General features: G+C 41.6%; 9 protein-coding genes, 1 long non-coding RNA gene and 1 other non-coding gene across 21 annotated transcripts; 6 read left to right on the top strand and 5 right to left on the bottom strand.

The window, feature by feature from the left end:
* The first annotated feature begins 17402 nt into the window (after nt 1-17402).
* On the top strand, nt 17403-32420 carry EIF4G2 (eukaryotic translation initiation factor 4 gamma 2). The gene is made up of 23 exons (XM_053367648.1): nt 17403-17439; nt 18059-18237; nt 19788-19852; nt 20360-20425; nt 20851-20976; nt 22831-22933; nt 24027-24158; nt 24249-24315; nt 24406-24557; nt 24734-24844; nt 25225-25308; nt 25397-25495; nt 25909-26050; nt 26150-26310; nt 26854-26967; nt 27411-27536; nt 28538-28642; nt 28839-29054; nt 29974-30232; nt 30426-30630; nt 30817-31028; nt 31197-31318; nt 31606-32420. The coding sequence occupies exons 1-23, from the start codon at nt 17403-17405 to the stop codon at nt 31669-31671; spliced, it is 2949 nt and encodes a 982-aa protein (XP_053223623.1). The 3' UTR covers nt 31672-32420.
* Nucleotides 27007-27191, top strand: LOC128403099 (small nucleolar RNA SNORD97). The gene has a single exon (XR_008327866.1). It is a non-coding gene; the product is annotated as a small nucleolar RNA SNORD97 (small nucleolar RNA).
* Nucleotides 32421-38589: 6169 nt separating the features above from the next.
* On the bottom strand, nt 38590-52845 carry LOC128415247 (golgin subfamily A member 6-like protein 6). Its single transcript, XM_053391233.1, has 7 exons — nt 52583-52845; nt 49788-49988; nt 49132-49319; nt 47870-48083; nt 46835-46933; nt 43307-43374; nt 38590-39112 (listed from the first exon to the last, which is right to left on the bottom strand). Exons 1-7 carry the CDS (start codon nt 52757-52759, stop codon nt 38956-38958), a joined length of 1104 nt encoding a protein of 367 aa, XP_053247208.1. The 5' UTR covers nt 52760-52845; the 3' UTR covers nt 38590-38955.
* Nucleotides 52846-59844: 6999 nt separating this feature from the next.
* CTR9 (CTR9 homolog, Paf1/RNA polymerase II complex component) lies at nt 59845-84996 on the bottom strand. The gene is made up of 25 exons (XM_053391228.1): nt 84756-84996; nt 83595-83693; nt 81552-81791; nt 79951-80068; nt 78775-78864; nt 76811-76959; nt 76250-76357; nt 75549-75656; nt 75213-75449; nt 73994-74083; nt 73767-73895; nt 73430-73613; nt 72583-72671; nt 71985-72170; nt 71515-71602; nt 71261-71409; nt 67618-67734; nt 67347-67492; nt 65968-66039; nt 65175-65310; nt 64071-64214; nt 63144-63298; nt 62641-62737; nt 61908-62020; nt 59845-61065 (listed from the first exon to the last, which is right to left on the bottom strand). Exons 1-25 carry the CDS (start codon nt 84798-84800, stop codon nt 60609-60611), a joined length of 3546 nt encoding a protein of 1181 aa, XP_053247203.1. The 5' UTR covers nt 84801-84996; the 3' UTR covers nt 59845-60608.
* A 745-nt stretch (nt 84997-85741) lies between these two features.
* IRAG1 (inositol 1,4,5-triphosphate receptor associated 1) lies at nt 85742-169532 on the top strand. Of its 5 annotated transcripts, none has more exons than XM_053391176.1 (36): nt 85742-86060; nt 86518-86629; nt 88749-88865; nt 89050-89230; nt 90785-90846; nt 91721-91799; nt 93575-93730; nt 94681-94798; nt 95858-95905; nt 96745-96885; nt 97833-97978; nt 99831-100494; nt 101652-101793; nt 102871-102932; nt 126824-126941; nt 130509-130662; nt 132945-133038; nt 139116-139307; nt 141802-141902; nt 143988-144058; nt 144920-145093; nt 145931-146008; nt 146953-146999; nt 147599-148201; nt 150993-151071; nt 151887-152025; nt 153095-153125; nt 154533-154673; nt 158522-158653; nt 159273-159414; nt 159873-159922; nt 161556-161651; nt 162171-162235; nt 164373-164495; nt 166831-166959; nt 169066-169532. In XM_053391176.1, the coding sequence occupies exons 2-36, from the start codon at nt 86584-86586 to the stop codon at nt 169313-169315; spliced, it is 4971 nt and encodes a 1656-aa protein (XP_053247151.1). In that variant the 5' UTR covers nt 85742-86060; nt 86518-86583; the 3' UTR covers nt 169316-169532. The 5 variants fall into 5 exon arrangements, with proteins under 5 accessions (XP_053247151.1, XP_053247161.1, XP_053247171.1 ...); XM_053391186.1 differs by having other exon boundaries at nt 164376-164495; XM_053391196.1 differs by having other exon boundaries at nt 159876-159922.
* A 5276-nt stretch (nt 169533-174808) lies between these two features.
* On the top strand, nt 174809-187031 carry LYVE1 (lymphatic vessel endothelial hyaluronan receptor 1). Its single transcript, XM_053391338.1, has 6 exons — nt 174809-175178; nt 177997-178168; nt 179940-180079; nt 181963-182235; nt 185262-185340; nt 186146-187031. The coding sequence occupies exons 1-6, from the start codon at nt 175094-175096 to the stop codon at nt 186330-186332; spliced, it is 936 nt and encodes a 311-aa protein (XP_053247313.1). The 5' UTR covers nt 174809-175093; the 3' UTR covers nt 186333-187031.
* A 260-nt stretch (nt 187032-187291) lies between these two features.
* LOC128403055 (translation initiation factor IF-2-like) lies at nt 187292-191192 on the bottom strand. The gene is made up of 3 exons (XM_053367662.1): nt 191146-191192; nt 189207-189935; nt 187292-187801 (listed from the first exon to the last, which is right to left on the bottom strand). The coding sequence occupies exons 1-3, from the start codon at nt 191190-191192 to the stop codon at nt 187717-187719; spliced, it is 861 nt and encodes a 286-aa protein (XP_053223637.1). The 3' UTR covers nt 187292-187716.
* On the top strand, nt 189407-204538 carry RNF141 (ring finger protein 141). Of its 3 annotated transcripts, none has more exons than XM_053391350.1 (6): nt 189407-189489; nt 191303-191505; nt 192477-192585; nt 194731-194912; nt 198990-199097; nt 201027-204538. In XM_053391350.1, exons 2-6 carry the CDS (start codon nt 191363-191365, stop codon nt 201175-201177), a joined length of 693 nt encoding a protein of 230 aa, XP_053247325.1. In that variant the 5' UTR covers nt 189407-189489; nt 191303-191362; the 3' UTR covers nt 201178-204538. The 3 variants fall into 3 exon arrangements, with proteins under 3 accessions (XP_053247325.1, XP_053247335.1, XP_053247345.1); XM_053391360.1 differs by lacking the exon at nt 189407-189489 and adding an exon at nt 189643-189738; XM_053391370.1 differs by lacking the exon at nt 189407-189489 and adding an exon at nt 190420-190443.
* Nucleotides 204539-204805: 267 nt separating this feature from the next.
* On the bottom strand, nt 204806-238357 carry AMPD3 (adenosine monophosphate deaminase 3). 5 transcript variants are annotated; one of them, XM_053391279.1, is made up of 15 exons: nt 237968-238357; nt 231391-231616; nt 231041-231236; nt 228760-228925; nt 227350-227569; nt 226548-226677; nt 219013-219207; nt 218609-218740; nt 217825-217988; nt 215139-215265; nt 212184-212347; nt 209486-209606; nt 208255-208428; nt 207294-207404; nt 204806-206574 (listed from the first exon to the last, which is right to left on the bottom strand). In XM_053391279.1, the coding sequence occupies exons 1-15, from the start codon at nt 238038-238040 to the stop codon at nt 206398-206400; spliced, it is 2376 nt and encodes a 791-aa protein (XP_053247254.1). In that variant the 5' UTR covers nt 238041-238357; the 3' UTR covers nt 204806-206397. The 5 variants fall into 5 exon arrangements, with proteins under 5 accessions (XP_053247254.1, XP_053247263.1, XP_053247281.1 ...); XM_053391288.1 differs by having other exon boundaries at nt 237896-238356; XM_053391306.1 differs by lacking the exon at nt 237968-238357 and adding an exon at nt 237777-237889.
* Nucleotides 238358-273833: 35476 nt separating this feature from the next.
* Nucleotides 273834-277114, bottom strand: ADM (adrenomedullin). The gene is made up of 4 exons (XM_053391382.1): nt 276949-277114; nt 276211-276309; nt 275757-275942; nt 273834-275223 (listed from the first exon to the last, which is right to left on the bottom strand). Exons 2-4 carry the CDS (start codon nt 276306-276308, stop codon nt 274914-274916), a joined length of 594 nt encoding a protein of 197 aa, XP_053247357.1. The 5' UTR covers nt 276309; nt 276949-277114; the 3' UTR covers nt 273834-274913.
* Nucleotides 276168-279158, top strand: LOC128415330 (uncharacterized). The gene is made up of 3 exons (XR_008330915.1): nt 276168-276278; nt 276924-277008; nt 278714-279158. It is a non-coding gene; the product is annotated as an uncharacterized LOC128415330 (long non-coding RNA).
* Nucleotides 279159-288358: the final 9200 nt, after the last annotated feature.

Here is a 288358-nt window from a genome sequence, read left to right on the forward strand (position 1 = left end):
GCTAGATAACTTGGATGGCTAAGGGAAGTTCACAAGCAGGATCTGAGCACAACAGTTTTCTTCTCACTTGATTGCCAGCAACTGGTACACAAATACATTGGTACCTCAGGTTACATACTCTTCTGGTTACATACGCTTCAGGCTACAGACTCCGCCAAACCAGAAATAGTGCTTCAGGTTAAGAACTTTGCTTCAGGATGAGAACAGAAATCGGGCTCCGGTGGCACAGCGGCAGCAGGAGGCCCCATTAGCTAAAGTGGTGCTTCAGGTTAAGAACAGTTTCAGGTTAAGAACAGACCTCCGGAACGAATTAAGTACTTAACCTGAGGTACCACTGTACATGCTTTTGAGACAACCACTGCACATATACAGATGACAGCTTAATGGATAGGAGTTCTAGGGGCACTGCAGGGACAAGGAAACCCGAAAATATAATACACATTAGGTGTAGACATTCCCGCCCCCAACTCTTGTGTGAACAACACTGTTCAAATGTGGCTTCAGATGCAACAAAGAGGGAACAACTTCACTGGGTTTTAAGCCACTAATGTGAACATACAAGAGCCTGCAAGTCTTCCTTTTTCTCTCTGCATCTCTTATCTTATTCTACAACTTCTGTAGAGCATTCAGCAACTCCACCTCTGCCTCTCCCCACAACAACTCATCTTAAAATACTCTTCACACCATTTTTGAATATGTATAGAGCAGAAAGTAGGATCTCTATTACTAGCGCCCTCTGGCTCCACACACACAGAGCACGTGCTTGGAAAAGAGCCTACATAGGGCGTGTGTGACCTAGAAGCCTGCCTGTTCAAGGGTCCCTGGATCTCTACACATGCACTTTGTACATGTACATTTTCCCAGGTTAAGCTGACTGCACGTTTGATGGATTTACATGACCCAGAAGCTGTACACCAGCTCCCTCAGCCAGTAAAGCGAGATGAGCGCCACAACCCCAGAGTCGGCCACGACTGGACCTAATGGTCAGGGGTCCCTTTACCTTTACCTTACTATATTTGGGGAGCTGGAAGTTGGTGGTTTATTTACATTATTTTATTTTTGTTGTGTTATATGATTCTAAACTTCTGCAAGAGCTTCATCTCATTCAGACTCAACAATCCACACGCAGTTCACATTACTTCCATTTGAAAGAGACCTTTCTGTCACATTGCAGAGGCTAATGAAAAGAAGAAGACAAACTAGAGTTTTTAATGAAAACTGTGCTACAGTTTGTCCTGCTTGCATCTGTCTGAACAATTAAAAAATTCTTAAGTCATAATTATATCACTATCTTAATTAATCAGATCCTCCTGTTTTGGATCAGGGTATTATCTGCCCTTGATGTTGCCTATATACATCATGCATTGCAGCCTCTGTCTGCTCTAAGTTTTGATTGAAAATGTTTATTGAAGTTAGTTCTGCCGTTCCAGCACAGAGAACATTTCCTTTGATGTTTAGGAGAGACTGTATGGCTGTAACCTCTGCACAAGTGACATTACTATCCCCCATCCTGCAATTATATGCACAGACAGTGGCCTAGGCAGAAAATAGACACCCCTTATTTTGCAGCAGCATCTACAACTTAAACTCCTTAATAGGTATAATGCACATAACTTGCCATTTTGAGTTAATGCCGAATTTTCACTCTGCAGAAAACAGCTGGAGGTTTTTTGCCAATTCCTTCAGATTGGATCAGTGATGCAAAAAACCTCAGCACAATGTAAACTGAAAAGAGAGGTTTAAGAGTGCAGCTACTGTACGCATTAACAGCACAGCATGCCTAAAATAATCCCACAGACCAAAACACACTGCCAACAATGTTTTCATTACTGCTTGGTCTACCCCAACACCTTTGAAACAGATGTGAGAGCAGCCGAGCATCAGGGATTGATTTGTTTTGTCTAAGCTGAACTTGAACACTAGGGGGCAAAGCTGAATTCTACATAATATGTCTGCATGGGGGCATTTTCAGGGGATCTGAGGCACTCATTCAGTTCACCCAGACACTAATTGTCCCATGCACCTTGAGCTCAGCTGCTATTTACTATTCAGCGCTGGCAAGAACAGCACTATCTATGTCATCCAAACAATGGTGTTTAGGCACAGTGTGGTGCAATGCCCTAGAATCCCTTTCCCCCTCCTGGAGGAATACTGCTGTGTTTCTGATTTGGAGCTAAAGCATTCTACAGGTGGTGAGGAGCGTTCCTGCACAGCTGTGTGCTATTATTTCTTGTTAGTCAAAGGCAAGATACAGGATCAGCATGCATCTCCTGCAGCTAAACTGTACTATTCAGAAGACTGAAACTGATCACATGTTTGAATGCTTCCTCATGTAGTAACAATAATAATGAAATAATGTGCTTAAGAAAGTAGGTCATCATGGAGGCTAGATGTTTCACTAGATTTGTATTTACAGGAGGGGTGGGTGGGTGTTGGACTACAACTCCCATCATCCCTGATTGTTGGCGATGCTGGGTTGGACTGATAGGGAAGTCCAACAACACCTGAGATATATGAACATTCCTAGTTACAGTCTGAATTGTTACACTTCCGGAACAGATATTTATCAGGTGCTTTGTTTCCTGGTGTTTCCCTATGTAAGTTTAAACTGGCTTTCTGTTAATCGGTTTCCAACATGAATGTAAGACCTATATAATAGTCATATTTGTGGAGTTCACATTAAATTTCTGTTGTGAATTCTGTCCATATTCAGACTGGCAGGAAACATGTCTGTACTACTCTAAGCAAAGTACAGGCTTGCATCTTTGCTCAGTCAGTAGAGCACGAGACCCTTAAGCTCAGGGTCGTTCAAGCCCCACAGTGGGCAAAAGATTTCTGCATTGCAGGCAGTTGGACTAGATGACCCTTGTGTTCCATTCCAATTCTACAATTCTATGATCTGTTGTAATTTCTTCATTTTGTCCTAACACTTTACATTATTGAATCAAAGTTATCCAAGGTTTCAACTAGCATTTTTGTGCCCAATATATATCCAGCACACAAAGTGATATGTGCATCCCTATTCTGAATTCTTTTAGTTCCAGATTTTATTTCTTTTACTATAAACGTTCTACAACATGGTGTACTCCCATCAAAATAACATTGTGACAATGGATAGATCTCATTGTAGCAGGCCAGCCCAATCTCCAAACGGTGTGAGATTCCAGGGGTTTCAGGCACTTACCCAGGGTTTCGTGTTTCCTTTTGGAAATGAGGCGCAGAAGAAACCGTGGTGTCTTTATGATATATGGTTTATATAAACATACAAACAACCTGAGCCTATGATGGAGGGGCTCACAGCATTAACATCCAAAGAGGGTGGGCATTGCTTTCCCCATAGCCACAGCCTTGGATACTAATAGAAATCAAACATCCCTCAGGCTTTCTCTGGCTTCCCAGTCTGCAGCTTTTTCTTCTAGCTTCTAGCTCACATCACTGAACTCTCAGCTATCGCCTTTGTCATTTTAACTACCAGCCAGTTGAGGGAGGGGACCGCATCCATTTGTCATCTAGCCCAGAGCCACTTCCTTTGTTCCCCTTAATGGCCCATTACCTATGCTGTTACCTCACCAGGAAGCTAGCTTGGCTATTCCAGGAATTACAAGGAGACCCAAACATTACAAGGGTCTTGGCATACAGCCCACCCCACTCCCCCACAAACTCATAACATTATATTTAGTCCCTCTTTTACAGCCATCCAAGTTGGTGGATATCACTATAGCTGTCAACATTTCCCATTTTTTAAGGGAAATTCCCTTATTCCGAATAGGATTCCTCTCAAGAAAAGGGAAAAGTTGACAGCTATGGATATCACTGCATCCAGTGAGAGTGTGTTTCATAGTTTAAATATGTGTTGTGTGACATATATGTATATACAGTCGTACCTCAGCTCCCGAATGATTGAAAACCGGAAATGAGTGTTCAGGTTTGCGAACTATTTTTGGAAGTCGAATATCTGACAGGGCTTCTGTGGCTTCTGATTGGACCTGCACGTTGGTTTCCAAACGTTTTGGAAGTCGAATGGACTTCTGGAACAACTTCTGAGGTACGACTGTATTGTTTTTCAACCCAGGAGATCAAGGCTGTGGACATTTTTCTCTCCTCTCCCTTTTTATATTTGCAACAGCCCTGCGAGGTAGGCCAGGATAAGTTACTACATGCACATAAGCACCAGTTATTGTCAACAGATGGGGGCTGGATGAGGATGCAGGGGGCTCAATCCACACTCAGTGTACCGGCCCTTGGAATCCTGTTGGCTTCCCTGCCGCCTTGTCCTTTATACAACAGCAAGATCACAACAACCATTTGAAGAAGCCCTTCCTGACTGCCTCAAAGTTCTCTCATATTCATTTCGTTTCCACAGGAACTAAGCCTGCTAAGATAGAGGTACAGTGGTACCTCGGGTTACAAATACTTTGGGTTACAGACTCTGCTAATCGGGAAGTAGTACCTCGGGTTAAGAACTTTACCTCAGAATGAGAACAGAAATCGCGCAGCGGCAGCAGGAGGCCCCATTAGCTAAAGTGGTACCTCAGGTTAAGAGCGGTTTCAGGTTAAGAATGGACCTCCGGTAATCTGGAACACTGCTCCTGTTGAAAGCAGACAGGCAGCTACAATTCTGACATTTTATTGCTTGCCGAGAACAATTTTGCTTTATCAAGCATTTTTAGAAAATGAATTTGATTTGTTGGTCATTTGTTATGTTGCTGTTTTTACCTTACAGTTTTATGATGATTGAATTATTTTACTGTACACCACCATTACTTTTCTTAAGGAGTTGGTGGTTTATAAATATTCTTACAAATAAGTAAAGAATAATAAACAGCAGCAGCCACCCCCAATACAGGACCTACGAAAAGCAGTATGGAGGACAATATTCCTAAACAATTGAGACCTAGTACATTACACACATAGCAGTTCAGAACCCAGAAAGACAATTAAAAACAGTAACCAGCTGCAATGATCTATAAATGGGGAGTCCATCATATCCTTTATTATTCTAACAACATATCTGAGTGTCCTTTTGAATTGAGGAACTGGAACACATTGACAAAGAACTCCTTTAGCATATAAAGTAAAATCTAACTGCCAAATAAAATCTAATTGCATTAGTTCTTCTTTCCTTCTTTCAGGGGCAATTGTCCCCTTCCTGTTGTGTAGCTGCCAAAGGATCTAGCCTAGTAAGATGTTTGCTACTTTGGTATTTGGCCTGCAGGAAAACAGCACCTATAAAGTTTACTAATCTTGCCATTAGCTGGCAGCTTGGGTTTTTTTCTTCCATATCTCTCTGTCTCTCTCCAATAATCAAGCTGGGTCACTGTTTTATGACAGCACTTAGCTTAATTTCTCCCCTTTTTATTATTGTTACGTATTCTGTTTCAGGGGGAATCTATCAAATCAGATTACGTGCTTGCTTAAATGTTTAAAGAACGGAAACACATTATGTATCTAGGTAACCAATTCCAAGACAGAACGGAAAAGCACAGTGCTAACAAATATAGTATGGCATGATTGCGAAGCTCCTTAAATAGGAAGCAAAGGAAGCCAAATGTATTTTGTAAAACAAGCATTTAAAAGGCAGAAGCAGGCATTATGAGAGATGCAGAGCTGCTGCCACTTTGTCTCCTTTCCTCCTCTTCTTCATACTGACTAATTTCAAGGCAACATATGACATGGCATCATCACACAGCACATTGCTCCTCCCCACCTTACATCCTTGGCTGAAGGCAGCAGGGGTGAAATGATTGTCAGTGGGTTTATTGTGACAGTACTCACTGGCATGGAGTGCTGTCACCTCTTCTTCTTATGCTACCCTAGCATTTTTATCAAAATATGAATATTGAAAGGTCATTTTTTAAAAAAACCAAAATACACCTCTGACTATCACAATGCAAGTCCATCCCATGATGTTCTGTGCTGAGCTACATGTTACAAGAGCCCTCTTCAGACGTTACAAAGTTCTGATGATCAAGCACATAGGAGGCATCTTGCCCACAAACACCTAATGACCACTCCCAGCAGCTTCATATAGATATTAAATAGAATTGGGAATAAAATTGGTTGTTGGCCTATTGCAAAAACGTCCATTTGGGATTAAAATTGCAAAGGTGGGGAGGCTTACATTTTCACAATGACAATGTTGTGTGGACAGTGCAAAACATTTAGGTTCTTGAGGAACACCAATCCCACAATCAACACCCATCTAGAAGCAATCTTAGTTTTAACTAATCAGGTCCACAGAATTTCTGTGCATTTGTTGTTGGAGACATGCTGTATTTGATTACTTTAATGAAATCAATCAGCAAGTCAGACTAATTCAATAAATGTTATAAGCAAAGCCCCAAAGGAAGAGAGTGTTCTCTGTTTAGATCTGTTTATTATACACGGGACTATTTATATCAGGGAATAGATTAGATCCTCATGTGAGCTCTCAGCCAAGAGATTTTAGGTTTGAGTGTTTCCAGGAGTGGATGACTTAGCAGTACTAACCATTGCTTTTCTGCTTTAAGCTGGAAGAGAAGTAACAACTCTGCTTCCAGACTGCTCAGTAGCCAACTGAGTACCGGTAGTTCCACTTTCTTTAGCCCCAGTGGTTGGAGGGGGGACAATTTTCATTGGGACAATGGTGTGAGAGAAAATTGTTAAATATTCCTTCCCTATTCACTACACCCCAAATCAGGATTGCCCTCTGCTGCAATTTAGGGGTAAAAATGTTGGGGGAGATATAAGTAAAATGCTTTATTGGGGGTAGGGGTGGAAGTTGAATATTGAAAACATTACAGTGTGTGAGAGAGAGATTATTTATTTATTCAAAAGTTTCTAAACCACTTAAAATATTTTTTTAATCCCTAAGCAATTTACAAAAATGACATAAAAAACAAAGAAGCACTATAATAAAAACAGTAAAACTGCATTATGAAAACAGAGGGTGGAATTCAGCTAATATGGTCGTTCTGTCAGAGCAAGGATTTCTGTTTGCCAGATGAAACAATCTTCCCTCTCCTCCCACTGTGTGCTGTTCTAGGGGTTCTCCCAACCCCAACCCCCACAGTGGATTTGGAGGCAGGAGGGGGGGGGGAGCTCCATTGTGCTAGCAGGAGTCCTTGCACTGGCTTTTGTTCGCGCTCTGGGTTAGCTGAATCCAGCCCAGTAGAAGGTTAAAACAGGAATTCAGTAATAACTGGGTCCAATCTTATGAGTCAGGGAAAGCTTGCACAAAGAAAACATGTCTTCACAAGACGTCTGAAGCAACTAGTATACGATGTCTTGAGTATGACAAAGGGAAGGGCACTCCACAGGGCCAATGGCAGAAAATAATAGAATCATAGACTTGTAGCGTTGGAATGGACCCTGAGGATCATTTAGTCCAACCCCCTGCAAATGCAGGAATATGCAACTGCCCCATAAGGGGATCCAATCTGCAACCGTGGCGTTATCAGCACCACTCTCTAACCAACTGTTTGTTCTCAGGTAACCACCCTGTAATCCTGTAGGGTGTGGTGCTACAAGTAAAATTTCCCCAGGTGATCTTGTTGATCTTACATGTCTTCTGCTCTAACGATTCCCCAAGTCATGATTGGTAGCCTGCTAGTCCAACTCCAGAGAATGTTCTCTGGGCCCAAACAGACAACCAAGCCACTCTGGGGTGAGTTCTTTCACCCTGTCATAGCTTTATCAACTGAATCATCCTGCAAAGTGGTTGGGAGCAGAGGTGTGCAGTAACATTGCCATCTGTAACAACATTTTGTGACAGGTTCTGAAATGTACCAGAGCCATCAGAAACTATAAGCATTAGAGCTCCTCTTCACCAGTTGCTTGGGAACTGCTGCAGTACACCTGCGCTCCACTCCACTTGGGTAACATCAGAAGCCTTACAGCATCCAACTCTACAATTCCATGATTCTGTATCAGAGGACACGTTATCCCTTCAGAAATGGATTGGCTGCAACAGATTCCCTATCACCTACGTAATGCAAGGAGAAGGACTCTGTTCACTATCTCCTTGGGCCAGGGTTTCCCAAACTTGGGTTTCCCACTCCAGCTGTTTTTGGACTACAAGTCCCGTCATCCCTAACTAGCAGGACCAGTGGTCAGGTGTGATGGGAATTGTAATCCAAAAACAGCTGGAGACCCAAGTTTGGGACACCCTGCCTTGGGCACCTTCCTTTGTCCCCAAAATACATAAATGCTTTTGAAATTATTGCTCCAAAAGGGGGAACATGTGGTCAACCAGATACTTTTGTGGACAATGTAGGATCACTGCACAAACTAGTCCTTTCGAAGTGCTTAGATCCGATTTATTAGCCAACCTCACAAGCGTCCATTTAGAAACCATTTATACTAATTGACCAGACCTTATTGATTTCACAGAGAGTCAGTGCTTAACATCTACAGCGGCACCTCGCAAGACGAAATTAATTCGTTCCGCGAGTTTTTTCTTCTTGCGAGTTTTTTGTCTTGCGAAGCACGGTTTCCCATAGGAATGCATTGAAAATCAATTAATGCGTTCCTATGGAAACCGCTTGCCGGGCTGACGGTGCGGAGAAGGGCTTTTCTCCCCACCGCAAGCCTTCAGAACAGGTCCGGGAACAGAGGAGAAGGCGCGCAGCGCTTCTCCTCTGTTCCCGGGGCTTGCGGTGGGAGGAGGGTTTTCCTCCCCACCGCCAACATTCAGAACAGCATTCTGAATGTTGGCAGTGGGGAGGAATGTTGGCAGTGAGGAGTGGGTCCACCGCCAGCCTTCAGAACAGGCTTCCGAAGGCTGGGGCAGGGAGGAGGTCTCTCCACCCCACCGCCAGCCTTCAGAACAGCCTTCCGAAGGCTGGCGGGGGGAGGAGGTCTCTCCGCCCCACCGCCAGCCTTCAGAACAGCCTTCGGAGGAGCCTTCCGAAGGCTGGCGGGGGGAGGAGGTCTCTCCGCCCCACCGCCAGCCTTCGGAAGAGGTCCGGGGACAGTGGGGAAGACGCACTGCGCTTCCCCGCTGTCCCCGGAGATTTCCCTATGGGCTTTCATCTTGCGAAGCAAGCCCATAGGGAAATTCGTCTGGCGAAGCACCTCGAAAAACGGAAAACTCTTTCTTCTTGCAAGTTTTCCGTCTTGCAAGGCATTCGTCTTGCGAGGTACCACTGTAAATGAAAAGTTGCCAGGGCTTGAAGTCTGCTTGCAAGTCAGGCTGTCTTGCCTGAAAGACCATACTTATACAGTGGTACTTCGGGTTAAGAACTTAATTCGTTCTGGAGGTCCGTTCTTAACCTGAAACTGTTCTTAACCTGAGGTACCACTTTAGCTAATGGGGCCTCCCGCTGCTGCCGCGCTGCTGCTGCACGATTTCTGTTCTCATCCTGAAGCAAAGTTCTTAACCCGAGGTACTATTTCTGGGTTAGCGGAGTTTGTAACCTGAAGCGTCTGTAACCCAATGTACAACTGTGCTCCCAGTTATGTGGCAGATGACTGAGTCAGTGGCAAAGAAATCGCACTCTGAACATGTTTGAAGGATTTTTATACAGTGGTACCTCAGGTTAAGTACTTAATTCGTTCCGGAGGTCCGTACTTAACCTGAAACTGTTCTTAACCTGAAGCACCACTTTAGCTAATGGGGCCTCCTGCTGCCGCTGCACGATTTCTGTTCTCATCCTGAAGCAAAGTTCTTAACCTGAAGCACTATTTCTGGGTTAGCGGAGTCTGTAACCTGAAGCATGTGTAACCTGAAGCGTATGTAACCTGAGGTACCACTGTAATTACTTCACAGGCTCCGGAAATCAGCCTCACTAAAAGATACCAAGAGAGCCCTGTTGAATATCCACTTAAACATAAACTCTCCTGAGACAACGTATTTTAATGTCAATAACAGTACTGATTGTTAGGATGCAAATAAGCAATCAACATTTCAGACTGCCAATTATTTTTCTTTGGCCTTGCTTTTGCATGCACACCATACATTTAAAACATGTGTACAGTATGCCTTTCATGGTTTCCCCCGAAAAATCCTGGCAACTGTAGTTTGCCCCTCATAGAGCTATAATTCCCAACACCCTTAACAAACTATATTGAACAGGAAGAAATCAGCAGGAGAAACTTTTCCCAGCATACCAACTCATTGTTAATTAAAATTTCACCTAGTGGATTTCTGCCTGGTGGACCATTGTTAAAAGCACCAAAGCAAAGCCAGAAAAAAAGTTGTCAGTCCTACTGTAGCTGCCTGTGAATACAGTAGTTGCATGTGGGGCTCTGGGTCATGGTAAACAAGGAGTTAATGCTAGCTTAGCTGTCCTATTTTTTATAGGTGTCGGGAGGGGTACAGCAGGTGACAGAAAGTTAGTAGAAACATTGAGAACTTTGGATTTCAAAAGGAAATATTTGCTCGTTTAGTCTTTAAAAGTAATGATAAACATTATGGAAGGTGGGGGAAATCTTGATGGTTTAAAATATCCTGCTGAGTCATTCAGGCAGCTTCTCACTGTGCAAGTACTTGGGAATGTTAAGTAACTGGCTTGCTTGATTATATGCATAAATAATCTGCTATGTTTTGCATCTTGCAGATAGGTGACTAGTAGGTTGCTGCAGTCATTTCTGCTCGCTATGCATTTATTTAGGAGTAAGTGTCACTAGGAGGATTAGGTTTGTGGGGAGATTGTACTTCCCAAGCCGACAAACACATTGGATGCTATTTTTATTGTCACTATATTGCCTAAAAACTAAAGTCTGCTGTAGTAGAGAGAAAGACCAGAACCCACATCCCACTAAATGTCAGCCCGGTAAAAGCATTCTTAATGCCCTGTGTCTAGGAGACTCTGACCCGCCCCCTTTTCCTGCTCTATCCTCCCCACACACACACACACTTTTGTTTTGTCTTGTGGGATATTTTGTGGAATTCCTCAGCTTCATCAGTTTCTATAGAAACCTTTATGTCTCTGATCAGCAACTAGATCTTTTGATACACTCCTTTGAAGGAAGGGGCAGGGCAAAAACCCTTGCCTTTTGAGAGCACACTGCTATCCGCCCCACATTGTTCTTCTTCATATTTTATGTAGGAAAACATTACCCTGGTCTTCACATAAAATAACGTGATCAAGAAAGCTTACAATCAATTAATCAATGACACAAATTCTATAAATAAACTACGTAAGAATAACAGCCAAAAATCAATGTTGTTGCATTCTCCACACATCTGCGCAGTGAGACATTTCAGAGGTGCAATGCTTACCCGGGTTCAGCTTCCACTGGAAGGAGGTTGCGGAAGGTTTCTGGCATTTTGTAGTGTTTGACTTTCTTTACAAACAGGCAGCTAGAGCAGGGGTGGAGGTACAGCTTAACCAAATCAACTGCACCACCACCTCAGTTTCTTGGAAAGAGGCAGCTCCCCAAAAGCTTGCCTCTTTCTCCAAACTCAAGCTGTAGTTTCAATTATTTCTCTTCACTCACAGGCCTAGGCTGCATCTTCCGTAGAGGGCGAAGATATGCCCCCTACCACCTTGTCTGATTAAGTTTTGTTCCTAGTTTGAACAATCCAGAGTGGTCCTGTATATAAAAAATGAATGAAGAAATGGCACCCATTGTGTAACAACTGGCTCCAGTGGAGACACATCTGTCAAATATCCTAGGCTATTAATACTCCTCAGGCAATTCCAATATTTTGGCAAGGTATTGTGAGTCCTATTCACAGAAATCTGATACAGTGGTACCTCAGGTTAAGTACTTAATTCGTTCCGGAGGTCCGTACTTAACCTGAAGCACCACTTTAGCTAATGGGGCCTCCTGCTGCTGCCGCGCCACCGGAGCACAATTTGTGTTCTCATCCTGAAGCAAAGTACTTAACCCGAGGTAATATTTTTGGGTTAGCGGAGTCTGTAACCTGAAGCGTATGTAACCTGAAGCGTATGTAACCTGAGGTACCACTGTAGTAATACCCAGGACAATATAATTTGTCTGCCACACTATACCCCCCATTCCTGTTATCATTCATGCAAGTTTATTTTCCTTCACATTTATAGTATGAGGGGATGTACTCTGTACAGTACTAGCAATTTGTGGGACAGGAGTTCAGATTTGATCCATAGAGTTGTCTGTACTTGCTGCACGTCATTCAACATTGTCATTATATTCATAACTATTGTTAATGACTTTTTTTGTCTTTTTGTCTTATTGACTTATCTCCAGCTGTTTAGCATGCTCAAGCCACATCTGTCTGTTGGTGGTATACCACATATGTCGGCCAAAAAAAATCAGGAAACAAGTACAGTAACTCAAATGAACAAAACATAAAAGAGATCAGGTTCTGGTGCTCACTGATGCAATACTCTTTATAGTAGTTTAGTTTGTTTTGGAATAAAACACTTCTTGGTCCATCCCCCCCTTTCTCTCCACATCTGTGTTGAATTGTTCAAGAAGTGTTTTATAGATGTGGAGAGAATTTTTATTATTATTAAATTGCTCTATTTCTTCAAGCTAGTTCTTGACTTCCTTAAAATCTAATCAACTCACAAGGTTTTCAAGCTCCTAGTAAGAGTGTTTTGCTCCAAAGTAGGTTCGGTGTGAGATGGCAAATGGGTGCAGGCCCCTCCCTCAACAGATAAAGCTCAAGTAGAGAGGCCAGGAAAAGCATTATGAGTTAGAAGTTGGGTGCAGAAAGACACCACCATCTCCACTGTTCCTCATTCCCAAAAGGAAACATAAACTCTCAATAAGCGCCTGGAACCCTTGGAATTTCACACCACTTGGGAGACTGAGGTGGCATGCAACAATATTGAGCTACAATACAGAGTGTTTCATTGTGAGCACTGGGGCCTTTTCTTTTTAGTTTTATTCCACACAGGTACCCTTTCCCATGTGCTCCATCAGAGATGAGGAACTTGTGGTCCTCCAGATGTTATTGAACTACAAATCCCTGACTACCGGCTATGCTGTGGCTGACAGGGGTTAGAGTAACCAACATCCGAATATTTACAGGTTCAACATGCCTAATAAAACTTAAAACTTTTCTGAAATCTTTACTAAGGCCTACATAGCTCTTCCCTTAGCGTCCTACTCTTGCGTCAGTGAAGGACCACATTGATGGGATGTCTGCTTTCATGGTGCACATTGGTGGTGCAGACTTTAATAATCAAGTTCACCTGAATCCTGCCAACTCTTCCATATACAGTTTCTCATGCATACTGTATAGGATTTCTATGATATTGCTAAGGTTTTATGGTTTTGCCAGAGTCCTATTTTCCATTCTTCAGCAGTGTGTCATGTATTTGGAATTAGATGCTGGCTTTTAGAAAGTAATTCACTTTGACTTTAAGGGGTGGGTGGGATCCAGTCTGTCACGTCAGCCACATTTTAGGAACTATGATAGAAACGGAAGATCTCCTGGCATACAGCATCGTGTTTTTTCCAGCCATAGATGGCATGAGTCAGTCTTTAGAATATTATGTGATCTGCTGTGCAAGCCTAAGCTTGTTAATAGTGTCAAGTCTCATTGTGCTCAGGTTTACTTCCTAGTAAATGTGTTTAGTATTAGAGCCTTCATTGTAATATGTGGACGATCTTGCTCTTGGTCTGGTTATTGTACTAAGGGTGTTTCCACACTAGCTCTTTTCTCCAATATGGGTACTACTTACCTATTCTTACTGCATTTCTATTTCCCCTCTGCCCAGGTGCTTACTATTCTGAGTGCTTGCTTGTAGCAATACAGTGGTACCTCAGGTTACATACACTTCAGGTTACATACGCTTCAGGTTACAAACTCCGCTAACCCAGAAATAGTACCTCGGGTTAAGAACTTTGCTCCAGGATGAGAACAGAAATCGTGCTCTGGTGGCGCGGCAGCAGCAGGAGGCCCCATTAGTTAAAGTGGTGCTTCAGTTTAAGAACAGTTTCAGGTTAAGAACGGACCTCCAGAACGAATTAAGTACTTAACCCGAGGTACCTCTGTAGTTGAACTTTTGTCACAGCTGTAGTGTGATTGCCCTACCTTCCCCAACCCAAATCTAAGATGCTAGGAACAGTATTACTATTTCACCTGTTCTGGGACTTAAGAATGTTTGGTTATATAGTATGTAACCCCACACATTTCCATTACCTGGACAGCTCTCAACCATTGCAGTTCTAGAACGTAGCCCCATGGATATGCTGCAGTGAGTCCTGCTATAGCAGGCATCCCCAAACTCAGCCCTCCAGATGTTTTGGGACTACAATTCCCATCATGCCTGACCACTGGTCCTGTTAGCTACGGATGATGGGAGTTGTAGTCCCAAAACATCTGGAGGGCCGAGTTTGGGGGTGCCTGTGCTATAGCTTCAAGGCAAAATTTCCTTGAAGGCCTACACTGCAGCAATGAAGGTGAAGAAAAATGTCAGTTTGCTTTAAAATATATGTCTCAAGCTGAGCAGATAACATCACTTTGGGGGCAGGGTGAAGCACGGCTTGCCACTCTGCCTTTACAAGGAGGCGTCTTCCATGTAAAGGCAAAGCGAAATTGGCAAACTGATTGCCAGTTTCAGAGTTTTCAACCCTCTCTGTGTCAGCAGAGAAGTAGTAGGGCACAGGACAGGCAGATGAAGTTCCTCCCCAAAGAATCAACTGACAGGGGCACTTAAATTGGGAGGATAGTGACTTCCCTCCCTGGATCAGTAGTTGAAGCAATGCTGGCTATAGCAGGAACTATACTAGGAGGTGCCTTATTTTATGTTTATGTAGCGGAACTTTTCTCTTTGGGAGAAGCTGATCCATCACATGGAAATATTTATTGCACAATTTAACAGGGCATCAATGCCGTGAGGCCCTTCTTTGTATGCCTCCTCCACGAGAGGTCTGGAGGGTGGCAACACAAGAACAGGCCTTTTCTGTAGTGGCTCCCCGTTTGTGGAATGCTTTCCCTAGGGAGGCTCGCCTGGCGCCTTCATTACATGTCTTTAGGCACCAGGTGAAAACATTTCTTTATAACCAAGCCTTTGGCTGATTAACTTTCTATGGCCTTTTAAATGTGTTAGGGCAGGGGGGGATTATTGGTTTGTTTTTGTTTCGTTATGTATGTTGTGTGCTCCTTTTGTATTTTTCTGTTGTGAACCACTCTGTGATCTTCAGATGAAGGGTGGCATTCAAGTTAAACACACACACACACATCAGTGCTTATATAGCTTTAGGCCAACAATATCATCTGAAAACTATCTTAAAGTCTGTTCCAGCCATTAAAATTTTGAAAATCTCATAGACTCATAGAATTGTAGAGTTGGAAGGTACCCCAAGGGTTATCTAGTCCAACTCCTTGAAATGCAGGAATCTCAACTAGATAATACATGACAGATGGCCATCCAGCCTCTGTTTAAAATCCTTCGAGAAAGGGGAGGCCACCACCTCTCACTGGTGTCTATTCCACTGTCAAACAGCTCTTACTCTCATAAAGTTCTTCCTGATGTTTAGTTGGAATCTCCTTTCTTGTAACTTGAATCCATTGGTACCAGCCTCTGGAGCAGGAGAAACAAGCTTGCTCCATCTTCCCTGTGACAGCTCTTTAGTTTTTCAAGGTGGCTATCATATCTCCTCTCAACCTCCTCTTTACCTTATATTTCTGTATCTAGGCTACTTCTGGACTGTTTAAAGCAGAGTGTGTAAAGTAGGTAAAAGTAGGTAAGGGAAGCATATCAAATGGAGGTTGTATAGAGATTTTGATGGTGTAGGTGTTCACCCACCATTGCTGAGTCATATGAAAAGTGCTTTATTTCTACTTATCCAGGAGCTAATAGAATGATATCTAAACATATGCAGCAAACCATATTCCAAGGAGCAAGGGGCAAGTAATGTACCCTTCATGTTGCTTGATAGTGTGCTCGTGACATTTACATGAATCCTGTGGGAGTACATTACCTCTTTCCCCTAAAGGAGTAAAGAAGAAAGAGGTGGCAAGGCAAGTGAACAACAAATATTTTGTATAGTATACCACACTACTCCAAATGGTGGTAAATTTTGAGAGAGAACTTCTTAAAAGATACTTTTCTTGTGACGGGAAGAGTCCTGACTTATGATGTTTACAAACAGAACATAGGAGAACACATAGTCCATCAGACAACCAATGCTAACATTTAAAGCAAAATCCCCAGAAGCAAACAGGGTGCCCTCAGCTTCTTGCTGGCCAACTGCAAAATATCATATTTCTATTTCTTTGATGACTACATTTCTCTCTAGTTAACATAAAAGCATAATAGAAGCCCTTCTAGATCAGGCCAAAAGACCCATCTACTCCAACAATGCAGTGACCAACCAGATGCTTATGGGAAGCTGGCAAGCGGGACCATACCAGCAAGTAGGGTGCAAGCAATAGCTAGGAGCCACCAGCCATCCTAGACCATCAATGCTCCCTTAAACGAACAGCTTTTGAGATATCATAGACGTATCTTTAGCTACTGAGTTATACAAAACCCTAGAGGAATATCTTATTTCTACTCTTTGCATGGACATTCTAGTGTATTTAACATCCTTACACTCTAGAACCTGAACAAGTTTTCTACAAGACACTCTGCACTGTGTTACAAAATGGAAATCTGTTTCGCAACTGCAATTTACCGGTATGTGTTAGACATTTAGATTCATGTCTTCTTGAGTCACATGAGCAGTGAATTCATCTAATATTGCACAAGTTTTGGATCATTGTGTAACTATGGTTAGGAGAACGTCACCAATAATTTTAATCTATACTGAATATGTATTGTCACTTTATAAAGGATAAGATATTGCAATTTTCTGTCAGGAATACAGTAGTACCTCGGGTTAAGTACTTAATTCGTTCCAGAGGTCTGCTCTTAACCTGAAACTGTTCTTAACCTGAAGCACCACTTTAGCTAATGGGGCCTCCCACTGCCGCAGCCGCCGCAGCCCGACTTCTGTTCCTATCCTGAAGCAAAGTTCTTAACCTGAAGCACTATTTCTGGGTTAGCGGAGTCTGTAACCTGAAGCGCATGTAACCCAAGGTACCACTGTACCTATGTTCATATAGTACAATTCAACATTTATTTATTTTTAAAAATCAAAATGTTGCCTTTAAAACATAGCATACGAAGTTGGGATTTATTCTTTTTTTCCCTTTCAAAATGCTTCCATTTTGTGGGAGATGAGATAGGTAGCAGGCAGTACTACACCCTGTGGCATTTTCAACACCTTGATAGTGAGCCCAATATAGATGCACAGCCTTGCTGAAATTAAATTTTTTTTCTAAGTTCATACATTATTAAGTGCACTTGCAGTAAGAGCCAAAAGCTGGAGCCTTGAGCACTTTTTCTAGAATGCTGTTCATCAGCTCAACCCTATGAAATAAGTTTCGATGACTACAGATACTGGGCACAGAAGGATGTACTAAACAGAGCAAGGATAGCTTTCAGATCTTCAACGCTGGTACACTCACATTGTTCTGAAAATGCCCCCACACCATGTTCACCTATCCTTGTGAATTAGCATCGGACCACGGTAATTTTCAGACACGGGTCATGCACATGACCAATCACTGCTACTTCCTAATGTAGTGCCTTAATCATGCAGTTCTTAGGCATCAGAACAAAGCCATGGGGCGGTTTTGCCAGAAAACCACATCCAGGGAAATCTCCGTAGCACTGGACGCAGGATACAGGCGGGGAGGCTGGGTGGGATACAATGAGAAAACAGCCGGGCTGCTTGCCAGAAACGGGCATAACTGCCTCTCCCTCCCAGTTTCTGTTACTGGAGGAAACGCGGTGATGGGGAAGGGGAAGAAAGGCATCCAGGCTGCCCCAATTGACCCGGTGCGCCATTTGCGCAACCTGCCACCCGAGGTTGTTTTCTACGCTAACTCGAGACTGTGCCCGTCTTTGTGAATGTGGTGCTGCACTGCGGCGCTGCTTCGCGTCAACCAACCGTACCTCGTCCGCCTCCTCAGCTCTGTGCCCGCCCCTTTCTCTCCTTCTGATTGGCCGCCTTAGCAGAGTCTCCCTCGGCGATTGGTAGCCGGCATGCTAAGGAGGGTTTGGCTGCGCGCTGTGTAATAAAGTTAGTGGGGCTGTCTCAGTACGCGCTAGAAGCGGTGGTGAGTTGGTCCGATCTCTATGGAGGTGACGGAGGGAAGCGCTCGGTGGCTGCTGTGGTGACTCGGAGGCCCGTCCTGCCATTTACGCTCTCCCCCCCTCCCTACCCCAGCCCCGATCCCCGGCTCCCTCTCCCCCTCCCTTCTCTCGCCTCTCCCCAGCCCTCGCCGCCGCCGGTCCTGGGGACGCTGACGAGACTCTAGGGAAGGTGAGGGGATCTCTGTTGTCGGTTAAGGTGATGGGTTGCGGGCGGGCGGCGGCGGAGCCCTCTCTGCTGGTACCTAGGAGCGCTCCGGCGCCGGTATTGCGGGTGGGGAAACGAGGAACGCTGCCGGGACCAGGCTGCCGACACGCAAAATGGCCGCTGCCTAAAACGGCCGCCATCTTGTCCTCGCTGCTGCACGTTCGCTCTGAGGCGCAAAATGGCGGCCGCCGCCGGGATCCCGGTCCCCTCAGCCGGCGTCTGGGAAGGCCTTGCCTTTGTCTGAGAGCAGCCGGCGTCGCGCGATGAAGGTGCGACGCCGATGTGCTGCGGTGTCTCTTCCTAACCTATTCATGCGATGCAGAAGGGCAAGAGGGAGAGTAGTACCTCTGGTGGTTCATTTTCGGAGGACACCCCCCCCCCCGTTCTGTGGGACTGGGAGAAACGCCGCCGCCAGCCCCACCCGGCGGCCCCCTTATCTTAATACGTGTCTCCATCTCCTGCTGCCCGGGAAAAGTCCCGTCCCCCGCCCTTTGGGCTCAGTCAGCGCGGCGGCTGGCCGCCGGTCGGGTTATGTCTGGCCGCCGAGAACAAAGAGCGGGCCTAGTCTCCGGATGGGCGCCGAGCCTGCAAACGGGCGGTGCCCTGCGGCCCGCGGGGAGGGAAGGGCCGGGGGTGGGTTGGGGAGGACGGGGGTTGGGGCGGGCTCGTGCCTGTTGGGGGATCGGGTGGGTGGGCCGCTTCCGCAGCCTTTTGTTTGGCAGTAGCCATGCCGTCTGGTCTCGCCTCCCTCGCACGCGGTTTTAAGGCTAGGCCGCCGCCTTGGGAGGACGGGAGACACGTGTGGCGCTGATGTGGCGCTACATGAATGAAGGCTCCGATCTCGGCTTTACTCGGGAGTAAGCCTCCTGGAAGCCAGATGGGGCTATGCAGGGCGGAGAGCCTGATGCTAGGTGTCGTAGCAAAGGAGCTCCGTTTGAGAGTGTCTACAATGGTTTCCATTCTCTGTGGGGGGGGGAGGTTTTATGACCTGTTGTCTCTTAGTTTCTCCTCTCTTAAGTTTAAACCGTTCATATTAAACATATCCTCTGTAGACAGACTTGATGCTTGGTTCTCATAAGGCTACAGTACAGGGTATTAAAAATTAAAATACAATATGTAGTTTTTCTTGTGTGTCACTTATCGAGATTCCTGGATTTTGAAGAGATTTATAATGCAGACTTTGTTTTGAATTAATGTTGTGCGCAAAATATAGGTGGGCAGGCAGTAACATTCTAGGAAATTAATCAGAGTAGATGAGAGATCTAAGTTATTGACAATACAGTATATTGGTTTATACTGCAGTCTTAGACATGTCTGTTCAGAAGTAAGCCCTGTTGAATTCAATGTGACTTACTCCCAGGTAAGTGGAGTTAGGATTGCAGCTTTGGGCTTTAACTCTTAATCGTTTTTGTTTTGCTAGTGAGACTTTGGTAATCAGAAACTTACAATGTAAACTTTGATTGTCTCCTAGGTTTTGTTTTTCCCTATCCTGTCAATTTATTATTCTTTTGAAGATTCTTCATTGTCAAGCCGCCAAAGTGGAGAGTGCGATTGCAGAAGGGGGTGCTTCTCGTTTCAGGTATGTAAAACTAGATTTTATGGTGAAGTAGATGGAAAAGCAAAGCAGCTTAATTGTTAATGCCTTCTGTTATTTAACAACCTTGATCTGCAGTTGGAAGCAAACAGTGCAGTCAAATGTACATGGCAAGTAGTGGTATTACACTAGTTCAACTGAACCGTTCAGGGTCTTATACAAGGGAGTCTGTAGGGCATGGGGAATAGCAGCCAGCTTGTTTGTCAACAGGGTTACTCGTTTCCTCCCCTGTTAATAGTGTAATCAAGATAGGCAAGACCTGTAGCCCACAACTCACATGGATATAACTGTCAGAAAACCATACAAAGGGGCACAAGAAAATAGTACTGTGCCCAAGCCACTGAGCAAGATGTTTCTTCCCCTACACTAGTTCCACTGCTGGAAAACTCCTTGGGTTGGTTGGATTCTGAAATACTAATCTAATACAAGTTGCTTTTGTTGCAAAACAACACATAACTAACTGTCAAACGTTGGGGACTTTGTTTCTAATAGTGCTTCTTCGGGCGGAGGAGGAGGTAGGGGTGCACCTCAGCACTATCCCAAGACTGCCGGCAACAGGTATGTCAGCTTACTATTTTGAATACTACCTTCGCTGTGGCTTCATGAAATGAATGAGAAACTACATTTGGGGATATTGAAGAAAAGTTGAAACATAAGGTTTAGTTTGCAAAGCTGTTAATTTCTCAGTCTGGTTGAGTGGTAAATTGGAAAGAAAACTAATCAGTGTAGCAATCACCAGAAAAACTTAAACCAGGAATTCTTCAAATGATATTTCCGTTCCACATCTGTTGATATGTTACTTGTGAGATCCATGCTGCTGAAGAATGTGGAGTTAAAAAAAAGGAAAAGGGAGTGGTAGAAATGTCATCCAGTCTTGAAAGCTGGTCTTGGTGGATTGTAGTTTTAAGTTGAACTTAAGTGTCCTGAATTAACACGGGAACATATGAGTTCTAACCTTTGATTCTTTTGTTTACAAAATAAAGCGAGTTCCTGGGGAAAACCCCAGGGCAAAACGCTCAGAAATGGATTCCTTCACGAAGCACTAGACGAGATGACGACTCCGCAAATGACAAAGAAAGACACGATGCAATCTTCAGGAAAGTAAGAGGGTAAGTTCTGAGAAAAAGGAACTGTGAGTAGAAGCCTATGGCCAAGAATCGGCTGATAGCTACAAATCAATATGTGAAATGCACTTCCCGATGTGCTGCTTTTTTTTGGCTGTTTGTTTTAAACCATATTTGGTTAGATCACAAGCCTGCAGCAATTACTGGCAGTATTCCCTGTTGGACACTTGGATCAGGCATGCCCAAGTTATGACCCACCAAGGTGAATGCAGCCGATCTTGAGTGACCTCCTAGGATGCTTGATAATAATCTTGACACTCAGTTTCAGGCAGAAAGCAACACCAGAAAGCTTTTACTGAGCTGCTGCTGGTTTAGGGTCAGGTTGGTGGGTAAGGCCCTAGATCTAAAATTGTTGTGCCTTCAGGCATCCTAGCCCACAGTTTTGAAAGCTGCACACTTTGAGGTTGCCCATACTGTGCCAGACTTAATCTTCCAGTTTTGCCCCAGTCCCACATTCTCCTTGGCACTTGCATTTAGTAGTTTCATGTCTCTGCAACCCATGGTTTATTTAGATTATTGCTTCTTCTGCATGACATTTGTGCAGTCATATTACATGGATTCTGTACCTGCGCCGAGACCCATCTAAAAAACTTAAAGCTAGCCTAGAGTTTTGACAGGTACCCCACCTGTCAGACACACAAAGCAAGGGATGTGCCTCCTATCTTAGGCTTTTTTGACTGCTGCAATAGTAGGACCATTCAGAGAACTGCCATCACCTACTTCTGACTACCCATGGTGGGATTCACCTAACCAGGCCCGTCAGTGAAGGCCTTTTGCAAATACTTGTGCTTTTGCAATGGGCTTTTCTCATTTGTCTGCATGCCCCCTGGGCTCCGAAAATTGAGACATGGGTTGGAACAAACTCTAGAACAGTGCACAGGAGGGAGAGGGGGATTGTGAGCGTGTGGCATTGAATTCCAGCCCCTATCTTTTGATCTAATTCTTTTCCTCCTGCCCTTAGCATATTTCCTGGCTTTAAATGTTGTGAAGGTTTGCCCAAGTCGTCACTTGCTTGTTTCAAGCTATATTCATCTGTCCTTACTATAGTTTTGGTTTTGTTATCTGCTATACTCCCTTGCTTCAGTATCTTTGTAACTTCGTTTTCTTATATCCTTCGCTGTCCTCAGCCTGTCCTACCGTGGGGTATTAAACCAGCAATACTCATGTTCCTTCACAGAAGTTGAACTGTAATCTACTTAGTTTTTGAGTAGCTCTATATTTGGTGCCACCACACCGCCTCAGCGAGTTGATGATGGAAGCTTTATTTATGCGAGCTCAGTACAAAATAGATAGAATACACAATATGTTTGCAACTTTTCCTGCAAAAATTGCATTGGAGCACAAACTGTTAGGAAAAGCTAGTACTGGCTATGGATTCCTAAACATTTTTTAAAGCCACCTATAATAGACAGAAGGGACGCGGGTGGCGCCGTGGGTTAAACCACAGAGCCTAGGACTTGCCGATCAAAAGGTCGGTGGTTCAAATCCCCGCGACAGGGTGAGCTCCCGTTGTTCGGTCCCAGCTCCTGCCAACCTAGCAGTTTGAAAGCATGTCAAAGTGCAAGTAGATAAATAGGTACCGCTTCAGCGGGAAGGTAAACGCCGTTTCCGTGCGCTGCTCTGGTTCGCCAAAAACGGCTTAGTCATGCTGGCCACATGACCCGGAAGCTGTACGCCGGCTCCCTTGGCCAATAAAGCGAGATGAGCGCTGCAACCCCAGAGTCGGTCACGACTGGACCTAATGGTCAGGGGTCCCTTTACCTTTATAATAGACAAAGCTATAAAAAAAGGGATTCTGCAGAGATGCTTATACAGTTTCCTTGTTTTGTTTCCTTTCAGCATATTAAATAAGCTTACTCCTGAAAAGTTTGACAAGCTATGCCTTGAGCTCCTCAATGTGGGTGTAGAGTCTAAGCTCATCCTAAAGGGGATCATACTGCTGGTAAGTGAATATACACTTATTAGAAAAGTTATGATTAAAAAAAGTAATTGTTCTACTGTATAATGCAGGTGTAACGTGGGGGGAAACAAGCTTGAAAGTTACACATCTGGAACAGCTTTAGCACTGTTCCTCGCTTGATCCAGATTGGATAGAGTCCCTTATCTAATGTCCATTAAAGGGGATAGCAGGAGGACTCAAAACATCACAGTCCTTTTCATCCAATCCAATTATGCTTCTGTTGTGAAATAAAGTTGTTCTAAAGAGGAACTACACCCCAAATTAAATTTCTACAAACAGCAACTTTGGATCTGGTCAGTGGTTGTCTGAGCAACCACTGTGTTTATCTGTGCTTGCAACCTTTCTTCACTTAGCAAGTAGTGTTGCATTTTCATGAGCTGATACAATGATCCTTGTGAACACTCATAGAAGAGACTTAAGTAAACCAGATTAGTTTGTAATTTGACTTGCATAAACAGAAAATGGTTATAACCCTTTTATAACTATTTGAGATGAAATACTATTGTAAACAATTTTAGTTCTTGGGAACAAAAATTTTCAGGTTTTTATCATTGCATTATCTTACATCTTGAGGAACAATTCTTGCACTGTATTGGAGCAATGAGTGTAGCTCCACAGCAATATCCCAACCTCTGCATCCAGTTCTATGACAACATTGGATGGAGGGGGAGGCAAGAGTATGGTTATCTGGTATCCCACAACTGTCCTCGCCAGTTGAGAAACAACAAAATAATTTGCCTAGTATGGGGCACTGCTAAGGCAGTCTGGCAACCAGTCAAATAAAAGCCAGCTCTTTGCTTCTCTTACTCATTGTGGGATCCCAGAGTTAGGGTGTCTATGTGTGTGTGCTACAGTTACATCAAAGTAAGCCTTGTGTCTCGGAATTTAGTGAATAGCCAATATGCTTGCATTGCACTGATTGCTAACATTGGAAGGGGGTAGGGAAAGGGTGGTGTTGAACCTGCAGCTGTGCACTTGGCATATCATGCACAAATGAAGCAACATAGGATCTGCTGCTGAAGAGTTATTTATACTCTGGTTCTTCCAAATAATTCGGGAAAGCCTTTTTCTCTAGATCGTAGACAAAGCCCTTGAAGAGCCAAAATATAGCTCGCTATATGCTCAACTATGTCTGCGACTGGCAGAAGATGCACCCAACTTTGATGGCCCATCAGCAGAGTGTCATCCAGGACAGAAGCAAAGCACAGTGAGTACAAACGTCTGTCAGACTAATGCCAATGTGAGAATTAGTTTTGTATAACTACAAGGTGTTAAATTATTGCCTTTTTATTTCTAGACATTCAGACGCCTCTTAATTTCTAAACTTCAGGATGAATTTGAAAACCGCACCAGAAATGTTGATAGTAAGACTTCAAAATAATTTTAATGTAATTCCTGTTTTGCTTTATATGTTATACAAACAGAACAACATCTCTTATCTCTCTTTTTTAAAGTCTATGATAAGCATGATGCCCCCCTCCTCCCCGAGGAGGAGGAACAGAGAGCCATTGCTAAGATCAAGATGCTGGGAAACATCAAATTCATTGGAGAACTTGGCAAGCTTGATCTTATTCATGAATCTATCCTTCATAAGTGCATCAAAACAGTAAGTGGTGCTTTTTCTTCATTTGGGCAGAAAATTATAATTATATGTGGAAGAATAACTGGCAGCGTATTACATTGATATTTAGTTTAGTGAGATTTTATGTGAACTGTACTGAAATGGTAACAAAAAACGAGTTAGTAGGTCCAATTTTATTTTTTTTGCTTTAAAAAATTCAGCTTTTGGAAAAGAAGAAGAGAGTCCAACTCAAGGATATGGGAGAGGATTTGGAGTGCCTCTGTCAGATAATGAGGACAGTAGGACCTAGACTAGACCATGCAAAAGCCAAGGTAAGCATTGCCTAAATTGCATAGGTTTGTTGCTGTCTTGTAGTTTTTATGTTTTTGCTCTTAGGAAACAGTATAATGGTTTTGTGTGCTGTATTTACGGCAGCTTACTATTTTATACAGAAGTATTTCTATGTCAGTCTGGAGTAGACATTGATGAACTTGCACTGTAAAACGTTCAGTAGTAAATAACTGCTTTACAGCAGGACTGTTAACTAGGAAAAATTGAAGGCCAGAACCAAGACATTTCCTCTGGTCTTATTTAGACTTGTACGTAGAAAGTTCTGGTTCTAATCTCTGTATCAATTTTAAAGAGGCTTGCTTCTGATGATGTGTGTTGTAAGCCCTTCACTTGAATGCACATTGCAAATTTCTCTCAACAGTCCTTAATGGATCAGTACTTTGCCCGTATGCGCTCCTTGATGATGAGTAAGGAATTGCCGGCAAGGATTCGTTTCCTGCTGCAGGTAAGAGCATAAAATTGTTTATTTTGGCAGGTTATGTATTTTTGGCATATGTCCTTGAACTTAATATTCTGTTTCTTTATTATTTAAGGATACTGTGGAGTTGAGAGAACACCGTTGGGTTCCTCGCAAAGCTTTTCTTGACAATGGACCAAAGACTATCAATCAAATCCGTCAAGATGCAGTGAAAGTACGTATTTATCTAGGCAAGTGCTGTACTTAGGTATGTGGCTCAACAGACATGCTGCTGTCTGGTTGAGGAACCCTGCTGAATAGGATGAGCTGTGGTATTGGGAACGGGACGGTGGGGGGTGTTACCTGAAAATCAGATGAAAACTGATTCCATGGGCAGAGCTCACGGTCTAGTTGTCCCCACTCAGCTGCTAGGAATCAGCTGTGCAGTGTCACCCCATTCAGCTGGGGTTATTTGACCTTTGGGGCGGTGGGTTACCGGCCGCAGTGAGGAGAGGCAGGGAAGTTTGCTTCGATGAGCCTTTATTACATGTGCTTGTATCTGGATCTATCCCAGTGGGTATCTACTTATCATAGACTTGGGATCTCCTGTTTTAACTTAATTACATAATTTAACATTTTGTTTTTAAGGATCTGGGAGTTTTTATTCCTCCTCCTATGTCTCAAGGGATGAGAAGTGACTTCTTTCTGGAGGGACCGTTCATGCCACCCAGGATGAAACTTGACAGGGATCCACTTGGAGGGCTTGCTGATATGTTTGGACAAATGCCTGGTAATTCCTTCAACTTTAGGAAGTAATAATATCTTTTCAATGCACTTTATGTAGCTATGTTAAGATACTGTAGTCTGATTGTTTGTTTTTATTAAACAGGTAGCGGAATTGGTACTGGTCCAGGAGTTATTCAAGATAGATTTTCACCCACCATGGGGCGACATCGGTCAAATCAACTTTTCAATGGCCATGGGGGACACCTCATGGCCCCTGCTCAATCCCAGTTTGGAGAACTAGGCAAATCCTTTTTGAAAAATCCAGTAAGTGATGTTAGTGAAAGCAATACTACGCATCTGATTCTTGCAAATTCCTATAAGAAGGATAAATAATTTAATACGTTGCTTAATGTTAAATAAGCTTCACAGAAGGCTCTTAACAATTAATTCTTTCCTACTCAAGTAGTAGGTTCCAAGGCTTTCTGTTCCACAATTGATAAAACTAAAATTCTGCCGTCATTTGTCTGAAGTAACTATTGTATCTTATGAATGAGCATTAGTGGTTGTAAAGATTGAGCTGTGAACCAAAAAGTTTCCAGGTCGTGTTTCACCTCTGCCATGCTTGAACAAGCCATTGCATCACACATACTCACTCTATCAAAATGATCTCCAAAGTAGCTTAACATACATTACTTCCTTGCTTTGAAATGAATTGTTATTATCTCTTGATAGCGAAGATAATACTGACCTTAACAGTATTGTTGTAAAGAATGCACGTGAAGTACTTTAGACACTTAACACTATATAATAAGAGCAAGTACTGGGATGTGGTGGTCTTCATCTCCCTTTCACTCTCCTTGAAAACAGGGGCAAAGCCAACTATACCATAATCAGAATCAGGGACTTCTATCCCAACAACAAGGGTCGTCCAAGGATATGCCGCCACGGTTTTCTAAGAAAGGACAGCTTAATGCAGATGAGGTATACACTTAAGTCTGAACAGACTTGGTCCTAAATGAAATGCCCGATGATTATAAAAAGACGCGTTATTATGAGGACCAATGCTGGAACTCCCTCCCTACCTTCTGCCTCTTAACTTTTTTCTCTTTTCTCTCTTTCCGCCTGCCCCTTTTCCTCTTCTTCCTTCTCCCCTCCCCCGGGAGTCTCCAGTGTCCTATGAACAAGATTATGAGATATGAGGGCAATATGTTCATAAAGAAAGAGCAGTTGAAGTACACTGAAAGTTTCAGATAATGGTTGGGGGGATTAAGGGCCATGGTAAAATGGCATCTCCCTCAAAACTAGTTCCCTACTTAGTCATGCTGTTGCTGAGGCTTATTAAATGCTTGTGGATAATGTGCAACTCTCGCTACACTAGTAGAACTCTTGGTACAGAATTCTTAACCTCTTCTCTCTCTCCACAGATTAGCCTGAGGCCTGCTCAATCTTTCCTAATAAACAAAAACCAAGTGCCAAAGCTTCAGCCCCAGATAACTATGATTCCTCCCAGTGCACAGCCACCACGTACTCAGACACCACCTTTGGGACAGGTAAAGTTACCCATGGATGACAGCTGTGGCTAATGTTGTGGCTGGGTGGAAAGTTAGAGAATTATGACCACTGGCCTGGAGCATGTGGAATGCTGTCTCCAGGAAGGCTTGCATGGCGCCTTCGTTACATATCTTTAGGCACCAAGCAAAAACATTCCTGTTCATGCAGGCATTTGACAAACAATCTATGGCCTTTTAAGCTATGGCAGGGGGAGTATCGCTTTTCTTAACTATTGTGTGTGCTGTTTAATATAACCCACCCTGTGATTCTCAGATGAAGGTATAGAAATTTTAATAGTAACCTGGCAGCCCACTACCTTTAATGTGGCTGTGGGGATTGAAAACACAGTATCCTGAATAAGACTCTCCATAAGAGAGTTGCAGCTTATGTCTTCAGCAAGTCTTTCCTTATATTTAAATGTTCAGAAGACCAAAAGCTTTTACAGCAGGGCCCTTTTCTCCCCATGCTTGCTTGTTTGGGAGTATGTTGAAGCAAACTTGGAGACCCTAGATGATGGAACTCGCTTTGCCACAGAGGTGTGCATGGTTTCCATGCTGTAAATTTCCAAGCATGTTCTAAAAACTTGAGCTGCTTCCCCCCCCCCCTCTACCATGGGAAGCTAGTTTAGTTTGTTGTTTGCAGCTGGCCAACCCCTTAGATAATAGTTACGCTTCTGTGTTGGAATGTTTTCATACTGTTTTGCACCACCTTGGGTGCACCCTGCCCACCAAAGGTGACTTTTAAATTATTTTTTTGAATAGAAAATGTGTGTGATTAGGCCTAATGGAAAAGTGGTGGCTTTCATTGTGGAATTTTGGTCCTTTGTTGTGGATACTCCAGGAAGTTTGGGCACAACACCCTCCTAGTGGGTCCATGTACGTTTTGAGAGTTGCATGGCCAAATAATTCAGAGTTTGAATCCAGCAACTTAAATTGTTTTTGAGTAAATAAACACTTTGTCACTTGTTTAATTTTCTAATGAGGGCTTTTTACTTTTCAAGCCACCTCAGCTTGGTCTCAAGACAAATCCACCACTTATCCAGGAGAAACCTGCAAAGACAACTAAAAAGCCACCACCTTCTAAGGAGGAGTTGCTCAAAATGACAGTAAGTTTCACTAAGTATTCTTGTGCAGGCAGCTTCCAGCTTCCTATGGCTGTTACAGGAGTGGGCTTTTTGTTCCGTTTTATGGTCTAGCAGGTTTATTTGTGTTTTTAACTGTGTTATAAATCGCTTTGAGACCTTTGGGTAACAAGTATAATAAATAATGCTATCATTAAGATCAAGCATTTTTCTCTTTCAGGAAACTGTTGTAACTGAATACCTGAACAATGGAAATGCCAACGATGCGGTCAATGGTGTGAGAGAAATGAGGGCGCCAAAACACTTTATCCCTGAGATGCTAAGCAAAGTAATACTTCAATCATTGGATCGATCAGATGAAGATAAAGAAAAAGCAAGTGCTCTGATCAATTTACTTAAGCAGGAAGGGATAGCCACTAGTGACAACTTCATGCAGGTACTGTCTTTGTAATAATTTTGTGCTCTTTTTTTTGTTGCCTCGTTATATATATTGTGACACTGTTTTTTAATCATTTGATTAAGCAGCTTTCCCCCATTCATATAGGTGATACGTGTCTTAAAACTGGAGTGGGACCTCTTATTTCAGTGAAGGGGGATCCATGGATTGGTTGTTCTGTGCACTGCTCACTACTGGGCAGGCTGATGCAGATTATACCACCTCCCACTTCATAGTGGGATGGACAGCCCATCTCCTTGAGTACTTCCAGCCCAGATCTGCTGCTCTGTGCTCTCAAGGGTATTCTGTTGTGGACTGCATAATGGGCAGAGCCATAAACAAAAGTCCTTCCAGTTCCAAGAGCAAAGTGATGTAAAAAGATTGGGAGAACACTTTAAATCAGGAACGACACTTTAACCTCAGGTCCCAGGGGAAAGTGCAGCCCTGTAGGCCTCTGCCTGGCTTTGGGGCTCTTCTCCAGAAACACCATCTTCCCAGGATGCACCTCTCACTGGCCCTATTCTATACTTGGATGAATTGTGTCCTTAATTTACGATAATAGTTCTAGATTGGCTCGATTGAGGTGTGCAGAAACCTGCGTTTTCTGTAGCTATACAAAAATCACATCCGTAGCCCTGCCCACTTTTTTTTCTTTGGGCAAAATGGCATTTGGCTCCCAATGTGAATAAAGGTCCCCACCCCTGCTTTGAATGGCTTGGAAACTAATAGGAAGGAAGGAACTCGGGGGTAGAAGCATGTGGCACCTTGAAGAGATAACAACAGGCTCCAATTGCCCACTTGAATATTGGAGATCTTTAGACTTGTTCTTTGTTTTACATTGTTTGGCTGTCCTAATGTGTGGACATGTAATAAAAATATAATGACTACAAACAAATTTATCCTTTTTTTTTTCTTTCAGGCATTCCTAAATGTATTGGACCAGTGTCCTAAACTGGAGGTAGACATCCCTCTGGTAAAATCCTATCTAGCACAGTTTGCAGCCCGTGCCATAATCTCCGAACTAGTGAGCATCTCAGAACTAGCTCAACCATTGGAAAGTGGCACCCATTTCCCCCTCTTCTTGCTTTGCCTTCAGCAGTTAGCTAAGCTACAGGACCGTGAATGGCTAACAGAACTCTTCCAACAGAGCAAAGTCAATATGCAGAAGATGCTGCCTGGTAAGGGAACAAAATATTGGTGTTTCATTTATTTTTCTAAGGCTGTAACTGGGCCTAATACATAAAAAGTTAGGAAATAACACATTAAAGACTTGACTCTTCAAATTGTGAACAAAAGTAGGGATGGCCAAAACATTGGGTTAGGTGACAAGCCTGAATGTTAATTTGAAAAAAAATATATTATTTGTTACAGAGATCGACCAGAATAAGGATCGTATGCTGGAGATCTTGGAAGGGAAAGGACTTAGCTTCTTGTTTCCACTACTAAAACTGGAAAAGGAGCTCTTAAAGCAAATAAAGTTGGATCCATCCCCTCAAGCGATCTATAAATGGATTAAAGACAACATTTCACCGAAACTTCATGTAGATAAGGGATTTGTTAATATTTTGATGACCAGGTAAGATGCACGTCTTAAAGCAATTCTGTTGAGTACCATGAATGTCCTTGCTTTTAGTAGCTGTGCTTTATAAAACGTGGGGTTAATATTGGGGTTCACAAATCTCTTAAACCAATAGTGCATGCCTTCTTGCAGGGACAGTGGTTGTCTATAAACAGTTGAGTCAAACGTATGCTATTGTTTCAGTTTCTTGCAGTATATTTCTAGTGAAGTAAACCCACCTAATGATGAACCAGATTCTTCATCTGCTCCTTCTAAAGAGCAGTTGGAGCAAGAAAAACAGCTGCTTCTTTCCTTTAAGCCGGTAATGCAGAAGTTCCTTCATGACCATGTTGATCTACAAGTGAGTGCCCTGTATGCGCTCCAAGTGCACTGCTACAACAACAATTTTCCAAAAGGTACGGATTCAATCTTCTGTTTCTCCATGCAGGAGAAAGCACTTGAGCCTCATCTTGTTAAGTGAGGGTTTGGGGAGAATTCTAGCAAATGTGTGCACTGCAATCTGCACTATTGGTGTTTTTTTTTTAAAAAAAACAAAAAAATAATTGTGCTTGATTTGTTTTTAGGCATGTTATTGCGCTTCTTTGTTCATTTCTATGATATGGAAATCATTGAAGAAGAAGCTTTTCTGGCATGGAAAGAAGACATTACTCAAGAGTTTCCAGGGAAGGGCAAAGCTTTGTTCCAGGTAAACCATCTCTTTGTAATCTCTTTAATTTGGTGCTACAGCAAGTTTTATAGTTGGAATTTATTTGAAGTATTTGAACCCTGTAAAGTTGGCAAACGAGGGCATTGGAATCTGCCTTGCCAACAAATTCAAAATTTTGATTTATATAAAGCTAAAAGGGTAAAAAGATTAAATTTACTTTTTCTTAGTATGTGGTGATTTAATAATGTGCAGGGCCCAGTCTCCATGAATATGTGATAAACCATTTGTCATTCTTGACTGTTAATATTATAACGGCCTAATTACAGGTAAACCAGTGGCTGACCTGGCTGGAAACTGCTGAGGAAGAAGAATCTGAGGAAGAAGCTGACTAAACCAGCCAAAGCCTTAAATTGTGCAAACATACTGTTGCTATGATGTAACTGCATTTGACCTAACCACTGCGAAAACTCATTCCGCTGTAATGTTTTCACAATATTTAAAGCAGCAGTAGGTCAATAGGACTTGCTTCTGCATAAGGGTTTTTGTAGTACGTCTTAATCATAGTCTACCATAAAAATATTTTAGAGTATATTTAATGTTTAGATAACAGTGTATTAGCAGCATGCAATAATTACATCATAAGTTCAGAAGCAGTCTGTGTAAGGATCTTCTTTGATGCCAGTTACCATAGGCTGTTCGTTAGAAATCTGAATAGCAACACTGAATACTGTAGAAATGCACTTTGCTCAGTGTAATACTTGAGTTGTTGCAATATTTGATTATCCATTTGGTTGTTACAGAGAATCCTTAACTGTAATCGATGGTGGTTGCCGTAATAGTATATTGCCTGTATTTCTACCTCTAGTAATGGGCTTTATGTGCTAGATTTTAATATCTTTGAGCCTGGGCAAGTGCACAAGTCTTTTTAAAAAGAAACATGGTTTACTTGCACAAAATTGATCATTTTGAAGAGGTGGATAAATGCCCTTGGAAGTGGTCTTTGTGGGTGTGAAATAAAATGGTGAGAAACTGAATTGGTCCCTATTATAGTATTGAAATTAAGTCTACTTAATTTATCAAGACATGTTCATGCCCTGATTTTATATACTTGTATCTATCAATAAACATTGTGATACTTGAATATCTGCTGAAATGGCTGCTCTTTAAAATTTGTTTGCCGAAGAAAATAGATATTGAAGCTGGAATTACTTGACAGGCTTTCTGAGTGGTCCCCATTCTTTGTGTAATCTGAATGAAGACAAACATGCTTGGGAGGGGGGGTGCACTAGCATGCCATAATGCATGCTTTAGAATAATCTATAGGGCTGGAGTGCAAGTGGCATGTATTAAGCTCTTGATGAGTCTAGCAGCTTCTAGAACATTGGTCAAAAATTAGTTTGAGGGACCGGCAGGATTTAAGCATGCAGGTACATCTTTAGAATTCCCCGATCATTGCCTCGTGATACCACAGGTTGTAGCAACAGCCACTACCTTAAATGGCTTACTTTTAAAAAGCATTTGCTTTATCCTGCATGTAACTCCCAATATATTAGCTTCTGGAGGACAAATGTGAAAATAATCATGGCGCTGCTCAAAGCTATCTGGTTAACTTGGTGGAAACAACTGTGGAAGACAAAAAAATTGTCTGATCCAGCAACAGCTTCTTATTTCACAAAAATAAAAAGCAACTGCAAATAATCACCAGGAGTCTAAAACATGCTAATACTGTGTAGCAAACTAAATTGTGCCTGCATAGTTTTCCTAAATGTAGTCAAAGGTTTGCTTTTTCATTCTTTTAAAGCAAGAGACATTTTTATGTCCTGTTATGGCCAATGGATGCTCTTGTTCAACTGTCTAAACCCTAGGCAGGCAGAAGACCCTCTGAGGTGGACCTCGGTGTCTGGGCTGAAGATGGGGATGTAGATGCTCCTTCAGGTATACTGGGCTGAGGCCATTTAGGGCTTTAAAGGTCAGCACCAATGCTTTGAGTTGCGCTCGGAAACTTACTGGGAGCCAGTGAAGGTCATTTAGGACCAGTGTTATATGGTCCCAGCAGCCACTCGTAGTCACCAGTCTAGCTGTCACATTTTGGATTAGTTGTAGTTTTGGAGTCACCTTCAAAGGAGCATATTGCAGTAGTCCCAAGTTGAAGATAACCAGAGCATGAGCCACTCCGGGAAAATGGTGCGCCAGCAGGTAGGTTTCTGCTTGCGCACCAGATGGAGCTGATAGACAGCTGCCCTGGACCCAGAAGTGACCTGTGCCACCATGGACAGGTGTGAGTCCAAAATGACTCCCAGGCTGCACACCTGGTCCTTCAGGGGCACAGTTATCCCATTCAATGCTAGTGGGATAAACACAACTTTGCTACTGATTGCTCCGGGCAAAAGTCTCCACTTGTGTTTCTAATAAATGTGTATCCACAATCCTCTTAAATCCCCTATAGAGCAGCAGAAGCTGGCCAGTATATTAGCAATGCACTGCTTCAGTATATATCTGTAACAACCATTAGCTATGTGTTTATTTCTGTTCACGCAAGCTTCTGGTGGGCATGGAATTTCCTACTAGAGCCCAGCAGGTCAATTTGCTTTTGTAGGAGAAAGCTACCTTCCACCTTGCAGACCAAAGTGGAAACAGCTGGCAACCTCGCAAAATCTGATGGGGATCTATAACACACAACTAGGGCTATTCTGCATTACCCATAGATCTGTACATTTGCAATCAGCTGTCTGCAAAAATAAAAACTAGAATGACATAAAAGTGTGCAGATCCGCACCCAGGACACCCTCTTGCTCCATTTTCATGGCAACGGAAGCTGTAAGAACCTATCACCCACCAACATACGGTAACCTTTGTGGAATGGTGCCCAGTACCTGGGATGGAAGCAATTCCCTTTAAAAGCCTCTGAACAGAAATTTAGGGTTGATTCTGTTTTCAGCAGAGGTTCCTAGAGGGCACTGGGCACCTTTGGAGTAGGGCAGAGCAGTACCTCTGCAGGGAGCGTAAGATTCTATACCCACAAACTTACTCGGTACTTTCCTACCCAATGCTGCAGGGTGCTGCTTGGAAAAGGTATTCACAGGCACCCAAGAATTGGTTTTTAAAAACTCAGGATGAGAAAATTGCCTTTAAAGCTTTGATCATTGTCAGTCTCAGATCAATATTGACGCATAGCTTGCAGCAGAATTTCATCTTCATAGTCTTTGCTGGAAAACCTCTCTAGCAAAGATAAGTTCTACCAAATGGCAGCAGCACTGATGTTTCATCAGCAAGCTCAGGATACTCAGTGGTAATATAAAGCCAAAATTCAGTTGACAGCACTTCCAAAATTTAATTATCTCTGAGGGTCCTAATGCACAACAATTCAATGCAGTTGTTTTTTTTACAGAAAAAGAAACCTTGTGAAAATAATTGCAAATGGGTTTCACACACATACAGTGGTACCTCGCAAGACGAAATTAATTCGTTCCGCGAGTTTTTTCTTCTTGCGAGTTTTTTGTCTTGCGAAGCACGGTTTCCCATAGGAATGCATTGAAAATCAATTAATGCGTTCCCATGGAAACCGCTTGCCGGGCTGGCGGTGTGGAGAAGGGCTTTTCTCCCCACCGCAAGCCTTCAGGACAGGTCCGGGAACAGAGGGGAAGGCGCGCTGTGCTTCTCCTCTGTTCCCGGAGCTTGTGGGGCTTGCGGTGAAGAGAAGGGCTTTCCTCCCCACCGCCAACATTCAGAACAGCATTCTGAACGTTGGCGGTGGGAAGGAAAACCCTCCTCCCACCGCAAGTCTTCAGGACAGGTCCGGGAACAGAGGGGAAGGCGTGCAGCGCTTCTCCTCTGTTCCCGGGGCTTGCGGTGGGAGGAGGGTTTTTCCTCCCCACCGCCAACATTAAGAACAGCATTCTGAATGTTGGCGGTGGGAAGGAAAACCCTCCTCCCACCGCAAGTCTTCAGGACAGGTCCGGGAACAGAGGGGAAGGCGCGTTGCGCTTCTCTGTCCCCGGACCTGTTCTGAAGGCTGGCGGTCCACCGCCAGCCTTCAGAACAGCCATCCGAAGGCTGGCGCGGGGAGAAGGGCTCTCCACCCCACCGCCAGCCTTCGGAGGAGCCTTCCGAAGGCTGGCGGCTGGAGGAGGTCTCTCCGCCCCACCGCCAGCCTTCGGAGCAGCCTTCCGAAGGCTGGCGGCGGGAGGAGGTCTCTCCGCCCCACCGCCAGCCTTCGGAGCAGCCTTCCGAAGGCTGGCGGCGGGAGGAGGTCTCTCCGCCCCACCGCCAGCCTTCGGAGGAGCCTTCTGAAGCCTGGCGGGGGGAGGAGGTCTCTCCGCCCCACCGCCAGCCTTCGGAGGAGGTCCGAGGACAGTGAGGAAGACGCGCTGCGCTTCCCCGCTGTCCCCGGAGATTTCCCTATGGGCTTTCGTCTGGCGAAGCACCTCGAAAAACGGAAAACTCTTCTTGCGAGTTTTCCGTCTTGCGAGGCATTCGTCTTGCGAGGTACCACTGTACCAACTTCTATTTATTCAGCAGAAAAGTGGACAAATTTTACATGTAGTGAATCTATGTGGCTCATGATGGTTTGTTTAATGTTACTTTTAATCTCATCTGCTTTATCTTCAAGTGAAACAAATTTCGTCAAGCATGGAAACTTACCCATTGTGACCTGCCAAACTCAAACTCTATTTTTCCCATGAAAGCTTAGACTTTGCCTACATGTGTAAATATGTTTTTATCTCTATCTTGTACGTTTAAATTCAACTTATTCTGATTACCAAACATGCCAGTGAGGTATGCTATCCATCTGAATTGGCCAAATTATTTGCAAGTCCAGACCTTTTGTTTGAAAGAAATCCATTTACCTCTTGTCTTAACTCAGGCTCCCTGTAGCATATAACCCATTAAACACCAACAAACATCTCTGTGACGTAATAGGTGTAGATATTCTTAACTCATCTCCTAGCGTAAGATTTCTAACGTGTTGAATGACCTGGCTTTGATAAAGGCAACAATTTTCACCGAATTGCTAGTACTTCATGAAGCATTAACCTAGCTCTTTTGCTGCCAATGAATGGTTCATGTTGTAGGAAGCAGTGATAAGCTACATTTTTAACTCGCTGTACTGAGCAATTGTTTATATTGCCACTGCTTAAGAGTACTGAAAAGTACTTGGAGCCATGCATCTGTGACTACCTTTTATTGTGTGCACTTTGCTCCAGACATAGTGTTTGTGCATAGGTTGTCTTTCCTGCTTGAGAACCACTACTTAGCTTCAAATCAAATTGGCACCTTTTTGTGTTACTGCTTCCCATAGCCACCTTTCTTAATAGGTATGTGAAGCCTTCATGTTCATTTCCTCCAGAGGAGGTTGCTGCCCTATCTTAACTAATTCAGGTACTTTTCATGTAACTGAAGAGATAATAGCTTCAGCATTTCTGTAGCATTTCTACTCTACTGTGAAAACTCAAGCACTGACCTGACATTTGAAGGCTAAAGTTTTTTTAATGCTCTTTAAAAAACAATATCCCTAGGGGATATGTTAAATCTAACCGTTTAACTCCCTGATTTCCATCAGAGCCATTGTACAGAGATCCAGTTACAGATAGGTAGCCGTGTTGGTCTGCCATAGTAAAAAAAAAAAAAATTTTCTTTCCAGTAGCACCTTAAAGACCAACTAAGTTAGTTCTTGGTATGAGCTTTCGTGTGCATGCACACGAAAGCTCATACCAAGAACTAACTTAGTTGGTCTTTAAGGTGCTACTGGAAAGAAAAAAAATTTATTGTACAGAGAAAGGTGGTTTAATTCTTCCTACCCCCTACAAACCTAATTGGGGCAGGGCAGGAAATCCTCCTGTAATAATTACCAAAAGGAAAAAAGCTCCCCTGGGAGCCAATTGGAGCTTCCATCTCAATTACCAACTGGAGTTGGGTGGTGCTCTCTGTCAAGGATTTGTCCAAGAGACAAACGTTGCACATGGATGAGTGGCTGGCAACTTACACTGTGCCGTCTTTCAGGTCAGGATATTCCCCATCTTGCCTGCTGACAAATGCAGACTGCTACATGGGATGTTTGTTTATATTTATTAACTTCCAATATGCAGAGGCCACATTTCCCCATGGGTGGCAGCTTACGGAACTAGCAAAGCAGCTTACGGAACTATCAATAAAACATTGCTATAAAATAACACAGAGTTTGAAGCAAAACGAAAAACAGTAACAGGTAAAGAGCACAAGTTCCATAAACAGGCATAATGCAACCTACTTAAAATGACTGCTAGAATAAAAAGGTAAAGGGACCCCTGACGATTAGGTCCAGTCGTGACCAACTCGGGTTGCGGCGCTCATCTCACTTTATTGGCCGATGGAGCCGGCGTACAGCTTCTGGGTCATGTGGCCAGCATGACTAAGCCGCTTCTGGCGAACCAGAGCAGCACACGGAAACACCGTTTATCTTCCCGCTGGAGCGGTACCTATTTATCTACTTGCACTTTGACGTGCTTTCAACGGGAGCTCACCCCGTCGCAGGGATTTGAACCGCCGACCTTCTGATCGGCAAGTCCTAGGCTCTTTGGTTTAACCCACAGCGCCACCCGCGTCGCTTAGCCTGCTAGAATAGGAAGGTATTTATCCAGTGCCTGCAATTCAACAGGGAGGGGCCCCATCAGATCTCACCTGGAAGGGAGTAGAAAAAAAGGATCCCTTTTCCACACAATAGTATCTAGCTTTAGCTAGCCTTGTGCTGGGACTTGGCAACAATTGTGTTGGGCTCCCCCATCCCCTTTGGGCCAAGTCACAGTGCTGTCAGGTAACTTGTTTTTCTTTGCTATCTGAAATCAAACCATATTGGCAAAGGCACAGTGCTTTGCAAGCACTCATGATCAGATGGCCCATTTGCTTACTTTTAATAATGGACAGATTAGTTCTATGGACTGGCCCTTATTTCTCAACAGATAGATGTGTATAAGTGGGCCATTATGGGACATGCATACTGCTGCACCAATCCAAAGCCACAAACTATGATAGACACCTGCTGTTGGATGCACTTTGTTCATGTTTCACAGGTAAATATGCAGACAACTGTTTGGGGTTGAAGAACCATCAACCTTGCTGAATTGAAAAGATCTTGCATTCTCTTTAGCAAATGTACATTCACTTTCATTTAGTGCTGGAGTTCATTATAACAGGTCCCACAGCATCAACCTTGAGGAGTGAAAAAATCCAGGCACTTCCACACATGCACAAACACAAACCAAAGAACAGTAGTACATTTAACAGCCAATTGGTTATAATCAGCATGCCTACAATCCTGGGAATAATACGTAGTAGTGTTGCACAGATTCAATTTTGCATGCACATTGCATCTTAACAAAATATGTTCAGGCAACTGGAATGTAACTTTTAATTAGATGTGCAAGGCAAGTGTTTTAATTTAGAATGCTGGTAAGTAGGAAACCTATTTTAAAAAAAGAAAGATTTGCCTAACCTCTGCTGGATTAAGTTTCTCGTTCTCTGGCTTCATCTATGACAAACTATCACAAACAAATGTCTCATCATCACCTCGTTCACTTGCCAGTACAAGGAAATTCTTCAATTAATCTTGGACTCCAGCAAAAACATTGTGGCTCCTACTCAAGGTACCGGAACTGCCTACCCCCCCCCCATCATTGGTTATATTTTTATTTCTTCTCCAATCACTCTTCAGTATTACCATCAACTGGAAACCAGAAATATTCAATGATTTTCCTGCCTCTTCTAGCAGGTGTTCTCTCCTGCAGTTCAGCAGGACAAAGTCCACACATCTGAGGATGTCCAGGGTTTGAACTGGGTGCAACAACTCTGTGCAAAATCCTGCAGAGAAATAAAGACTCAACATAATAGTTAATGAAAAACTCAGTATGTCTGCACCATAGTTTCTCTACTGCATGTTATTTCCCCATTTCACTGGTATGTATTTATTTATGCATGTACACTTTAGGGTTGCCATACGTCTAGAATTTCCCAGACATATATGGAATACTGCAGTTGGAATCAGCGTCCAGGCAGAAATTGCTGGAATGTCCGGGGAAATCCAGATGCATCTGTGTCAGCAGTGTCGTTATTTTGGCGATTTTACTTAAAAATAGCTCCGATTTTATTTTATTTTTATTTTATTTTGTGATATTGTCACAAAAGCTCAACAACCTTTCTGTCTGGATTTCTGTCTGAAATACGGCAACCCTGATGTACAGTATATACAAGCAATGATTGTATGGGAGAAATGAGGGGTAAGAGAAAAAATGACAAGTAGAGTGTTTGGAATACTAGGCTGGATCAGTCTGTACCAACAGATTTGCTCCCTGTACAAGTGAGCAATCACTAGGCTCCTTAGTTTACTCACTGAAAGCAGCAAACAAAAGGAAATGCTTCTTGTGATCATCAGAACATACGTTATGGGAAAGTGTGTATCTCGTTAACAAGATGCTGACTTCCCCCTTGACCAGAAGTCAAACTCAGAAGTGCAGCCCTAATCTAGGGGTTCCCAACATAGTGCCCATGGGCACTGGTATGCCTGCCAGTACCTCCTATGGCGCCTACAAAAGGTCTCACTAAATATCCCCTAAAAATCCACAAAGCATGAGAGAGCTCTCCCTGCTCTCTTCTTTGCAGTGCCTCAGTCTCTCCTACACCAAACACCCACAGTTCGTCATATGCCAGGAGAGGAGAGAGAAGAGAGAAGAGTGGAGATGCAAAGAGCTGCTCTCTATGAATGAGTGCAGCAGTGCTTTATGTAGGTGTCTCGTCCCCCCACGCCAATTGATAGGGGATGTGCTTGTCCACACCATTCTGTGGCCCTGTCTTTTTTTCTGCTCTTTTGGCTACCTTATGTCACACCCTGTGGCAGCCATTTTGTGTTAATCAGCACAACCCCCCACAGTAGCCATTTTGTGACCTGGCTATGGCATATTCTCAAAACTCCAAATAGCCCCAAAAGTTTGGCAACCCCACTCTGATTAATCTAAGCAGTAGGACTACTGGGACTAGAGACAGACCCAGTGTTCCCAGTGGTCTAGATCCAATTGTACATAGGTTATTTTTCAGGTAACTTACTTTTCCTTAAATAATAACAAGTGTGGGGAAGCCACACTTTCTAAAAAGGCAGTGCCCAGGGAGGGGAGACTTATCTCTGCACTCCCCTCCACAATGAGTGAAAAAGGGATCCTTTGGATCCTCTGGTCTGGTTTATGCAGGGTTAAAAGAGAGCATATTCACCTATTTCCGGAGAACAATCTCCCCCCCCCCTTTTAAAAAAACTGATTGCATTGTATTACAGCCTGTGAGAGAACTGCTTAACACGATCAAAGTGACCTCAGCTTGTGGTCTGTGCTGTCTTCTATCAAGTTAATGCAAAAAGACGGGTGGCAACCCAAACTAGAGACAGCCTAGTTGTAATACTTTTTCCACCCAACGTTATTTTTATGAAGCTGGGAGTATGTTCTGTGCCTTTAATTTTAAAAAATCTGCATAGCTGAGATTAAAGATAAATTTTGTTTTTATTCAGTTTACCAAGTGACTATGATAACAAAACTACATTTGGGATAAATTAAGTGGAGGGGGTAGAGCAAAGAAAAAAATAGTCACATTTTTAAACTATGTTTAGCCCTTTTTATGTTGGAAGAAAGCAAAGCCATATACAGTATAAAACTTAATTGGCTCTCCAGGGTACCCGATAAGTTTCCCACTTATCATACAAAGGGGTAAGTTGATGCAGTTAAAATTGTTCATTTGACAGCTGATGTTTAGATCAGCCTTCCTCATCCTGGTGCCGTCCAGATATTTTGGAGGGCAGCTGTCATTATCCCTGACCACTGGCTCTGCTGGCCAGGGCTGATGGGAGTTTGGATCCCAAAACATCTGGAGAGTATCTAGCTCAGGTTAATAAAGCACTGTTGATTTACATAGGCTTGCCATACATCAGGAAAATTCCTGACATGTCCTGGTTTTCGGGTGTTAAAATGGCGTCAGGGAAATTTTGCCGAATCAGCAAAATGTCAGGGGAAACCCGAATGTATGGCAATGTGGAGGAAAGCTTTTTGAAATATGACAGCCCTAATTTACAAAGGCTTTACAGAACAAGAAATAATACATGTTTCTTTGCTGAGGAACACAATATTTAGGCAAGGAGCGGCAAAAAGACAGAGAAAGATGAGCAGAAAGAGCAGCAAGTTCTAAGTGCGGAGAATTTAGAAGCTACATGAATTTAGGGCTTATCTCAATCAGGACTAAAAGGTGGAGCAAAGGCTCCACAGCTTGTGTGGTACTGAGGAAATATATGAACAAAGGAAGAGGAGTGCCACCACACTGGGAGGGATTTTCAAGCAAAAGGGGTGATGGAAGGATGTAGTTCCTGGGCTAAAGTGAGTCCCTATAAGGAAGCCACATTGGAGGAGCTCTGTTGGGTTAGATCAAAAGGTCCACCTTGTCCTGTTTCTCACAGCGGCCAACTAAAAATGCCTCTAGGAAACCCCCAAGCAGGACATTAGAGGCAAAATCCCTCTGCTGTTGTAGCTCCCCAGTAATGGTTACTCAGCAGCCTACTGCCTCTGAAACTGAATGTTCCATTTATCCTCCATGACTCATAGCCATTGGCAGCCTGATCTTCCATGAATTTACCTCATGCCTTTCTAAAGTCATAAACATAAGTCAGTGACCACCAAGACCACCTTGTGATATTGTTCTATACATATGTGCTGTGTGAAAATGTGTTCCCTTTCCTCTGTCCTGAATTTTCCAACATTCAGCTTCATTGGATTGCCCTAAATTCCGGTATTATGAGATTGGGGGGGGGGGGCACAACAATTTTCTCTGCACCAGGAATATTTTTTTTAAATGCTTTTATATACCAGCACCCCTCACTGAGCCACTTTTTTTTTGTTAAACTGAAAAGCCCCAAACATGGTAACCTTGTAGAGAAAATGCTCCAGATTCCTGATAATTTTGGTTGCCCTTTTCTGCAGCTTTTCCAGTCCTACAATTTCTCACCCTCCCCCTTTTTTTTTTAAGATGGAGTAGCCGGAATTGTACATAATATTATTGTAGCACCCTTACACAAACACTCTCCAACAGTATCTGTACATTGAGGCCCTGGGCAATCAGTCCAAGACAATAGGCAGCAACATTTTATTTACTTATTTATACTTTACTGATTAGGAAAGTGATGGGAAAACACATAGAAAAGTGTGGAATGAGCTCATGATTATAGGTAAGACACAAGCAAGTAAGGATAAATGTTCACTGTCGTATAAACTCCCCACAAACAAATCCGAATGAATGTTCAGTAAACACTGGATGTAATCCAACATATTCATTTAACGCTGTGCAAACTAATCTGGATGCTTAGTAAATAGGTCGCCTGGAAGAGCCCAGAGATTCTCTCACATTGATGGCAATGAACTGGGCAAAAGAAGAGGGTGAGCACTTGCCAGTCAAGGCACAACACAAAGTTGTCTCACAGACAGCTCACAGAGGAATTTGCTCATCTCCCAGCAGCTGCTCACAGATCCTCCTCCTCTACACTCTCTTTGTTCTTTCCGATTCTCTCTCACATTACTGCTACTTCATTTTTTATCAATTTCTCCTTCAAAGATCTGTAACTACAAAGTTCAAACTAAAAGCCCACAACAGTTGACTAGCTTGGATTTCAAGGATTCCTAATGGATTATTTTAGGAGAAAAATGATTAAAGGAGCAAAAAGCTCTTTGAAGAGCTGAACTCTTATGTGTCTTGATTTTCCTGGGCATGAAATTTTGCTCCCATTTTTATTTTCACAGAGGAGCCAATTTTCTGTTACCTAGTTGGGAGAGGAGGGATGGAAAGAGGGAGACAGTTAGTGTTGTCAGAGGATACATGAAAAGCAGAAGTAATGAGATGTGCCTTTCCATCAGTTTATTTCCTGTCTTGAATATGCCAGTAAACATATTAATTTATTACCTGTCAGATCCTCTGCACAGATAGCTCACTGTGAAGTTGGAGGTTAGGAGATGTCAGAGACTATAAAAGTCCTACCTGTCAGTGCTCTTGGCCTTTTCTTCATTGTCAACACCAGGGACTGAAAAACAAACTTGCTCTCCTTCCTGAAACATAGGCAAAAAACAAGAAATAAGAGCTGCTTTATAAATAAAGGATTGCTTCCACTTCATAGCGATTACTTAAGGTCTTGTTGACATGGCTGAAACCTGTGTGGGGCTGATTCAGAGGGACTACATAGACAATTTGAGTTTTACCACCTCCTTAAAAAAAGAAAGTGCTCCTGAATTAACAGTGACCTGTGCTTATGCAGTTATTTCAAAGGTTGTCTCCCCACCCGCAAGGTTCTCTGGATGGTATTTTACTCCCCACTTCCTGGTGGGTTTTTACAAATAGAACAATTCTGGAAGGAAGTCTTGAAAGATATATCTCAGATTACAGCTCATATCCTGGTCTTAGCCTTACTTATTCTATATATTTCAGATATGGACCAGTTAAGAAGTAAGGAATTAATAAAACATTTATTAACAGCAGCTAGAATGGTCATAACCAGAACCTGAAAAACATTGCAAACAGCCATAATGGGAAAGTTGTTGCAAAAACTGAAGGTGGCAAGGAGACAGAAAAAAACAAGATAATTTTTACATTGTAGGGTATGATTTTATTAAATATATAAATGAAACAACACATAGACAAGGAATACCGTAGAAATGGTGTAGATATTATGTATTATGAAAAAAGATGTATGTATTTACCCCCCCAGTGACCCATTTGTTAGTCTTGTCATGTTTTATTATTTATGTTTGCACAAAGAAATTATGATAATTGTTTTGTGAATGCTTTGTTACTGATTTTGTAACAGAAAATCAATTTTAAAAAAGGGAAAACTTGTGAGAGTGCACCGCACAAACTGGTTATGCGTCCCTCATGATTTAAAGGAATAATTCTGAGTTGGCTGTTTGGCTGCCCCTGCTATAGACAATATATTATGACCATTGGCCATGTGGCTGGGGCTGAAGGGAAATGAAAGGCACCTAGATATAAAGCTGGGGTTTCAGTCAGGAATCTTTCCCACCTCTGTGTAGAGGTATTGCAGATAGAAGTTGTGATATTTGCTCTACGACTGAGCTACAAGTGGCCCTTCCTCACATGGAGCCTTCATATGGAAGAGGAAGAAGCAAAGCTACTAGGGGCCATTTTGTGTGAGCTAGGTATGTCAAATCAGCTGGAGAGATCCATCTCATTTTTAATATTGATTAAAAGAGGGGATCTCTGGCTTATTTACAATTCTGACAAAGAGGCATATAATTTAATTCTGCTAATTATCAAATATAAGAAAATAGATCATTCTCAGAGTATCTCATAGGTTAATCAGATCACTGATTTCTACATAATTGCTTCATACCCATCTTGTGTTGTTTTTCTGAGCGAATCCCATGTTAGCACACCCTTCCCCTAACCTTTAATGTTTTTAAAGAACTTAATAGTTAAGCAAGAATAGTTGGTGGTTGCAAGTTGCTGTTGGATACCTAAAAATACCTCCTAGAAGGAGTGCCCTGTGCATGTAAATCAAAAGCTCTTTTGTCTAGTTGCAATTCCATGACAATAAGCTCGTCACAATAGAACAGGAGGCTGCCAAGAGACAAATAATTAGAGCCTTCTCTCAGGAATTTAAAAATATGATTAAAGTGAACCCTACATGCACCATTTCATTTAAAAATTCCAAATGTTATAAATTACCCAATTTCTAACTCCTGTCAGTTTATTTTTGAGTTTTACATGCTGAGCAAATTAATCAGTCAGATTGCTAAAGCTAATTCAGTTATGACAGCATGCGCGGGCATATTTGGTAAATTTATTCACATCTTGGCTGCCTCTTTCAAAAAATGAGTTGAATCCCACAGCAGAAGATAAACAGATCTTTCCTCCGACGGTAGGAGGTAGGCATGAATGCTACCCACACAAAATGATTTGCCTGTTTTCTTCCATTTCTAGACTCACATGATACAAAGCTATTCCATCCACTGAATACAACATTCAATGCAAAACACTTCTGGTATTTTGGAATGTCAAGTAAGGAGCATATCCTTCAATTGTCTGCATTAAATTTAGCTATTGGCCAAACATCTTCCAATACTAAGGGGCTAAGTGACATGTAGTTACATATTGTTGGTAAATTCTCCACATGTGCCTCTCTGCCAAGCAGAGTGAGAAAGTCTTGGGTTTCTAATTTAGGAACTATTGCTTCTTGTTATGTACTACCAGTAACTATAGAGATACATAGTGCCTTGTCCATTTCGCCACTAAGGGCAGATGCTGAAATTAGAAACAACACTTTGCTTTTTATTTCATTTTTTGTCCTTTATGTGTGTTAAATAATAAAACTAAATGTCACACTAAATGCCTTGGACTGTTACACTAGGGCTCCATTTATGTTCTCATAACGCTCTGTACTAATAAGTAAAACTTCTGAGTTCTGTGGGGCTTCCTCCCAAGAAAGTACATACAGAAATGGAACATTAATGCCTAAAATCTAAGGAAGTTGTCCTGCGCCAAAGAATAATCCAATTCTCTCAAGGAGCGGAAGAGAAAGCAAATCCATAATTCCAGTTTTACACAGTTTATCACAATTTAATAAATTTTGGCCCAAGCTCAAGGTTCTCTTTGTTACTTGTGTGCATATGGCACATTACTTTGTCTTTTTAAAAAACAAAAATCAAAGTGAAATTGATCTATAATTAAGTATATTAATTTGCTGTTTGGGGGAGCATCCCAAGAGGCAGGTGCAGTGGTGATACAGCAAGTTTTTTTGGATTTTTTTACAAAGCATTTTGGAAAGGAAAAGTTGAAGATGAGTGACTGTTAGCTTGATACTTAACAGGCTGTTATTTCCACTAGTCCAATATCCTACCACCCAAATTTCATATTTGAAACATGCTTATTCTTGCACATTTGCTTAGTTCATTTATATAAAAAAGAAAAACTAGTCCTGAGCTGTAATCCTGAGCTCTTTGTAGCACTGTTTCATTCTGTACAAGTTTACATGGTGCCATTTCCATCTTGTGACCAATGGAACACAGTACTGGTATTTTCCCCTCTGATCTCAATGGAAGTAAATTCCATGTTGTTTACTGTCGGTTTTTGTTCTAAGGTGCTTTCAAAGCTCCTCTCTTCCCTTAGCATACAAAGAGTTCATGTGTTTGGTAAGTTAAAAATAGTTTACTTACAAACTCTTCAAAGGTCCGATTTATGTGTTTTTCCATACAGCAATAAGAAAAGACAGGCAGCAAAACTTAGGCAGCAAAACTTAGTGGTGAATGTTTCTAAATTATTTGTATAGAAACACAACTACAGCTTGTGTAAGCCATGCAGTCTGAGCTTGGAGCAACTGGTTCAGATCTCTTTGCTTGCCAGAGTTCACACGGTGGTATGAAAGAACAAGGAGTTTTATAATCTTTCCTTGCAAGGTAAGGGAGAGTGACCCAGCTAAGCCTGGCAGGACATTTTACTCTATGGTCTTAACCCCTTCATGCATTAATTATAGGAGTCTGCTTATCCCACACTTACCGCAAATCTCTGTGGAGTTCCATCTTCATTTCTTAATACTGTTATGTGCTCATTGCTTTCATTGATACACAAGAAATAGCTCTTTATTTTCACCTGACACTAAGAAGAGAAGGGAAGAAGAAATGCTGATGGCAAAGTTTAACCTTATTTGGGGCTGCAAATTCAGAAATACAAAGGGGGGGGGGAGTTTCAGACTACCAGGAAGACACAAAAGACATCCTGCATTTCAATTACTTATTTGTTTTCCTTCAGAAATATTGTAGTGTGAGTCCAGTGGATTTCCACTTGTACAACAGGATATCACAATCTTCTCTGCACCACATACACCCCCAAATCTGCTTAGGAGAGTCTCCCAAAGTTGCAGAGGGGATGCAGGGAAGGAGGAGAGGAAGATGGCATCCCATTCCACTCAGACGCATACAGTGAAGATTCCATAGGACTGACTGTTCAAGGAGAGGTCTGGAAACTGGAGAAGCTAGAAGCTGAAGTGCATAAGCTTCATCTCTGTTGACCAGGCAACAGTGAAATCAGAAGGCCATGCTCTGGCAGTTAGCTATACCAGGGTTCTGCGATGTAAGCACACACAAGGTCAAACAAGACGTGACTTTAAACACAGGATTAGAAAACACGCTTATACAGGCTTTGTGTCTGCTAGCAAAACAAAACCCTGCTGTTGAGGGCTCCCTCATTTTAGTCAAGGCTGTGGTAGGGGTTAATCTGTTTCCTTGTATCACTTCCACTCCACCCCACCCCAGCTGCTATTTGCCAGAGGACAGAGGGGAAAGGGATAAACTCCCCTCATCCTGACCCACAGTTTAAATTCAGGCTGGGGCTGTGCGGGGACAGGACCTTGCAGTTGCTTTTTCTAGATAAAGAGCCAGTCCAAGTTCATTTTTTAAACATATGTTTTAAGTTGTGTCTTGCCCCAAGTAGCTCGCTGGATCAGTTACCTCAAGCCACGAAGGCTTCCAGAACAAAACCCAGAGTCATTGACAGAGCCATTCAGATTTAATAATGTATCAAAGTGGTACATACAGCTTTGTTTTGCCTTCTTGATTTTTCTTCCTCTTGGGATTGCCAGAGGTCTGCCATGGCACCATATTTCTTCATCCACATCTCACACTGTTTTTCCTTCTCTTCTATGTCCCGCTCTAGCAAGCGCTTCCCCCTTTCCGACTCATAATGAAGCAAGGTTGCTTTCTCTAAAGCTTCTTCAGCAGCTTCTGTTCTACATCTTTGAGAGATTTCACTGGAATAGGTGGAAGGAAAAATGTTTATTTAGGAATATAGACTTCCCCATCCTAAAGGCTTAAACTAGATAACAAGGAAATGAAATGAATAAAATGAAATGAAATTGTGATAGCAGAATAATACTTCTTCAAATTCAATTAAATTTGTTACTCAACTTAAACTCCAAAGACCATTGTAAACAGGCAGATCAAATGACATTTCCAAAAGGTTTTCAGGCTTGGAGAATGTGTGAATCCACTGCTGAATAAACCTCATGGTGTTGTTAAGAAGCTGCTCTCAGCAGATTTTAAGAGATCATAGTGAGGCTTATATTTGGAGTGTTTAAACCAGGAGTGGGGAACTTGTGGCCTGTAGCAATTGGCAGAGTGCAAGAGGTTGGAGTGGTGTTGCTTACTTGGATTCCCAATGCATAGATCACTGTTGGTAACTGACAGGGACTGTGGCAAGGCCAGGGTGGTGTGGGTGTAGCAGCTGAACCCAAACATTCCTGCTGCTGTGTTTGCCCAGTGCAGACCTCCTCACTGCTTCCCTCTCCCTCTCTTGGTTTCTGGCAGCAACCTCTGCACTGGGAAGTCAGGTTAGCAATACTGTCCCAATTCTCTACACCCCCACTGGCTGCTACTGCTTATGGCCCCTCCAGAGGTTGTTGGACTACAACTCCCAATATCCCTGACCATTGGCGATGCTGGCTTGGGCTGATGGGAGTTGGACTTCAACAAGCACACACCCAGAGGGCCACAGGTGTGCCATCCTTGGTTCAAAGCTATATACTTTACTATATTTATCCCAATTTTACGACAACTAAGGATGAAGGGGATGAATATTCTGCAAAATGAGAGGTAGCATATGACACAGAGCCTACAAAATGGGGTTTGGTATAAAATTAAATGAATAAACAAAAATAAAAATCATACACCATTGTCAAGATTGGGAACATCTCTGTACAATAGACAAATACCTATCAGGAAAGGAGAAACTGTTTTCTGGGATGGGAAACAGCCTATAAAAAAAGTGGGTGGGTGGGTATGTCTAAATTAAAACCTTACCTTTCTTTACACTTCAAATTCTCTTCTAGTGTTCCTTTCAGTTTCTGCTTTAGTTCATTCCTTTCGTGCTCCAAATATCGTTTTTCCTCACGGATGACTTCCCTCTCCATTGTTATTCTCTCTAGTTTCATCTGACTTTCAAAGTGGCTCTTTTCCACTTGTCCTAACAGCTGCTGCATTTCGGTTAACTGAAAAAAACAAATCAGAAAAACATGTTTTCCCCTCTCTAAGGCAGAAAGTTGCCGTGACAGCCAACCCGTAGAGGTTTTAACACCTATAAAAACAAAGGCAAAGATAAGAGTTTGAAGGAAGAAAAATAGTGTGGAAGCCACTGCCTGAGGCGAATGATTCACATTGCTCCATGCGAAGTTTGGCCCTGTGCAGTAAGAGATTTATTCTACTACATCGCTGTAGGCCAGGCTTTCTCAGCCTTGGGTCCCCAGATGTTGTTGGACTACAACTCTCACCATTCCTAGCTAGCAGGGCCTGTGATCAGGAATGATGTGAGCTGTAGCATAACATCATCTGGGGACCCAAGGTTGAGAAAGGATGACCTAGGCAAAGGCGATATTTTGATAGGCTTGCTCTTATACATTCTACCATGACAGATATGGGATCCCGACAACTGGTAGTTAACTCAGGGTACAAGCTCATACCTTTCTCTTCAGCTGCTGAGTTTCTTCTTTTAAGCTGATGTTCTCCAGCTGAACTGCTTCTTGTTGCTCCCGACACAACTTTTCCTGGGCTTCAGCCTCCGCTTGGCCTTTCTCAGCTTCTGCATGCGCCAGGGAGGCCTCCTCCACAAGCTTGGAGTATTTTGTCGCTGTCTGCTGAGCGGCATTCAGCTTCTGCTTCAGCTGAAGAGCAAAAGAACATGTGAATACAGTATTAGAAAGGGGTTTCTTATTCCACAGTCATTGATAAAACTCATTCACCTTTGAGAATGGCCCCTCTAATATTTCAGGGCTGGGGGAGAGAGGGAATTGTTGCTACATACTATCTGATGTCAGCAACACTTTACAGAGTGCAAGAAAATAGGTCAATGCCCTGAGGAGATTACAATCTAAAATTTATCACAGGGGGGAAACAAAGAAGCCATTTCAGTTTTCACTTGCGTGTGCTTAGATCAAATTTCAGATTCAGGAGGATATGGGATCTAGGGAGTGTGCAAAAGCTTTCCAGAAAAATTTGGATCTGCTGAACTATTCATGCCATATATTGAAAGCACTCTTATACCACTTTGACAGTCATAGCTTTCCCCAAAGAATTTTGGGAACTGTTGTTTGTTAAGGGTGCTGGGAGCAGGAGCCCTGTGAAGGGTCTCCTCACAATTCTCACAAGGGGCTTATGATTTAAAGCCTCCTGCAGTTTTTCAACATATATAGATATGTATTTTTAAAATATGTCAACTTTTTATTCCTTTCATTTTTGCTTAAAAGTTTTTAGCATTGTCATAATGCAGAAACACCCACAGAAATTAAACCTGTTTTTGTGTGTGTGTTTTTTACAGCCCCTCATTCTTTTAGTGCCTGATCATAGCAAACCTGCTATGAGTTGTTAGCAACAAATTCTCTGCCAGTAGGTTTTCTCGCCTGATTTATTTTCACTTTGTTTTTCCTTACACTGAGAAAAGCGTAATGTTCTACAAAGGGCAGAAACTTTGGCAGACCTTGAATATAGCTTTCCTGCCAAAATATTGAATCTGACCCAGCCAGACATAAACTACCCATACAATATTCATCAGTAACGTTCACACTGGCAACCTCTCTGTAATCAAAGAAGAGGAATCAGGGTTTCCTTTTCAAAAAACATAGGCAGTTCATAATGCTTCTTCACAATATTCTTCTTCTTTCTCTCTGATGAAAAAGATTACTTTAAAGTTAACATAGATCAATATTTTAAGTCAAATGGAAAACTGCATTTTCGTGATTTGTGTGGTGGCAAGCCCTTTTTACTCAATAAGTTGAGCAATTAACCTCCACAATACCAGTCATGTCTCACTGGTTTCAAATCCTCTTTTCTGTATCCGTATCTTAATTCATTAAAAAAGGGGGGGGGATAACTGAGACTGCAAGGCTATGGATGGGCCTTTGGCCTGATTCAGCAGGCTCTTCTTATAAATGCTTACCTGGAAGTAATCTCATTAAGCTTAATGGGATGCACTTCTGAGTAGGCATGTATAGGATGGCTCTGCTAAAAGACTTGGATTAAATGCTTTATCCTGGATATTGGGATTCTGATTATGTCTGTATCTCAGAGTCAAGCTCATTTTGAGAGGATTAAGGATAAAGCTGATGCTCAATGACTCAAGTTCACCATACACATATACTTGCACAACTAGTGGCCTTGAGAGTCCCATGGACTGCAAGATCAAACCTATCAATTCTTAAGGAAATCAGCCCTGAGTGCTCACTGGAAGGATAGATCCTGAAGCTGAGACTACAATACTTTGGCCACCTCATGAGAAGAGAAGACTCCCTGGAAAATACCCTGATGTTGGGAAGGATGGAGGGCACAAGGAGAAGGGGATGACAGAGGACGAGATGGTTGGACAGTGTTCTCGAAGCTACCAGCATGAGTTTGACCAAACTGCGGGAGGCAGTGGAAGACAGGAGTGCCTGGCATGCTCTGGTCTATGGGATCACGAACCCCTTCATAGATCACTGCCTTGCCATGGTGAAGGGGCTTGAATAACTCAGAGAAGCTATGAACTATGCTGAGCAGTGGCCTAGTTGGTGGATAGAAATTTACACTCCTGTTTATACCTGCAAGTTGTGAGGGAAACAAACCACAAGCCACACCCACACTCTGCTGTACCTCCTGGGATGTGCAGCTGAGTATGAACATGCAATCTCTGGGCACATTTATTGACCTAGAAGAATTACCAAGCACAGATCTCTATTTTTGGATTGGGCGGTTTTGCTTTTAGGTGTATACTTTTAAAAATGTGTGTGCGAAGCAGCCCATGGAGCCAGCTGTGAAAAAGTAGTTAGCTTACAGTGCAGTCCTAACCATGTCTACTCAGAAGTTACTCCTATTTAATTCAACAGAGCTTAAACCCCACAGGGAAGTGGGGTTACGATTGCAGCCATAGTTGCCACTGCATTGCAGAAGTGGAGTTCAAGCCTTGCTTTTAGGTCCAATTGCTTCTTATAGTGAGATTTGTAGTGGAGCTGATCAAAACATTTTCAGCTTGTTGTTTGGAGGTAATTTTATTGGAGAAAATATAATTTAAGTCACAAGTTGTACCTGATGTTTAATTATGAACAACAACAGCATAATACTTTCTAATGGTTAAAAATGGTTTTTTTAATAGCTACATCATTTTCTCTAATTTCACAGCAGGGGAAGTTTTCAGACAAACTTTATATTCTTTAAAGGGAACTATGTTATGTCAAGTAATGTTGGTAAAAAAAACAGCAGAAAAGAGCTCAGTCTGGTGGGTTCATACCTCTTTAACTAGTGTTTGCAGTCCATGGTTTATATTTCTGAGATTTCTCATGCCCAGCTCGCTTTCCGATTTCATAAAAATTCTTTCCAAATGCAGCTCATTTGACAAGCATTTGTTCTCTTTCTTCAGGTCCTCACATTCCTGATGACATACAGATAGTTTTTGTCTTAATATCATTCTGGATAATTTCAGCTCATAAGATTTATTGCAGCCATTTCTCTAAATTGAACAATTTTGACAATGTTCCTATGTGAATCTATTAGCTTAAGGTATGTCTGCCATGGCTGTGTGGGGGAGTTCAACACACTTCTCCAAGCACACAAATAATATTTCAAGCGAAATAAAAGTATGCTGAGCAATAATCTATCTTTAAAACATGTAGTGTTACAGCAGAAATAGGTTAAAGGAATCATACTGGCCATGTACATCTTAGACCGAGCACGGAACCAACAGTGGGCAAACAAAAAGGACATGCCGTTTGCTTCTTAGAGGGGCTGCAATCTCATTCAGGTAAACTACATGGACCAGATGACCTTGTGTCAATCAGATTCTGAATTTGTTTTGTGCACTCATGCACAGCAAGGCTGCAGATAAAAAGGTAAAGGACCCCTGGACGGTTAAGTCCAGTCAAAGGCGACTATGGGGTTGCAGCGCTCATCCCGCTTTCAGGCTGAGGGAGCGTTATTACTGAAATACACAAGGCCTTAACACAGGCATTTAGCCCATGCTTTCCTGTTCATATAAATATCTTTTTTGTTTTGTGGGCATAAGAGCAAAAAATATTCTGAATATATCTCATGGAAAGCCCAGTTCACAGGTGGAAGTCCTTGCTGGTTAGCTAAATCCCACCCATTAGAACAATTTAGATACAGATAAGCAATAAGAGCCTCATAGATTATGGAAGACTCTGAACAATCCAAGAATGATTAAGCAGAAACAGCTGACTTTGCTAGGAGTTTTATTCATTTCCAATACAACATAACAAAAGAAAACTGATTAATAGAAAACTCGAGTAATAGAAAATTCCTGTCTCTAATAACTTTAAAGCAAAAGAGAATTATGATAACATTCAATCTATTACGGAGCTAGGATGGAAACTCTGTTCTCCAAGATCTATCCTTCCAGCCCAGAAATGGCATCCTTGCATTCTTATAAAATAACTGTAATAAACGAAAATCTGCCCTTATTCCATTATGTGGGACACAAGAGCCCTTATAGAGTCCTTTGTAGGTTCTCCATCAGTCAGAGGGGGAAAAACAGAGGCCAACCAGAGAATATTGAGAAGCAAAGCAGCTTGTAAGTCTGATCTTTACTGAACTGTTGCAACAGGGTGGCCCCTTCACACACAGGAGGAGGACCCAGAACCAAGGTGTGTCCGCCCTTATATAGACATTTTAAATTGCCCACCTTGGAGTCAAAGACCACCCACAGAAACATCATACCTACATCACAGAGGGGGTGTAGCTCAAGACCACCACCCCAGACACATCATACTTACATCACAGAAAGGGTGGGCTAAAGCAGAAATCTGAGTGGGTTGTTTACCTCCTGTCTGGCAAGTTATCTGTTAATGTTTACTGGATTGATACCCTGGGGAGCCTGGCCAGTCTTTTGTAATGATAAATACTTAGTTCCTGAGCCAGATCATAGGCTCACCCTATTCATACACAGATATACCCTTAAGACAGGATTTGTGAAGGAAAAGACAATGGGGAGGCATCTCCATTTGACCTTGCAGAGAAAACACCTGGTCAGCCTGGGAGTCAAAATGGCTCCATGGCTGCTCTCCTGTGCAGCTTCAGACATGTGGCCTATATGTATGTGTTTGCTTGGTACATTTATGAACCTTCATTATATACATAAGACCTTAATTTATTTATTTTGTAAATTTCATAACGATTACTTATAAAAATAGCAAGATTATTTTCACCATTTAGAACCACGATACTAAAAGTCAAGTTTTAAAAGTAATTTTTACTTATGTCTCAAAATTACACATTGCCCTGTGTTTTGAGGCATGTCACTTTAGCACACAAATAGTCACTGACCTTCCTTTTTCTCACAAGTTCTCCTTGCAGACGGTTGATGTGAGCAACAGAGCCTCCTTGGATCACAGCACTGGTTGGGCGAATCCGACAAACAGGCCTCGCCCCACGACACAGATTGGCGTGATGATCCCCAAAAGAAATGGTAGAAAGGGGAGATTTTCCAGTAAGCCCGTCAAGACTTGGCTTGCCATTAGTAAAGGATGTTGTGGCACCAGCACCGCTGCCATCGATAGTGGAAATGCCTTTGCCGCCTGCCGCGTTTTCCAGCAGAGATGGTTTCGTCGACAGATTGGCCCTGTGCGGGTCTCTCTGGGACAATGTCTTTTGTGGCATATTTGAGAAGCGTTTCCTGGAAATCTGTAGAACTGCCGAGAGTTCCAGTTCTACACTTTCTGGCTAAATAGCTGCTACCTCTTGCTTATCTGGTCAAAAACAGCCCTTCTACCAACTACTTGGGAGAGATAATGAAGATTGCAAGGCTAGTGTGAAAAAAAGCCATCAACTAAAGGTATCACCTGGCATCAATTATTAAACTGTTACTGGAGCCCAGAATGAAAGGAGCAGAAATAGAAGCTTCAGACCAGGGATGCAAACAAGCAAAAGAAGATTTGAACTCAGATGTGCCAGGTAGTGTAAGCTTCAAGAATCTGGGCTTTTATTGCTTCAGTTAATTGATTAATTGACTAAAACATCAGTCAATGGCAGGAAGCGATTGTTGAAGTCAAAACTGAATTCCCAAGACTAGAAGTTAAAGCACACATTCTTTTCGGAGGCGATTTTAGATCTGAAGTGTTACTGTAATAAAAAGGGAAATGTTTGACATTCCTTCTAGCTATGAATGACAACTTTCATGTAGTAAACTGCAAGCTCTTTCAGACTCCTTTCAGTACCTCACAAAGGTATCTCTGTATTGATGTTTTGGACAGATAATCCTATACACATCTGCTCAGAAGTCCCATTGACTTCAATTGGATTTACTCCCAGGTAAGCAGTATAGGACTGTAGTAGCCTAAATTGGTTACAAAGCAGAAAACTAATCAGCTAAACATTCTGTAATTAATGGATAGACCCAATAAGCATATTAATATCAACTATTTCTTGGCTCCCCCCCCCCCGATGCCTAGTGTCTTAATGTTTTAGCTTTTCAAAAATTCCATCTCAATCTTTATGGTTTAAAATTGCCCCCATGATTGCAGTTGAATAGCAAAAGTTTTATGTAATTCACAAATTGTGACAGAGGTGAAAATTATGTTGCTTTTCCCCCTACAAAGCACATCATCCTGTATCATTTCCCCATATAGTTTAGTTTGCTACTCTATAAACAAAGATGGGAAGAGACTCTTAATTGAGTCAATAGTACAGGGCATATGATAGTAATGAAAGCTTGTGGTCAATTTACACATCATGCAGCTCTTGGGAGTCTTTATCTTCAGATTGGATGGGAGATTTAACTTATTTCACAAGGCGTACTCTGTTCTGATCCAACCCATCATGTTATCAATGTTTCTTAAGGAATCAGAGACCTCAGCCATTGTTTTGTGAAGAACCTAGCACTAATTTAGAGCAGGGATGGGGAATCTGTGGCCTTCCAGATGTTGTTGGATTCCATCTACCACCATCGTTGGCTCTGCTGGTTGGGGCTGATGTGAATTAGAAGTCCATTAACATATGAAGGGCCATACGTTCCATGCTACCATTTTAGTGGGGCACATAATCCTTCTCACATAACTGACTTGGTCAGGGCTGTATGAGGGCACCCAGCAACCAATATAAAAAGCAGTTGGGTTTATAGACAGGTGTGTACGTTTGCTCCAAGTATTTATAGAATGAGTTTAGCAAGCTGAGCCAAGCTTGCTAAATTGCCTCTTGTCCATCATCTTGTTCCACATTGTTCTCTATTACATTTAGAAGACCCACTCATGGGGTCCATTTGACAACCTGCGAAAGCAGCCACAATTAAATGAAACAAGCAACCATTAAACACACACAAGAATAACTACTGGTAATTCTGCCCTGTTTTTGTAAAAAGTAGCCATCTACCATATGTCACTGGCATTTTCTCGGCATGGCCCTCAAGCTATCTATAGAAAATTGAAGGACAAGCTACATAAAATCTAGCAATTATTCTATTTGTTTCTAGCATAGCAACTGTCTCCCCTTTTTTTGGCAGGAAATCAGACGTGCCTACATTTCATATGGAGCTCCAGCACATGAGAAGTCAACAAGATTATAATCAAGGTATTAGGCAATCCAACGCTTGAAAAACTTTGAAGTTTCTCAAGGAAGGAATGCACACACAGATAACTCAGAAGCTGTCTACATGAACAAATGGAAAACTATTTTCTCATATAATGTCTTTTGAAAGTTTTCCGTAGCTTATAGTGGCCCTTCCTTTTAAACAAAAGTCCTTGAGAAAATATTACACCCTGGGTGGCATCCCCAAGTACACCATTTGTTGGTTTCTTCCATGTAAGTCAGGGTGGGAACCTGTGGCCTGCCAGATGTTGGTAGACTCCCAACTCCCATCATTTCTGACACTTGGGACATGCTGGCTGGTGGTGTTGAGAGCTGGAGTCCAAGAACACCTGGAGGGCCACAGGTCCCTGTCCCAGATCAAATTCTATAGGGGGGGATAAACTATTAAACTTTATGACAGCGAGAGGTGGTTTAGAAGCAAAATTTTTACCATGGCTGGAGCAAAGCCAAAACTCTTCCTGGTCTTTTAGCATGTGCATACAATGTGCCCTACCAAAATAATGGCTTCTATCTCTCTGCTCCTCCCTAGTGAAGTTTTGATTGAGACGGTAAACTTGGGGTCACATAGTTTTAATTCTCCTTCACATACACACAATCCTCCACACAGAAGACTAGCAAGTTGGGGAAGCTAGGCTAAAATCCTCCTCCCCAACATGTCATGTTTTCCTCAATATGTAAGGGATTATTTATTTGGGACTCGGGATGGAGCCATGTAAGCCCTTACCTGCAACAGTCCGGACCAGCCTTTAGCAACCCTTTACATGTTTTGGACTCCAATTAGCTTTTTCCATCATGGTACCACCATTCAATTAAGAAATGCACAAGGGCCTGGGGGTTAAGCCAGGCATTTATAACCTTCCATGCAGATCTTAAACCTTAATTTGATAAAGCCTAAACTCTGTAACTCTTTGTAATGGCTTTAGGGGTTGCTTGTGCGTAAATAGCCACCGCTCTGGGCTAGGTTGGCTGGTTAAACCATTTCTCGCTGGACAACCATCCACTCCGTGGCTGTTCAGTCGCTGGCAGAATCAGTCAGTGGGCGTTTCTTAAACCTTTTCCAACATAAAAGTTGTTTGATGCCCAGTCTCCTCCTACTCTCCCTGCGCGGAAGTCTTCTGCGCAGGGAGGGCGTGGGTAGCGGAGGACCTGTGCTCTCCCCGCTGGTGTCCAGTGAAGAGTCCCGGAGCCTGCTCTCTGCTTCCCCCATTGGCCCCCCTCTATCCCTGGTGTTGCGCTGATTTTCTTCCCCAACAGGAGACCTGCCTCTCTCCCTGCTTGGCCCCTCTCCAGCATCGCTGTGGAGCCTCGCCTCCTCCTCCTCTAGTTCCGATGGCAGTTCCCTGACACTCTTTAACAACGGTACACATTTCCCTCCTGGGTTGTCTCTGCAGGCCAACTCAAGGAATTTCCACCTATTAGGTACTGTAATTAGGGAAATATAGCAAGATAAGCAAAACAGATATGCAGGCCCCTCCCTTAAAGGCCAATATAGCAGATAAAGAATGAGTAAGAATGAGCAATAGATTTTGGCCGTGTTAACAGACTGAGCTTGCTACCAGCTCTTTTTACAATGAACCTAGAGACCCCCACAAAGAGTTTGGTAGGGTCATGTGATGATGTAGCCCCACCTTGAAGTGTCTCCTTCCCTTTGCTTCTTCAAATTAAATCTATTGAAAGCTACCACATAGACTCACAAAGCATGTCCAAACTGGCCATACCATGGGCAGCTCCCAAATCATTCCAGTTCAGTGAGACAGGGCACAAAGTGATGATATCACAATTGTTTTTAACTGAGCATTTATCAGTCTTCTTCTTGACTGACTCATTTACTCAGATCGCATCCCCATGTTTTGCCTTGCTGTCACTGGACTGGAAATTCATTTCATGAATCATAGGAGTTGGACATTTGGAAATAGAATAGATCAGTTTCCCACGCTGTTACTCAGCTCTGCTAGCAGCTTCTTAGCAGTGAAAGTGACTTGCAATATGTAGGTGAGGAGATTGCGTGGATTACCACCTAGCTCTTTTAAACAAATAGAATTTCATGGGTGGGAGGGACCACACACTTCAGGTTCTCACACTGTAAGGCAGCCTGTAAGCCGCCCAGGGTAGTGGGAGAAACCAAGCCAGATGGATGGGGTGTAAATAACAAAAAATATTATTATTGTTATTATTATTAACAGCCAACCTGGTGTCTTCCCCAAGTTTAGGAGGACAGGCGGTTGGGGAAGGTTGCTGTAAGGAGCAGGCTCTAACATTTTCAGTCTAAATTATAATCATTTGCTTTAGAAAAACTTCAGTAGAGACTGTGCAATTCCACTAAAAGGGGACATAGTTTTCTTTAGGAAGGTTAAAGTTTTTCTATAAACGGTTTGATAAAAAGCGTTTTTCTTCAGAAACGTTAATACTACCCACATTAGTGAAACACAAATTTATGAAGTGTAACATTGCTTTAGTACTTTAAAAAAGATACACTGAGTATTATAGAAGCAATTGTATCTCAGTGACTACTGAGACTGCTATACAGGAATGAGGAAAAACAGTTGCTTTTTTGAATAGGTAGCAGAAGAACTTCAACAACAAATGGATATTCTTTGTTCTAGGGCCCATGAAAAAGATATGCTCAGCATGAAAATTCAATGGTGAAGTGTTGTATTCTTCTCCATCATCTGCACTGACCCAAAATTATAGGGCAAAGTGAGAAGGTTCCTAAAAATGACAGATCAAAGATTTCACATGGACACTGTTCCTTCCAAAATTGTCTAGACACCCGGTGTGTGAGAACAGGTAATGAAATGCACCTTAAGGATAGCTGTTCCAAGTCTGTAGAATTCTACAGAGAATGATAAATTAAACCCTGAAGACACATACAGTATGCCAAGTTCAACAATTCAAGAGTACTGGAATATGAGCTAACAAAACAATATTAAGAACAGTAGTAAGAGACTCTGAACCAGATGGCAGCAACAGCTTTTATTAGATGCCATAAACAGATCTTTTCACTCCAAGGAGGCCTCTTAATTTATCATTTCTTTAAAAACTGCCAAGTCTCAAATCTGACATTCATCTATGTTTCCATAGCATTATTTTTATACATTTTGTTCAATTTTCGGCATTTTGCTACAGCACATACGTACTTTAACAAAACGTAAAACTATACTTTATAAGAGCTACATAACCTGAAGGACTACTCTGTAAACCCAAACATTTTTTATATCACTTGAGAAATTCATGGGAGTTCTACCAAAATCCCTTTTCACATATATAATTTTGAAAAAGTACACTTGATCAGACTAGGCAAGACAGCATGAGCTACAGCCTTCCACTCAGTTAAATTTGCTTAAGTACCATTTGTTCCAGAAGGTCTTAAGCAAACGTATCTGGATGCAGGATAACTATCTTGGTATTTTGTTTCTTCAGATCTTATGTGCACTCTGATAAAGTAAGCTTCTTAACCCCCAATACAGCACACTGACCTCCAAGTACAGAATGCAAGTAGATACTGTAGATGAACCCTGGCAAGTGTATAGTTCAGTAGAAAAAATGTTATAGGAAATGTTTCAGCTTTTTTTTTTAATATATACTTTCCCCTAAAACACAGCTGTCCAGGTTTTTAAATCACAGTTTTCAAATATAAAATGTGGATACCCTCCTCTTCCCCCCACCCTCTCGAACCAAAATATATTTACAAAGCAGTTAATAAAACAGGTTGCAACTGAAATCTAATCACTGTCATCTGATCCGCCGTACGAGCCGCGTTCAGATCCTTCATTGTTGGATGCCTCTGGCTCAGACTCGTTACCTGAGCCCCCATGATCAGATGCCCTGTCAGAATCTCTGTCAGAATCAGCACTGCGAGAAGCTGGGCGAGATTCATTCTCAGAACCACCTGAGTGGCTTCTCCCTGACTGCACAGACTGACTTCTCCCCGAGCGCACAGATGGACTTCTCCCTGAGCGCACAGATTCGTTGTCAGACTGTTCAGATTCAGATCGCCTCCTCTTTCTTGCTGACCCATCACTGTCTGAATCCTCATCAGAAGGGCGGGCGCTGGATCGCCTGGGACTGCCCCCTTCGCTGCCAGACTTATTGCTATTGTCCGAATCACTGTCAGACATGACGCGTTTGTTGCGTGGTTGCTCAGCATCATCTGAATCACTGTTGCTGTTCCTGGCATTCCTGTTCAAGAGCAGAAGGCAATGCAGTAAGGCAAACATCCCAAGTGAAACAATAAACTTTGTACTAAGGGCTGTGCTCAAAAAGCCCCCAAAATTCCGCACCAAAGTAATATAAACCCTGTGACAAGTTCAAGTCTGCAACATGCAAATGAAGCCTGAATCTCTTCCAGTTTATTCTACCTCTTTTTGCTACTCTGTGCCATCTATTAATCTCAGAGAGGGGCATGGAGCTATGCAGAGTTCTGAAGCCCTGCCCCATGGACACCTTGTCACTTCTGATGCTCCTGAAATGTCAGCAATCATTCTGCCACGTTTCCGACACCTAACAGATCTTTGCAATGAAAAGATTGCTTTGTCTTGATTTAATGAAAGTTGGGAAATGTGCAGGAAATGCAATTCTGTGAAAACTACAATGCCTTTTTGTGTTTTCTACACTCTCTACAAAGTCACAGCCACTGTGAACCAATTAAAGGTTCACAAAGTATGTTTGGCCCCACAAACCCATGTAGGAAATTGGAGGAGATGGAACCTGCAAGCTGTAAGTATGCACCAATAGTTAAGAGTACAAAACATTACATACGCAGGATAGTGATGTGGAATCACAACATTATGTACACATTTACTTAATGAGTCTTCATCAATGGGCCCAATTCGCATATCACAGTAAACCACAATTAATAGGTTACCATGAATTAAACCGATCTGGACTGTGGCTCCTCATGTGTGCGCAGACTAAACAAACCACACTCCCAGAATTAGAAGTGCATTGATGATGAGGATGATGATGATTGCTTTGTACAAGGGTCAAACAACACTATTTCTCGGATCATAAACACTATGTACCCATCATCAGCAATCTTGAGCTTATCTTCATCAGATGAGTCTTCGCTTGATGAAATGATGGCTTTAGATTTGATTTTACCCTTCATTGAAGGAGGCAGTCGTTCTGGCTTTGGCTATAACAACAACAAAAAAGTGTTAAAAGATTAAAAAGAAAACCTGACATTCAACTATTATACTTTCATTAGCCCCAGCCATATGGCCAATGTTCAGGAATAATGGAAGCTGTAGCCTGGAAACACCTGGATGGCAACAGGTTCTATATCCCTGTATTAGATGGCTGTGGGGTGATGGCTGTATCAGCTACCTCTTCTAATTATATGGCAGACAATCACACAAAAGCAATTAAAAAAGACCAAGTTTAAGAAAATCTGAATTACAATACAGAATGTCAGTAGACTACGACTGAATTTAGAGCTAACCAATCAAACATGTTGTTACATGCCCTGGCCTTGTGTGCTCCATCCCTTGCATATGAAGGAAAGAAGTCTGAAACTTCTATTCTCTGTTGATAACTGCTATTTCCAGTTCTGTTTTGTATATGAGTAACTGTGGTATGTTTAAACCACAGAATTAAGCCAGAATGTCAAACCAGAATCCTGGTTTGGTCAATTATTTCCAAAGCTTAGAAGCATAATTAATCTTGTTACCTTTGATCCCAAATTACTGCAATCCCACTAAACCAAAACACCAATTAATGATTTACTTATTTATTAATTTTTTTAAAAAAACATACTGCTTTTTTCTTCTCAGTCTTTGCTGGGCGACGTTTTTTAGGTCTGGGTGCACTGTCATTTTCATCATCATCAGTACCATCACCTGCCTTTTGGGGTCTTTGGAGAAAAACACAAGGCACATATAAACACAAAGTACAATTCAATTCAGTCTTATAACTATAGTATCCTAATCATGTGAACTAAGCCTGTGTGTTAGTTCTTGTTCCTTGTGGCATATACTAGACACCGTGGGATCTAAACATTCTTTAGGCATACAAAAGCATTTAAATGAAGACACACCCAAGATGTTTCGACTCCCCCCACAACCCCATCCTACCCAAGCTCCTTGTGGCCCATCAAAAGCTTCTCTAAGTTTCCTTGAGTTTGGGAAGTGATGCATCAGGCAGTGGTTTGAGGGACTTAAGGAAGAGGGGAGCTCAGAAGCTCCATTGTACTAATAAAAAGTCCCCCTAGAGTCCTCTGAATCCCCACCAAAGGAGTTCTGCTCTTTCTTTCTACTTACTTTCGTCGCTTCTTTTTCTTTCTCTCCCCCTCTTCTTCCTCACCATCTTGTTCGCTACCGCTACCCTTTCTCCTCTTTTTCTTTCTAGACACTGGGAGATCTTCATCACTGTCATCATTGACAAATTCATCAAATTCCCCAGTTCGTTTGGAACGCTGTCACAAAATCAGAAACACTTCCTTTATTAGTTGCTGCTTGAAAAGATCCCCCAAACAAAATTAACCCTTTTAGAAGCCACATTAGATGCACATAAAGTGCATGTAACTTAAAGTTGTATTAGATTTGATCTTTTATTTAAGAAATTTCTATGCAGTATCACAAATAAAGAACAGCAGAATTAAACCGTGATAATCAAAATTAATAGACGGGTGACAAATAGATAAGGGCCCATGAATTTAAAAAATCAATATAGAGAGAAGGAAGAAGAGTACAATGTTAAGAAGCTGATGATCAATTGCAGTAAAGGAAAAAATGCAAGAAGATGGGAAGAGTAGTTGGATATTAGTTATACTCTGAAAGAGCTTTCAGTTGATGTACTAAAAAGAAGTAGTGGTGGTAAGTGACAGAAAACAGTGATACACTCTTATGCTGGATGTTAACAGACTATCAGGGGAACAGAAAAGGTAAATCAGCCTATGTGAGTCAATTCCCTTTAAAATTAAAAAAGAAAACCACTTCTCTTTGCACTTCTAAATAAATCCACGACATTCTAAACTGGTAAAACAGAAGTTTAAACAACTTTCCAACTCTTGTCCTTAAGTGTCTAAAATTTGACACCATTTCTCCATAGTTCTTTCCATGTAAAGTATGATGTCATTACTGTACTCTTGTCAGACCCCACAGGACAATTTTACAAAAAGTTAAAGCCTGACAGCACATTTCAACTATTTGGGGTGAATGATGAATCCAAAAGCTTTTATTCTGTACCCGGCCAGCTCCACCACGTTTTTTCTCTTTAGATCCTTCAACTTCTCCAGTGAACATCAGAATATTCTTGGTCTTCTCCACATACTGTGCTCTCTGTTCCAAAAGTTTCTTTTGTTCTTCTATTTCCCTGAGGCGTTTTTCTTCCTGGAAGAGTGAGGACAAACTGGCTACTATGCTTTTTTTTTTTTTTAACCTACAGTGCTGATGCAGATATGAAAAACACAAATTTAGCAATAGACACCTAAAACAGGTTCATTCTTTTTAGTAAGTCAGACTACTGCTGAAGAGTCACTTAGGTTCTTCATGACGCAAAGACCTAACAGTGCATGAGCTGCCTTTGAAAGGTCTGCTCTGAAACAAAATGAAAACCCCCTGAATATAGCATGTTGCTTGTGCACTGAAAAGTAAGGAATAGCTGTACCTTGGTTGTTGAACGCCTTGGTACTCGTACATTTCGGCTCCTGAACCATCTAAACCCGGAAGTGAGTGTTCCGGTTTTCAATTTTTTTTGGAAGCCGAACATCCGATGCGGTTTCCAATTGGCTGCAGGAGCTTCCTTCAGCCAATCAGAAGCTGCGCTTGGTTTCCAAACGTTTTGGAAGTCGAACGGACTTCCGGAATGGATTCCGTTCGACTTCCAATCTACGACTGTACTACTATTTATTATGTATTTTGTTTATAACCCACCTTTTTCTCCAAGAAGCTCAAGGTGGCATCCATGGTTTTCTGCCCCCACAATTAATCCCTGCAACAACCCTGTCTGGTAGGTAAGGCTGAGAAGTGGTGACTGACCCAAGGTCACTCAGTGAGGTTCATGGCTGAGTGGGGATTTGAACCCTGAACTCCCAGGTCCTAGTCCAGCACTCTAACCACTACACCACACCAGATAGGTGGCAGTGCAATACTTACCCAGTTCCTAGTTACCAAAACCAACACCCCCCTTCCAAAACCTGTACAACGTAATACACAGGCAAGTCCCCCTAAGTGCCACACAAGAACTTAAAGCACCTCACTGCAGCCTTGCACTTGCTCCCTATCTTGCACTTTGCTGAAGCTTAATGGATAGTATTATGTACTATTACAGCAACAGGAAAACTAAAGTACCTGTTCTTTGAGCAACTTCTGGCGCAGTAGTTCTTTTTCTTGCTCTTGTTTCGCTCGCAGCTCCCGCTCTTCTTCGTCCTGCTTACGAGCCCGAGCCACATGATACTGAGCCTGACTCAGCAGATCAGAACACTGCCTATCAAGTTTGAGTTCAGATTAGCAGACAGAAGCAGAAACCTTTTTTTAAAGAGAGTGTTCCACGCCAATGGTCAAGACAGAAATACAGAGTATAGCTAAAAAACTGCAAGTGCTTACTTGGTTAAACAACAAGAACACAGTATAAGGAAAAACTGTCTATGCAGCAAGTTCCCCCAAACAGTCCATGATCAAAACTTATGCTCATAATTTGTATGCAGAGAAACAAATCATTGACCTAAGTTCAGATGACAAGATGAGGCTTGCAATTTGTTGCTTGAGATGAGGGCAAGAGCAGGGCAGAAGCAAAGCAGGGACTTCTGAGCAGCATGCACCAGCATCCTGCTCATTCAATTCAAACCATTGTTAATGGCTTATTGTGACATGTGAACACAAGCAGTGTTGCATGTCCACATCTGCCAGTTCCTAGCTAACCAACAGAGGACTGGTCACTGTCAGCTTCCTGTTCAGGAGATATGTGAGACCTGAATTACCACCCCACTGGAACATGGAATCATGCTATGGTTATATGTAGTTTGCTTTCAAACTCAGGTATAAAAGTAGCCCAAATCCTACAAGTCATGTTATGCAAATTCACATAATGCATTTAGCTTCTGTAGGCATCAGTTATGTGAAGTACACAACACACAGTTCTTACCTGGCTTCAGTTGCAGCAAGTGCCAAATCAAATCTCATTTTATCTCCCACTTTGCTCAAGTAACTGAAGTATCTGAATGGAAAACAGTAAGTTAAGAATCAAATTTTAAACACTTCAGTTGCATCCTAGAACTTTCTTCACATGTATTTTTTAATTAATACTTGTATATGGTCAAATGCCACTAAATAGTAATATTTTATTCTGGACATCTCAGCTTGTCTAATGTCTCCAACTGAAAAATATTCCCAAACTACTTTGGATGCATCTCACTTCTCAGTATAAAGTCAACGGAAAAATCCCTACAGCTATTAATGGATTTGGATTGTATGGTGTACCCTTTTTGTGAAGGACTGAATCATTCTCACAGATGCTCAGGGGAAGTCTTGGAGATGTTGCAGAACCTGTCAAACAACTGTTTAATGGAAATCTCAAGCAGATGAAACTGAGAGAGGAGGCAGGTTATTTGGCACAGGTAATCATGCTCACACCCGTAAATATTGCAAAAAGCACTGTAACACTATGAGAAAAAACAATTGCCTGCATATTTACAGTGAAGCATGAAGTATAACTAGGAGCTTGCATCTTTCAAACAAGCTTCCAGCATAGAAGCAATATAGCTACCAAGCCCCAAGTCATAGGTTACTTCTGTTTGGAGTGCCCTGGTGTCTAAAAACTGTCCTTGTGTGCCAAGAAATACAGCAGCCTTTGAAGGTCACGGCAGCTGGATGCTATTCTGAAAACCTATCCTTCACCTTCTAGCTCCCAGTTCTTTCTAGGTTTTCTTGGGAACTTTCATAACTGCTGCTCCTACTGCATGTTAATTGCCCATCCAGCTGCAGCTCCAGAGATCAGCAACTGGAGGAGGTTACTGAAGCAAGAAGCAAGTCTTTCAACTTTCTGTAAGTATCATTCATTCATTTTTTTGGAAGTTATTACATAGTGAAGCTCAGTTTCAAACTGGAAGATGCATCTTTTAATACAGACCTTAGAGGGAGAGTTCAGTATATTTATATTTTATTGAGAGTTGCTGCTGCTGGATTGGGCAGTTTCAAGTCTGTTCTTTTTCGGTATATTGGATATACTGTAGAGTTTTAGCTGTATCTGTAGACTGGATGTTTTTGTGTTTCCAAGTTTTATTACATAAACTACTCTAGTGGGTTTTGTGTAAAAAGCAGTAAATAAACTGAATTAACAAAATTATTTCAACAGTGTAGTTAAGACACAGCATCTGGCGGATCTGAGAGGTCTACCTGAGTCTAAAAACATTTATGAAGCTGTGCAAAGAAATAACTAGAGTTTGGCATTTGCTCTGAAACCTGCACAAAACACCAGCGCAATCCAATAATAGATACCAAAATAGCAAATGCAGATTTGCTTACCTGTGAGCCAGCTCCAGCTCTTTCACAGCATTGAGTACTTCCTTCAGGTTACTTTTTTCATCTTTCAGGACAGAGGTAGCCAGCCTCTGCAGCACCAAGGCCACATTGAACATTAGAACTGTATCACTGGGTGCCACATGTCTAGCCTGAAGATTCAAATAAAAGTTTAAATTTAGTAGGTGTGAACCTTGGCTCCAACACAAACAAGCTGGTGCAACAATACATCCACTGCAGCAATATATGTAAGAAGCTTTTTTATTTTTATTTTTACCTTCAGCAAGGTTTGCTTGCATTCTTGTAATTTGCCACATTTGAAGAGAGCTCGGGCCAAATACAACAGTACCTCCGTGTTCTGGTGCTTATAGAATTTTCTTAGGCAGTTTTCATACTAGAAGGGAGAAAATTCAATGGTTTTATGTTTAAACCCTCATTCTGACTGAAATGTCGCACTTAGTTACATTGAATAAAGAGCTTAAAGAGATTTCACAGGAATTTACAGCCCAATCCTAAGCTTGTTCGCTTGGTTAAGTCCTTTGGAGTTCCACAGGGCTCAGAGACAAATTTAACAGGATGCTAATCATGTCTTCTCCATATGCATGACTCTTTTTCTCAACTTCAAGTAGCAGGCACATGGGAAGGATTGCTTAAAAAACCTTTTCCTCCCACATTGCAACCTTGAAAAAAAAACCCCGAACCTGCACAGTAAGGAAGCTCTCGTTGCTGCCAATAACTAATTAAATGACTAATAAGTTATGAGGTCTACTGTTTGTGTCTACTAAGACGTCTGCAGCTCTTCATTATAGCAGGAATCCAGACAGTAAGCACTACAATGCAATGTGTTGCTAACTTCAAGCCTAGAAGCCTCAGATACTTCAGGCAATATGAGGTTTCCACTTCTTTACTTGGAATACATCACTGAAGAGTCACCGTTGAAATTTATTATGCAAGTTTCAAGGCAGGGGGAAAAAATATGGGTTGTATCCAATGCTGCACCTGCAGTCAACACCCATTTCACTAAGGAGTGATTTATAGTTGTGAGAGTGTATTTTTACAGAATGTAGAGTGTAGAATCATAGAGTTGGAAGGGACCCTGAGGATCAACTAGTCCAACCCCCTGCAATGTGGGGATATGCAGTTGCTCAAACATACAACCTTTTTTTTACATTTATTTAATCATTTTTTCGATACAAACAACAACCGCAAAAGACACATACAACAAAAACCATAATAACACAATTTGACAATTCAGATTTGAATACACTGATATACCTATGACCACACCTTTTTAAACAATATTTTCCCACCTCTCTCCTCCTACTTCCCACCACTAGCTGCCTTATCGCTTAAATATTCATTCCAGATTTCTTCATATTTATCCATTCTTATTTTGCATCAACATGCAATTCGTTTGTATGCAGCTAATCTGTCCATATTCTCAATCCATGTGCTCAATGGAATCTTTTTGCGGCTCTTCCAATTCATCAAAACAAGTTTTTTTGCTTCTATTATAGCACAGTACATCCATATATTTTTTTACCCCTTGAAATCTCCGATTCTGGAATATAATTTAGAATTAAATTCAATTCCCCTAAATAACAATTTCTTTTTATTACTCTTGCTATAAATATCCTCACCTCGCACCAAAATGATCTTATCATCAGGCAGTTAATCATCGTATGTACTAAATTCTCATTTTTACTCCCATATCTCCAGCAGTTGTCTGCACTTGCTATTTTCTTCTGGTATAGTTTTGCTGGAGTCCCCTGGACTCTGAATATTATTTTCTGTTGATTAAGTCTTAGTCTTAGATCCATAGAGGCTATTTCTGTTAATTTAATACTTGACTCCCATATATCATTTGTTATATGTACCCCTAACTCTTCACTCTATTTTTGTCTATCATATTCTAAATCATATTTCTTCCTGTTGAGCAGGGTTTTATATAGTGCAAGTGTAGAGTTTTTTGTTTCTGTTGCAGAGATTAAATCTTGTAGCAGCATGGGTGTTTCCGATGCTGCTATAGTGTCAGGGCCAAACTGCCTTTCCTACAACCTTGGCAATATCAGCACCATGCTCTAACCAACTGAGCTATCTAGTTCAGTGTTTTTCAGACTCCATATCCAGGAGCATTTTTCTCTCAGCTAGTCTGAGGAAATCCTACAAATTTGTGCAAGAACCCCTGCATATAGCAGAGGACTCTGGGTTGTGTTTTATGGTATGCTCATGTCACTCGGGCTGCAGTCCAGACCCCTTGGGCCTGCCCTATGCAAACTAGCCAACGCTTCCTTGCAACTGTGCACTGCAGGGGATGATCTGCTGGAGAGTCTTGCTTCTCAGGAAAGCTTGTCTGCCTTTGTTCATCTTCCTTTAAGAACACTGTCTGAAAATCACATTAACTAGACTATATGAAAACAAAGGGGAACCATTCCCCTTGTACCCTGCAGAGATTTAGAATACCACTATTCCAACTCGGTTCAAATTAAGATTATATTGCCAATAAGTAGGTTTTCCAATGCAAATAATACAATTCTGTAATGATTTAAACACGCATTATGCAAGAGTAGAGATAAAGAAATACACCATACTGAAGATAAAGCTATTGGTAAGGTGAGTGAAGTATAGGTTCTTCACTACTTTCAAAATTCCTATTGTGCTAAGTTTCTTGACTGCAAATGCTGAAATACTCTCCCATATTTGTGGATAGTACATTACTGGTTTTCTTTCTTGCGCAATTATTCAGCTGGATTATTCTTCACTGCTTTTTGAACATACCTACTTATATTGGTGTTAATTTCATGGAACAAACTGTTCAAGTCACTTGACATGCTCTCAAGAGTGGCAGAAAAACATTTCTCCAACACCCCAGCTGCTTTTATTTTGACCCCTTCATATCCATAGCTGTCAACATTTCCCTTTTTTTAAGGGAAATTCCCTTATTCCAAATAGGATCCCTTGCAAGAAAAGGGAAAGGTTGACAGCTATGTTCATATCTCCTGCTTACGTAATAAATTCAGGAACACAGATGTTAGTAGCTCAACATTTCATGCCTTTTTAGTGCAATGACAATGGCAATACTAGGAACTTGGAAGTTTGTCTGCTTAAGGCTTGATACAGAGCCTCTAATACATTCCCTATGTCCGTACAGGCAGCTTAGGGCTCGTTTGCCCACTATTTTTCGTGGCATTTTCTACACCAGGTTGTAGTTTGAACACCACACTTCTTTGGTGAAGTTTGTTCCCATCCTTGTACTTTCAGCTACAAGGTCGGGAAAAGTCGATAATGAAAAGAATAGCAAGTTAAAAGGCAAGATAAATTTGTTTCTTCATAGCAAAAAAACAACAAGTATATAGTGTCTGGCAACAATTTCTGCCTAATAATTTACCACAGTCAAATCAAATAGCTCTAACTAGCATTTCAGCTGTACTACAAATATCTAACACAGAGAATGATGCTTAAGTGAGAGGTGGGCAAACATTGTTTTGCCAATACTGTGTAAGTTTTGTTCAGGATGTTTATAAGGTTTCTACAGGAACAGCAAACATGTTAACTTCTTTGCAGATTTTTTTAAAAAATAAGTGTTCTCTCACAAACCTTCCATCCATTTTTTTTTTTTTATTAAAGAGATGTTTCATCTGGTGATTCATATTTGTAGCTTAGGTTTAACAGAGATGGCTCCTTATTGATTTTATGAAGATCGTATTTAAGAAAAGGTATTTTATGGCAATTCTGAGAAAAACAAGTCCTTGATTTTATTGCCCCCTCCAAAACAATAAAATTTCTCCCTAAATTTTAGTTATTTAATACGGGGCTACCATACAAAAGATTTTTTTTTCTAAAAAAGGGAGTCATTCCCATGAAAAATACTTTCTTAGTTTTACAGTTTAAAAAAAACCAGACTATTTTTTAAGAATTACCATCTGTACAGCACTGATGTACTGCTTCTGTTCCACATAAATGTGTGCCAGATTGAGCCACACATCACTGATATCTGCTGTTGCCTCTCTCACTTGGGCAAAAACATCACGAGCCTCACGGAAATATCCTTTGTGTGCCAGTACAGCTCCTAAAAAAGAAAAACCCAAGGACAATTTCAGATGTATGGACTACCTGAAACACAGCAGAAAGCTCAGAAGAAAATTCAGACAAGGAATCCAAACACAATAATCACCTATGCCATTAGCGGCATACAAGTTTTTGGAGTCATTCCTGAGTACTTGTTTGTAGATGGCTAGTGCACGATCTTGATGACGCTTTTCCTACAAAGAGGATGACATGAAATCTTGTTAAAGTGGGTTATTTGCAATTTAAATATTTCAACACCGCTTTCTCAAACCATCAAATGTTGACAATACACTAAAGCCACCGCAATATAAGCACCTAACATCCTCAGAAAGTTCAGTCAACCAAAAACCTTTTGAAGGAGAGAGATCTTTTAGCCCCATTAAGATAGCAAAGGAAGATATTCACGGTCACAATCACCATAAAAACTCTGCTCCCTGTTGTTGCTGTTCAAACCTACTGCAAAGTCAGCACAGATGGTAAAAATGGCTCCCCGGACCTCACTTGGTCTATGGTGCAAATAATGCTAAATCACTGAACAGGCCACAGACATGGAGTCGGAACATGTGCAGCATTTACCTTCTCTCTGTCCCTGGTGGGCTGGTGCAGAGTCTGCAACCACACATTGCCAAGAGCCAGCATAGAGTAAGTGTCATTCTGAGTCGATGGCTGCTTCAATATTCTTTCAAATTTCTTCTGTCCTGGACCCCACTCTTGTTTGGCCAAGTGAAGATTGCCAATCAAGGACCAAGCATCTGGATGGTCCTGAAACAGACACCCCAACATGCTAAGTTCTCTTCAGTTTACAAAGAATATTTCTAATTTTCCTTCAATCCCCAAAGTTTAGAGTAACTGTAACAGTGCAGAAGAGCATTATAATAATAAAAAGTCTTTACGAAGTTCAGCTACTTGTTTTCCCCCAGCTTTAAACAGTTTACTTCTCTTCGATTCTGGTCAAGCGTTGGGAGTAATGCTCAAAAGCAGCTGCCAAGAATGTTTCCCTGTGTACCCCAGCTAGTCATAATAAAGATACATTATCAAAATGCCATTTCTAGCTCAGCATGAAGGCTGAATAGCTGGTCTACGTGGGACACAGGAAAATGTTTTCTGCCTTCTTCACAGAAAATGTTAATTTGCAGCCTGTAAGCTAGTTGATAGTTTACAAAATCTTACTAACCTGATTGATTTGAAGTGCTTCTTTAAACCAGTCAGAAGCTTCATAAAAGTTTCCTTTATCTCTAGCCATTGCTCCTAAGCGCAGATAGCCTGAATACCAAAAAATAAAATTTACTAATCAAAAGCCCAGTTCTGGAAGTCATTAAAGATGAGGCATGTCAGCTGCAGCAAGCATTTAGATGTACTGATGCCACACTGGCTTAAGACAGCAGTAGATTGGGTCAGCGTTAACTGTGCAACGAACAGCCACTGATTGCCAGATGTATAATAAAAAACAGTTTTGTCTCTCTGAATTGGCCGTAGAAAAAGGGGCTTGGTGGGGGCAACACTAATCACCTTCATGTGATCTTTAAATTATATGGGAACAATGCAGAACCCGCCACTTATAGTTGCAATCTCTCTCACCGTACTGAACTGAAACATAACAAAGAAGGCTTCTCTGTTTCAGGGTAACTTCCACAATGTATTCCATCTATATCTTTTATATATACACACAACGTCAGCATCATGATGAGCTTTATAAACTTTCTTGGTTATGTGTATTTACAGAGGCTTTTATAGGAGCTTCTCATATTTGCTATTTACACACACATTGAAAGTGAGGAAAAATTAAGCGGTTTAGACTTCTAAATCAATAAAATAATGCCAGTATTTAAGGACATCAGATTTGTAGGAACAAGTTAGTGGAAAAGATACTTTTGACCAGGAAAGTGCATTCTGCTTGCAGTTTAGCCACAATGGTTTACACAAAAGAAAGCATCAGTGAATGAATAGTCACATTTATGAGAACAAACATGAATGCATGGCATAGTTCAAATACAACTGAAAATTTTGACAAGATTTCTTACAGTCAACATAGTTTGGATGTTCCCTTAGGATGTTTTTGTACAATTTCTCTGCTTCATGGAATTCACACATTGCTTCATATAATCTGGCAAGGTTGTAGGATGTAGTCACTGAGATAGCATTGTAGTAATGCTCATCATGTTCAGCTTCTGCTTTAGCACGGTCAAGAGATGCCAAGAAATATTTCTAAGGATAAACAGGGGAAAGAGAACCAAGTAGTATATATTCTGAGTACACACATAGCACAAGTTATAAACATGCTGCACAGCAGTACGTAACAACAACAACAACAACAACAACAACAACAACAACAACAACAACAACAACAGAGTTCCACACCTTTGCTTCTCCTAAGTTTCCAAGTCTAAAGTGGAGAGCACCCACATTATTCAAGATCTCTGGAGGGACATCAGCTTGAACTTTCTCCTGAAGGATTCGTGTTGCCGTACCATAAGCAGAAAGAGCACCCTGTCAAATTTAGAGATGGAGAAAAGTGCACAGGTTTAGTTCTATGCATCACTGCTCGGCTTAAAAACAGAAGTGCACTTTATGCATCTTCTCCATACCTGTATATCTGTCTGCTCTAGGATTTGGGCTAGCTCAATCCAGGCTTCTACATCATCTGGGTACTGTTCTGTCACCTTCTTCAAATGACCCTATAAATTACAAAGATTATTTATGTATGTGTACACTCTTAAATTGCCAGAAGACACAACGTAATAAAGCTACCATTTATTTTACATTTTTTAACACCAAAGATAGGATTCTTGACTAGGTCAGAGGCATTTCAATAAAGTTAAGAAACTCCAGATGTACAGACATTAACTACCATAATAAAAAAAATCTTGTTAAACTGACCCAACTATTAAACGTGAGAATGAAAGTCTGCCAGATTAACAATTTTCAATATACAGTGTCTTACTATGGCGTTCTGGGACTGCATCTGCACTGTTTGAAATTTCCTAATCTGTGGAACAAAGGTCCTCCATGTTCTTGCTTTTCCTTTACTGATGTATACCACTCAACTAGACCCATTAAAAATAAATCTCTGTCAATTCAGTGAAATCAACCTGCATCACAATGAACAATGTGTTACTAATGCCTAAAACCTTAGAATAGATGAACCACACAACTTGAAGTAGATGGTGGGTATTTGAACTGGAAAGAAGTGATAGCTTTCACTTATGAATATACATATTGCATGAAAACAGTTCACACATCAGTAAGTTCATTTATCCAAGCTTCTGGTGTTTTTTGTTGTATTGAAAAGAGGGGAAATTCTCTGTTACTCAGCTGTACGACATATGTCTGTCTAATCAGAGACCAACCATAGATTTTGTTTTCCAGAGAGTTCAAAATATCCCACAATTCTACCCACTATTGAAGGGGGAAAAATATCCAGATAGCACAACAATAGGACCTGCTTCAGATGCAATGCTAAGCCAAACATATGGGCTCCCAGTGCAAAAACCTCAGCCACAGTGCTCCAGCCCAACCACCCATCCTGTTGCTTCTGGGCTATCCAGGGCTAAGCCATAGTTTGGCTTAGCATTATGTCCAAACCCAGGTTTGTGGTTTGTCTTACGGTTTGTTCTTGGTTTACTAGAACATGCATATTTGCACTAAGCTGTAGGGTTAGCGTTATGGGAAAAACAGGCATAACAGTATAATACACTCTACAGTTGTGTACTCAGTTCTGTCCCATTGAGTTCAATAAGGCTTACTCCTAGGTAAGAGAGTATGAATTACAGCTAAAGTCTTTAAGAAGTTTACTGCCAAATGTACCTTCGCAGTATCTCGTTTGTCTTGATCTTCTGAAGCAGCATAGAGAGATCCAAGAATTTTCATAGTCTCATAATTGTTAGGGTAGGCCTTCAAAACTTTTTCAAAACACTGTGATGCATTTTCCTTGTCCCCTCTATAAATATACATTTGACCAAGGCCAAAAAACGGTAGCACAAAAGAAGAGGAAGCAAACTGTGTAGCTTGGTAGTAGTACTGGAAAGCCTGATCATAATCTTCCTAATGCAGGGAAGAAAAAAGAAGTAGTTTATATGGTGCACATGAAAATCTATTTAAAAAAATAAGAATGCAATGTAGAAAGAGAGGCTTTCCAAGTACCTGAACATGGAAAGACCTGGCTAACTGGTAGCAACTCTCAGCCTGCATTGCTTCAACTTCTGTATTATGGAAAGCATGAAGAGCTAAGTGCTGGACTTTGCCATAGTCCTGTAGAGAAAAAAATACAATTGGCATAATCATTTTCTTATGGTATTCAAAATCATGGCCTGGAACATTTAGTACCTAGAAACCTGATCTTCCAATGTTTTAAATATCACACATGGTTCTTATATACTAAAATCCTCAAGCATTTGGAGGACGCAACCCTGGGAACTGAAGCAATTATATATAACCAAAATACTTATCTACTTCTGGCTTATACACTACTTTCTCCATGTGAATGTGATATAGAGAAGCCTGAGGAATGTGTGCTTAGAAACTTCAACAAGCACTGCAACTAGTGTGAACCAATCTCAATGAAAGGGTGTATGTATATAATATATTAAATGACCCATTGATCACAAAATAATCACAAAATAAGAAATAGCTTTAGGCAATCCTGGCCAACGTATTATTATTTTAAAACAACAATAACACTGAAGCCTGGTTCTTCGTCTTTAGTTAAAAACATTATTCTGAGATTCAAATTTACTGTGTTACTATGAGTGTTATAAAAAATATTGAAATAGAAAACCTGATCAGTTATGAAACAGCCTAAAGACTTTCATCCAGCAACTCAAAACACCCACAAGTTCTCTTACCTTTTTGAAGAAGAAGTGATTAGCCAAGTGGTTCAGCACCATAGGGTTACTAGGATCAATTGTATATGCTCTAGAAAGCAGCTGGACGCCATTTTTTATGGAATCCGCCTGAAAGCAACATTAACAGAAATTTTTATTTATGCTTAAAACTTAATTAGCTTTTCAGCTGTTCCTTTACTATACTATTTCCAAAACCATTCTTTTAAAATCGATGAGTCACATAACGGGGAAACAATGCAGTAGACTATGTATCTGCTGAAAACTTTTGCCCAATACATTCAGAAGGTCACGTGTTTGATCCAAGATCCTAGTGTAAAAAAAAATCCTGTCACTGGTCAATGGCTAATGATTCATATTTAAACCAGCTCTATTTTAAATACTGTCTTTACAGCTTATTTTATTTCTCAAAATTAGAGAAAACTAAATATGCATTCATTAAAATGGGGAACAGTGAGGTTTTTATTTCAACTGCCGTTAATTTTCATGTCTGCACAGAAGTCTTTGTTAACTAGATACTTCAATGAAACATATTCTGATATTAGCGTTTTAGATCAAACCCACCTCTTTATTATTGAGTTCCAGAACAGCCAATCCAACTAAAGCCCCAACACATTTGGAGTTGAGTTCCAGTGCCCGGCTGAATGCAAGGCGAGCTTTCTCCAGCTTGTTCAGTTTTACAAAGCAATGGCCCATGCCTAGCCGAACCTCAGCTAGTTTTGGGGTGGGGGGTGGGGACAGAAAAACAAACAAACATATATTAGAACATAGCCATTCACACCTTGATTGCCTTTTAAGAAATGTAGGTTCATAATTTACTGTTTCTAGAGCCCTTAAATCTCTACTTGGCACTTTATGATAGCAATAATTTGCAACAGTCCCTGCCCACAGACTTTCAAACTAATAAGTAAAGGTTTGTACTTATCCTGAGCTCTCTTCAGGCATGATGCCCATCATGCAAGAAGAAAGATGGAGACAAGTGTGCTAGCTCCAACTCGTGTGCCCATCTCCAGTGCCCTCCTGTGTTGGAGAGCAAGTGTCTGCAGAAGGGAGCCTGCTGTACTTATGTCGGCTGAATGATTAGAGTTCTAAATTGCATGGGGAGAACACATAAATACAGAAGGCTTCGTACTGCAGATGCTTGCCTTCCAAAGAATGGAGGACGGCAAAGAAAGGCACTGTGACTCAAGAGAGAAGGCAGAGATAGTGTGCTTGTCCTTGCTCTCCCTCACATTCTAACTGCATTTGGGAAACTAATGCACAAAATGGTGAGAGAGGAGTCCTCAAGTGGCTTGCTTGCATGTCCCCCACTCCTTCACATATTTACCCCTCATGTGTCCAGATGTACACCAATTCTTGGTTGCATGAATAACTTTTTAATTTTTTTAAGAAGGATTAGAAAATTAGGGGTCTACTACTGGCTTCAAACTACAGCAGCAACACAAATAACAATAACAATAACAAAGAGTAAGAAGAGGATATTATCTCACTCTAGAGATAGGCAAGCTTTTCTAGAGAACAAACTTTTAACAAGAATTCTTAAAATTTTTAATAAATGTTACAGATTAATATGCCAGCAAAATTCTGAACTCAGCCTTGGAACTGAGCTTCAGGGCTTAGAAAGCATGCCTCAAAATGAGTGAGCTCCACAAGGCATAAAGTTATTTTACAGCTTGAAATAATATTTGAGCCAAAGAAAAAATCCTAGCTTCCCCAGTCCACCTCCACCCCTTGTCAAATTTGTTTTTGGAAAACTATAGATCCAGGAACTCTCCCATGAGGCAGAAATAATGTATTCTGAAAGAAGTTAAGAGGCCATAGCTCAGTGGCTGAGCATATGTTCTGCATATGAAAGGTCATAAAAGAATAGGTCTGTCACTGGCTACTAGTGATAATGTTTCTATTGAACCTCAAAGCTCACTGGCAGTATTCCAATGAATACCAGTTGCTGGTGAGTGGCGTGGGGTGGGGGAGAGATGCTATTACCTTGAAATGCATCTAGGTAAGCTAGACTGAATTTTGGTCTGATCCAATATGGTCATTCTCATGTTTTAAAACCCCAGGATATTGATCTTGGCACTCCATTGAAAATATCTTGGGTAGCAAATCTTGGAAAGACCACTGACTGGAGAATTACTGTCAGTAACAGACCTCATTGACTCAGATAGATCAATGCAATAATGTAGCTTCTTATGCTTGCACTTGCTTTCTGTTGTACTTGACTAATGCATTTATCTCCAAAGTTTATACTCTCTCAGCAGCAGAGGTCCAACAAAAAGGCACCACATTCATCTTATTTTGACTTCAACTGGATTAATCCAAAGTTAATTAAAATACTCTATTGCTTTTTAAGTTGCATTGGCAAGACCCAAGGTCAGATATGACCTCCTTAATTGTAAGACAAAAGACAAATGTCAAAGCTTAAAAAGCATGTTAGTATTCAAACTACCTGAATTTAGGGACACTATTTTTGGTCCCAATGAACCAAACAATGTCTTTAATTAAAACGAAGCTTTTCTGTTCCTTACCTGGACAACCTGGGTTAGTGCGCAGTGCCTTTTTGTAGTAGGCAAGGGCCCCTCTATAGTCTTTCTTGTTGAATGAGATGCATGCCTTACCTATTAGACAGGAGCAATAAAAGCTGAAAAAAATCTACACAAGTTGAATAACAACCACAACAAATCAATAGCAGTTCATTGTTTTACCAGCTACAAGTACATATGCATAATAGGTCACAATTATAAAAGAAACCACTCAAGTGGCAAGTATCCCCAGTGTAGTGGGTGTGATCCAAAGCACATTTAATTGTAAATATACTCATTTGATTTCAGGGGATGTAAGCCTCAAGTAAAACTGAAGCGTAATATAATAGTGCAAAATTCAGTATGACAAAACTGGTATGAATTAGTAGTTCGTTTCCAAAAGCGACAGAGACAAATCTCTGTCTTCAAATATATGGTTTATGCCAAATTTGACTGTGTTTTGTATATTCATTCCTACCCCCATACTATCTAGAAATATACTCCAAGATGGAGTATCGCAGATTTCAGGTGTGCATGGCTGTTTTCATAACATCTATACAAATCTCATGAACATGATAACTGCTACAGCACATATAGGATAGCAATATATTCATTCAAAGAACACTTTAATGAACACACACAAATATCCAACGACAGCCAACCCCTCCCAAGGTTTAAGCACTCTTCACATTAGCAAGTAAAATGTCACCAAATTTTCTTTTACCTTAGTCAGTTTAATACTCATGTTACTGGGGATTTAATATTCATGTTATTGGAGAAGGGTAGAGGGGAACTCAACAAAATCCACAAGCATGTAATTTCTCCCGCTTTTAGCCAAATCATACCATGTGTACCTAAAGAAGCCATTAAAAAAGGTGAAGCTGGCTCTCTCTTCCTGCCTTGTAATTCAAGCACTGAACTTAACTCTTGAGTCCTGTTGCCTGCCAAATTAGGTAGTCTCATAACTCTTCTCAAAGGTGCTCAAATGGACTGACAACCCTGCAGTGTAAGGCAGTTTTATACGAAGAGGAGGCAGTTATCTTTATGGCCTTTGAAACTGATCAAGGGTAAAAGGAAAAGCGGTGGTTTCTAAAGGTATATTGAGCCTAAAGTTTTACTGGTTAAAAACCGGACAGAAGTTGTGTGAAGGGAAAGCATCTAAAAAGATATTTCACATCTCACCAAGAAGGGCTGGAATATTATTTGGAGACTGGTTGAGCACAAAATGAAACTGTGCATCAGCTTGATCCATTTTATCACCCTCCAGAAGACAGAAACAAGCTCTTCCCAATAAGTGGTTCTGGAAAGCAAGATACAGATGTGAATTGTCTTTCAAGAAATGTTTTAAGAGTTGAATCAAAGGATTGCTCATTGTGAATTCTTCAGCACTAGTTAAGTCCCCAAATTAAGCATTTTAGTGCAGGGCATTCTAGATGCTTAAGATACATACAGACCCCTCTGATGCACATTGCCTGATAACAGCATGCCTTGTGAATAAATACTTGATGTGCAATTCATGTTTAGTAAACTACAGATTCAAAGAAGACCAAATTCACTGCCCCACATTCTGCCCTGACTGGTACAAATGGTAGGGCTTCAAGACACGGCAGTGACTCCTCAGTTCTATTCTGCCCAATGGATTCAAAGCTTCCAGTCTTCCACCTCAACTGCCCCATTTTAGGGCTTACTGCTGATGCAATAACCCACAATTATGAGTTTGGTAGTTATTTCAAGCATCCCCATGGTTGAGTTTCTCTCCTTATTTCTCTACAAGTTCCTTATGAAAACTATCAGTATACTGCTACTACTGTCTTATTTCTGACATGCTTCCCTTTCCCCTGCTGTTTAGGATGTTCCATTCACCTATTACTATAACAGAAACATAAAAAATGCCTTATAACAAGTTAGACCATTGTTTCACCTAATTCAGCACAGTCAGCAATGTAGACTAAACAGTGACCGGCAGTGGCTCTCCAGGATTTTAAACAGGATCCTATTCCAAGCACATTTGGATGTGCCAGAGACGGAGTCTGGAACCTTTCACATGCAAAGACGATGCTGTACCACTGAACTATAACCCTTCCCTTTCCCCAGATTTTTCCCTAATAGATCCTCCTCCTCTTTCATCTTCCATCTTTTTTAATGTCTTTAAATTATAAGCCTTTGGACATTTTTCATTTTAAACTGTACACTTCCAAGTACTTTTATGTGCCTTATTTCTTTTTTTTAAAAAACTGAATACTCCTGGTACTTCCAAAGGTCAGGAATACTAGCAAAATTTGGGCAAGAACATATTATACTTGATTAGGCCAATTTTATTGTTATATTTAAACAGCTGGTAAAATGACCACAGTGGCTCCATTCCCTTCAGCAATTATCCGCTGTGTTCCAGCAGCAGCAGCAACCCATAAGCTCAAAGTTTTCTGCTTGCAGATGAGCTAGAGCATACAGTGTGGTGTATGTGTGTTGCACAAATGAAAGCAAACCACATCTAGGAATAAGGTTCTGCATGTGTTATCCAGCTTTGAATCTCCCAAGGCAGACTGTTTAGAGCAGCTGTGAGCAAATCATTCCATTGCACTTACTATTTCTTGAGCTGAGGCAATCTTTAAGAAAACAGCACTCTATCTATCTATCTATCTATCTATCTATCTATCTATCACACCACCTATATGCAAGATGTGGCTGTTACTTCAACGTCCCAACTAGTTTACTGGTATTGTAATGTTGCAAAGCAAGCATACAAAAAAGGATGTTTTTACTCCAAGTTTATTTGTTCTTACCTGATCATACATGATGATTTTATCAGCCATAGTGTACAACAGTGTAGCTTGTGTAATGAGTTCTTTCTTGTTGTCTTTATTCTTTTCTTTCCGAGCCTGTTGTACATAGTAGGCTGCTAAGGTATCTAAACAAGTCATCTGATCTTTTTCATGGTCTCTATAATCCAGGTTTCCATCTATACGAGCAGCCTCCAACAGTTTCACAAAATCTTCTGTTTTGCCTTGCTTGTAATATTCCAGCTAGAAAAAAGAAATACAGAGGCATATGTACGGTTTTTTGTATAACTCTACCAGGGCGGGAAATCATCAATTTATGGTTAATATTAGATAAAATGTTATCATATTAGTATCTGTTCATTCAACTATTGTACTATATATACCAACAAAGCAAATTCAAAAACTGCTTATTCTACAGTTTACTGCAAGTGTTGAATGGGGAATGCTGCCGTCACCAATAACCTTCACTGATAAAAGACAGTTACAAAAAGTGTAGATATTATCTGTAAAATCTTAAAGGGAACTGGAAACTTCACTGATCATTTCATGTGCTGACAAACCTTGCACATGTCTTTGTAGGCAGCCCAAACTGTTCTCCCTGTTGCACATCTCAGAGGGAAGGAACAGGGTCACCTGACATTACACTGAGATTGAAACCTAGTACACTTGTGTATGGGGTGGGTAGAGTTCCTGCAGAGGCAGGGTGGGAGCTCATTCCAACTGTGCATATATTAATAAAGCAAAAAGACATATCATTGCTCTTGAGGTAGCAGAGCATCAGGGACAATCCCTGCCATTCTCCCATACTTCTGAAGTAAGCCTTAGGGAGGAGTCCTCATAACTTCTCAAGGTACAAAAGAAAGGCAGAGGCTCTCAGTGATTCTGTGCTGTGGCCCAAGCAAAATGTGTTTTTGTCAGTAGTGGACTGGCAAGTGTAATGGGAACCTTTAAGAACTGCATCATAATATATGAGACAGTCAGGCATGCAAAGGATCCACTGCTATAGGAAGAGTCCTGCTCCAGAGAAATTGAAAACATACAGCTTCCAAAGTGGCCGAGTATATACCTGCAGCCATAACAGGCCCTCCAGATACAGCAGGCACCACCACCCATCACTGTTGGGGCCTTTAAGAACTATACCGGAATATAAGAGAGAGTGGGGCATGCAAGGTATCATCTCCTGCAAGCTGTAACAAATTTGATTGCCATTTCCCGCACTTCTGAGGAACTAGCTCCTGGTTATATTAATAAATAACTTTTCTGCACAGAAGTTTTATCCAATGAAATTCTGGTTATATTTTTGAACAAATAACATCAATATATGTCTTAATTACTACTGAGCATTTTATAAGGAAATTAAAATGTGTTATTGTACTGATATAGATTGATGTATTGATACATATTGCTGTTGTTTTGTGAGCCGCTTTTGCACATTTTTGTGGGAAAGCAGCATGCAGTAAGGTAAGGCCTAAATTTAATTTCTAAAGTACCAACCTCCCTTTTGAATACCTACCATACATTCTTCATTTCGAGTAACATGTGACAAACTCATTTTGGACCTAATTATGACAAGCAGCACACAGGTACACTCTGATCAAGCAATCTGTTTCAGGCACTGATGTTACATGTTCCTGTAACATGCCACTATTTCATTTAATGGATTTCTTTATGGGCATGGATCAGCTAACAAAATGAATGAGTCCTAATTTCACATATGTAAGAGACCCATAAATGTGTATTTTGATCAGGGAACAAAAATACAAATTTGAGCATGGGACAAAAAACAAGAGCAGTTATTTAAAAACTTAAAATGCATAACATTCAGAGGTGTACACACAAGTGCTCATTTTAAGATGAAAGCTTTAATCATAAACACGCTTACTGGAGAGCAAGTCCTTTTGAACTCAGAGGTAATTACTTTTACATGACATCTATGGCTTGGGCGATTAATCGCCTCTGCTAATGAAGTATCAGGTGAGAGATAAGGATGGGATACAAGCATAGTAAGTAAATAAATCAGCTACAATGAATTGGCAAAAAACTAACCGCTAGAGCAATCCATATGTGCAGTTGAGTATGTTCCTGTTTCAGAATGCTTATAACTTCATCCCCCTCCGGTAACTGATCGAAGTCAAGCTCAATGACCTAAAAAAAAGTGATATTGTAAATATTAATAACTTTATGAGCTATTAAAGCATGTACTATTCTGCTCATGCACCTTGAGGAAAGTTTTCAAGCACATTTTATGGTAATACACACTAGTTAGCTCCCAAAGATGCTTTAACTGTTCTGACCGCTCAACATGCTCAAAGAGTAAACTATTGAGCTGAGGGGCACCTTACATAATATGGCTTTCCTACACAGGGACACACAGAAAAATAAGAACCCCTGCATCCCTGAAATGGATCGCATGCAAGATTTATGTACTTTCCTGCACAACTGCTATACCTGTGTAGGAAAGGTCTTATGTGAAGTAATTCTAAGCTAGTTGTTGTATCAGTCTAGCATAGTGTTTCCCAAACTTGGGTCTTCAGCTGTTTCTGGACACCTCCCATCATCCCTAGCCAGCAGGACCAATGGTCAGGGATGACGGGAATTATACTTCAAAAACAGCTGGAGACCTAGGTTTGGGAAACACTGGTCTAGCAGCACCTATCAGGCCCAACCAATAAGGCAAAGAAGCACAACATTAAAATCTTCTTTGAATGCATGCTTGCATTTGAAGTGGCAATTCTAAAGGAGGCAAACGCTTTTAAAATACAAAGCCAAGAAGTGGCTATTAGGCGATTCATCTGATGCAGACTCTGCAACTCCCAGGTCCCACGTACACACACCTGCGGTTGCCAGGAATGCGCAAGGATGGAAAAAACCGACACGTTTATCAGTACTGTCCCCTCTCTCTCTCTCTCTCTCTCTCTCTCTCTCTCTCTCTCACACACACACACACACACACACACGGAAAGTTAATCTTATGGGCCTAGAATCAGCAGCTTAGTGGGTTGTAACATCACTTTCCACAACTCTGCAAAACGCACTGGGTGACGAGGGAAGGCGGGCGCGCGGTCGCCCTTAAGCCCCTCATTACACCTCTCCCTCCACGGAGCAGGCGGGAAGGAGAAAACCGAAGCCAGCGGCTGAACTCCTCAATAAAGAGGAGCCCCACCACCACCACGAGCGCCCCCCGGAGACCCCCGCGCCGCCCCTCACCTCGTCCGTGTCCCGGAGGGGGATCTCGATCGAGCCGCGAGACATGGCGGCAGCGGGCACCGCGTCCCCAGGGGCCGCCTCAGCCGAGCAACTTCACACGACGCCTCCGGCTCGTTCTCGACGAGGTGCCTCCGCGTTCCGCTCTCTCGGGAGCAGGTCCCGTCGCCGTCCGGGTCCGCGCAGCCGCTTCCAGGCCTCGACCTCGGAAGTGCTCGTAGGGAAGGGCGTGGAGAAGGAGAGGCGAAGGCGGCGCCACTGTCGTCGTCGTCTGTGGCTCCCGCCTCTGTTGCTCCGCCGCCTTCGCTCTCCCCGGCCTTCTCCTGCAGGGGGCAGCGGACCACGAGAGCGGGCGCCGAAAAGAGCGGCCTACCTGGGAACGGGCCCTCCTCATCCTCAGTAACATAAACGCCTTAAAAAAAAAGGCCGAATCCGCTCGTTATGCAGAACGGAGAGGCGGAATTCTGGACCACTTCCCTCGGACGGAGGAATAATGTCGGAATGCCTCAGTGTAAAGTGAAAAACAGAAGCGAAACACGCACACTTAAGTTGAATCGAGTGAATTAGGTCACGGATTTTATAGCATAGCCCGTTCCCTGAGGCGCTGGTTGGTTTCGCACAAGGGGATTGTAAAGCCGGGAAAGAGTAAAAGTTTGCGCCGCATTTTGCAGCCTAGAATTCCTTACCAGCGCGTTCTGCACAATTTGGTAAAGAAAACGGCCGGCAGCATGGCTTGAGGCATGCCCAGAGACTAAAGTGCTTATAATGTTATTTAAAAGATGCAGCAGCAGTTCATAGTGCAACCAAATGCGTGTCTCCCCACAAGTAAGCCCTACTGAATTCAATTGGGGTTACTCCCAGAAAAGTAGACGTTTAGTTGAATTCAATGGGGTTTATTCAATGAGTGTTGTTTAGTCGTCTCCGACTCTTCGTGACCCCATGGACCAGAGCATGCCAGGCCCTCCTGCCTTCCCCTGCCTCCCGCAGTTTGGTCAAACTCATACTTGGGAGTAGACACACCTATAATTGCAATTTGTTCTCTTGAGCGGGGTAGAAGATGCAGCTTGACATTAGTACAGGTACAAACACAGATGCAAACTGTCAGCCTGCTGATTTTCTTTCACACAACCTAAACACCTACTGCTAAATCACATACTGCTAAATCTGTTGACGTTGCACCCAAATTCACTGCCTGAACATTATTTTCAATTAAAAAATGAGCTATGGTCAACTTACTACCCCTCCTGTTTCCAGAGCAGATGTAGGACAGACCAAATGAACAGAACATGCAAGAGAGCCTTCAGCAATGTATGTTGTGTGTGCATACTGACTGATCCTTGTTCAAGAATAAAAGTGTTTCATATACTTAAAAGCAGTATTATCTCCGAAATGTTGGAACAGGAACTAACCCAGGGTTCATGTTTCCTTTGGAAATGAGACAGTGGAGATTGTGGTGTCTTTATGATATATGGCTTGTTTGCAACCAGAGCCTACAGTAAAAGGGTTCAAAGCATTAAGCTCCAAGCGGTTACTGTTTCTCTCATGGCAGTGGATCCAAACTGCCAGATCCCACCAACTCATTCTTCCTCCAGCTTGCAAAAAAACACATCTTTCTCTCAAGCTCTGCTTTTTGTGTCTGCTAACTCTCAGCTCAGGGTGGGACTCCATGCATGGTTACATGTATGTTAAATACTTGGTATGTTAAATACTTTGAATACTCTAAAGACTAATGGAGGTGCTAAGTATTATTATTATTATGTTTCAGTGAAGTTCGTGTTATAGGACAGACACAAATTAGAAAACATCTCTTTGAATCTGTAGTTCACTAAACATGAATTATACATCAAGTATTTCTTCACAAGGCATGCTGTTATCAGGTAAGAGTCTTACTTCACAACTGAATGGCTGCTGTTTTTCCTGAGCTTACATGCAGTATTGGAAAAACATTAAAAACTGTATTGAGGAGGAGAAAGGAAACAAGCAGGTGTGGGGAAGAGTTAAGCACTCCATTCCTGTCAATCAGTTATTTCCTGCAATAGTTCCTGTGTCCCTGCATTTCACTTACAAAGAAAGCACACATGTTCTCAGCCCTGTTTCTTGATAATGTGGTGTTTCACCCTCACAAAGGTATAGAATGGCTATGGCTCTGTTCCTTAATTGTTTCCCACAACTGTTTCCCCCCCTTCAGACCACTTGAGGAACAGTTTGGCTCCTATTTTGTCACTAATATTGCACTGCCTATTGTTTCGGGGAGAGTGTGTGATAAAGTCAGAGTGGCAGCAGAGAAACTTTATATATTTACTCAGGTATATGAACTTTCAGGATTTGTGAAAAATGCCTCTTACTGGGAGCAAAAACAAAGACGTTTGGCATGGAACAGAAATCCATTTGCTACAGATCTAGCTAGCTTCCTCCACGGCTTCTCCCACGCTAGCTGTTCTGTATGAAATCGCTATGCTATGTGTGCCTCACTCACATTTTACAGGTAGTGGGTGTCTACCCAAGACCATCACCCATCTGTAACCCTCTCAATGCTTGTTTCATCTCTTTACTTAACACAGAAGGTCTGGGATGTTGTTGGAGAAGAACAGATAGGTAGCATCATATTTACAGGAGCAGATACCCTTAGCAATACTTTTCAGGTTGTTGTTTTTTTTCAGAGGCATGATTTTAACATGGGCAGTGATGTGTTCATACCTCATCAAACACACAGCATAACCATCCTTCCTAATTGTGGGCACTGTTTGATAAAGCCATAAAAAGGCTGTAAACACTTTTCCAGCCATAATTCAAAATATATTAAAATATTAGCAAAGTACTGCTTAAATCAGGAATAGCCAATGTGAGGCACTCTAGATTTTATTGGGACTGCAGCTTCCCTCATACCTTACCAGCATGGCCAGTGGCCAGGGATGATGGGAGCTGCAGTCCCCAAAACACGCAAAAGACCCCTGGATTGAATGAAAAGGTGCTACAGCACTATAAAACGAAGAGTAAACATATTTTTAATCGTGTGTCATTCCTACTTAAACACTTCCAATTCAAAATGAATGTGGAAAGACTTTTTTAAAAATTCATGGGCAGTAATGGGTAAACACAAATAGAAAAGCACTTGGTGGTAAATCAAGGTGGAGAGACTGCGGCCCTCCAAGTGTTTTTGGACTGTAATTCAAGAATCACAGTCCAACATCATCTACTGTTGAAAATTGTAGTCCATCCAAATCTGTAGGGCCATCACTGTGCTATATAAATAATTCTTTAATAAATTATCACCTGAAATTAATATAATTTTTAATTGCTGCTCAGGGGAGCTGAACCATCTCCACCTACAGCAGCTACATCATGCTTCCCAGTGTGGAGTGAACACAGCAGGATGAACATAGAGAAAATGTGTGATATCCCTAATTAGTATGGAAATGCATTGCAATTCTGTTTGTAGAAGAGAGCAATGATTTATACACTCCTAGGAACCACCTGTTTGGAAACAGTCAATGTTTACATAATTCAGTCCTCTGTTTCCAGTAGTAAAAGCATTTTTTTCTGCCTATATGCTGTTCAGGATGTTCATTTCAGTGTGCTCAATTTGTCTCTGGTTTTGGAAGTGCTAATACTTATAGATTTGGTTCTTCGATCATTATGTAGGTTCTTGGATTGTTATGTAGGATTACAACACATGCTTCAGCAGAGCCAGTTAATATTACAAAATCTCTTTTCACAAACTGCCATTGTAATGTGTTAAGCTCTAAGCCCTCTAAGGTTCAGGTTAAGTACTAAGGGAACTAATGAGCACCGGGTTTTAAGTTCTGTACCTTTGTGGGAATTTGACAGCTTACACAACCATTGGCTTTGATAGAATTGTAAATTCATACCTTCTTCTGAGAGAAGGCTGATAGGGAGATTGTTCTTAGGCATACAGTTTCTTGAAAATGTAATCTACAGTTTTGTTTTTTAAGTGCTTTTTAAGTATCCTATCTTTCCACACCACTTTCATTTTAGGAAATGCCAGCTCTTTAGTTGATGAATTTGTAGCAAACAACATGTCACTCTCTGCTAATTGCTTGGAAGATGATTTAATCAACATTGCTTTTGAAGTTTGCAACACTAAAGAAAGAGGTACGTTTGATGCTTTTCTAGATCTTATTCCGATGAGCAATTGGGTGTGTAGAGTCAGTGAAAGTTTGTACATTTATTTGTAACTTTTCAATAAAACTTATCCAGCCTTTCCTTATAACGTTTGCAATGTAAAATCTATGAAAATCACTGCTTCTTCCCTCCCACCCTGCTTTTTAAATAACAGAAGGTGTACCTGCATATGCTTTTATAAAGTATTTGGAGGATATGACTGGGCATAGCCTTGAGAATGGTAAACTGCTCACGCTCTACAACATGCTGGACCCGAAAAGGCAAAATGTTCTTGTTGACAGAGAAACATTTCATGAAACTATGAAAGAATGGATAGCCATATGCTGTCAAGATTGGTAAGTGAAAGTCCATTTTACTCTTCTCTGCTTTCCCATTGGCTTTAATTGAGATACAATTTGATATAATTTCTAAAACGCAGAAGCAGTGGCAACAAGGCTTCTATTTCTTGTACTCTGTTCTTCATTCTTGGTCTCTGACCGCTTTGGGGCAAAGCTGGAAGCCTGCATAGTCTACAGGGTGGGTAATGGGACCAGAAGTAGAATGGTAAAGCTATTGCTCATTACATTGTTTCCCAGTGCCCAAGCCCCTTTATGCACATAACTTAAGTAGTGGAGCTACATGTTATGAAGCACATGGGTTACTTAGATTCTCTTAAGATTTACTTTTAAACTGCAGTTACAAATGTACAGGATTTGCATTGTAATTGTAATATGAGGGCAGAAAAATTGCAGAGGAGAATTGCTGAAGAGCACATCTGGTTCCTCAAAAATGCCACAGTTTTGGCTAGTTTTCCTAAGATGGCTTTCTTCCAACTGGGCTCTGACTCCAGAATAAGTCTTAACTGTAAGGAAAAATAGCCTGGGATAGTGGCAGAGGGGGATGTTTGTATTTGAGAAAGTGGAAACTGATAAAAGAACTGTTGAGCACTGCCTCCCTGCCTACAAGTTCTTTCCCACAAATCACCTCAGTCTCTACTTACAGGTTAATCAGCAGGTGTGTGTTTGGGAAACTTTTATAAGACATGGGTTCTGCTATGATATTTATTTCATTTATTGTCGTCTTCTTCTTTAGTATAGTTTTTTTTTTTAGTCTATTAAGGACACATTTTGCTTATGAAAGACACACATGGAGAGGGAGACAATAGGGGTTGGATGGTGTATAGTACAACCAGTGCTTTTTTGCACCTGGAGCTTAGTTCTGGCACCCCTCAGGTGGGTGCCATTGCCATTATAAGAGAACCTCTTTTTCTAGAAAAATAGCACTGAGTACAACTCTGAGGTAGAATTCTTTGATTCTGTTTTGTTCCCTGCTGTTGACTTTCAGATTCATGTACTGTATGATTCCCAAGCACTCAGGTATGAAAAATTGGATTGATTGTTGGCTAGGGAGACAAACAGGGGAGTAATTTTATAGATAACATGGGCATTCTGTCTCTCCATATATTACCTCTCTGTTCTGCTGGATATAAATAAGGATGAGGCTGAAGCCAAATGTTCTCCTCTTAATTTTTTTACTTCACTACTAAGGTGACTGGGAAATGCATCCCTAATATAGTGCTGACAACTAAAACTGGAAATTCTTACTGTCAATTTCTTCTTAGCCTTTATCTCTAGCTACTTGTGGAGAAGATCTCAAGCACTTAGAGACAGTTTGAAGTGCAATCCCTAGATCATTGTTAATACAAATAAGATTTTGGTCAAAATATTACTTCACAATATTTTATCACATTAATTCTAGGGTTTCTCTGTGAATTCTATAGCTTATGCTTAATATAATGAAGTTGTTTGCATAAATTCAGTAAAAGAATTTTGCAAGTTCTTGAAAAATCAACCTTACCATTACCAAATGTCTTCAGACGGTTTAAGAACAGCTTTTTTTTTTTTACCTAGCATTTCAGAAACAGAAGTTGACAAGTTCACTACTACCACTAACAGAAATTTGCATTGCAATGGTGAGTTGGTGGATGGCTTACTTCTCCAGTCATGCATTATTCTTCACAGATGTGGGTGCTATTTCTGTTAAAAGCAGAATCAATCATGACTTATTTCACTGACTACTATGGATGCAGTGTTTGTGTCAGGTCCTGTGGTACCTCGGGTTACAGATGCTTCAGGTTATAGATGCTTCAGGTTACAGGTTCCACTAACCCAGAAATAGTACCTCGGGTTAAGAACTTTGCTTCAGGATGAGAACGGAAATCACATGGTGGCGGTGTGGCGGCAGCAGGAGGCCCCATTAGCTAAAGTGGTACTTCAGGTTAAGAACAGTTTCAGGTTAAGAACAGACCTCCAGAACAAATTAAGTTCTTAACCCAAGGTACCACTGTATCTGGAGCTGGCCTTGTGGGCTGTCCTGGGAAATTTTAAATCAAATTATCCAGGAGAAGCTGTAAGCCTATGCTTAATAAAGGACAATTGCCACTACTACTGTCATTAACTTGAAGGGCATTACCCAGCACAATTTTGGTCTAGTGAATGTGGATAGAATGGTGGACAGAATGTTGAATGTAGATCTGGATTCAGTTCTTCACTAAGTCTTACTCAGTGGCCTAAGCTACTTCAAAGTGCACCTTCTGTTTTTCATGCGGTGATTGTATTGGATTTTTATTTAAAGAAAATTAGATATGCTTAAGCTCAGCTGCCTCAAGTATGCCTAACACTTGCATTACGGCCAACATCTACACATTCATTTTATGTGCCTACTTCTCACAGGTTTGTGTTACAGTGTTCCCAAAACCTAGCTTGAAACAACCAATGCCGCCAACACAATGTCGATACGTATTGCAAAACAACATTTAATACAACACCCTTTCCCCCTTTGAACAGATATGATGTCCTTCTTATCTGATGAAGATGCTGACATATATGAAGGAAGACCTGGAGATTCTGAAATGGACATTTCCAAGTAATGTTTATGAATATGAAAGTTGAAGGAATTCAGCTGTGTACATTGCGTGGTGTTGCTGTTTACATTGCAAGAGGGGCAACACCATTGCCTCTTTCAAGGCACTGGGCATAACTCAGTGCCATCCTATTAGATTTTATCAGCTATGATGGGTGGGGTCAAAAGGACATGTTGCTGACCTCACCACCACAATCCTGTCCACGTCCTTGGCTGAAACAACTGAATCCTACCAGGTATAATTTGATGGTGGTCCAGGAACCTCCAGTGGACCTGAACTAACTGTGGCATCAAGTTAACACAGATTTGGGTGATTTTGCCCATAAAGTGGTTCACAAATCTCTCACAGCAGGCTATTGACTGGTGGGGTTTTTTGGGGGGGTTGGGGTTGGTCAATGATAACACTCTGGTCTGGACCAGCTGGTTTACCACTCTAAACAGTGAATTGCTGGGCAATTTACTGAGGATGTTACAGAGACAGAGTATTAGACCCCTGCAGGGAGGTTGAGTCATAGCCAATCCAAACCTCACTAGTGAATGATATGCCCATGACAGTGGGGCAATATTCACCCACTGATTTTTCTCAGTGTGCTCTGTAGCAAAAACCTAGGACATTATCTGTGGTATGCGTTGGGTGCATGATGTATTGAGACAGCTCCATGGTTGCCATGGCTGCCAGGAAGTCCTGAAGTGGCCCACATAGGGCAGCATCAACATAGATATTGATGACCCTCAGAACTAATGTCCTGGGATTCTCCAACATTACCCCTCCACCATCTCAGTCAGGGAAGTTATAGGGCTGCAAGGCAGATGGTACTCCCACTAGAACCCTGTTCTGTGTCTGGCTCCCAGCACCAAGTACAAGCTATCACATCCAGGTCCCAGATGGTCTGACCTTCTGGTGAGAACGATGGGATTCTTATGGATCACTGCCATGCCCCTCCCTATCCCTCCAACCTTGACAAGCATGGCACTGAATAACCAGGCATGCAAAGCTAGGTAAAGTCAGCCCTACCTCCCCAGGTCTCTGGAACACACCAGATTGGGCACCTCACCCATGATCAAATAATGGATGAGAATTGTTTTATTAGACTGACCTGGTATTAAGTAATACTGGATGGGAGGGCAGGCCAGCATGCTACCCAAGTTTGTGTTGGGGGAAGGCTGAGCAAGGCAACAGGTGTCAAGCATCTACTCCCTACTTGTCTATGACAATATTGCCTATTCCCTGTTCCATTCCTCCCACACCCCAGGACCTTAGCAGTAGCTGCTTCCTGACTCTTCCTCACCTTCTGTCTGTGCTAAAAGCACATTATGCTGTTGCTGGTTTTTTCCTCTGCCCCAAGGCCACTGTTCAACATCAGTGGGAGAGCTCAGTATCATATTACCACCCACCAAGCAGCCTGCGTATGTACCCTCTAATGGTTTCCATGTTCTCACCAGATTGCCATTCCCCAGTAGTCTATCTCTCACCAAGAGGCTGGGTGAGGCACATACACACCTGACAAGTTTTTTTCCTGGCTTTTGCCCAGGAATCAATCCAATCAGTAATCAAACATTTTGCAGGGTTAATGCAAAGGCTTGGACAAGCAAGTATTAGCATGATTATTCCTCAGGTTTTGTTCATGTCATCCCAGCTAGGATGGGCACACTGGATCAGGGTGGGTGGATATTAAGTACACATTAGATTTGCACTTAATGACTTGTAAACCTGCCAAAGGTTATAAACTGAGGAAAAGGTGTCTTAATACTGAAGGCCTACATTTTAATTTATTAAGGGCTTTCGACTTAAACAGCAGCGTTGAAGACTTAAAATACATGAATCAGAAAATGACTGTGCAATTACTGGGAATGCAGAAAGTAATGGAGTTGTCTGAGGAATCCTATCTGCAATTGACAGATGATATTGTAGAGCTGAGAGACAGACTGGCAAGGTATTATTTTCTAAGTGTGTGTGTATATATACTCTCTCCTTTTCTCATTTTTGGAAGCACTGTTTGAAAGCATGTTATTATGACTGCGCTGCCAGTGTACAAAAAGGTCAACTCACAGATCCAACTTCTTGAGTGGATCGCTTTAAGAGAAGTATTTAGATAGATTGGTGGGTGGGTAAGAAACAGGACCAACCTGACAGAGCCTATTCTTCTGATCAGTACTCACATGTAGTTTAAAAACCAACAAGGCTAGGTGGTGCTGGGCTCCATTTTCCAAAGCAGTGCCTCTTCTGACTTTATAAGTAGGCAGTATTAATGTTCTATTTAGTTTGCAACCTGTTCCTATGCATGTTTAATAAGAGGTTTCTCCGAGTAGGTTCCGTGGGACTTTCCAGGCAAGTGGGAATTTTTTAAAGATGCTGTGGGGTGTGTAGCATAATACCAAATGGATGCTTTGGGAGTAAGGCATAATGGCTGCCACATCTAAAGGAGCAGAAAAATTAAAAAGAACACAACCACAAAATGCTGCAGCCATGCCCCTCTCCCATTATCCCTTCCTCAGTGGTAGAAAAATACACCTGTATCAGCTGCCACTGTGCTTGCTCACAGAGAGAAGTTATTTTCACTTCTCCTCTGTTCAGAACAGATGTGAGGCTGGGTGTCCAATCCTGGCATCCAATGAAATGTGGGCATGTTTGAAGGGCATTCAGGGCAGTAGAGACTGAGCTAGTGAAAACAGGAACCGGGTGGGAATCTTATTGTGGCTTTTTGAAGCAATGTTTACCAAGACCTTCTGTGGGTGCTATACTGGTGGGACAACCCTGATGTAAATTGTTGGTTCATCTTTTTTTTTACTGCTTTTGTGCCTTGCCCTACTTGTGAACTTTGCTGCTGCTTAAGAGCTTTCTAAAGACTCTACTGAAATGTATATAACCTCTTTTTTTTTAAAGCATGCAGAAGCCTTTAGAAAACTACAAATACATATGTCGTGAACTTGAAGACACCAAGAATAAAATGGCAAGCTTGCATGAAGAGAATGGTGTGATCCGTAAATGTGTCGCAAGTCTGGTATTTAACAGCTCATTTTTTATTGAGGTTGCTGCTTTGAGAGAGATAATGAATTCATTAGTAGTTGACATTTTGACCCTAATATGTTCAGAACTTTATTTTATTTTTAAATGGTCTTGCCAATAATCTGAACATCATCAAGTATAAATTCAAAAAACGCTATTTTTCAAACTCATGCGTTGTTCACATGCACTTTGATCCTGATATCTGGAATTGGCTGCCAATGACTCCCTGCTAGTTGTATGCTTTGCAGTAAACCCAAGTTTGCTGCTATGTAATGAGTGAAATGACTGCGGGTTTGAATGTAGGGTGCTTCAATTGATTTGATGGTAATCTGGCCTTTTACCCACTGTCCATGAGCATCCATGTATTGGTGTTTTTATGGGTGCTTTATTGTGCTTGAAAGCCAAGGCTTAAGAAACCAGATTGCAGAAAGGCCTTTGGACAAGCACGAGACCCTTACCATATAATTTATGGTGCCTTCAAACCCAGAAGCCAGCCATTGTGAGTGGCATTTTGAGCCCTTTACACTTGAGGCCAAGTGTTGTTCACTCTGGCTTACCCATCATGCTTATACAACCACCAGACAAGCTGCCGGGGACTACAGGGGCAGCTTCTACTGTTGATAAAGTAGATGGGTCCAGACCCTTGCTTCAAAGCCACCAAGAGGGCAAACCTTAATACAGTTCCCAGCCAATTGTAGCATGCAGCTGCAAGACATCACTATTGCGGGTGGAGTGTGTGTGTCCTATGCTTCAGTGTGTACACACAGCCTGTGTAGCACTTTAATATACCTCTCACACACTCATGAAAACAGGGATTTTCTAATGAAACCAGTGTTAATAACAAAAGGGCTACCTTTTCTCAACCAGCCCTGTCCATGATTGGCTACATTGTCATTTGTCCAGCCTTAAATTCAATAGTGCAGACAGACCCATCCATTCCTTACCTCCACATAAGCTTTGTGTAAGCAAATGCTCAATAAGTAGTTTGTCTGGAAGGGCCCTGAGTCTCCCCACCCCTTAATGCATTTTCATGCATTTTCATTTCTTAAAACAGAAAGAAAGCGTGAAGTCCCTTGGTATAAAACTTGTTTCGCTAGAGGAGGTAAGTGCAAGGTTTCTATTTATTAATAAAACAGCTTTATAAAGATACATATCTTAATGAAAAATTCTGGCTATGTGGAGGTCTTTTTTTTTTAGTAGCAATAAAATTTGCCCATGGGGCATATGTACAAAGCTCCTTGCATCGAGTTAGACAAATGGTCCATCTAGCTCACCATTGTCTACACTGACTGGTAGCAGCTCTCCAGGTTTCTGACAGAGGTCTTTCAGTAGGAGATGACAGAGGTCTTTCACTAGGAGATGCTAGGGATTAAAGCAGATACTCTGCCACTAATCTACGACCCTTCTGAAGAAACATCTAATATTAAAGGGGGGGGACTAAAGGGAGGACTACGATTTTGTTTATTCAGTATGCTATAATCTTATTTCAAACATTTCTTTTACCTGGTGTTTGATTTTTATCAACATATTGCTTTTCTCTTGTTGGATCAATATCTCATATTTGTTTTGAAGACTACTCACATCTTCACTTCCTTTCAGTTGGTGATTACAGTGCTAGTGAGTTAACCACCTAGGGGAAAAAACTGGTTGGCCTAAAGAGATTATCTTAACCATGTTGCTGATTTAAGTGTTTCTTTTTCAGCCGCCTTCTTTGTAAATTCTGTAGTCTGCAGCTGAATGAAATTTAATCTGCCATAAATAAACAATACTTCTAGAGTATGCAGTATAACATGAACCATCTCATGGGGGATTGCAACTGAATTCTCTGTTAGAAACAATAAATCCATTTACACGTGTCTGCATCCTTTGTATTGTGAAGAATATACACATTAACATATAATCCTTTTGGTAATTTGCACTAATCTTTCTCTTTGGCATTAGAATGCAAAAGCCCATGAGGAAAGAAATACTTCTGTGTTTGAAGCATTATTGTTTCTGCGTTCAAGGGAACACTTTAAGAACTTTTTACAGGAAATAGTCTCTCAGAAGGATAGCATGTTTCAAGCCCTGATAGAAGAAATTGTAAGTAGTTTTATTACTGAATGTTTATTCTGGTGTTTCATATGTGGAGACTGTCAAGAAGTAAAAATGTTCTAACTCCCACCTCCTCTGCCTAACTAGGCTCAAACCTTTAATCTCTCATTCACCTCTTTTCTTAAAGGACAGAATAACAAAGGGATTACTAAATATAGAACAGGCTTCCTCAAACTCAGCCCTCCAGATGTTTTGAGACTACAATTCACATCATCCCTGCCCACTGGTCCTGCTAGCTAGGGATCATGGGAGTTGTAGGCCAAAAACACCTGGAGGGCCAAGTTTGAGGAAGCCTGATATAGAATGTGTGTATGTCACAGTGGACTTCCAGGTAGGAGTTTATTGTAGGATTGGTGTTTTTTACGGACGTAGGTTTTTCACAGCATTCACTCAACATCATTGACATCAAAATGTCAGTTTATTCATCCTCCTGCCCTTTAATCTGGATTTACACTTCCTATGGAAAATCTTGTTACCAAGAATCTATTTGCAATATCTGAACAAGCTATTTGCAGTATGAAGCCCCATCTGGAAGCAACCACGGTGATGTCTGTATTGAATCAAGATTTGCCTTGAATGTAAAGCAAACAAATACATTATATTTGTACAAAAATAATAAATGTGAACTAGATAATGTGTCAGAAGAGGGCAGTATTCAATTATACAATCAGAGTAGAAGCTAGTTAAGTAAAAGGTATGTGCCTTTTGGTTATTTTCTAAGACTTTAACCTTATGGGATTGTAAAGTCTAATTTTATGACCTGTAGTTCTGATTAAACCTAGGCTGCACTTGGTCTTACAGTTATTCATGAGTCTTGTTACAGCTGATAAATTATAATCACAGGACTGAGGACTCTGTAATATGTTTCAACACCTGAAAGCATCTTTTGTTCTGTAGTTTCCCCCCTTCAAACATCTATATCCTTATCTTTCTAGGAGCTGAAACAGAAAATGGATCACTCACTAGTAACTGTATTACAGACATTGGCCAACTTTTGCCCATTCATTGAAACTTGGAACAAAGTCTTAAAAAGATTAGAAACATTTCTGGAAGGGCCACAACTTTGGATGAAATCACCTTGGTATGTTTTGTTTTTCCTTAAATCGAGAGGCAATCTTAAGCATACTTAACTTGGAAGTAAATCCTTCTGACATTAAATGGACTTGCTTCAGGGTAACATAGATGAGCCTTGGCTGCCAGATTTTTGTACAGGAGCAAACAATGTCATAATCAACAAGAGTTCAGCTGCAAAGTGAAAAAAACATTTTTGAGGCCAAATTGTGAGTGGGATGTCTGTCATGAGCTGACTGTAAATTGTATTTTGGTGTTGGAAAATCCAATTGTGTGACTCCACCCGAAATGAAGTAAGGGGGGGGGATCCTTAAATCTCCCATGTTAATCTCCATTTCCTCTTTGATTGTCAAACCTTGAACTTTTGTTCTGTCCTAGATAAGTGTCTAGTAGACAACCAGATATCACCTAGTAGACAGTTTTTAGAAGGCAAGTGGCAGGAGGCAGTTGTGGATGCCAAGGATAATATCACTTGGGTGTGCCACAAGGTTGCCAAAATTGCTCAGGTGGAGATTTGTAGGGTTGCTGTTGTTGACACCTGTCCGTCTCAAGGGACAATGGAGTGCGCCTCTGGGGGTGAAGTCAATTTGCTACATTAGCAGCACCAAAGTGACCTCCCTGGGATGCAAGTCTGAGCAGTGTGTTTGGAGGTCCCCTCTGGAATGGTAAAATCTGGGACATTTGAAAGGCATAGGAACTAAACTTCCTTCAGAACCAGAAGAGCACCTCAGGATGATTTGCAAGGCAATGGCGGGGGAGGGGGGACACGGGACGGGACCACAGGGCTAAAGTTAACTAAAAAGAATCTCTGAATGAGGGCAAGATTGGTAATTCTCTTGGGGGATTGTGGGACTTATGGTAAGAAAATCATCCTGGAAGCTGTAAAAAGGGAGGGTCATCAGAAGTAGTTAGGGTTTCATCCATTTAATCCTAGCCATGTCTACCAAGAAGTAAGTCCTCCTGAATTCAATGGGGCTTCCTGCTAGGTAAGCAGTTAGGATTGTAGCCCTAGTTGTTCATTTTGAATAGGAAGTCACATATTTACATTATATTGCATTTATAGAACATAAAAAATAAATGGAAAAACTATATCTAATGTAAGTTAGCCTGAGTGGAAGCCAGAGGGTTTCGGGTGGTTGTTTTTTTAGTGTTTGAAGGCTATGATTTAGCCAAAACGGCATTTAACTCACTCCAGTTTCTCTAAGGCTTAGATAAATGTCAGCTATTTATAACTCCTAAATTTCAAAATAAAACATAATACTGTTTTAAAGATTTCAAGGCACATCTTTATAATACTTTGCTTAGCGGTGTTTGTTTCTTTTTTTTAAAAAAAGAATTTAACCTTTTGGTACCTAACAAAAATAGGAAGGGGAAAGGACACTAACAATAGTGAAAAGATAAATCCTGCCATCCGGGAACATCTAATCTCATGTATACATTTCACTTTCTTTAGTGGGATTGTGTTATTATCTGTGTTATGGTTTAGTTAGTGTTTAGAGAGTCTTGCATCTTTGTTTAGCGCTGGGCAAAATAAAATGGGAAAGTGAATCCTTGTTCTAAATATAACCAGGAGGCGAGTTAATAAATCAAGGTTGAATGGAGTGCACAGCCCACAGTATGAAAAGGCCATGTTTTTAAATGAGGAATTCCTTCTGTGCAAAGAATAGTCATGTGCCCATTGGAATTCCCACAGCACTAAGACAAGGCAACTCTCTTGGCTGGAAAACATAATGGCAATATTGGTTCAGAAGCCAATGGTATCTCAACTGAATATGGGCAGCTGGCAGGTTTTATTAAATATACATAAGGAAACAACAACAACAAAAATCCTAATCTTTATTGGCCCCCCCTTTATTTTATAGCCTTAATGTTGAACTTCATGAGGAGGAGGAATTGGGTGAAACAAATGAACAATTGGAACAAAGCACACTTGAAGCAGAGTTTCAAGCTTCCACAAACTATAAGATGAATTGTGACAGTTGCTGCTTTGAGAGAGCGAACATCAGAACTTCCAAAGAGTCCCATGGAGCCAATCTAAGCAAAAAAGCTTTGCAAAATGTAAATGCAATCACTTTCAGCAGCCAAACGTTAACACAAACTCCAGAAAAAGACCAAATATTGGTACAATGTCAGACCTGGAAAAAATTGTTAGGAGGGAAAAAATGGTGGAATCCAGAAGGAAGGCTGGAAGCCATTTTGGAAATTTCTAAGACACTGGCAAATGACAAGAATACTGTGTTAGATGAAAAAAAAGAGTCATGTAAAGAGGAACATAAAATTCAGCCAGAACAGAAGAAGGGAAACCTAGCTGCAGCTATAAAACTGAAAGAATTGGTTCTTAGAATTCCCAAAGATCTCTGTGAGGGTGTATCAGAAAGCAACGTGACAATTCTATACGCCCAACAGATGATAAAAGCACTTCAGCTGTGGATTTCTGAAGGGGAAGGAAACTTTCTGTTTCAGGAAAACTCAAAAGAAACAAAGGAGAATTTTCAAATGGATGAAAGGATACCAAACTTGACTCAGGTAGTGTATGGAAAGCAAAACTTAATATAATTTGAAGCTCAATGAGCATTATAATAGCTCATTTCTGTTGCCTTCATAGGAAGATTACCCTGCTTCAGTGCACTTTATTTTCCAAGCTTCAGTTAACAAGCAGCATGCATGCTGTACTCATTTAGCTCATTTAAGATTTTTAAAATCTGTACCCATAGACTATCTATAATAGCTAAACAATTTTATTAAAATAGGTGACTACATGAGGGTCCTGAAAGCATTTCTGAAGCTATTTTGAGCACATAGAAGGCAAAAGCAGCCAAAGTGTGGGGATAATATCCAGTGTTAATCAAAGTAGACCTGCTACTACTACTACTACTACTACTACTACTAATTTCATTATTTATACCCCCAATGTTTGAGAGCCAAAACACATGCACATATGAGCACAGCTTCATGGGAGAGAGCTGGATAGCTCAGTTGGTTACAGCATGGTGCTGATAATGCCAAGGTTGCATTATACTGCATATTCCTGTATTGTAGGGAGTTGGACTAGATGATCCTCAGGGTTCCCTCCAAATCTACAATTCTATGATCAATAGGAGTTCAGAAGATTATGGGAGAGAGGGACCAAAAAGGTCATGTGTGTTGTGTGAAGACATCCCCACCACATCTCTAATGGGAACAACACAGTGATTTGACCTTGCTGTGTTTTAAGCTGCTAATGTAAACATACAGTTTACTTCTTTTCAGACAGTATATGAAAAGGGGAAACAGGGAGCAAGCTGAAGCATGCCCAGCCTCCTCACATTAATTATAAGGTCTGAAAGAGCCTTCATATGTATGTTGTAGGTGTAGAAAGCACTGTCTACACATTTAGGAATTCTCTGCAGGGTTTGGGCAGGAAGGGGTTGATGGAGCCCAAAGGATTTGTTTAAACTTCCTTCATTGTCCATGGTAAAGCGTGCTAGTTGGAGATTACTCAGGAGGGCTGCACAGAGCTAATGCTTGGAAGATGGCACCAACAGGCCTCTTGCAGATTAATATTACAGGCATTTTGGATAGGGAGCATTTCTTTTTCATGGTTTTGGTTGGGCTTCTTTTCATAGTGAGAGCATATGTTTTCTCACCTCTACAGGGATAATGCAGCTTTTAATATTCAGAACTAAAATATTGTGTTTATTCAGTCTGCAGAACCAACAAACTGTGAGGACTTCAATCACAGCAGTGACAGCATAACATTTGTTGGCATGAAAAATGAGCTACCCCATTGTTTTTCAATGGCTCATCAATGTTCAGCACATCAAGAAGACAACAATAAAATGAGTGGTAGGAGAAAACTTTCCCTAGAAAACGCTAAACAGAGTGTTGTTTCCTCTCTCCCACTATGCAATTTGGCTAATAAACCTGGAAGTGTGTTATGAAATTGACTTTAAGTATTCAGCAAACATTGTATCCTATATACCAAACAGAAATAAATGACATTCCTCCTTAGGGTTCCTCCAGACCCGCTATTCAGCATTCGTCTTGATGTGCTTGCTCAAAGCTTAAGTGTTAGTCTGTGTCTTTACTGAGCATTCATCCTGATTTGCTTATGAGATAGATATACAACAATGAGTATCCGTCCTGATACGTTTGCAGTGAGGTTACACATCTTCCCATTGATAAATTGTTCTTCCCAGACTTTTCAGTGAATGTCCCTGTCGCTTTCCTAACCCCAAAAAAGGGGATTTATTGTGCTAGGGTGACAGAGCATTTCAATCCTCTTTAACTGCACCAACCTATATTTCCAATTTGTTCCTGAATCCCTCCTGCAAAATAGTGACATTTGCCCCATTAAATTTTTTTGCCAGCAGCACACAGTTAAGACTGTCACTCAGTTTCATGTTTTTTCTCCTGCTAACCAGACGATCTCACCTTCTCATTACTTTAACTGATGTCATTATGTTTTAATTTACCCATCCCGACAACTCAAGTATTTGCCGCTGGACTTGCGGGCAACTGCCAGCTTCCTATCCTTCCCCCACCTTTAAAAGTCTATCAGATATAGAGGATTCAAAGTTGCAGTTTTTGTTAGCAAATTTATTTGTATGCAGCATCTCCATGAGCATCATTCCTGATTATTTAAATTTCAGTTGTTGAGTAGGAAGATAAGTTAAACTGTTGCTAGGTATAATCAGACTGAATTGCCTGGAGTTGTTCTGATGGGTTATGGTTGCCAGGCTATTGTTGCCTGAGATAGAGAAAAACATATGCCACATCTATACGCTTGAATGAGGATGTTCAAGGCAAGGATGGCACTGTTTCTGCAAAGTTTCATTTTTTCCCTAGCATTTATTGTGTGGTTCAACTGTATCATTTTAATAAGTATCTAATAGTCCTTCTCTGTTCTCTTTGTACGAGCAGATGAAAAATACTCTGAAATGGAAAAACCTGCATTGGTAATGAAAAACAGAAAACCTAGCAAGGTAAGCAAATGAGATTATAAGAACCTTTAGTATTTTATATTTGAAATTAAGCTATATTCATGTCGGCAAATATTCATGTAGGAGTTGTTTCCTCTAATGGAACAACCTGCATTTCCAGGCAAACTGGGGTTACAGCATCATACCTCATTCATTTTCTGGTGTAGTGGTTTTTAATGTATGTTTTGATAGTGAACAGGTATTCATTCATTCCTAGACTGAAACTACCTGTAATTTCTCCAAAGCAATAATAACTATATTCATGACTTTCATAGTGGGATCTTGAACTACATCATGATAAGCAAGCAGGTCTAGCTCTAGTAAGTAGAGGCTGCCTGGCAACTCTATTGTGCTCTGTGGGTAAAGCTGGGTACAGATGGAATAAACTGGAATAAACTAACAGATTCTCCAAGCTTTATTGCCTTGATAGGTTTTTGTTGGCAATGGGTGGTTTGCAGAAATTACAAGTGTATAGGTATTGACAAAATGGGGATATGTGTCTTTGGAAAAGAAAATATAATAGTTAGAACTCTTGGTGCTTGGGAACCATTGCAATCATGGGCATAGCCAGGATTTTTGTTGGGGACACAGGCATTTGGGGGGGGGGCAGAATCTCAGTTAGCTATGTATTTTTATTGATTTTTATTGGTTTAGGTGGGCAGCTGCCCCTCCCTGCCCTCCCTGGCTATGCCCATGATTACAATGCTCTAAAGGAACATGAGGTGGACACCTGGCTGAAGCTTAAGGACATGTGGGCCTAGTCAGGGACTAGATGGGAAACCACCTGAGATATGTGCTTTGTATGTTACCTTGGGATTTATAATGGAAAAAAGCGAGATGTAAAATACAAACTTTCCAAATCTCAAGGGAAAGAATTTTGCAGAGGAGAATAAGAAAACTGAAATAACTTTGGAAAGTTGCATGTAAGTATGATGGTTGAGGCTGAACTGGAGGCAACAGTCTGAGATAGTTCCTAGGAGTAAGGAGTTGTGCCAGGAAATAGGGGTTGAGGGATAAAACCACGAATAAGGACTAGAAACCACCAAAGAATACAAAATGCACCAAAGCTCAGGAAGACCACGCTGCTTAGCCAAGGCCCAACTAGAACAGGGAGGCAACTTATGCTCCTTCCTATCCAGGAAGAGATCATGGCCAGCCTGGGTGGGTGGAGTCAACTCAGGGCTTGAGAGTATTTCATTGTCTAAATAAATGCTGCAACCTGCAGTTTGAGGACTTTTATTAGGCCAGCCACACACAGATCCAAGGACTTACATGTTTCCAGGTTCAAATTTAACATTATGCTAAATGTGACCTGATATTTTTCTTTATTTAAATACAGGCATGGTGGGGTGATTTTCCCATGGGGACCACAGATGTGGGATGGGGAGGTTAAATCTTTCTATTGCAGTCACAGTATGGGCAAGAATCCCCCATCCCAAGCTACAAAAATTAGACAAATGAACTGGAACCTTTCTTAATACGTCTGATGCTCATGCTTGAGGTGGGATTGGGACTGCAACTAGGGAAGGAAGGATTAGATTTAAATTCTCCTCATGCTGTGGACCCCAGGAAAGTGAGCCTCCTTCCCTGGCACCTGCAGTTTAACTAAGAAAACTCCCAAATATCTAGCCACACATTTAACATAACATAGAGTACTCTGAGTTGCATTAGCTGGAGAGAGAGAGAGATGGTAATGGATGCAATTCTGATTTAAGTACAGTTATGTTTTTAGGATCTTCCCCCATCCCTTCCTTCATCTAGACTAACTTGCTGCATGCCACATTATTTTGTTATAGTATATTCAGGACACTGGGCAGAACCCCGTCAGTGGAAGCCCTGCGTAAAGACTCCCACTTGTACAACAGGGCATCCCCACCCCCCATATCCTCCCCCCCAGCCTATCCCTGCACCTCCCAAAATTGGCTCTGGCAGTTCAGGAGAACCTCCAGAATAGTTTGCAGGGGGAGAGGATGTGGGATCATTCCATCTGGCAAGCTGATATGCCTGTGCAGACAGAATGTTTGTCACAGTGCAGTGTTGAATTCCATCCACTAAATGTTGCCCATTTAATGTAGGATTATAGTGTGATGCAGTTTCATCAACCTAGTTTGTTATACTCCCATACTTGTTGTCTACTTTAAAACAAATACAGTACAGTAATTCTAATTCAGTTACTCTGCTCTTATAAAATCTGACTGCAGAATTAACAACTAGTTGAACCAATTTCCAAATGATCCTTATTAAATAGCTTTTACTAATGTAAAAGCATTCAGGACTCCTCACAATTGCATTTAATACAGTTTTTAAAAGTTAGTTGTCGTTCCCCTTATTTTACTGGATTCTTGATCTGTGTGGAATAACTTTTTGTAGCTTAACAGTTTTGGTTTTTGATGGCATGTCTCTCTTCCTTGGGGAGCAAATTCTCTTGCTAATGAACGGAGAATAGTGTTCCCCAGGCCTCTCTTGACTTTTGACTAAGAATAACATCTGTCACTACCAAGAAGCTGTGTGTAAAATTAGAATTTCTCAGGGCAGATTGAGAACAAGATTTGTTTATGCCTTGTGCTTTTAAAATAGGATGACGTTGCAGAGTTTGCTTTATTGTTAGTGTGTGTGCTCTAGGCATCAGTTGGAGAGAATGAGTATCTTCTACACCACCTATGGAAAAGAGGTTTCATTTATGGTCGCAAAAACTTTCAAATATAATACCTTGTAAGAACATTACTTGATTTCTTGGTGAGAAAATTTCTTTGGAATAAAATAACTCAAATGTATCTATAAGAACTAGGCTAAGACCTGTAAGAAATGAAATATTGCCCAAGAACATCTTTGAAACCTTATGCATGGCAAAAGCAGTACTGTATGTGACAAATACTTTATCCAGTCTTGGGGTACCCATGGCCAAAATGTACATGGCCAGACACTCTTGACCGTGTGGTAGAACATTGGTTTTCATACTACATTCATTATCGGTTGACGTTACAGCTGTGCACAGCAGGGCAGAAACGTCAGTGGAATGTTGTGGAGGTAGTATTGTCTGCAGAAGTCCATATCTTCCTTTCCTAGGTAGTATACATTTCACAACAAAGGGCTTGGGATGTTTGATTTTTTTTTAACTGATTCTAGGTATTTCTCTAAATCTATTTATTTACAGTATGTATATTCCACCTTTTAGGTGGACAATGGGTTTCCAAGTGAAAGGGTGCTGGTCCCTTATTAAGGCTCTTGGGGTGGAGGAGTGATGATAGAAAATAGAAACTGCTTCTAGTGTTATAACTAAGCAAACTAGCATGTGGAAATACTTCAATTTGCTCTTGGCACATTCTGTCATTTGTTTTGAAGGTATCATGGAGAGTTTGGTGCATAGTTTTATGAAACTGGACATCCCCTTTTGTCTTTAATTTCTCTGTATTGGTGGGGTTTGATTCTGTTGATCAAGAATGGCAAAATGTCCCCCCTCCATGTCAAGCACTTTCCCAGTCTATGTCTAAGCGAATTCAGATGAATAGACTGCCTAAGGGCAAGCACACTTGGTCTCTGGTAGCATAGTTGTTTGAAGTGCTGTTTTTTCTAGAAAAAGAGGTGTCAGAACTCACCATGAACACTTCCGCTGTTCTCTTATAATGGCAATGACAGGGGTGCATTAAAAACCTGACTACCAAATTACCGAAGGTTCTTCACCAAAGCCAAACTAAACCTTTTTCCTGGTACCTTTCCTGGGAAAATCAGAGGCTCACTATGTCAGATTCCTACTGGAAGACCAGACAAACCCTAGAACATTAGCAGTGGCAAAGTTTTTATCGTTGGTTGCAAGAACCAATGATCCCTATCTTTAAGTCTGAACAATACGCTTGTTTAACCTGGTGGTAAGCTGTCTGAATTGTGTATTGCTTTGTAATGATTTGTTGGGTCTCTAGACCGTAATAAAGATTGATATAATGGCAATGACGCCCACCTGAGAATTGCCGGAACTGAGTTCTGGTGAGTTCCGGCTGAAAAAAAGCCCTGATTGTTTGTATCATCCTTCTAAGCCGTGGGGAAGATTTGGCTTGCATCCGATAACAGATGTGTGGTTAAGATGGCTTTGTGGACTTTGGAAGAGAGATCTTGACCCGACATGACCAAGAGTAGAAGCACATGGACACAATGAAGCAGTTGGCGAGACAGGCCATAGCTATAGAACCTTGGAGAGCTCCGACTGATAAGAGCGATATCCCCCCAAACCCTGGCCCACCCCCACCAGGCTTTCTGTGTTTCTCAATTGCGTTTCATCTGCTGCATTCTGTGCGCTATTGTAGAGCAGGAGGCAATTGGCCTCTTGGGTGAATTGAGCTTGGCAGGCCTAAGGATCCCAGTTCAGGCTCCACAGGTTCAAAGCTGTTATGTTTCAGGTTTTGTATCAAGACCTCCTGGTCATGTTCTTCAGCTCAAGATGCGATGGCCATGGGCTTGACTGGCTCAGTCTCTTCTCTTTCCAAACCTCAGCTATCACTCAAGGCCAGGACTATGGCAGGCATTATTCCAGAGGTGCCAGTCATAAACATTTCCATTCTGTGTTCGTAAGGTGGCTCAGTGGCCTGAGGAAAGTTGGTATTAGTGGTAATATGGTAGTAACATCATTATGATAAGCTTGAAAGCACCAGAGCCTTTTTGGAGGAAACAGACTAGTCTTAGTAGAGATTTGTCTATTTTTGTATTGTGTTTGTGTCAAGCTTCTGACATTGATTGGCTGAGCTAGTGCAATGACATGGAGCATTCAGTTGCCCAGGGAACAAAAAGAGTTTGTGGTCTAGCTTCTGTAAAGAAAGGAAATGTTGCACACAAGAACAGGGTGACATTGTAGGAGAGCACCAAGGAGGCAAGAGGTAAGGAGGCTGAAGAAAGAGAGTAAAGCAGGCACTAAGATTGAGAGAGGCACAAGATTCCCTTGGGGGAAAGGGTAGAAGAGGCAGGGAATTCAGGCAAGATGGGGCTAATTGGAGAGAACTCCGTAGAATCTGCGCAGCAATTAAGGTCAGAAGGGAAATTTTTAATATTCAATTCTGTATTGTTTTTAACACTTGATTGGAAGCCACCCAGAGTGGCTAGGGAAACTCAGCCAGATGGGTGGGGTATAAATAATAAATTATTATTATTATATAAGGGACTTTATGGTTGGGGGAGAAGCAACAGAGTGCTAAGAAACCAGGGCTGGATCTACATTAATCTTTTAAACGTTATTGGTTATATCGTTCTATAACATCACCTTACCATTGTGGGTGGCTCATAGCTCTGCAGTGCCCTCTGGTGTCGTATTCTAATAACACATTATTAACCATGAGTGTAGATCCGCCCCAGGTCAAGGGACAAAGCAAGTGTGGCCTGAAAAGGTACAGAAGAGAGATGGGAAGGTACAGAACTGAAGAATGAATGGGACAAAATGGGGGAAGTAGGATTGCTGCTGTGCGCTACTGGTAGGAAGGAAGTTGGCCATTGGGACTGGTAGGGCAGCAGACAGGGAGGTCAGCAGTAGGTGGAGACAGAACCAACAATAGGTGGAGTCAACTAATTCTAGTTTTGTGCCCATCCTCCTCCCTACTGAGTTCTACAATGGGAACACTGACATTAAGGGGGAGGAAGCTGACAGCCAGTGCTTCACCCTGGACCGGATATAAAACAGAAGGTAGGCAAGTAGGGCAGACAGAGGTTGATGGGGCAGTACCACATCTGCCCTAATGGACAAGCCTCCACAGGTTCACTGGGAGCAATATTCACTGGCCTTAAAATTTTGAGAGAGCACATTTAGCAATAGATAAGTGGAAGTAAACCACCCTTTTGACTCACGTGACATGTGTTGGCTCATAGTAGATTAAACTAGTGGTTTGCCACAATAGCTAACAGACTTTCCACCCATATACAAACTTACTTGTTGATTATGCTAGGATGTTGTTTGCATTCCTGTAGGATCGTGGAGAGGAAACAGGATGTGACTGTGCATTATGGTGTGACTATTTCTTGGTGAACAGTAAATGGGTACCGTTAACACTTAAAAATGTTATGTACATTCTGTGGCAGTACTAATACTACCTGTAACTAAAAAGCCTTTTAAATGTCTGTGACATATGTATTATGTCCCTGTGTGTAATATGAAACAAGTATTTTGTTACAGACTCATGGACTATTAACAAAGTAACTAACAAAGTATACAATTGTTTTCAGAAAACTAAAGGATTTGGGCAAGTTATTGATCTAAATAATAGATATACTTGTGTGATGAAATTTCTTGATTGGCAAAATTGATTGCTGCTTTTCTGGCTGCTGGAATATTCAGTATTGGCTCAGTTAGGACATTTAAGTGTATTTGGCCTTCTTAATTATCAAATTAAAAACACTAAATATGTTTCATTCTAGGGTCTGGTTTTCCAAGCAAAACATTTCTGCTTCAGATTACTGAAGTTTAAAAAAATCTTTGCTCATCTGCGATAATTGCTTCATGTAAAAAAACAACAATCCTGTATTGCCTATGTCAGCTAATCATTTTAAATTGGTGAAGGACTTCCAGTTGTGCAAACTTGATAAATGTTCATCTTCCATCCTGCTAGGAACCAGTCCTAATATTATTTTCTAGCTTTGTCAATTTTACCACTTTCTTTGAGGGGGGTGGAGTATATAAGACCTACATATGAATGGATATGCATTTTGTTTAGTTCATCATTAGTAAATATTGCAAGAATTGATGCATAGATATGCCTGAATTATAATGTATTCTTAGGATTGATCCACACTTTTCCATGTACAATTAGATTTAAGCTTCAGCAAAAGTCTGAAAGACTATATTGTTGAGAAAACAGTAGGACAGAGACTGTGGTGGTGTGCACACACACACACACACAGAGAGAGAGAGAGAGAGAGGGAGAGGGAGAGAGAGAAAGAGAGAATGTGCTCTCTATCTCATGAATGTGCCTCCCAAATATCTACAAAACTGCGTAAGGATTACATGTCCCCATTTCAGGCTTGTTTTTACTGCCCTTTTTCTATCTTTGTCTTAGGGTTTAAGGATGTTCAGTCTTTTGCCATTGTGTAGTTTACACCAGTCATTGTGTAGTACACAACTAGTTTGAGTAAGTCCTGTACATGAGCAGCCATTGCATTGGGCAGAGTGAGGTGCCTGCCTCAAGCAACTGATTTTGGGTGTGAAGGGCAGCACATGTATGGTTATTTGTTTATGTGTTTTTCCTGCCAGACAGGAAAAGAGGTGATTGCCTCAGATGCCAAAATAATGGGTACTGTGCACCTTGACTTGGTAGGGGGCCGGCGGGTTGGGGGGGGGAGGTACTTTGCTGTTCTGGCTCAGGCAGCAAAATGTCTTCTGCCTGCTCTGGTTGGGGATGACAGAGCACTGATGTCAGCAAAGCTTGTTTACATTCTGCCTGCTTTTCACAATAGTTATCATCAGATTCTTGGAAGGTGGCTCTTCATTTCCCTAAGTTCCTTTATTTTCTACATTTATCCAGTACAGTTTTTAAAATGTGGTGTGGTGTGTGTGTGTGTGTGTGTGTGTGTGTGTGTGTGTGTAATGCAAATTATACTTATGTAAAAGTGTTTTGGAAAAGTACTGACTGTGAACCAAGAAACTGCTTTCATGAGCCATAGAATTAAAATAGATGGCTTAAAAAAATTAACCCTTCCACCCTCAGATATTTTTGCAGATATAGACACCCAGTGCCTTTTCTTCTTTCTGGGGGTACTCGAGGGTACGCAGTACCAGCACTTCCCCCCTCCAGATGTTAAAAGGGTGACACTTATTGTAACAAATTCATGGGGAGTACCAGCAGCTTTAAACAAAACACTGTGGTAACCCATATAGAGATGATGTTAACAAGCAAGTGTTGTTTTTGATAGTACAGATGGATCTGTGTGTGACTATCAAAATGCAAATGCAAATGTTATTTTCAAACACAGATTTATCAGATTCCCCGGACTGGGCTGGAGATCAAAGTGATAGAAGAGCTTTCTATTTCATGCCATAGTGAATTGAACTACAGAAAAGTACTTGATTCCCCCCCCCCATAGGTTTGTTTATTTCCTTGTTGGGAATAATAGTCTTCAGAGTTAAATGCCATCTTATTTAAATCTGCTGTAAATAAATGTAACAAGAAGAATGCTATCCATTCACCTAATCATTTAAAATCCCAATGAAACATGAAGAGGATTACCATGTAATTGGATTGTGAATGAGGCCTTGTTTGTTTGTTTGTTTGTTTGTTTGCCTTCTTTGGGGGATTTATACCCTGCCCTTCAATAGAATTCTCAGACAATCTTAGAATAAAAACAAACAAATACAAAATATGCACAAGAATGACAATGAATAGCATTACTGGATTGTCACATGTACAAAACTGAGGACTGGAATCATTTTCCTCTTTTTGGATTAGAAGGCTGCATACTCTTACATCATTATAATTTTGCTAGATTTAGAGTACAATTCTATAGCTGGGATCTGATGGCTGAAGAGTGGTAGAATTTGGTGGGAACTGCTCTGTGTTGCATAAACAAGCACTTGTGGAGGAAGAGGAGTGCGGGGAGAGTGCACCGCCCCCAGCAGCGCAATCCCGGTGGGGTGCCATCGCGGCTGCCCCCCCACTCCTACTGGGAGCCACACCCCTGCAGGCGGTGCACCACACCCCCAGGACACGTACCAGCCCCGTCCCCACCTGCATTCCGCCCCCTTGGTGCCGGAGCATGAAGCTCTGTCACTGTAAACAAGTCCACAATATGTTGCTGCTGCTGTGGAGTTACTAGAGAGCCCAGACATGATGTTGCATAAAAAGAGCAAATGCAACTCAATCCCACATCACTAAAAAATATGCAGAGCAAAGCTCCAAAGACCTGAGTAAATAAAAATGTTTTTATCTGGTATGTAAAAACAGATAGTGATAGTGCCACAGGTACCTCCCTGGGGAGGGCATTCCACAAGTGGGGAGCCACCATTGAGAAGGCCTGTTCTCATGTTACACCCCCCCCTCCATATCTCCCTTGGAGGGGAGTACACAGAGAAAGGCATTAGATGATGAATGCAGGGTCTAGATTGGGTCATGTAGGCAGAGGAGATCCTTGAGCTATTGGAGTACTGAGCTGCGTAACACTTTATAGGCCAAAACCAGCACTTTGAATTGGACCTGGAAACTAATTGGTAGCCAAGTGCACTGTGCCAGGATTGGTCTTATGTTCAGGCCATCTTGCCCCAGTCATTAATCTGGCTGGCTACTGAAGTCTGCACCAGTTTCAGTTTCCAAACCATCTTCAAAAACACCCCCACATATAACACAGTCATTTTGTAATCTAACCTAGACGTTACCAGATCATAGCGAACAGAAGTTGAGCTATTCCTGTCCAGATAAGGGCCTAGCTGGGTCACCAGCTAAAACTGATTGATGGCGCTTCACACTACCAAAGCCACCTGGACCTTAAGTGATAGTAGTGAATCTAGAAATACCCCCAATCTTTGAACCTACTCCTTCAGAAGGAGTGTAACCTCATCCAAAGCAGGCCATGTCCCACCCATTTGGTCAGGTGAACCACCCACTAATAGTGCAACAGTCTTATCTGGATTAAGCTTCAGTTTATCGACTCTCCTCCAGTCAAGGCCAATACATCAGTCTAACCACTGCCACACTTGCAGATGTAAAGGAGATATATATCTGTATATCATCAGCATATTGCTGACACTGTACTACAATTCTTTGGATTACCCCTGCCCTTCAGTAGTTTCATGTAGATAATAAACAGCATAGAGAATAAAATTGAACTCTGTGCCTCTGCATACTGAAGGCTCCATGGGGTCAAATACTATACCACCATCTGGAGAAGGTCATCCAAGTGGGATCAGAACCACTGCAAAGCAGTGCCACCCACCTCCAGCTCAGATAGCCACTCCAGAATGCTCTGGTTGATGGTATTGAAAGCTGCTGAGAGATCAAGGTGGATTAATAGGGACACACTCCCATTTCTCTTTCCAGACACAGGTCTTCAAACAGGGTGACCAAGGCAGATTCTGTGCCAAAACTGGGCCTCAACCCCGATTGAAATAGATCTAGAAAATCGGTTGCCAGAATCTTGCCAATCTATTGGAAGTCATTCAGAGATTGATCAGTAGATTCTTCCCCATCTATCACATGGTGTTTTAGAAAATATATTCTACTTTTCTAGCTCCTTTATCATGGTTAAAAGATCTGGCATTTCACTTTACATCTGACCTCCTAGTGGTTTGGCTTGATATATCTCTAACATTAAACATGCATCAATTTTAAATTTTGAAAAGTATTCCTTGATCATATACAGAGTGCTTTTCTTCGGTAGTGAGTAACTTCAAACAGCCTACATATATCAGTAATTTGGGAGGTGAAAAGGTCAGGAGGTCTAATTCTAGAAAACCCTGAACTTTGGTATCTCTTGCTTGTAGAAATTAAGTACTAAATGTTGTTGTAAAAATTAAAAGCTTTGTTTTAAGATAAAACTATGAATCAAAAAAGAAGTTTTAGAAAGAAGATTAACAACCTTGGAACAGAACTCCATCAGTAGTTCAGATTTTTATTATTGTTTTATGAGATAGTCTTTGAAGAATCTCATGCTCTTTCTAGCTACAACTTCACAATGCCATGACTTTTTAATGCTTTGGCTTTTAAGAGGGGTTTTGTTTTGTTTTTTGGTCTCTTACACAGTCTAGGTCACTGACTGGCTGTCCCTGGCTTTGTTCCATTTCTGAACTCTTCTTTCCTTTGTGGTTTGTGTCCCTCTCTGTATGTTCAGTCGTTTATGTCTTTGTGAGTCTAGTTTTCAGTACCATTCCATCAGAAGGTTAAGTGTCTCCCGGGCCCTTCAGTATGTTAAAAAGTAGAAGAAAAAGTTAAAACAACAACGTTGTGATAAAATAAAAAGTCTGTGTGTTAGTTTTGGAAAATCAGTTTTTAAAGGTGCTGTTGCCCACATGGACTTCACTGCATGTATGTGGGTCTGAAGGAGTGGGAGAGAGATGCCGTTCGACAAAAAGAGAGGGAGAGATCTATGTGTGGTTGTATAGATGGGTGGGGGGAGATATATGCGTGTTGGTCTGTGGTTTGTATGTGTACAGTGAGTGCTTGCAGATGCTGCGCAGGTGCGAGGAAGAGTGTGGTGTGACTACCTTATATATCTTCCCTGGCATCAGGGAATGTTTTCTGTTGTTGTATGGGGAGGGGATCGATTTTGTGAGATCTTCTTAATCGAAACAAGCAGGACATAACTGACTTCCCATGGAAGGTGTGAGGTTGTCAGGTTTGGGTGGGGAACAGAAATGAGTGCACTTTCTCTAATTTTGTGTTATGCCACACGTCACATGGGAACCATTTTGTGAGTGGCACCCATGGCACCTTCTCAAAATTCAGAATGTGCCCAGTGAAGCAACATGGCTGGCTACCCCTGCTCTACCATCTATTGCAAGCGCATTGCTAGTTACTTAAAAGATTCAGGGCACAGGCCTATGACACATATTTGTATATATGATAATATTCATGTGTATATGCTTAGATCTCTGAGCCGATGAAGATGGTGGTCTCACCAGTATTATGCTTTGCAGCCCTATAAGCACATTTTTAAAGAGCAGAGAAAGAGGCAGACAATCCAGGGCAGACAAAAGATTTTGGCCTCAGACCTCCAATGGCCCTGGTCTGGAGTCATAGAAATGAAGTATTTATCGATCCCTTGACAGGCTAGGAATGATTCACGAACCACAAGTCTGACAGTTTAGTTTATGCTAAGTGAGCTGTAGAACTGGGCCCTAGGCAAAGTTTTGTGTACAGATACCAGCAAATTGTGAAAATAGCCTCTTTTCTTCTCATGCAAGTTGTAAATAGCAGCCCCTTGAGTTTACATTTAATTTTTTTTTAACTTTCCCTTCAAGGACCTCAGAGGGGTTTACATTTATTCCCCCTAATAGGAAAACACTATCCTTATGTGGAGCTGGGCCAAAGTTCTCTAAATGTTTGCATGTGCCGGTACCTAGTGGCTTGGGCTAGTGCCTTTGCCCCAAAGGGCTGTGTGTATTTGGAAATCCCAGAACGATTGCATTTGCTCTTGTGTGCACCTGTGTTAAGGGTTAACAAATACATCACTTCAGTCTTGCCATTTCACCTGCTTCCTCCTTGCCCGATTTAAATTTAGTTATTCAGAAATGAGTAACGTTCTCATGTTCTGAAGCGTGTGCGAATGCAAATGGGTGTTCTGCTGGTATTTGTTCTTGGCATTTGTGCTGAAAAGGGGGAAGCCTTTCACTCTAATTCCTTGAGACACAGAAGAGACTTTTTGAAGAGTCAGTTAAAAACAAAACTCATTTTTAACGTTAGTTGCTCAGCCTGCTTTCTTGAGTTAGAAAGTGCTTTAGCTTAGTTAAGGGAGCCAGATGTAACACATTGACCTTAAATGGTAAAAGCTCCCAGAGTGAGCAGAAGGGAGAGAGAGAGAGAGAGAGAGAGAGAGAGAGAGAGAGAGAGAGAGAGAGAGAGGGAAGCTTCCCCGAAGGGGGAAAACAAGAGGAATAGCTCAGTTTTAGGTAAGTAATCTCAGTAAACCAAGAATAAACAGCTTTCTTCAGCTAAGATCCAAAACGGAACGCTTTCCCCTCCTTAAAGGTACAGTACCTCATTCTTATGCTTTACGTGGGTGAAATGTTATTGATGTGCTGGATTTCAGTTTCCTAAACAGGAGTAGTAAGGCTGCGCACTTGACTGAATCCTCTTCCCTTTGAAAGTACACAACCATCCTAAAGAAATGTAAGCGCTTAGTCTGTGCTGAAGTCTGATATTTAAGTAATTTTATCAAGAGAACATGTCTTTGGCTTAGAATCATTAGCAGCTGCCCTGTACTTTTTGCTAACAAGTTGAAATGATTAGCTACTACTCTGATTGTTTATAAACAAGTAAGTGTAAAATGAGCTCACTGTAACAGTAGCATGCTATTGTATGAGCTTTTCTGCCACATGGTCCCTGAACAGAATATACACCAGAACCACTTGCTTGATGGATTGCCTTGTAGCCTCTGGAACCTGTCTTTTAAGAAGAGCTTTGTGGAGCTGTTTCTTTGGTGTAGTAGTCCATATCTGCTTTTAAAAGAAGCTACTGTATAACTAAGCCAAAGGGATCTAGGATATGAAGAAGTTTTTTAATTTCAGGTAAAAGATTAACAAATATATTAGAGGAAGGAATTGGTGCAATTATCATTTTAGCCACATGGTTTGCAATTCTAATTTACTTGTCATGAATTCTTTTAAAGTATATTTCCTGAGTGTTTTGACTTGTGTGAAAAGCATAATTTCAGCTGCCATAAACTGAAAGTTTCAAGATCAATATTGTTTATATTCACGTTTACACATTAATGCAAGAAATTGTAAGCTGGCCAGTATTCCAGTTCCACATGGTAAAACTTTTCTTGTGGTACTGAGTATATTATGGGGAATGTGGCAAGAATAGTCAGTGTTTGGACAATACATATTTAAATAAGCCAAGAACTCTTGCATATTGAAATAGTTACTGTACTTTTTTGACATTTGCTAAGGGTTGTGTTCTGCCCCATCAGATACTGCAGACAAACTATTTTTTGGATTGCAGCCATGATGTTTAATGCAAAGCGCAAGGAATACAGTTCTATATTCATAGTGAGTGTCACTATTTCTGTCACTCCTATGGCTGATCCATTCTTATGAAAATATTTAACTTCCATCGCTATCTACATTATTTCTGTGTTTTTTGGCATTCTAGAACTTGTATTTATTTCATTTCACAGTATCAGTCTGGTAATTCTCATTTTCTTATTTAATTTATAATTGCTTTATAGCATATATGCTATATTCTTAGCTAGCCCAGTACTTATGCATTCAATAACTTGATCTAGTTATAAAGTTGGAAGTTGGAAGGTCAAGTGAAGGCCTTCATAATACATATCCAATACCTTACTTTGGGATCCTAGAAACAAAGGGCCTAACAATTCCTCAAATACTTTTTTCTGTCTGATAGACGGCTTGTCTAATCTAAACATGAGAGCAGGAAACTGCCTATTTTATTGTTAACATTTCAAAATCTCTTGCTAGTTTGCGTGTGAGAGAGCAGAGCAGAGTGGGATTAGGTGCCTAAAGATTTACTGGAAGGAGGATACTTGGTTAGCTCACTTCTGTACTGTTTGCAGCTTGCCCTCTAAGGCCAGCTGGGTACCATCCTGCTTTCATTTCTCAACTGCTGGAGAAATGTTTACTTGGTTTTAAACAAGTCTTAAATCTTTCAAGGCGAACAGGTGATGCACTTAACACTTACAGTAAGACCTGTGATTAGCTATGTGAATTGTTTTATTTTTCAAATGGCTGTGTGTGAATACGGACCCAGCTTGGTGGCATCATTAATACAGTAAAAAATAGAAGTTGTACTAATTTTAGTGCTGTGAAATAGTATAATCAGTTAAGTGTTATGGTGGAGGTCCTTAGAAACGGAGTTCTTTATAGTAACCTGTTATCTGCAGTTTACCGGGATGTGCAAGCTGGGCCATTCTGTTTTGAAATTCTCTTCCCCTAAGAATGAACGTATATTTAGTTAATGGAAATACCATGTGATTGGAAGACACAGTACAGCAAAAGCACACTATTGTGGAACAGGCCTCGATGAGGCGTTATACAACAGAGATCCTCCATCGCTTGGCTCAGGCATCAAACGAAGCCTCGCAACATAAGCCAAATGCTCTCTATTGGGAATAATTTTGTTGTACAATGGCACTTGCCCACATTATTGCATTCCTGCCTGTGTCATTTCCCCATGTCAGATAATAAGCTCCCATCTGTGTTGCCAATGTAACTGTGTAAGGCACCATGTAAACAACTGTGAACAATGAAATTTACATATCACCATTTGAGTGCTCAGATTTAAACACATTAACTCAGAAATCCTTATAACAACCATGTCAGGTACTTTAGTAATCACTGTATGTATTCTACACTGAAGGATGAGGGTGGTTTGCCTAAAATTACCTAGTGAGTTCATGGATGAATCAGGTATGACTTGAACCAGAGACTATGCAGGACCAAGTCTATGGAACTAATAAAATTCAGAACTGCATAACTATATACTATCCTGAACTAAATGCATAGGGCAGTGGTGGTGAGCACAGAGCCGACAGAAGGCAAGGGCAGTGCGTTGAATCCTCAGCTCAACTTGTGTCCGAGTAGAAGCGCCTCAGATGGGGAGTCGGGGTGTGTGTGTGTGCAAAACGGAGCAGCAACCTCCTGGGCGCACATTTTCCCTTGTGGAGCCTCCACTGTGGGTGGGGAGGGCACAGCACTATGCTCAGAAGCATGCTGACGCAGCTCAGCTGGGGAGTGTGAAGCCTCCACTCCACTTCTGAGAGATCCCCGCCTCCACTCCTGCTTTGCCCTGCTTTGCATGCAAGTAGAAACAGGATCGGGCAGCTCAGCTGAGGAGCGCCTGGCTGCTTTCAGGTGGTGCAGGGGCTCTCAGATGCAGCTTCTGGGCTGCCTCCACCTTCACCAACCTCAGCAACTATTCAGCCTGGCTGCCTTCATGGGGTTGCAGGGGATCTGATGCAGAGGTGGGGGTCCTTTAAACTTCTCCCTTGAGGGGAGTGCAGCTATGAACCCCTCAATGGAAAGTGTGACGGAGGCTGCACCTCCCCAGCTGAGCAGCCCCCATCCAGCTCCTGTTCCTGTGCAAGCAGCAACGCTGCCTAGCAGAGAAGCCCAATTCCATTCCTACTTGCCTGCAAGCAGGAGCAGGCTGGGGGGGTGGGGGTGGCAGCAACATCCCTTGCCTGCTCGCTTGCCGCCCCAGTCCAGCCTTACTTCACTCAGCACCTCCAGAGCTGGAGGCAGCGGTGGTTGCTGTTGTGGCTGCCGCAGCAGAGGGAGATAAATAAGTGGGTTTTGGGTTGCAGTTCGGGTACTCGGTCTGTAAAAGGTTCGCCATCACTGGCATAGCGTATTGATATTGGGTTCGACTTTTAGCTTTTAAATATCTGGTCATAAAGAGAACACTGTAAAATAAGTCATATTTTGTATCCTTTAAAAAAGTTGAAGCTAGGAACTAATCTTGGAAATTGTTTCCATGTTACTGCCAGTGCTCAGCTTTGAGACATATAAAATAGTAATTAATATAGTCCGTAGGAGCATGCCTGAACATGTACAAAGTATTTTTCTCTTAGTAAGCATAACTAGCCCTTTATAATCTGCAGATAGGAGTTGTGGGGGAAAATAATTTACAGTTCTTGCTTGACAATGTTTTCACAAAGGCAGGTTTGGGGCCTGGCATTGGGAGTAGTTTATAGTAGTTACAGTATGTAGTTTTGCTAGTATTCATGGTGAGATGTGATGGAAGCTCTAAAAGCTGCTCTCTTCAAAGGCTGAATTCTAATAGCTATCTTGTTCAGAAACAGCAAAATGAAGAAGATGATAAAGGGTTTTTCATATAGAAATTGTCTTCATGTAGAGGTGAGTTGTCCTTGGCCAAATTCAAGCTGCTCAAACCATCACTGGCAACTCTTCTTGCCAGATTGGTTTAATCTCTCATCCTTAAAGAAGAGTATGGTTCATTTCAGGATAACCTCACTGATCAGGCTTCCCTCAGGTCGGCTCCTGGGGGATTTAAAACAGCCTGCACCAGCTCCTGACACCCAGCTCTTCTTTGTCAGATCCGCTAAAGGGATCCATGATGGAGTTGCTTCTGTCCATTTGCCCAGACAGGGGCTTGGGCCTCTGTTCTCCCAGAGGCAGCGATCCCTGCAGGGACCCCCCTTTTTGATGTAAGTCATGGGAATTCCTGCTGCTGAGTTGACCCTGCAGACGGGCCGGAAATAAATGCCTATGCCAAACCACTTTATCTGTGGTCAATAAAGTTGTGGCCTGATTCGATCCCATTCAGCTGTGTGGTCTTGTTTATTTGCTAGTTCTTCTGAACAGAGGAGAGGGAAGTGCACTGCCTGGGCCTGCAAGGCAGACCTCAAAATGGTGCCACCAGGAAAGAAGGGGTCAAGGAAGATCTACATAAGGAACAAGCGGGGAAGAAATATTGACATTGGGATCTGCTGCCCTTGTTGCCTAAGGCAGTCACCTCACCTTGCCTCATGAATGGGCTGGCCCTGGTTGTATTCCTCCCCTAGTCCTGCTGCTTCTGTGTTACTGAGGGTCACATCCAAACTGGGCTTACGGTATGTGTCATTGCAGGCAAACTGGGTACTTTAACCAAAGTTTCCTCTTGGTATTCTGCTCATGTTTCGTCCGAGGGAGATAAATCAGAAGCCTGGATTTAGGCATAATGTTAAGACAAACTTTGGCTTAGCCCTGGTAGGGCAGAAGTAGTCGTCGTCTTCTTCTTCTTCTTCTTCTTCTTCTTCTTCTTCTTCTTCTTCTTCTTTTCTTTGGCAATCACTCATAGCCGAGTAAGATTGTCTTACATAAACATGGTTTTAACAATTAGTAGGTGTGTGGCATCAGATTTTATAGAAATAAGGCTTGTATGCTAGAAAGTTTTTTGTTCTATGTAAAACAATTGTACCAATTTCCCTCTGTAAAATGTGGGTGGGTATGACATTTTGTGCTCTTTCTTTTTTAAATCTAGACTTTATTATGAACCCAGTGTTATTTCCCATGTGACTTATGAAATAAAATAGATATAAAGAAAAGGGGGGGACTGTATAAATAAAAAAAATATCAGGAGTCCATAGTCGTTACCTCATAAAATAAAGTACTGTACATTCTCAAGAGCCTACATATCGAATTAGATGATAAAACAAAAATCAACCTTATACAGTAATATTTCAAAACAAACATTACAAATAACAACTTTTGTGAATACTGGAAAAAGTCATATCTCACTGGGACTTGCCATCCCTGTGATTGTCCTGTCATATAAAGGGACCCCTGACCATTAGGTCCAGTTGCGGATCACTCTGGGATTGTGGCGCTCATCTCGCTTTATTGGTCGAGGGAGCCAGCGTACAGCTTCTGGGTCATGTGGCCAGCATGACTAAGCCACTTCTGGCGAACCAGAGCAGTGCACGGAAACACCGTTTACCTTCCCGCTGGAGCGGTACCTATTTATCTACTTGCACTTTGACGTGCTTTCAAATTGCTAGGTTGGCAGGAGCAGGGACTGAGCAACGGGAGCTCACCCTGTCGCAGGGATTCAAACCTCCGACCTTCTGATCGGCAAGTCCTAGGCTCTGTGGTTTAACCCACAGCGCCACCCGCGTCCCTGTTGTTGTTGCTGCAGTAGTACCAATAACAGCAACAGATTTAATAATAATAACAACAGATTTAATTCCCCTTCATTACTGTATCTTGGTAATCTTAGAAGAGTCCTGTAAAACAGTCCAGAGGACTTAACCTTTTATTACAGGTGGAAGGCTGAGAGAGAGGCAGTGACTTGCTTATGACTATTCTGTAAGATCCTCTTTTGAACTGAGATCTGAATAGGGGACATTCAACTAATGATTTGTTAATTTAACCACTACCTCTCAAGCATTAGGAAAGGAAACTTATTTTTCCCTCATACTAGGTTTGATGAGAATTGGTTAAAAAGAAAAAAAGCCTTCCTTCAAAAAAAGGTCTTAATTTAAATGTCCTGTTTTTGTGTTTGCTTTTCTGTTTTGAAGTCTTCCCCCCTTCTGCTGCTGTTCAGCATTACTCAGGATGAATCCTGTACCACATTCTGTACCATCCTCCCACCACTGCCACCTTATATTTGCTGTGAATATAAAAGCACATGCCAGTTTGACAGCCAAGAAGATGCTATAAAAAGTCTGTTGCCCTGTTTAAGTGCCTACTCCTTGTTACTATGGCAATTATATTCTTTAACCGATGTGAGAATTGATAATAGCTTATTGCCACCCTTTTCTTGGACAGGAAGTTTCCTGTAAAGAAATCAGTCATACTAGGGCAGGATTTTCACCACCGCCACCTGCCATATGCTTTATGGGGTAGGTGGGTGTGGCTGCATTTTAGGTGCTGCAGTATGGAGTTCAAAGCAAAGGCCATTGAAATCAGTGGAACTTACTTCTGAGCAGCCATGCTTAAGAGTGGGCTGTATATTGGGCTCTTCAAACTCTGAACCCAGAAATGTGAAATCCATGGGGTTGGAATTGACCTTTTTTGTATTGGTTTTCTCAGTGTTGCATATTGTGGACCCAAATGAGCACAATTCTATATGGAGAAGTAAGGCTGCATCAACATCATACATTAAAAGAACCAGCCCGAAAAATCCTGGGAACGGTCCATTCTTAAGGGTGCTGGGAATTGTGTGTGTGTGTGTGGTATACTACAGTTCCCAGGATTCTTAGGATAGGTGTGTTTTAAATGTATACACAACCACAGTCTCACTGAGCTCAATAGATCATATAAGACTGCAGCCTTAAGCTGTTAGGTGATAAATGTAGAACAGCATATAAGAAGCTGCCTTTTACTGATTCAGTCCATTGGTCCATCTCACCCAGTATTGTCTGACTGGCAGCAGCTCTCCAGGGTTTCAGACTAGGGACATTTCTAACCATACCTGGACCTGCCAGTGATTGAACATGTATGCAGAGCCGATTCTGTACCATAGAGCTACAGCCCTTACTCCTGTAAAAAGGCTTTCTTTGAAATGCACTGGGCCAATTAAACGGGTTTTGGCATCCTAAGCACCCACCCACCTCCTTTGTCTTTGGACTGATGCCTTCCCTTCTTATTCTTCTCTTCCAGTCTGTGCCAAGTAGAATTCATTCATTCATTCATTCATTCCATAAAATGTATACACCGCTTGATTGTAAAAAACCTCAAAGTGGTTTACAAAATATATAAAACATTTGAGCTGTAGGTTTTCTAGACTGGTAAAGTGCTCTCCCATGCTTCTGATAATAGAGCTTTTACAACTACAGTATCATAAATGACATGGTTGAAATGCTATTAAAGCTTTAGAGAGCTATGAAATTTTTGTGTCCTTTGGGGAGGAATAAGGGCATTAAACACCCTAGAAAAAAACCTTAATTAGACTTCATAGAGCTACGTATCTATAAGGTGTTCCTTCAAATGAAATAAGCATGTAGGCATGCAGAAATGTAAACAGGGAGCTGATAACCACTACTGTTTGGAATAAGGTGGTCAGATTTGTCATTTCTGTATTAATCATTGCCCCCCCCCCGTTGAACAATATGTTGTTAATCGGAAATAGAAACTGACCAAACTTTCTCTGTATGAGGTATATGCAGTTGCTAGATACAGTGGTACCTTAGGTTACATACGCTTCAGGTTACATAAGCTTCAGGTTACAGACTCCGCTAACCCAGAAATAGTGCTTCAGGTTAAGAACTTTGCTTCAGGATGAGAACAGAAATCGTGCTCCAGCGGTGCGGCAGCAGCAGGAGGCCCCATTAGCTAAAGTGGTGCTTCAGGTTAAGAACAGTTTCAGGTTAAGAACGGACCTCCGGAATGAATTAAGTACTTAACCTGAGGTACCACTGTGTATGTGTGTGGTGGGTCAGAAATTGCCTGTAGGAGATTACACTGTTTCAGTGACATCGCCTTCTTCTGTTAGTGTGTTTTGTCAAAATTCAGTTGCAACAAGAAATGTTCTACTGTGGCTGACTGAGATTGCTACAAGTTCAACAGGTAGATCCAGGCCCTTCCTTTAACTTCTGGTCCTTTTTTTTTTTAGATTTATATCCCACCGTTCATCAAAAGATCTCAGGGCAGTTCACAAGAGAAATCTAGCATTGCTTACCTCTCCCCTCACCCTGACATATATGAGCACGCAGCTCCAAAGTGCACACAGCAAAATCTTAGGCATCATGTTTACTCACAAGTCATTGCCACTCGCACACTTACTCGCATCTCTGCGCATCCTAATGAAGAACTGGAGTCAGCACACGGGCATCTCTTTATCTCTGAATCTGCCTTCCCTACACCCCCTTTCATAAAAAATACCTATTTACAGAAAAAAGATGCGTGAGGTGGTTTGTTTGTTTTTAATTAAAAAAAAGTTAAATCACTCACGTTTATTAAGTTAGAAAACACCAATTGAAACCACTGATCAGACATTTCATGTCGAGGCCTAAGCTCTTCCTCCATCACAAACTCAAATCTGGTTGCAGTTTTTGAGAAGGATCTTGACTTCCTTTTAAAAAGGTATTTGGCGCTTAGGGAATTCCAAGATGCAGGATAGAGACATGTTCAGGGCTGGCTAAAGACCTCAAGACTGACATTTGGCAGATCTCTTCCTAGGGTTCCCTTCTCGCTAGCCTAAGTGGGGGAGCAAGTGTCTTTCTTTGACACTGGAATTAGCTAATCATTGGAAGCTGAGACATTACATAGAAATTAACTAAAACAGATTTCCATGTAACTTTGCTGCGTGACAATTTACTCTTTCATGTTCTTTAAACAGAAGTGTCATATTTATCCAAAAGTATATTGCTCTAATAAAGACTTGAGTTGGGGAGTTGCTTCATTCATTAGACGTAGAGCAAGCAAGTACTGTATGTGGGCATGAAGAACACCAGGAAGTTCCACAACCAGAACACTTAACATTTCCTTGGAGTCTTTCTACCAAGGCTAGTGGTACAAGGCAAACCAAGCAATTTGTCATGCAAGCAGCCTGCACTTTATGTAAACAGGCTTTTGGTCAAAGAACTCTTGGTTGAACTAGAGCTGATGCCACTAAAAATAAATAAGCAATGTGGGATAACTATTTAACATTTTCATTGTAATCCCAGTGGTATTCTCTGGTGTCCAAACCCATGGGCAGCTGGCCAAATGACATACTCCCGTATGGCTGGCTGTCTTGAATTATCTTTCAAGTTTTTGCGTGCTGTGCTTTTATGTAAATGCATTTGGCAAAGTGTTCCTTTTGCTTGTGAAAAATAATGACTCTGTATGCTCTATGGTTAGTGGAAGACATAAAATGCAGCCAAGAATGAGGAACAAGGAGACCAAATATGCAAAATGCCATGCATTATAATTTAGTTTTCAAGTTCATCAGCCATTGTCATTGCTTAATTTGGTATTGTTTGCTTTATTGTAAAATGGCATTCATGTGATCTCTTGAGTCTCGGCAGATGCAAATCTGTGCCATTTAATTTTTTCAAGTGTCTACCTGGTTGAAACACTATGAGGTTATTCTTCTGGCCTTGACTCACAGACATCTGTTGTCCTTTTCTACCCACAAAGTGGGAATTAAGTTCAGTGTATTGATTTGATTTTTTTTTTTTTTTGTAGAGCATGTGAGACAGTACCCACCTACACTCAGAGCCGTCTTTCCTATTGGGCTTAGTGGCGTGTTGCACCAGGGTGCTGGCCTCCCAGGGGCGCCCCAGTGAGTGGGGGAGCTGCGCAGCTTTGCCGGCGGCCTCCCCTTTCCCTGCACACCCGCCAGCTGTGCCCCATCAACCATATGGCTGGCGGGCATGCAGCTTGCCTCCCAAGCCTCCACGGGAGGAGAGCGATCCTTTCAGAGGCTTAGGATGGGAGCTGTGCCTGCCCTGCCAACTATATGGCTGGCAGCGGCAACAGCAGCTAGGCGCGCGCTTGTGGCTGCACGCACTCTCCCGTCTGTCCATCCATCGGTGCCCGCAGGAGCCTCTGTACGCTCGCCATGGTGGACAGCATCTACCGGACCCACTCGCTGGACATGGCAGCCGAAGGGCTGCCAGACCAGTACGCTGACGGCTGTGCAGCGTGGGTCTGGCAGCTCTACATCGGTGACACGCTGAGTACAAGAAATGGCTGGTGTTGCTGCTGCGCGCCCAGCGCTGCAACACGGTGCTCGATGTGGCCTGTGGCACAAGGTGAGTCACACGGCAGGAGGAGGAAGCGGTGCTGGGTGCTGGATCATGACCCAGCTTGAAGGCCTGGGCTCCCTTTTCCCCAGGGGGGTTTGTGTCTCAGGATGCTCTCATCCGGATCCAGGCACATGGCAGCTGATCAGGACCTCCCCCCCCCCATTGAAAGCACATGGCTCAATACCCCAAACCCAAGAATCCTGGGAACTACAATCCCCGAACTACAATTCTCACCACTTTTCAGGATTCTTTGAAGGCATGCGGTTCAAATGCGTTGGGTGTGCTTTAAATGAAAGGAAAGGGCCCCGTCACTTTGTTGTGGGAGAGGCTCCTCCCCGTTAGGAATATGACAGTGGGTGTGCAGCTTCCTTCCCAAACCTCTGTGGGAGGAGGGCGATCCCTGCAGGGGCTTGGGAAAAGGTCAACAACTCTGGGAAATGGGGGACGCCGGAGGGATCTTTGCACCACGGCGCTGGATATGCTTAAGACAGCCCTGCCTACACTTACTGTCCCACTTATTTCAATTCTTGTTCAGATGGACCAGCATAGCTACCAAGACTATATCACAAAGACCATAACAATGAAAGTATGTTTTCTCTTTACTTTAGTGCACATCTATCCAAATTGAGAAAATGGCCTGTGTTTTAAACCAGACCAGTAATGTGTACACAGCCTAGAAATGTCACAGACTGTGTCTGCTTGCATTCAATAGCCTTTTGGCCTACTGCTTTCTCTCCCCACCACCCTGTATATGTGTATCTACTGGTGTTTCCTTGACTTCAAACTCATCCAATGATGAATCTGACTTTAAAGTGCCATCAGACTCTCTGATGTAACAACCTAACTTGGCTACCCTTCTGAAATTGATGGTTGTCTTGTGTCTAATGTTAATGCTTATTCCATAGTGAATGCTGATTTCGATAAATGGCATTTAAAAGGTTTAGAGAATTGTTTCTAGTTGGAAGGAACCAGGGGAAAGTATTTTAAGACGGATAGGAGGATCTGCCTCCCATAAGTTGGTAGTTGGGTAAAACTTAAGTTTCTCTCTCACAGAGCTTTGCTCTTTTTTAAATATTAAACAGGAGGCTGCTGCTTGCTCTAAGTCAACACTTGTGTTGCCAATTTATTTTCCCTTCTTGAGCTTGAAAGCTACATACCTCCTTGAAAATGATGTTTCCAGGCTTCCGACATCACTTATAGGTATGAACAACTTAATTTCTAAACTTACTGTATATGCATTGAGCAAAGAATCAAGTGATCATGGTTCCCCCACCTTCAACTCAGCTCAGCTCAGCCTTGAGTAACTTGACAGTTCTTATGTTTTGTTGCATGCCACCCCAATCTCCCAAATGGTGCAAGATTCCAGGGATTCCAGGTGTGCTTTACCCAGAGTTCATGTTTCCTTTTGGAAACTCAGTAGGGACTGTGGTGTCTTTATGATATATGGTTTGTTTACACATATATACAACCTGAGCCTATGGGCACAACAATGGAATGTCTAGGTGCGCTTTTTAATAACAAGAATACAAAGCTGAAAATGAATGAACTGCAGCTAAAGTATTATGCTCATTTTTCACATGGTCTAGTCCTTCCCCTGCCTACCCCCCTAATATTCTTAAGAGGGTCTTTTCTTCAGTCTTCAGAGAGTATCTGGAAGTAGGGAGGCAGAAAAAGGTACTGCGCCCAGAGCTCAGAAACTGCCCGTGCTAATGAAATTCCCTGTCGCAAAATGCACCTAGAACACTGGGAGTTTCGAACACTGGCTCCAACTTACATTTGCTCCAGCCAGCATGGGCACTGGTCAGGAATGATTGGAGCAGGAGTTCAATGACATCTTAAGGGCACCACATTGACTACCTCTGCCCTGCATTTTAACTAGCATTACACAGCAGGAGCCTAGGCTTACTTTTTGCTTAAGCTATGAGCTTTGTCTGAGCCAGAGCTTGGCTCCCAGGCTATACTTCCAAGTGACTGGCACCCTTTCCCCCCAGGATGGAAGCACTGAGGCCAGGAATCCATGATTCTTCAAGCCATGGCTATGTCTTGAAATAGTGGTAAGGGTCTGCTCCCTTGTAGGTTCAGACAAATCAGGTACTCAGCTTAAGAACAGCACTATCTGCAAATGCTGTAAACAGAACTGTGGCGTGGCACTATGCAACAGTTCACAGAACCAGATTAGTTGGTAGTTCTGAAGTCATCTAAACACATTTGGCAGTGTATTGGAAAACTGCATTTGCATGATAATAAAAGGCTCTACCTGTGTTATCTATTTTAAACTAATAAAACTTTTAGATTGTTAGTTATAGCAGTAAATGTGGTCCTATGAACCAGTCCTTAGATACTTAACTTTAGCAGGCACTGTAGAAATGGGGGGAAACCCAGTATTCTGGTCAGTTTCCTCTTGGAGTTTTGTTTCAGATAGTAGTACTGTACAACTAGTTCTGTTAAGGTTCTGATCACTTAAACTTTGAAAACTGATGAAATGCATTTCACAGTACTTCAGTGGCTTTACTGTGAAATTAAACTCCTTCAATTAAACAAAATAGAATTCGGCAAGTAACAAGTATTTTCTATTAACATGGAGTCCACTAGTTTAGATGAAATAACACACTGGTGCCAATTTTAAAAGTATTTAAAGTGGATGTGAATGCTGCCATAAATACCATGGAAACTTACAATAAATAGTCTCCTGAGACCTGCGTATAAAAGTTGTGTTGGAAAAGTCTCTATGGCTTCTAAACTCAGTCCAGTGTATTTTAGGAACTTGACTTCTTGCTTATTCTTACAAAAGTAAAAAGATTATTTTTGCTTGGAGTTTTAAGATACTGCTTTGAGGCATTGTACCTTGATAGCAAAAGTACCACTGATGAATGAGGATAGTATATTCATCCTAGACTGCATTTGGTAGAATTAATAATTTGTATTCATCTGTAATACTGATTCAGGTCTTCCTGTGCTCATGCTTATGTAGTCCAAACCACCAGAACATGCAGGAGAAGTACCGGTAGACTTGGGTACCCTGAAGGCATAAATTGTTGGACCTTTCTCAGGTTGTAGGTGTGTACCATGTATGAAGGAAAGAGTAGCCCACATCAACCCTGCAGTGTCCTCCACTGTTAAAACTGTTGTGAGTTGGGGGGGGGACAGGTTGGTATCTAATGGAAGATCCCATTGTTGTCCTCTCTGTAGAAGCTCTGGAGCCAACTGACGCTTCGCAGGTAAGATTCACCTTCTGTTGTGTGGGCAGGGCGGTCCCTCCCCCTACCTGGCTGATCCCCTGGCAACGCCTCCCCAGGCGGGATTGGGCGATTGGCTGAGGCAGGCGGAGATCTCCAGGTATCCAGCCTGGGGAAGGCGAAGCCAGCCCGTACTACCGGGAGCCGCACTGGGATCCAGGGGGCTGCGTGCGACCACACAAAAGGTGCCCCCATTTGATGTGGGGAGCAGTCGTTGTTGAATTAGCCATAATGGCCATAGGTATGGGTCATTAGTATTTGCTCTGTGCCAGAAGGCAAATGGGTGGGCCCCCTTCCTCACCTTTCCTATACTAATGGACCATACTATGGACACCACAGGCTCTGCTGTACCACATTCCAAGGAAACCGAACCCTAGGGAAGCACCTGGAATTCTTGGAATGTCACACCACAGTGATTTGGGTGGCATGCAACAATGCCAAATGTCAGAGGTGGAGCTGCAGCTCATGTTCCATCGACTTACATGCAGATTGATTGCACTTTTCAAATGTTCAAAAACTAATTAAAAATAAAATTTAAAACAAACCCCCATGAAGTAAGGCCCACGTTAGAGCAAGGACTGTTTACTTTGATGCTAACTTTTGTTTTCTCTCCAGCCCTGAAGTCACAGACTAAGGTAAAGTACACACCAGGGCCAGGGATACCCTACAACATTTTGTTGTAGGGCCTCACTTGTTTAATATATACTTTCAATCTGTTTTGGCTTAAACCTAAGGGATACAGTATATCAATTATGTGATACATGGTGTTTATCAGCATTAGCCTAGTCCAGGCATAAGCAAACTTGGCCCTCCAGATGTTTTGGGACTACAACTCCCATGATCCCTAGCTAGCAGGATCAGTGGTCAGGGATGATGGGAATTGTAGTCCCAAAACATCTGGCAGGCCGAATTTGCCTATGCCTGGCCTAGTCCTTCTTTCCTGCAAACCAGTATGGATTCAAGTTGAGTATTCTTGGGTGGTTTGGCTGCAAACAGTCTTATTAGTCTCCATTTTGCAGGCCTTCAGGCAGATGGCATCTTATTTTCCCTGGTTCTTAGTACTGACTGTAGGTAACTATTAGCAGTGGGATAGATTGCATCTGATGGTAGGATACATAATAAAGGACATTTTAATAGTGTTCAGATGTACGTTGCAGGCTACTGGTTTCTCCTGTTAAACCTGCTTGTCCTGTAGCTATAATATCTTACAAGTGAGAAGGGCAAGCAAAATCTTCTTTAAATGTCCAAATAATAACAAAAAAAATATGAGCTACATTTTGGAATTAAGTTTTTCCTTGAAAATGATTTCCCTTCTCCTCCTATCCAAATAAACTCAAAGTCATTGCCCCCCCCCAAAAAAAATTCTGATTACAACAGATTTGATTTAACATGTACTTTTAAAATAAACTGCAATGGCATCATTTTTTGGTTAGTGCAACTTTAATCCTTATACCAAAAAGGCATTTGCAAATTACATGGCACAATGTTGCCTCCTAGTTTCTGATCTTCAAATATTGTGTGTTAATCACAGATGCACTGAATTTAGAACATTTTTCGGCTCGAAAGAGATGTTGTCGCACATTGCCTAATCTGTTCTTCCTGAGCCAGAGACGGGGATCCAAAGAAAATCTATTAAACAAGGAGAGGCATGCCTATAAAACAGAACATGGGCAAGACAATAAAAGGTAAAGAGAACCTATTTATGTTGTATGAGCATTGTCTTATTAAAATGACTTGTAAAGTTCAAGATCTTTTTCAGCAAGCACTTTATCAGAAGATGTTATTGCTAAAATGATGTACCTGAATGCCTTAATAGGAAGATGTTTTGTTTAAGTGAGTTATTAAACTTTTGTTTTCGGGTGTTCTCTAGCAATTCCCATTAGGCAATATTTTAAAAGAAAAGTCTGAAAGGGACAGTTAATAAGGCTGTAGTAAACCCCTAGAGTACTAAAAAGCAAACAAAAAAGATCTCTACTGCTGAGAAGCAAACTGTTTGCTAGCATGGCAAATAAAGAGATGTCGCATCTTCCTGTGTGTCTTCTTGATCTTGGAATATTGAATGCCATCCACAATAGGTTCCTATGGTAACTAATAATGCAGCCATATGTTGTTGACCGTCATACAAAAATAACTATGCTTGAATACCACGGCCACAATAAAAATTTAGCGAAGCCTTTCTTTTTGTGATGGGAAATCGGTTTGCACCTGTGGTTTCTCTTGAAAAGAGGACATGTTATATCAGGTGTGGGAGGGGGGACCTTTGACCCTCCAGATTTTTACTGAACTACAACTCCCAGCATCTTTGAGTAGCCCTCTGCTCCTGGAACGCTCTCCCCATATCTTTAGGCGCCAGGCAAAAAGATACCTCTTCTCCCATGTCTTTGGCTAATTAAGCACTTTATGGGGTGGGTTTGTGGGGAGGGTTATTGTTTCGTTTGTTACTATGTTGTGCATTTTTGTGTTTTTATATTGTAAACCGCCCTGTTAGAATTCCTGCTCCATGATTGCAGTCATGGGATTTTCGTCTATCACATGACGGTGTGTGTTTTGACTCCACAGAGTGGGAAGTGATAGAGACAGGATATTTGTGTTACTGTGTTCCGTGAAGTAGGACTATTGTCCTTTGTTCTTTTTCTCTTTGCTGTCTGATGCTAGAGAAAGAGGGAGCCACGTTGCAGTGCTCCGTGTGTGTTTATATGTAAATAAAGTAGATTAGCCAAAATGCTGAGTTGCTGATGTCTGTTACACAATCTGCGAAGACTCTGCGGATCCCTAAGTGTGCCGATGTCTGTTGGCATCGGTCGCTCTGATGTTCGGGCTGAAGAAAGCTTTTGAAGCTCCCGAACGATCAACCAGGAGGAAGAGAACATGCCAGTTGGGCATGTGTCTCTGCCAGGGTCCTACTTGAGTGTAGGATGAGCTCCTGACAGGGAGGTATAGAAATTTAATAAATAACCACTGCTCTACAATTCTATGATACTGTGATTCTATGATCATAATCTCTGGCCAATGGCCATGCTTGCTTGGGCTGATGGGAGGTGTAGTTCCGCAATATCTGGAGAGCCAAATCTTCCCTGTGTTGAACCATTGTTCAGTTATGAATTCTCAAGCTTTTGTGAAACACATACCCAATTCTTACCTGCTTATTGCACGTGGCACAGATTTCTTTCCACATAGAGGGTGCTTTTTTTGGTCATCGCGTTTCCCCAGTGTGGGATGGGCCCCCATATTATTATTTTGTCCAGGTGGTGAATCCATTCCCACTGCAAGGGGTCTAAGAGATGTGACTCCAATTCCCATCACTCCCAGCCAGCATGGCTAATGGTTAGGGAAGACTGGTCACATCCATACCACACATTCAAAGCATATGGCTCCTCCCCCCTCCCAAATCCTAGGAACTGTAGTTTGTCAAGGGTGCTGGGATGGATGCTTAGGGGGAAGCAGTGTGCTTTAAATGTATGGCATGGGTGTGAGTGATGAGAGTGGCTGCTTATCCAGTTCAGGGTGGGCAGCGGTTGTGACTCATTGCGCCAGCTCCACACCCCCCCCCCCGAGCAATGCCATCATGGCAGCAACCATTGGCTTCTCCCCCAGGCCAGCTGTGGAGCATCATGAGTTCCCACCACACCCACTTTACATTTGCACCAATCTGTGGTGACCTGGGAGCGGGGCTTGGGAGCAGACCTGAGTGCGGCAGTCTTGACTCGGGTCCGCTCTCACCCCATATAATGCAGCTGGCTCTGCCCTTGGCAGCACAGGGATGAGAGTCGTAGTCCAACAACATATGGAGCACCACAGGTTTCCTGTCTCTGGTTTAAAGCTATCTTTAAATCTGTGTCGCTGGAGGAAGTAGTGAGAACCCTGTGCCATGCCCAAGGAAAACATGGAAGTGCCAGGATACTCGGGAAATGATTTTTAAGCTTCTTGTGTTTGTGCTTCCCTTTTTACGCTTGCTGTGGTTGAGCAGAGCAGTTGAGGTCAACAGTCAGGCCAGCACTGAAGATGGAGTGAAGCACCTTCAGTCTCAGTCTTTGCCAAGGTATTCAGCTGTGACTCAGAGGGTAAGTTTACTGATTATTTGTGTTCGACTTTCCCTACTGTGGTCTAATGAGCTGCAAGAAGAAGGCCAACCATTTCTAAATACTTTTTCCTTTTATGGAATAGAACTCCTAGAACATCACTTCCTGGATATTGTATTCTCTAAAATTGCTCGGTGATACACAAACTTCCTTGTATCCCGTGATGAGGTCTGAGCCTTGGGGTGAGGATTAATCCTCTGTCTTTCTATTTTAAGCAAAGATATTATGAAACATGCAAGAGCTAAACAAAACCTATTTATATTGTATTGCATAATATTAGAATAGCAGAATGTAGTGGCCTGGGGGTTTTCTTTTCTGATTAATGTACAACATACGCATGCTGAACTAATGTTCTACAGTTTATGAAATGCTTAATGTTAAAATCTGCTTCACAAAAGGGAGAATGTGTCACTCCTTGGATTGTATGCCCAGTTAACTCCCCCTGGGTTTTCTTCTTCACTCTAGTGTCAATTACAACTGTGCACAGTACCAAATTGGGGTGGGGGTGGGGGGAGTGAAATGGACCAGATTCTGTTTTCCTCAGAACCTCAGAACCCCCTCTCCCAGGACAGTCATAAGATAAACATCTGATTAATTAGATTTCTCCTATGCATCCAAATTAACCTAGAATAACAGTGTTACAGGGTATACAAAACAATTACTATTTGATGTTGTTATGAGGCTGGAAATTGCTTGTTCAGTGTGATTTTGTAAGGTCTTTAGAAGCGAGAGGGGAATTCCTTCAGATGTGGCCCAAGAAATGGAAGAAAGGGGAAATCACAAAGGAAGAGGATACACGAGTAGCCAACAGTTACAGGGAGAAGGTCAGGTGGGCCAAAGCTCAGAATAAGCTCAGGATTTCAACAGAGGTTAAAAATATTTTTTAAAAAGGCTTCTTCAGCTATATTTGAAATAGGAGAAGGAGCAAGCAAGTAGCAGGTCCTCTGCGTAGACAAGATGGAGAAATGCTGTTGGGTGACAGACAGATGGCAGAACTAGTCAACAGCGGTGGAGAAAGGTGGGGGCAGTCCGCCTCAGGTGTCATCCCTGGGGGGGAGGGTTGACATCGGTGCACCACCCCCTGGGACGCGCGCCACTTGCAGCACCCCCTGTACTAGCTCTGCCTCTGCTGCTCAAACACCTACTTTTTTCTGTCTTCACCCAAGAGGAAAGCAGTGGCCAAACTGGTGATAACAGAATAAACGAGGCAGGGAGGGACTGCAGCCCAGAATAGGAGAAGAGGTAGTACAGGAACCCCTAGCAACTCTAAATGAATTCAAATATCCAGGGCTTGATGAGCCGCATCCAATGGTACTAAGGGAACAGCAGATGTAATCTCAGAGCATCTGTCTATTATCTTTGAGAATTCTTGGAGAACAGGTGAGGTTCCTGCAGACTGGAGCTGGGCACATGTTGTCCCCATCTTCAAAAAGAGGAAAAAGAAGACCTAGGTAACTACCGAATAGTCACCTTGACGCAATACCAGGAAAGGTCCTAGAACAGATAATTAAACATTTGGCTTGTGAGCACTTAGAGAAGGATTACTAAAGTGATTATTAAAACTCTGCTTGGGTTTGTTAAAAAAAAAAGTTGTGCCAGACAAATCTCATTTCTTTTTTTTGATCGAGTTACAAGCTTGGTGGATTAGGGAATGTTGTGGACATAGTGTATCTTGATCTCAGTAAGGCTTTTGACAAAGTCCCCCATGATATTCTTGCAGAGAGACTGGTAAAATGTGTGCTGGATGAGGTAACTGTTGGGTGGATTTGTAGCTGGTTGACTGAATGCTCACTAATGGTTCCTTGTTGTCTTGAAAAAAAGTGATATGTAAGGTGTCACAGGATTCTGTCCTGGGCCTGTTGTTGTTCAACGTCTTTATAAAAGACTTGGATGAAGGAATTTTCAGTTAACACCAAACTGGGACAGGTAGCTAAAGACAAAATTCAGGTTCAATATGACCTTAACAGATTGGAGAACTGGGTCAAAACTAGCAAAATGAATGTCAAATTTTCAGTTTACATTTCAGTTTATATTGTATAGGGTTATTGGGTCCCCAGTTTGTGTTTTGTTTTATGTCTTCCTAAATGGAATGAATTATTTTTTAAAAATGTTTAGGGAAAAGAGGGAGCAGATGGGAAAACAGGTTCTGCAAAGGGAGGAAAGACTCCAGTTTAATTTTCATGCTGAAGACCTCAGACGTGGTAATAACTATAATGCTGTTTTGTTTGAACACCATTTCTCCTAACATTATAGCATTCATGCCATCTGTACAGTTTAATAATCTTTGGGGGTAGGGGAAGTTTTCAGGAAATGATTGGGAAAGGGGAAAAAAATTGATTCCTAGGAGACCTATATAGTTATAAAGTTTTATTCCTGGGAAACTCTTATCATCATTGACAGGGACATACTTCCATAAAAAGCCTGCCCTTTAAGTAGAAGAATCTTATTATAAAAACACACTTCATGTAGAACAAATTAAAAAGTTAAAAGGGCACACTGAAATGAATTTAGAATTACAAAAGATAAAGGATAAAGTTGAACTGAGGGCAAGTTTCTCAAACTTCTAATCCATTCATTGGCTTTTGTAAGACTTGCACAAATAGGCAAATTCTAAGCAGAACTTCCAATAAAGCTTTGGAATTAGATGCTTACCGAAAAAAACAGTATACTCTCAGAAATGCGGTTTGTGAGAAATAAACAGTTTTTCTCTGGAAAACTAGTTCTGTGAGCTTGCCCAGAACTGATTGGCTAGCACCTAGGACATCACATTTCAGTACATGTAGAAGTTACAGACTCTGCTAACCCAGAAATAGTACCTCAGGTTAAGAACTTTGCTTCAGGATGAGAACAGAAATCGTGCAGCGGCGGCAGCGGGAGGCCCCATTAGCTAAAGTGGTGCTTCAGGTTAAGAACAGTTTCAGGTTAAGAACGGATCTCCGGAACGAATTAAGTACTTAACCCAAGGTACTACTGTAAGTGGTTTATAGAGTTTGATAAATAAACAGGTAAATAAATAAACATTCCTTCAGGGTCTCAGGGAGAGAGAAATCTCTTCCCATCATCTACTACGTGAAATCCAAAAGCACGAACAAGATGGAAATGGGAGGGAATTGAGTTTCACCTAAATCAGCCTTTCCCAATCTGGTGCTCCTGGTTTTGGACTACAACTACCGCTATCCCTGACCATTGCCCATGCTGGATGGTTAGTGGTAATGAGAGGTTGTAGTCCAAAACTCCTAGAGTACATCAAACTGGAGAAGGCCAAGCTAAATATTAGGAAAATATTCCTAATGTTAAGATCTCTTCCACAGTGGAACAGACTGCCTAGGAAGGTGGGTGGGCTCTCCTTTACTGCTTCAGGCATTTAAGCACCTGGACATCCATCTGTGCCAGGGATGCTGTAGTTTCATCAGGCGCTGCAGATCCTGCATTAAGCACGGTGTGGGACCAGGCTGCCTAAAAGGCGTCTTTTGTGATTCTGTGATTCCATTTCTAAAACCTACTTTTAAAACGTAATTGAGAAGAATAAATATTTGCGTGGAATATTGTCTCTCTAAATATTTCCTAGGACAAGGAATGCAGAGTGTGTACTGGAAGTAATAGGGCTTAAAACAGGCATAGGCAAACTCAGCCCTCCAGATGTTTTTTGAGACTACAGTTCCCATCATCCCTGACCACTGATCCTGTTTGCTAGGGATGATGGGAGTTGTAGTCTCAAAACATCTGAAGGGCCAAGTTTGCCTGTGCCTGGCTTAAAAAAATAAAAACTGTCAACATTTGGTTTTTCTATTTAGAATAGCACATAGACATAGCTATAGTGCCCAGAATTACTGCTTTTTAAAAAGATTTGTTTAGGGAGGGATGCAACAGAACAAAGATGCACTTAGAACTGTTTAAAGTCATGTGGTTGTTTTCTAGGTACGACTTCTGGGTTGATTTCAGTGGGAAAAAGATGAAATCCCAGGCTCTGTGACACTGAGATGGTATCCCAGGCTCTCTGTCAGGAAGTTCTTAATTCTACCATAGAAACCACAAAACACTGCATGTTTCTCAAAAATTAGTTTCATTTTGGTTTCTAGAGAGGGGAACAGAGATAGAAAGGATCAAGACAAACAAACAAACAAACAAACAAATCACCCATGATGGATCCACAAACTACTGAACAGAGCTCATGGCTTTCAGCATTTTGTTTTGCTTGTTTAAAGTGTTTATATTCCGCTTTCCAGTGCACCAAAAACCAAAGTGGTTTATAACAAAATTAAATGCTTTAAAGAGTAATACAATACTGAAATAGATTATTCCAAGAGAAGAGCATTTTAAAAGCCAGAGACTCCCATCAATCTAATAAACCAAGGAGAAGGATTTTGGATGGGAAAAAGTCACCCTTGTGGTATCCTGGTCCTGATATGTTTAGGGTCTTTTTAGGTAGTTGATCATATGGGAAGAGGTACTTCTAGGACATTATTCACCAGGGTGGCTCAACATTAACTGCAGTATTTGCAATCAGTCCTTCGTTTGAATCAGAAAAGGGCATTTTGTCTTTCCAAAGAAAGTCACTGTCTGAAGCAGGTCCTAGGAGCTTTCTCTAAACAACAACAAAGTTCTTGCCAACACCTAAAATATCAAATTCTCTTTTTACCAAAGCTGTTAACTGACTCCATTTGTTTAATTCTTCCTGATAATTAATTCCATTTTTAACATTGTTGAAAATTTTAATCAAGCTCAGTTGCTCTCATATTTTTATGATGGTATCCTGCTTTATTTGCTTTGACATAGAGCAGCTTTGCAGTGGTCAAAACCTGTAAAATCTGGATCTTATATGAAATTAGAGGCTGACTTTTTACAGAATTTAATTAGCAGATTAGTTGTTCTAACAGTAACTCAGCTTGCCAACTTTCCCTTATAATTTCAACCACGCAGTTCCAAAACTGCTTTGCATTAGTGCACCCCCATAACAAAAAATATATATCCCTTTATGGCTTTACAAAACCAACACTTTCCATCCCCAACCTTACTTGTGATCTTTGACTTCCTGTTTTCACTGTTTGGCCATATAAGCAATTGGTTTTTCTCTATGTTTATTTTGAAACCTGCACTCTCCCTGTACTGCTGTAAAACTCTGTGTAATTCTCCAGATAAATCACAATATTGTCTGCAAATAAACCAATATTCCTTTTGGATTCTAATTCCTTTAAATGCCAGATTAAAAGACTGGAGCATAGTTTAAAGCAAAGTTGGGAAGCCTGTGGCCTTGCAGATGCTGTTGGACCCCAACTCCTACCTGCCTTGCCAATGGCTGGGGATAATGTTGTACTCCAGCAACTTTTGGAGGCCCACAGTTTCTCGAACTCTGAATTAATGGGTATGAACTTTGAGCAACAGTCCAAATCCAACTAGTAGAAGTTGAAGGGAGTGGACATAGATCATGTAATGTGTACTACCTACCAAGGCAAAGGGCTTGGCCAGATTGCTATGCCTTCACAATGGCCTTCTATGGTTGGTGATGGTATTAGTGATTGGCACAAAAGTCAGCCAATCAGTGCTATGCAAATTTTGGTTTCTGTTCCAGACAGTAGGAACCACTTCTTTCCAAGCCAGTCAAAAAGATTGAAAGTGTGTCAGAAAAATGACAAGTCCACAATAATCTCATCACTGAAATGCATGTGTGAAAAACATTTTTGTGCACTGAGCAATATCCATGTCAAATGTATGTTATTTACAAAAAAAATTTCATTTTTAGTACTATGATTTCAACACAATCATTCCTTGACTTTGCCTAGAGTTTTATGAAGGACTGACAAGGAGGTCTATCTTAATTGGAAATGAGAGCACTTTAAAGCTTGCCAATGAAGCCTTCCATGCAATAATACAAGGAATGTTGAAAAGGTTTATCTTAATGTCCTTACTATGTTACATTAGACCTTTCAAAACCCCAAGTTAATAAAACACAAGGAAAAGCATAAGTTGTTACTTTAAACTTTATTGCTGCTTGTTGTTATAAAGTGATCTCAGCCTGGACTTTAAATGGGTTTAATTTGTATTTTTGGCATCTGCTATAGCCTTGGGATCACAAGGCCCCACAGTGCTTATCTTCAGAGGTTAACTCGAAACAGACATTCCCATCAGTGCATAGCCTCTTTAGTCAACACTGCAATCCAGCGCGTCTTTCACCTCTCATTATGCCAACCTTACCTGAAGATGAGGGACAGCCAACAGAGACACAGAACCCCGTTTTGCCTTCTCCAATCAAAGTAAGCAACATTTATAAATATGCTATCCTCAGTGACTTATGACTGCTTTACATTAGCTATCAATTATTATTTTTTTACTATAATTTGTGCCTTGTTTGATGAAAATATGCTTTGGCATGTAATTTAGTCTTGTTTTCCTCCTCTGTGACATCACAATATTCTATGCTTTCTCATCACTACCTGAATTTTAATAGCAAGTAGGGGAAAAGAATGGAACATTGTCAGAACCCAAGGTAAGTTCTACTAGATGGTACAGAAGGAAGAACGAGATGTTGGCAGCAGTTCTTGCGATATTTATGACATGATTATGACCACCTCCCACACTGTTTAGCATATTTATCCTAACATTGCAATGTAATTTATCACTGATGAAAAATGGGAATTGATGTAGTGTCATATGGTGTTACATCACCACTCATTGATCTTTATTCTGGTTCTTAAGACTATTGTTCTTGTCTGAATATTCTTATTTGTGGGGCTGGACCATGATTATGTATTTCACTTTTTCTAGTTTGTACTCAGGGCTGCTGCCAGCTTCCTAGCAGAATGGGCTGTTATGACGTTATAGTTTAGGATGCTCTGCAATTTGTTCTGCATGACTTTTTAGCCAATGTTGGCTCTAAAACTAATCCTATTATAAAATACATTGGAATAGCTTTGACTGCTGTGTCCCCCCCCATATTTATCCATATTATATGGCCAGCCCTGGAAGTAGTCCCTGAACAATTAGTGCTGCTTAAGACAATGTATGAATGGCATCCCAGCTGGGGTGAAACAGAAATGGTAGTAGTTGCTACCAAAGTTGGACTGAATGTTTGCTTTTTTGTGCTTTTTTATTTTTATTTTAAGAAAAAGATTTAGCATTAGCAGTAAGATCAACCCATGCTTTCTGGTAATATTAACAGCATGTGACACTCCACATTGCACACACAGAGACAACTATGTCAACACAGTTGATGATATCACAGAGAACTTCCTGACCTTCTAATCTCCCCTCAAAAATATTTTTGATGTTTTGCACATCATTTGGATGACATGCATAAAATGTGTAAAAGAGGGACCTTCTGCTAATATGCAGTACTGAATCAACAAGTGTAATGATTTTCAAGCCTGCTTCTTTAGGATTTATGTTATCAACTGCCCTTTTTAAAAAAAAATAACAACACAAAACAGATCATCATGTTCTCTTGAGATGTGTTGAAAACTTTAAAGCCAATGTATATCTGGCACGTTCAGTTTTACTTTTATCATTGTCTTTTAAACCTAGGACACAGTATTCTACTCTTTGGATAAAAACATCCGCTGCTTTTCCTTTCAACATCCTAGGAAAATGTTGTCAGCAGTGAACTGTGCAGTTATTTGTCATGCATTCTGACACCATTACACATTTGTGCTGAGGGCTAGTTTCCTGATTTAAGATAAACAGCCCACGTGTGTGAGTTCTAGTGATCAGTCTAATGGAAGGCATACAGTATAGGTCAAAGAGATATTGATTTTGCTCCATCTTGCATGCAGTTGTGTGTCTTTAAAGTGTTGTCAGGTACAGGACAACGGTAATTGTTCACTATAAGAAACTAATGCTGTGAGAGCCTGAACAGTAGTCTCTTTTTCAGCTGCTGGCTGCTGCTGATTTGAAAGTTCGTTTAGTTAGCAACATCTAAGGGTTTCCTGTTTCCCACAGCATTATGTATTACTACCTAGAAAAAGCCATTATATGTCCTAGGTAGTATTATAAAAAGGTAAACATTCAGATTGACCCTGCTACAGGAGTAGGCAGAGGATGCCATGGCTGTTTGTGACTCTAGAGGGTGAAGAACAAATATGAGCTAAAATGCTTGGCCACACCTTGATATTGGGGAGAAATCGCTGGATGTACATGGGAAAAGCTCTCATGAAACATGTGCATGCCATAATACCTCAACAACAACAAAATTAAATAAAGATTTTTCAAACAACACACACACACACCCCTTGCACAGGAGGCAAAGCAAAGAAAGCCATGGTAAAAAAAAAGTGGAGTTAACTAATTGCTGTGTAGACTGTAGGACTTGCTTCCAGGTGGCCAAATGCACTGAGCTGTTCATGAGAAATTTAAAGAAAAATTTTGTTAACCTGGGAAGGCATTTTATACACACACACACACACACAGGCCTATTAATACTTCATATTAGTAGTAGTATTATTGGTATTATTAATCTCACTTGTCCAATATGGCAGCTAGTCCTCAATTGTTTTAAAATGGATTTGAAACATCTGGGTTCTTTATAAAGTTGTTCACAAACGCTAATTTATCAAGAATTGTGTATTAGTTGCTCCTGCAGTTAGGTAGGGTCTGCATTAGAGCATAGGACTTGAATTATGCAGAGCCTGTGAATAAATTAGGCCTAGAATTTCATGGTAAAAGTCATGTTTATTCCATTACAATTATCCTGTGGTATATTTCTATATTCCAAGTTAAATTTTCAAAATATTTTTTTTGTCACAAACTATTCAGGAGTCCCCTGTTGAAGCAGCAACATGCAACACGCCTTCTATCGTTCTTCCAGAAAACATAGTCACACCAGATACAGAAAGAGAAAAAAATCTAGCTTTCAGGTAATACATAAATAAGCACACACAAATTGTTTTCTACTCTGCCATTGGTAAATGAGGAACCTGCACAATCCTCATATGTTGTTAGACTCCAACTCCCATCAGTGCCGGAAAGCATGGCCAATGATCTTTATGGCGCTACATGCTGAGCTCTATACATCAGGAATGCCTTCTCTGCATCATTTGCTATAAACTGATTTGGCCTTTCTATATGCTTGGTTTGTTTGTTTGCCTCTTGCCTCTATAACTTTGTAGCATTCTAACATATACACAGCTTGTAAGGATAGATCTGAAAGTTCATTCCTCTAGAAAATTATACTGTTGGGTCCAATCTCATGTGGACATTTGTGTAAATCTCTTTTGTAATGAAGTCTAGATTTGAATAATTGGAAACAGAACTGTTGCTCAGGATACATGTAACAAGCAAAGCTTTTTTTTTTAAAAAACACACCACCAGAGCATGCCGACTTATCCACTTCATGTGGAGCTACTTTGTAGGGTGAGGTGCATTGAGCAAAGTAAATATAGAGGGATTTCAAGAATAACACAATTTAACTTTTAGAAGACATCTAAAGGCAGCCCTGTTTAGGGAGATTTTTAACATTTGATGTTTTATCGTGTTTTTAATATTCTGTTGGGAGTCGCTCAGAGTGGCTGGGGAAACCTAGCCAGATTGGGCGGGGTATAAACAATATATTATTATTATTATTATTATTATTATTATTATTATTATTATTTATTGATTTAAAGCAGGAATACATGGGTGTTCTCATGCATGTGGGCTAAATCCTGCAATCTTTGGTTAGAGGATTGAAACTTACGCAATCTTTGAAATAAATATTTCAGCACTGAAACCTTTTGACGACTACATTGCCCCAAAGGAACAGCTGTCTTACCTGGCTGCTTGCCCAGTTACAATACAGCTACCACTTTCCTTTTCTTCCCCTTCCCTGTTGTGTTCCTCTTTCTCTTTTTTCCTCGTTTTGTTTGCTTGCTTGCATAGTTTTGCTTACTTACCTAGATGAAGACAGAAAACGACTGCCAATGAATTGTCAGAGACCAAATTGCTGACAATAAATAAAATAATTTTCTAACACTTGATTTCAAGTTGGGGGGGGGAGTTAGGTGTATTAGGACTTACTGCTGTTTAAAGATGATGGAAAATTTCAGTGAACTGCTAATTAAAAGAGAAACAACAAACCAGAACTCTTTTTTTGGGGGGGGGGGTTGGAATGTGCCCAATTATCGTTCTAGTTTGTCTTATCTTGTACATTTGAGTTACATAGAATGATCCTAAATGAGTAATGGGAGGACATATGTTTGACAACTTTGAGAAGTATACTTCAAACACTATTTTTATTATAGCAATGTAGCCACTGGGTTAATTCCTGAACATTCATTGTAGGCTGGCACACCTTCCCCACTCCCAACCATTCTGACCTACTGACAGAGGTAGCTCAGCTCATATAAATGTATCAGCTAGACGCTAGTCACAAAATCTCAGCTTGGAATGGAGATGTCAACAGTCAGTCCATGGCTGCAGTATCTGGCTCCCATCTTGTTCTTAGCATGGCATGGGAAACATTTAACACAACAGAAGTTATTCTTACTAATTAAATGTAGCTGAATTTTCTGGAACAATTATGGCAACATCATTTTTGTTCACACAAAATAAAGCTGAGGTGAATTTAATGAAAAAATTGCAAATTCAAGATGAGAGAAGATTTCTTGGGGTTTACACATGATGTGAAAATTGATCCTATTTTGCTGGGTTTTGTCCAGCTCCCATACAGTAAGCACTTCTCTCATAACTCTATGGGAAGTCCCAAAGGAGCTATTTCAGTGCAGAGTAGGATGCTGTTTCAGTGCAGAGTAGGTGCAGAGTAGGATGCTAACTTGGCAAGTGTGCCTTTCCAAATTCACATTTGCTAAAGGCCAAACTAGTTTGTGAATTTAATGTGTGGTGTTTTTATTTTAAATGTGTGTGTTTTTAGTTTTAATACTTTTATAAACTGATTTATATAATGCTACTTTAGTTTTAATAAAGCTCATTCCCCCCCCCCCGCCGCCTTTTCTTTCCCCCTCCAGACCTGTTAGTCCTCATCTGCGGCATTCTCACAGAAATGCTAGGACATCAGCTAGCTCACTGACATCTGTGGGTAAGAAACACACACACACATGTTGGCAAAACTTTGAGTATTGCTTGAGTACTGACCTTGGGCCAGTCACACTTCTTTGAAGTCTCTCAGCCCCACTCACCTCACAGAGTGTTTGTTGTGGGGGAGGAAGGGAAAGGAGAATGTTAGCCGCTTTGAGACTCCTTAAAGGGAGTGAAAGGCGGGATATCAAATCCAAACTCTTCTTCTTCTTCTTGATGAAAATGTGGAGTTGCCTATCTGCTCTGTAGAGATTTTAATGACTGTACCATCATTCAATATGCAACATTGCAATGGTATGAAAACTTGCTTATACGCTTGATTTAAGATATGCAAACTCTGTACAAGATTTGGTGGAGGGGGAGAGGGGAGAAATGCAAAATAAAATAAAATAAAATAAAATCCTCAGGCTTCTGATATCCTAGTGAGCACCGCATGGATCAATGCAATCCTGCATGTTATCTATCAAGGGTTCAGGGGGTTTAGGGCAAAGCTACTTAGGTCTGATTCAATTGCCAGATGTGGAATTCTGCCTTAGGTCAGCTGCTCACACCCAATATGCACTTTTGTGGTTAGCATGACTTCTTGGCAAAGCTGCAATAGCTGCATATACTGTACCATTTAACACAAAGATTGTCATGTGTAGGGAATATAGTGCACCATTGTGCCACCATTGCAGCAAGTCCAAGTTTCATTAGAGCTCAGCTACATCACAGGGTTTCCATAAATTCAGCATTTTGCTCAGTGTGTAATTAGATGGCAGTATGTTGAGTAAAATCTGACCTACATAGCACACCAACGGATGAAAGACTTCAAATGCTGTTGCATGATACAACTGGGTAATTTGGATACTTTTCCGTTTAGATAACAGAGGTAATGTAATTGACTTGGTGAATGACCAGCTGCCAGATGTTAAAATATCTGATGAAGATAAAAAGAAGAATCTCGAATTGTTAGAAGAAGCAAAGAGGGTGAGTGAGAGGTTCCTCACACGAAGAGGAAGGAAATCAAGAAGCAGCCTTTCAGAATCTCCCACAGGTACATGTTTTAAAAACCCATACCTTGAAATTAGGGATGCGGGTGGCACTGTGGTCTAAACCACTGAGACTCTTGGGCTTGCCGATTGGAAGGTTGGCAGTTCGAATCCCCACAATGGGGTGAGCTCCCGTTGCTCTGTCCCAGCTCCTGACAACTTAGCAGTTTGAAAGCGTGCCAATGCAAGTAGATAAATAGCTACTGCTGTGGCGGGAAGGTAAACGGTGTTTCCATGTGCTCTGGTTTCTGTCACAGTGTCCCGTTGCACTGTCTGTGGACAAACCCCGGCTCCCTCAGCCTGAAAGCGAGATGAGCGCCGCAACCCCATAGTCCCCTTTGACTGGACTTAACCATCCAGGGGTCCTTCACCTTTACCTTACCTTTACCTTGAAATTATGCAAATGGAACCCAGTGTTAGACTGTGTGCAATGTGTGTTTTACCATAACAAATTCGCAAAGATCATTTGAATGTAAGAGGCCTGTGGCACCATAAAGGCAAATATATATTGTGGCATATAAGGTGCCGAAAGCTTTTTACCAGCTTATTCTTGGCATCATCCATAGATTTTTAAGATGCACATGTCTTTCAGCTTTTCCTCATGTTAGCTGTACTTGGACATTCTTTGCTCCCATGTTCATCAAGTCATGCAAAGTAGCCCAACCCCAACATGTTTCTCTCAGTGTTTGTACATATAGCATTCTCCTGTGACATCACTCAGCAAAGGCATGGTGCCCTGCTCATTATCTGCTGCAGATTTAATTGTCTTCTTTCTTAAAACCGGAAAATGAGAACTAACCACTCAGAATAACTATTCATTGTTGTGTATAACTTTAATGCAGCGATATCCCCAGCGCTTAGCCCTAATGTTTCACCTGCTGCCTCTCGGAGCAACTCTTTCACTCTTCCAAGTCCAACAGGTAAAATTAATGTTGCATGTTTGAATTGTATACATATTAGTTGAGCAGCCATAGATGTTTGGTCATTATAAGATCTCGTAACATTCCCCGCCCCCACCCCACCCCCGAAATGGTAAGCTAGAAATCTTGCTAGGCAAATGAATAGGGAATGTTTTACAGCAAAATGTGATGTAAATATGAGAAGAAGTTTGATCAGATCTAAGCTGTATCTAGTTCAGCACCCAACAGTGTTCAGACAGATGTTTCCAGGAATCCAAAAAGCAGGGTGTGAAGAGCCCTTTGTCACCCACCTACCCACTCACCCGCCCACCAAGAGAGTCTTTCTCTTTGCCCCCAGGTGCAAACCTGAGCTGGCCATATGGCCCCATGGCACCTCCCACTTCTAAGGTGGTATTGTTCTGTTAAAAGATTTTTGGCTGTCCTTTAAGACAATGTCCACTCTATCCTATATGAAACAGTTAGATTTTACCTCCCTTATGATAAGTCAGCAGGGTAGAGGCAGCATGAGCTCTCATGGAAGGAAATTCCATGGCAAGGTGGACAATGTGCTGGCAGCTGTATGCCCTGTTGACTCCTCCACACCCTCTAGGCTTTTTAATGTATATTTTTTGTAAACCGCTTATAGGGTTTAATGATTAAATGGTATATAAATCCTGTTAGGCTGCAATGGGTAAGTCTTCTCAAAAGAAGGAATCCACAGCAGAACCTGATTAGACATTTTTGAAGTACTGGAGAGGCTCATATGGGCTGACAAGTTCTATGACGCAGTAGTGATTATAGCAGAAGTCCTATAAGCTAGGGGTGTGTTGAATTGTTCAGGACTTTTGTTAACAGGAATAGCACTCTTTTCTGCCTGTAGTAGCCATATGGCCACTGAGTTTAGAGCTAACTATGACATGTTACAGTATGTGGTGGAAGTTTCATCACTGTTTTTCATATTGTAGGTTCTGATATATGCGCATCTGCTTTGGGTTCAGTGCCCCCACTGCAGGTAAGAATGCTCTAATGTTGACTATTGTTGACCATTGCATACAATCAATCAGGATAACAACATATTACCTTGGTTAGAAAATGTGTTTTCGTGTGTGTTTGTGTTTGTGTGTGTGTGTGTCGGGGGGCTTTATCAATGGGAGAACATGTGCTTAACCGGTACTGCATCCCCATATTGTCTCCTAAAAATCATCTCATTGCTTTTGGGCCTGAATCTTCCACTGGCTCAGTGTAAATGTTTCTTGAATAAGGACTTTTATATGTGCAATTCTGACTTGTAACAGCTTCTACTGCTTCTGTTGTTGTGAGTCTAGCATGTCATCTGAGCCAAACTGTAAACATAAGACCAAAACTTGGTTGCAGCTAATGGTTTGTCTGGAGTGTACCAAACAATGAGCTCAGGATTGAACAACATGCTACGCCAAACTATGGCTTAGCTCAGATCAGAGAGGCAGCAGGAGAACAAAAGAAAGGAGTGCAGGGGCCACAGTCTCTCCAGGAACCTGCATAGTTGCGCATTTGCACTAATCTATAGTTTGGCCTAGTGTTATGTGTAAACAAACTCATTATACTATTTCTTTGCTTATTTTTAATTTTTAGAATGCCACAAAAGGATTAACTGATCGAAATGAGAATGATCAAAGAAAACTTTCTCAGGAAAAACCAGTTACACACACAACTGCTTTGGAAAATCCAAAGAAGTTGACGGAACAAAAGGAGAACTTCGATCCACATAAGCCTATGGATAATCTACCCAGATCCTGTACTTCAGGTTATGACACTGGCAGAGTATCTCTAAATACCAGCCCAAGCACCTGTGAAAACAAACTTCAGAAACTAATCCCTAAAAAAACAAAAGAAAATGATTCTCCTTTCCAAGGCCATTTACAAGGACCAGGGATATTTACCATGGACCCAAAGTTAAAGGGATCAGTAGCACCATTATCGAAGGATTCAAAAGTTTCTTGTAAAACAGAACTTAATACACCTGGTTCTCGCCCTCCTCTATTACGCGCTGTGTCCTGGGATCATGCAGAACCTGGTAATATAGAAAAGGTACCTTTTAAATGTCCATCTGAAGATGACAGACACTTTGCCATTAACAATAAACCCAACAACATATCGACTAAACAGTCAGCCTTCAAAGACCTCCAAATACAAGTTCAACCAGTAAGGATGCAGAAATTGACAAAGCTCAGAGAGGTGAGTTTCTATAAATTAGCAGGATTTTATTTTATTTTATTTGTTGTTGTTCCAAAACTGTGTGATATAACAGGATTGGGCTTTGATAAAATAAGAGTAGAACTTTGCATTCTGAAGTATTGGGAAATGAAGAATTGTTTTCTAGTTCATTACACCAAGGGTCACATTTCAAAGGTAGAATAAGGTGAGTCAGGGCTTATCATATTGCTGTGCTTCTAGTTAAGCAAAAGTTGGGGTATTTAGGAAAGAGTCAACAGCAGAAAGTGAGCATCTCTATCTCTTGATCATTAGAAACACCTACCACCCACAATCTCTTGTCTCAAAAACTTGAACATTACTTCCTTTTCATTAAGCTTATCTACTGGACTGTGAGAGCTAGGCACTTATTTTTTTTATGGGGAAGAAGCACAGAGATCCTTTGAACAGTGTCACCACAGTTCATGGACCTCCTTTTAGGCACATATAAAAAGTAACATAGGATCCCTGTCGGATATGACCTGTAAGTAAGAGGACACTGTGACTGAATATTTTGATTATCAGTTGGATTGAGGGGGTGCTGTTCCTGTGGATTTATTTTTAATTTTGGTAAATTCATTTATTAAAATATGTTCCAACTCTACACCAGAATTACATATCTAAATTGACACATTCTTTTTCCTGTATAATTAGCTTTTCAACTGTGCAGCTTTGATGTTAAATTAGAAAGCAGTCTTTTGCCTTTTAGTGAAACAAAAGCTTACCGCTTAAAGGTGATTGTAAAATACAGTGCAGAGGTACTTCGGTCTCTAATAAAGTATGCAATATGTAAACAGGAAGAAGCTGATGAACTGTCCTGTCATCTTTCAAAGTAGTATTTAGGAATTAAATAAGCTACTTTTGGTCTCTTAGGAGATTTCTTCACATCCAGAAAAAACCTTTCCTTCCTGAAGCTATATCAACAAATCATCTTAAACATTGCTTCAAGTGTTTCTGCTGTTCATGGGCTTCCTTTTCTTTTGTGTCTTGTTTCTTGTTGCTTTCAACACTTCTTTCCCAGGACATCACATCACATTGTTATCTGCAGGCCTCAAGACAACTGGTTAATTCTGTGTAGCTCAAATGGTCTGCATGCATAAAGGGGAAAAGAAATTCAGGCAGAACTGTGACGAGAGAGCTAAAAGTCCATTTTGGGGCCTATGCTCTGGCAGCAAAGAAGCAATAGTTTTCCTGACTCTGATACAATGTTGGCAGTTTATTAACTGGATCAAACGTAATAGAGTAGAGAAGAAGAGAAGTCTGTTTCCAGCAAGAAACTCTCTCATAGGATTTTAAAAAAAATATTTTTAAAAGTTTTATTTTCACAAAATGTGTTTCTTTTCACCAGGAGATAAGATATAGTTTATATAAGCATAAATAATTATACAGTATTCAGTATTCCTTGGCATACACCAGAGTCTACAGCAGTGCATCACAAAAGTCTTCAAATTCTCAATGAGCGTGGATTCTTGGTTTTCTCAAATCTTGCCAAGCACTTTGGAGCCACTCATCTGTTGCTGAGTAATTGATGATAATAAAATGGAAGTCGTGTTGGGTGGAATCTACACACATATAAAAACCGTCCTGAAAACGCTTTTTTAAAAAAGCATTGTTAAAAAATACATTAAATTTTCCATAAAACTCGCCATCTCCATCTAGTGTCACATTTTATATTGCACTTAAAACACACTTAAGACGTTTTGTTTGCAGCTGTACAGCGGAGTCCTTGGTCAGCATTTCATCTATCCAGAGTTTAACCTTTAATGGATAGGGATATCTTCTAAAGGGATAGGTTTCAGTTTTGTCCAGGAAGTGCAGGTAGCTTTTTTTCGCTTGAGCCAAGGATGGTAAACTTGCTGTAACTCCCTCTGGACATGGGGGAAAAGCTTGGCTACAGTGATCGGCACTCCTGGTAACTTCCAGCCTAGATTACAGTAATATGTTGCATGTGGAACTGCCTCTAAAGTTAGTTTAGAACATGGCCACTAGGCTGCTGTCTAGGACCATGAATAAATTTCACCAGTTCAGAGTGCTCACTTTTAAGGCTCTATGCTGTTTAGGACCAGAGCATCTGCAGGACTGTATCCTCCCAACATAAGCCTGCCCATACACTCAGGCCATCTTCTCCAAGGGCCCTCACTATTTGAGGTGAGGTGGGTAGTGATTGAATGAAAAGCTCTTTTGGTTGTGGTACCCTTTTATCAGGTGTGCTTGCCTGGTATAGTGGTACCTTGGTTTAAAAACCGCTTAGTTTATGAACAACTTGGATTAAGAACGCTGCAAATCCGGAAGTAGGTGTTTTGGTTTGTGAACTTTGCATTGGAAGCTGAACATGTTCCGCTTCCTGTTGAGTGTGTTCCATTTGTCAGTTGAGTCTTCCGCTGCTATGGGAAAGCACGCCTTGGTTTAAGAACGCTTTGGTTTCAGAACGGACTTCTGGAACGGATTAAGTTAGTAAACCAAGGTACCACTGTATTGGGTTGGATCCCTATACTTAGTTATACTTATGATAGATCCATTAAGCTCAATGGGACTAAAGTTAACTTAAATCCCATTTGAGTAATTACTCTAAGCATGACTAAGTCTAAATCCATTGTTTCTAGATTTAGTGACTGGAAATTTGTTATGCTAAAGGATGCAATGTAAATTTATTGGTGACATGTTGCAAAATCCAACAACTTGATTACCACCATCTTTCCCAATGTACTATATAATTATATCACTGAGCTTGTTATTTCTTGTGAAGAATTAATGCAGTTCTTTCCTACCTAATTAGGAGCACATATTGATGCGGAATCAAAATTTAATTGGACTTAAGCTCCCTGACCTAAGCGAAGCTGCTGAACAGGAGAGAGGTGAAATATGATAAAATTTGATGGGAAATGTACTTGTGGTTACGAGGGAGGAGGCCACAACAGTGGGGGGTTTTTTAACAGACTGAGGCCTCTTGCTAGAATACACCACTGAAGACCACACCATATGTGACTTCTTGTGTGGGTATGGGAGCGAAAAGAGCACATTGTTGCATGTGGAAATTATTGCATCCATCACAATGGATCCCATTTAGTACAATGTGCTTGTAATCTCGGCCTTTTTGAAGTCAGTAAAACTATTGTCAACAGACACTGGCAATATAAGTTGTATCCCAGTTGCCACTTTCCAGACAGAGGAAAGTTGGTTCCACTTAATTATTGATAAGACAGTATTGGAATGCTAGGTGACAATCACATTGAATAGCTGGATTTTACCTTCAGTCAATAGTGCCTTTGCTGAATTTTCTGGTTAGCCCTATTCCCATACTGGTTTCTTATGGCAGAATGTGGAATATCCCTTTTCTTCATCCCCTTCAAACATTAGGCCAGGGGCGGATCTTGGGGTCTCAAATTTCAATGACACCCTGTGCAATGCCAAAATTTGGCACCCCCTCACTTCATTGTAAATCATAGTTGCTATGCCCTCTGTGGCATCCCTGAGGCTCCATGCCCAATTCAACCAAAACAGTCGTGCTCCCCTAAATCCACCTCTGATTAGGCCCATCAGAGTACAAAGTTTAGAAATGTGTTAAACTACTTTAGCTCACGATGCATTACTGAAGCAATAGAATAGTAGTAGCAATAGTAGAGAAGTGGTGGTGTTGGCAATAATGATAATGATAATAATTTTTTTAAAGTTCTGAACTCTTCTTCAGGGTCTTCACCAGTGCCTTTCTCATCAGAGGAGGAAGAGGCGAAAAGTAGATGTGAGGTGATGCCCAACATTCCTGACACGCTTTTACGAAAACTCCGTGTGCACACCTCTCTTCCAGGAAGGTAAACCACTATGTGCTGATACTCACACTGTCACCCAAATGCTTTGTGGAAGAGATACTTAAGTGCATTAGATTCAAAAAGGCAATGTGTAGGTGTTCTCCCTCCATTTATGCCTACTACATGGTGTAGTAGTTAGTGCTGGACTACAGTGGTGGATATTCAAATCCCAAGTAAGCTCTGAAACTCCAGTTGCTCTCTCCCCGCCTGACCTACTTCACAGGATTGTTGTAATGATAAAATGTGGGGAAAGTTACATATCCCACCCTGAGTTCGTCTAAGGAAAGTGGGATGGAGATCTAACAAATAAGAAAACGTCTATGCATTTGAATTAGTATTATCTAAATTATAATGCAAAGTTGTAATCAGAAACTAACTAAAGCTATACTTTACTTAGGAGAGGTTATTTAGGATACCTTCTCTTGGGAATGAGTTCATGTGCTTTTATATGTTTTGTAGCAAGGAAAACTTCCGTTAAGCAGAAATTGTACTTGGTCAAGCAGCTCAAAATATAAATGACCTTGCATTATGACTGTATGCTTACTGAGTCTTTCTGGCCAAATTAAGGAAATTATATTTCCTCTTCACTTCAGTCTTTGTAAGAAACAAGACCACAGTATATTAGGCCTGCCAACTTCTTCAGAATTGTGTTATCTTTTACACCAATACAGGAAGTGAAGCAGCCTTTGTGGTGTTTATATAGCACAATGCTGTGACAATAAATTAACATTATAAAAACATTACCTTGGATCTTGAGAGTCTAATAATTTTGCATTTGCCAAGGAACATACAGCACACTTAGGACCAAAGTAGACCTGCATTTAATACATGGTAGGCAGCTGCAGATCTTGTTTTTCCTTATCTAAGTACAGTAGTAGGGAAGCCTGATGCTCACTGTGAAGTGAGGCTTATTCCCCTGCCATTCTTATCTCATGGGGAAGTAATCACCCAATGCCCCAGGGCTAGAGCCGTAGGAAAATCCACCATATGCACCAGTGGTGCCTCTATGGTTCCTAATGACATTTTTTCTGCGCTGGCAAACTTTATAACTTAGTTTCCCATTTTATTGCAGCTCTCCTCCGCTTACTGAGAGAGAGGTTGAGGTAAGTCTCCTTTTGTTTTTTTTACTGTAAAATGCTTGAAGGCTCTTCGTCATCATATTTTGTGTGCAACGTACTACCAAGCAACATTTTGTAGATAACCTTTCCATGGCTCCCCTCAAGACATTCTTTGAATAAAATCTAATCCAAACTGGAGTCAGAAGGGTCATTATTTTTAACAACAAACATAAAAATTCCATTTGAAAAATCAGCAAAATGGACAAAACTAAAATAAGGAGCAGAGCCAGCAGTCTTCATCAAAGCTATCCCAATCAGGGGATAAGACAGTCTTCAATAAGACAGCCTTCACCAAATATCAGAAATCACTATAGAGGGGTCTGGTGAACCTCTGGCAGTAGCTGGGCCTCTTTGAAAGACCTTGGAGGGCAGGCCGAATCATGGATCATAATCTCATGAATTGTTGATGGTTACCACTATTTATTTATTTGAAACATTTCTGTACCACTTAATTATTCATATTTCTAAGTGGTATCTATAAAAAAGATCCATAGAAAATAAAACAATAACAATTTATCATAAAGCCAAACTGGTATTCACTGGTATTCACTGCCGTTCTTCCTACCATGTTGTCATAGAAATGGTGTCTGGATAAGACAGAGAGCAATTTTTAAAAGCTGTAGGAAGTAGCAAGGAATGTTAATGTTGTTCTTGGAGTGCCATTCTTTTCCATTTGCTTTGCTGTTCTAGGTTCTTGGCATCCATAGAGGAGCCCCATATAAATTATGTTATGTTATGTAAAAGGTTTTATGTCTGTGTTGATAATTTTACTGTCTGCTGTTTCTAACGTCTGTTTTTATTAATTTATAATGAATATTTCCTACTATCAAATAAACTGCTTAGAGATTTATTTTTTATTTAAGTGATAGCTAAATCTTGCTAAATAAATAATGAATAAAGCTTTAGAAGTTGTGGTCAGGAGTAAAGGGACTGAACTGATATGTTACTACTGCAAGCACTGATTTCACATTGGTCAGTGTAATGCCTGTGGTCTCAGTACAGCCTTGGACTGTGTGAAATGAATGTGCTTTCCTGCAGAGTAACTTCAGCCTAGTCTTCCAAGCTGGAGAATATGAATCTAAGTGGATTTGACACTTCTCTTTGTGGAAATTAATTCCTGCTAGTGTATGGAACGGTCTCCCTCAGGAGGTTTTGGACTTTCCTTCCTTGGAGGTTTTTAAGCAGAGGTTGGATCGCCATCTGTCATGGATACTTTAGCTGAGATTCCTGTATTGCAGGGGGCTGGACTAGAAGACCCTTCAGGTCCCTTCCAACCCTACAATTCTATGATTCTATGAGTCGACTTTATGCAAAAACAATTTCCCCCTTTTATACATGGATATGACTGGTAAACAGAATTCAACGAGGCCTTTCTTTTCCCTCCCTCAACAGAATGTGTTTGTACAACTTTCATTGGCTTTCAGAAATGATAGTTATACTTTGGAATCAAGAATTAACCAGGCTGAGAGGGAGAGGAATCTTGCTGAGGAGAACACAGAGAAGGAACTGGATCATTTTAAAGTTGCTATTACGGTAAGAGGACCATGGTGAACATTCACTGCAGTTTATGCTTGTTAGAATTCAGTGAATTTTGGTAGGTATTTTGAAGGCTGCTGCCAAATATGTCCCCAAATCCTATGTTATCATTAACTGTTCAGTATTCATATTAATGATCAGCCAACTTAAATCTCTAAAATGGCCACATTTCCAATTCTGTGCCATAATCTATAATTTCTTGTTCTGTGGTAGGTTGACTTTTGCAGTAGGTGGAACTGAATTTTGCAAAAATAATGTACTCTTGGAACTGCAGCTATACCCTGGTTATCAAACAGCTTAGTTGTCAAACAAAAAGCTTAGTTGTCAAACAAATTGGCTCCCGAACACCGCAAACCCAGAAGTAAGTGTTCTGGTTTATGAACGTTTTTTGGAAGCCAAATTTCCGACGCTGCTTCCACTTGCGTGCAGGAAGCTCCTGCAGACAATTGGAAGCCGCACCATGGTTTTTGAATGGTTTCGAGAGTTGAACAGACTCCCAGAACAGATTAAGTTCGAGAACCAAGGTACCACTGTGCTTTTTTAACAAAACAAAAGAAGCATATTGTTTGTGAGTGGTGTAATAGTTGTAAAATACCAGACTTCACAAGGGGGAGGGGCTACCTTGTGGCCCTCCATAAGTTGTTGGACTCCAACTCCCATCAGCCTCAGCCATCAGTAGCAGTCCAACAGTTTCTGGAGGGTCACAGGTTATCCACCTGCTTCACAGTAAGTCAGTTAGAAGCATACACTGTCACGAATTCTTCGCAGCGCTTTAGCAGAAATGCTCAGAGTTCCAGGTTCTTCAGTGCAGTGCAGTATTACTTATTATTTATTGTATATATACAGATATCTACAGAAGCAGTTCATACAGTCAGACAGAGTACCTGGCTGCACCTTAAGGCAGTGGCGTAGCGTGGGGGGTGCAGGGGGGGCCGGCCGCACCGGGCGCAACATCTGGGGTTAGGGCAAATCCACGGGTTAGGGGGCGCAAATCCACAGGTTAGGGGGCGCAAATTACTTGCCTTGCCCCGGGTGCTGACAACCCACGCTACGCCACTGCCTTAAGGCAAATAGGGAGACACTTTCTCTCTGACCACACTCCTCTACACCACCACTTCACTGCTGGACAGGTTTCACTTTTAAACCGATGACAGCCAATCAACTGTCAGCACATTACTGCTGAGTCATTCTGACCCAGCACCTCCATAGAAAGTATTGCAGGCTGATTGTATCAGCCTGTTGCATCAGCTAGCAAACTCAAGCCTGCGGACTTACTATCTTACACAGCATTCTGTGATTCCAACATACACTTCTAAGTCAGATTGTTCTACAGAGTTTAGACTCAAGGTCCCTATGTCATGGAGCTCAGATCTCTTCTTCAGTCTCCTTTTCTTTACTCACCATTCCTTCTACTTTGGGTTTCAGTGCTGTTTGAGAGGGAAAAGCAGTATATGTGCTAGATGAAAGCAGCAGAATTCTGCTACATAATTTACCATTTATTGCAGAGAGGTTTGGCATCATGATTGCATATGTTGTTTATGCATCAATCCTGCAGTATTTCCTGGAGTTCCCATCCTAAACATGGAGGAGGTAGTTGCTGTTCTTTACTATTTATGTTCCTGTGCAGGGAAATGCTGAATACTTGACATCATACAGTGAAGAATGTGTAATCTCATGCCTAAAAAATGCCCTAAGTAAATGCACCTAAAGATAGAGGAAGCAAGGAGCAAGGAATTTCTGCAGGAAGTCCATAAATCTCTTTATAATTGTTTATGTATACATCTTTTATACTGGTATCTTTCAGAGGAAGAGTGGGCAAAGCAGTTCTTATTTGTTCATGCATTTCTTTCTCAGGTAAAAACTGATTCAAACACGAAATATTTGCAGCCCAATCCAAGCATGTTTGCTCAGGAGTGGAACCCATTGGTGTGTCTGGAATTACAGACTTAGCTACAATGGAAGCTGCACTCCTGTGCATGCTTGCCTATGGGTGAGCTCCACTGGACATTGTAGGGCTGAAATGTGGATAGATAAGTATGCGATTGTGCTGCAGAATAGATGTAGTAGAGACTGGTGTCATGGTGCAATGCCAATTGACACATTTTCACAGTATGGGAATTACTCTTGTTGGGAATTGCATGAAATTGGTTGCTTTTCTAAAACAATTTCCAGTATGTGTGCTTCCACTGGCATCAAAGTGCAATGTCATCTAAGAAGTATGCTTCCTTTCTGGTACTGGACTTTTCACCCACACTGACTTCTTTCCTCCCATTCAGCCTGAAAATTGTTTGATTTCTGTGTTTGATTTCTCATTTAAATGGGAAATCTGATGTGTAAATCTCGTGTTTATCAATCAAGGGCTATGTTTCTTGGATGTATATCTGAAGCTGACTCATGTTCAGGAGTGCAGCACTTTTAGAGTTGGATGTACTATACTGAAACTAGGGTTGTCATACATCCGGAATTTCCTGGACATAGCCGGTATTCAGCCCTTGTAAACAGCGTCCTGGCGGAAATTGCTGAAATGTCCGGACGCATGTCAACCCATGTCGGTAGTGTAGATTTTGGCAAATTTCATTAAAAAATAGCTCCACAACTCATTTTTTATTTTTGAGATTTTGCAAAAACAACTCAACAACTTTGGCCAAAACTAAAAACACTCATCAACAAGTTTTGTGTCCAGATTTTCACTTTTTAAAATGTGGCAATCCTACTGAAACTCACACTGAAGGATTCACTTTCCGTATCTCCAATTTCCAATAGTAGAAAATTGCTGTTCTACTTGTTGAACTGCTTCTTCCATGAGGTGAGGAACACTGCCACTGCCCTATTTGTTTTGTGATGAAAATACTCTTATCAATGGAAAAATGTAGAAAGAGCCCACTGCTGGCCCTAACCAAGTATCAAACTTTGAAAAAGGAGAAGTTGGAGGTGATTACAATGTAGCAGAAGCCCTAGTTTTCTTACTTTCTAATTTGCTTATTCTACCTCTGGCTAAGTAAATAAACTAAACTGTAGGCTGGTATGCACATGATTTTGATGGACTACATCTCAAATGCAAAATCAGTCATAAGACTCACCAAGAAGGATAGTACAATGAAGAAACTGAAGATGAGCTAATTGAGGATTGTAATGTTTACAAGATTTTCCACTGGAATTTTAAAGCCCCATTGAAGGATTATCTGTGCTTTTAAATAAAAATAAAAATGAACAAATCTTTGCTTGCACTCAACTTTTCATTACTCTTCATTGTTTAGAGAGCTGTGAGATTAACAAAGCACAAATAGTATCTTGCCTTAACAATTTGTAGATAAACTTTTGTAATAAACTTTTTATCTTACAAGGGCAAAAACCCACTCTTTAAAGCTGAAGCACAACAAATGGCATTCAGGTTTTCAGTGGATTGTCCTTTGCTCCGATTCAGCTTTAAAGATTGGATTTTCATGAGGAAAGCTCTGGAGCAAAAAAAGAGAGTGCTTGGACAGAGAGCTTTAAAGGATGGACTATGCCTGGAAAGCACAGAGGAAAGGTGAGTGTGGGTAAGCCCTTGTTTCATGACAGCATGAAGTTTGATTCTTTGTAGTCAAGTGGTGTAATGATATCTAGAATATGAGAGCGTGATTTGATATCTGTAGTGGAATTTCAAGCCTTGTTTAGGTTTTGGAAACTGTAAGTAGCTATACAACAGAGGGACTTTTTTATGTTTGTTGTGCAATAACTTTCTATAGTTTTAATGGACCCAAGGGACCACAAAGGTGGACAACCCTAGAACTCTAAAACCACAATGACTTCATCTGCTATACATGCTGCTTGATTTGATACATTAGTGCATGCTCTCGCTTCAGTCTTCAGCTTCCTTGTGGCATCATTCTGAGCACAGAGACATGTACCAGAGATTGTTGGAGGACATGGCAGTGCTGCATCGTCTGGCCTCTAGATTATCTAGTCGAGCGGAAATGGTTGGAGCTGTTCGCCAGGTAAGACTCTTGGAATCAAATACCCTGCATCGGCTCTGACTTCACTACTTGAAAAAATAAAGTTTTGTAAGGAGTGTTGGCTATAGTCAGGAGAGACAAACATGGTCCTAAAGCAGAGTTAGAAACCTCCGGGCCTGCCTCTCTGGCCCTTGGGACTCTCCCTGGGCCATACACCCTCTTCTTGTGGAACAGCCTTCACTGACCCTGCTCCACACCTGCTTGAGGTGCGTTTGTCTGGCTGGAGCCATATAATATGATGGTGTTGTATTACCGTATTTATTTGAGTCTAATGCATCATTGAATCTAATGTGCACCTCAATTTTCAAAATCTTAAAACCAAAAAAATATTTGCTGGAGAATGTAAATGTGTCATCGAATCTAATGCACACCTTAGTTTTTGCAGCATAATTTGGCCAAAAAGGGTGAACATTAGATTCAGGCATTCTTCTAGCTTGGTCCTCTTAGCCAATCACTTATTAGTGGGAGTTAAGATGTATCTGAAGGTTAGTGGTAGGGTCTATTTATTAGTAAAATCTCAGTCTTGCTAAAAGCTGAGATGATGTTATGCATTTCTTGTTGAAAACATACTTCTGTGCGATGCTTGATCTCCTCCTTGCAGGAGAAGCGCATGTCAAAGGCCACTGAAGTTATGATGCAGTATGTGGAGAACTTGAAGAGAACATATGAAAAAGATCACGCTGAGCTCATGGAGTATAAGAAACTCGCCAATCAAAATTCTAGCAGAAGTTATGGCTCACCTGGTAAAATAGTCTCTTCTTCCCCACCACACAATATTTTAAAGCATGTCTTTATTGCTGTTGAACTCATAGTTGACTACTCTCAAATCTACATAGATATAAAAGCAGATTATCAAGGTATTTGACAGAATATAATTAATTACAGCAGTTGAACAAAGTTGTATATCTCGACTGTTTTTACGTATTTCGTTTAAATCTGTGCACAATATTCTATTAAAGAACAAAAGTTAGAAAATCTGATAATAGATAGTAATGTACTGAATTGAACATTTCCCAAATTTCTGCACTTGTAACAAAAAGAGACATACGTCCTAGTCTTAGATAATATACTGTTTTGCTTTAAAAGCACATTTGTTTCTATATAAAAAAATTCTTACTATTTTAGTGCTGGCAAGGCATGTCTGTTTTCAAACACTAATTCTTATTCTTACTTTTGTTGGCTTTGTTTTACTATGGTACAGAAGATGGTGTGCCCCGTACATCAAGATCCATGTCTCTTTCTGTTGGAAAGGTACTCTTCCAAGTTTTAAAAAGCTTTAGTTTAATAAGTGTTTTTTTTAAAAAAAATTCCCAACGACTTAGATTCTCCATGTATTCCAAACAACTTGCTCATTTTTCTTTCTTCTTTTCAAGCACTTCCAAAATATTTCCCCCCAGCTTGAAATGTATCATTCAGGAAACCAGTTCACATATAAAAGCTGCTGTTGCAGTAGAAAGTCAACAGGGAGGCAAATAGCAGTAGAAATCAGGATTTTCTGAGGAGAACTGGCACAAAGCTTCAGTCAGAATTGGGACCCGGCATGGCTACTTTTCTTTCAAAACAAAAGCATGTTGTTGTTGTTTAAAAAAGGTTGTGGAGCATAATATGTAGTTTGGCCTTTAGAAATCCATCAAACTAAGTTTACTTACCTAAGGTTACAGTCATAGACACACTTACTGGGGAGCAAGTCCTACTGAATGGAATGTAACTTGCATCTGAGTAAACACGCATAGGCTTGTGCCATGCACCACATGCAAACTTTGGTGTTTCAGGCTTCTTAGGATTTAATGCTGCAGGGTTCCTTTTTGTAACTGGCATACAACTGGTATGTAAATGGGCATATTAGAAAAACTACAGTAATAATTCTTTATTAGTTATCTGCATTAGAATAGAATTAGGGTGAAATTCAGTTATATCCGCACAGTGGGACTTACGGTTTCTCTCCTTCCCCGCTCCAGCCCCCTGCGTGTCCCAAAATCTGCTCCGGAGGGTAACCCCCAACCCTTCAGAGCAGATCTTTTTGAGCATGTGGGATTTGCAAGGGGAAGGAGGGGAAGGAAAAGCTCAGCTGCATAAGTGGCTGCTCATTCACACTCATTTTTATTTATTTATTTTTAAAAACATTTTACAAATTTTATAATCACAATATTTTATAAGTTCAATACTTTTCCAAAGATACAATATAGACTCCCCCCCCCACCTCTCCCCTGGATTTCAGTTTTCTACCCCCCTGATCTCTTGCAACTTATTTCTCCAAACTCTTTGTTTTCCCTCTTATTCATCCTAATTTCCAATTATATGCTTTCATAAATGTTATATCAAACCTACTACTATTTTAATATATTTACGGTGGTTTTTTAAATAGTTTATAAACTTCTTCCATTCCTGTTCAAACTTTTTCTCATCGTGATCTCTGATCTTCATGGTCATCTTTGCCATTTCGGCATAGTCCATCATCTTAGTTATTCATTCCTCTTTTGTTGGTACCTTCTCTTCTTTCCACTTCCGGGCAAGCAACATTCTTGTGGCTGTTGTTGCATACATGAATAGTCTTTTTAAGTCCCTTGGTATTTCATCCCTTGTTAATTCAAGTAAAAAGGCTTCTGGTGTTTTTTTGTTTGTTTTTTTGACAAAAGTTATCTTAAACATTTTTTTCAATTCATTGTATATCATTTCCCAGAAGTCTTTTACTTTTCTACAGGACCCACACTGTCAGATTTAACCCCTTAGACTCAAACTATGAATAAAGGTCACTCCTGAAAGAACTTTCTTACCCATGGTTTTGTCCTTTTTTTCTCCTTTCCCCTAATCTGCCTGATATGCAGCCTATGAAAATAGAACTTGGAGTCACATGTAATGAAATATATATAAATATTTATTATAGATGCCTCGAAGACGAGTCAGTGTTGCTGTTGTTTCAAAATTTGAGCTCCCTGGCCAGTCACCTACTGCATCGCCCATACCTTTGATGCCATCCCTGGTAAGGTTTTTCAAATTTCTAACATTCTAGAGAAACCAAAGCTTTAAAGAAAAACCTTTGCACACAGGTGTGACTGTGCCACATTTTATAAATCTGAGGCTATTTGATACAACAGTCATATAAATAAATAAAAATAGATTCGCATCAGAAGTAAACTATGTTGATACACAGACAAAGGTGAGAAATATACTGTTAAATAGAGATGGGGAACCTGCGGCCTTCCAGATATTGTTGGACTACAGCTCCCATCCATCACTATTAACCATCATGGCTGTGGCTGATGGAAGTTGGAGTCCAACAAACATCTGAAGGGCTGTAGGCTTCCTGTCCCTTCTATAGAGGAGGTATTTAGAGATGTTCTAAACAATACTAGGCTTCCTGTACGCAGGAAAACACCTAGTTTATGTTTGGGGACCGTTCAAATTCTTTTTGTATGTATGTTGAGTACACCTTCATGTAAGAAATACAGTTGTGTTGTTTGCTACTTGAATGAAATTGAATGGACATCTTTATCCACAGTCTGAGTCATCAAATGGAAGAAGCAACCTGACATCAACTCCCGTCTTATCAGCGCTTATAGAGAAGTGAGTTAACAAATATTTACTATATTGAGAATTGTAGAGCAGATAATTCCTGCTGGCATAAAAAGAGCTTTTTTCCTTAAAGAGTTTAAATTGATGGAATAAGATCAATATTTTGCCAATGAAGGTAGATACAGTACTTTAAATATCTTGCCCATTTGCATTATTTATACCTGTTAAAAAAAGTTAACAGACAGTGTCCATGCTATAACCTGGCAGTAACGTCTCTCAAAAAGTTATCTGTACCCATCCCAGAATAATGTGTATTATAAAAGGTTAATCCAATGTTAGTTGTACTCAGAGTAGACTCATTGAAGTTAATTGACATGACTAACTTGAGTCCATTCTGTTCTGAGTAGAACTTAGATAGATACAACCTAAAGTAATATCATGCTGAACGAAGGCTTTTAAACATGAGAATAACAAATGCCCAGCCCAGCCATTCTTTCAGGTTTTATCGAAAGATTTTTCTTAAGAACACAGGATGTGCTTGTGTTTTGGAACTCCGCGCATGAACGTACTTCCTAGAAAGTTTACTGTACATTGGCAGCTTTTCTCACAGGGCAGAGCACTTGCCTTCAGGAAATACAGCACATTTGAAGGAAATCTCTTGCTGACATTTCAGAATTATGATTAGTGATTTGTTGAAGGGTCCAAGATGATGCTGTGTTTATGTAAAGTATCTAGCTTTTCCACAGCAATGACAATTTCAGTGGAGTTTTTCCAGGATCATTTTTATTTAGAGGTGAGAGAATCACTGGAGTTGTATAATATCCCTACAAAATCTCTCTTCCCTCATGTGCTGGCAGCCAAGCAGCAATCAGAAAGCAGCAGTGCCCAAGACAGGACTACAGTTCTCTGACATCACCAAGGCGAATCCCCCAAGTTGTTCTTGCATAGCTTCTGCTTCCGTAACGGACAGGGAAGCTTAGCATCAAGCTGCAACCCTTTCCTTTGGGACAATGCCTTCTGTTTCCGTCTTTTGAATTTTATTAGAATCTACATATATTGTCTGGCTGTCCAGACCAGCCAAGCAGGTCTGAAAGAACACCTCATGTTAGTAAAGCTGACCCAAAACAACTTGCTGACTGAAGGTGACAGTGCTGTTACTCTATTTGTCGTAGAACTAACTTAGGCAGAATGTGCACTCAGTTTTGCAATAGGGGCTCCAAAGCGTGTGAACATGGTAAGTACCAAAACAGAGAAGATGAAATAGAATTGGTTAGGCAAAAGTTATGAATGGAAAATGGATTTCAGAGGGGAAGCACAGAGCACACAACAGATCTGAAGGTGTGTACACATAATGGCACTTTACCATTTCAAGTAACTGCAAGGGAGTAGGACATAAAATAAAAAGGGATGAGAAAGGCAGAGGAAAATTCAAGGCAATCGCTCTTTCATAATACCTGTAATGGTTCTAGGGGTTGCTCGTGTGTAAGCAGGTGCCTATCTCCCCGGCTGGGTGCAAACACCTGGCTGGGTTGCCAAAGTGAACCTTTTCTGTCCGGACAGCCACTCACCCGTGGCTGGCTCAATCGCTGGCAGAATCCGTGAGTGGGCGTTTCTTAAACTTCTTCCAGCAAATAAGTTCTTTGACTCCTAGTCTCTGCCTACCCTCTCTGCGCGGAAGCCTTCTGCGCAGGGAGGGCGTGGGCAACGGAGGACCCCTACTCTCCCCGCTGGTCCCAGGCAAGGAGTCATGAGACCGCCTTGCCACTTCCCCCAGCTGCCCCCCTTCTCCACTGGTGCTACGCTGATTCTCTTCCCCAGAAGATGGGCTGCTCCTCCCGATCCCTGGACGCTCTCTGGAATCCCTCTGGCTTTCGCTCTCCCCCTCCAGTACTGATGGCAGTTCCCTGACAATATCCTAAAGGGTTATATTGGGAAACTGCAGGAGGCAATTCTGGGAAGGGAGGAGTCAAATGGCAGCTTGACCCATTGAGCTTTGTGGTATGTAATATTCCCACTAAAAGACCAACTAGGGCTGGATCAAGTGTTCAGCCCAGCTGTACTTATAAGACTTTGCACTGTATGGACGTCAAAGACCCTCCCAAAGATCAAGAGACCCATAAGCATTCTGGTGGGGGTACATAATATTAGATGAGATAATAAAGTTATCTGTGTTTAATTTTAAATTTACTAGTGGAAAATCAAATGGGGAGCCTGAGAGTGAACCACCTCCTTCAGCACCGGTACAGAGTGCCTTGGAAGAGATCAGCCCAGAGACAAAAGCCAAAATAGAAGAAGAGGCTTATAACAAAGGGTGAGTATGTGTGTATTCTGAATCCTTAAAGAGGGAGGCTACATTATGGGCAATTTATTTTAATTATTAGCTAGTGCAGTTGTGTATGGGTTCCTCTTGCTTTCATGAATTTTATAGGCTGCTATGCAAATAAATGATTTGCAGAAATGTAGCCTAGGACTTGCCGATCGCATGGTCGGCGGTTCGAATCCCCGCGGCGGGGTGCGCTCCCGTCGTTCGGTCCCAGCGCCTGCCAACCTAGCAGTTCGAAAGCACCCCCGGGTGCAAGTAGATAAATAGGGACCGCTTACCAGCGGGAAGGTAAACGGCGTTCCGTGTGCTGCGCTGGCTCGCCAGTTGCAGCTTTTGTCACGCTGGCCACGTGACCCGGAAGTGTCTGCGGACAGCGCTGGCTCCCGGCCTATAGAGTGAGATGAGCGCACAACCCTAGAGTCTGTCAAGACTGGCCCGTACGGGCAGGGGTACCTTTACCTTTACCTTACCTTTAGAATCTTTCTGATAATACTAAAAAATAATAAATTTTTATTTGTATCCCACCCTCCCCTGCTGGAGCTGGGCTCAGAGCAGCTAACATAATATTAATAACACAATATACATAAAAATAAGCAATTGATTAAAATGCATCCCAAAATTAATTCAAATAAATTAAAATTACACTAAACAAATGGCAGTCCTCAGGTTAAATTGAAAGCAGTTAATACTTGCCAGGACCAACTGTTTCCACTGAAATTATAAGGACCTGTGAGCGAGCTGGAAAACCTCCTTCATGCTTGTCTTTATACTGCAAATATGGGACTTCCAAAACAGAACAAATTAACACACACACACACAAAATTCAGTGAGATGATAGTCACATTTCATTCCTTTGTTTTCTCATCAGTTTCCATTGCCATTGCAGTTGTGCATCTACATTTAAGCAAAAACAGAAGGGCACCATGTATTCAGAAGGCTAATAACAATTAAGTAGAGAAAAAGAATTAAAACAAAACTGCAACCAAAGAAGCATGATTCACATCACAAATTATGTCTGGTGATTCACTGAAAGTCATTGGGCTCATATATCTGAGTAGCAGAGCCAGTTCCAAAGTAGGGGCTTTGTTGTTGGTGAGACAACTAGAACCCTGAGGTAATGTACGTGTGTGTGTGTGTGTGTGTGTGTGTGTGTGTGTGTGTGTTTAGCATATAAACCAATAAGACATAACTTCTGTTAATTTTAAATATATACAACCTCTATTCATGTTTAGAATTCCATAACAAGTAGGAAGGTCAGAATTCCCCAATTAGAATGTGTCTACAAACACAGTGGTTTATTATGTAACTTGGCTCCTTCCTCTGTACCACTAGGACTGTTAGCCCAGGAAAGAGACTGAATACTTCTGCTAGCAAATACAAAGTAGCTTCCCATGGTCTTTGGAAGAAAGCCACACCACTTAAACCAGTTTGAAACTGATTTGGATTCCACATCGCCCAGATTATTTGCAGTTATCACTAGTGCTTAAAGAGTAATGTTATAATCTCTACTACACTACTAGAATCTATCAGTCTTGACTGATCTGAAGAGTTTATCATGTGTCTTCCAGCATTGATAATTTGGATAGGGGGACTATGGCCTCTACAGGTGTCACCCGTTAACACTGTACGATTTAACTTGCAGTCCCTGGAAGAGCAACTGTGTGGCATTTTAGCAGGGACATGTTCTCAAAATAAACAGGACTTACTCAAATCTCATAATTACATTTAGCTATAATTATGTGTGGGTAGCTTGCATGTGCTCTTCTCTCCTTCTGTTCATCACGATTCATGGATATCCAACTGAGCCCATTCCCCACCTGCATGTTGGAGTATTCCATTTGCTTTTGTTGGTAGTATTCCCTGTTTATCAAGGCCAGCCCATTGATCATGAAGCAAATTTCAGACCCAGCTATTGTGTTTGGATGAGGTTGTATACGATTGGCCCTGCCCCTGAAGCTGCATGGCTACCCACCTGATTCAAACTTTGAGAGAAATGCCACACTAGCAAACAAACAAAGCCTTCCTTCACTCTGTTTTCCTCAATGAATTTCTAGGTTTGTTCAAAATACATACCTTATTATTATGGAATACCTGGGTAACTTGGAAAATAACCTTAGATTATCAGATATATTTTTTAAAAATAGGACAGTGACAATGGTGATACCAGGAGCAAGTACAGTAGAAGCATGAGGCAGACTTAATAAGGTCATTGTGATTGTTTAATTTTTTTGTCTGAGCCATGCAGCATGAATGAATTACGGTCTTTAAAAATGAAAAAGAAGAGTACATGCGTCTTTTTTCTTTTCTTTTTTCCTCTTAAAAGATATCAGGAAGGCTTAAAGAAAACCAAAGAACTTGAAGAGCTGAAAGAAGATGATGAAGAGAAAATAGATGAGAGCCCCAAAGAATGTGTAGCAGGTGAAAGCGACGACGAAATCAGCAAGCAGCACAGGTGAGAAAACAGCTGGAGAGGGGGGCAGGAACCTGTGGCCCTCCAGAGGTTGTTGGACTTGAGCACCCATTGATTGAGCCCACCCAGCATAGCCAATGATCAGAGATGATGGAAGTTGTAGTCCAACAACAGCTGGAGGTCTCTCTTCTGATTTAGAAAGTGAATATTAATTTGTTTCATTAAATGTGTGCTGCCTTCTGGCATGCTTTGGAGGTTAATTCAGAAGAATGCCATCAGTGTGGTAAAGCTGCTCCAACCAGCTTTTTTAGAACAACTCTTCCAAGCAAAAATAATTTTATGGGCAACAAAGGCAAGGTTACTGTTGTTCCTGGAAAGATGAAATTTAAACAGATAAATTCAGGTTTGCATTTTATTGTTCATATGAGCCCAGTGGGAAAAATTTATAAAGGCATTGGGACAAAGCGTGCTTTCATACATGATGATTCAATCACATTTGAGCCTCTAAAATACATTTATGTTACATGAAGGAGAAAGTGAGGAATTGTGTAGGAATATCCTAAGCAATTAAAAGACTCTGGGCACAGATTTATGAGGCAGATTGGCATAGAATATGCATATGCTATTCTATAACGAAAAATGCACACTGAAGCCAACTTTCAGAGCATGGGGGGGGAAAACTCTGACTCTTGCTGTTCAGGACTTAATTTGCCTTAAGTGGCTGGGTCTTAGTGGTACTGTGGTTTGCCTTGCTGCCCTCTAAGCAAGGTTTTGAAAAATGTTTTTTGCAGGTGGGAGTGGAGGAGATATGGAGGACAGCACAAAAGTCCTAGGGCTTGGGCCTACCCCTTAAAAACACTGCTAATAAATAGTAATAATAAATTTTTATTTGTATCCTGCCCTCCCCGGCCAAAGCCAGGCTCAGAGCAGCTAACAACAAGAAATAATACTCTTTACAAACTGATTTAGAACAAGAGCTGCTAGAATATTTGTGTGTTACCTGTCTGTTTTCAATACTCTTAGTCTATGTTTTAAATGGTATAGCTGTGAAACTGAAGTCAAATTTAATGAATATACTGGCTTCCTTGACAGTCAGCGTCTCATCTAGTTTTTATTGGAACCTTTGACGACAGTTTCATCTCATGATGAAAAATCTAAATGACTGTAGATGCTATAAATATTGCATCTTTCTCCTGATGCCGACTGTAATACTTTTAATATGAATATGTCAATTCTCATCTCAAAAAACAAAAAGAGAAAAGATATGTATTATAAAAGTACTAAAATTTATACAAAAATAATGAACTACTTCATGCTCATGGGGACAGCTGTACCTTTGATCCTGTGGCATATGAGCTGATGTGCAGTGGCGTAGCGTGGGGGGTGCCAGGGGTGCCGGCCGCACCGGGCGCAACATCTGGGGGGGCGCAAGTCCAGAGGGCCCAGCCGCGTCGTGCCCTCGGCCCGCCCCTATTGTCAGAGCAGCCGGCCAGCCTCCGCCTGCTCCTACCTTGCCCACCCGAGGACTGCGGCAGCGCTCGCCCCCGTGGCCACCTACCCCCGCCTCGCCCATTGGCTTGCCTCCCTCGGCCCTGCCTCTCTCCGATGGCCGCGGGGGTGTCCTGCTCGGCGCCGGCGCCTTTTTTCAGGAGGTAGGGAGGCTGGACGGGGAGGTGGGGTCGGAAGCGGGCAGAGAAGGAGGGGAGCTCATAGCCAAAAGGGCTGCGCCAGCCGGCAAAGGGCCGGGGAAAGTTTGGAGAGGAGAAACGCACTGTCATGATTTCCCGGTGGAAGCGGCAGGATTAGGGATGGCGAAGCGTAATTACGCACGAATTTCGCTGGGTGAGAGCTTCGGGGATCGATCGGCGGAAATGGGAATCAATTGGAATATGAGAAAGAGAGAGAGAGAGGGACCATCATTCATAGGCATAGATTTGTAGGGTTAGGGGGCGCAAATCCACGGGTTAGGGGGCGCAAATTACTTGCCTTGCCCCGGGTGCTGACAACCCACGCTACGCCGCTGCTGATGTGGGCAGCCATCTGTACTGCTAAGCCATTCAGTCTTAAATGATATGGTAGCTTTCCAAGTAACGGAACTACCTAACTTGTAACTTCTACATACTTGCTTGATTCCTTTTCATTTTACAGCAAACTTGAAGTTGTTATCCACTATGTACAAATACTGTACCCCAAACTGCATAAACACTGGAACGTGCTCTGGATTGTAGCTGCTGTTATCGTCATTTTTGCTGTGGTGCTGGGAATCTCCAGTTTATACAACTACTTTTCCTCCTGTACTGAGTTGTCGACTGGGCCACGAGTGAAAGCTACCTGCTCTGCTGTCCAGCAATACTTCTGGTGGAACTCAGGACTGCAACATGACCAGCGCACAGAATAACAAAAGCATGAACGGGGAGGAGAACAACTTAACGATACAGCAGTAAGCACCTGTTTGAGAACCGAGGTGCACAAAGCAGAGCAGTGCTTTGTCACTTTTGTGGTGGTTAAATGTGATCAGTAACCTACTGCTTAATTTCGTCTGTGCCATCAGACTTGTGAATGCCATGTGATTTTTAGCCAGATGCACCAGCCAATAAATGCTGTTCTCTCTTTCATGCTAATTGTTATTTGATTGATGTGCCTGAATATCACTAAATGAGAATATATAGTGTTTGACCAAAAACTGGGCATTGACATCTAGGTTATAGGTGGAACACAAATTCCAGTGCTTCTGAGGGATGTCACTTGCGGCCTTCTTCCTATATAAATGTCAGCACTGATTCCTTCTATAAATTTCAGGGGCTTTTCAATTTATTTATTTTTAGCCCTTAGCGTTATAATAGATTAGAGAATTGATTTCACAATCATAAGGAATAAGCAAAAGATTAAATGGAAAAATACTAAAGGCATTGTGTCCTGGCTACAAGCTGGTGCCAATGGTCTCAAAACAGGTTCTCTGCATGAATGGAAGCAGGAACATTTGTCACTCCACCACACATACAACATAACTTGCAACACAGTCTTTGTTACTTCACACATACTTTGTTCATTCTTTTCTTTTTGAATGGGGAGATTTCACCAGAGTCATGTGCATGCGGTACATGATACACATGGTGGGGTTCAGTGGAGGTGCCCAATCAGTCACATACAGTCTCTATTATGCATACAGAAGACATGCTCTAGTAAGTGTGAAATGGCTCTGGGTCTGCAAAATCTGTCACCCACATTGGTGATAACTGGTAACCTGCTGTAAGCACAGCAAACTTAAAAGAACTACATTGCATTCATATAAGAAGGCGTGGTATATTTGCAGAGGAGAACTGACATTTCTGTCAGGGAACATTTCAGCCAATGGAATGTAAACAACACATGTGGTTTTACCATGTGTTATGTACTGATTCCGATTCTGCATATATTTCATCATTCATGAAGCTTTCTATTGGAGGAAGCATCTTGCGTGATGTTTGTGCTCATACTGTGCTAGCCTTTTGCACAAGCTTATCTAGCATTCATTTGTGTTTGAAATGGATAACTTCTCTTGTATTGGAATTGGAGGCACAGAAGGAAGTGTTGGAAGCGTGGTGAGCTCTGATTCAGACAGAATATTAATAGCTTTTCCTAGCTGGGCCTGAGTTCAAAACTCTGTTGAACACTTAGACATATTGTAGGAACTTATTCTTGCAGGAATCTGTTTTATACGTTGAGAAGGATAAAGAGGTAGAGCCCAGTATAAACTTGTAACTGATGTCATTTGATGCCTGATGATTTATCTTCAGTTTAATGAGCGTTAGAGTCTCAGGAAATAGAAGTGTGGTATGATTTTAATTTTGACTCAAGCAGCTGTTTGAAACACAACTTTGAATTTTCAGATATGTCTCTAAGCAGCTCCAGAACAGTAAAATATTGTGATTAAGTACGTTTAATAAGGCTAATGAGAAAGTGTGTCATTTGATCTCAAACTGGAAGAGGGGAATTAAAGGGGGGCAAATAATCAAATTAAAGGTTTTTTGCTGGCTTTTGGATGAAATGACTTTGATATGGAATAGATACAATGTAGTTTTTCACTCTAGTGAAATATAGTTGAGGCACACCTTCTGCTACAGACAATCAGGAAATTAGGAATAACAATGGTATCGCAAAAACCCAAATCAGAAAGCTATTTTATGTAAACTGCTTGATTTATTTATTTATTTATTTAAATTAGGTGGTTTATATATTTTATTCAATAAGTAAAAGGGAAAAGTTAACTCCCTAGACAGTGGAACGTTTCTTATGAGGTGATCTACCAACTTTACAAAATTAAATTCTGATATTAGTAGTTCATTTTGTTTAGCTATGGTCAGATCATGGATCTGCTCATAAATTGCAGGAGTGAGCTCCATGACCTTTCTGGAGTGAATTCTCTACCATTTTCCTCCCAATCTTAACCACTGCTAAAGTTTACATTACCTCTGAACCAAACCACTGTTTGCTGCTAACCAGAATTTTAAAACAAACTTTCACTTTCTGTTCAATAGCAAACCCTAATTAGTATATTAACCATAATTAAAGTCAATGCTGATGTAAGCCTTAATCATGATTAAAGCCAACGGAAGGAATTCATATATGGAGGTTGGGGTTTGAGCATGCAGGTGGGGCAGAACATGTAGTCCCAAGTCCTTAAGCATGGTTAAGGCAGCAGAAATGTTAAACCTGAACCAACGCTATGGGATAATACCAATGTAAGTTGAGAGGCAACACCTCATTCTGCATTTTCTTCCCTTACAATAGTTCTACTGTGAAACCACTGCATATTTTTTTTAAGTAGAATTACTTAAGATGCATAGCTTTGACACATGGCCATCTACCTGCTACAAAAATGATTTACTGTTTCACTAATTATTGGGGAAACAGTTTAATGTATAGAGCACCTGAAATGTCAGTCTTCTTGTTAACAGGATTTTAGACCAAACATAATTAAATTGTTAATAAGTATTGGCCCAATGGGTTACAAATCAGTGCCATATTTTTTGAGACAAAGAAAAGATTATGCATTTTGGGGGGTCTTTCTAAAAAAAAAAGTTCTGTTCCTTTAAATTCACAGGACTCATGTGGCTACAAAGAGCAAGTCAGCAATCTTACACCATTCACACCAAAATAGGATTTTGTTTTGGGGTTGTTGTTTTTTTGGAAGTGCAATATTTTATTTATTTGGCTTTAACAAGACACATGTGTATTTTGTGCACAGCACTGATGTTTTAAAGTAGGTGGAACTCGAGAGGCACTATTTTGTGTATCCTGTTTTAAATTTTGTAAAACTTTGCACAGGTGTGCTAGTATTGTACTGTATAGCATCACATACTTGAGATTTGGAAATAAAATATTGTTTCAGAGTCCTCTGTGTTGCTCATGTCATCTGTGACTTCTTTATTCTGTGCATGAGCACTTAGGAATTCCATCAGAGAACACAAGTTGTATGTATGGAATAATTAGCAATCTTTAAGAAAAAATAGGTGCTGAAATTTTCAGTAATACAGGGTGAAGCACTCATCTTCTCAAGTGTGCTTTTTGTACAAACACAAGTTTAAATGGAAATGGAAACACAAAAACAATCAGGAATAAATTTAAAGGCTTCCATTATTCTTTAAAGTCCAATTGACACTGTGTAGTTTTTAAAGCACAGACCTTTTTGAGACACAAGGTTTGCCTCTGGGGACAATATATTGTCCATCAACCCAATCTTGCAAAATCCCCCAACTTATAAATGTGCTTTTGCTTTTGCCATGTTGTTTTAAGATTTATTTCGCCCCCTTTGCTACATGATCACAGCCATTCTGTGATGACGTAATGAATGTGATTTACTGGAGTTATGTAGTCAATTGCTTTTGGCTACATGATGGCATTACTAAGGGAAAATAAAGTCAATAGCATAGCATTGCTGCCCTGGTCACAGTGATCCATGCGATGGTCACCTCCAGGCTTGACTACTGTAATTCGCTCTACACGGGGCTGCCCTTGAAGCTGTCCCAGAAACTCCAGCGGGTGCAGAATGCTGCAGCGAGGCTCCTCACGGGGTCTCTGACATGGAAGCATATTCACCCAGTGCTTTTCCAGCTGCACTGGCTCCCGGCGGAGGACAGGGTCAGATTTAAGGTGCTGGTTTTGACCTTTAAAGCCCTTCACGGCCTAGGACCCTCATACCTACGGGACCGCCTCTCCCGGTATGCCCCACGGAGAGCCTCAAGGTCCATAAATAGCAACCCCGTAGTGGTCCCGGGCCCTAAGGAAGTTAGATTAGCTTCAACCAGAGCCAGGGCCTTTTCAACACTGGCTCCGGCCTGGTGGAACGCTCTGCCTCATGAGACCAGGGCCCTGCGGGATCTGATTTCTTTCCACAGGGCCTGTAAGACAGAGTTGTTCCGCCTGGCCTTTGTCTTGGAGCCAATTTGATTCCCTCCCCCTCTTTCTTTTTTCTTTTCCTTTCTCCTCCTGCGATGAGGCTACATTTTAATATTTTAATGTTTCAATATTTTAATGTTGTATTTTAATGTTGTTTTTAAGCTGTATTCATTCAGCTTGTTTTTATTATTGCTTGTTAGCTGCCCTGAGCCCGGCCTTGGCTGGGGAGGGCGGGGTATAAATAAAAATTATTATTATTATTATTATTATTATTATTATTATTATTATTATCGTTGCCTTAGCTCAAAATGGCTGTGAGGTCAGTGTGGATGTGACTCAGCTAGGATGTCAATGTCATCATTTTCCCATTGCTCACCCTTACTCTTTCCTCAGCGCTAGATTCATGGCGGTGTGGGCTGTTTTACCACACAGGTCATTAAGCCAAGTGGGCACAATATTGAGAAGATCAATAATTGAGAAGATCCATTTGTGGGGAGCAAAATTTTGGCCTTGCACAGGTCACCATATTATGCCAGATTACCAAGTCCCACCCTTACTTACCTCTACGGATCTATATAGCTAGACTCGGAGGGTTACTTAGGCTGCCTTGTTCATAGCAATGCGGGCATATTTCACCCCTCCGATACCTGTCCCAACACAATGGGTGAACACTTTGTTCATCTTTTTTTGGAGGGGAAACAGCGCACACTAAAGGGGGTGATCCTTTGGAAGCAAAAGAAAGCCTTCATGAAAAACACCATGACTCAGGCACTTTTGGTTTCTCTCTGTTAATCGTTTTTCCAGACTTCAGTTCTTCACATTTTCTCATCAGTTTGCTTTAAAATAAGGAAGGTGACTTTGAATCACACTCTCTGTGTGCATTTGGCTATTTTGTCATGTTCTGTTCACAGCTTCTTGAGGAGTCACCTGGCCACACTCAGTGCACGCCCTAATGGCATCTCTTCTACCTTAGATGTGATCGTGACACTGCTGACAAGGAGAAAGACAAGAGATACAGTCAGGCAGGAAAACTTGAGTCTGTCAGAGACTGGATCCTAAGTATAAGCACAAGTTGAATCACTGCGTCTAGTTTCAAATCAAATCACATTTTGATTCTGTATTGAGATTCCTGCATTGAAGGGGTTGGACTAGACGTCGACTCAGGGTCTCTTCCAACTCTACAATTCTATGATTCTATCCTTTCCCAAAAACAGAGTTTGTAAACCATTACCTCAGTCAAATAGTCATTTTTTTCATCTTTCAACCATGCATCTAAATTATAAATTTATATCAAAAGTTCTGATCTCCATGTTTTTACATATAAGGTAATCAACAGTTTTACACACCACACCCGCAGCGTCTGGTTAACAAGTGATTAGGCTGAATGAAGGATGAGTGACTCACAACTGCCTAAACAGGAACTGTCACAGAACGAGCACCCCAGAGCTATAGGGGAAATCTTCCCGTTGTTTATAAGACAAAGAGTATAACATCGTGTTATCTCTCTTCCTCAGCTGTACGTTTTCTGAGTCAGCACTAGTTTTATTTTCCAGGCTGCCCCCTAGCTTTTTTGGGGGGGTGTCATGCGTTTCCACTTAGTGACCTTGACCTGTGGGATGGCTTTTGAGCTCAGCAACAAGTTCGTTCCTGCCTGTGGTGGAGCACAGTGGCTGTCCAGCAGTTCTCAAGAGAGGACCTCATTCAGAGATCACAAGGTGCGCCAGGCGTCGCATTTTCAACACTGCAGGGTGGGAAGGAAGCAACCTGGCTTGAATCTCGACACCTCCTGTTCCCGAGGATGGCATCTCACGTTGGAGTTACAATCTTCTTTTTCTCAACCTGGATTGCAAGCATCACAACCCAGCACAATTTTCCTTTGGAAGGTACGTTTTTAGTATGTTGCTTGTACTGTTTTTTCTCTGAAGTGTTTTGCAGCACTGTAAGGACAAGGTAATCGAATCCAGCCCACTATTCTCAGCAAGATTATTCCCGGATTGCAGTAAAATGAAACACAGAGCAGGAGGATACCTAAACAATAAGGGGTGCTTCCAGACTGCCACTGTTTTGGGGTGGGATTCAGACACATAGCAGCAAATTTGGCTGGCACCATTAAAGTTGACTTTATGCTCTCACACAACTTGTTTCTGGCCCCCAAAGTTTGGACTCTTTGCAATAAAGGTGCACTGGAATGGATGGAATAACACTTGCTTGGCCCAACATTGTATAACCTCCCTGCAAACAAATCAAAATGAATTCTCAATAAATAGCCAACGTCACCTAACCTCCCTACAAACTTTATGCAAACAAATCAGGATGCTCAATAAACAGGCTGTCTGGAAGCAGCCAAGAACTCTTAAGTGTCTCCAGTTAAAGATGCAACTAGAATGTTAATAAATTATTAAAAAATGAAATTCTGAATCAGGTGTTACAAGTAATGCAGCAGTTACCTTAGCTGCAGAACCAGATATTTTTCTGTGGTTTTTTTAAAAGTTTTGCTTGGATTTGTTCCTCCCTTCCCTCTTATTATCTTCAAAATGTGTTTATCAACCAAACCACAAAAAAACAAGGTTTTGAATCTACTGAGCAGTTCAAAAGTTTTTGCTGATTATTAGTTTAATGACTTTTAAAATGATTTAAAGTTGCTCTGCTGAGTGCTAGCCAGCCACCTGTTTTTAGCCAGTAAGTTCACAGCCCAGGTTATAGTTGTCAAAGAGCACAGTCCAGCACTCTATCCATGCTAAAAAAAATTCCAGTCACCACAAGCTTAATATACTTTTCCCTTTTCCTTTACTTGTTCCCATCGTTTCAGATAGAATCCCTTCCCTTCCTCCTTTTCCTTCCTTGCAAGTTCAGCCACACCCTTTTCCACTTCAAGTCCTGAGAGAGAACAGCCAAGCCGCTGGACTAATATAGATTTATAATATGATCAAACTCTCCAGTTCTATGTCACTGCACAAGAAATCATACAGAGCTCTTTCAATGAAGTTCATTTTCCTGTTTCAAGTAAACTTCCTAATCTTAGGAAACTTAGGTTATGAGTAAAGCACTTAATAAAAAAAGATAGCAAAGTCATGTTGCTATTTGAAGCAGAAACTCCAAAAGACGCCATGGAATTAAATTTGTTTTAAATAATCTTATGCCCTCTAATATGTACTGTCCCTTCCTGCCTAATGGTAGTGTTGGCACTGAAACACCACAAATATTTGCATGCACCGAGAGCACTCAGCTTGGTAAGAAAAATTGGTCCTTGGGGAGTAGAGTATTGTTTGAGGCAAATTGATGACTAAAGAGGAAAGAGGAGTCAAGATTCAGATACACAATGCTTATTTTTAAACCCTGTTCCCTTATTTTAAAAGAAAGGATGTCTCTTATTCCCAAGGCTAACTGTTCTGCAGAATACTGCATATATTCCTTCCCTCCAAATCTGATAGACCCTTATCATCTTGACTGTACCTCATTTGTCAAATGTTCTTTTTGAACAACAAGTGACTTTGAATTCTAGTACAGTGGTACCTTGGGTTACATATGCTTTAGGTTACAGACGCTTCAGGTTACAGACTCCGCTAACCCAGAAATAGTACCTCGGGTTAAGAACTTTGCTTCAGGATGAGAACAGAAACTGTACGCCGGCAGCGCGGCAGCAACAGGAGGCCCCATTAGCTAAAGTGATGCTTCAGGCTAAGAACAGTTTCAGGTTAAGAACGGACCTCCAGAACGAAATAAGTTCTTAACCTGAGGTACCACTGTATTATGAAAGGGAAAAACAGTTTTCAATCCATTTTCTTCATGCTATTCATAATTTAATGCACCTCTATAATGTCCCTGCTTACTCAAATTTTCTCTTGGTTAAAAAGTCCCCCATATGGTAACCTATACTCATAAACTTCCTCAGGCTTTTCTCAAGACTCCAAGGTCTTGTTCCCAGCAGTGGCAGCCTTTGAGCTCTCAAATTTCAGCAGCACCCTGTACGACGACACTAAAATCAAGCACCCACACACCCATCTCTTGCGCTCTACAGCATTGCTGAGGCACCCCTGCACCGTGGCGCCCAAACCAGTCCTGCTCCCCTAAAACTGCCTCTGTTCCTGGTCAATCACTGTCAGTTCAGATCCTGTAAGTGTATATATTAAATTAAGACTTTTTGCCCTGATGTGCATCACTTTACATTTGCTTACATTGAATGACATTTGCCATTTTACTGTTCCTTCACCCTGCTTAAGACGATTTGCAATCCTGTTTTGTTTTAACCACTCTGAACCATTTTGTATCACCAGCAAACTTGGTAACTTCGCTGCTCACCCCTAACTGTAGATCATTTATGAACACATTTAAAAGCACATGTTCCCAAACCAATCCTTGGATATCAAGGTGGTCCCAGGCTGTGTACATTATTCTTTTTACATTCCATTGTACCCTCACAGCAATTCTTTAAGAGAGTGACTAGGCTGAGGGAGAGTTCAAACCCAGCTCTCCCTGATCCTTACTAACCAAAGTTATTTTTAGTTAAAGAATATCGGTTATTGGGAATAGGCCCAATAACCGACCCTGGATTGGAATGCTGGAGCGACTCAGCTAGTTGGTGTAATTATACTTGACTTTATGTAAAGTAGCTCTTATAATTTTTCCACTCTTCAAAGTACATGAAATTAAAGATCAAATTTCTATAAGTAATCATTTGATGTGTTTCTTCTCTATTTGCAGATGTTAAGACTCTCCAGTGCAGGCTTTCTGGAATAACTCTTGCTTCACATGTTAACAATAAAGGTGTATTTAATTTTGTCACTGCACGACAAATATGCGAGCAGCTGGGGTTACAGTTGGCATATAAATCTCAGGTTGAAGAGGCTCGGAAGCATGGCTTTGAAACCTGCAGGTACAGAAAATCTTTCAACATTTAAAATATTTTATTGTAGGTTGGCAAATAGACATCTCTTTGTAGATACAATATTTAAAAAAAATATTATTATAAATGAATCTAAAGCATGAAATAATTAAATATCTACACCTTATTCTGACTTTTCTTACATTAGCATTCTGTGATTAAGGCTGCAATCCTAACCTGGGATTAATCCTTACCTGGGAGTAAGCCTCATTGAATTCAATAGGACTTACATTGAGTTAGGATTGTGCTGTGACTGTCTCTGTTCATTTCCTTCACAGAAGGGATTTCAAATATTTAAGTCTAAGTCCATAGAGTAACATCCAACATTAGTCGTACTCAGAGTAGACCAACTGAAAAATTGACAGGATCCTGCTATCCCATATCACAAACTCCTTTTGAAACGTCCCCAAGTTTCCAAAGAGACGGGCTATATGACAGGAAGAGTTGCTGTTCAATACTTGTAAGCCCCAAAGCCTCCTTAGGGTCACAGAACTGTTTGTGTAGATCCTTAGATCTCAGAAATAGTAATCAAATCATTGACATCTTTGCACATTTTTATAACATGTATTTCATTCCGTTTACACTCTTGTTTTACATTACTTACCATGTAACATCCTGACTGTGACATTATACAGCTTTTCATTTCCTCTTCTTGCCAATTTTATTAAGTCTGAATCTTAAACACAGTTATTAGGAAGTCAGCCCCACTGAACACAATGGGACTTGCTTCTAAACAGATGTGTATAGGGTTTCAATGTGCAGAAATCGCTAAAGTCAGGGCTGGCCCAAGACGTTTTGACACTTGCGGTGAAGCACAAAATGGTTCCTCCCCCCACCCCCACCAGAGAAGAAGTGGTGTGTGAAGATCTACATCGGGAATGGGGGCAGGATAAATATCTACATCGGAACATGGGTGTGAGGAGCTCCTCCCTATGCCAAGAGGTTGCTGCATGAGGGGATGCTGAGAAGGCAGCAGATCCAGTCTTCAAGGCGCATGCCACAGCTGTCACTGCTACTGTGGCAGCAGGCATTGCATTCTTTGGAGTTTGCATTTGCTACTCCTATGGATCCCGCTGCCTGAATTGGTCACCTCATCTTGCCTCCTAGGTGGGCTGCCCTAAATAAAGTTTTTTTAAAAAAAAAAAACCAACAACAACAACCAAGAAGAAAACTTTCTGTGTCCTTGAGATAGTGTAGTCGTGTGTGACAGACACTTGCTATTATTGGATGAGTTGTTTGATTATGCTGAAGAACCACATCAAATACATATTCAGCAAAAAGGTGGCATTAAATTTATACATGCTTATTTGCAAGTAAGCCAAATTGCACAGTGATGCAGTCCAGACCCATTCATAGGCATTTCATCCCCCATTTAAACATATGACAATTTCATGTGTTAGACTACAAATGGCAAATCTTTGAACCTGGATTGCAAATCCATAAAGTTGTCAACAGTAGAAAATAGTGCCTATCTTTTTAAAGATAAACCTGTGAGAGAACTTTTCTACAGCGTTATTTGCTTTTCCTTTCTTCTATAAAAGCTCCATGTTGCAGAGTAGGTTGTTTCTAAGGGAGAAACAAAACTTGGGCCTCACACAATTAATCTATCTATCTATCTATCTATCTATCAGTAAGCAAGCTATTCAATGGCCCACAGTGACGAGAATAAACGTTCAGTTTAGCTTTCATATGCTAAATTTTATCAAGTACATTATTTGATATGGGCATACGCTTAACAGAAAAACAATGTTTTCCGTTGTAGTTTTGGCTGGATACAAGAAGGGTATGTTGTCATTTCCCGGATAACTCCCAATGAAAAATGTGGTAGGAATAACACTGGAATAGTCGTCTGGAGAACCAAACATGACTATCGAGCCCATGCTTACTGTTACAATTCTTCAGGTGAGTGAGCCAAGATAATGAATCAAGCAATAATATTTTGTATCAAATCTCTTTCTTAAGCGGATGTAACGACATTTTGTGTGAAGGCTATCCAGTTGCCATGAGATCATGGCCAGCCTGCGCCACGCACCCCACAACTTAAATTTTCCACCATCTCTCAGTTTACCCTGACTCTTGGATAAAAGGAACTACAAGTTACACATAAACTTTCAACCTGAGAGAGGAAACTATCCGCTAACTTCTCTGTGTCCCCTTGGTCAAAGTGTATGGTATGAAAGGGCAGTAAAGCAGGCAGGGCGGAGAATCATTGGGTCTGTCATGGTATGTTGTTGTCAAGGTTTCAGATCAAGCTTTGTTACAGTGGACTCTCCTTTCTTTCAGGTTTTAAAGTGGAGGTTGGATGGCTATTAGCCAGAGATTATTTAGCTGCAATTCCTGCATTGCAAAGGGTTGGATTAGATGACCCCATGGGATCCCTTCAATTCTATGATTCTAAGATTCTATGAATTAGGGATGGGATGGAAATATAAGGAATGAAGGGGAGAGCAGATAGGCAAAATTAAAAAGAAACATTTTTCTCTCTAAATTCTAAAAGTTCCCCAATTTATTTCCTCATAAACCTCTTGAAAATTACTGATGGTGTACCAATTGCAATGCACTCTGCTAGATGGTGCATGATTTTTAATTCTATTTTATTGCTTCTTTTATTTCTTGTATGACAATTTACATTCCATACAATTCAAATTGTGATAGAAAAAGATACCCTACTGGTTGATACTGGATCAGAGTGTCTGTATCCTTCACATCATGATGATGATGATGATGATGATGATGATGATGATGATGAAATTTCTGTACTGCGCTTCATCCTAGGATAACAGTGCATCTTACAATATAAAACACAAAAATACTACCTAATAATGAGTGTGTTAATCTCTAAGAGTCTTGGTGTAAAATGTACTTGGATAAATTTGTGTCCTCTGTGACTTTTGGCATCACTTAAAGACTCTGGTGATAAAAGTAATATTACTCTGTCATTCAGTATCCTATTCAGTCAATGAAAATGCGTCATCAAGCTTCCACCAGGGACTCATATGAAGAACCATAAAGAGGTCATTTCCTTCTATTATATTAAAATGTACTCAGAATGGCCATTGGTGTCATAATAGCTTTCAAACTGTGTAAATTATATAAACGACCTTCAGAATAAGGGATTAGTTATTCCTCAGGATCACATTGGCAGCTCAATTCTCTTGCTGCATTTAATATATCAAAGTACCTACAGGCTACAGGCACACACAAAACATGCCTTTAAAATGTGGTTTTAAGTACCACCGCAATGTAGTGGGTTGGGTAACTTTCTGAACCAATGTTTTTCCTGGCCTAAGGGCTAAACTAGATGAGATGTTAATTTTGTGAAAGCAATGAGTAAGTATGTCGTTTCATTTAAATAACCACTATTAGGACCAGATGTGCAGGAATTTAATGCTTTCGACTCCCATTATGCTCCCAATTTTCCTGTTGTGAGCAGGAGAAAGAGCACCCAGCAAAACATTTTTTTTCTAATGGATATTCAACCTTCCCTGTTGTTAACTGCCATACTGCTGCTGACACCTCCTTCTTGTTTCTCAGGGATCCCACTTACGCTGACAGTGCAGTTCCCATCCAGCTTAGCTATTAGAGGCACTAGGGTGAGGATGATGAAGTGTACTTTAAACAAACAAACAAACAAACAAAAAGAAATAGAAATTACCACCTGATTTATGATGGTTGTAGCAAGGAGGAAAGCGTTCACTGCAATTCAGTATGAAAAGTCATTTCAGCTGCATGCAAAATGCTAGTGTCAATACATCTCATTGCACCGCTTTCCCTCATCTTTTCAGACACATGGATTAATTCCTGCATACCAGAAGAAAGTACAACTGCATCCCTGGACGTTACTATGGAGGCAAACTCTACTTCTGCAGTCTTGCCTCAGGACACTTCAACAGTAGTTCAAACATCTGAGTCACAGAAAACTAAAGAGCCTTCAAAGCTGCTATATCGTATTATATGTGTAACGCAGACCATTTCACCAACAGCACCAACTACGGAGGATGTGATCCTACATCTCACGGCAAAACAAACTGCCTTTAGAAATGATTCTCTGTTTGGAGGTAAGAGCAACATCCCATTATTTAGCTTAGAGAATTATATGTATGGCTGTTTTCATACTTTCCCCATGCCTTCTGGTCTTTTCCAGTGGTATAACAAAACATCAGTAGATGTGTTAATGCAAATAAAAGGAAAGCTAGGGCTTCATCTGAGGTTTAAAAAATCCATATTGAGTGGAGGTAAGGGAAAGGTGACATTTTGACGCAAGAAGCTGTAAAGAATGTAAACTAAACCAGACCTGCAGGAGTGAAGGGGATTCTTCATTTCTGATGTATTTTAAGAATTATTTATTTTTGGCCTAGCCTAGATCTGTTTCAGAGGACTCTTATTTTAATATTACATCCCTTGGGGGGGAAAACAACTGACACCTCGCATTAGTATGGCTGAGGAAGCCCCTGGTTTGAATCTTGCCTCCATCATGAACCTACTAAGGTTGTGTTCCCACTTGCATTTACTGTGCACTCACTGCCTTTCCACATGACATTATCCAAAATGCAAATGAATCCTGTTGTTATAAAACAGTACTGTCTGAGGATTTGTTTCTCAAACCAGCTTCACACCAATGGTAATCTTACCTTCATACAGACTTGGAATATGCACAATCCAGTCATGGCAAAGAGGCAAAATGTTTAGAAACGCTAAATAGCTGTGCCTAGAACAACAACAAATCGACCAAGGGGTGGCTACCCAGGATTTTATGTTTAGTGGTGCCTAGGACCTAGGGCAGGATGTAAGTGGTGTTGAACTGATTGGAAACAGTGGCCACAGTGGTCTCAAATTCACCATATATGTAGGTCGGCTATTGCCAGGAAAGTCCAAGAAAGTTGCGTTTGACTTCAAAAGAGGAAACTTCCCAAAAATTAGATTAGGGAAAAGGTAGATGAGAGAAAGTGAAGAATGCTTGCGGGTTGTTCAAAGCCACAGATCAGGAAAGGTAAAGTCTTAAGTGCAGGCAAAAGTGCCACCTACTCCAGAGGATTGAGGGGACCCGACGTGACGTTCTGATATCACATGCCTGAAGTCATGTGACATCAGGACACCGTACACGGGGCCTTCTAAACATTGAGGGGGCCTGGCCCCCTAAAAAAATATATTGAAGGGCCCTTGAGTGAGCCGGCACCCTTAAGTCAAGGGTCTCTTGTTGGAAGTAATCTTGTCATAGGCCTAGTGCTGGCAATGAGTGGAATTAAAACAAGCCATGGGTGAGGACAGAGCCCAAGATAGGTGAGTACCACCTTTTCTCTCTTTCCACCACTCATTCCCCCATTTTCCTCTCCTTGATATCTGCATGAAATGTGGTTGAGGGCTATAACTTGCCCCCTCCCCCAGGTTTGGGTGGGTTTCTGCTGCTTACTTGTTTGTGGGAGATGTGCTAATTTTGAGATATAAGAGAGTTCTTCTTCCCACGTATCCAAAAGGACATGACAGACAGTTGCTGCTCATCGTGGCTGCTGATGACATGACAAAGTAGTTATGTCAAAGAATTCTTAGTCAATCTCATTTCAGTCCAGGGATACTGAGCTACAGAAGTGGTTTCAAAGTCTTTTTTATGGAAATGTCCTGCCAGGGTAGCCAGAAAGAAAAGCAGATCACACTCCCACACCTTTAATAGTTGATTAGAAGAGGGATCTTCAGCTAATCCTACTGTTGTGCAACCTATGGTGGCTAAAAATTCCCTATTCTACTAATTATTAAAGGTTCATGAGCCCTGTCCTCTTTTGCATCTGGCCATCATAATTTCTGCTAATGGAATTTGCCATCATGAAATGGGATTTATTCCCAGGTAAGCAGGTGGCGCTGTGGTCTAAACCACACAGCCTAGGGCTTGCCGTCAGGTTGGCGGTTCGAATCCCCGTGACGGGGTGAGCTCCCATTGCTCGGTCCCAGCTCCTGCCCACAAAGTAGTCTGAAAGCACGTCAAAGTGCAAGTAGATAAATAGGTACCACTCTGGCAGGAAGGTAAAACGACTTTTTCGTGCGTTGCTCTGCTTTCGCCAGAAGCGGCTTAGTCACGCTGGCCACATGACCCGGAAGCTGTTTGCGGACAAATGCCGGTTCCCTTGGCCATTAAAGCGAGGTGAGCACCGCAACCCCAGAGTCATCTGCGACTGGACTTAACGGTCAGGGGTCCCTTTACCTTTACCTTTAAGTGTGCATAGCACTGCAACATTAGATTTTTCTCGTCAGTCTAGATGATGACATCATCTTTCTCCAACTCTGAGAGGACAAGAACAGAAATAAAGTAATGCTAACAGGCATTTTGGGGTGGCTTAATGTTAAAAAAATTATCAGTGCCAAGATTAATCTACCAACTACGCCCAGGCTGAATCATATGCCAGGACACGGTGACTAATTAGTTGCACATGCTCTGTGGGGACAAGTTGTTCAGCAACAAAAGCATGCCAGTATGACAAAAATTCCTGCTGTTCTGTGAAGTTCCAGGGAAATTTTTTTTGGCCACAAAATATTTTGTATATATATATTTTAAAGTGTGCTGCTTTAAGACATTTTATAACACTTTTGGAGTAGAAAGAAAAAAAACATGGTTTTTTTAATTTTAAAAATCACATTTTCATATAAAATCACATAAATGAAAACAAAACCAACAGATCCATCAATATGAACAAAGGACATCCACAACTCAACCAGTCACAAAAACCAAATACAAGCTAAAACAGAAATATATTTGATACTTTTTTAAAAAACAGGGAGAGAAAAGCAATTCCTGAAAACAACATTCCACAATGCAAGGAGTGTAGCAGTAAATGCCCCTTTCTTGGCTGCATATCTTCTAATCTCTTGCAGAGAGGACAAGTCAACTGATGAGAAGCGAGTCCCTGATACAGAGCAAGCTAGTTCCTCAAATACTTCGGTCCTGAGCAGTGAAAGGTTGTATAGGTCCAAAACGCCCCCTTGAATTCCCATCCACAAATCAATGTTGTGTGCTGACCAGCCTTTGGAAACCACCAGACACGATGGATTACCCTTCACACTCTTTGATTCTAAAACAATCTGTTTCTCTCTCTAGGTGTACCCACTGCCCTCCTTGTGCTTGCCCTCATCTTCTTCACAGCAACAGTTGTTTTAGCAGTCTGCTATGTCAAAAAGTAAGGGTACTTTTTTGTTTTATTTGCTACAATAAATATCCATATGCATCTTTATACATCGGCTGCCTTGACATGTGCACATTCAACATGTTGACCAAGGAAGTGAGCCTTGGACTCTGTAGGTAGAATGCTTTGTGCAAGTCAGCCTCTAACCCTGTACCTTTATTGGCATGTATATTCTTTTATGCAGTAGAAACATAATACAGGTGAAGCACATTTGCATATGAATGTACACTCAAAGGCATGTGTTCATATACAGTGTTCTGCACATGGAAGGGAAGTGCATTTACATAATCTGCATGTTATGGTCTCTTCATGGATGTAGCGGGGGGGCAGGGGGGCAGCTGCCCCCAGATCAAGTAAAACAATAGAAATATTTAACTAACTGAGCAATCACGTCAGTCCTGCTCCCCCCCCATGTCTCTTGACCACCAGATCTGTGACCCTCTGTGGAACAGCAGCTCATAAAAGAACCTAGCACTAGTGCTCTGATCTGGTCCTGGGATTTTACCTAAATACACCCCTCAATTCTATTGGGGGATAAACACATGAATTGGGAGCTGCTGTGCTGCACAGAGGCATTTATGTGGCTTTGGTGAGTTTAAAGCTAACTATACAGCATCCTAAGGGTTATTTGAGTTGTCCTTGTACCTTCTCAAGAATATGTTCATTGCCTGCTTCAATTCTTTGAGTGGCAAGATGTTCCAGACATAGTGCAAGTGCTTAGTTTCCTTTGGAGAAGGAAGCATTGGAGACTTATGGTTAATCGTCCAATTTCCTAACTTGTTCCAAATCTTGTTTAAAGATACAAGAAAACATTTCCATTTTCCAACAAGGAGGAGAAAAAGGTAGAAATTGAAACCAAGAACATCAAGGAAACAAAGACAAGCGTCAAAACTCCAGAGCAGGAACCCAAGGGAAACGGGAAAAACACAGAAGAATCTCAAGCCAAGCCTGAACCACGGGTAAAATGTTTGGAGGCAGAAGTTTAAGAAATGGCATCCAAATGGACATATCTTAGATGAACAAATGACAGATATTAGCAAATTGTTTATAAATGGATGGTTGTAAATACTGCCAAAGTCAATATTTTTGTCTCTCTATGCAATTTGTACTTTATGCATATCAGCTATACCATGTCATAACAAAAATATGCCTAGTTCATTACAGAATTCCATAAATGGAAGGGTTAATGTGGAGAGGAGAGAAAAGATCTGATTCACATGGGAAAATGTGGCACAAGCTTTGTAACTATGAAATGTTGTATCCAACTTTTCAGATAAAATTGTACTAAATACTTCCCTATAGGAATCACTTTAAGCAGGCAGTCTTCTCTCTTTCTCTCTCCCTCCCTCTCTCTATTTAAACCAAAGACAATTATAACAGAGCAATCATTTGCATGACATTCTGAGGTATGTTCCATCTTCTTCTATAGAGTTTTCTCTGCAGCAACTGTGTTTAGGATTAAAACATAATATATCTCTCCAAAAAAACATGTTGCCATTGTCACATTCATTATCATACTACGGTATACCATTTTATTTATTAAGATTGCTTTGAAAAGACAATATAATTATTTCTATACAACTTCCAGGGAGATATGTTTTAATACAATCTTTTGAAACAACACAATTGGTTTCTAATTGTTATGGACAGTTTTTCCATCTTAATAAAAAAAATTGCAGAAATAATTTTTGTGATGTTGTATGGAGATCATCTACAAACCAAAAAAGCATACAAAATTGGCTTTTCTTGCCATTAGTTAAACTCAAAGTGCATATGTCAGGCCATAGTAAATTGTTTAATGGTGGCATTTCGAACATACCATTGATACTTATAGGAGTCTAACTATATTTACACCAAAGTAAGTAAGTAAATGGGGTCACAAAGAGTCGGACATGACTAAACGACTAAACAACAAGAAGTAAGTAAATCCAAGAAGGTTCAGTGGGACTACCTAGTAAATTTTACTTCTCAAGATGGGCAATGCATATTGAATTGATTTTGGATGTGGGCTAGAATAACACATAGGAAAGAAATTGACAAGTAAACATAATGGATAAGATCCAAGTTCCACTTCATTTCATATACGAGAGGAATCCTACTACAGAGCTATGTTTTTAGCATCCTGAATAACTCTGTTACACAACACTTGTGCCAAGCCTGAATCAGTAGTCAAAGTTCAATGAATAACACAGTTCTTAACATAACAAAGCATCACTGAAGCACACACGTCCACCTAAAACACAAATAAATTATCTGTTGAAATCTGATTTACTCTACCTCTTGGAAATGAACCCTTGCAGGAAATACCTGAAAACAGTTACACAAAGAATGATGGGTTCCATTCAATAGAAACTGACAAGCTGCCATTCTTCAATAACATATGTAGGATTCCCACACTTGATCTCCAGATGTTTGTTGACCTTTATGGAAAGGGGGAGACTTGACTATGTACTTCCTGCAGGAAATATGCAAGATACGAAAATATTAAACCAAGTTTTGTTGCAAATAGTTTTCTTGAATATAACTTTAACAGACCAATTAGTACACCAATGGCCACAATCAGTTCTTCAAGATACTATTACCCATGCTCATTATTGATTTTCTCAGTGTGTTGCCAGGGATTCCTTGTTTATCAGGATTTTTTGTACTGTGGATTGTCCATCACCACTGAATGTCTGTCTCATGCAGCCGCAGGGAGTAATCTACCAGTCCAAATCACATGTGGTAAGGCCCAGCCTTGCATGAACTGAATGTGCACTTAGAATGCCCCCCCCCCCCAGTTCTTAACATGTAGGGGGTTTGCAGCAAACAAGTCCATGTGGAAAGGGTTCATGAAGGTAGGAAATTTTAAAACTACTAATGTAATTGATATAGCATGTTATTTTTAAAAAACTTCTGTTTAGTCCTTTTTAGAAGTGGTTCCCAAACTTTTCTCCATGGACCACTTGAAAATTACTGAGGATCCTGGTGGACATGATGGGAACACAGACTCGTTTCCAAGAATGGTTGCAGTAGCAAAATGCCAAATTTTGAGAAAAGGAAAGATTCTGTGGTATGCAGGTAGGCAGTCAGTTCCAACATAGCTCTTGTCCCAACAATGGGAGAAAATTAGGTTTTCAACGAGCAAATTTTAAGTGCATTTTCGAATCTGATATCCATGTTATAAATTATTTGCCATGCAATCCTATACATTTCTGCAGAGGTCTGCCCTGTTGATTGGAACTTATTCCCCATCCCACTAAGCACAGTATAAAATTTCAGCCTTTGATCCTGTTTCTCATCCACTACAAGTAAACAAGACTCACCCAGCTTTTTTGCCATGGATTTAGAAAGGCCATGGGTGTAGCCGGGGGAGCAGCTGCCCCCCTAAATCAAATAAATAAAAATACTTAATTGTCCAATTGCGTTGCAGGTAACTCAGTTCTGCCCCCCTCCTTACATAAAGCCTGTGCTCCCTAAAATAAATCCTGGCTACATCCATGGAAAGGGTTTGCGTATTATTATTATTGTTGTTGTTGTTGTTGTTATTTACTTAAGTATTATTTCAAGCACATTAATTGTTGGCAGTGTGGCCACTATAGCTCTCCGGTGGAAATTATTATTCCTTGTGAGAAGGACGAATAAGGGCTGGGGGAGAGGGCTGCATGAGTTTTATTCTTATCGGCTGGTGAGTGGGTGGGAGAATTATAACCAAGCGTGATTGTAAAACTGTAGCCCGCTGTGGCAAAAAGGCGATATAGAATCGCAAAACTGTTAAGAGTTGGAAGGGATGACGAAGCGCGAACTTCCTCACTGGAACTGGAGAGAAGAAGGGGAGCGTGTTAACCCTTTTATAACCAGAGTCGGGAGGGGATACTAACACGTCCAGGAAGAGAATCCCAACAGGAATTCTCACGAGGGCAGCTTCTGTCCGTCTCCTAGCAACCAGAAAAACCAACGGCAGGCAGAGGGCGCGCGGGGGAGCGGGCGAGGGGAGCGCGAGGATACGTAAGCCGAACGCGACGGGAGCCGGTTTGGCCCATATGTCGAGCTTTCGCGTCGCTCGCCTAGTTGTAACCGCGAAGAAGAAGAGGAGCGAGGCCTCCTCTGCGCCCGGAGGGAGGCGGTGCCCGCGACCAGCAGCAGGATGCCGAGGCGCTGCGGGTGAGGCTGGAGTTCCCTCCGTTTCTTGGCTGCGGATACAGCGCCCCGAGCCGCCCTTCCCACCCGCCGTCCCAGCCCAGAAGCCTCGTTTCGCGGGCTCGGGAACTGAGGAAACCCCGCCCTCGGGCGTTGGGAGGCCCGGGAGCGCCCGTCTCCGTTTCCCTCCGGCTGCGTTTGGGCGCCTCGGGCCGCGAGCGGGGAGGGAGGAGAGACGGCGTCGTGGCGGCGGTTCTCCTCGAGGGTCTCCGGGTGGGTGTGGCGGTGCCGGGCGCGGCCCCGTGAGCTCTGGGACCTCGGAGAGGAGAAGGAGGGCGCGGCGGGGCTGCCTTTCGCTCCGAGCCCAGAGCGCAGCTTGGCAGGTGCCCAGCCCCGCGAGGGGTTCGGCTGCCCTGCCGCTCTGTGCGGTTTCTTGTTGATTTGGGGCCGGGGCTTCCGATTCTCCTCCTCTTTCTCACGAGCACGCTGCGTTTCAAAACCGAGTTTGGAAAGTAAAGCTGTTGCCCTGCTTTGTGGGGCCTAAGTGGCTGACAACAACAGATCGCGGTACCTCTTGTGCTAAAACGAGGGTCAGGAAACTCAAGCACGTTCCAACCTCGAAAGGACTTTGAGCCACTTGTTTCTCTGTTTCGTCAAATATATATATATGTATACCGCTTTGTTGTGTAAAAAAAAAAAGCGCACAGACACACAAACAACCTCAAAGCGGTTTACAAAAACACTTGTGTCCCATATTATTTTGAAGTGCTGGATTCTCCTGTGATGTCAACCTAGGAGGAGGCTGGGGTTGGTATAACTGTTCAGCCACCTCTTGGGTTTCCCCCCAAAAAGAGTGTTGTAATTACTTGTTTTTTTACAAAAGATCAGATTGATAATAGGTAAATCAAACATGCTTTTCTTTACATGCTCACTGTGGTGAAATAGTGAGGAGAGGATTGCCTTTTTTTAGAATTACAGGTTAGCGAATGGTTGAAACATTTGTTTTAAGGAGCTTCTTTCTGCTTGTTTGTTTTTGTGTAAAAAATAGGTACATTGGATGTGATATCCTTTTACTTTTGTTAGGTTAAAAAAAGTTTTGCCTCAGATTTATTATGAGCATGTGATATTTGGTTGCTCATGGATCTCTGTTATTCTATATATAACTTATAGAAGTTTGCAAAAAAATGAACTGCAAAGTAAATAAGACTTTTACAGAGTGTGCCTGCTTATCTGTTTTAGGAAATTAAAGCATTTGGTCTGTTTACTATTTGGCAGTTATTAAAAGAATTTGTAAGCTAAACTACTATTTGTCAGTCCTTAAAGTACATGTTAGTAAGTCCTTATTTAAAATACATATATTTAAAACTAACATGGCAAATTGCAGCTTAAATTATAGTAGTTTCTAAACCACATGTATAATTTAGGAAGTGTGTTCCATGTTCAACCTTTTAGATGCTCTTCCGATTAACAGTTTATTAAAACTTGCTGTACCCTGTTATTTTCTGGATGGCTTAACATGAATAGCCAAGCAATTCATGAGCAGGTGCTGCATTTTGGTCTACAAGGTTTTAATATAGCAGATGCATTGTGGTTGACTGTGATTGCATTTTGTGTATTACAGTTTCTGTTCGCATAGTAAGTATATTCACAGGGGACTAAGTACATTTGCCTTCTTGTTACAATAGTGCTTGTGGTTGTGCAATTTTGGTCTTGGTATCTTGGTGCATAGCTGTTAGCAATTTATTAAAAGCAAAAGAAAAGCACAATCTTGATTATTTCATCCAAAGTTGATTATTTCATACTAATACAGTACAACGTTTTTAAATTTGTTTATCAGAAACTCTCCAAATAAGTGGATCTGCCTTTCTTCTTGGATGCTGAGCTAAAGAACGTCATCATGGGCCAGCAGCTCTCAAGCCAGACACACTCTGCTATTAATAAGCTGCCAGAAAAAGTAGTCAAACATGTATCCCTGGTTCGAGAAAGTGGTTTCTTGACATATGAAGAATTTTTGGGGAGAGTAGCTGAAATGAATGACACGTAAGGCTTTTTCAGTTTATTCTTTTGCATTTAAGATGACTCAGTATTTGAAAGAACATCCTCCTTAACACTACAGGCAACTCCTTGTTTGCACATATTTGGAACATGCCTGACCACCCACACATGTGCCATTTTTGGCTGTGGAATGACCGACATGCGCAGTGACCCAAAATGCAACCCCTGCACAAATGGGGAGGTGCCTGTATTCCAAAATGAATGTGTTAGCTGTTTCTGGTGGTGGTGGGAAACCTAATGAAAGATATACATCAGATGTTCTATTCAGTGCTAGATAAGAAACTTTATTAAACTACTAGGTGTTCTGTCTCTTTGATTGTAGATGAGTAAAATATAGTCTAGCAGTTTACATTAACGTTGAAATGTGCATGTTTATAAAATTCCACATGGATTGCCATTTTAGTATGTTGCAGAGAGGGAAAGCATCGTGGCATCTAACAATAATGTAGTGGTATAAGTTGGTGCTGGCTACAACCCACCTTATGAAGTGTATGTTCATAAAGTTTTTTAGCCAGAATATGTGTAGGGGGAAGAAGAACTAATTTATTTGGCAAGGTACTATATATGCAGCTGCCATCACAGTTTACAGTACTGGGTTAGATGGACCAATAATCTGTAAGGTAGCTCCATATATTCATATTCTTTAATTGCATTAAAATATATGCCCTCTGTAGGGGCACAGATGAGGATGAGAGATAGGAGACATAGGCAATGTGTTACTTTAGGAATCCCAAGCTGAGGAAGATTTATGAAAGCTACATCGTCATTTTATTGTGTATTAAAATATAGATGGTAGTTGTACATCCTCAAGGATGTCTGTTTCTTGTGTATGTACTAGAATTGGATCTCTAGATTGAAGTGTAGAATAGTGGCTGTTCTCATTTCTAATCTAGATTGAATTGTGCTTTACAAATTTATTTCATACTGTGAAATAAATGGATGTTAAATAATTACAGAACTGCCAAGTTGGGTTCTGGCCAGGACAAGCACCTGTTATTTGAAGTACAGCCAGGTTCAGACTCCACTGCTCTCTGGAAGGTAGCTGTTCGAGTAGTGTGTACTAAGGTAAGTTTGTAGAATGGTAAAATTTCTGTAAATGTTGATGTCGGGGGGTGGGGGTGGGGGTGGCATTTCTCCTATATCTTTGGTGGGGGGTGAAACAGATATTTTTGGAAAATTGAATTTATTTCTTTTTCAATACTTGTATTTTAAAGTGCTCTTTACATATCAAAAGTTACTTTGTTACTTTAGGAACATAAAATGCGTCGTGTATAACTTGGTTTCCATAGAATGCTGGGTATATTAAAAGCACTGTTTATTCAGACAATAATTGCAAATTGAATTTATTTTTTAAGTTTTTGTTACAAATGGAGTTACAAACTGCTGAACTGCAAGGAATCTAGTATCTCTTTGGTTCTGCCAGCTTAGGAGGAGGTGGCAAAAAACAAACAAACCCAGAAACCATCATTATAGTAAAACAAATTATTACATATTCAGAAAATTATTATGTCTTCTCCAGTCCTCAGTAGTGTCAGGCAAACATAAAAAGAGGTGAGGGGGAACAAAATTCAAACGAACAGTACATGAAATTTAATCTGTCTCTTTTTCTAAGACTTCCCTGTCAGTTTCTGTTTCTTCATATTTGACATCCTATTTATCATGGATTTCTAAAAACTGAAAGTTTGCCATAGCTGCTACAAGTTTCTACCCTTTCACATGTCAATGTATTTCTTGATTTGATGTGAGTGTTTCCAAACAGATCAGTTTCTTTCACATGCTGCAGAAGATGGAGAAATCTTAAGTAGATAAGAAGCAATAGGCATCAGAGGCTGTGTTGTGCAAAGGCCTTGTTTGCGGGAGGGATATGCTTGGCAGAATACCTTGGCCAAATACCTGAATTTATCATTATTATTATTATTATTATTATTATTATTATTATTATTATTAACATTTGCTTATATAGCACCATCTATGTACATGGCTCTGAACACATTTAAGATAGGAAATTTTACTGGGGGTGGGGCTCATACGATCTGAAACAATATAAACAATACAATAAAATCAGTAGAGCAGCATCACAAAATCCAAGGTCATTAAGGGAACCCAGTAAAAGAGTACAATCAATCATGTCAAAGGCCACAAAAAAATCAAGAAGAATAAAGATGGAACGTAAACCCTTTGATTTGGCAACAAGAATGTCATTAGTATGCTTCATAAGTCATCTCAGTAGAGTAGAGAATAAAATCAAGGGCCAAACTAAAATAAAGAAAACCCAGACAGAAAGAATAGACAACACACTCCAAGAGTTTAGAAGCAAAAGGCAGCAAAGAGATGGGACAATAACTAGAAAGAGAAGAATCAGTAGATTTTTTTTTTTAAGAATAGAAGCTGTAGCATGTTTGTATATTAGAGTGAGTGAGCCAGAAGAAAGAGACATAGTAGTCAGAAGACAAGATGGAACCAGATCAGGAGGACAAGTAGCAGGATTGGAAGAGTCCAGCACACTGGACAGCTCCTCTACAGAAGAGGAAACAGTTGAAAGACTAAGGAAAGGGGAAGGAGCCCATAAAACCACCATAGGAAAGGAACAGAAACAGCAAAACCAGTATGAACAGTGTGAATCTTACTATCTCAAAAGGCAGCAAAATCCTGAGCTGAGGGGGAAGGAGGAAGAGGCAGTGGCAGTGGCGTCACGTGGGGAGGGCCAGAGGGGCAGTGGCCCCAGGTCTCGCCAGCCCCTAAATAAAACATTTCGAAAACAAAAAAAACTTCGGTGGTGGGGCGGGGAGGGTTAAGAAAAAAGGTATCCACCCCACCCCACCCCCGGAAGTCACATCTCTGTAAGTATGTGAAAGTTGTTAATTCTCTGATTCATCTCAAAATATATTGAGAACTCAATATATTTTGGTTGGACTTTGGTCCCATACGTAACTACTTTTAAAGTCTCGGTGTTGTGTTGTTTAATGCAACCTTTACAGTCATTCACCCAAGTCACTAAAAGGGAAACTGTATGGATGGCCTTTCAAATGACAGGGTCATTGTGAGCATTCTTAAGCCACCCACAGTGTGAGAAATCTCTGATCTTTGTACCATCTTTGAACTCTCTGTTTATGTCCTAGTTGGAGTGTGTATGTTTATAAACAAAGAATGCTGAGCATAGATAGTGAGGTGTTGAAGCAAAAATGGTAAGACTGCTTTCTGTATGTTTAGATAAACAAGACAAGTGGTGTTGTCGAAGCATCAAGAATCATGAACTTATATCAGTTCATGCAGCTTTATAAAGATGTCACGAGTCAAGCAGCAAGTGTTCTTTCGCAGAACATTGCCTCAGAAGGAGCTGCCGAGGATCTGTCATCTGTTGCATCTTGTCAGGCCAGCATTTTGATGGGAAGGTATCTCAGTATTCTAAGAGATCCATTTATGTTTGAAGTTGAGCACACAAATCTCTTCAGCTCATTATGTATACATATTCAAACTCTCTCTCTCATTCAAATATATATATATATATATATATATATATATATATATATATATATGAAAATTTTGCATAGAATAAAAGTTTAATGATTATGCTAGTAAGTCTTTCATCTCAACTTGGATGACAGTACGTCCAATTAACTATTACAGTTACAAACTTCTGTTTTGAGCTGTATGCAAATAATACATTGGTAGGTTGGTACTGCATTGAATGAGCACTTGGGAGCCTGTTTCAAATTTTGTATATAATCTTGAGATAGAGACATGTTCTTCCTGCAAAGAGCTTGTATAATGAAAATCATCTGTTTTGCAACAGAAGCAAATCTATTTGCCATGTAAACTGGCTATCCTTTTTGAAACATTGCTTGAAGCATAGTCTTTCTCCGGATATGATCTGTTTCCACTTTTACTGAAGGTGAACTCTTGAACAAATGCACACATGCTACCTTGAACAGGTTGCATAATGTTCTTATATTTCCTGTTAAAGACGAGTACAACTACAAATACAATGGCAGCAGTGGAACCCTAAGTGTGTCTATGCTTCTTACCTATAAAGAGCAGAATTACTTTTTACTTCACATAGCATTACAGAATCTTTTCCTTTTCAAGTATGTATGAAACAGTGCTTTAAACTGGGTTGCAGACTTACGATGATCTAAGGTGTTTGTCTGGAAACAAAATGTAATGGCTTGAATAAAATGGAAGCACTAGGCCACCTATGGCCTTAATAACTCTCTGGCATTGAATCAGTGGCCAACAGTAGGAACATGGGAAAACTCTATTTTTTAAAAAAACCCAATAATACTTTTTAAAATTTATTTTCATGTTACAGAAGATAAATTTTGATAAAACAATTGTTACAGCAGTAAACAATAAGTAACCTGTCCTTATAAAATTACATACTTTTATTATGCTATGTGTTAAAGTTTCATTTGATTACTCTAAGAGATCACACCACATTTTCCCATGAGTGCTGAGTGGATTCCTGCCACAGTCGGAACAATTTATGTATTCAATAAACATTTGCCATATGTTATAAAAGGAATATGGATTGTGCTTGCCCTTTGCCGCTCTCACCTGGCATGTTAGTTTCTCAGCCAGTGCTATTGACCATACTCCGTTATACCAAGAATCAATGTTCAGCCTATCACTGGTTTTCCAACATCTGGCTATCTCCATGACTCTATTTTTTGAAACACTTCCCCCCTCCCTATTTTATACATAGGGGTGGCCAATGTGGCACCCTCCTGGTCTTATTGAACTTCAGCTCCCATCATCCCTGACTGTTGTCCATGCTAACTGGGGCTGGCATGCTGTGGTGGACACTATTCTGGCTACCCCTGGTCTGGTTTCAGTGAACAGTGTCATATAGTGATAGGCCCACATGAATCTTAGGTTTACTGAAATATTCTGGAAAGGGGATGGGTTGTATCTTGGTGTTAGAGGGCTTGCCTTGAATGCAGCAAGTCACAGGCTCAATCCCCAGCACCTCCAGCCAGAACCCAGGGAGGACCCCTGCCTGAAATTCTTGAGAAGCACTGTCTGAGTCAGGATAAGGCAGCTTTCTATGTTCCTAGGAATCATTCTTCAATCCATATTCCTTGAGACATGTACAGTGGTGCCCCGCAAGACGAATGCCTCGCAAAACAAAAAACGCGCAAGGCGAAAGGGTTTTTCGTTTTTTGCGTTGCTTCGCTAGACGATTTTCCCTATGGGCTTGCTTCACAAGACGAAAACGTCTTGCGAGTTTGTTCGCTTTTTTCTTAAAGCCGCTTGAAGAGGCGCAGTTGCGACGGACCGTGCTTCGCAAGATGAAAAACATCGCAAGACGAAAAGACTCGCGGAATGAATTAATTTCGTCTTGCGAGGCACCACTGTATTCTGTTACTTCCTCTTGCTTCAACTCTTACGTTTGTTTGATGTGATATGGGTGGTTTCTTTTGTTCATTGAATGGTGTTCAGAATAAAGCAGTCTCTTTCAATGCCATAGTTGTCCACCAGTATAGAACAAGGAACTAATCCTTGAGCTTTGTGGAGAGGGAAGGCCGCATCATCTTACATTCTCCAGGGTGCCCTAGGATTACACCTTAACTTTTAGTAGTAGCAAGGATAGAGCTGCGTATTGCATTCTTAATCTAACTTGAAGAAAATTTATTTAAATCTGAGCAAGAGTCAGAACTGTTCTTTGTGGCTGTTTATGTTTTTTGGCATGTGAAAGTTGCTTCTTAGGTAGGTCTTCAACTTAAACCCAGAAGACTTGGGGAACTGGTTCATAAATGGTAGCCTGTTTTCTAATGAGTGGACAGCAAGTTACTGGAATCTGTGCCTATTTTGTTTTAGATATTCAAAGTGATGAGTGTTTGCTAGTCCTGAGGGATGGCTAGCTGTTCAAGGTAGTTTTAATGCCCAGTGGTGCTTATGGCAAATGTAAATAAAACATCTTTTTAATTAGGAGCAATATAGAGGGATTCTTGTTTTGAGAAGAGAATTGCTACATAGATAAAATTCCTCAACAATGGAAAATATGAAAATATATTGATTTGAACCCTGGGTGCACATTTCTGCAACAGTGATTTATTTTAGTGGCTGTGAATTTTGTGTACAGAAATATCTTAGGGGATGAAAAATACCTGATATTTAGATCAAATATTCAAATGGAAAACAGCAGTTGACATGTGATCATAGAAAAAGAAATACAGAGTACAGAAGAAGTGGGAATAGATTCAAGGACCTAAAATGAATTTCTTGATCTCATGTGCCAAAAATAGGGTGCCAAGAACTTGACTGCTGTAGGAAAATGTTTTCTTCTGGGCAGTGGAATATCATAATAGGATCTTGTGTGCATACTATAATAATGCTGTTTGTCCCGTGTTTTCATGCACACGTTAGCTTTATTTTGTGTTCAGAGCTGCAACAACAAAACTATACCAGTAGTGAAGCAAACCCCAGCATTGACAGTTGTCTAGACATTCTCTTTATTCTTAGTGGGGAGTATTATGATTTTATCTGTCTCTGCATTTAAATGATGCATATTACTGCTAGTACTAATACTGTTTAATGGGAGTGCTTTGGCCAACTTGCATCTTGCAAACATTTTGTCCCCAATCCAGAAAGACAGGCCTGAAAGTGCTCTGCCTGAAAGCTGCTGGAACCAGACACAGAACACATTTTCCTGTGTTCAGATGAAGTAGAACCAATAGCTATGCATGTATATATGCAGAAATGCACAAAGATCAAAGGTGGCTAGCCCACATAAATTGTGCCCACTTACAAATGTAGAGAAGCATTGAATCCACCCTTTCTGGGCAATATGCTTTGATTTTTAACACTCAGCATATATTATGCTGATTTATTATTTATATAAAACATTGGTACCTTGCTCAACGCGACTAACTGCAAAATCAAACCATATAACCATATAACAAAACCATATAACATCAGTTATAAAAACATTAAAACTAAAAACTGTAGAAAAGCAATAACAATGTACCAGCAATAAAGATTATTCCAAACAAGCAGAAACATAAAACTCTTTCAGTGAAACAACTATCTAGAAGCCAAAAGCTGCGTTTACAAAGATTGGTTTGGATAGTTTATGGAAGGCCATTAAAGAGGAGCGTGGGATATACCTCCCTTTGAGAAAGTTCTCTTCTCTATAATTGTGCTCCGGAAGCTAGTGGTTTTATATGTATTGGTTTTATATGGGATTTGTTTGTAGAGAGCAGCTGTTTTGTATGCAGAGAGGTTCCATTTGCATGCAACAGGAGATTGCTGGATCAGACCAGTTGAGATAGGCTAGAAAACCTAAATGTAATGCAGTAGTTATTATGTGGCATAGCCACCCATGAGCTGGACATAATATTATGAAACACAAACATGCACAACAAAAATAAAAGTTTATACAGAAGAAACATGCTGAGCAATGCCAAAATATAAATTTATCCCACTTCTAATTGCTATGATTGTGAATAATAGTTTTATCTGTATTGTAGGGTGAAACAGCTGACTGATGAGGAAGAATGTTGCATCTGCATGGACGGACGAGCTGATCTGATCTTGCCATGTGCTCACAGCTTTTGTCAGAAATGCATTGATAAATGGTAAGTTTGTGACACAGGCTCTGATTGCATTATTCTGTGAAGCGGTCCTGTGAAATTTGACCAGTTTCCCTAGAATAAATTTGCCGAAAAGCACTGAAATAACACATCACTAGTAACAACAAGAATAGAAACCATTGATTTTGGTAGATAGCATGAGGTAAGGGATGTGTTATGTGGGAGCAACAAGCGAACTGGATTTTGGCGAGAAAATGTGTTCCTTTGATGGGCATTCCCTGTTTAATCTCGTAAAAGATAAAACCATCAGGACAAATGCCTGGCAAGTTGCTAATGTAATCGCAAATCAAATTGCTGTTCATGTCAGCATCCGTCTCCATATATATATTTAAAACAAAGGACTGAATTCAACTAAACAGTTGCACTAGCTGAAGTCAGCACGAGTCCTAATTACACGATGGAGCTGTGCACGGGGGAAAGGCAGAGCAGAAATGTGTGCATTGTCTGTTTGTTCATTTGCACAGTTTTGACTCCCACCCAATGCTGACAGTGTTCAGATGATGGAGAAACTGTTTCAAACTGGAGCTTTTGCTCTGTTTTGAGTATGGAGTTACTTCAGAACCTTAAAAATGAAGGCTTGAAGGTATTTTGAACTGTGGTTTGTATCTGTATAAATTCTACTCAGAATAGATCCATTGAAATTAAGTTAGTCATGTCCATTCATTTCATACTTTTGAGTATGACTAAGATTGAATACAACCCTTTGAAATTATTACAGCACATTATACCTATATACCTTTAACTAATGATGCTTTGTGTAGGAAACAGCTTCTAAGTATCCAATAAATGATATGTCTTTAATAGAATTGCAGCAGGGAAGATAGCTTCTTAGGGTAGCAGCCACCTGTGGTGCAAAGCAGATTCAACTTGACTCTATTCCAAACTAGGCTTGAGCAAATAGTCAGCTGGACAAAATGGTTTATGTAATCTGGTTTCAGGATTTAAAGCCTAAAATCTTGTGACTTTTTTAAATAACTAAAGTCTCATGTTCTAGTCTGTCTAGATTACGAAGATAAACAGGGCTGCCAGTTCCATTTGAAAACTGAATGGAATCTCAGGAATCTCTAGAGGGCCCCACTGGAATAAAATTTTCATAAAAACATTCACAGAACTCTGTTAACATTTGGGCATTAGTGATTTCCAAGATGAACATTAAACAGCATTGTTCTTTCATACCACGGCACTCTATGTTGTTTTACCAGGGATTTTTTTTATTTGACTCTGGAAGGGGATGTTACCAGTCTACCTGACACTGCTAAATACCTCCTGCAAGAACATTGTTCAGTTTTGACACAACAGCTTCAGGATGTTCACAAATTGGGAAGAATCCACAGTGCTGCCCTTTGAATTGAAAGATTTCAAAGGGAGGTCATAAGAGGAAAAGGGAGGGGGGGACAGGAAAAAAGGAAGTTAAGGGTGTATAGATTGACTTTGTGTACCCTAAGCACTAATTATAGAAGAAGCAATGGTTTTAAATTACAGAAAGGTTGGCTTTGGATTAATAATTGGAGAAGATCCTATTTGGGGAAATTCCCAATGATAAAAGCAACAGAATATAATCAGTTACAGATATATTGGTATCTGAAGAAGTGTGCATGCACACGAAAGCTCATACCAAGAACTAACTTAGTTGGTCTTTAAGGTGCTACTGGAAGGAAAAAAATTTTTTGTTTAGAATATAATCAGTTATAGGGGTACTGCTCCTTGGTGGATTTCAAGAAAAGGCATGCTAGTCATGTGTTGAGGATTGTTTGGATATTTCTCTTCTATGGTAGTTCTAACATACTGCAGTAAATCTTCTCTAGTCATGCCTGTAATATTCCATTCTAACTTATAAGCAAAGGTAGCAATGGGTATTATTAATACTTCTTAAACTGTGTGATACTGACTTTTTTCTTCTGGCTTGTTACACAGGAGTGGTCACCACAGGAATTGCCCTATATGTCGTCTGCAGGTGACTGCAGCCAATGATTCTTGGGTGGTATCAGATGCACCTACAGAAGAAGATATTGCTACCTACATTCTCAACATGGTAGATGAGGCAGGCCAGCCTCACAGACCCTGACAGGAACAAAGCCCATTGCCTTGAAATCTTAAAAGATTTCATTTATTGTTTCATTTCCTCATTGTATTGCTTTCTATAAAAGTCGTAGGTCTTTAAAAGTGACCATTTGTCTATGAGCCAGTTGTACACGTTTATATTTTTAAATGCTCATCAATAATCTCTCTGCACGTAGCACCTGCAGAAGGATATGTTAAGAGTTTTCTGACTTTCTATGAGACACTGGAATAGCTAATATTTGAGTTCTAGTATAAGCTCTTCTGTGATCATTTGTTGAAATTGAATTTCATTATAGATGGTCCAGAAGAATGTGGGAAGTTGCTGAGGGCCTGTTGTTTTAACACTCAGAAGCAATCCTTCTTTATGCAAGTATGTGTGTATGCTCATGCCTGCCTGCTTACATGAATAGGAATTTGTCCCACATTTACATTTCAGTAACATCTACTGGCCCCTTGTGGCTTGCTTAGTATTGACAAATGCTTCCTTAAATCACCACTAATTGTAGCATGTTGTTTTGAGACAAAATTTTCTGATGGCACACAATTTTGATAAAATGGCTTTTGCATTCTTGTTCAGGGAGAATGAGTTGTCTAGACAACATCAAATAACTTCAAAAAACTTCCCTGGTTCACCAAGTCAGAGCTGCTTGCATTCAGGAATAAATGTGTTCATACCTTTGCTGATCACAGGCGACCCAAAGTTTCTGATCACACAACGTAGCATCTGACTTTCAAGCTTTTCTAGACTTCCATTGTTAAATCACCATTATAACCGTAAAAAAACCAAGATGGTGATCTGAGGTAAATAGATGGTGCTAGACTCCTTTCTACAGGTGCAATATGCTTCACTGTAACAAGAAGGAATGTGTTCTTTGACCACAATTGTTTTGCTTCAATGTCTTATGGAATCTGTAAACCTGAAGCCTGTACTACTTGTTCTCAGGAGTATTGGCACCAGGACTGGATCCAGGTTTAAGGGTGGCACTCAGCAGATTATCTTCTTTTGGGCCCTCAGATTACTTTGTTAGTGGCAGATGGCTGCAAGCAACCATTTTACATTTCTAACAGCATCCTGGAGGAACTCTGTATGGAGGCATTATGGAAAATTTTAAATGACAGCTTGGAGGAGGGATGGGGAACCTTTCCAGCCTGGTGATCCAGATTGTTAACGCCCCCACCTTGTGCAGGAGTTTGGCAGGTGGCCAGTGGCTGGAGCTGCACACCTGTCAGTTGTCTAATGTCACGATGTCTAGTGACATTTTTGCCCATAGGGGTCTACAGAAGCCTCCTTCAAAGAACAGGGCAAGATAAGACTTGGAGTTGAGCTTCTGAGAATGTTCACAGAAGCCACTCTCAAATGCTGTCTTGCCCTGCACTTTGAAAGGGGTTTTGCAGGCAGCATGATTGGCAATGTCTGCAAATACCCTTTTGGCCAAGCTCTACCCTTACCTGCTGCACACCTGGGATTGCTGGAAATGTGTGAATTGTAACACTGCTCTTTGAGATTATGTTAAAGTTTTGCAGATGCTTCAAGTTACTTGCAGGTTTAAAATACTGGTTAAAGACTTGTTGTAGAATATATCTGAACTTTGCAATACAGAATATGATAGGTATTTCTGGCTTGTTTGAAGCCATCAAGTTCAATCTAGACAATTACAATATGGCTCAAGTTGTTTCCCCCATCTATAATGACTTGCCAAAATCAGGAATTAGCAAATTAGACTACTGAATTCAGTGACATCTTTGACCAGTGTTAGGTTGTAATCCTGATATAATTTTCTTGGAAATGGTTCTCACTGCTAATTGATGAACTTCAGTGTGTTTAAAATCATAGTGAACAGTGAAGGGTTTGGGGATTTTTTTGTTGATTGTAAAACTGATCATGTTAATTTTCCCCACCCTTGTCCAAAGTATTAGGAATTGGCAGAAGTGCCTAATGTTTTAACAGCAAGTGTTTTAAACCTAGTAAGCTCTTAAGTCTTCCTTCTTTAGTAAAGATGATCTTATCTGTTGTTAATATGACTTATACTTTGATTTTTTTAAATGTTAGGGTAATATTCAATGTTAGTCCTACTCAGAGTGAAGGAGTGAAGGTAATGGACATAGCTAACTTAGGTTCATTATATTCAGTGAGTGTACTTGAAGTAGGACTAATTTGAATAGAGTTCATTGAGTCCTAGATAAAGCCCTGCATACCAGACTCAAGCAGCTTGAAATTGGCCCGGTTTGCATGTCACAATAAGTTGACATTTTAATTGTGAACTTGCCTGCCCCCTCGCATGAGCAGTAAGCCAGAAATAAAGGTTTGTTGTGACTTTCTGTGTGTGTAGCAAAACATATCTACATTTCTACCACATATGCCATAGAATGGATTGTTCAAACAAGGTGGGAAGAGAAAGCATGGTAGAAGTGGAGGTGTGTTAATGATTAAACTTACAAAAACAAACTGGCTTGTTTTGAAATACTAACAAGGCTATGAGTATATAGTCTATAATGTAAAGATGCAGGGGTACTTTTGATTCTAACACTAGTAATGAAGCTTGTAAATAGGTGTAAACTTTGTGATATGTATAGCATTTTAAATTAATAAGTATACACAGTGGTGGAAGTACTGTAAAATGTATCTTGTTAAAAGGTAGGCCACTTTACTCCTCTGTGCCACTACTGTTCCTCTCTTCTGCCTCCATGTCACTGTAGTTTTGTCCCTGTCTCTGTCTCTGAGTATTAAAAGGACTGGCAGCTCTCTAAGGCTATGAGAGTTTACTCCGAAGCCCATGGAGAAAGATGCAGTTCATCACTGAGCAGCTTTCCCATGTGCTCTTGACAGACACCCTGCACATGGCAAAATTACAAAGCTGCTTGAACTTACAGATGAGCAGTAATCAGCTAAACTATCCCAATAGTGCAAGGGTTTCTGCTTGTGCAGTGGGACCCCACTGCCCCTTGTGCCCTCAAATCTGCTGCACAGTTGGGAGAACCAGTCAGATAGATTTAGGGCGCTCACAGAGAGAAATGGTCCATTATGCAAGCAAGAAATCCTTGCTGTACATTGGATTTCACTCAGTATGTGTTACCACCAAAAACACCATTTATGTTTAAAACTGTAATATAATTCAATATTGGAAGAAAACTTGATTTGTCAATTTAATAATGTTGAATAGTTTTAGAACTATGACTTTTTTAAACAGTGAATTTTCAGCAAAAGTTGAATTATGTGTAGCGCAAGAAAAAAATGCATTACTTCCCTGTTTTGCATTAATGTGAATATTTCTTAAGGGTTTGATAAAGAGTGTTAATAGCTATTAAACTTTCCAATGTATTATATTGTTGTGAATATTGTGCAATAAACACTTCAGTCTCCTTCAGCTTTGTGCAATACTTGAAAATCCTGCCACCAGACCTCAGAAGAGAACCATTTCTTATAGAGAAAACTGTTGTGTTTATTTCCATAAATTAGTTGTCTTCATAGGCATCAGGTCCCTGAATGCAGGGGTTTACACTGGAACATAGGTGCTGTAGTAAATAAAAAGTCAGCAAAAGTGGCTATGGATGTGATAGATTGCTTCCTTTAGTTCTAAAGTGTTACTGTAGGTCCTCAGGGATAAAGTTAAATTAGGGTAGTATTTGTCACATTCTTTCACCACCATTTTTATTGATTACAAGTGAATATAATCTTCATTTTGACTCTTCTGGAAAATTAAATCTAGCAATGGAAGGGTTCTGAGACCCTGTTTATCGTAGCCTTCTAGAATACAGAGGTTCCAGCTGGGAAACAATTCATAAACATTGCTTAATACTGTATACTAGCTATAATGAAGATCTGTCAAGAAAATGCTTGTCCTTGGTTGTTCAAAATGCTTGTTCAAGGGTAGGACATTCCATAACCATAAAAATAATTCAAAAGTGTGAACTTTCCACAAATTCTTAGGCCTGCTTACTCAAGAATAAATGCTTAAGCTCAGTAGGACTCATGTTTAGGATTTCTGCTTAAGTTACCTAGTGCACAGAGTAGGCATGTCAGTCTAAAGATAACAGGTGAGAGGGGGAAAACAAGCTCTCCCTATACTTAACCTACTCCATGGATTTGTGAGAAGATGCTCAAGATAGTGTTTTAAGTTGGAGAACGAAACCTAATACTTTAAAATATTTAGTAGTTCTTTGTTTAAAGTAATCACATACATTTCCACCCAAGCCTTATGACAGGGGTATGTAAATAGCTTCCCCAGTGCAACAAGGTGCTGTGACACTGTTTTAGTACCATAGCAGCCATTCTGTTTCACTAGAATGTAAAACAACCATAAACCTTTAATCAAAACTAAGAAATCTTATATAATTTCCTAGTTAGCACAGCTGGTACACACCATGTGACCATGTGTATAGCAGCCTTAAGGGGAGTTTTAAATGCTGACTTTTCTGCACATACTCTTTTAATTTCTTAATACAGTAAGCCCGCAATTTACGTGGGGGTTACGTTTCAGGGACTGACAGATTTGAACAGTGCTGGACAGCCAAGGGAGAGAGGACTTATGAGTAGACATACATAGGACTGCTCTATAAGTTTCAGACCCTATGCCAGTGCACCATAAGAAAACATAATGGTAAATCAGCATAAACATTTATGACTGATGTTGCTAGTCAACAAAGGACAATTTAAAAGATTTAATGAAACTACAAGAGCAATGGCCACACCTATGATTTATTGTGGTTTTTTTGTGGGGTATAGACAGACAAAATGTAGACAAAAGTGGTGAATAGGTTTTCCTATCATGTGCAACCAGGAAAAACATGCAGCTCTTTGGTCATATTCTTTTTCTTCCCTACATTCATTGCAATACAGATCAAAGAGTGTACACAAACTAGAGATTAAAGTGCCATAGATCCTTGCCTACTGCTAGTTAAGCATGGCAAAAGAGGTGCATGTGTGCTACCAGAAGCTGCAGCATGTTGCTTGTTTCAAAGCAGACACTCACGTATCCCAGATGCAAACACTATAAATATTATGCCTAGATTTGGAGTGCACTTTTAAACGTTAATTGCAGCATAAAGAAGATTCAGACCCTGCATCTGAATATGTACAGCAGCCCTAACTATGCTTACAGAAACTGGACTTGGCAGCCAAGTCCTGACACAACGTAAGACTCTTGATCATCAGGCAGCTCTCCCCCCTGCAGATGCTCAAGTCCTGTTATGTTCATAGGCTTCTGTCCTTTGCACGATACTGTGGCTATTTTGACAGTGCAGTAATCTCTTCTGTCTTCATTGCATCAGCTAGGAAACTCAGCTCGTTGCATAGGTTCTCGTATCTGTAAGCCATCCGAATCTGTGCAACATTAGTCTTTCGAATGTCATTTCCTTCAGGCCCTTCGCTGGAATAGTTTATCCCTATGCATTTCTGTTTTTCCTAAGGATGAAACAACATTTAAAGATGATAATCAACTTAAAGTTGCTTTGAATTTTAAAGGTAATGCTTTTTTTTCTTTTTAAAAAACCCATTAGGGCTTGGATTGGACAAGAGATGTCTCTCCTACCCAGCAAAAGCAAGAAGGAGGGGGAGGGAGGGGGACCAGAGAGCAGTGGTTGCTCCCAGATGATGTTAGATTACAACTCTAAATGGCTGATATCTGGAGGCTGCTTTGAATAGCTTCCAGTAGCAGCTTCCTTGTACATGTTGCATAGTGCCTAAACACATGGATCTGGGATGATTCCATATCACTGCACAGGGGGGATTTATGGAGGTAAGAGAATAATTTCTCTGGTCCTTGTAATGCGTTCCTACACAAAATGGATTTAAGACAATTCCATGGGAGCCATTTCATAAGGCCACCATGTAGTAACCATTTTGTGATATAACTTGGCCTCCATTCACTCTCTAACCCTGGGCAGTCAATTACTCAATTTTTCCCTCTGTCAAAAAACCCAAACAGGATATTCAGCCACTGGCTTCCCTTTCAACTTTCAGACTATCCTATCAGATGATAAACATGCATCCACATGTTTAATACAACATGACTGCAGTCCCCATTCCGATCAGGCTTCCAGCTGCACTCAGATTCTAGCTTGACGTGTAACACAAACAGCAGCACATACAAAACAGAACTTCCTGCAGTGCACGGAATTTACCTTATGCGACAAACCACTTTGTAGTACACTGTTCCTTGCTAATTCACACAAGTCACAAGTGCTCAGTTTCCACACTTGAGCTGCTATGGCATATTCCTCCATCAGTGCTTCCTTCAAACATAAAACATAATTATTTACTAGCTATGTAAATACACTCGTATACTTGTAAATAAGTTCTGTTAAGACAACTGTCTAATGGTTATTGGACCATCTCAAGTGGTGAGCTAATTGCTGAGAACTGCAGACATCATTGCCAATTGAGTTGTAGTTCTTAGGAAGGTATGCCTGGAGACAGACAATATATATGTTTATGTAGTCAAGATTTAGGATTTAAGCACAAAGTAAGGAAGCAAACAGAAAGCCAGCCAAGAGCCAGGTGAGGAGTCATTCGAAATGAGTGGTTGAGGACCTGCAGGATTCTAAGCTCCCTTGTTCCCTTGGCATCCCATCAAAAAGAATCCTCAACTATGCAAAGTCCTGGGACTGACATAGTTAATTCCCTCCTACTGAGAGGAGGGGAAGGTAAGAAAAACTGTCCTCCTGGCTTCAGCAATCCAACAGGCCTTAGGAAATGACAGTATTTCTCTCTCTCTCTCTCTCTCTCTCTCTCTCTCTCTCTCTCTCACACACACACACACACACACACACACACACACACACACAGCTAACATAGGATTGCTCTGGAACCAACTGTTGGACTATGAATGATATTAAATGCCAGTCCAACTCAAGAGTAGACCCACTGAAGTTAGTAAACATGACTAGCTTAGGTTCATTAATGGTCATGATTCTACCCTGAGTAGGAGTTGAATATTATATCATGGCTGTAACCCTATGCTCATGGAATGCAGAAGGACTTTCTTCCACGTAAACATACATTTGACTGGGCTACTTATTGGGTTGATGGGGGGGATTTAAATTAATTCATTTTGAAATGCAGTGAACTTCCAAAATTACTTACTTTTGTATAGTGGAACTGCATTGGGTCATCTGTAGACAGAGAAACATGGAGTCCCTTGTGTAGAAATTCTCGGAGTGGGTTTTTTGAATACTCCAGGAATAGGCTGTTGTTGCTAAGAGGGGACATGGCAATGGGGATTTGTGCAAGATAAAAAAGATACTGGAGAACTGGACTCTGGACAAAAATAACAGAGAGAGCCATTATTCATTGGTACAGAAAGATAACAGGAAAGGAGATATTCAGTCAGAGGAAATGGAAAACGCTTGACTTCAATCATTAAACTTGGGAACATTTTAACCCTTCCTTTTCTTCCTAGTATTGTGACGGCTGCTTTTGTACTATTATTTTGTGTACTTTACAATTATCTGTTTAAATAAAGTTTATTAGCAATTTAAAAAATAAATAAATACATGGGATATTAAACCAATGATTTACCATGAACTGAAGTGTTAAATATAAATGCATTCTGTTTGTAACAAATTAACTGTGAATTTAGAACAACCCAGCCCCTTAAAAGCCAGGATTCTGCAATGCAAAACCTCAAATCTTTGACCAAATGACAGCCCCACGTTCAGTGACCAAAGTGTGATTTTGTATATGTAACCAAAACTACATTTTCCTTGTTATAGAGTCTGTATTTTGAGAAATGACCTGAGCTCCAAGAAGGCAGTGAGAACAGGCATAATAAAGCATAGGTGGATTCAGAAAAAGGACCAAAAATGGAGAATGAGAAACAGAACTGCTGCATGAATGCTGGGGATAACCTCACAGCAGCTCCTCCTTTGGGAAAAGGCATCTAGATATCCCCCAGCAATAGAACAACAATGGCATACTTAACTGCTCTCACAGAAGGGCACACAGTTTTGTTTTTCTAACAACATCTAAGGCAGAGGTTTCCAAACTTTTCATGTTGGTGACACACTTTTTAGACATGCGTCATTTCGCGACACAGTAATTCAGTTTTGCTAGAAAAACGAGGTTAAACTAACCCCTTTCCAGTGCCTGGAGGAGTGCAGGGAGTGTTCACGCACACACTACCATGTCACAGTTTGGAAAGCTCTGGTGAAGGTTTCTAAACTGTGGATATTAGAATTGTATTGTCTCAAGTCTGCCACCCAGTGGACAATTGTTTTAAAAATTTATAGATGACGTCTTTCATATTTGCTGACATTCTAACGTTCTAACCCTATATGGTTATAATTTATACTAGATGAATTGCAAAGGGCTGTACCTTCTTCAGCAGTAATCCATGGGAAATGTTGTCTGCAGTAAGAAATGCTGACACCAGGTGAGTGATCGATCCAGCTTCTCCACAATGAGGCCGAAACAGGAAGGTGCTCATGCCTCTTTCCCTACAGAAATTTAAAATAAACCAAATTTTTAAAAATTGTCATCATGCACTCACACTTTGTAACTAATTCCCAAGTAATTATAAAATAACTTGTATTATTCAAGCTCACAACATCTGTTACATTAGCAAGCAAACTTCACCTGAGACAATGAATGAAGTGAGGCCTAAGGTGATAAACAATCCCACCATTAAGGCCAGTCCCACCATTAAGACAAAACTAAGGGCTAATTATTATTATTTTGGCAGCTAACTATTACTTACTGAATTTATCTTTTTACTGTCATGAAAGGGCAAGAGGTGCTTGTGGGGTTTTCCACCTCAAGTGACAAAAATAATTTGGCTGGTCTTGGCCATGATACATCTTGACTAGGGATGGGAAAGTGCCATTTGCTTCTCTGCTTCAGGCAGCAAAAAGTATTGGGCCAGACCTGCTTTACTGTGTTCAGTAAGGCTTCCTTCCCGTTAAGTGTGTTTACGATTGCAGCCCAAAGGACTCATTTCAGGCCACAGGGTAACTAAACTGTGGGCCGATTGTAGTTTCTGTGGAATAACAGAGGCAACTTTTCCCTTAGCATTACAACTAATTCAGGCTGCCAGACTGGTGATTGGGAGCAGCTGCTGGGACCATATAACACCAGTCCTAAATGATCTACAATGGCTCCCAGTACATTTCCAAGCTCAATTCAAAGTGTTGGTGCTAACCTTTAAAGCCCTAAGTGGCCTCAAGCCCTGTATACCTGAAGAAGCTTCTTCACCCTCAGCGTTCAGCCTGGACACTGAGATCCAGCTCCGATGGCCTTCTGTTGGTTCCCTCACCGCAAGAAAATAAAGTTACAGAGGGCCTTCTTGGTAGTGGCGCCCTCCCTGTGGAACGCTGTCCCATCAGATGTCAGGGAAATAAACAACTATCTGACTTTTAGAACACATCTGAAGGCAGCACTGTACAGGGAGGTTTTTAATGTTCAAGGTTTCTTATGTTTTTAATATTTTGTTGGAAGCCACCCAGAGTGGCTGAGGCAACCCAGTCAGGTGGGTGGAATAATAATAATAATAATAATAATAATAATAATAATAATAATAATAATAATAATGGCATCAGCTTGAAAACAAACAAAAGGCAGGGAAGATGCATGTCTGTGAGTTCACCAATTTCATCATATTTATTAACTGCAGCAGTTTCCTTCATTCCCATACCGAAAACAAACCAACCCAAAGAAGTACTTAAATCACAAGACTGGACAGCAAGCAAGTTCCAGTGTAGTCAATTTCACTCCTATAGTTTTGTGTGTGTTTTTTTAAAAGACAATGTTCTCAAGCAAAAAATGTTCAAGACTAAATTAATATAAAATGTTATTGAAATGGTGGGGCATTTCTTTTCTTGGAAATACAGGTTGCTTTGCATTATTCTTTTTTAAAGGGTGGATGAAAGCACATGCAAAAACAGGGAACATGCTACACATATCTCACTGTGCCAATATATGGCAAGACAAAGAGGATCACTAATGATGCTATGGACACTACTTTATAGGTGTCAGTGATGTTTTTTGGCACACATCTAATGAAGAAGTACTGATTACTTCTATAATCTACTGAAAGCTGGTTCAGATGCTCTCCAGATGCTGCCTGAAGTGCAACAAAACCTTACAAAGTGTGTTTGATCCAGAAACCATAGGATTGAAAAAGTGTCTCTGTGTGTGTATGTTAGGCAGTTGATGGATCTACAACAGAGGGGGTTAACCTTTTCCAGGCTGATGGACCCACAAGATTGGTTAGTAATGTGGGTTTTTTGGGGTGTTTGTGGGTGTGGGTGTATTAGGCTCACAGTGGGGGCAGGAAAAGCCTTTTGAAATCACAGTATTGCAGTGGGGGCACAAAGCAGAAGTCAATACTTTAAAAAAACAAGCACTCTATTTTACTGTGTTTTTTTAATAAAAGAAAAGGAGTACAAGTACGGACAGGTCTTGGGGGCTGCAAAAAACCTATCGGGTGGGCCAGATATGGGCAAGCCTACAGGCCTCAAGTTAGCTGCTCCTGGTCTATGAGATTGTCTACCGGTCTCTTAAAAAAACACTTTTCATCCCTAGCCAACAAGAGACGCTACACGTACAAAAATATGCTCTTTCATACTTCCTCAGACTGCAAAGTCTGACACTAGGGCCAGAGCTGTGAATGTGCAGTCCTGGTTAGTTTCTTCAATAGTACTGATTGTCTGCCTAGATGACAGGAGCAGGAACAGAAGAGCTGGATTCAACCTTTTCTACTGGCCCACAGATGATCAGCCCTGTTACAGAAGCTGCCACGCAGGGCTACAAAATGTGCAACCCTAACCTGACGGATATTTCTGTAAGTGCTGTTTTGCACAATCATTTCCTCCTTTTAGACTGAATTGGTGGTCTTTAAAAAGCCGCAGAATCAGGAATGGGCGTTTGCGGGGGGGGGCAGCTCTAGAAAGGAGATCATAAAAACACTTACATTTAAGTTGACAATGTTAGTCTCATATAAGATATGCTTCAAATTCCATGTTATATCTTTCTACTAAAGATGCAGAGATAAGAAGATATAAAACGCTGCTACTTACTTTCTAAGGTTGTTCAGAACCATGATGTTTATGTACATGTAGTACAAGTAATAGCTATATGGAGGATTTTTTTCACTAGTCCAGTTATCAGGGTTGGGGCTCTTGTCAGAGAACATGTGGTCACTATGCTTGGATTCATCATCCACACTATCAAACCCTGTCACCTAGGAATCCAACAAAAACAGATGTGTGTGTGAATCAACTTCAGCATGAACACATATATATATAAAGTCAGGGCTTGGCTAGTTGTCTGCATGGCAAGTCACTACTACAGGGAGTGGGCACTCAGTTGTTGATGCTTGTATCTTAGGCCAGAAATTCCACAATTTTCCCTTTTCCTTCCAGATAGCAAAGGCAGAAGACATTCCACACAATCAAACACTACCTACTGAAGTGTGTACCCTCAATAGTTAAACTACAGCCAAGAAACATAATCATTATACTTTTTGTGATAGGGTGGGGAATTTATTGGTTTAAACTGTGAACCAGAATAGTCTGAATCACAGCTGAACCCAAAGCCCAAATTGTAATGGCTTACTCAGAAACAGTTCAGCTTCCAGCCATATAAAACTGGCATTGGACTAGCTTAAGTAGTGTCGTTAATATTTCTACAGAGCAGAATGTGCATGTTTACAAAAGAAATGTTGCTGTCAATGAAAATGGCTACTAAAAATAGAGTCCCCACTGCACCTGGGTACTATTTATTTTAATAGAATGTTCTTCATGCCCAGGGTGTCATTATGCTGAACGTTTCCCAAACTCCCACGTCACAAGACTGACGGCTGCTGAGCAAGAAAACACTTTGGGTATGTGATGAAAAAGTTCTACTGCAGTCTTCCTTAAACCCACTGCACCGCTAAAGCATTGCAGACTCTACAGAAGAGGTGTGGAACACATGGCTCTCCAGATGATGGACTCTCATCAGCCCCAGCCAGGCTGGCTAGAGGTCAGGGATGATGGGAATTGCAGTTTGAAGCATCTGGAGAGCACCAGGTTGGGGAAGACTTGCCTACTGAAAGGAGGAAGAGTGGAATTTTACATGTGGGGCCAGTGGCAATGCAGTGGTTAGAGTGCTGGACTAGTACTTGGGAGACCAGGGTTTGATTCCTCACTTGGCTATGAAGTTTGCTGGGTGACCTTGGGCCAGTCACTACCTCTCAGCCTAACCTCCCTCACAAGAAAAATGTCCAGTAGCACCTTAGAGACCAACTAAGTTTTTTCTTGGTATAAGCTTTCGCGCGCATGCACACTTCTTCAGATGCACTGAAACAGAAGTATCTGAAGAAGTGTGCATGCACACGAAAGCTTATACCAAGAACAAACTTAGTTGGTCTCTAAGGTGCTACTGGACAATTATATATATATATATATCAACTGCGTCAGACCAACATGGCTACCTACCTGAATCTATCTCCCTCACAAGGTAGTTGTGGGGATTAATGAGGAGCAAGAAAACTATGTAAACTGGCTTGAGCTCCATGGGGGTAAAGGTGCGATAGAAATGCAACAAACAAACAAACATATGAATAATAATATACAGGTGTTGACACCTGCCGCAACTCCACCTCAGCCAGACCTCACAAACTGCCTAAGTTCACCTGCCACAAGGACTGTTCTTCTGGTGGTATCCTGGGCGGCTTCTTCTCACATCACTTTCATGGAAGAGGCCTGTAGCATTCCTGTACCAGGCATATAATATCAGCAGTACCTAACATGGCACATAGAAGCCCATGCAGTAGCACCTCCTCCTGACACCAGTATTAGCCCTCCTGGAAACTGGGGCAGCAGTGAAGTAGGGAAAAGCCACACTTGTAATCTCCTTCCGTAAGGTCTCCAGCTTCTGATGTAGCTTTCGCATGGATAAGAGCAGCACTCTCCATGCCACACTAGGAGAGGCCCTGAACATTCAGGCCAGCCAATCAAGGCAGAGCTGCATGTTCTAGAAGCAAACACCTCTTTCACAGCCACAGGGCCCACAACAGCTCTGTGACACTCATGTGTCAGTGTTCACACCAAAGATGGTAGAATCATAAAACTTGAAACATTTTAAAGTTTTCGCCAGCAGAGGGAGCTGCGCCAGAACAGCAGAAGAGGTTGCTGTTACTGTACAGTGGTACCTTGGTTTACAATCATAATCCGTTCCGGAGGTCCGGTTGTAAACCAAAACAGGTTGTAACCCAAGGTGAGCTTTTGCCAATGGGGCCTCCCCCCAAAAAAGGGTTGTAATCCAAAACAGTTGTAATCCAAAACGGTTGCAAACCAAGGTACCACAGTATTATTAGGAAATGTGCACACAGTCTCAATCAGCAGGCGGTGGCAGCTTTGACAACTGCAGGTACCTAATCAGCGGATGGGGGACTGAACTGAATTCCAACACCTGACTGGCACATAGTTGTGGGGAAATGGCTAAACACAGTAGTAACACACTCAAATCCTACTGATATGAGCCTGTGGCTCTTGTAGAGGCTCTTGCACTTAGTGGTAAGAGATTTTGGAGCAAGGCAGAGAAGGGGCAGGTGTCCTTAATGACATACACAAAAGAAAAACCAGAACTTTGTGCCGAAGCAGCTGAAATTCTGCACCAAGATAGAAACTGAATTTGGCAACCTGTATAAATTATGCAACTTGTGCTCATTTTGCATAATTTATTTTGTTTTTGCTATCCCCGGGGCAGGCCAAAGCAGTATGCAGAACATGGGTGACCTGTTCACCAGGAGCCTTGCTCAGACCCCTGTCTCTGTGGCTCTTTGAGTTTTCATCCCACCGAGTATTTCCAAAACATTGCAGTTTTAAGGATGAGAAACTTCCTTTTAGAAGCAGGGAGAGAGAACAAAACAAAAAGTTATGGGTTTTGGAACAATTAATTCTGCACCCAATACAAAATGAAGGCATGCAGTGTGATCATAAAACGACTTGATACATGCAGCCCTGAAGAAGGGCCATCCACATACTTACATATTTAAGGAAGAGGTGCAGCTCTTTATGTTCCAATGGGTTGATAGTTGCCTCAAACAGAGGTAAGAAGATGTTCTCTAGCATTTTGCCAAAGCTAGGCAGAATCTTTTTTGACCTAAAAATATCACTGAAAGAAACAAGAATCTTAAATATATATTTATTTAAAATTTATTTATTTATTTAAGATTTATTTATTTAATTTATTTATTTATTTATGGTTTATTTGCTTAGAAAAAAGGCATGATTCTTAGAGACCAAGTATACTGACCAAGGGATGGGTATAATGCCTGGTAAATGTACAGAATGCAGTTAAGATATGCCTATTCCCCAAAGCATGTGGGGATTATGCAGAATGGCTGGAGAATGTACAAAATCCAGCCAATATTTCCCAAGGCCTGTTGAGGATTATGTATATTATGTACATAATTTCCTCTTCATGGATGGATTATGTGCACATTCTCCACAAGGCCCAGGGAAAGTGCACAATGGCCAGATGTTAAGCACATTAACAACTAAACTTGCATTTTCCTTAATGTTTACATACAGTATGTGTGCATGTATATATGTGTGTGTGTGTGTGTGTGTGTGTGTGTGTGTGTGTGTATGTATATGTGTGTGTGTGTAAACACACACACACACACACACAGCTTATGCTTTAACTGACCTGTCATATTTTTAATTCTTTATTATAAGCAAGGAAGATTTAAACTCAAATATCAATCAATAACATTACCTAGTAATTACCTGATGAGAATTAGTTTCCTCTACAAACCTGCCCCGAAACAAAATATATTGTCTCAAAATTCAGTCCTGAAATCTCTCCTAATGAGAGCTTCAATTTGAGTGACTAATGCAGCATGCATACTTGTTTGCATTATGCTGAGTAGAAAAACTAATGATAGCAACCTGCTTCCTAATGAGTAATGTGATTTATGGGGACTTGAAGTGCCTTGTGGACTCATTATTTAGCTCCCCAGTCAATGCATGTTGGCCATGTATCATAATCTCTAGCAAATAATCATGTCTTAGATACCGTACTTGCAGATGCAAAATTTATAGTTAAAAGTATGCCAGCCTTAGTTCCCTATCACACTAAAAGACTTGTATGAAAATTATTTATCTATATTTTCAGCTTGCATTTAGTCTGATATGTAGACCAATTCCCATTGCTAGTTTGAAGCGCATTTTGATTAAACAATCACAAAAATTACAGAGGATTGCAGTTGATATTTTACATCATTTTAAGCATGTTTTCAGTTCAGCCTTAAAAGCAGACCCAGCAAAGGTTGAGGGGCGCCATTGGGCCTCCAAACATGTACTAGCCTGGCAGGGGAGGCTGTGGAGCCAAGCAGAAGCTCCCAGGTCATTCAGCATGTGCATACAAGCCAGTCCTACCCTGTTAATGGCGCCAGTCCTGCCCTGATATATGTACATCAGAGACAGTGCCAGCATCATTAACAGGGTGGTGCTGGCCATTGCACACAGGCTCAGCGTACCTAGAGTACAAGCTTAGCCCAGCCACCACCCAGCTAAGCTGCATCTACTTCAAGTAGATGTACCAAATGAAGTTTGGGGGGGTGTAGCAGCAGCCCCACATTTAAGGCAATGTGCTGTTTGGCTTTTAAACATGTCTCTGCAGCTTACACAACAGTGATATTTACATGTGATGTTGGTTTCATAAAAGTGATACACTGCTTGATTGTAAAAAAAAAAAAAACACACCCTCAAAGCTGTGTACAAAAGATGTGACCAAAGACAACATTTCTCTACCTCGCCCCCTCCTGCTCTGTTCAACCAGCTAACACTTGTACAGAAATACAATGTCACATCATGTATCTTCCTCTACCTAAACATTAATGAGAGAAAGAATGGGGCATGGGCAGCCATGTAACAAAGTGCAAGGTGAGGAACGACTTTTTCCTGTAAAAGACTGCATGCCAATAGATTGGGCAGGAACTGCTGGTGGGCTGATTCAGAGCCTCTCCCTTTTCTCTCTCTCAAATACCCCCTTCCTCTCTCTCCACCCCTTGCAGTGCCACCCAAGTGGCTGACAGGAAAAGGGACAAATTGCTCATCAGGGGCCTGAACTGATCGAGTGCAGGCCTAAGGCCATCCCAATATATTTTGGTACCCAAGGCAGAATAGCAAATGAAACCCCAAATCAATGGGGTCAAGTTGTTTTGGTGCCTGAGACAGAAAAGACCACCAACACTTCTTCTACAGGAGTAAAGATACAGTAATAACACTCAAAATTAACTACCCAAGGCAGTTTCCTCACTGTGCAATGGTAGGGCTGGCCCTGTGCAGTAACTCCCTCATCCCTTGATTTTCTATTACTCCATTCATTCTCAGTTCCACTCCCTTTTCACCTCTCCTTACAAATAAGGCCGAGGGCTGCAGGTTCCCCACTTGATTTAAGGTAACATGTATTTCAACTGATAGAAAAAAGTGAAATTGAGTTGTCCAGTTTTGTCCTCTTTGCTTCACACAGGATACTGTGGTAGCTGCCATGGGGCAAGGCTGTTTGCATTACAACAGGAGAAGAGAGAAGATTAGATCAGACTTCCTCATTATTTTTGAGAAAGTAATTACATGATGAAGTAATGCTTGCAAGGAAAAAAACACGATTCAGATAGAGAAAAAGTGCACCCATAAGGCTAAAAAACAATGACACAAAGATACTTACTATATTCTAGGGACCTGAATCATCCAACGCATGTGCGGTGAGTAAACTTTGTGCCTGATGAACCACTTAGCTAAATTTGGCCATTCATCTGGAGAACGTCCATAAATGGACAGCCGAGGTTCTGTGTACTGGTATTTACTTTCTTCCAGTTCACGGGCAACTTCCTATTCAAAACCAAGCCATTATTACATTTCTGCCAGGAGCAACACATAATCACAAAAGCTTTACACACAGATCTTAATTTGGAAATATGTCCATTGAAATCAATGATCTAGAGTGTTAGCCATGTTTTGTGCAGTCCCCCCCCCCCAAATATATTTGTGCAGGATCCAGAGAACCCTGATGCATGTTTACAAATTTATTCATGTCCACTGACATTTTTTTCTAACTTGGTCAAACAACAGCCCCCAAACCACACAAAGAATGGGACTTGTACACCTCTTAAACACCCTTTTTGTGATGCACTGCAGAAAAAAATAGTAAAGTTACCAGCTTTGAAAAGCCCTTTAGTACATTCCTAACTTCACACACACATCTCTATACCACAGTTCCTGTGAAAAAGGGTGAGCAGAAAACCTTGCAACTTTAGAGCACATCTAGCTTATACAGATGTACATGTCTGTCACACAAGACATCTTGTGTTCTATGAGGAGTTCAGTTGCTTTCAGGATTCAGCACCTCATTGGCTCAGCAGCATATGCTGCAATTAGCATATTTCACATTACTAGTGTTTTTACAAGACACTAAGAGACACAGGGACTGAAAGGATTCAAAATCTGCCTACCTTCACCATACGAGCAAAATATTCACCACCAATATAGTTCTCTGTTTTCAAGTACAAGTCCCTCAGCTCACTTGCACCAACTGGATTATATTTGGAGTTGAATTTATCAAATCGGTGAAATGTCTGGCGATCCTGAGATAAGAGGGGAAATGTGTATTCAATAAACTGAGTATCAGTTTTTAACAACTCACATATTGTTAAGTCATATTATTGCAATATATTTATTTACATCTACTTGTAAAATATCAAAATGTCAATATATATTCTTAACTAAAGCATTCTTTAAGTAACAAAAAATATATATCACAAAAACCAAGAGAGTAATCTTCTCCCTCCATACATGGCTCAAGTACAAAATCCTGATCTCCATATTCAATTTCATCTACTGGTCAAAATGTACTTACTGCATGGACATCTAGTGAGTCTACAGTGAGGTCATAGGGATCCATGTTGAGATTTTCAAACACCTGCTTTAAAGTTAACTTCTTGCCTTTTTTCTCTCCCACTATCCTGTTTGGCTCTGTTTGGTATGTGTGTTTAATGAACCTCAGCAAATGTTTCTGGTTCATACAGGCAGCAGCATGGATATGGGTGTCAACCTGAAATCACAAACAAGATTATTCTGGCTCAGCTGACATCAAGCATGCATATTTTACTATTAGCCATCTGGCACAGCAGGTAATTTGAGAGATATTGAGCACCTTTCTCTCAGTGTGCTATGAAGCACTAACTTCAGCAACGACAAGAGTCATCAGGTATCAGCTTTTGGGAGTGAGGAAGAATATTCTTACATGGTTGAACTCCCCTTTCACCAACAATGTAATCTATGGATCACAAAACTCCCATTGTCTTGTCAAATGTACCGGTAGTCCTCAGGCTCTGGTCAGATGTTACTTCTTAAAAGAAAAGGAGGAAACCTATTCTGAATACATGTATAGTCAAAGCTATTAAGGATAAGAGTCCTACTAGTTGTAAGATGTTCATTTGGAATTCAACATGCTTGTGAGACACAACACATATTCATTCACCTGCATTACAGTTAAAAGGTAAAGGTACCCCTGCCCGTACGGGCCAGTCGTGTCCGACTCTAGGGTTGTACGCCCATCTCACTTAAGAGGCCAGGGGCCAGCGCTGTCCGGAGACACTTCCGGGTCACATGGCCAGCGTGATGAAGCTGCTCTGGTGAGCCAGCACCAGTGCAGCACACGGAAACGCCGTTTACCTTCCCGCTAGAAAGCAGTACCTATTTATCTACTTGCACTTTAAGGGTGCTTTCGAACTGCTAGGTGGGCAGGAGCTGGGACCGAAAGACGGGAGCTCACCCTGCCACGGGGATTCGAACCACCGACCATGTGATCGGCAAGCCCTAGGCGCTGAGGTTTTACCCGCAGCGCCACCCGCGTCCCCGCATTACAGTTAGTGAATGTTCATTTTGTGAGTAGAGACCCATTCACAGAATGGACTTTTCCATCTCCTCCTTGCCCCTGCAGCCTGCTGTGCCTCATGAAAATCTACTCCTGAAAATTGGGAAGCTATTCTGAAACATAATGCATGTTAAGTAGGAGGCTGCAGCAGGAGGGAGAATTCACCAGAAATCAGAGAATTCCACCACCCCTTGTGCAGTCCCTTGGATCTAAGTCATTATGTATGCATTCTGCACAGACCCTCCTGGTGTGACTTTGCATTTATACATATTTTCTTTCCAAATGTGTTATTCTGTTCCCACCCCCTTTCATGTCAAATATGTCTTATTTTGACCTGATTTTACTTCCCGTTTCTCAGCCTATCCCTGACCTCTAGTGAAGATGTCTGTCACAATTATGCTAATAGAATAGTGGTGAAGTCATCCACTGTTATGATCCTGAAGCTACATCATTGCGTTGCAATACTTTAAATAGTAATACAAAACATACTAAGGAGTGGCTGGGGAAATCCAGCCAGATGGGCAGGGTATAAACAATCAAATTATTATTATTAGTAGTAGTAGTGAATTTAATTATGTTACACAATTCATTGCATTTTATTTATTTTTATTCAGTAAGGTACAGTATTTCACATTTTAACATCTTCATTTGTCTTGTTTCCCTAGGGACTGATGGAATGCTCCTGTTTCCATGAGAAAAAAACAATCTCTCAGTAGCAGCAGAAAGGACAGAAGGAAAAAACTGGGTGTGTAGCATCTGCTAAGGCTCTGAGAATTGTATTACAAGGACTTCAAAGATGGGGAAAAGGAAAGATGAAATTGACACGATTTCTCCTCATCTCTGCAACCTCTCAGTTTTATTGCCTCCAATGTCAATTTCACTTCCAGGGCAAAGAGGTTTCTCTAAACTACTTCTGCAGGAGTGAGGGGGGAAATGTTTTCAATGTTTTTCAATGTCAATTCCAGCTCTTGGCAGTGTTTGCCACAGACCTTAGGCAAAATGTTGCACATTATCACCAGGTGTGTAACGAGTGCTCCCTTCACCACTAAAGTGGAGTCTAGATAAACCCCTTTGCTGGAAAGGTGAAATTCAAGAAGCCAGTATTAATTTCAGCTCTAAGGTGGAATTTATTCAGACTCCCTGAAGTGACAGGAAAGTACTGTCAACACCTTTCTCTTGCCCATGCTCTTAAGCTAAAGCAAGTTCTATTTAAAAGATATGTTTTCCACTCTGCAGACTCAATGAGACAAACAATAGGTAGCAATCCAACAAACAGTTGAAATCATCTGTGAGGCACTCTATCCTGACAACTTCTTAGCCTGGAGGACTATCTACATACATCACAAAAGATATTAATACTTTTAGTAGAGAATGTCTGATTACAATTCAAGGTACAACAAGCTACACTAAGTACAAAACAGAATGACAGCTAAGCATGAGTGAGATACCTGGCCCAGATCCTGCCATGATAACAAAACAAAAGCAATCACCCAGCAGAAGGGGCTCTCTTGGTAGTTGCATTGCCCTCAGACATTGGGCAGGGGGCTGACCTAGGAAGTGGCATTTTCTGTGGTAGCCCCTCCCCACAGAAGCATGTCTGGCACCTTCACTCTAGCTGTTATTGTAATTTGTGTGCAACTGTTTTTAATACTGTATTTATATTGCTGTAACCCACCCTGGGACCTTTTGGTGAAGAATGGGTAGTAAATCTAATAACAATATTGTGATGATTTTGCTGGAAGTTTCAGCCACAGTGTATTTGGCTCTGTAAATGATATAATATTTATTTATAGCAAGCACGAGGGTCATGGGTTTTTTTAAGAACACCCAACTCAATGAGGGCTTTCATGGAGGAGCAGTCTCATACCTGATGTCTTATACATTGTTGATAATCATAATCAGCTCCATAGAAGAAAGTGAGAACGGGCAGCAATAGCTTGAGTATGCAAATTACAGAGAGTACATTTAGTCTTTATCAGGATGTTAAATGGAAATGACTGCATACAGTGGTACCTCGGGTTACAAACACCTCAGGCCACAAACACTTCAGGTTACAGACTCTGCTAACCTGGAAGTAGTACCTCAGGTTAAGAACTTTACCTCAAGATGAGAACAAAAATCGCACGGCAGCAGCGGGAGGCCCCATTAGCTAAAGTGGTACATCAGGTTAAGAATGGACCTCCGGAATGAATTAAGTTCGTAACCAGAGGTACCACTGTATTTAATAATTCCACACACACACACCCCGACCAAGTCAAACTTGCTCCATGAAAAGGAACAGAATCTTCATAACACCTGCAAGATGTTTATACTGAGGAGGGGGGAAATGCCTCACATTCAACAGCTCATTTTGCAGTTCTGGCCTCAATGCAGAGATCCAAGAAGGCAACACTAATAATTCTGTACCAGGTGTGGAGATCCTTTGGCCTGAAGATGTTGCTGAACTGCAACTCGCACAATCCCTGGCCATCAGCCGCATTTGCTATGGCTGAAGGGAGCTATAATTCAGCAACATCTTCAGGGCCAAAGGGCCCCCATACCTGGTTTATACAATGAGGAAGGAAAGATCACTGGAAATTAATTTGTCCTAGCAGAAGCAATGGTAAGCTACTTCTGTCCCACAATTGTGAGCTGGTTCCAAACTTACTGCATGTGTGAATGAGCCATCACATATCACAAACAGAAGTTCCATGTTATTGACAAATTTCCTGCTTTTCCACGGAATCCCACAAAACACAAGGAACGTACTTCTGAGTAAAAGAAAATGCCTAGCTATTACCATTTTCTTAGAACACTACTTTTCCAATGGGATCTCATTACTGCATCACCATCTCCACAAGTGTACCTAATAAAATGTTAAGCCACACAGAGCAGCATGTTATCTAAAGGTCATAATGTACTCTTGAGCTTAAAACCAGTTTTTGAAGCTCCTGGAGTTTTCAGAAGGTAGTAAATGCCATGTAACTGATTAGCATTCTATAAACAGACAGTTCATTAGCGCACACTTATTATTCACCATCATAATTTAAAATCAGCTTTGCAAATCAGTTTCACCAAAAAGCAGAGTCAGGCTACATGCCATTAACCTTTGGTTCTTATGATCATTGTACATAATTCATAACTGGATTTAGTCTTTAATTTTCTATTAAATGTGCTTTGTAACAACTTCCACTAAAACCTAGAGAGTTTCATCAACAGCTGTATTAAAACAGATGCTTAAAACATCTACTAACACAAGGATATTTAATCACAAAATCACTGTTCATTCAAAATTGTGCAGCCATTAAACATGCAAAATGAAGTTTACTTTGGCACATTTAATGTTATTAGAGGAGGATGAAGTCTGAGCTAAGGGTATAATTTTTAGGCAGAAAAACAATATATACCGGAACTATACCCTTACAAGATCTGGAAGGCTGTGTGGCCAATTATTTTTTGCCTGCCATAGTCATCTTAAGTCCATTATAGTTATCTGAACCTGTCCTCAGATAACATTTCCTCTTAACAGAAATGTATTTATTTATTAAAACAATTTTTACTAAATAAAATTTATCCTGCCTTTCTATATTTTTCAGACTATTGTCTAATTCAAGATTCCAAGATATTTATACATATTCCTTCCTGCGCACCCTAGCAAAGTTACTACAGAGATACATATATATTTGTTCACGTGATTTCGCAGGCGAGATCTCACCTTGAAAAAAGTGAGATGCCCCCAAATACACGTTTTTGGGCACCACGAGAGCACAGCCCTGAAAAATGCTCGTCTTTAAGGCTCTGTGATCTTGTGTGGTTCACGTGACTCGCAAGGGAGCACAAACAAGAGGAGGCACATCCCGGTTTTGGGATTCAACATGTTGGAGGGTATGCTGCAAGCAACTGAAACAGAGGTGCATCACACTAATATATTTTTCCTGCCATCTTATTCTTTTCCTCATAATTTTCTCACAGTGGCTGGCTAGATGCCTGTGGGAAGCACACAAGCAGGAACTAAGTGCAACAGCAATCTCCTTCCCTGTGGCTTCCAGCAATCTACCTACAGGACAATCTTATAAACGAGCACTTTACATCTCTCCAACCCAAGCTAAGCTTTCAAGCACACTGAATGATTTTGACACCTTCCACCATTTCAATGACACAGGTGTCATTTGATACTCTTATGAACACGTCTCTATTAAACCTGTCACCAAGATAGATAAATATTCCATATTTAGATCAGTGATAATTACATTGACAGAAGGGTCTTGGTCACCCTGTTCAGAATTATGATCTATGTCTGTCCAGCACTTTCCTTTCATAGCCTCTCACTATAAACACTACTGGTTTTTCCACCTTAGGGCATCATAAGATATTAGCCTAATAGCAGAAGCAGTTTACAAAACTTCGGATCTTGAAAGCTTAAAATGGCTTCAGCTTCAATTTTTTAAAAACAAGAGTTGGGAACTTGTGCCCCTCCAGTTGCTCTGTACTGTGACACCCCTCTGTTCCAGGAATGAGGGGTGTTGCCGGTGTGGATTTACTATGAAACTAATGAATCTTAAGCTTTGGCGCCCCTAATCCTGAAGGGGCCCCAGAAGTGACTTTAGTCCACATTGTTTTAAAATTCTGGGTCTAGTGGACCCAATTTGAGTTGCATGATGCAAATTGATTAAATTTTTGTTGCATATTATTCCGACAATCCCGAAGTTTGAGAGTCAGTAGCACACATGTTGTAAAGGTGGAGCGTAGTTGTAAGTTGGATGTTTTCCCCCTATTTTGTCCCCCCCTCCCCTGTTATTCCTCTAGGGTTCTCTTAAGACCTGAGGAGGAGGACAGGGGCAATCATTCCAGATGGCAAGCCAAAATGCTTGCACTCATTGAACAATTAGAAGAGCACAACACTGATTTCCTCTAAGGGTCTCTTTTTTTTTCTTTTGGAGGGGGTTGTCATAGTGTGTGTTGTTTTTGCAAGACTTTACTGTAAATAAATAATTGAATAAGTACTTCCAATGAATCTGGGGACATTGGCAGTTCACTTGGAAAAGCTTCAACCTGTTCTGTTTACTGCCTTAATCACGCTTTCCAGGAATGACTTCTTTTCTTACACAACCTATTTTGAAACCAGAGAACAGAAGCAATATAACTATATACTGACTCTGCACTGTAAAAAAAAAAGTTCATTATATCACAATATGCTGTACATAAATATATTTTTCTGTGTTTACATTAACACAGGGCTGTATAAACTAATGCATATGCACTATTCAACATTCTCCATAGTTTCACCACAGTGTCATCTAATAAAAGTATTAATTTATGGACACCGCCATGAAAAGAACAGCTCTTAAGGGCCTGGAAGACTAAGTTTTCCTTTACTTTTCAGTGTTTCTTTCTTCTCTAAAATTATTTTTCTAACCAACTTCATCAACCATGTGGAGTTATGCCCTGAATGATTAGTACTGTAGATCAGAAAAGGGCATGCAAATGAAGAATTTTTTGGTTGAGGGATCTGTGCCAGCTAGATAGCAGGAAACATTTTATTCTTAGTGAGAATACATCCCTTTAAACTAGCACATATTTTGAAGTCCCACACAAACCCTTACTCATACTATACATTTACAAACTTATGAGTCCAGTGCATCAATAGAATAAAACAATAAAAATTAAAGTCTTAATTTATGACTTACTAATAGCAGAATTCAGCTGCTGTTTTTAGGAACTCACATTGTGCCTAGCCTGGACTGTATAAAGTCTGGAGAGGAGTGTGGTTGCATTATCTACAGAAAGTGTTTAAGTATTAAATCTTTGTATTAATAATCGCTAAGATTAAAACAAAAAAGCCCTGCGAAACCAGACATATACTACTTCATCTCTACTGTGCTGCTTTCAATTCTCGGCAAAGCTGCCACCCATTCACAGCCAAGACATGTTATATGGCAATAATTAAGCAACACTTCTGGCTGTTGAGATTCTTAGTTCACAGCAAGCCCTTAACAAGCCGGAAGAAGGCAGAGTTAATTCTATGAGGGTAATGTTTATGCCATCCTCGCCTAAGGAAGGTCATTATGCCCCTACTAAGAACATGCAATCTTTTTGCCAGACATTCTTAGGCTGTTGACTGTCAAAATCCATGTAATAGCACACCATGTCATCTGACATTGAAGGTGGTTTCTCTGAACTATTTTTAAAGGCAGACAATCCAATAGGCATAGGATTTTCTTTTAGTAGCATTATCGTTCCAAACTGGTTCTCCCATCCCCTATTTCATTTATACATTCTTTCTTTTCTCAAAGTCAGCAATTCAGATTTTGATTATTTTTGTATCTCATCCTTTGACCAAGCAGCTCAACCCTCTCTGCTTTGGCTATTTCTTGCAACATTTCTTGCTGTTCCTTACTCATATCATACTATTATGAATCATACTGCTGCAAGATGAAATAATGTTTTCCATAATATTTAATTCAACTTAACATCAAATGCTTCTAAAAAGTGGCACTGATTAGAATAAATCACAGACCAATCTTTTTCGTACTTACCTTTCTCACATTGTAAAAATCCCGATGAGGATTACTCTTGAGTTCTTTAAGTTCAGACATTTCATTTAACATCTCATGTAAACCAAACTTAGATCCTAGAAAGTTGAGCCGCTTATGGCAGTATGTTTTTCTGCGGAAAAGGAAATACCATACCTTAAGTATCATCCGACAGCAAATGAGAATGCTTTTACTTAAATAATCATAGAATTGGAAAGGGACCCAAAGAGTCATCTAGGTCAACCCCCTGCAATGCAGGAATCAGATATCCACTTTAGAATTAAAAATGCAACTTTTTCTTCTTCTTAAAGGTGTTACAAAATACTGGAGCTGTAGGCCAAGCACTGCCACTGATCAACCCTGTTCCAATCCCACATTTGAGAGATTCAGACTATTAATACTACCTCACCGCTGCAATCCTAAACACATTTACTAAAGCGAGACCCTCTTTCTTTGTCCTTCACACAGACAACCAAAAGTCAATATCAGAGATCAAGGGCACCTTTCAAACAACAAAAAACACTCAAGGAATATGCAAAGTCAGGCTAGAGAAAGGCATGACCTCAGGAGAAGGACTGTAGCTGGGAAGTGGGTGTGGCCTGGAGACAAGTCCAAGGACCAGACAGAGAGTTCTGGAAGATCACAGATTACCCCTGGGTCTGAGGTCCCCCCCACCCCCGGTTAACACTGTATGTCCGGGAACATCATTTAACATAATAGGTTTGACACTCATAGCAGCAACGCAACTGTTGAAGCATACAATAGGCTAGCATTAGGGAATTCTCAAAGTTAAACAAAGCCATACGTTGGGCCATCTGCAATGAGAGCCAGCACATGACTGAGGTCAAGGGTGTAAGTCTGAAGATCAGGATAAGGCAAGTTCCACGGCTCATCAGCTTCCATCATTTCTTTGCTCTCATAAACGAAGAAAATGCCTGCCTTCATCTTTACAACATAATCCAGGTTCCCTGGAGAATCATCAAGATTGTAAAGGTCCTGCAGGTCTTTTGGGGGTGGATGAAAATCTATAAAAATGTCCGAATCAATAAATTTCTGTCATCATTCAAAATACAGTATTGTTTCTATTCACAATATTCCAACAACAAAAAAGCAGTAATAGACTTATGAAAATCATGAAGTGCTATATAGGCTACCTACTGTCACATGAACGTCATCTTAACTCTATGCAACATGGTACTATGGTACCTATCAGCCTGAAAACATGGAGTGAAACCCAACTCATGCTTAACCATTTATTTCAGTGATATTTGATATTTATGGCAATGTTCTTTACCATGGACCAAACTGCATCCATGGCCCAAAATCCAGAAGTTCAGAATGTGTTATATGAAAGCTATCCAAGCAAAGTATGAAAAAAGGTGATATTATACATGGGGCTGATACACCAACATAAACATTTTGAATTGGGATGCAAATCAAAATACGCTCTGTAAAATCTCTGCAGTCTTAAGTATAGGGCGTACAATTAGTGACCCCTCCAAATATTGCCAGACTACACCTACAGTAACCATTGGCCATACTGGCTGGGGCTGATGGGAGTTGAAATTCAAAAACATCTGGGGTTGCCACAAGTTGTCCACCCGTGATTTAATGTTTGCGCTGCTGAGAGGGAAGAATTTTTGTGGCCCAAATTTGCAGAGTTGCATAGGGCTGAAGCCAATATGTTCAAGAAGGATAGAGCGTGCTAAACGTGAAAGCTGGGTGTGCAAATCCCTGTTCATATCTGAACAGGGTTACAAGCTAATCCCCACTTTCACCATTCCTCAAAAACAAGGGTTGGGGGAAACCCCATCTAGCAAAGCTGCAAGAGGAACTGACTTACTTGTATAATGCTGTGGGTGATTAGTTCAACTAACAATGTTTCCTATTGGAGTGATGGTTGCTGAACCTCCAATTAAATATTGAAAGTGCATTGCTAATTTGCCACCAAGCATAGTGTATGGACTTGACTAGCATTTTTCTGAGCAGCAGTGAATATATTGCACAGAACTGCACTGTCCCTATATCTTTATGTGATTATTTACTCTTTAAGAACAAAATGGCAACACATTTATTAGAGTAAAACCTAATGCAAGGCTGGAAGTAATACTATTACCAGAATATTGATCAAGTGGGCATATTAAGAACAGTAAAAGTTAATCATCTCTTAGGTTTTCATGCACCAAAACCTTTAAAAAAACTGCAGCTAATTTACCTGGAAGTACTTCATCTTCATCTTTCCATTGTTCATTTCTCATACTGCATAAATATTGGGCTGTTGTCCTTGGAAAGCGATGGTAAGCAAGGCGACAATACTTCTCTCTAATAAGGAGAGCTTTTGCCAAATTCTTGGCAGCCTGCTCATAATCATCAACAGTAACCTGAAGGGAGAAATTATACAATTAACCACTAGAGTTGGGGGTTTTTAATGCTACTGTAAACACTAATCCGAAACACATTTGCTTGACAGCTAGGCCTACTTCTCACTGAAGCAATAAATCAATGTGTTGGTCGTACCACTGTAGATTGTAAGTTGGTGTTCCTCTATACACAAGAATTCTCTACCCACAGAAAACTAGTACAACATGGAGGAGACTGTTCTCTGAAATCTTATTAACTATGTTGAAGACAATCTGTATTTGGATGAGCATTCAATTGTGGCAGCCTCCACTTGTATCGTGAAGTAAAATTGTTTAATATTTACCATCTCAGTGACAGGCATTAAAACCTAGAGATTTCAATATAGCCTACAAATGTCATTAGGATTTCATCTAGGCAGACCAGTGAACCAAACCATTATAGAAACAGTCAAATCTACCCTATATTGTCAATCAAAATTCTTCATGCATTTACCTCCAGATGAAGCAAAAGGCTTCTTATGATAACATGTAAATACTTCATGCACAGTTCCACCTGTGTCTTAATACTTCCCTACATAGATCAGTAATGTAATGGTGAACTTTAGCTGCATCTTGAAGCTTTTAAGAAAGTATGTACATTAACCCAGGTTACCAGCACCCTGGACATATACGTAACTCGCATCTTACGCTTCTTTTACCTACATATTTGCAGCTATGAATGGAGGGGGTTGATGGGAATAAATAAATGGAGAGTGGGCAAAACCCACTCACACATAGCTACAAGCACAGGCTTACTCAACTTCAGGAAGGCGGAGCAAGCGTGCTCCGGTAGCATCCCAGAGCCTTCGCGCCGCCTTCCCAAAGCCAGGTGAGCAGCCCTTTTCCACCTTGCAGCGGGTTGGGTAGGCAGTTCCAGGGGTTCCTTGCTTTATGTGTTTTTGCATTTATTTGTGGCCCCCTGAAACCCTCGTGTAAGATGTGAGTTACCTGTATATAGTAGTTTTGGAAATGATAGCAATGTGATCAGACAGGATGTACAACACTTGCTGGAAGAGATCTCACTTGGGATAAGAGAACCCCTTTACCTCAGCTCTCTGCCAGGTAGCAATACATGTTCATGTCAACATGTTTGATCATTATCTGAAGTTGGAGAGCCAAGTGCTGCTTCACACGTGCACCGGCTACATATACACCAAGAAGAAACCGCCTACCTGCACAAATGGAATATGGAAGTCACCGTGGAAGGTATGCATGGGCCTCCTATTCCAGGTAATTATTTGGGCATGTTATAATCTGCTCAGCTCTTTGTGCCCCTAACTGAAGGCCAGGAGGAAAAGAGGATGAGAGAATAATGGCCTCCTCTGATCCCTGTGCAGGTCATTTTTTATCTTACATCCGACACAGGTAATAACTTGCATCTGTATTCCAAAGCAAGATGGTAATACTGTATTGTGTTTTTGTTAATTGACAAGACAAGTGTTACATGTCTACTGAACAGAGAAGGGTGGGGAACTGAATTTGACTAACCAGCAATACTGTTATCTTGCCTACCACCTGTGGGCCAAATCTGACAGGTGAGTTGGGTGACTATTTGTTAGTCACCTGAGATCACAATGCTGCCAGGTGATCCTCTTTTTGCCTGCACATTCTGAAACCAGTCTGAGTGCTTTGCAAAGCCCACTGTAAAGTGCTCTGCAAGACCAGAGATGTGAAGGCCCAGAAAAAGAATGGGGAGGTAAGAGAATTGAAGGAAAATGTTGGTTTCTGGGCCTTCACATCTGTATGAAAGACCCAATGATCAGCTGGTTGGCAGTGCCTGCAAAGCCCTCTGCAGGCACTGCCCATCAGTTGTGCCTTCAAACCCCTTTCAGCAGAGCCAGGTTTACCTGCCCCACAACGGATGACAGGTGGAGGTCAGGTGAGCATGGCTGGGTCAAAATGGCTTTACAGTTGCCAAAGAATAGGGGGTTGGCAGGCTAGAGGTTCTCTAGCCCTGGAATACAATCTCTAGAGTAACTAGGCAAATATAAGCTTTATAAAAGAACAATTTAATTTCACATTACACAAGCATACAACAGTTAACATTTTCCCCCTTTTCTCTCTCTCTAAAAAAGGAAAAATTGACTGATTCCTTACCCCAGCACAGTAATCCCCACTAATTGTAACTCTTTGAAATTCTGGTACATCATACATCCTTTGGGTGGGTTGCAAAGAACCTGGAAGCACTGGAGTAGGAGGAGACACAACTGGGGTGTCCGACAGAGCTCTCACTTCTTGTGGTGGAATTTGCAGCGACAAGGACTGGGACCGAATCATCTTGAAACTTTTCTTCCTAAGTTTCCATAGTAAACAACACGTAAGTGAGTAAGACACATCTCGAGATCAACAAAATCAGCTTTATGGTTAAATTTTACTTCAAAAATGTCCTGCCATTATGCATATTAACTAAAGACTTTAAGTTACTTCTGCATTGTCATTGAACAAACCTTTTCGCTGTTTCCAATGACTGTTGCTCTGCCATCTCCTTCTGCAGCTCTCTTTCTTTCGCCTCTTGTTGCCCAATAGGGCAATCCTCAGGCACTGTGAATAGTGACAAGGCATCTTTGCTGTCTTCTTCTCGAAGAACTTTGGCAAAAACCTTTTCGGCTAGAAGCCGCACCGACTCATCAACCTCAGAGAGGTTTAGCTTTGGGAACTGTCTGGGCATCTCAGCTAAGGGGGGAAAATATGCAATTATAGGCTACATGTTACAGTTAGTTATCAAAAATAAACCACTGTCTTTTAGTTAATCCTAGAGTCATTTAAAATTTGTGCAATTTTACACCACTGTAATGATTTACAGTGAACACTATGTTCTTTTAACAGTCACCAGAGCAAGAATTTTCTTATATGGCAATACCAGTTTTGGAGCTTAGGACTACTCAACAAGAATTTTCAAAATCAGATGAAGAAATGCTCTACTCACTCCTGCATGATGTATTTCAAATTTTCTAGTTTTGATTCTGATGCCTATGGTCACTATACTCCAATCCTAAACATTTTGAATGCATTTTTTTAAATAAGCGTCATTAGCTGTGTGCAAGTGTAAAGCACTGTGAGTTTCTCACTCTTTCCAAACATCAGCCCTAGAAATCACATTTGAAACTTCCCAGAGTTACAAAATAGGCATTTCAAACCGTGTGGCAGGCTGCTGTCAACGGAGGAAAATAGAAGACTCACTGGGCACATAAAACAAGACAGCACAGTTTTAGATTGTGGCAATTACTGAAGCACAAGTCAATTTTCATGAATTGGGCTGACTAAACAAAGAACACAAATTTAGCTTATTTATACGAAGTATAATGTGTGATGAAGTGGTTGAATGATTCCTTCATTAAGCACCCATCTCACAACTCCATCCACAATTACCACAGCACCACTCAACTCACTTTTAGCAGCTCTGGGAGGGCACTGTAGCTTTGGGGTGAGCAGTGATTGCTTTGACTTATGCTGTATTGAATTTAGATGCACAGTATTTTCTCAACCATTTGGCTGTGTGAATTGGTGCAATATCCACCGGAAACTAGTAAAACTTAGAAATAATGAATGCAATCCAGCATGTCTTAGGCACATCTCAGTCCTATTGAAATAAATGAAGCTCAACTGGACAGGTCAACGTTAAATTGCATCTACTATCGGCCGTATGTGGCATGCAGCAATGCAAACCTAATACATGTCAGAAATAAGTCTGAGTTCAGTAGGGCTTACCCCCAAGTAAGTGGCATAGGATTAGACCTACCTGGAAGCCCGCCCCATTGAACTTAACTAGATTTATCCTTGATCAGACATGAGTAATTGCACTGATTTCAACAGGTTTAAGGATTAATGCCGATTCATCTTTCCTTGTATTGTGCACCTCTGTGCTTAGGACTTAGAACAGCTTTGTGAAGAAGGTGGTAGAGCTCTAGGAACCTGCCAGAGCCTCAAGCCTCCTTACCAAAACCCAGCTCCTCGCTTGGGTGACAAGGCAGGGTGTGGCATGGCTTCTGTGTCAAAGTAGTCTTGTGATCCACTTGGTATTAAAAATAGGGCCACCCTGGTCTACAACCAGATTGTCTTAAGATTGTATTAAGGACCACTGAATTCCATTTATGAGCTACCTGGCCCTTGGCATCAGCTTCAGAGGTACCACTTCCATGTCATCATGAGACAGCATGAGAAACAGTGCCATTTAAATTGTGCCAATACAGCTCTGGGACATTATTTCAACTGAGCTGCATCAGTCCCCCCAGTACAGACATCATTTAACAGAATTTGAAAGCATCTCTTTCACTCCAGGTCTTTAATCTTTTGAAGTCCTGTTTAATTTTGTTACTGCCTGAGTTTCAGTCTGAATTGTATCTTGTGTTTTAAAATCTGTGTTTGATTTAAGGAAAACCAACTTAGTTGTATTTTATGGTTGAATTTTATATATGCAGCTAGCCACTCTGGTTGTGACTGTAAAAGAGCAAAATATAATTAATAAATTGTTTATTTATTATTTCAAGTGCCCTCCTAGCATTCTTTCACAGCCAAACAGTTGAAAGTTTCAAATGATAGCAAATATTCATCATTCTAATTCATACCATTTTTCTATCATAAATGTCAAACAATTTTGCAATGGGATAATTTGTGTTTATAAGAGGAAGAGTGTTTAAACTGAATCTCTAAGATTATATTCTGTCTTTAAACTCTATGTGGGGAAAGAGAAAGATCAGCATTAATAGTAATTTTAAAACGCTTTCCCTCCCCCATAAGATATTTACTGCATTCTCTATATAAACCAAAACAACCTTCATTCATGAATAGCTTTAATTTAAGTAACAAAGAAAACTCCTTAACATTCCTTTTTAAAGTCCATTTTTTATCAACCATTCTTCTTAAATAAGCTATATAATATTTACTCTGGAATATAACCTTGCAATATTTAGTTTCAATTTTTTAAATGCATCTGAAATTCCTTGTACTTGTCAGTTACTACATGAAGCCAAAGTTTCTATTAACACCTGCTAAAAATGTTCATGAACCAATAAACTATTTTTAAAAACCCTGTGTGGAAATGTAGGTTTGGGCATTGAATTCTAAATTTATCCCAGGTTTCAAAGCCAAAGGCATGGCTGAACTCTAACCACTTTAAAGTCCTATTAATTTCAGTGAAAGTGTTAAAGCATGTGTTGAAATATCTCCTGTTGAAATCAAAGGGTTTTTAAGGGCTTAGCATTATTAGGAGCCTTACCCAGGCAATCAGCGTTGCTTTGATTACGAGGAAGAAAACATTTATCCTGAAAACAAAATCATTCCCAAAAGTTGTGTAACTTGGAACAGTCTTTATGTGATGCTATTCCTACATGCATGACTCCACTTTCCAACTCATCTGAGCTTGTTATTAAATGGGAAACAATCTTCTATTAATAGCTACTAGCTGTGATGGCTGCTTGGGAAATGATTTATTTTCAGTCTAAGAACAATTTCAAACATTACATGTTGATATATTCTAGTGATTGCTAATAAATAAGGTGCCAAAGTATTTCAACATTCCCATTTCTTTGTACTGCACAGGATGTTTCCCTTCCCTTCCTCCCCCTTTTTTTGGTCTCTGCAACAAGGTTTCTAACTGGCTTTTCTGCTAAGTCTATTGTAACCAACATATTGTACAAGGTCTAAGTCCAGGTCTATAACTATCCACCAAGAACAATCAAGTCTTGTAACACATGTGGTGTCTTTTATTGCTCAGACCAAAGGTCTTGAGTGTCCCAGGAAGTCTTTTCAAAATGGGCAACCTGTGGGACAACACCCATCATCCCTGACCATCAGCCCATCTGGTTGGGTCTGATGGGAGCTGGAATCCAACATCTGGAGGACCACAGATTCCCCACCCCTGCTGTAGACTAAAATAAATATTTATTTTGCCACTATCCATCCAAGGTCTCAGCCTGCATTCCTTTAAGCAAGAAAGTAGGGATAAAGAAATCCATGTCCTCTTACCATTGCTAAAGCTGAACCCAGCTACTCCACTCTGCAAGGTGTGAGATTCCCCACCCTTGGAGATTTATGGAAACCTGAATACTTGGGGGGATTTTCCAGCTGACATGGCTGGTACTCCTAATGAGGCTCTCATCTCACTATGGAATGGTGAAATGCAGAGAGCCATTGACACAACCATTCCTGGGTGCCCTCACCATTTCTGTGGAGCACTTAGGTTGCCTTGGTATTCTAGTAACCAGCATGAAATGAAGCAGTGTTGGTAGGTAAGAGTGCAGGTGATGCAAATCCTAACCCAACCCTGAACAAACACTAGTTTCCTCATAGCAGTGGCAAAAAAACACTTTACTTCTCTGCCACCAGTGCATCAACAAGTAGCTATGTAGCTGAGCTTTTCCAAGCGGTGAATGGGCTTTTCTTATCTGGCCAAGAGACTAGCACTCTGACACATTTGGAGGTCTGCTGTAACAACACTGAGACACTAGAGGGGCAGAATTGCACAGATTCAGACAGAGTTGTGAGACCTGGGAGGGGTTCCATCTTGTCCTCCTGCTATTTAATACCTATACAAAGCACCTGGGATATACTATCAAGATATCTGGAGTGAGGTATCATCATTATGCAGACAAGACCCAGCTCTCACTCTCTCTGTTCCATCAGAATTGGGAGAGGCAGTTAAGGTGTTAAGACCAGTTCTTGTGGGCAGCAGTGGGCTGGATGTGGACCAATTAACTAAACTTGAATCCTGAAAAGACAGATGTGTTTCATGTCCTGAGTTCTCAAGTCCAGGATGCGGGGGGGGGGGTGGACTGACTGTTCTGGATGGGCTTGCACACTTCTGGAAGGTGTGACTAGGAGTACATTTTTTTCAGCTACAGCTACAGTTTGGCAGCTATGGCTCTTTCTGGACAAAAATTCTTTGGCTACTGTACTCCATGCTCTGGTAACTTCCAGGCTGCACTATGGTGGTGCGCTCAGTGTGGGGCTGCCCTTCAAGATGACTCAGAAACTTCAAATGTTCTAAAATGCAGCAGCTGGATTACAGCCTTGGGTTCCATTAGTATCTCATCTAAATCCCTGTTCTAAAACAGCTGAATTGGTTGCCAGTTTGTTTCTGGGCACAGATGCTCATGAAATGTTTAAAGCCCTAAAGACTTAGACCCCAAATAACTGAAAGACCACATCCTTCCCTACATAACCTCTTGGGTATTAAGATCAGCAGAGAGTTCCCTCTTGGTACTTCCAGCACCCTTAGAGAGGTGGTGTGTGTGATCCAGGTGAGGGTGTTCTCTGAGCCATCCCATAAACTGTGGAACTCTATCCCCAGAGGAGTGCCTGACACCTTCACTATGCAGTCTCTTAACCCTGGCCTTTGACACTTGCAATGTACTTTTTTAAGACCCACCCTATTCTTGTAATTGTAATTTATTTCAAACTGTTTGGAAGGTTGCATTTTAAATTGTAGTGACCTGCCCTGGCATCTTAGTATGAAGGGCAGGTAATAAATACATTTATTAATTTATTATTTGAATTCAGTGAACACTTATTTATTTTTGACATTTATTAGTTGCCTCACCATATAAATTCTCTAGGCGATATACAATAAATTAAACATGCAAGGCTAGCTCTCTGCAGTACTCAAGAATCAAGGAGCGAACTAGGCTAAGGTGATGTCCCTGCACATCAGTTTATGTGCTCTTACCAAACTAGCAAAATCCAGAAACTTACTATGATTTCCAAATCCCAAAATGGCTTGCTCTGTTTTGGGAGGGGAGAAGCAGAGCAACAAGATGAATAAGGCCAAAGCTACAACTGGAAACCGTGGGAACTAAATGAGTCAGTGCATTAACCTGAAGTTTCCAGAATGGGTCTTTTAAAAATAAAAATGAAGTATTAGTATACCGTTTCTGTTCGGGATTTTTGGGGGGGGGCCAGGATAAGTAAATAACTTGCCCTCAATCAACCTCTTCAGGATCTGTTCTCGCTCTTCCTCTTTCAGAAGATTGATTCAGGAACCCAGCTATGGGGGATCCTGAATATTTCATGAGCGCATGCCATGAAAATGAGTCTTATTCTGCTGTGGCGAAGAAAGCAGGGAGGACGTGGAACCGATGGAGCTAGGAGGGAAGGCGACGGGTCTTCCTCCTAGTGATGGGAGCCAAGGATACAGGCTGCTCTCCCCGGCCGAGCAGCTCTGCTGCAGGTGCCAGCCCAGCTTCTTCCGGCTCTGGCGGCGGCTGCAACCCGCTGCTACCCGGCAAGGTCAGCTCTTGCATGCCCGCCCCGTTCACTTCCTGCTTGGAAAGCAGCCGCCACTTACCTAGCGCCCCGGGGAAAGTCATGGCAGACGCTCGCCGAGCCTCGCCGGCGCGGGCGGCAGGCAAGGAGCCTTCTTTCCCCCAGCCAGAGCGGACAGGAGTCAGTCGCCGGCTGGCCGGAGGAGAAAGCAGAAGAGGGAGGAGCCGCCGGAGCCAGCAGCTGCTGCTGCCGCACTCCCGCTGCGCTCTGCAGCTCCCGCAGTGAGCACAGGCAGGCAGTGAGGCCGGCCGCGCAATGCCCGCTGCCCGCTCCGCCCGCCCCTGTTCTGGGATGGGGGTCATCTCCCCAGCCCGGGAGGGACTGGGCGGCGAGGGTGGGAAGAGGGGTCAGGCTTCAACCTGACGGGGGCGAAACGTTTTGCTTCCTGCCTGGGCAAAGGCGGCCCCATCCTTGGCGAGAGCAGGCGCCATCTGCTCCCCGCTAGCGCGCGCCTTTCCCGCGGAGGCGCAGGACGGGCTGCCTCGTCTCCTCTCCGCTTCGCATCCCCCCTCCCGGGGGGCGCCCCATTTTCTCTTCCCGCGCCTCTCGGAGCTGCTTCACCCGGGATGCTCACCCAGCGCTGAAACTCCCCTCCGTCGTCCTATTTTGCCCTGCGCACTGAGTGGAAGGGGGAGAGAGCGAGCGCGAAGACGCAATTTACAGACACACAAGGCGTAGCTGCGCCGAATCTACCTCTGTGGGGTGTCCTTGGCTGGATGGTCTATCAGGAAAAAGTCGAGCGGTAGCCAGTTCCCGGGCACCCACCTTTCTCCCCGCCTCGCTCTCGCGGCAGCAACAGGAGTGGCAGCTCCTCCTCGAGCCTCTCCAGCGCCAGCATGAAACTTCTCCCAAGGAAGAGGAGGGCTCAGGTTACCAAGCGCCGCCGGCTCAGTCCCTCTGGTGGAGAGAGGGCGCCAGGCCGCGCAGGCACGCCTTGCGGGCAAGCTGCCCTTCCCGGCCGAGGAGCTTCGTAACCTGGGCTGCAGTAGCGTGTGTCTCCCCGAGGTTGCGCCGAGAGGGCGCCTGTCTCCTGAGTGCCCCGCTTATCAGCGCCCTGCACGGCTGCAGACACCGAAAGTCTCGCAGCCAGAGGAAAAGAGATTCCTCGGCCCAGACGCTCTCGCTGTTTGCGGGCAGATAACCAACGCGGAGCGTCAACATGGGAGCGTGTGGCGTCGCTTGCCTGACCATTGAATTCAAGGAAGCCTGACGCGCGTCACTTTCTTTGAATTCAAGCGCCAAGTTGCGACGTGCGAAGGCGAAATAGGTTCCTGCGCCTTTAATTAGTTGTGGCGAAAAAGAAACTTCTTCGGCAAAAAAGTCTGCGCGTCTGTTAAAGGTGCAGGAGCCTTTTTTCGTCTTTTGCTTCGGGGCCACCCTAGCCCTGAGGCGGCAATCGTGTGCACGTTTATGGAGGAGCAAATAACAGTGCAATTCTGTCGGGATCTGCTCTGAAGTAAGACCCTTTGAGGCCAACAGGACTTGCAAAGTAAACTCTGTGGGACTTGCTGCTTGTGAGTCACCGTCCACATATCGGGACGGGAGCTGAAGCGCGCTGCGGGCAAAGGCAACCCGAAAGCGATGGCTCTGGCTCGCGTCCAGAGAAAGGCTTCCTATTGCCGCAGGAAGGTGGTTAGACCGCATCCTTCCGCACAATGCTGTGTTAGCGTCGTAATAAACGTTATCATGATTTAGCTGAAACCCATCCAAAACTCCTTGAGGAAACATTAGGCAAGAGTAACTTGCCGTTATTGGGCCCGATCCAGACAAAGCGGAACGTTTTTTAAAGCCCATTGATTTCACCAGGAGAGATTTAAACATGCACATAGCTCTTCTGTTGACATAAGTTGGATTTACACTACCTTAACTTTGGGTGGGTGTGAGATTGAATTCCTTGCTATTATGTGTTCAAGGGTTGCTGGAGCAGGAGGGGGCAGCGTGATCTGGGACAGCAAGTTCCATTCATTTATAAAACAAGAACTCTGTATAGTGTAGATTCTATATTATATCATAGAACTAACAGTACACAGAAAATATCGTCACACACCACCCCAGTCTCTAAGCCGTGAGAGGCACCAGGGGCTCCAGTGTTCACTTGTGGATTCTTTGTTGTGATTTTAGGATACATGGTTTTATTCACACATATAAGAAACCTGTGTATAGTATGGAGGGGCTCACAGCATTAACATCCCCACAGATCTTGGTTCTGCTTTAGGTTTCCATGGGAGCCCTGAAGTCTAACATGGGAAGAGCAAGACATCTTTCTCTGTCTGCAGCTTTTAGCCTGCTTCCAGCCTACAGACAACTATGGCTATTGTTCTGCCAAGTAGCAAGCTAGGTGAGCTGCTTGGGGAAAGGCCCACTCATTAGTTGTATGACACAGAATAGTTTAATTAACTACGAACCCCAAAATTGGATATCTCCTCCAAACCGGTGCCAAAGTTTTGCAGCATTTTGCACTGGTTTGCAGGGGACCCCAAATTTCTGCGTTCATAATTAATGAAGCTGAGCAGAATTACTTACTTGGTTATGCTAAAACCAACCAGCCAGCCAAAGCCACCTTGATAAAGGAACTGGTTTGGCAAGCTTCCTTTGCATTCTACTGTCCTGGATGCAGGATCACAGGTTCTGGAAGGGAACCCAGGGTTCCATCCACACTCCCCACCCCCAGCTCATAACAATAGAATATATTATATTAGAAGTCCTCCCCAAGGGCAGTGAGCTTGGGGCTGAGGAAATTCAATAGTACCACCCCATGCCACGCTGCAAGCTCCTTTTGCAACTGAGGTGACTTTCAAAAGAAATTTCTGGTGTGGAACGAAATATGTAGTGCTGTGTTTCACTTTTCAAATTAAAACCATTCTAGGCATACTCAAGCCCTCCAGCATTCCTAAAGTAGCTCATTGGATCACAGCCAGTGTAAACTCTATTGGATGCAGTCCCCATAACATTCAGTGAAAATAAAGTTGGTTCTTTTTTTTTAAAAAAAGTATTACTTGACTTAAGAGAGTTTTCTATGTGGCTGGTTCTGGCCAGGACTTAATGCGTGCCTAGAATATAGTTCCACAACCTGTTCTGCATGTGGGACTTGTAAATATACAGAGTTCGTGCCCTTCACTACTGAGTAATGGCCAGGCCTCACACACTTGAAATTAGAGGGCAGAACTAACCATCCACAGCATTTGACTCCAGGGAGACTGAGCCCCACCATCTCCTATTTAAAAATGATGCACTACCTGCAGTTCCACTGCAAGCAGTGTTGTTTTTTTTGGTTGTTTTTTTTTTTTTTTTTTTTTTGCTTAGAGCTGGTGAGAGTAGTGGGAACATTTACTTTATTTCTACATTGGATGGATTGCACCCCACTGAGCCTGGCAGAGCCGAAAAGCTTTGTGAGTTGCTGACTAAGCACCTTTGGGGAAGTGTGCCTATGAAGCCTAAATGGGTAATGGATGTCAGCCTGTGTCTGGGTTGGTAATTAAGCGTTAAGGCATGCGCTTCCTTTAGTAAGATGAATGTGGTTTTTAAAAGTGTCTTGCTGAGGCAGAAAATTTATTGTCCAGTACACATTTGCCCCAATATAATTTATCACTGTGCTCATCACCATAATGCTACAGCATTCCATAGGTACTTTAGATAGGTCAAATATTATTCTGAATTTATTTTTAAATACGTAAACCTAAAATTCATACAATTTTCTCCCATATATTCCCTCTAGCCAGGGTGCTTCACCATGCTGCTGTCAGCATTGGCAAGCTTGAAGAAAAGAAACAAGGGACGCGGGTGGCGCTGTGGGTTAAACCACAGAGCCTAGGACTTGCCAATCAGAAGATCGGCGGTTCAAATCCCCGCGACGGGGTGAGCTCCCGTTGCTCAGTCCCTGCTCCTGCCAACCTAGCAGTTCAAAAGCACGCCAAAGTGCAAGTAGATATATAGGTACCGCTCTGGCGGGAAGATAAACGGCATTTCCGTGCACTGCTCTGGTTCACCAGAAGCGGCTTAGTCATGCTGGCCACATGACCTGGAAGCTGTACGCCGGCTCCCTCAGCCAGTAAAGCGAGATGAGCGCCGCAACCCCAGAGTTGGTCACGACTGGACCTAATGGTCAGGGGTCCCTTTACCTTTACCTAATTTATCACTGTGCTCATCACCATAATGTTACAGCATTCCATAGATACTTTAGATAGGCCAAATATTATTCTGAATTTATTTTTAAATACGTAAACCTAAAATTCATAAAATTCAATTTTCTCTCATATGTTCCCTCTAGTCAGGGTGCTTCACCATGCTGCTGTCAGCATTGGCAAGCTTGAAGAAAAGAAACAAATCAATGAATCAACATCAATATATTTCATAATACATATGCAAATAAATGCACGTTCATTTAAAAGACGACATTGTATGTAGACGTGTCCCATAGTATCATAGATGCAGGGTTGCCGCTTCTTCACATACTGCACCAGCTCTGGAAACCTGTAACTCTTTATTTTTAATATTTCCCATATTTAGGGGGTGACATTGTCTTATGAAGGTCATACTTTCCAAAGAGCCTCAGAAAGAATGTCTGCACCTTGATATTATCTTCTGTGTGCATGTAAACATTCTATGATCCTAAGTTTTATTGCTATTTCACCTTTGGCTAATTTTTGGCTTCTCTTTCCATTCATTTCACCTCTGACTTCTTAACCAAGCCTCAAAGTTTACAGTACAGTCCTGTGTGTGTCTACTCAGCTGCAAGTCAAATAGAGTTCAAAACGGCTTGTAGGGTGGCACCATTAGTTCATGATATTATCTGTTCTGATAATGAAGTTGCTGAGCATGTATGTTAAAAAATAACAACCAGCTGGCAACATACCAGTATGTTTCTTGCTATGTTTTTGTTTATATTTCAATTGTAAGAACACAAGAAAACCCCTGATGGATCAGACCAAAGGCTTGTTAATTCCAGCATCCTATTCCCTGCAATGAACAACCAGTTGCCAGGCTGTATGTGTAGGCAGCAGTTGGGAGCCTGTGGAACCACAAATCTCATCATCCCTGACCATTGGCCATGCTGGCTGGGGATGAAAGCCAACAGCTCCAGTTCTTTCATGTACATCTACAAGCTCCCCACTCCTGCAACATAGCCCTTGCCTGCTGATGCTCTTCAGCCACTGATATTCAGGAGCAGGCTGCCCCAATTCTGGATAAAGCATGTTGCCATCATAAAAAATAGCTGCTGATAGCCTGAGACACAAGAAACTGGCATAAAGCAATTCTGGTGTAAGTTAAGGTAGCATAAAGCTCACCAGGAGCCCCATTCAGGAATGGAGCTGACTGAGACAGTCTCAGCCTGGCAGAGGGCAAACGAGCCTCTAAAAGAGTATTTGATTTACACCACCCATTTTGCTGGCTTGATTTACACAAGGTTGCCAGGTCACATGAAGAATGCAGGCATATCTCTGACTGAGCTGAGGATGAAGGAATTAAATCGGACAGGGATCTGTTGAATCATAGCCCTACTCATCCTTGCAGATCTTTCTATAGGATTGGTCCCTCATTTAATATCCATTAATTTGTCTAATCCCTGAGCCATCTAAATTGGTGGCTTTCACCACAAACATTTTGTGCATGAAGAAGTAATACCCTGGAAATATTTTTACACTAGAGGGTAGGATATAAATTGTTTAAAGAGACTATATTTATGTTTCATATATGAATTTTCAAAACAGTACGACAACTAACAATAAAAAAAGCTCCACCCTGATAAAGAAACTGTATACAATTTTATTGTTTGTAATAATACTATGGAATATTGCTTAGAAAACATTCCCCCCCCCCAAGTAATTAGACATCAGATATGGATTAAATTCCATTCTCACAAAATGTATTCAATGGCTTTTAGATTTTTAAGCTGTTTTAAGAAGCTTTATTGGGAAGTGACCCACAAAATGGAAGAAACAAACGAAATCAGTGGTCACAGGGGATCCAGCAGATTCTTTAGGTAGGATGAAACCACACTTCTTCATGTTTCTATTGCAAACACAGTCTGCATTCCCACCTATATACCATATGAAACATCTGAGTTGCTGGTGTTTTATCTGTTGTGACCTCATTGATATTATGTAAACAGCAGTTATGCAAGGAATGAAAGCTGCTCAGGCAGATATTAGATTACGTAACACAGTGGATTCTTGTTAGGGGATTTCTTTGTATCTACTGTGTTCAAGGATTTGAGGAAGAGGAGGAAGTATTGAGAAGAAGCCACATTTACTTTCTTTTTTTATGTGAAATACGTAACCATAGGGAGGTCCCCAGTTCCAGTGCCAACCCTGCTAGGGTAGTAACGTTGGGGAACCCATCATAGTCCTTTCTGTCTGCTAATGCCAGCTGCTTATGGGGCACAGGATTTGCCCCCCGCCCATGCTTTATGCTGGTTTCCTCTAGAGTTTCCTCTAGGAAACAGCTGAATTCCAAGTCACTGGCTTGACAAGACTCCTGTCTCGTCTCCCCTTTCCTAGACACTTTAACGACCAGTGGTGCAGCCCAAGCAGCCCTTGGGGGCAAACCAGCCCTGTAGGGTGTTCAGAAACCAGTGCAGCCCAGATATCAAATAAGGCAGGTCATTCAGATGGAGGATTTTGAAAAATGTAATGGGAGAGAGAGAGAGAGAGAGAGAGAGAGAGAGCGCAAGTATGAAGCCCCAAAATGGAACTGAAACACTTTATCAGCATATTGAGCTAACTAATCCACTTAATCCAAACTAACGCTGCAGAACTTCCTCTGGTGCTGGAAGCTGCAGGCATCCGTTGCAGCTTGGGGGTTCAAAAGGTTACATGGCCACAGCCCATCTCTCACCTTGCTAGACAGGATTTAATTAGGAACTTTGTGTGTTTAGGAAGGGAGGGGCCTTATTCTCTAGGCTTAGTGGAGGGCAGGACTCTTGTCACAAACTATGGTGCCCTACTTCCCCAGGTGACAAGAACTAAAAGGGCAACATTATAGGGTTTGCCTGAATGCGGGAAAGACCACTGGAGACTCATGATTACTGCAATATCTATTGATTTACCAATACACACACGCAGCATAGGGGAAACAGACAAGCAACCAGATAGGCAGGACCAGAAAAGTAAGAGCAGTTTTTCAAAGCAAATTGCATGCTCTGGAGCCCCACCCCCCAATACCATAGAAACTAGCAGAAGAGGTGAAAAGGTCAGGCTGCATTTTATGTGCAAACAGCTTCTTTCCACACGCAGCATACACAGGCAGAACACTTCACTCAAGCTGCACCCGGCAAGGAGATGGTCAATGAAAGACAACATCTTCAGTTGTACCATAAAGTCTAGGGAACAGGGTCACCTCCTCCCTTGACAAACAGCATTTCTACTGTGTCTTTCGGAATGATTTTGAGAAGGAAATGTGGGCTGCATTTCCCTCATCATAGTGCTAACACAGTGGTTAGGAAAACAAGCAATGACATCCCCACCCCTCATCTGGGCTCCCAAACGCCCTGGAAGTGGGAAGGAGGAGGAGGAGGAAACAGCCTCAAGTGAGGAAAGAAGACCCTGCAGGTGGAATCCGGGTAACCAAAAGTCCCTTCGTGGTCGCCATCTGTTGTAAATAAAAATTGCCCTTTTCCCTTATGGGGTATCCAAGAACCCATATAGAGTCCTTACATAGGTTCCCTATTGGTAGGAGAAAATAACAGAGGCCAACCAGAGAATATTGAGAAGCAAAGCAGCTAGTAAGCTTGATCTTTATTGATCTGTTGCAACAGGGTGCTCCCCTCACACGCAGGAAAGGAGGAGGACCCAGAAAAATGGTGTGCAAAGCCTTATAAAGACTTTTGAAATTCCCATCCTGTAGATCAAGAGCACCCCCAGAAACATCATACATACATCACAGAAGGGGTGTAACCTAAGACCACTCCTCAGATACATCATACCTACATCACAGAAATTTAAATGTTGTTTTTCTCTTGTCCTTGTTTATCTCCTGTCTGGCAGGTTACTTGATTGGATTTCCTGGGGAGCCTGGCTAGTCTTTTGTAATGATAAATACTTAGTTCCTGGCCAGGTCACAAGCTCACACCTTATTCAAACACAGACATACCCTTAAGACAGGATTTGTGAGGAAAGAGACAATGGGGAGGCTTTTCCAGTTTGACCTTGCAGAGAAAGGATATGGTCAGTTTAGAAATCAAAATGGTTCCAGGTTGGCCTTCCTGTGCTGATCTATGTATGTGCTTGGTTGGTACACTTGCGAACATTATCATATATTTAGGCTATAAAATTCGTATTACACAGGCATGGAAGGGGTTCAGCATCCCTCCCTCTTGCCTACTGATCCCTGCACTCCCATTACTTGAGCAAATGCATGGCTAAGACCACATATTTGCCAACATAACACCTCCTTTTGCTCTCACCCTACGTATAGAATGCTGGCCTGCTGGTTAACAGTGTGGCACTTGCAAGGGAGAAGAGGTAGGCTGGTGAGTGGTGCTGAAGCCTTGCCTTGCCTGTCAGTTCACATCCACCCACCTGCGAGGATCCCCACCCATGGCCCGGACACAAGCACAGATGACGGCATTGAAGTAGAGGCTCTGGAAGGGCCACAGTCCCCCACTCCAGGCCAGAGGAGGACAGTGTCTCACAGGACTACTCAGATTCAGAAGATTCATTCCCAGGGGGAGCCCTCCTCTCCCAGCTTGCCTTATGAGCCAACCACCCTAGAAAAAAGACAGTGGCCCTTTAAGGACACAGACAGATCCTCAAAGGGGGGGGGGCGGCCAGGAGCAGGGATAATTTGAGCAATCCTCTGAAGAGTTCAGAGCACCTCCCTGATGGCAGCCTCCCTTCCATTGGTTAAAATAAGCTAGTCACCATTCTCACAGGGATGTCCACTTCTGACTGGTTTACGCCAGATCCTGTGGTACTTGCCCTGATCCAGGAAGATGGGACTCTGCAACCCCCAAGCCAGGGAGATAAGTAACTCTACAACCTTTAGAAGACATTTGAAGGCAGGCCTGTATAGGGAAGTTTTAAAAAAATGATTAATATTTTATTATTTATATATATATGTTGGTAGCTGGGCAACCCAGTCAGATGTGCGGGGTATAAATAATAACATCATCATCATCGGAACAGGATGTCCCTATTTTCATCAGAGAAATGTGGGTGGGTATGTTTGCCTTGACTGGATTTGACTCTGCTTTATTTATTTTATTTCTTCGTTTATATCCCACTTTTCCTCCAAGGAGTGGTATACATGTTTTCCCCTTTCCCATCTCATCTTCACAACAACCCTCTAAAGTAGGTGAGGCTGAAAGAAAGAGTGGCTAGCCCCAGGTCATCCTATGAGCTTCAGGGCTGTGTTGGGATTTGAACCCTGGTCCCCCAGGCCCTAGTCCAACACTCTAACCATTACACCTTGCTGGCTCTCAAACTGTGCTGGCCATAGCTGTCTTGACCTGGTCTTCCCAAATGTGACTTGACTTTACAGTATATGTACCGCTACTCTGCCCTGCCTGTGGGTGCCACTATTCCAGTCTGCTTTCCCTGTGAGCTCTTCCTTATGTCTGCCTCTCCCTTCTGTTGGGCTAAATTATGAGCTTATTATTATTATTATTATTATTATTATTATTATTAAGAGCCAGCTGGAGAGCGAAGAAGTGGGATGGAGTGGAGGACCGAGCCTGAAAGAAGAGGATGGCAGGGCAAAAGTTAAACACTTTCCTGATGATGCACTATAACTTTCCTGCCAACTTGAAATAAGAGACAAGGCATGTACTTTTGTAAATGAAGAAAATCTTTGATAATAATGAAAAACTAGGCATGTAGTTTGGAAATCCCATGGTTGCCCCATAAGATGTATTTCTGCCCTAACATTTCACAGAATGGATAGCCCTATTTTTTCCACAGGCAGTGAAAAAGTATATTTCTCAGACAAAAAGGGAAGAGAGTTATTGCAAAGGCAACTGAAGCCAGGCTGGATTAAGGAAACTTCACATCTTACTGCTTGCTTAATCAAGCCATTTCTCCCCCACCCCAGCCTTAGTTTTGTTAGAGAAGGAAGTATATTTCACTGTTTCTGGCCTGCTGCCCAGTAAAGGTTGGGCAAACTTTTCTTCATAGCTTTTCCTGACAATATGAACTATTACAGGAACAGATGGCCTGTGGCACCCAACACCTACTCCATTTTACTTTATATATCAGAAGAAGATTCTCTTTGAGCTGACCTCTCTCTACATAGTATGAATAAAACCAAGTGCAGGCAAATACGATGCAGGACTAGAAAGCACTCCATGGAAGCCACAAGTGTTCTCTACAAATGAAGATGGAGACGCTTTTTAAAAAATCAGCACAAGTCTCAATCACTGATTTATAATGAGCAGCTGTTCCCCTATTTTATTGTGTTTTGTTTGCAAAATGTGCTGCCTGTTCGAGATCATTTGAACAGGACAGGATAGGAGCTGGTTCATACCCAGATGAGTCATCGGGCAACCAGTGTTATTAGCTCATTTCACTTGATGTCTTCTTGAGAGTCTGACAGGTGGGGCAGGCCCACAGGTAGGATCTGCTGCTAAAGACTGCGTGGTCAGGTAGGTCTAAGCAGGACTGGGCAAGAAATAATCCAGACAAAATGACTGACAAGCCCAAATGTCTATAAATATTAATGACTGAAAGCAGGCCTTAGCTAGAAAGTTAATGCAGCTCTCTATTGGTATCTGCAGACATATATAATTTGTACACTGAGCTTACACAGGAAGCACACTTGTCTCATTTTGTTTAGACTTAAAATCTTCACTCCCAGACGGATCTTGGGGGAAAATAAGTTTTGCGTACACCATGCAGAGAGCTAAGTCTGCAATCCTAACCCCATGTCTACTCAGACATGGTTCTATTAGAGTCCTACTTAATTCTGTGGGGCTTACTCCCACAGATATGTGGGGTTAGCACTGTAGCCTTAGTGTCCACTTAGAGATTGCTGACATCCAGCCTGTCTCGCTCCTCCTGTCACCCTGGCTGCGAAGCTGTTTCTGCTTTCAAGAAGGAGGACTATTAATAGAATAAGTGCACATGCAGCATTAGAGAAATGAAAACGGCAGGGAAGGGGGAAAAGGCAGACTGCTCAATCAGTGTTTAATGCTGGGCTGAAATCTAATTAGAGCAGGAGTGGGGAACCTGCACTCTTTTGACGGGAGTTGTAGGACAACAACGGAGGACACCACGTTGGCTAAACCTGTGCTATGGTGTGCAGGTTGTGCACCAGCTGAGGCTGCGGTTGGATTGGATGTGCTAAATGACCATCGATAGGTCCAGGAAAAGGGCATGCCCATGAGTGAATGGGACATTACTGCGTTACTTCTGGTATTATAAAGCAATGCTGGAAACTACTTGTTGTGTTTCAGGTACAAGAGAACTCCATCTTAGTTCACCTTCCAGTTATTTCTCACCTCCCCACACTTCCAGCCCCTCCTTCCAGCCCCTCTCCTAAAGGAGGTTTCCTTTAACAGCTGCTGGCTCTGCCCACTGGTGTTCCTGCTATGCAGATACCGGCAGATCTAAAAGAGTTTGTAACCACTGTATCATAGAATCATAGAATTGTAAAGTTGGAAGGGACCACAACTGTCATCTAGTCCAACCCCCTGCAGTGTAGGAATCTTCTTGCCCAACATGGGGCTCACACCATAAATAAGAAGACTATCCTGATGATGATCTGGCTCACGACGGTCCACCGCATGAGGCAAAGAACAAAATGGCAACAAACATGCCCCATTCCACAAAGAGAAGCCCATTGTACTGGCAGTTGAATCTTATTTCCGTACTAGAAATGGGACAGCATTCTCGACTGCACTGAAAGACTGCAGGCTAGCTTGGGAGGTCAAAGCAGGCTGTGGAGCAAAGAGAAAGATCTGTCCTCCAAACCTCACTGACATCCCCTTCCCCTCAGCATCTGTTGCTTAAGATTGCTGCTTCACTCTGCCTAATGATAGGGCTGGCTCTCATAACATTAATCAGCACTGATATTCTATGACAATTTTGTGACTCATCTAGGATGAACCAGAAATCAAAATCCACAACAGCAAAAGCACTTTTAGAAGAAAATGATCGTACAGTCACCTTCTATCTGAAATTAGTAGGCTGGCTCCTTTTGCCTGGAAACTGCAGTAAAATTGGCAAATGTTCCATTACTGTGCTACTTCCAGATCTATTTAATGATTTATAATCCTCTGAAACAGCTCATTCAAAATGTAGCAATTACTGTGCAATTATCAGCCAGGCATTGTACAGCCCAGCGGCTGAGTGTGCAGCCTAAACAGACCTATGGTTACAGGCAACAATGGGGTGCAGAGCTGGAAGCACTTATTTTAGCCCTGATAATGTTTTCTCTAACTAGCCTGCCCTCCCGCACGCAAAAAAAGTGCTTCAATGAAGTTGAAGTGGAGAGAAAGGGGATAGAGGAGCCATTCTGCTTAATGTCACCAGAAAAATAACATATTTGAAATGCTGTAGTTATTACATGAATGTGACTTGAGAGAATTCATGAGGGAGGAGGCAGATGTGACAGGGAACAGGGCCGGCCCACCCATGAGGCAAGGTGGGGTAACCATCTCGGGTGGCAGGATCTACAGGGGCAGCAGATCCAGCCTCCAAGGAATGCCTTGCCTGCTGCTGTTGCCTCCTCAGCAACCCTCTCAAGAAGAAAGGCAGAGAGTGCAATGAAACATTACAAGAAAGTATGATTATTTGCCTTAGACAGGCCTGTAATGACTGGCTGGCTTAGGTCCCATAATGTCTATCACCTGAAAACATTTTGCCATCATCCTAGCCCACCGTTTTCTACTTTTCTGACTGGCAGTGGCTCTTCATGATCTCAGGCTGAGTTCCCCTTTTTGACGGGATATGAAAGGGATCGAACTGCAGGGATTCTTGAAGAATCACAGGGATTCTTGAAGAATCACAATCACTGCTCATACAGCTTTCTGAATTTTAGCTTCATTCATTCCAGTTATTTAGCAGTTGCTTCTCAAAGCCAAGCCCTCACAAAGCACCACATTGCAACTTCACTATAAATTACCAACAAGCGCAGAATGGCAGCATCTTCAATCACGACATTTGCTGGTGTCTATCTAAGGCCCATCTACTTTGAGCATTTTGGCATCTGCTAAATTGTTGGACGAAAATGACTGGATTATTACAGAGAGCTAATCCTGTAACTATTGTTTATAAATTTCTAATGGTATTTGTTAAGGAAGAAGTTCAGAGAGGTATGGAGGTATCATACAGCCTTAAAAAAAATGGGAAGTTGCTTTTGAATTTATACAGGATGTTTCCTTAGACTTGAAATTGAGATTGATCCAGCATAAAAAATCAATATTTTGAGTATATTGGACTCTACAACATTTGTATAGGAAGACACTGTTTAAATAAGATTGATGTTGGCGGTGTGGTGCCGAGAATGCCTCATTGAAGCACATGGTGTACAGTGATAAAATCATTTGGTCTGTAGTTGTTATTCACATCAATTTTGAATTGATGAAATACAAAATTGATATTTGCAGATGTTTGTGTTCTTTTAAAATGCTTTCCTGTAGTGTGGGGATTAACAGCAGGTTGCAAAAGTGTCCTTTGTAAGCCCTTATGGTTGCTAAGATACTTCGAGCCTGAAAGGATAAATACGCACATTACACAAAGGTCTGTGGGCGCCACAGTCCTGGCTACATTTGAACATATTTCATATAGAGGTGAAAGGCACCCAGAAGAACCTTCCTTGGAGAGTTGCTTGACAGACAGTAGGCTAACAGATATAGTGTCCTTTATGGTTCACATTCCTCATTAGGAAAGCATTGCGCTGGTGAAGCATATCTTTCTTGCATTGCACTAATGCAGTGGTCCTTCCCCCTTATACGATAGCCTTCCAGTTACTGTATCTTCTGCCCTATAGGAGACAGCAAGATTTATTTGCCAGTCAACATTGAACTGATTTATTAAAGTGAAGATAATACCAGAGGCGCTGCCGTCCTGTGTTTAGTCTCTTATTTACACATCATAGCTGCATTCAGTTAATGCGCGGAGGGGAAAGCGGGGTCATTTCTGGTACCCATCTCCCCAGATATCCATGCTTTTAAGTGAAGATCTGAACAGAACCTACATGCTTTGGCTCTGTATGCACAGTTGCCCTGCTTTCTGCAATGCTCCAAACTGCGTAGAGAGAAGCTGTATGTGTACAACTTGTACACATGTATGTTCCATTCAGCTCTTCATGTGGGCACATGAAGGTGGAGATGGGGACCGCAGGCAGGTACCCAGTTCTCTAACCTCATCCATGCATTCACCAAATGCACATTTGCCATGTGAATATGGCAGTACAATTGCATTAAATCAATTCAATTAAACTTTTTATTGCACTAGCCGTAGGCCATGGCATCATTTAGAAGGAGAACAAAAAACAACAACAATAACCATAAAAATCATCGTGCACCACACATACAATAAAAACACGGTCACGGCTACTAAAATTATTTGTTGCATTAAATAAAATAGAATAGCAGAAGATTATCATGTAAGATGTGCCAAATTAAATATCTGAATCCCCTTTGCAGTTGACCGCTATTTTATCTAGTTCCTTCCTCCTGATCTTCTTAGCTGCCAGTGCATAGAGTGCTACTTTATAAGTAACAAAGTCGTCAGTGTCGCTCAGCAGCCATTTCACCCTTTCCACCCTATTCAAATGTGTTCCATTCGTAAACAGGGGTTTTATAAATCGGTCTCTTGGGTTTATCACAGGCACTGTGATAAATAATGGCACAGGTCCTCAGCGCAGGGTTGTCCACACAGACAGAGTCTCTCTTCGTAATGTACTTTGCCGTACCACCCATCCAACACCACCGAGGGCATTGATTGGAATCGTAGTTCTGTAAAAGCGATTCTTAATACAGCAAGTGGGAGCTTTGTCAGGTATCTGGATCGGGCATGCTCCATTTTGATAAGTGGGAACCATGGTGAGCTCTTGGTAGAATCGATCATGTTTAGATCCCTTTCTGCATCGGGCCTAAAGAGACAGTCTCTTAAGTGCCTCTTATCCATCTTCATGGTCACCTGGAGATCTTGTAATTGATATTGGGACATGAGGCATTGGATGCCAGCCTTCCAGCATTTGATCTGTTCCTGTTCTGTGTAAGCCATAGCGGTGAATCTCTCCTCCAAAGGAGATTGAAGTCTTTTCACAATTTAGGCGCAGGTAATCAATTCTAGCCTGTATTGTTGTCACGTCAGCTTCAGCACGAAGAAGAGCAGCTGGGGTCCCATTGGGGAGCAAGAGCACTTTCCTGAGGAATTTGTTCTGCACTATTTCTAAGGCTTTGTTAGCGTTTGGGTCCATGCCCCATATCACTACTCCATGGAGCATCTGGGAAACCACTTTGCTGGCAAAGATTTTCAGCACAGGTTTTAGTAACTGACCACCCACCGTAAAATAGAATTTAATTACTGCCCCACAAGCTTTCTGCGGTTTCATAGCCTCAATGTGCCCCTTCCATGATAGAGTCTCGGTGAAGAGAACTCCCAGATATGTGAAGGAGCGTGTTTGCTCCAGATTCTGCTGATCCATTTCCCATTTAAATCTGGGACTACGCTTCCCAAAGACCATGATTTTGGTCTTGGAGTAATTCACGACGAGGTCTTCCTGCTTGCAATACATGCTAAACACTGTAAGCAGATTGTTAAGACCTAATCGGGAGAGTGATAGGAGCACCACATCATCGGCATACAGCAGACAAGATATTTTTCTATTACTAATTGATGGGCCGGGGGATTATGCCAGTGCTAGGTGTGGCACCATATCATTGATATAAAAGTTGAAAAGTGTGGGAGCCAATATGCAGCCTTCTTTCATGCCTTTTGATGTCTTGAATGCTTCCGACAGACCTCCCTTTAAACCCACTCTGACTTGTCAATTGCATTATAGTTGCAGGGGCAGAATAGAAGATTCAGGTTTTGAACAGAAGCTCAGATGTTTCTGTGCACAGAGTAGTATCTGCATTTTATGGGGTCTTACAAATACAGTGGTACCTCGGGTTAAGAACTTAATTCATTCCGGAGGTCTGCTCTTAACCTGAAACTGTTCTTAACCTGAAGCACCACTTTAGCTAATGGGGCCTCCCGCTGCCGCCGCCGCGCCAGCACACGATTTCTGTTCTCATCCTGAAGCAAAGTTCTTAACCCGAGGTACTATTTCTGGGTTAGCGGAGTCTGTAACCTGAAGCGTATGTAACCCGAGGTACCACTGTAAATGGTTATTTGCCCTCTAGGAAACTGAATAATAGAACAGTGCAGTAGAGACAACATGCAGGCAGTGCCATCTGGTGTTCAAAGTGAAAATGACTCAAAGTAAGGTACGGTATTCATTTTGAATTATGAAGGAAGAAGAAACATTTAAAGCTAGGGAGGCAACTAAATATAACAAAGCAAACAAGCATGATTGTGTAGAATCATGTCTAATTCTGTGCACAAGCAGACTTGAACTTATATGAAGGACCATCTTTTAGTGCCACTGCCCGATGTCTTCCATCGTCACCCCTACTTCACTGGTTTCCTCCTTTACAATCCCTAGTTTTTGAACATTTGCAGAATGAAATTTCATTAGGATGATCCACTCTGGGTATCATTCCAAACCAGTGGTTCCCAAAACATTTCCCCCACAGGCCACTTGAATACTGCTGATCATCTTGGCAGGCCACTTAATGATTTCCCCCCTGCCTCTTCTAGTAATTGGAATATGCTGTATTATATACCACATGATTCTTAAATGTATTTTTCTTGCTCCTTTTACTTCTTATTTTCTATTTTACTGTATCACAATTTGCATTCCTTAGAATTCAGATTGCAATACAGTAGAATACAATATAAGAAATAAAAGAAACAGGAAAAATACAATGAAGATATGAATATTCACATGCTACAGACTACCTGAATGCAGTTTGTGGATTGCTGGTGGTGCCTGAGCCACAATCTGGGAACCTGTGTTGTAAATTATATACTTCCTTCTGAAAAGACATTTGCACTAAAAATGGCAGACCTGGCACGCACACAAAATCTATAGAAACTGGAGAAGATGCTTTGAAAATAGCCACTGTGGTTTGAAAAGAGTGAATCAATGGAATGCCAGGGCAAGAGGACTGTGTGCAAGTGTTTTTGATAGTAGGAGCAGGGGGAGCAGAATCTCTATATCCAGCCATCAAAGGTGTACATACCACATACCCACATGATAAGAACATAAGAACAGCCCAGCTACTGAATCAGACCAAAGCATCCTATTCCTACAGTGGCCATAGCAACACATAGGAGGAGTAATAATAATAATAATAATAATAATAATAATAATAATAATAATAATATATTTATACCCTGCCCATCTGGCTGGGTTTCCCCAGCCACCCTGGGCAGCTCCCAATTGAATATTAAAAACACGATAAAACATCAAACATTAAAAACTTCCCTAAACAGGGCTGCCTTCGGATGTTTTCTAAAAGTCAGATTGTTGTTTATTTCCTTGACATCTGATGGGAGGGCGCTCCACAGCCCCTTCAACTATTGTTCCCCAGTACATCACCTATAGCCATCATTAATCATACTCATGAATTTGTCTAATCCTCTCAAAGTCAACACCACCACCTCTTGTCATAGCAAATTCCATTGTTTTAACTATTGCTTAACTAGACACTATTTCCTTCTGTCTACCCTGATTCTTCCACCATTCAATTTAATTAGATGACCTCAGATTCTAGTATTATGAGAAGAGAAAAACGTCTCTTTATCTACTTTCTCCATGCCATGTATTGTTTTATAATTCTCCATTATGCTGCCATCCCCTTACCGGGTTCATTTCTTTCTACCTGCTCTAAGCTCCGTCAGGCCCATTAGCTGACTAAGAAATTCCTATCCTGCTTTTCTAATTCAGCTGGAGTACTCAAGCTGGCTAACATCAGTAATAAAAACAATGAAATGGTAAGAAGAATCAAAGAGTGAAACAACTCCCAGAGAAGGAGCAGCTCTATCATTAGGCAGAGTTGGCCTCTGCAGCAACAGCACTCCTGGCTAATCTTCCTGAGCCCCCTCAGCCATAACCCTCTCTTGCTCCTTGGTCTTTCCTAGATCCATCCCCCACATCTGATCTGCTACCTCAAGGGTACTGGAGGATATTACCCAATCAGCAGTGTTGAAAGAAGATGCAGGTGCCAGTCCTGTCAGCTTCTGTACATGGGACTGGGAGGGCGCACCATCTTGTCTTTTACCTCAGGCGGCAAAATGTCTTGTGCTGGCCCTGGAAAGCAACAGAAACAACCAGATATTAACAAGACTGAAAAAGCATTTTAAAGGCCATTTAAGCAAGCAGCCACAAAATCATTATAGTTTAAGAATTAAAAGCCTGGGGAATGGAAAAATTCACCTGATAAAAGGAAAAGGAAAAGGAAAAGGAAAAGGGTTACACATCTAACGCCCATGCATGGCTTCCTCCTCCCAAAATAATCCTGTGAACTGTAGTTTGTACCTCACAGAGGTATAAAAAGGTAAATAGACCCCTGACCATTAGGTCCAATCGTGGCCGACTCTGGGGTTGCAGCGCTCATCTCGCTTTATTGGCTGAGGGAGCCGGCGTACAGCTTCCAGGTCATGTGGCCAGCATGACTAAGCTACTTCTGGCGAACCAGAGCAGCGCATGGAAACGCCGTTTACCTTCCCGCCAGAGCGGTACCTATTTATCTACTTGCACTTTGATGTGTTTTCAAACTGCTAGGTTGACAGGAGCCGGGACCAAGCAACGGGAGCTCACCCCATCGCGGGGATTTGAACCGCCGACCTTCTGATTGGCAAGTCCTAGGCTCTGTGGTTTAACCCACAGCGCCACCAGCGTCCCCACAGAGGTATAATCCCCAGCAAGCTACAGTTCCCAGGATTCTCAGGAGGGGGAGCTATGGGCTTTAAATGTTAGTGTGGGTGTGACTAAAGGCAGCAAAGTAGATGCCAGCAGATGCTGAAACCAAACTCTTCTTTGCCTGAGCACTCCACAGAGGTGTTCTATTACCTAGACCAGATAACAAAAGTAAGCTTTCCTTGCCTAACACAGTGGTACCTCTAGTTATGAACTTAATTAGTTCCGGAGGTCCATTCTTAATCTAAAACTGTTCTTAACTAGAGGCGTGCTTTTGCTAATGGGGCCTCTTGCTGCCACTGCGCTGCTGGCACACGATTTCCATTCTTATCCTGGGGCAAAGTTCTTAACCCGAGGTAACTCTTCCAAGTTAGTGGAGTTTGTAACCTGAAATGTTTGTAACCTGAGGCATTTGTAACTCGAGGTACCACTGTATTTCTTAAAAGGGGTATGTTTGAACCACAGAACAAGCCCATTCCAATCCGTGTGTGTGTGTGTTTTAACCTGCTATTACTTAATTCCTTTTGTCACATCTATAAAAGTGATGGTCAGATTCCATCTGGCATCAGTGGTGGACATCTTTAACACATCAGATTATTCAGGCTGGAAATCAGGAACTTTCAGGAATCAGCTGAATTATTTTTTTTAACGCTTTCTTAATGCTAAGGATAGACTGCTATAATGGAGCTATGCTTGAAGACTATTGGAGAGCAGCTGGTGCAGAGCAACCAAACATGGTGGGCTGCCAAAATCACATGACATCACCAGTGCTCCGGTCTCTGCACTGGCCTCTGTCAGTTATTGGTTGCCAGGCAGCACTATTCCAGATGCTAGTTTTGATCTCTGAAACTATATGAAGAAAGAAAAAAAATATTCCAAACTTTTCCAAGATCTATTTGTGCCTGCTGCCGGGAAACAGAATAACTGTGTACCCCTCAGAGATGTGTTCCTATTATTTGGAACACTTCACGCTGATGTACTGCCATATTTCTCTTTTCAAAATGTAGCAAAACTGGAAAATTGGCTGAAAGACCAAAATCTGAGGTTTGATTTAGCTACTGAAGTGGTCTCTCTGTTTGCTTTGCTTCAAATGGTCAAAGTAGTCATTGAAAAAGGGGGAAAGGGGTCTGTATCTTTGGGAAAGAAGGTAATACTGGCTAAAGAAGAAAAGTCACAAAGGGATTTTGTTGTTGCTTGAACTGTTGTGCTAGCAGAAGTCCCACAATGGGGAGAATCAGCAGGACCCCCAGAACAAAGTTTCTTAGACAAGAAACATTTTACAGTACCTACAGCTTTTTAAATTTTGTTGAGCGTTGTAGCCAATACTAGTCTTACTCAGAGTAGACCTATTGAACTTAATGGGCCTGACTAACTTAAGTTAATTGATTTCAGTTGGTCTGCTGTGAGTAGGATTTAGTGGCATATAACTCAAAATCATAACCTTGGCTACAATTTTAATGAAGGATTTGCATGCCAATTGTTATAATAGAATTTGTGAAGAAGGTACTCCGGTATTAAGAGGTGGTATGGGGGAAGTGCAAGTAGATAAAGAGGTACCACTCTGGCGGGAAGATAAAGGGCGTTTCCGTGCACTGCTCTGGTTTGCCAGAAGTGGCTTAGTCATGCTGGCCACATGACCTGGAAGCTGTACGCCGGCTCCCTCAGCCAATAAAGCAAGATGAGTGCCGCAACCCCAGAGTCGGCCACGACTGGACCTAATGGTCAGGGGTCCCTTTACCTTTACTATAGGGGAAAAGAAAGAGAAGTGTTCTGTGACACTGGTGTCCTGCTTCTGGGATTCCTATAGGCAACTTGGTTGGCCACTGTGAGAATAGGATGCTGGATTAGATTTGACTCCAGCAGGGCTCCTCTTCTTTTGTTGTTCCATGTTCTCCATACAAGAGGTGTCTGGACATTCGTAAGCTATCCCATACTAGCAAAATGCCTGTCAAATGGGGTGTGTGGCTGAGTGCCAGATTCAAGTTGGCCAGATCAGAGTGTTGTAGAAGTTAGAGTTTTGGACAAGGATTGAGGAGACTCCCCTCAGCCCTGAAGTTGACTTTGGATGACCTTAAGCAAGTCATCATCTCTCCTGCCGCTGCTACAGGAGAAGAAGGCACTCAGGAGGCTTCTACATTTTTGCCTTGCTTCAACAATGGAATCTTTTCAACATGTATACATACGGAGAAACTGGAGAACCTTCCCAAGGGCATAACCATATTGTCAACTGTTTCGTACCAAATGTAGACTTTCCCTCAGTAAAAGGTTAAAAGTGTCACAGTGCATCTTTCATCATGGAAAAAATTCTGAGCCACCAGCTTGAAGATCATGGGCAAACGTCTGTATTAAAAGGAAAAATGCCAGCGTCTCTTCACACCAAAATCAGGTCACCAAAGATTTGGTCAAATACCTCATATGGCTTCTGGTGTTTTAAAAGGCCAAGGATACTGGCGAGCCTATCCAACAGCTGTGAGTTATGGAAATGTTGTGATGGGCTGCATTTAAATTGGATCTGGTTTTCTCCTTCAAGGGATTGTGGATTGGCCAGGAACTGAAAATATGTACTCGTCCAGATTAAATATTTGTCTAGAACTTTGCGAAGACTCTCTGCAAGGCCATGCACTTGTTGCATAAAATCTGGAGATTGCTCTTCTTTATTTCCATGAATTACATAAGTGAGTCCTGTGTTATACATGGCTGGACAGAAAGGATTGCTTATTGTGAGTCAATCCTATTCCTAATATTGACTGATATTAGAACAAGAAGCGTCTTACTTTAGGTTTGCCTTCGTGTAGCACACGTGTATGGTGTGACTACTACGTTTACTTCTGACACAGTAAAAGACCGCCCAAGATGTTTTTAGACTGTCATTTACATGATGAAAATCAGCCTTCACCAACCTAGTGCCCTCCAAAAGTTTTGGAGTACAACTCCCATTGGCACATGCTGACAATGGGTTGATAGGGCTGTAATAAGTATTTATTGTGAGCGTGCTTCTGACAGCTGACATGCAATAGACTGGGAAGCCAAAATGGTCGCCAGTGCAGTAAATACTAAATGCCATCATGGGGAGCCTCTCAGGTATTTGTTAATGAATCGTATTTGATGCTAGGAAAAACAACATGCACAGTCTATTCAGTAGTCAGCTGGAAGTGCCTGTAGTGTTGAAAAAGGAAGTTGCACAGACCCTGTTTGCACCTACAGGCCACCTATGCAATATCCTCTTTCAATGTTCCACAGAAGCACCGCCAGCCAAATGTGGAAGTGATCGCACAGGAGTCTGGTGGCACTAATGTCCAAATCTTCTCTGGAAGAGGGTAATACTCATGGTCCCTTTTCCTGTAACTTCATCCATAGTTAATTGAGAGTTCTGGGTGAAGTTTTCTTGAATATAAACTCAGCTGATAGGACATCTTTTATATAATGACACCAACCACAATCAGAAAATAAGTTTCAAATGAGATCAAAAACAATGCTATTCCATTCCAATTGCAGGATTCCAATGAAGTCTCAGCAAAGAAGCCTCCAAAGTTCTCCGAATTTCCACCAATGAACCTTTGAACCCTGCCCACAACAAAGGTTACTCAGTGGTAGCAGTGGCAACTGGCAAGCCTCTATCCAAGGCCTCCATTCCTTACTGGCACCTGGAATTCCAAAATGGCAGCCTGCCAGGAAACAGAGTTTTCCAAACTGCTTAAGCAAATTAGCAGGGAGCCCAGAAAGCTTCATGCCTCAGGGCTTCTTGCTCATCCCAGGTGTATTCCAGGTGTGAGGAACCCTGGGGCATGTACTGAATACACAAGGACCCAGAAAAAGCATATGCCCTGGGGCCTCCTGGCTGACATGCTCACGCTTAGAAGTTCAATCTGTAATGTAGCCAACTATTATGAGCAGAGTGATGGGTTGCCAGCATCTGCTCCTTCCAATAATTTGCCAGGATACATCAACCTCCTCCATCAGTTTGCCATCCATTGCTTTTCTCCCAACTCTGGGATGTGAAAGAAAAACAAATATGGCTGATGTCTTGAATATTGCCAGCGTGTTATCTCTGCTGTGTTCACCTGCTTGTCCTTTCCCACTGAGCATGTGCAGCTTTGCATGTTAAGCTCACATAAATCTTAGCATCATCATGACAATAGGAACAACATGGTGTTTGCAAATGTTGCTATGCTGCTCTGCACATTTAATTGGGAATAAGCACCAATAAGGAAACAGAAAAGATACTGTGGTGACATTAGTGGACCCTGTCATGCCAAAGCCTTGCCTAGCTGCTGATCCAGAGCCTGTTTGTTGCTGCCCCAATCATCTGCTGCTCTTTGGGTGGTCAGTTCAAGACACCTGGGCTGTGGAGCCCAGGACCATATCTCTGCATTGTTGTCTGGGGCACCTTAAAAGACCCACAAATTCACAGGGCTTTCCAAACTTGGGTCTCCAGCTGTTTTTGGACTACAACTCCCATCATCCCTAGCTAGCAGGACCAGTGGTCAGGGATTATGGGAATTGTAGTCCAAAAACTGCTGGAGACCCAAGTTTGGAAAGCCCTGCACTACAGCATGAGCTTCTATTATAAGCTTATACTATATACCTATCTATCATCATGTCTTTGGGATACCTGTCCCTATGTGTATTCAGAAAATGTTTGTGACTGTCAAAAAATTCCATCTTTATCCATGTTTCTGGGTGACTGGTTACTACAATAAGTTTCCCATGTTGGCACCATCCAAGTGTTTGCTGTTGCTATAGCTGGAAGTTCTTTTTAAAAAATGCTTAGATAATTTGTATATTCCAGCAATACTTCTGATTGGTCACACACATCTGGGGATCAAATGCTGATCATTACCAGACTGGGTAATGTTGTCTGCTGGCATTTACCAGAGTGGTAGCAATAAGTTATATCCTAGGATTTCAACAAGGCTATTTCTAATTCTCTCAAGTTTCCATTTTTCTTGCAGATGGGGCATTTGAAAATAGGGCATTAAAATATTTAGAGGCTGATGTAAGTGAGCGATGTTAAAACTATGTGCTTCAAATAACTGCAAGATGCCTTGTTTAGCAAAGAACATATCTACCATGTTGATTAGCATCACACAAAAATAAAAGATACAGTAGTGTAACTGAATGGCATAATCATTCTGTTGATGTGTTAAGTTTCGCTAGTTTTCCAGAGACTGTATTATCGTCTGCTTTGTGGTATGTTGTATGGCGTTCTTTTCTATCCTATCATTTTAACTGTTATATAACTGTTCTTTCACTTCATAGTGCAATTATAATATGGTCAACCTGAGTCACGTCAAGTAACTGGAGCAATTGCTATCTTTAAACGGTTTCATATGTGGCCAGTCATGTGATTCCTGCTTTTGGCATTGTCATTGGCCGCCTGAGTTTCTCTCAGACAAAATATTATAGTACAAAAGCAACAAAATTCCCTTCACTGGATAGCCTGGATGTCATCAGAAACCACGCAGCACTTCAGTAAAAATGCTTGAATGATGATGAAGGTAGAATGAAGCAGTTAATTAGATTTTGTGACATGTTGTATGACCTCTTCAAATCAGTTGCTTGGGGAAAATAAAACCCAATAATTTTACAGTGTACAGTGGTACCTCGGGTTAAGTACTTAATTTGTTCCGGAGGTCCGTTCTTAACCTGAAACTGTTCTTAACCTGAAGCACCACTTTAGCTAATGGGGCCTCCTGCTGCCGCTGCATGATTTCTGTTCTCATCCTGAAGCAAAGTTCTTAACCCGAGGTACTATTTCTGGGTTAGCGGAGTCTGTAACCTGAAGTGTCTGTAACCTGAGATTTTTCAACTTTAACTCCATAAGAGTGACCTGTGGTAGTAGGGTGTGTCATTTTAGGGCCCAATTTTTTTGTAGATTTCTTCAGTGATGGGGCTTAAAAATCTTTTTTGAGTGTGAGGAATTCAAATCTGCTATTCTTTTTGTGTTAGGATGTTTAACTTGGCAAATCTACATTTGGTTAAAAAGCACATAAACTGCTCTCAAACAACCCAAAGAATTTTAATGTTACCTACTGAATATGTCAGGGATGCGGGTGGCGCTGTGGGTTAAACCACAGAGCCTAGGACTTGCCGATCAGAAGGTCGACAGTTCAAATCCCCGCGACGGTGTGAGCTCCCGTTGCTTGGTCCCTGCTCCTGCCAACCTAGCAGTTCGAAAGCACATCAAAGTGCAAGTAGATAAATAGGTACTGCTCCGGCAGGAAGGTACACGGCGTTTCTGTGCACTGCTCTGGTTTGCCAGAAGTGACTTAGTCATGCTGGCCACATGACCCGGAAGCCAATAAAGCAAAATGAGCGCCGCAACCCCAGAGACGGCCACAACTGAACCTAATGGTCAGGGGTCCCTTTACCTTTACTTTAATGAGTATGTCAGATAATGTTATATTTTTTTTTGTTTCTCTGCATAAAACATATCCTGCTAAGCATACAACATGACCTTGTAATCACAAAACTACATTAGAAAGTAATGACATCAGTTCATAAGAAATGTAAACAACAAGTTTCATCAAGTCTTGCTTGGTTTTGGACATCAGCTGCCGACTTGCTTCTGGGCCTCTGACATAACCCTCACGTTTCTCATGCATACACACCCTGCCTGCTTCCTCTGTGGCTTGTTTCACACACCTCTCATAGAGTGAGTGTGACAGGGCCACTGTGGAACTTGCATGGGCTCACCAATGAACTTCTTTCCTTCTGCTGTAGTAGGTTTACATGTCAAAGGAGGTTCATATACCCCATGAGACTAGCTATTAGCTCTCACAGGGATGAAGCACCGGGGTTGATGAAAGGTGTCTTCCTTGGACGTACAGAAAGATCTCCTAGTCTAGTGTGTCATCATCTCTGTCCCTCAAGTCAACGATCTTTTGGACACCAGCTCTCCTTTCCTCACAAGTGTGTCTAGATTATTACTTCATTGAATGCATACCATGCTGAGCGCTTGATGGCTGGCAAAGCAGCATCTACTACAGCCTTCTTGTGCAGCCTAACTCACTGCAGCTGAAGCAAGATGTGGCATGGGCCTTCCATCCATTAGTGTTTTACTTTGATGTTGAACCAGCAGGGCTAGTACATGCAAGCAATGTATTCCACTATCAGTCTTAAGTTGATGAGGGCTTCGCCCTTAAGGTCAAGTTTTGAAACAAAGTCTGTTTGCTGTTGTCAACCGGCTGGAATGGCTTACTGAAAGGAGAGTCCACAACCACCCGAGAGAGACCATTCCAGTGCTGAACAGCTCTTACTGTCAGCAAGTTTTTCCTGGTGTTTAGTCACAATTTCCTTTCTTGTAACTTGAAGCCATTGTGGTTTTGTACTTTTTATTGATGAGAACGTGGCTTTATGAAATAGAGATGTTAAAATAGAAGCTTGTGGCAACACAACTTTTATTTATTTTATTTTATTCATAAGGAAAGCTAACTGCAAAGTTACTCTTTTTTTAAGTTAGTGGATCAACAGAGGGCAGCACATTCTTAAGGGTACCCCTTACTGGTAGTGCTAGGAGAGAAAACAAAATATATATCAGTCTAACAACATTCCATGGAAAAACTGTTTCATTTGTTTCTGTCTTGTAATGCAATGGTTATAATAAATCTTCCTTAATTACCTGTATGAATTGAGTAACATGAGATGTTTACTGCATTGCTAGGAGATAATGAAGCCAGAGCGTGGGCATAGCAAAGTGAATGGTCAGGTCAGATTTATGCTTTATTGTTAAGTTTAGTTCCTTGTGCAAATTTCTTTCAAGCTTTAATAAATATTTATATTTTAGTTACTAAACAGACCCAATTTACCTTGTAAAAACATATATATATATAATTTGCAATTACGGTGAGCACAGGGAGTTGCTGTGCAGGAAAACACCTGCAGACAGAAAATAGCATGCTTCTTCTGTGATTGCTATGGTACAGTGGCCAGAGTGTTGGAGATCCAGGTTCAAATGCCCTTTCAGTCATGAGGCACATTTGGTGACCTTTGACCAGTTGTTATCTCTCAGCTTAACCTAGTCAGCTTTCTTGCAGGAATAAAATGGACCATTCATGCTGCTGTGGACTCATGGAATGATGAGAGTGATGAAAATGCAATAGATAAAACTCTTGTTCCTTGTTCATTATTGTTTTAGTCCATAATTTTTAAATGCCCAGCCCACTTTTTACCAATCTCTTGGTGGATTTGGGCTTCACAAAACAGAAGGTCAGCACTTCCCTTTACCCCTAAAAGACACAAGAGATGTCAAAGGAAAGGTGACCAATGGCATATAGCATGCCCCAAATGTACATATGTGTGGGACATACTTTTGTTGTTGGCATCCGTCTGTCTTGAGAGACAGTGGAGTGTGCCTCCAAGGGTCAAGTCAAACTGTGGTCCAAAGGAAAGCAGAGCAATACGTTTGGCACCAGCTTGGCTGCAGGAGTTGCAGGAAGGAGGCTTACAAGGTACCATCCAACTGTTTTAGAGACTCCACTCCAGATTTGTGTAGCGTTTCTCCTTCACTTTTGCTTCTCTCAGATATATCCCACAAGGCAGCAGAGTTTTAGGATCAGAGTTTTCCTTCTCCTAGACGAGCTATCTTCCCAGGTTAATGAGCTCCATCTGCCCCTATGTGGGATGTATAATACTACCATATAATATGAGATGTTGTTTTTGCCTCCCATAAAGTTGCAGAGCAGTGAATGGCTTGTTTCTGGTGCATTGTGACTGTATTGAAGTTTATCGTCTCTTCCGTTTCAATATAATGCCTTTCCACAAAATAATGTTCAATTTTCAAGGATGCATTACTCCACAGAAATGAATCAATGTTGCCCTCTCAAGTGCCAGCCTAGTAATGTTAAGGAGAGCTGTAAATGCAGGTGTTCCTATATCTTGTTCTCATTAAGACTCCCCTGCTCATTATTGTCTCAGATCCTTGACAGCACCCAGCAGTAATCGTCCCATTTTGCAGCTGAAGAGGCATACTTAAATTATTGTGCTTTAAACAATGTTCACAAGTGATGTGCCAAAGTTATGATGAATACTTCTTAGGGTGATATACAGTGGTAGTCCTCCTACTCAGAAGAAATCAATGAATTACTTTTTCGGTCAGTCTACTCAAAGTATGAATTAGTTGAATATCGCCCATATAAAGCTCTTAAAACCTTTTAAGTATTGTACATAGGGTAAAACAGAGGTGGGGAATCCTCTTTGGATTTGTGGGCCAGATTCCTATCTGTCCTTACCCATGTGAGCCAACTTTGACAGGTGGGAAGGACAACCCACTTGTCAATCACCTGAAGTCATTTTGTCATCAGATCATTGACAGGTGGCTTGGCACACCCTTGCACAGCACTTTCCAAACACCTGACTGTCAGCACGCTGTCCGGCATTTGGGAACTGCAGAACAAGGGGCTATGCCAGCCCTATGCTTGGTAAAAGATAAGTCAGTCCCTATCTGGAGGCTCACACTGTAATATATACAACACAAAAGGAAAAAGGAATGGGGAGGGAAGAGGAAAGCAAGCACTTGAGCAGAGTTCAGTTTGGCAGCAGACACATCTAAGCCAACTAGAAATACAAAATTTAGTATGTTCAAAGTTTTTTTTTTTAACTTTTGAATCAGAGTTTTTGTTCTTATTGAGGACTGGATAGAAATCCATCTATATAAATAACTTAGCTACGTTCTATAAAACTGAAGATGATAGCAAGAAGCCAGTTACAATTCTCAAAAATCTGAGCATTCTTAAGCTCCAATGATTTTGGAGCCCAATTTTAATGGGAATATTCTGCAAGTATGATTGTTCTTCAATAAAAATTCTGCTGTCCATTATTAAGTAATAATAAAATACACCAGTGGTCTTTTAGGCCCTTGCTTAAAAAAAGTAGCCTTTTAATATTATAGCACGTTATTTTCTGCTTCAGAGTTCTCATTTCCCTTTATATGTGTGCAGTTCTGATTTGAATACAAGGGCTTAACTGAACTTACTCACTATACTTCTATACCAATGCTGAGAAATCTGATTTTCAGTAAATGGGTAGAAACCAACTGTTTTTCATAAAAATATAAAATAGCTGAAGAACAACACCCTTCTCTTTTTTTAATTAATGCAAGTGATTGCACACATAGCAAAAACGATTAATGTTGAGAATATACAGCCTACAACAAATTGCCAAAACAATGCCAAGCAATTGTGACCATGTCTAATCAATCAATATATGATTCTGTTAGCGGTGTCCTGGTATTAATTACCGTCATCTTTCGGAATACTTGGCGTCCATAATACTACCAAAGGATGGAGTGTTTGAAAAGATTTTTACATAACAGAGATCTTCCAGTTTATGAAGTAACTATGCTCTTTTTCCTCACTTCAGGACATATGACCCTGTTCCAGGGATCTGAGCACTTAGAAAGTTGAAAATACTTCAAAGCTAAATCACTTTCTGAAAAGGAAAAAAAAAAAACCTCTTCTAAAAATATTTGGAGAATAAAAACCCTATAAAACCTTTTAATACAATAAACACAGCTGATTTAGAGCTAGACAGTGTTAGTTATGTGTTCTGTTCTGGATGTTTTGATCACATGCGTTTGCAAGAGCAATTTTAACCAATTCCAATGGTGTAGGCAATAGAAGAAAAGTATTTATGAGCTGTTGCCATTATTTATTTTAATTGAGACATGCTGTCTTTTGGAAATTGATCCAGGAACATCTGTACATATGCCAGAATGTTCACTAGTGTTCTCCTCTTGGTTACTTTTGTAATGAGAAAGTATATTTCTGGTATCTCATTCCAGTAATATGGCCTTTCATACCATACCTCAGTTGTCAAAGTCAGCTCTCATAAGCAAGGTAGGATTTATTTGGTTCTTCCTCAACTGACAGGAAGCACCTTTGTTGGCTGTGACCAGCAACATTTCTAATTTAAGCCAACATAGCATCGCGTAATCATATGCTCTGCTTTTGAGCTACTTAAGCTGAAAGGTTTTCAGAAATTTATCAAAGCTGTCATGTGGAAGAGACAGCAGCACATAGATTGCGCAGATCAGAGATGGTGCAGAATTTAAAATGGTGAAATAAATAATAATAATAATAATAATAATAATAATAATAATAATAATAATATATTATTTATACCCCGTCCATCTGGCTGGGTTTCCCCAGCCACTCTGGGTGGCTTCCAACAAAGTATTAAAATACAGTGGTCTGTTAAACATTAAAAGCTTCCCTAAACAGGGCTGCCTTCAGATGTCTTCTAAATACTAGTTTGGAAAACTTGTCAGGCTAATTGCACTTAGTTTGTGGCCACGTATTCTTAATGTTGATGTCTTAAAGTTATATCTTGCCTTTTTGCATGTTTTATTAGTAGTTTGCTAATTTTGACATGAGGATGCTGTGAGAAACATATGGGGTAATGCTGTCTGCTAAAGGGTCCAAATAGTGCTAGTTTTAGTGCATAGTTAGTGCCCAAGCGAAGCCTGACAACAACTATTCGGTTGGGCAGTATAAAAGAGAAGCTGGGTATATATTTATTCCTTTAAAGCATTTATAAGCCATCTTTCCTCAATGAGTCTAAGGAGCCTAAATTCATAAGTTAAAACAATAACAAGCTTAACATCAATTCGACAATAGCATTGCATGCCATAAAGCAGCCATAAAACACTAAAACAGCATAGAGAAAACAGTTTAAAAACAAAAACACAGAATCCCTCACAAATAAATTAACCACAGCTATTAAAACCACTTCAAAAAGGGAGCAACTATTTATGGCCCCCAAACCTCCCTTTGACAGGTTTCAGCCATCTTCCGGAAGGCCATGGGGGGGGGAGGTGAGCTAAAATTCCTTTTACGGTTTCTTTTTTAGACGGCTTAAACGCGGTGATTCAGTGTGCCTAATCCTCCAGGCAACACAGGGGAACCAATTACATCTATGCTGGTTCTTGTTGGTTCAAGGGCAGGCTGGAGATCAGCACAGATGGCACGTCCAAAGGAATGACAGCTGCACACACACACACACACACACACACACACACGTACATGTACACGCGGGCTTCTGGGCTTCTCTTCCTTTCAGTTCTCTCCACCCGTACCAACCAATCTCAGATTCAAGTTTAGTGCTATATCACTAAACCAGCCTTGGGGAAAGCTGATGTCTAGACAGCCCCTTCAGCTATTGCAACAAATAAAGCCACAAGCCCAAAGGTGCACATGGGCAGGAAGTGCGCCTTTATGCTATTTCAGTCTCAGACGTCGTCTGGTGGTAACAAGATATTCTTTAGCTTTATGAAGGAATAGTAAATTGACCTACAAGAATTGGACATTTCCCCCTCCTCCCTTTGGGCTGTATACAAGGGGTGAAAAAGAGAGAGAGAGAGAGAGAGAGAGAGAGAGAGCACACATCACAACCCAGCTTCCAGTTTGAAAGATGACTCCTTTGTTGGATTGCATTTTTTTTAGCTGATGGACAAGAATGGCCCCTCTCTTCAACATATACTTAATTCCTCCTTCCTCCCACCTACCCTTCTAAAACAATTGTAATGTTCCTGAGGCTTTGGTGTAGAATGTGTAGCCACCTTTTGCACCCGTGCTCTGCTGGGTTCAGGACAGTCCTTTGGAAAGCGATATTCCGATTCTAAATGGAGCACCCTAATGAACAGATGCTGCTAGTTTGTTTTGAAGCATGTGAACTGCATATTTTTATATGTCAACTGTCGCCCAGAGGCACATGCTGTCCTTAAACTGGGCACAAAGCTCCCACTTAGCTTCCAGCTTATCAGACACTATTAAAAGCCAGGGCTTTGGGAGCTTGGAGTTCCACAACAGGAGGAAAATCAAAGGGCTTTTTAGTGGCTTCCTCTCTGATCTGTAAGAATATCAGAAAATGGATCTTTGGCATACTGGCATTAGACAACTGCTTCACCCACCACTGCCCAGTAGTTGCTTATTGCTGGTACAGAAAAAGGTAATGCAGTAAAACAATGGAAAGCTCACAGCCAGTAGTGCACAGCCAAAGGCACATGCTGATGAAACATTGCTTTCTGGTTTTTTTTTTTTTTAACTGCATTTTGGAATAGCCTTTACATTGCACCAGGGATCACAGTACACGAGAGACTGTTTGTTCTTCCTACTCACTGTTTGCCCTGGCTTGGCCTCTCCAACATACAACCTGAAACATGCTGGTGCTTCAATGGATGCCATAACCCAACACACACACACTTTTTATTTATTTGTTGCATTTATTCTTACCTTTTCTCTAAGGAGCTCAAAGTGGTGTACATGATTCTTCCCTTCCCCGTTCAACAAAACAACCCTGTGAGGTAGGCTGGACTGAGAGGCAGTGACTGGCCTAAGGTCACTCAGTGAGCTTCATGGCTGAGTCAGGATTTGAACCCTGGTCTCCCTTATCCTAGGCTAACACTCTAACCACTCCACGCCACTGGCTCTTTTGAACAGAGGAGTGGTGAAAGTGTTTCTCTCTATGAGCATGACAATGACTAGTGCAGGTGCTTCCCTGCCCCGCATTGATGGTATGGGGGTGCATGCCTATACCATTTTGTAGTCCATTCTCTTTTTTTGCTCTTTTTAGGTGATGGCCCCCAGCCAAAAAAGAAAAAAGCTTAGGGCGGGAATACTATTTCTATTCCTGCTCCAACCCCCCCCCCCGCAAAGTCTGCTATTTCTTGAGAACTGCTACACCTATTTTTCTGAGATTTGACCAGCCTCATCCCCACCAAAGTGGTTACTATGCCTGCAATCTGCATCCAATTCTATCAGAAAAATTTAAAAGTTGGAGGCTTTTTTTCTTAAATGAAAAACAACTCTCTGCATGAAAACTCCTAGATGGTCAGCTTGGAGGTGGGGACTCATTTGCCTGCAAATTTCATCCACTTATATGAAAAGGAAAATTTTAAATTCTCCATTACAGCCAAAGGGGCTAAACAGAGCTTCAAATTTAACAGATCAGATTTGGACCTGAATGATAAATCAAATCAGAATGACAAGGACCTGCTGTCAAATGCTAATTTTGCACAAAGGCAAATTTTGTGGTTGCTGAAAACCCCTGATATTCTATGCTTTTTCTACCTAACAAAATAAAATGACAAGAAATTGAAGCATTTGTGATAGTTATTAATTCCAACCCCATTTCAAAAAAGTCTTATTCGTGAAGTACTCAACATATATTAGCTGTTTCTTGGAAAGAAGGTTCTGATATCTATTTCTGTCCAATGGTTAGTGTGTTTCCACTTTAAGAAGAATAAATGTGTTGAATTCAGAGCAGACCATCTTCTGCAGTTCCACCAATTACTCCAACTTCAGTAGATGGTGCTGGTTGAAGAAAGTGAATCCTGGATCATAACAGTAAATAAAAGCAAAAGCAGGTAACTGGAATGTCAGTATCAATGGTAACTATCAGTTTGTAACTAAATGCCCACACTCAACTATATTTCCAAACTCTGGGGTCACCCAGGCTGTTTTAGTTGTGCAGCTGCAGAAGTTGTCTTTGATAGATCGTTTTTTATATCTATCTATCTATCTATCTATCTATCTATCTATCTATCTATCATCTATCATCTATCTATATCTATCTATCTATCATCTATCTATCTATCTATTTATCTATCTATCTATCTATCTATCTATCTATATCTATCTATATAATATATATATATCTCCCCTACTTTCCTGCCAAAAGTAGGATAAGTATTTGTACTGGGGGTGGGTTCTGATTCTGCCCTAAGCCACTCTCTATACCGTCCTTTGCTGCTAGCTATTCTTTTTCACAAGAAAGAAGCTCAGAATACCCAAATAAGGTAAAATGTTTCAAGCATTTTTGGAAATGTTACATTACTCTCACAAAATCTGCAGGTGCTGGTGTGTAAACAAGCAAAGCTAAACCCAGCTGCTACTACCACTTTGAATTATAATTATGTTTCAGATGATAATCCCTAAATAAATAAATAGAGATGAGGGCCTCTTTAAATGTATTTACAAAAGCTGGGATGTTTTGATGCATACTCAAACACATAACCAAAGTGATGCATCTCATATTCTCAACTGTTACTTTAACACAGCTACTATTACAGAGTAGCAATAATAAAATCACCATATCCTTTTGTAATAGCATTAGAGATAGTAGAAATGGTTCTGGACTTTAAAGTAACCATGTCTGTTTTTACAGTCTAGAGCATGGGTAGGCAAACTAAGGCCTGGGGGCCAGATCCGGCCCAATCGCCTTCTAAATCCCGCCTGCATCTCTGGGTTATTTGTGGGGCCTGCCTGGTGTTTTTACATTAGTAGAATGTGTGCTTTTATTTAAAATGCATCTCAGGATTCTTTGTGGGGCATAGGAATTCGTTCATCCCCCCCCCCAAATATAGTCCGCCCCCCACAAGGTCTGAGGGACAGTGAACCAGCCCCCTGCTGAAAAAGTTTGCTGACCCCTGGACTAGAACATGCTCAGACTCACTCTAAGGCATTAAGGAATAAAAATACCCCCAGAAAGTTATGGAAAGTTGGAAAACAATAAAAATGGCAAGTAACTACTTTGATGAAGTGTGTGTGTGAGGGGGGTGGGGGAGAGAGAGAACAGAAGCAGGTTGTTATGGAAGTTTTAGCAGCAGTAATAGCAAACATAATTACAATAGGAAATAGGAATGGAGAGAAATGACCATACTTTACCATCCTCCATACATGGACATATATAACTGAAGGCTGCATATGTAGCTGACAGTTAAACTCAGAGCATAAGAAGTAGCCATATGAATATAATGTTTACTTTATTTTTTGAATCGCAGTAAACTACATATTGTGTGCATGTAAATGAACACATGGTGGTACATTTCCTCTGAAGCTTTATGCATATCTACTTGGGTGGTTGAAGTAATTCAAAGTTTGCCTAAGGCATGTTGTTATCTAGGAGGAATATCACGCTTGATAGGTGTTTTTATTTATAGTTTGTACACTATTTGAAGACCATCAAGTGCTTCTCTAATCTCTGCCTTTCTTGTACAGTGGTACCTCGGGTTAAGTACTTAATTTGTTCCGGAGGTCTGTTCTTAACCTGAAACTGTTCTTAACCTGAAGCACCACTTTAGCTAATGGGGCCTCCTGCTGCCGCCACGCCACTGGAGCACGATTTCTGTTCTTATCCTGAAGCAAAGTTCTTAACCTGAAGCACTATTTCTGGGTTAACGGAGTCTGTAACCTGAAGCGTATGTAACCCGAGGTACCACTGTACATGAGAATTGTGTTGCAGTACATGATTGGTGTGAACTATTCGGTTCATCTTGGAAATAATGCTCAAGTGAGAGTAGCATGACCAAGAGCTAGAAAGACCATAAATAAAGAAGGTATCTGGCTTCTTAAACGAGCATTTAGCTGCAGCTTCAAAAGTGTGGCACTGAAGAAAGCCAGAAACAAAGGAAAACATTCTGCATTTCTTAGATCTCTTGCCATAAGGATGTTTGTTACCGTAATTACATAAAAATCAATAAGCTTTAGTAAGATACCTTGTGGGAGTGGCAAAGTACTAGCTTGCAAGCAGAAGGTCCCAGGTTCAATCCTTGGCAACACTTGTTTTATTTAAGGATCAGCTACTTTGTAGAAGGTGATGTGAAAGGCCTGTACCTGAAACCAGCTATTGCCAGTGAGCAGCAGCAGCAGCAGCAGTAGCACTGGACTAGATGAATAAATTGCTATGGTACATGGAAAGTGGGTTAGTGGCAAAACTCATAAATAGCAGTGGCAACTAAATTATTTCATGACTATTGCTAGTCCAATTTTGATGCTATTCTGCTAATGATAGAATTACTTCTGTTTGTATTTTGTTGAAGCATTTACAACTCCCAGCCTTAATCAGCATTGTGGCCGATGCTAATGTTATCAACCAGGATTTAAGATACTGCTGTCCAACATATCTTTTCACATTACTCAAGGGTGCCTTTCCAGTCTCAAATTTGCCCATTCCTGAAAGGTTTAATATCATGGTTATTTACTTAGTTCCAAAGAGGTTTACTATCACTACATAACAACCGAGCATAAATACAATCTGCTACAGATGATTTACAGCACTAACAGGCTTGGGAAACTGAACTGTAATAGTAATGGCTAAGTACTGCCAGTAGATGGTGCTGTGGTTACATAAATCTCTTTTAGCAAGACACTAGGGTTGGAATGTTTCATGTTGTTTTTTGGTCTGTGGCTTTAGGAATGTGAGTTCTGCCCACGATAATCCTCTGGGTTCAACCTGAACTGTGGCCCAGGAAATCCTTCAGAAATAACCTTGGAAGCTACCCTGACCATTTTCTTTTGGAACATGTTCCTTCTCTCTATAAATCTGTTTGTTGTGCAATGTGAAAGCAGTGCAGTTGTTTCCTCTGATTAATTGCAGCAAAAAAGAAAAAAAACCAACCCAAAAAACCCTTGATGATCAATCCAAGCTCTGACATGTTTCAGCTTCACTTGAAACATGTATAAGGACTGGAGACCTTGGAGTTGCCTCAACAGCCCTGAGTCTTCACTTGAAAGCATTTATTATGACTTTATGATGTTTATTAGGTTGGACATATTTGGGGCAATTTTGGCTCAGAGTCCTGGCTTGGTGGAGAATGACAAATTACCTGCTGTTTAGCAGTTTTAAATCCATCTGATTCTAAAGATGGAAACTGAGTAAATAACAAGGCTCCCCCCTGTGCCAAGTTCACTGGTTTTATCTGAAAACACCAATCAGGAACTTTTTGTGTGATAATGTTTACTTTATTTTCACATGCTGCCCCTGGAGAGAACAGTGATACATTTTTTTACCAGTCCGGAACGTGATAAACCATGGCAAACAAGGAAAGAATATGACAACCAGACAAACCAAGACAAAATGAAAACTGTAGGTGGCACAAGAAGGGGGCAAGCCCCCAACCCCAAGTAGTTTGCACCCCAATGCTGTACTATGTGGTTGCAGAAAGGCACTTTTCACATACCAGTTCTAACCGAAACTGGAGATTTACAATAAGGCTGCAGTCCTAAGCGTGCTTAGTAGTTAACCCCAATGAAACCAAGAGGACTGACTTCACAGAAAATTTGTTTAGAATAGGAGCGTTAACATGAAATATACCATCATTCATAAATAGATTGTGTACGACAAATCTTGCTACCTCCACAACCCTCCCGCGGAAATGCATTGTGCCTCGCCAAAAAGAAAAATGGTTATGGTGCCACCAGGATGAAGACGAAGGTTGACATTCTCAATGTTAAAAAAAATAACGGAGTAAAAAAAAATGCCCATACACAATATATATATTGTTATATATATATAACATATAAAAATAACTCTGTAGTTAAAAAGAATACAAGGACAGGAGACAATTCTTTAAATACGGCGCATTCCTTTCATGCAAACATCCACCCAGCCACTCATTCCTGCTCAGCCGCTCGCGCCCACCGAGTCCATTGCACTTCGCCTGGCCAGGCCGTTCAAGTATAAGACAGCAGCCCCTGCCCAGAGAGGGGCTTGCGGGTCGCCAATTCCCTGCCGTGTGAAGGGGGGAGAGGAGGAGAAGCGGGAGACAGTCTATGGGGAGCAGAAGGGAAGAGCCCGTCACCACCGAAAGCTCACCACCACACAAGGGAGGGGAAAGGTCCTTTTTTGCACAGTTTCATCATTCCACTTCCGTCCCTCCAGGCGCAGCACGGGCTCAGCCGCCGCCCGTCTTCCCTCCCGCGTTCCTGCCGGTAGCCTCCGGATCCCTGAAGGTGGGCGAGCCCCCTTTCCCCGCCTGCCGAGCGCCGAAGGCTCCCCTCGGGCAACAGGTCTCGGCCCTCGCTTGCTAGGGCTGCTGGGCCAGGGCCCCGGCCGAGCCGCCTTCCCGCAGCAAGGCCAGCAGGCGGGACGCTGTCCGTGTGCTTCTCCCGCTGAAGGAGGAGGCGGCGGCGGCGACGGCGGTGTCCAGCAGCGAGCGCCTCCTGCGGCGGCCGTAGCCCTGCGGGCCGAATTTCTGGGGAGGGGCGGAGACGTCCTTGTCCTTGTCCATGTAGTGGTGCATGATGTGCAGGAGGTTGTGCACCGTGCACGTCCCGAACCCGCACATCTCCCTCCAGGCCTGGACGTTGGGCGCCTGGTTGCGCTTCGCGCGGAGGCTGTTGCGGAGGAAGCAAGAGGAGAGAAGGCGGCGGGAGTCAGCGAGGTCAGGCGGGAAACCGCAGCCGCCTGGCTGGACGGGACTACAGCTGAGCTCCCATCGTCCCTCACCCATTGGGGCTCATGGGAGCTGCAGCTCCACGGAAATAGTGGCAGGGGGAAGAGCAGCTTTGTCGCCTCAGAAGGGCAGCTAGCCCAGCCGGGGTTATTTCACAAGGACCGAGGCATTTTCCTCTTCCTTTTTCCGCCCCCCACCACTACCACGTGGTTTATTTCCAGTCCTTAAACCGCCGAGCGCGGCAAACGTATGATGAGCCTCGCGCTGCTGTCAGTCGCTTTGGGCCCCTTCCGAAGGGACGTCCCCCAGCGGGAACTCTGCGCGCCCTCCCTGCAGCCCAGCCTGCGCTCTCCCGCCAAAAGCCCTCTGCGCGCAAAAGCGCAGCTCACTCTCCCCGCCCAACAAGCTGCTTCCAGCGATCGCCTCAGCAGTAATAGCCCCATGAGGGAAGAAGAATAATAGTCAGATAATTACCTGTCCAGGCTGCGCGTGGGCCTCTTCACTCCGGCAGCCGCCTGGGCCGCGGTGAGCGCCGGCCTGTGCTCAGCTGCTGCTGCTGCTGCCTGACTGTCTGCGGGGCGCTTGCCTTCTCCGAGGGCTGCCGCCTGCGCCGCGGTGAGCGGCACCGGCCCGTCCCGCCGGGCTCGCCAGCTGCTCCACCTGAGGAGAGGCAGGGGAGCCCGGTGAGAGAGGGAAGGAAGGAAGGGGGCGCTGAGGGGGAAGAAAGCCAGCCCGCCCGAGGGGACTCCTGCCTTCGGAGGGCAGGTTGCAGCGCAGGCGTCTCGGCGAGGGTACGGGGAGGAGGAGCGCCGGGGGCGGAGCGCCTTGCGCCCTCCGCTCCAGCCGAAGCCTCCGCTCTGCGCTTCCCTCGGCGCCCTCGAAGATGTTGCCTCCCCCCGTGGGACAAGCTCCGACGACGGCTACTTACTTTCTCTTGAAGTCCGACGCGATGTCCAGATTGGCAGCCTCCACCCCGAAGAAGGAGACGGAGCCCAGGTAGAGTAGGGCGAGGGAAACCACTTTCATCCTGGCCAGGGAGAGAAGAGGGGGGGTTAGCAGCCTTTTCCTCCTCCAAGGGCGGCGGGGAGACGCGCAGCAACACACGCACCGTCTCTCTCTCTCTCTCTCGCCTTGCTCGGGGGGCAACTAACTAGGGGTCCCCGGGAGGGGTGCTCCTTCCTCTGCCCTCCCTGCGCCGCCCTGTCCCGGAGCACCGGGGACTCGTGACGCTCGCGCCCAATATTTGCTCAGCCATTCATCACGGCAGGATCGACCCAGGGGGCCTCGTCTCCCGCGTGCACATTTGTCAAGCTTTCGATTTGCTCAGAAAGGTGAAGGCTAAGCTCCCCTTTTCCCAGGCTCCAGCGCGTCACGAACAACATCTTGATTCTCATGCCCTTCGATGCAGGCAGCGCTCTCTCAAGCCGGCTGCGCTCTCTCCCCCTCTCCCACCCCACACCGCGCGGCGGGAAGATCAACTCAAGCGCTACCCCTTTCACTCCGCGCCACTCCCTCCAGTTTCCAAACCGGGGCCGCTGACTTGTAAGCCGAACTTCCCCTCCCCATGTGCTAAAGACGCAAAACTTTGCCAGCTCTGCTGTCGACCCCCTCCCCTCCTTGCGTGCTTCTTTCCCCGTCCAGTTAACGAGCGAGGAAAAGCGCAGACCTGATAGCGAAGATAATCCACTGAAGTCCGGCTGTGCGCACACTGGATCCTTGCTTGACGGTAAATCCCCAAAAGATAAAGGTATCCCAGTTCCTCCCAAGAGCTCCTCTGCTCCGAGCCCGTCCTGCGTGCCACTGAAGTTTCTACTGACTGCTCAGCGCTCAACTTTGCGCCCTTTTATAGAGCAGCGCTTGGGAGGTGGGGGGGCAGGGGGCGGGGCTAGGTATGACTTTCGGGTGCGGATTAGTCAGGCCGCGGGGGGCAGGCGACGCTTGGAAACGAGGCCACTTTGCACCGCTTCTCGGCGGAATCGCCTGGGGTCAGGCATGTCAACGGGCATACGCCGCCCCCGAGTGACACGAGTTGTGCCCCCGGCGAAATCTAGCGGAGCTGCCGCGCTGCCTTGGCGCGGGTGCTGGGCCTCCAGCTTAGTCAGCCCCGCTAAAGCGAACCAGCAAGGTCAAACTGGTCTCTCATTCTCTTTCCAGTAGGGGCTTCTGCAAAAAGAAAAAAGAAAAAAAGCGCCCCTATGCTGGGCATGAGTACGACGGACTTCTCCCGTTGTTTGCCCTCCAGCACCCGGTTACCCAGAGGTAGAGTACCTCTGCACATGGAGGTTCATGTAGCAATCTCGGCAGACCTATTCCCTGTCGGTCCTCTATCCCTCCCGAACTATGTTTATACTGCAAGCTGCAGTTTACAGCCAAGATCCACCAAAATATTGGTGGAAGTGGTTATAGTTACACAATTGGCGGCGAAAAACGACCAAGCCAGTGGTGCCTTATCATCAAAGAAGCGCGATTAGTGAGCCAGCTAATCTTAACCCAGAGCTTTGGGTTGTCCTTAGTAATCATATTCGGAGGAAAGACCAACACGTCCAAACTGTAAAGGCTGGAAGAAACTCCTGGCCAAATATTTATCAGTTGTTTGTTTGCTTTCAACTGGGAGAAAGCAAAGTTTGCTTTTTAACTGGGAGATACCTGAACAGTGGGAAGGATTATTATTGTGACTATTTTGCAATGGCTAGGGAGAAAGGGACGGACATGTAGCACTTTGTTTACGGGATATCAGCCGCGCCGATCTGATTCCTCCCTTACACAGGAGCTTTCTCTTCACCGCTGCTGCTCTCCTGCCCTGTGCGATCTTTCTCCAGCCGCAAAGCTTACGCTCCCTCGCACACGTAGCCTCCTGGCTTCTTGGAGCGGCTCGCCCAGACTGAACCAGTTGGATCTCTCTCCCGGGCGCCTGCAAATCAGCGTAAATCTCTGAGCACGGTCGGTTTTCTTTTCGTTTTCTCGCGCGCCCGCGCGGGAGTTTCCTTCGAGTGGCTTTACTGCCAAGATTTTCTAAAATTCTAAAAAATCCCCCAGGCCATTTCTGCGAAGAAGTGAGCGGCTGGAGCCAGCAGGTGTACGCGCGCACGGACAGATGCGCCGCGTCGCCCTGCCCTGCCGTAGCAATCGTGGCATGCCATGGGTCTGGGAGAGGGGTGGGGATGGAGAGGATCGAGGCTTCCCTTCACTTGCTCGAATGACTCAGTCGCAGAAAGGTGATTCCTCCCTTGCCAGCAGCGCTCAGGGAGTTCCTTTGCCTCTCCTGCCTTTGCTTGGAAAGTCTGCGGAGGCGAACAGATGCGGTGCTCCAGAGCATAGCTTGCACATCCCCATTAACGTCCAGCTACTTGTCTTAGCATCTTGTGCATGTGTGACCTTTCTCTCTTGATAGCTTTGCTGTGCTGTGAGGTAACTGCAGCTTTTATTTCCAGGTAGCAGCAAGCCTGCCTCTTGAGCAGCGAGCGAAGGGACTCTTCAGGCAAGGTAAGACTTGCGGCAGAGGAGTGCGGCGTACCTTTAGCGAGAATTGGGAGCAACTTGGATAAAGTAAATGCCAGCCAACGTTAAGCACTTTACTCTTTTTAAAAAATGCATTTGCATTCTGATACTTCAATATATCTTGTACATATGAAGCTGCATAATACTGAGTCAGCCTGTGAAGGCTGTAATCCTGTACCAATTTTCCTGGAAGCAAGTTCCATTGAGCCCAGTGGGACTTAACTTCTGGCTAGACCTGCATAGTATCGGTGTGGGGTGTTGTTTCTTTCATGTAAGTATATGTACCGGTATGCTTTTGTGTTACAGTACAGTGGTACCTCGGGTTAAGTACTTAATTCGTTTCGGAGGTCCGTTCTTAACCTGAAACTGTTCTTAACCTTTAGCTAGTGGGGCCTCCTGCTGCTGCTGCGCCATCGGAGCACGATTTCTGTTCTCATCCTGAAGCAAAGTTATTAACCTGAAGCATTATTTCTGGATTAGCGGAGTGTGTAACATGAAGCGTATGTAACCTGAAGCGTATGTAACCCGAGGTACCACTGTACTCTTAGAAGTGAACTCTGTTTGGCTTCATGAAGATTGATTACCATATCTATTTTGTATCATTTATACTCTGGGGCCAATATAGTGCCAATAGTAGTTATGTATCTCTGATAACCACCACTTGACTAGACTTTGAGAAACACAAAATGAAGCTGAATAATGAAGCGACAACCAACAATATACAAAAGGGTGATTTCTAGTTGGGTAATTCCTTGATTTCTACAACAAAATTACAATGCTATCCTTTCTGTGTGACGATGCAAATGTTTAAGGAAATGGTTATTGCTTCTCTTAACTTCCAGTAAGCTGAAGCTCTGGGAATATCAGAGGCTGTAGCCAAGTGGGTGTGGACTTAACCCGCAATCTGGATGGGAGATCCATGTAAGAAGATCAGGATATGCATACAATAAATAAATATTGTTTGAAAAGAGCTTCCCTCTAAGACAACATGTTTCTCTAAATTTAGGAAAGTACCTATAAATTTCTGCATCAAAGGGAAATAGCAGCATCTGAGCTGTTCCAAGAAACAGTTCTGGAAGAGTTCTAGATGGACTGAAGATATGTGATAAATAATTCATTATTGATATTTTCAACACACCCAGCAATGCCAATTCATGAGTATGTGCAGATAACAGGCCACTTCTCAGCAGCATTAAATTTCGAAGTGTACTAACTTTATCAACACCTCTGCTCTCTTCCTACCCATATTTTCATTTTTCCATTTAAAGAAGGTTTATCTATGATGCAGTAGATACAATTACTTCTCTGCCCTCTGTTCTTTCTGCCTTACTTTGTTTCTGCTTTTTCTTTTGTATCATATTGCATTGCAACATTGGAAATTTCAATAAAAACTACAAAAAAAAAGTTTGTCCTTGATTATTAGGATAATCTGCTGTGTGTGAGTGGAGGACCCTCGTATAATGTTAATCCCCCAAAAGCTAACACACAACACTAATCCTTCAGGTACTTATTAGCTATGAGGCCATCTTCATCTGTTCAGCTTTGTGCAGGCTCTGGGTAGATGAAGGCAACTGCTATGGTACTTGTGGTCCTAAAGCATTTTAAGTCACCATAGTTCACTTCAGTGCAAGCATTTTTAATTGTGCCCAGAAACAGACTAAGAGCCAGTTGAGCAATCTCAAAAGTGGCAGTCTAATAAGTCAGTAATTCCAAATCAACTGCATTTTCAACTAATGGCAACTTCCAAACAATCTTCAAAGGCAGCTGCAATAAGGCATTGCAATAATCCAAATGGCTTGCATCATAACTAAAAAAACTGCAAACATTACTGTGTTAGTATATTATAAGCAACATCATAAGATCAACCACAGACAACAACAGTGGAAATGTTTTCGAAGGACAGGCTATATATACATGCTTAGGTACATGTCGAGAACAATATTGCCATGGTGAATATTATGAAGCTTGGAATTTTTAAGGCTGTGTGTCCTAGTGTCTTTCCTGTTTGTCCCTCAGTTTCCCATATCTAATGTAAGACATGTGCAGTGTTGCCAGTGCTATTAACTGTAATTAAAGTTCATATGGCATCTTTTAACTGAAAAGGTGCCATGCATCATTACTTTTTGCAAAGTGACAATGGTTCATATTACTTACTACACAACTGAGGAACCAAGTCACCTTTTCCAAATCTATGTTCTGCACCAAAAACCTGTGCAACTTTTGCAGTATGTATTCCGTCTCATTTCTCAAATAATTTGTTTTGTAATGATGGCAGAGGGTGAAATCATGTGCTGTATCACAATATAATTCCCCCCACATCTCCTTCCTCAGCACACACCCCAAATCTGTTCTCAGTGGGTCTCCCCAATCCTCCAGAGCAGATGTGGGGATTGGGCTGCAATGCACATGGGGGGAGAAGAGGAGGGGAAAGTTTTATTTCAAAAGCAGAAGTTCTTGTACAGATGGGGTGACTTTGTTGGACACAACCCCATGGATAGATAGGAAACAGGAGCAGGCCAAGGTAACCATGGTGGAAGGACAGCAATGTATGCAAGACATTGTATATTCATTCATTCAGCTTAAGTCCTATGGTTTCTGAAAATGCTCACATTTCACATTTTTATGTGTACAGAAACTTAACATGAGATGCCATTTTGTGAGGTAACAAAGGAATCATGGGTGGATCAACAGAACACAAGTCTGACACAGTGCAGATAGTTGGACTGTGTGCAATCAATGTGCATCCACATCAAAGTACCACATGTGGTATTTGTTATATGCAGCACACTTTTTACACACAGTATCTCCAGATTAAGCCCGCAATTATCAGATAGTGACTATACTGAGATAAATCCTCAAAGAGGTAGGAGTGGTTTGAGGTTACCAGTCTTACCATCCAGTCTTGATTCTAACGAATTTATCTTGCTGATATAGTAACCAGTTCCAGGCCTTTGATCTCTGATGCATGCATGGAACAGCTTCTCTCTCCTCCACGGAGGTCTCTGGTCTCACATACTGATCTCTCTATTTGAGTGACAGTCTAAGGGCTAAACTACACATGATGCTGGGTTGTGTGTCAAGAAGAGCTTCTTAACCCTTTCCCTTGGGCAGTTTTCCCACTAAAACTTGCTTCTGAAACAGCTTTTCCTAGGTATACAGTGTGGAGATGTTTTGGTGCTCACTTGTGGTGGGGGCAAGGCAGTTCCCCTGCACTGGCAGTCTGCTGTGAATTGCAGCCCCCGGTGGCTGTATTTTCTTTTTAAAAAAAAATACACAGGAGGAATGCATGACTGGGCATCACAACTGCTTTCCCCTTAAAATGTTTATGTACCTAGATGCCTGAGACACCGAAGCTTGTGGGGTTTGTTGTTGTTGTTGTTTAGCCGTTTAGCCGTGTCCGACACTTCGTGACCCCATGGACCAGAGCACGCCAGGCACTTCTGTCTTCCACTGCCTCCCGCAGTTTGGTCAAACTCATGCTGGTAGCTTCGAGAACACTATCCAACCATCTCGTCCTCTGTCGTCCCCTTCTCCTTGTGACCTCCATCTTTCCCAACATCAGGGTCTTTCCCAGGGAGTCTTCTCTTCTCATGAGGTGGCCAAAGTACTGGAGCCTCAGCTTCACGATCTGTCCTTCCAGTGAGCACTCAGGGCTGATTACCTTAAGAATGGATAGGTTTGTTTTTCTTGCAGTCCATGGGACTCTCAAGAGTCTCCTCCAGCACCATAATTCAAAAGCATCAATTCTTCGGCGATCATATGCAAGTCAAGAGAAGCATAACTTAGACACAGCCTTCTTCAAAACTGCTAAGGACCTGTTCAAGGGGAAAGCAATCCATGGCTCAGCCTCAAGGAGAAGACTTTGACTCAGCCTTCGAGGCCAGAGACATTTTGAATGAATAGCCCAAAGCCTCTTCTCCACCAGTGTGTTCCAATAAATTATGTGAAAGGAGACTGCCCACAACCTTGGTTCATTGTAAGCCTCTGAGTAAAAAGACAGAAGGCATATCGGGAAAGCAAGACTTTCCGTTCTGCCCTTTAAGGGATTCTGCCAGCTCACAACTGCAAAATGGTGCCTGGGCAGTCAGCAGGTGCCTCCACTATTTAAAGCTAATTTTGGCTCTGGCCTTCATTAGAGTAATGCCTGTTGGCTCTGGGAGCTCTCCCAGGTCCTGCTGAACTTGACTCTGACTTGTCCCTGCTACCTGCTTATTGCTTTCTGTTACCTCTTGCTCTAAACTCTAGAGCTAATACGCTGCTTCTCTGCAAACCAGCAGAACACCCCTGTAATCCACATTTTAAATATTTCACTTATACTATAAGTCTGAAAATGCTTTGTTTACATATGTCATATGTCAGCTTATTAGAAGGTATGATTATTGTGCCATGCTTTCTGTTGTAAGGCATGCACTAAACTGTTAATCATTGACTGACCAATAGTAGGTTCATGCCTGCAATTATAATTGGAATTCCTAACCAATGTCATTTCCATCTTGCCTGGATTCAATTTCATCTACATTTGCAGGACACTGGCCAAAGAGCTACTTCTGGAGAGCAATCAGAAAAATAGTTTTGAAATTAACCCCTGCCCCAGACTGTGGGAAAGGAAGTACATACCCTCCACATTACCCTTGTCTATAGAAGTTAACGTAACAAATGTGATCCATGGAATTCTGCGGAAGAAGGAAAAAGATTTGCAATGCGAAAAATGCTATACAACGGAGCACACTTGCATCCTTCCACATACCCAAGAGAAGAGATGGTCTGCGGGGGTACTTCCCTGACAGAGTTTTCTGTAGAAAAATAGCCAGGAAGTGAATAAGATGTAAGAAATGCTTGCTCATTGCTTACATGCATTGTGTGCTTTTTGACCTTGCTAAATCTCCTCTCTCCCATTTCTCCCCATGAGATGGTCAGATGATAAATGTGATAAATATGCATCACCTTCTTAAATACCTCCTGTAGTTTCAGTGCTATAGTTATGGCCCTTTGTTGTACATGATTAAATGGTTGCGGTATTCCCCCTCAAAAATGTCTCTGGATTTCAGAAGAGAAAGAAATGTTCTTTGTTCCTTTCATTCTTCAGAGGAAGGCTGTATTGTATAATTCATAATTATTGTTGCTCAATCCTTTTCTATTTCAGTCAAGCAATGACAGTGTACGCTATAGTTTTGTAATTATAGAATTTACAACCCCTACATTTCCCACTAAAAGTTTCAGCCGTTAGGCCCTAAGTAAAAAATTTCACATGACCTGAAAAATATTACCCCATTAATTTACTGTCTGTGAAATACAAGCTATTGTAAATTTAGCCACATGTGCACACGTGCACACGCACACGCACACACACACACACACACACACCAGCCACAGTTACCATTAGGAAAGTTTTGACTTTTTAAAAAACTAGCAATGTATTCCACACTGGTATGGGTAGATATTACTATGCAATAATAAAATACAAGGAAATCTTTTAAGAAGTCTATGTTGGAAGCAAGTCTTGTCCAGGACAACAATCTTTACAGGTTTATTTATCCTGATTAATAATTGTATTGATTAATTTTATTGGAATCTATATATTGTGCATTAGTAACTCTAAGTCTCAATTGGAGGAATATTTAGATTATAAGTTAGTATTTCAACAATTAAGTCCAAAATACTGGCATTGTGTGAAGGCATGAAACAAGAAATCTACAAAATATTTTCAGTAGTGCCTAAGACCAGCAGCAATATAGATGTGACAGATATATTTAATATAGAAAACACTGACTCTATAAATAACTGACGTTATGCTTTAATAAATCCACAGTGGGTTAATGCATTCACTACAATTAATGGCATTATAAGCATGGTGAGAAAAATTGCTTTGAAACAAGTTTGTTTATTTTTAGATTAGAATACTGTATGCTTTTGTTTAGAAAATAATTTTTCATAGTAACTTACCCTATTATTCAGTAGCAAATTTTGACAAACTATGCTCCTTTCCATTTGGATTCTATAATTCAGTGTGCTTAACCTAGAAGTACATTCCATTGAACATATATATGAATTACTATTTATGAATAACCATGCATAAGATTGCTCTGTAACTGTGCTACATTGACTTCCAAATAAAATAATGCCTTGAATTAAAAAAAAAAACTTTATAACGTATGAACAAACATATGCCTTTGCTGAACATAAGTCCATTTTTTAAAAAAGCAACTGGAGGGGACTCCAATTTGTGGTAGTAGAGCAGCATGTGTTTTACCTTCCCCTCCAAGACATTTTTCCACTCTAAATCGCTTTCCTGAACCTATTGGTCCTGAGTTGCTTTTGGGGTGGGGGGGATATACGAATAATGCACATACCTGTATGTTTTCCCCAGTAAGAGCTAATAGCATTTAGTAAATCCTACTGAGTTGAATGGAACTTATTCTCAGGGTAAGTGTAAAGCAGGGATAGCCAAGGGATAGCTCTCCAGATGTTGTTGAACTCCAACTTCCATCATCTCGGGTCATTGATCATGCTGGTTGAAGCTGATGGGAATTAGAGTCCAACAATATATGGATCATGGAACCATATTAGCTAGCCCCATAGTAGCTGACAGGAACTCAGTTCCAGTACCTCTCCACTGGGTGCCATTGCCATTCTAAGAGAACAAGGGAGATGTTCATGGTGTGTTCCAGCACCTCTTTTTCTAGAAAAACAGCACTGGCCAACCCTAGTGTAAAGGATTTCAGTTTTAGGCTGGGAAATAATACTGGGAACAAAGGATTAATGGGGAGCTCTAATCAGAATTGGAGCCCTCTGTAGCTGCTTTAAAGTAAATCCATCAGTTGAACAAACAGGAGATTTGATCAAGGACTTCTGTACTTTGACAGTTGTTGTGGAAGTGAAATTTTGACAGGTGCACTTTGTCAAGCAAGACAGGGAAAGGTGTCTTCATGGATTTCCTTCTCCTCAATTATTAAGGTTGCCAAGACCGAAAGAGGTTATTGGTTTACTACCCACAAAGTAGTATAATTTCAGAATAAGTTTCCGCATTAAAGCAGAATAAGTATTCATTCGTGACTGGAAAACATGCAGATGAGCTGAAGTGCTGCTGATGTACTGGGTGATCATTAAAGTGATGATATCATTAAAAAAAAACCCAGGCTGTTTCTTTAAAATTAAACCTTGGGGAAACAATAGAGGTTGCTTCTGAGACAACTGACCTTTTTGAAACTGGTCTGTTTCATCTTCTAGGATTCAGAACAGTTTTACTAAATTGTTTGGAATTGTTTACACAGAATAAAACATTTCCTCTGTATGTTTATACATAAAAGTGGCACCGAGACTTCCAAAGTATTTGATAGCATTTGCGGTATTAAAAAAATGGAAGCTTTCTGTCCTCAACCAGTTCAGAAAATTCGCAGTTTGAGTAATGAGAAAAGACTTCCCTTTCATTTTAATGTATTTTGTATCCTGTGAAACAGCCCTAAGATGTAAATGGCACCTTCCATGTGCATTGTTAGCATACACTCGAGTCATTCTGTCAAACAACATCCAAACACCAGCACTATGCTTGCAGTTTCTGACAAGCCAATTGCACTCTCATGGCTAAGACCAAAGAGGTTTCATTTTTGCCATCTATTAATAGCAATCTGAAATCATTGTCTTTAGTCCTTCTAGGCTCCAAGGCACTTTTAGCTATTGAAGAGTGGCACTTTTCCCAGAGTGTTACCCAAATGCTTAAGCAGAAGGTCACAGAGAATTAAGCAGAAGAGATAGTGAAGACAAGATCTGCCATCATCCCCCAGCAGGATTTAAAGTGACATCTGCCTATGAGACTTCCCACCTGTTCTGTGCCACTATCATATTTGGAATTCAGGATTTCCAGGTGTCAGATTAGCACTTTCTGTTACTCTTCTGCACCTGAAAAGATAGATACAAGAAGGCTTTGAAGAAGAAAAAACATACACTTAAAAAACAGCTGTCCTGTGGCACCATAATGATATCAAGTTATAATGTCACAATCTGTGTAGATTTAACCAAATGCAACTAAGGTCCAGTGACAACGGTGATAGGTCCAGTCAGATTTGAGGTGACCTACTCCCCAATAGGTAATTGCAGATGACTGACGGGTGGGTAGTGACCTAGGTTGGCTTGCGCGGGTGAGGAGTGATAAAGATCTGGTCCATGGAGTGAAAGAAGTTCCCTACCTTTGTTTTACATCATGCACATATGTGTCATAGGTAGCCAGTGGTGTGGTGTAGTAGGAACATGGGGGGTGGGCGGGCAGGGAGCATAGTTCCAGTACTTTGTTCACAAAAGGAATAAGCATCTCATCAGATGCAGCAGTATTTGCCCATGGTGTATGCTCAGGGGGTTGGAGGATAGATCAGGTCTAGCACATGATTCCTTTATTAACTAGGTCAGTTAATTCAGAAAATAGTGTTCTCGAAGCTACCAGCATGAGTTTGACCAAGCTGCGGGAGGCAGTAGAAGACAGGAGGGCCTGGCGTGCTCTGGTCCAGGGGGTCACGAAGAGTCAGACACGACTAAACAACTAAACAATAACAACGGGCCCAAGGTCACCCAGTGAGCTTCATGGTGGATCAATAATGTGAGCCCAGCTCTTACTACTCCAGCTGCTGCACCATATTTTGCCTATCCACTTGAAGCTACGACTCCCCTTCAGGGTTGGGTCTATGGGGGCTCCAACTGCACTTCAAAATTCACCCCAATACCACTGTAGACAGCAGGCATCATCTCCTACTCCCTCCTAAGGGAGGAAAAAGTGGGGCATGCCTTCTTTTTAAGATGCTGCTTTCTTTCTGCAGATTTTATTTCTTTTAAAAAAGAGTTCTGGAGCACTGCTGTAAGCCTGGAGTACTGTTCCTATATATTTAAAAGGTGCAAAGTTGATTGAGCAAATTATTGCCCAGTTAGCTTGCGATGTGTAATGAGCAAACTTTATGCAAATCACCTGCATAATAAACTAACCAACTGGCTATACAGTGGTACCTCAGGTTACAGACACTTCAGGTTACAGATGCTTCAGGTTACAGACTCTGCTAACCCAGAAATAGTACCTCAGATTAAGAACTTTGCTTCAGGATGAGAACAGAAATCGCGCAGTGGTGGCGTGGCGGCAGTGGGAGGCCCCATTAGCTAAAGTGGTGCTTCAGGTTAATAACAGTTTCAGGTTAAGAATGGACCTCCAGAACGAATTAAGTTCTTAACCTGAGGTACCACTGTAAGAGGAAACAATTTTGCCAGCAAGGCTTAGGTAGAGTAGATCTACTATAGATTTGATTGACAAATATGAAAAAGGGGGCGAACCAACCCAAAGGTGCTTTGTATGCAGCTTTTCTTTATCTTTGGGGGAAATTGGCTTCGTGAGCTTATACACAAAAGACCTCTTTTTCATTAAACATCTGTATAATAATACATGCCTGAAAGTACATTGCACTATGGATGAATATTTTACAGATCCTGTGTCATTTACTAAAGGGGTTAAGCAGGGCTGCATCTTTGCTCCTGTCTGTTCAATCTCTATATAAACAACACGGTTAAGTTTCTATTGTCACCAACTTATTGTGTCCCCAAGATGG

The sequence above is a fragment of the Podarcis raffonei genome, chromosome 1 (assembly GCF_027172205.1).
Source record: "Podarcis raffonei isolate rPodRaf1 chromosome 1, rPodRaf1.pri, whole genome shotgun sequence".
In the NCBI taxonomy this organism is placed as follows: domain Eukaryota; kingdom Metazoa; phylum Chordata; class Lepidosauria; order Squamata; family Lacertidae; genus Podarcis; species Podarcis raffonei.

What these genes read in the sequence shown, in the direction of transcription:
- EIF4G2 (XM_053367648.1), top strand. Translation starts at nt 17,403, where the DNA reads ATGTTCACCTATCCTTGTGAATTAGCATCGGACCACG. An exon ending in TATGTTTGGACAAATGCCTG is followed by an intron (nt 26,051 to 26,149) that starts GTAATTCCTTCA and finishes TTTATTAAACAG; the next exon opens with GTAGCGGAATTGGTACTGGT. An exon ending in TATGCAGAAGATGCTGCCTG is followed by an intron (nt 30,233 to 30,425) that starts GTAAGGGAACAA and finishes TATTTGTTACAG; the next exon opens with AGATCGACCAGAATAAGGAT.
- LOC128415247 (XM_053391233.1), bottom strand. Translation starts at nt 52,759, where the DNA reads ATGATATTAAGACAAAAACTATCTGTATGTCATCAGGAATGTGAGGAC. An exon ending in CAAGAAGGCAAAACAAAGCT is followed by an intron (nt 46,934 to 47,869) that starts GTATGTACCACT and finishes TTCTCTTCTTAG; the next exon opens with TGTCAGGTGAAAATAAAGAG. An exon ending in AAGGCCAAGAGCACTGACAG is followed by an intron (nt 39,113 to 43,306) that starts GTAGGACTTTTA and finishes ATTTCTCTGCAG; the next exon opens with GATTTTGCACAGAGTTGTTG.
- CTR9 (XM_053391228.1), bottom strand. Translation starts at nt 84,800, where the DNA reads ATGTCTCGCGGCTCGATCGAGATCCCCCTCCGGGACACGGACGAG. An exon ending in GAAACTTAGGAGAAGCAAAG is followed by an intron (nt 73,614 to 73,766) that starts GTGTGGAACTCT and finishes GTTTATCCTTAG; the next exon opens with AAATATTTCTTGGCATCTCT. An exon ending in AAGAAAAAGAAGCGACGAAA is followed by an intron (nt 62,738 to 63,143) that starts GTAAGTAGAAAG and finishes TTTTCTCCAAAG; the next exon opens with ACCCCAAAAGGCAGGTGATG.
- IRAG1 (XM_053391176.1), top strand. Translation starts at nt 86,584, where the DNA reads ATGAATTATACATCAAGTATTTCTTCACAAGGCATGCTGTTATCAG. An exon ending in CTTTGGATGAAATCACCTTG is followed by an intron (nt 97,979 to 99,830) that starts GTATGTTTTGTT and finishes TTTATTTTATAG; the next exon opens with CCTTAATGTTGAACTTCATG. An exon ending in CACTCTTCCAAGTCCAACAG is followed by an intron (nt 146,009 to 146,952) that starts GTAAAATTAATG and finishes TTCATATTGTAG; the next exon opens with GTTCTGATATATGCGCATCT.
- LYVE1 (XM_053391338.1), top strand. Translation starts at nt 175,094, where the DNA reads ATGGCATCTCACGTTGGAGTTACAATCTTCTTTTTCTCAACCTGGATT. An exon ending in CATGGCTTTGAAACCTGCAG is followed by an intron (nt 178,169 to 179,939) that starts GTACAGAAAATC and finishes TTTCCGTTGTAG; the next exon opens with TTTTGGCTGGATACAAGAAG. An exon ending in AAATGATTCTCTGTTTGGAG is followed by an intron (nt 182,236 to 185,261) that starts GTAAGAGCAACA and finishes TTCTCTCTCTAG; the next exon opens with GTGTACCCACTGCCCTCCTT.
- LOC128403055 (XM_053367662.1), bottom strand. Translation starts at nt 191,192, where the DNA reads ATGCACCAAGATACCAAGACCAAAATTGCACAACCACAAGCACTATT. An exon ending in GCACAACCACAAGCACTATT is followed by an intron (nt 189,936 to 191,145) that starts GTAACAAGAAGG and finishes CTCGTGAGAAAG; the next exon opens with AGGAGGAGAATCGGAAGCCC. An exon ending in GGGATTCTCTTCCTGGACGT is followed by an intron (nt 187,802 to 189,206) that starts GTTAGTATCCCC and finishes TATTTCCTGCAG; the next exon opens with GAAGTACATAGTCAAGTCTC.
- RNF141 (XM_053391350.1), top strand. Translation starts at nt 191,363, where the DNA reads ATGGGCCAGCAGCTCTCAAGCCAGACACACTCTGCTATTAATAAGCTG. An exon ending in GTAGCTGAAATGAATGACAC is followed by an intron (nt 191,506 to 192,476) that starts GTAAGGCTTTTT and finishes AAATAATTACAG; the next exon opens with AACTGCCAAGTTGGGTTCTG. An exon ending in GCCAGCATTTTGATGGGAAG is followed by an intron (nt 194,913 to 198,989) that starts GTATCTCAGTAT and finishes TCTGTATTGTAG; the next exon opens with GGTGAAACAGCTGACTGATG.
- AMPD3 (XM_053391279.1), bottom strand. Translation starts at nt 238,040, where the DNA reads ATGCTGGCGCTGGAGAGGCTCGAGGAGGAGCTGCCACTCCTGTTGCTG. An exon ending in AGAGCGAGGCGGGGAGAAAG is followed by an intron (nt 231,617 to 237,967) that starts GTGGGTGCCCGG and finishes TTCCCCCCTTAG; the next exon opens with CTGAGATGCCCAGACAGTTC. An exon ending in AAAGTGGTTTGTCGCATAAG is followed by an intron (nt 206,575 to 207,293) that starts GTAAATTCCGTG and finishes TTTCATCCTTAG; the next exon opens with GAAAAACAGAAATGCATAGG.
- ADM (XM_053391382.1), bottom strand. Translation starts at nt 276,308, where the DNA reads ATGAAAGTGGTTTCCCTCGCCCTACTCTACCTGGGCTCCGTCTCCTTC. An exon ending in GCGTCGGACTTCAAGAGAAA is followed by an intron (nt 275,943 to 276,210) that starts GTAAGTAGCCGT and finishes GCCTCTCCTCAG; the next exon opens with GTGGAGCAGCTGGCGAGCCC. An exon ending in CCCACGCGCAGCCTGGACAG is followed by an intron (nt 275,224 to 275,756) that starts GTAATTATCTGA and finishes CCTCCGCAACAG; the next exon opens with CCTCCGCGCGAAGCGCAACC.